Consider the following 288,358-nt stretch of genomic DNA (forward strand, 5'->3'; position numbering starts at 1 on the left):
TCTAAGATGGACCACAGTCAAAATACACACCAACTTTTGCTCATATTCATTCTGATGTTGCTTTGCTGACACACACAGTGAAGTGAAAATATAACTTCCGTTCACCTTCTGTGGTCTACGTAATAAAAATTTTAAACTTTATAAAGACAAGAATGGATCGAGACATACATAAACTAGCCAACTTCAGTAATATCGAAAGTGTTACTGCTTACAAAAACATGGAAACGTCAAAGTTAAAACTAAAAAAACTGAGTTACTTTAATTTTAAAAAATTATCCCTACTTTGGCAAATCACTGTAATTATGTTAGTCTGAGCCAAATTAGGGATAAATAGGTTTAAACTCCAAGAAACTCTTTTGTCTGAGGACCTCTTGATTGGATAAACGTTTATTGCTTTCTCTAACTTATAACTTAAACAAGGTGATTGAATAACAGTGTTATAGTAAAAACAGTAAGATCTCCTTCCGACATACTGTGTAATTTAATTATCTCAATATAATTTTTATTGGCCTATTTTTATTTAGAATTAAAATTAATTCTTTATATTTGTTTTAGGCCCATCTTTTAGCAATTCCTATCTTAGAAAACACTGCGATAATTGATAGTTCACACTGGGCCTAATTATAACACATAATGTATATAAACAAATGTCCATATGTGTGTCTGTCTGTATATCTGTTCCTTACACGTTTCCACGTTTCTTGATCAATCAGCACCAAATTTGACCCAGTGATACACAGGATGACATGAGAAAGGTCATGTGGAGGCTAGATCTCCTCATCTGATTTCGGAAATCTACCAATCTTATCTATTCCTCAGCGTTAGAATGAACTATGTAACCAGTGTTGTTAGAATTATTGTACTTTTAATGCTAATCATATTAAAAAACAAACGTTACAAACAAGTTTTTAGTTCACCTGTCCAACGGACGTGTATCTCATTTAGTGACAGTATATATAACTAAATCCAATATAATTTTTTGGTACTAATAAACATACGTGAACTCGTAACATGAGGTTTGTTCATATGACGACCAGAACAAACAATGCAAAGATTGTTTCTTTGTTTGTTTGTAAAGAAAATAAGTTTCTTTTCTCCAAATGTAATGATTTGGTTAACAGTAGCCCGCTTAGTTTATGAGTGCTGTTGACTCGTTTCTATCTTTCAAGTGATCACACCTAGATTATGGATGACTCTTCGTGAACTTTGGTTATAATCCATTGTTCTTATACTGTTGCCGCAAAATAAAACACCACAGTTTGGAACCCTGGATGTGTTATAAGAGTAACTGTTAAGCCTTTCTACTTGATTAGAATAGCCTATAAGTTGTCGATGGGCGTTCTTGACCATTTTGGAAACACACCATGTGGCTCAGCGTTGAATGTGAAATCTTATAACGTTAAAAATTAGGTTTCAAAACATGCGGTACACAAAACACACATAGCTTATTGTGTAGCTTTACGCTTAACAACAGACAAAGAAATCTAGTTTAGGGACGGCTAGCTTCGTAGCCTTTGTTATCGAAATTCTTCTCACCCAAAAAACGAAATAGCAGCAACAACAACAACAGTTATAAAAACAACGATGTCAAATAAACAAAACAAAAACTTCGTAATAAAGATATTCTGACGTCATCACGAGTCGTTTGTTTTACAGCCATCTGGAGTCCAGGATTTGATGAATCACACAAAAACCACGTGTCATGAGTAGGCGGTTACGATGGCGTTTATATTTCTTTATAACACAGTAACCGTGAGGTTATTGTAAATCTAACGTTGTTCATTAGCCATCGCTTTCATTGACTTTTCTCAAACCTTTCTATACCAGGCTCGATCCCTCTGACACAGATCACTGAAATGCAACTACAGTGACAAAGAAATCGCGACTTACGTGTGAATGTTCTGCTCATTTTGGTTCTATCTTTGTGAAATCCCACGAACCTACGTTGGTTCGCAGTCCGATGGTTCATGTTTTCACATCCTTCAAATTAAACTGTTTTAAAGGACCTTTTATAGTTGACAAAATAAGAAGTCCACCAACAACAGATTACAAAAGTTTGTTTTGTTTTTTGAATTTCACACAAAGCTGCACGAGGGCTATCTGTGCTAGCCGTCCCTAATTTAGCAATGTAATGCTAGAGGGAAGGCAGCTAGTCATCACCACCCACCGCCAATTATTGAGCTACTCTTTTACCAACGAATAGTGAAATTGACCGTCACTTATAACGCCCACACGGTTGAGAGGGCGAGCATGTTTGGTGCGACGGAGATTCGAACCCGCGACCCTCAGATTAATCCGTCTAGCCATGCCGGGCCGATTATAAAATAGCTTGTACTGCGGGAGCTTGAGACCGAAATAAAAACACCCCCAACCCCCACCCACTTTTCACTGAAACCAAATCAATTTAAAGGTCTCAGTAGACGTGAGAAAATGTACATTTGTTGGAAAAACTCAGAAATGCATTTGTTAATTTTCGGTTAGAAATCAGACGTAACCAGAGTTATCTCACATTCTCGTTACTCCTGTGAACTTTCAATTACATTTTTAATATTACATTCGCTGATGAAAGATTCTCCTGGATAATTCAGTTGGAATTACTTTCTGATTAATTAAAACAAACAAGTAATGAATTACCGGTTGAAGAATGGATCTAAGTATAGGTTCAGATTGTTTGGTGATTACCGATCTTGTGCGTCAGAAACATCGTGACGTCATAAAGGACTTTCTATCCTGGTTGCTAAGATTCAGCATTATTACCGGAAGAGTAAACGTTAGCAGGTTGAAAGAATTAGAGGGGTGTCGAGAGTATCATTCCAATCTCTTAATAATTTTTTTTTTTTTTTTATCGAGAACTAATTTCCTATAATTAATATTCAAATTGATTGGCTGTCTTTCTTCCCTATAAGTTAACAGCCTCAGTACACCAGTGTTATATTATTAAACTGATATAAACTGACTGTTATTTGACGGGATTCATATTCCCAGATGATTCACGGTTCGCATCCCATTACCGCGAAAACTCGATGCACAGTTTGGAGACACCATAAGAGTTACAGCAAATTCCGATCACATAAGACTAACCCAAAAGATGGCGACGTATATTGTGAGCCAACAACCTTCCCTCTAATCTTTTGTACTGAAACAAATAAACCTAAACTTTCAAGACTAACATAACCTCACATTATGTGCCATGGTTTGAAGCCAGTTGTTATTGTAAAACCACTAACGAATACTGAATTACATTAAAATGTTTCTTAAAACTTACATAATTTATAAAAAATAAAACTGTCATCCATAAAAGATAAAATGTGTTTACACATTTGCATTAACAGCAGGTTCAACAAATTTGCGATAAATTAATTTTTACATATATTGGTTTGTTTGGACAAGTTTTCCAAATTATATTACCTGCCTTTGAATACATATTGTTGTATTTTATGATTTTCTAATCTTAGACGTTTATATTATCGTTTGGCCAAAGGGAGTGTTTATGTCAGTGAGGAACGCATGGCTTAAAGCCTGGAAGTCACTTCGAAATCTAGGATCTGATTTGAAAATACAAAAGTGCGAGGTAGGTATTTAATTTGTGATTAAGTCAGCCATCTGGTTCAATGCTGTAAGGTTTAAGTTTGTGTTTTCTAAGACGTATTGCAGATATGAAAAAGCTTAAAGTACAAAAACAAATAAATGGAACCTCTATTGAAGCATTACGAAGTGGTGAAGTTAAGCCTACTTCTAGTTTCTTATGGTTCGTACAAGTTGTACTAACTGATTATACTTTCATATATATATATATATATACTTTTCTACGACTGAAATGGAACATTTCTTGAAGATATTTCAATTTCATATAGTTAAGAGGATGGTGCTTTTCAGAAACAACAAAAGAGAAATGACTTTGAAGACAACTAAACAACTAAATAGATGGTGTTACACACTACATTTCGCTCAGGTCATATGAACTTTCATGATTAGGAAAAGATCTTCCAGTCGTTAGAAAATCGGTTTACATTTTGGTTAACACCAAAACTGATAACTTTAACAACAAGTGTTATGTATATCTAAATGTTTAACCAATTAATAATACTCGCGCTGAACGTTGAGTGTTAGTTTGTGTGCACGTGAAAGTAGTAGTTTTGCAGAGTTGATGGTGTGTTATACAAAAAAAAGAAACAGTTTCAGTTCCGTACCTATTTCTTTCTTAACTGCTTACCTTTCTTCAGTTAGCAATAACCAGCCTCGACTTCTTACCTTTCTTCAGCTACCAATAACCAACCTCGACTTCTTACCTTTCTTCAGCTACCAATAACCAACCTTACCTTTCTTACCTTTCTTCAGCTACCAATAACCAACCTCGACTTCTTACCTTTCTTCAGTTAGCAATAACCAATCTTGACTTCTTACCTTTCTTCAGCTACCAATAACCAACCTCGACTTCTTACCTTTCTTCAGCTACCAATAACCAACCTTACCTTTTTTCATATTTTCTTCAGCTACCAATAACCAACCTCGACTTCTTACCTTTTCTTCGGTTAGTAATAACCAACCTCGACTTCTTACCTTTCTTTCAGCTACCAATAACTAACCTCGACTTCTTACCTTTTCTTCAGCTGCTACTAATAACCTAACCTCGACTTCTTACCTTTTCTTCGGTTAGTATAACCAGCCTTACCTTTCTTACCTTTTTTCAGATACCAATAACCAACCTCGACTTCTTACCTTTCTTCGGTTAGTAATTACCAACCTCGACTTCTTACCTTTTATTTCAGCTACCAATAACCAACCTTACCTTTCTTACCTTTCTTCAGCTACCAATAACCAACCTCGACTTCTTACCTTTCTTCAGCTACCAATAATAACCTTGCTCTTTTACAGCTTTCTTTCAGCTACCAATAACTAACCTCGACTTCTTACCTTTCTTTCGGTTAAGCAATAATAATCTTGACTTCTTACCTTTATTTCAGCTACCAATAACCAACCTCGACTTTTACCTTTTTCAGCTACCAATAATAACCTTACCTTTTGCACCTTTCTTCGGCTACCAATAACCAACCTCGACTCTTACAGCTTTTCTTCAGGTTAGTAATAACCAACCTCGACTTCTTACCTTTTCTTCAGCTACCAATAACCAACCTCGACTTCTTACCTTTCTTCAGCTACCAATAACCAACCTCGACTTCTTACCTTTCTTCAGTTAGCAATAACCAACCTTACCTTTCTTACCTTTTTTCAGATACCAATAACCAACCTCGACTTCTTACCTTTCTTCAGTTAGCAATTACCAACCTCGACTTCTTACCTTTCTTCAGCTACCAATAACCAACCTTACCTTTCTTACCTTTCTTCAGCTACCAATAACCAACCTCGACTTCTTACCTTTCTTCAGCTACCAATAACCAACCTTACCTTTCTTACCTTTCTTCAGCTACCAATAACCAACCTTACCTTTCTTACCTTGGTTAGGTACAAACTTCATAGCTACTAATATATTGTAACAGCTTCTCTGTACTATGTCAACAACCAATACCTGTGGTAACATAAGTATGTATTTCGTCTCTCTTCCAATCATACTGATATATATTGGTAACATCCATCGTTTGTTTTGTCTTGGTTGCAATCAACGTGAAGCTGAAACAATAAAGGTTAGTAGAGCGTTGTACGTCATGCCATAAAAATTGGTGTCACGTTGTGTTTGATGCCTTAAAGATCAGTGTCACCTTGTGTGTCATGCCATAAAGATTAGTGTCCGTCTTATTTCATGCAATAGAGATTACTGTCTTAAACCTTTAAAAAGTCGAAGGTTCGTATAGTGTTGTTTTCATAACCACAAATATAACGTTCGTTGAAAAAGTCAGGACCAATATGTTACTTTGTTCTTAACGGTTATTATCCACTTAGTTCATATATTAAGGGCTGTTATATTAACTTAGAATTTCCAGCGATGAAGTCATGTCGTCTACTTGATATGTCAATAACACGATGTTTTACAAGACGAGGAACTATTAAGAAGAAATACCAGTTCACGTTCCGACTTCGACAACTTTCACGCGCTGCGGTGTGACGTCAGGTTGAATCCTTCTGATTTCCCGGATTCGGGTCAGGGAAAATGTAGATAACGAAACCAAAATGAGTGTAAAACACGTGTTATTGTACCGTGCATGAGAAAACCAATCAGGAGCTCGATTTTATCCACGATAACAAAATGCGAACCAAACCGAGGACAGTTTTTAGGCACAAAAACCAGTTGTGTAACATGTGCAAAGTTTCCGTATTGTAAACAAGAAAAACATTGTTCTGGTTATTTTCGTTTTCCTGTTTGTGGTTAATTGCAGTGTTAAAAGGTTAATCATTACACGCACGGACAGACAAAATTAATAATTTATCAAATGTGACCACACGTTGACGTGGAAAACAATCCATATCCAGTTATATTTCTGACTCTTCACATGAGGGGTAATGTATGAAGTATTTCATCAATTTCATGGGTTAATTACTTTGTATTTCATTGGATTTTTATTTGAAATACGATGCGTAAAACGATCATTAGATTATTTCTATTCCATTGGATTCAGATTGAAGATTGAAGAAAAAAATGTAATTATCTACTTCTGTCTGGAGTAAGGACGACATTTGTATCTTCCAGGATATCGAATGTTTGTTGTAACGCAAGCTGTTATTTAAAACTAACTTTCTTTACACATTAACTAAATATCAACAAGTCAGGTAAAACTAACTTACTTTATACAATAATTAAATATCAAAAATAAGTCAGGTAAAACTAACTTACTTTATACAATAATTAAATATCAAAAATAAGTCAGGTAAAGCTAACTTACTTTATAAAATAATTAAATATCAACAATAAGTCAGGTAAAACTAACTTACTTTATACATTAATTAAATGTCAACAATAAGTCAGGTAAAACTAACTTACTTTATAGAATAATTAAATATCAAAAATAAGTTAGGTAAAGCTAACTTACTTTATAAAATAATTAAATATCAACAATAAGTCAGGTAAAACTAACTTACTTTATACAATAATTGAATATCAAAAATAAGTCAGGTAAAACTAACTTACTTTATACATTAATTAAATGTCAACAATAAGTCAGGTAAAACTAACTTACTTTATACATTAATTAAATGTCAACAATAAGTCAGGTAAAACTAACTTACTTTATACAATAATTAAATATCAACAATAAGTCAGGTAAAACTAACTTACTTTATACAATAATTGAATATCAAAAAATAAGTCAGGTAAAACTAACTTACTTTATACATTAATTAAATGTCAACAATAAGTCAGGTAAAACTAACTTACTTTATACATTAATTAAATGTCAACAATAAGTCAGGTAAAACTAACTTACTTTATACAATAATTAAATATCAAAAATAAGTCAGGTAAAACTAACTTACTTTATACAATAATTAAATATCAAAAATAAGTCAGGTAAAACTAACTTACTTTATACAATATCTGTGCTAGCCGTCCCTAATTTAGCAGTGTAAGACTAGAGGGAATGCAGCTAGTCATCATCACCCACCGCCAACTCTTGGGCTACTCTTTTACCAACGAATAGTGGGATTTACTGTTACATTATAACGCCCCCACGGCTAGGAGGGCGAGCATGTTTGGCGCGACGGAGATGCGAACTCGCGACCCTCAGATTACGAGTCACACGTTTCAACACGCTTGGCCATGCCGAGCCATATTTCATTGTTGTCGAACGTTTTGTCAGAACATGGTATTCTTTTAATGTTGTTGACGAAAGGTTAAACATAATGAAAAATACTAAAGAAGTGATGTGAAATCAGTCTATTAACGGAAGATTTCTTAAAACTTCATATATACAGAAAACACTGAATGTACACAATAAAGAAATAGTTTGTTAGTATAAAAAACAAGACCTTATCGACAACTTGTCTCCTCGAATCAAAGAACGTGTAAATAAAAATGTTAGTCAGCTTCTAGGTAGACAATACAAAATGTTGACTAGATTCATCAGCCAATAGGAAGACAACACAAAATGTTGACTAGATTCTTCAGCCACTAGAAGGACAATACGAAAAATGTTGACTAGGTTCGTCAGCCTCTTGGAAGACAATACAAAATGTTGACTAGATTCATCAGCCAATAGGAAGACAACACAAAATGTTGACTAGATTCTTCAGCCACTAGAAGGACAATACAAAAAATGTTGACTAGGTTCGTCAGCCTCTTGGAAGACAATACAAAATGTTGACAAGATTCATCAGCCACTAGAAGGACAATACAAAAATGTTTACTAGGAAAACAACACAAAATGTTGACTAGATTCATCAGCCACTAGAAGGACAATACAAAAAATGTTTACTAGGAAAACAACACAAAATGTTGACTAGATTCATCAGCCACTAGAAGGACAATACAAAAAATGTTTACTAGGTTCGTCAGCCTCTTGGAAGACAACACAAAATGTTGACTAGATTCATCAGCCACTAGAAGGACAATACAAAAATGTTTACTAGAAGAACAATACAAAAAATGTTTACTAGGTTCGTCAGCCTCTTGGAAGACAATACAAAATGTTGACTAGATTCATCAGCCACTAGAAGGACAATACAAAAATGTTTACTAGGAAAACAACACAAAATGTTGACTAGATTCATCAGCCACTAGAAGGACAATACAAAAAATGTTTACTAGGTTCGTCAGCCTCTTGGAAGACAATACAAAATGTTGACAAGATTCATCAGCCACTAGAAGGACAATACAAAAATGTTTACTAGGAAAACAATACAAAATGTTGACTAGGTTCGTCAGCCTCTTGGAAGACAACACAAAATGTTGAATAGATTCATCAGCCACTAGAAGGACAATACAAAAATGTTTACTAGGAAACCAATACAAAATGTTGACTAGATTCATCAGCCACGAGAAGAACAATACAAAAAAATGTTTACTAGGTTCGTCAGTCTCTTGGAAGACAACACAAAATGTTGAATAGATTCATCAGCCACTAGAAGGACAATACAAAAATGTTTACTAGGAAACAAATACAAAATGTTGACTAGATTCATCAGCCACGAGAAGAACAATACAAAAAATGTTTACTAGGTTCGTCAGCCTCTAGGAAGACAATACAAAATGTTGACAAGTTTCATTGGCCACAGGAAGACAATACAAAAAATTTTAGTTGGTTCGTCAGCCACAAGGAGGACAATAAAAAAAAATGTTGTCCAAGTTCGTCAGCCATGAAGAGGGCAATACAATAATTACAGAGTTAAAATAGAAATGGTGTAATGTTCTTTCTTATAGGATCTTTAAAAGTTTACAGTATCGTCTCGTCTGTTGACGTCATCTATTTGAGTGTTAAATAAGAGGGTGTAAAGATATAATGTTTTCTTTTAGTGAAAACTGATGCACTGCTACACTTCGTGACGCAAGCAGCTTTTTGAACACTAATTGGTTGCTTACAGAACGTCATAATTGAAACCAGTTTGAATATTAATTTTAACATAGAAATAGCTAAAGATTTTTTTTCTATGTGACCAAAAATATAGAATAATGATAAGACACCATAGATTAAATGAAATAGTCACTGAAAAATAAGAGAAAAAACATCTTTATAATTATAGAAATTTAATCTGGAATATTTTCAAGTTGGGTTGTTTTGAACAAGGTCGTGTGACTCAGACTGTAGGTGATGCCTCATTTTAAATATATGAACAAATAAGTTATTAAATGAAGGCTACAGGAAAAAATTTAACGAAAGAATATAAAAATTGTAATCTTAGATTGTCGCAAGTTTTAATTACATCCACATATTTGTATGATGTTAGTCATGAGGTTGCATAGTGTGCTCACCGCAGAGTTCGAATCCCAAATTTTAGAGTTAGAAGAGTTTAACACTAAAAAATTGAACGCCGTGTATTATAAAACCATTAGATGAGATAACAGCTTACTAATACATATGTTTATTATACAGACCTCATAGAAATTATAACTTGTAAACATAAGTTTTTTGTCATTCTGAATTACAACTTGTAAAGATACGTTTCGTTATTCTAAATTACAACTTGTAAACATAAGTTTTTTGTCATTCTGAATTACAACTTGTAAAGATACGTTTCGTTATTCTAAATTACAACTTGTAAACATAAGTTTTTTGTCATTCTGAATTACAACTTGTAAAGATGAGTTCCGTCATTCTAAATTACAACTTGTAAAAATACGTTTTCGTCATTTTAAATTACAACTTGTAAAGATGAGTTTCGTCATTCTGAATTACAACTTGTAAAGATAAGTTTCGTCATTCTAAATTACAACTTGTAAAGATAAGTTTTCGACATTCTGAATTACAACTTGTAAAGATAAGTTTTCGTCATTTTAAATTACAACTTGTAAAGATGAGTTTCGTCATTCTAAATTACAACTTGTAAAGATAAGTTTTCGTCATTTTAAATTACAACTTGTAAAGATAAGCTTTCGTCATTCCGAATTACAACTTGTAAAGATAAGTTTTCGTCATTTTAAATTACAACTTGTAAAGATAAGTTTTCGTCATTTTAAATTACAACTTGTAAAGATGAGTTTTCGTCATTTTAAATTACAACTTGTAAAGATGAGTTTCGTCATTCTGAATTACAACTTGTAAAGATAAGTTTTCGTCATTCTGAATTACAACTTGTAAAGATGAGTTTCGTCATTCTGAATTATAACTTGTAAAGATAAGTTTTCGTCATTTTAAATTACAACTTGTAAAGATGAGTTTCGTCATTCTAAATTACAACTTGTAAAGATAAGTTTTCGACATTCTGAATTACAACTTGTAAAGATAAGTTTTCGTCATTTTAAATTACAACTTGTAAAGATGAGTTTCGTCATTCTAAATTACAACTTGTAAAGATAAGTTTTCGTCATTTTAAATTACAACTTGTAAAGATAAGTTTTCGTCATTTTAAATTACAACTTGTAAAGATGAGTTTCGTCATTCTGAATTACAACTTGTAAAGATAAGTTTTCGACATTCTGAATTACAACTTGTAAAGATAAGTTTTCGTCATTTTAAATTACAACTTGTAAAGATGAGTTTCGTCATTCTAAATTACAACTTGTAAAGATAAGTTTTCGTCATTTTAAATTACAACTTGTAAAGATGAGTTTCGTCATTCTGAATTACAACTTGTAAAGATAAGTTTTCGTCATTTTAAATTACAACTTGTAAAGATGAGTTTCGTCATTCTAAATTACAACTTGTAAAGATAAGTTTTCGTCATTTTAAATTACAACTTGTAAAGATGAGTTTCGTCATTCTGAATTACAACTTGTAAAGATAAGTTTTCGTCATTTTAAATTACAACTTGTAAAGATGAGTTTCGTCATTCTGAATTATGACTTGTAAAGATGAGTTTCGTCATTCTGAATTATGACTTGTAAAGATAAGTTTTCGTCATTTTTTGTTATTTCTTTCTAATCCTATTAAGAAAGTTTAATTCTATAAGACTAAAAGTAACTAATAAATGTCAGAAAATCAGTTTTTATTTTAACTCAGAAAAAAGCAGGAAAGTTCTTTTTGTTTACCACCTAACGAAACGTTGATATGACAGAACGTGGTGGCAGTAAATCATTGATTGACAGAGTGGGATCTTCACGGTTTGGTCACAACTCAGATGGTGCATACAGATTAGTTTTGTTTCTAAAGTGTGTCCCGTGAATCCCGGCATGTTTCAATGAAACACGAATAACACGTTTTGTTTATCCAAACATCGACTCGTCTTCACTGACGGTTATTTTTAGTTGAGTTCCATTCGGTTCATAAGATAATTAAAATTGAATTATTCTGAATTCTCGGAGGCGCCTGATTGAAGTAATACTGAATAGCTTCGTAGATTCATAACTTAAACATTTATACGCCCAGCTGTTTCTACCTTACTGAAGACTTAACTTCAACGACCAGATTATTGAGTGTGTGTTCTCGTGGTTCGTATGACAGGAATGTGAATCAAAAGGTGTAACCGCTATTACAGTGACTGTCGAATTGCAACATTCGGTCAGACTAGAGTAGCCCAATAGTTGGTGGCGGGTGTTCTTGGTAGCTGCCTTCCCTTCAGCCCCTCAACTCATAACTATAGACGACTCTAGAGTAGCTTTATATTGTATTCTGAAACAAAGCCAAAGTACCATGTTCCACTAAAAAGAGGTTTTGTTTATTTGTTTTGAATTTCACACAAAGCTATACAAGGGCTATCTTCGCTGGTCATCTCTAACTTAGCAGTGAAAGACCAGAAGGAAGGTAGCTAGTCATTGCCACCTACTGCCAACTCTATGGGATTAATCGTATCATTAGAAGGCCCCTAGAACTGAACAGACAAACATGTTTAGTAGGACGGGGATTCGAACCTACGACCCGCATACTGCAAGTCAAGTGCTCTGACTACCTGGCCAACAATGAAAAGAGATCAACTTAATATTATTAATCAAGAGTGGATCAATATTAAATATTTAATTTATTTCTCAGTGATAATGTTTACATGCAAAGATCATTTACCCATATTTCATTTAATACTAACAATGTCATTGTTGGTAACAATATATCTTTAAATATTATACCTCCTATATATTAGAAGACATTTGTTAGCAATGTTATACCTAGGTATCAGATATAAGGTGTTTACTGCAATTCAAAACCAACATATTACGTATGTATTTTGCCATCACCCATGAAGATAAGACGTCTACGTCTTGTCGGTGTACGAAGGTCTTTAAATGTGATATTTGTATTTGCTCGTTTGTTCGAATTTCGTGCAAAGCTACTTGAGGACTAACCGACCTTAATTCAGAAGTTATGAACAAGGGGAGCATTAGTCACCCCCATCAGCTTGAAGTTATGAACTAGGGGGGGAGAATTAGTCACCCCCATCAGCTTGAAGTTATGAACTAGGGGGGGGAAGAATTAGTCACCCCCATCAGCTTTCAACTGTCTGTTGAGGGTGTTCATTGACGGTGATTCATACCCACAGATTGCGAGTCAAGTACCCTGACCACCAGTCCATGCCAGGGCCCTCCATAAACGGAACAACTTTCTTTTCTGAGAGATAAATGTAAGTCTGATTCCTGCAATAAGCATGCTTCCAGCTATAAATAAATTCATTCGTTAACAGAACTAAAGTTTAATCCTACAAGGAACGATCGATTTACTCTTAAACACCAGCGTATTTCTTATAGATTCTTACTTTAACTAAACGAAACGGGCTAGTGGCGCAACGGATAACGGATTTGACTACAGATCAGAAGATTCGAGGTTCGAATTGTGGCTGGCTGGATTAAATTATTCAATTTTGGCCTGGCTTGACCAGATGGTTAAGGCACTCAACTCGTAATCTGAGGGTCGCGGTTCGAATCCCTGTCATACGAATCATGTTCGTCCTTTTAGCTGTGGGGGCGTTATAAAGTGACTAACAATCTCACTATTCATTGGTTAAAAAAGTAGCCCAAGATTTGGCGGCGAGTGGTGAAGACTAGCTGCCTTTCCTCTTGTCTTACACTGCTAAATTAGGGACGTCTAGCGCAGATAATCCTCGTGTAGCTTTGCGCGAAATTAAAAAAAAACAACAAAATTTAAGTAAACTCCGTTTGGTTTCTTTACTACACTAAAACGTAGATCCGAGGATAAAACCATTTCGTGTACGTTGGTAATTATTAACCGAAACCTCGTGTTCTGTGATTACCCCCTACGTTTTGGTTAACTGTAAAGTTTAATTTATTATTTTTTTAGTGTGTAGACAATTCTCGATAAGGCTGACACTTTTATTGTATTACAGAAAAACCACGACGTCTTGATTCACAAAGGATTTTTATTCTGCGAAAAATTCGCGACACTATTGAATTCTGAACGTTCGGCTTCATAGGGAAACGTAAGTTGAATGGTTTTCTCAGTAATTTAATAGTATTTACTCCTACGGTTCCTAATAATCTGAAAATAAGTAAGGATATATAAGATATTTTTAAGATAATGTTACAATAATTATATTATATTACATCTAGCTGTAGAAATATTAACATTCTAAAATATTATTAACGACTTGTAGCACTACAAAACAATAAACATGTTCATAGGGTGGTGTCATTTCCTTGCTGAATGACGTAATATACAACGACGCTTCTGGAAAAAAATACATCCTTGAGTTCCGAGTTAGATTAAAAAAACACCAAAAAAAACATGTTTGTACAGTTATTATAACAACCTCTTTGTTAGTCGAAAATAGATTAAAATAAGATATAGCGTGATAAGAGCTATCTTTATCGTTACGAAAAGAAAGGTTTTCCATGATTAAAAACTACGATTCTTAAGTGGTCACCATACTCATGACGTCACGCGTATATATTACGTACGATAGTGACGTATTTGAATGAGATTTGGCCAGATTAATGTCATAAGGATAAAACGCTATTTAAACAAAGTTGTCATTGTTATTATTACATAAAACATTGTTGTACTGCTGTGATCAGGTTTGTAAATTGTCACGTGCTATGAAATAAATAAAGATAAAGAAAAACTAAACTTACCAACTTAATAATAACTCTTTCCCAGTATAAATGCTGTGTATGTCGTATCTTGGTATTTACGGAAGGCCTCGTCGGCATTGAATAATGTAATAAATGTCATATCGTTGACATATTAATAAGATTATCTCCTTGTTTTTACTTCCATTTAAATTTATTAATAAAATAAATTACGTGCGAGACTTATCATAAAGCGACTGATGCTATACATATGTGGGAATAACCAAGGTACTCAGTCGACATAACACAAACAATCACACTAATAAAATCAACAGTGACAAAAGTTCTACTTAAAAAGATGATTGCCACCAACTTTCATTTGTTTCTCTATCCAACAAAGAGACTAAGAGACTAAACCATAAAGTGACCAACCCACCAATTTGTTTCTCTATCCAACAAACCATCACTAAGATACCAAACCAGAAAGTGACCAACCCACCAATTTGTTTCTCTATCCAACAAACTATCACTAAGATGCCAAACCAGAAAGTGACCAACCCACCAATTTGTTTCTATATCCAACAAATCATCACTAAGATGCCAAACCATAAAGTGACCAACCCACCAATTTGTTTCTCTATCCAACAAACCATCACTAAGATGCTAAACCAGAAAGTGACCAACCCACCAATTTGTTTCTCTATCCAACAAACCATCACTAAGATGCTAAACCAGAAATTGACCAACCCACCAATTTCTTTCTCTATCCAACAAACCATCACTAAGATACCACACCAGAAAGTGACCAACCCACCAATTTCTTTCTCTATCCAACAAACCATAACTAAGATACCAAACCAGAATGTGACCAACCCACCAATTTCTTTCTCTATCCAACAAACCATCACTAAAATACCAAACCATAAAGTGACCAACCCACCAATTTTTTTCTCTATCCAACAAACCATCACTAAGATGCCAAACCAGAATGTGACCAACCCACCTTTGTTCATCTTTCTTCTTGTTTCAATCGAGACAACTTTACAACAAACTTATCACTAACGTAAGTTTAAACCTTAATCAACTCGATGTCTTTCTGGGCAGTGCACGGTGTAATCGCTTACTCGTAATAACCAGTAGTAATATTTTTAAAACATAATTCTAGTGTAAACAATGTCATTATCACGGTATGTGGTTAGGTTTTTTTAAAAGAAATGTAGAGTTCCTTTAAAAAAAAAAAACTTAAGTACATGTTACATGAAAACTACTCAATGCTTTGTACACTATACAATCGGTATCTTTAGGGAGCCATTCCCTATATATTGTATGAAGTGAAGGAGTGAAAAAGGTAATACACATAATATTAAATTTTATTACGTACCTTCATAGAATGCATTAATTTTCAATTAGAGGTTAAATTTTCACAAAACGAGTAATAGAAAACATTTTGTAAATATAAAATAATTCAGGGATTGCAGTGACGAAAAGAATGCAAAGAAGAACAAAGATGTGACCGATTCGTTGGAATTAAGCACAAAGTTTGCACTATGGGCTATCTGTGCTTTGCTCACAACGGGTATCGAAACTCGGTTTCTAGCAGTGTGAGTCCGTAGGCATACTATTGTGTTACTGGAGGGGCAATACACCTATACCTAGATCATCCTTACATGACTCTCAATATTAAAATTTAATGTTACACTATAAAAGGCACAAGAATAAAATGGTTATGAAGTCGGTGAATTCAACCGATCTGGTAACGTGTCTGTAATAATCGAAACATGATTTTTAGTTAACTTGGTTTTTCTCATACGTAGGTCCTTGGCTCTTAGTTTCACTACATCGATGCCGACCCAGGAATGTAGTCAGAATACTGAAGACAAACATACATTTTAAAGTTTTGAAGTTTAGCATTAAATTTCAATATTGAAAGTCAAGTAGAAATAACCTACGTGTGCCTTTATCACCCCAATATTCTTAATTGTATTTTTGTCACTGTCTTCCTTATATTATTTTATGTTTACAAAATGTCTTATTACTTGTTATATTTTGGTAAATTATTTGAATTGGTGTTGTGAGCTGGTGCTGTATAGTTATAGTGGGGTGAGCTGGTACTAGATAGTTAGTGTGGTGAACTGGGGCTTGATAGTTACAGTGGGGTGAGCTGGTACTAGGTAGTTAGTGTGGTGAACTGGGGCTTGATAGTTACAGTGGGGTGAGCTGGTACTAGGTAGTTAGTGCGGTGAGCTGGGGCTTGATAGTTACAGTGGGGTGAACTGGTACTAGATAGTTAGTGCGGTGAGCTGGGGCTTGATAGTTACAGTGGGGTGAGCTGGTACTAGATAGTTAGTGTGGTGAGCTGGGGCTTGACAGTTACAGTGGAGTGAGCTGGAACTAGATAGTTACAGTGGGGTGAGCTGGTACTAGATAGTTAGTGTGGTGAGCTGGGGCTTGACAGTTACAGTGGAGTGAGCTGGAACTAGATAGTTACAGTGGGGTGAGCTGGTACTAGATAGTTAGTGTGGTGAGCTGGTACTAGATAGTTAGTGTGGTGAGCTGGGACTTGACAGTTACAGTGGAGTGAGCTGGAACTAGATAGTTACAGTGGGGTGAGCTGGTACTAGATAGTTAGTGTGGTGAGCTGGTACTAGATAGTTAATGTGGTGAGCTGGGGCTGGATAGTTACAGTGTGATAAGTTGGTGTTGGATATAAACAGAATAAATTCAGTGTGTGTGTTTTTACAACTGGCAGTGTGTGTGTTTTACAACTGGCTGTGTGTGTTTTTACAACTGGCTGTGTGTGTGTTTTTACAACTGGCTGTGTGTGTGTTTTACAACTAGCTGTGTGTGTTTTTACAACTGGCTGTGTGTGTGTTTTTACAACTGGCTGTGTGTGTGTTTTCACAACTGGCTGATGTCGTAAGTGAAATCTTTATCAACCACATTTGTCTTTAGAGTTGACTTTACTTCAAGTGTGAATTTCAATCATGAACAATATTTGTATCTGGGAACTATAACACTATGTAACACAAATGTTGTTCCTGGATGGTATGTGTTGTTTCTTAATTACTTATGTTGTAAAAGTACAGAAAATGGCCATTATTCCCTTCAAACTTTACTTTTGTGACCTGGATAATGAAATTTAGAAATTAATCTATTTTATATGTAAAAACGGACAAATTTGCACATTTTCATTTACATAAGGTCTGAATAAAACAACATATGAATCAAGATTTACATATTTTCATACTAAACTTATACAAAGATGTTTAGAAGTGAGTAGTTTTTCGAGATTTGCGGCTGCAATGTAAATCACTTTCACGTATCAGTCCCCAAATATAGTCTTCCATCATGTTTTCGTCATACGCTCCTTGGTAGCGACATTCAAAGTCCAGTATATCTCGGTGGAAGCGCTCACCTTGCTACTCTCAGTATGCTTCCATGTTCTCCATGAATTTATCAAGATGAGCGTCAAGGACATGGACTTTCAGGGACATCCTGCAACCCATTTTGCCGAAGTTCTTTACCAGAACCTCAACCAGTTCCACAAAATTTTCTGCCTTGTGATTGCCCAAAAAGCTCCGAATTACTGTGACAAAGCTGCCCCAAGCTTTTTTTTCCTTTCTATTGAACTTTTTGGGGAATTTTTTCACTCCAGAATCTTCTTTATTTGTGATCCAATGATGACACCAACTTTGACCTTTGCCTAAGACTCCTTACCAAGTGCTCTGACAAATTCGTTCATAAAACCCAATTTTATTTGCAATAGTGGGAACAACACCTTCTGGAGGTCCACTGGTGGCTCACACTTGACATTGTGTCTCCCCACAGAGAACTCGGTCCATTGTGGCCAGTGCTTCCTGTTGTAATGCGCTGTGATGTCCCTGTTGTCCCATAGGCAAAGACAACGGTGAAACTTGGCAAAGCCTCCTTGGAGACCCATCAGAAATGTCAACATTTTGAAGTTTCCGATAACCTCCCAGCCATACTCATCATACTTCAAGACTTCTAGCAAGGTCTTGATGCTGTTGTATTCCTCTTTGAGGTGCACCGAATAAGCCAGGTATAGAGACGGATACTTATTCCCGTTATGGAACACCACATCTTTGAGGATTCTGGATGAGCTATCAATGAAGAGGCGTCACTCATTCGGGTTACAGGCAATTCCAGTTGCTTCGCACAGACCGATACAATGTGGTAGAAGCAAAGCCCACCTTGACGAGTGAAGAAGCTTGAAAAATGTTGGTGACGTTTCCTCTGACTTGTGACTTTCACACTTTTATCTAACAAATCCTACTCCTTGAGCCTAGATGTCAAAAGTTCGGCATTCGACTTTGTTACACCAGGGTTTGTCTTGATCCATAACAGGTATGCTGAAATATGCCTTGTAAGCTTCACACATTTTAGCAGATGTTGTCACAAGGTACTTTTTCGCTCTTGTCTTGATAAATTGGCCACATACATAACAGAATATGCCTGGAGAATCCTTGCAGCTTCTTGATGCCATCTCTGGTAAAATCAGATAGGTCTATGCGTTCACTTAGGCAGCTAGAACTAAACTGAAATGGTGAGTGGTGAGCCTCTGTGTATATATTACTTTGGAAAGTTCTAGAAAATTCCTGTAAGTTCGAGAAAATTATCTATCAACTGAATCTACCTGGAATGTTTTGGAAAATGGGTAAATTTAAAAATTTAATTACTTAGGTCACAAAAGCAAAGTGTGAAGACAAAAAATAGGTATTTTCCGTTTACTTTAGGCATAAGCAATTGGGAAATAAAACTTTCTGCTCAGGAACAAGAAAAAGTGGAAAGTTTCAGTGATGTCGAGAAAACCCACTTGGAGAGAAAAATATATATGTAAAAATTTTGTTACATAGTGTTATAACAGAGAACTCTTACAACAAACCTAATTGTACTTTTATTCGGAACTATTGTAACAGAGAACCTTTACGACAAACCTTATTACATTTGTATTCGGGAAGTATTATAACAGAGAACCCTTACAACAAACCTTATTACATTTGTATTCGGGAAGTATTATAACAAAGAACCCTTACAACAAACCTTATTATACTTTTATCCGGGAACTATTGTAACGGGGAACCTTTACGACAAACCTTATTACATTTGTATTCGGGAAGTATTATAACAAAGAACCCTTACAACAAACCTTATTATACTTTTATCCGGGAACTATTGTAACGGAGAACCTTTACGACAAACCTTATTACATTTGTATTCGGGAAGTATTATAACAAAGAACCCTTACGACAAACCTTATTACATTTGTATTCGGGAAGTATTATAACAAAGAACCCTTACGACAAACCTTATTATACTTTTATCCGGGAACTATTGTAACGGAGAACCTTTACGACAAACCTTATTACATTTGTATTCGGGAAGTATTATAACAAAGAACCCTTACAACAAACCTTATTATACTTTTATCCGGGAACTATTGTAACGGAGAACCTTTACGACAAACCTTATTACATTTGTATTCGCGAAGTATTATAACAGAGAACCCTTACGACAAACCTTATTACATTTGTATTCGGGAAGTATTATAACAAAGAACCCTTACAACAAACCTTATTATACTTTTATCCGGGAACTATTGTAACGGAGAACCTTTACGACAAACCTTATTACATTTGTATTCGGGAACTATTATAACAAAGAACCCTTACAACAAACCTTATTATACTTTTATCCGGGAACTATTGTAACGGAGAACCTTTACGACAAACCTTATTACATTTGTATTCGGGAAGTATTATAACAAAGAACCCTTACAACAAACCTTATTATACTTTTATCCGGGAACTATTGTAACGGAGAACCTTTACGACAAACCTTATTACATTTGTATTCGGGAAGTATTATAACAAAGAACCCTTACAACAAACCTTATTATACTTTTATCCGGGAACTATTGTTACAAGTAACCTGTACAACGAACGTAATAATGTTTGTTTCCATAAACTAAGGTTACAGAGAATTCGTAAAGCAAAATTAATTAAAATCTAGAACTTCAACTTTTGAAAGTATTGACGTTAAATACAGATGTAAAGTTTATTGTTTTGAAACTCAGCATCGTCTGGTGGTTAAGAAACTCCACTCGCAATTTGTGGGTTCGAATTCCACTACCAAACACAGTCACCCTTTCAGCTGGCTTCACTGCGAGCCAACAAAAAATCGAAAGCTTATAATATTGAAATACTCACAGTGTGTAGAACACAAATTGTTCAATGTATAGCAGCACTGTGCTTCAAAATAAGGAAACCTTTCTGCCGTGGGAGACGTTATAAAATGACAGTCAATCTCGGTACTTCATTAGAGTACCTTAAGCGTTGGCGGTATGTAATGTTGATAATGGTCCTTCCTTCTAGTTTATTACTTCTAAATTAAAGATAGCCAGCGCAGTTAGTCCCTGAGTAGGTTTGCGAGAAATTTGGAAAAAACAAACAGGATTTTTTTTTTTAAATTAGAATGTAATCACACATAGATGGCGCTGTGATTTGAATGTTCAAAAACCAAAGAGAAAAAATTGTTGGCGTCATGTTTTTTATCACAATAAGCTCTACACCCTGTTTCTACTTAGTGCACATTACGAGGAAAAGCACTTTCCAGTTTCATTGGTTTTGTTTTCGAGCAAGATCGCTTTAAATCTATTCAAAATAAGTCAAGAAACTGCAATGTTTCAAACGTTTTTGTCGCTGAAAAAAAAAATAAAAGTGTGCCTTCAGACGTTTTCATTTTATCTTCTGTTTAAAATTCTCAAATACTCTTAGAGACCTTACTCCAGCTTAGGAAAAACTGCATTAGCGTAGAAGTGTTATTTTGTGAGTTAATAATCCAGCGGCTGATATTATAGAGAGAGAAAAAAACGATAGGCCTGAAAAATGGATCCACGAGACGAAAGCGGTGTGGTTATTTCAGCGTGTGTGTTGAATGAATATATTTGTACAGCGTTAGGTCACGGTCGAGAGGTTGTAAAAACCCCTCTTTCAGGGAACCGCGAAACAAGTGGAATTTTTATGCAGCTCTTCAAAGACACTCCATCTTTGACGTTTGATAGATCGAAAAACGTGGTGTTCGTTGGTATTCTGATAATATCCTGTCGTCTGCTTCCAAAGATACATAGGTAGATAAACAGGTTCGGGAGAGTTTCTAACTTGAACCGGACTACTGCTGCTCAAAGTTGGTTTAGAAACAAAACAAATCGTAACTCTTTTTAAAAGAATAATTATTTATCGGTGAAAGGCGGCAGAAGTTACCTCAGGAAATGTGCTTAAAGTTAGCACACAGTGGATCAGGGAAACATACGGGCTGCATGATACACTCCCTTCGATGATATGATCAGAAGTTAATTAAATGAAATAGGTTTGGTTTCGGTTTTGAATTTAATGTAAAGCTACAACAGGACTATCTGCACCAGCCATCCCTAAGTTAGCAGTGTAAGACGAAAAGGAAGACAGCTGGTTATCACCACCCACCGCCAACTATTGGGTTACTCTATTACCAACGAATAGTGGGATTGACCATCACATTATGACGGCCCCACGGCTGAAAGGGCAAACATGTTTGGTGTGACGGGGATTCAAACCTGCGACCCTCAGATTACGAGTCGAGTGCCTTAACCACCTCGCCATGCCAGGTCTCTTATGTTATAGAATGATGTGGAGTTATTGTTACAACACCTTTCTTTTAATGGAAGTCTTCTAAATGTTGTCTAAAATGAGAGAAAAAGTACTAGAGATTCTTATAATTTAAGGTTTTTAATATATCTTGTAACTTCGTATTTAGTTTCTTTTTAATTTTTTTCTTGATAAACCACCAGCTGAAATATCTCATTCTTCTTGTTTTGTTATTTTTATCAACATTTATTACCGTAACGCCACCTAGTGATAAATTATTACTGTTTTTACTTAGTGAATTATTGCTATAGCATTCTCTCGTAGAATTTTTGGCCTGCTTTATATTGTGAAATGTTTTCTACCAATGGTAGCTGCCTAAATACGATAGACTTACTTTTACGCAATAAAAATTCTGCTTACAGCGCCACATAGTGGTAAAATTACAGAATTGCCATTACTTTAATCAACTAGTCTTCTTATAAACTAGTACACAGAACTTCGATATATGGTTAGTTTGACTTGATTTAGAATCTAATAATGTGTGCCATTTCAAGTTGAAATAATAACTGTCGTCATCCCCGAGATGTGAGATTAAATCCCTTCCAAACACGGCCAATCAGGTTTCTTAAACTTGTCTAATGGATTTCTATTTGTTGTTAAACGCAAAGCTACAAAGTGGGCTATTTGTGCTCTGCCCATCACGGGTATCGTAACACGAAACGTTCACGATAGCATCATACGTTCAAAGACTTACCGCTGAGCGACTGAGGGCTTCATATGATCAAACAAAACTGAAAATGTGAAACTTTTACATCGCTATAAGTGATGAAAATTATTTACGTCCGAATCTCTGTAAACTGCAGATAAACCGATATGTTAAAGTGGATCATAATGAAGGGAATAAAAAAACACCAGCCGTAATTTTCCTTTCAGAGATTCTGCGAAACGTTTAAGAAAAACACTTTGTATGTAACCCTCCTGTCAGTGTTGAAGCGACAACTAATGAAAATGTAAGAAAAGAAGTCTTCTTCTTAATTGCTGTAAACCTTTCTATTAATATTTCTTAAAATCTGAAAAGACATTCTAAGCCTACGCCAACAATAAATAGTTATTGTCGTCCTTGAAACGAACTGTCAACTGCAAAGTTGTGATAACTGAATCTCAGACTCGTTCTTCCCTCCAAGTTGACTTGATGCCTTCAGTTAAAAGATTAAAAGGTATTATAAGCTTCGTGAGAGGTTATTAAAACGTTATGATTTTTATTTACGTGATACATGGGATTTCTAGCTATGTAATGAGGATTATTTTATAGTAGTCAGTAAAGAACACGAGCCTAAACGCTTTTGTAAGCCTAGTGTTGAGATTTTAAATTGGGTTTCTTATAAAAAAAATTGTTGTATTTATAAGTATGACTAGAATTTTAATAACAATAAAAGATCCCAACTCTAAAGTAACGGCAGAAAAACCAATAAGGAATTATGTTACATCTGTTCTCGAGTGGGTTAACCAGGTAAGAAATCACGCCATAGTTGAAAAGTTAGTAATGCGTAGGGGGAAGGGGGGTGAAACACCAGAAAGAAAAGTTTGGATTATTTAGGGAAAGAAACCCAGAAACAAAACTAAACACGACTGATATGAAAATATCAAATATCAGAGCAGAGTAGTTTGAGGGGGACGAGTCCCCTGAAATGCTCTTGCCCCTATCTTTCGTATAGCAAACGCAAGCTAAATTCTGGAATGTCAGGTACTAGTCCCCAAAACCAAATCCACTCACGAATCTTGAACCAGAAACGAAAACAAGAACACAGAACTGTCTTCAGCTCAATAGAATAATTCCTTAGACTGTAAATAAAGTGAAGCAGTAAAGACTGGCCATCCAGGACTTCAACAACAAATAAAAATGGAAAGATCTCAGGAAACACCAAATAACGATAAATTGTTCAAAATCATGCGTGAATAAACTAAAGATGTCAAATACAAGAAAGAATGTAACCACACAAAGTTCTTAAACAAAAAAATATGAAAATAGAAGAATAGATAATTGTAAAGAAAAATAAATTATATTAAGGAAAGCCAGTGACCAGAAACCAAACTCTATTATACCATCTTGTATTAAGGAAAGCCAGTGACCAGAAACCAAACTCTATTATACCATCTTGTATTAAGGAAAGCAAGTGACCAGAAACCAAACTCTATTATACCATCTTGTATAAATGAAAGCCAGTGACCAGAAACCAAACTCTATTGCACCATCTTGTATTAAGGAAAGCAAGTGACCAGAAACCAAACTCTATTATACCATCTTGTATTAAGGAAAGCAAGTGACCAGAAACCAAACTCTATTATACCATCTTGTATAAATGAAAGCCAGTGACCAGAAACCAAACTATATTGCACTATCTTGTATTAAAGAAAGCCACTGACCAGAAACCAAACTCTATTGCACCATCTTGTATTAAGGAAAACCACTGGCCAGAAACCAAACTTTATTGCACCATCTTGTTATCACATATTAATAAAACTAACAACAACAAAAAATGCGCAAAAGGAAATCAGTGACCACATGGATATGAAAACAAAAGGTAATTCTCAATAACCACGACATTTGAAATTCTTTTACGTAGGATTAAAATAAATTAGCGTATGAGAAGTTGGGCTTGGTCAAATACATCAGTAGAAATGGTTTGACGTCCTAAGTCCAAAACTGTAATTAAATATCAAATCCGTCGTCTTCTGAAAGAGTTATAACCTAAACCTTCGTACTTGAAAACAATACAGAGTCATTCTATGAACATTTAAAATCTGTTGTTCAACAAAATGGTGCTGAAGCATTTGAAAAAAAAAATGAGTGTAATCTGGATATACCAGAGTAAATCAGGAGTAACATCAAGACATACCAGAGTAAATCAGGAGTAACATCAAGACATACCAGAGTAAATCAGGAGTAACATCAAGACATACCAGAGTAAATCAGGAGTAACATCAAGACATACTAGAGTAAATCAGGAGTAACATCAAGACATACCAGAGTAAATCAGGAGTAACATCAAGACATACCAGAGTAAATCAGGAGTAACATTAAGACATACCAGAGTAAATAAGGAGTAACATCAAGACATACCAGAGTAAATAAGAAGTAACATCAAGACATACCAGAGTAAATCAGGAGTAACATCAAGACATACCAGAGTAAATCAGGAGTAACATCAAGACATACCAGAGTAAATAAGGAGTAACATTAAGACATACCATAGTAAATAAGAAGTAACTTCAAGACATACCAGAGTAAATCAGGAGTAACATCAAGACAAACCAGAATAAATCAGGAGTAACATTAAGACAAACGAGAGTAAATCAGGAGTAACATCAAGACATACCAGAGTAAATAAGGAGTAACATCAACACATACCAGAGTAAATAAGGAGTAACATCAAGACATACCAGAGTAAATGAGGAGTAACATTAAGACATACCATAGTAAATAAGAAGTAACATCAAGACATACCAGAGTAAATAAGAAGTAACATCAAGACATACCAAAGTAAATCAGTAGTAACATTAAGACATACCATAGTAAATAAGAAGTAACATCAATACATACCAGAGTAAATCAGGAGGAACATTAAGACATACCATAGTAAATAAGAAGTAACATCAAGACATACCAGAGTAAATCAGGAGTAACATTAAGACATACCAGAGTAAATAATGAGTAACATCAAGACATACCAGAGTAAATCAGGAGTAACATCAAGACATATCAGAGTAAATCAGTAGTAACATCAAGACATACCAGAATAAATCAGTAGTAACATCAAGATATACCAGAGTAAATCAGGAGTAACATCAAGACATACCAGAATATATCAGGAGTAACATTAAGACACACCAGAGTAAATCAGGGGTAACATTAAGACATACCAGAGTAAATAAGGAGTAACATCAAGACATACCAGAGTAAATCAGGAGTAACATCAAGACAAACCAGAGTAAATCAGGAGTAACATTAAGACAAACGAGAGTAAATCAGGAGTAACATCAAGACATACCAGAGTAAATAAGGAGTATCATCAAGACATACCAGAGTAAATCAGGAGTAACATTAAGACATACCATAGTAAATAAGAAGTAACATCAAGACATACCAGAGTAAATCAGGAGTAACATCAAGACAAACCAGAATAAATCAGGAGTAACATTAAGACAAACGAGAGTAAATCAGGAGTAACATCAAGACATACCAGAGTAAATAAGGAGTAACATCAAGACATACCAGAGTAAATAATGAGTAACATCAAGACATACCAGAGTAAATCAGGAGTAACATCAAGACATATCAGAGTAAATCAGTAGTAACATCAAGACATACCAGAATAAATCAGTAGTAACATCAAGACAAACCAGAGTAAATCAGGAGTAACATTAAGACAAACGAGAGTAAATCAGGAGTAACATTAAGACATACCATAGTAAATAAGGAGTAACATCAAGACATACCAGAGTAAATCAGGAGTAACATCAAGACATACCAGAGTAAATCAGGAGTAACGTCAAGACATACCAGAATAAATCAGGAGTAACATCAAGACATACCAGAGTAAATAAGGAGTAACATCAAGACATACCAGAGTAAATAAAAAGTAACTTTAAGACATACCAGAGTAAATCAGGAGTAACATTAAGACATACCAGAGTAAATAAGGAGTAACATCAAGACATACCAGAGTAAATAAGAAGTAACATCAAGACATACCAGAGTAAATCAGGAGTAACATCAAGACAAACCAGAGTAAATCAGGAGTAACATTAAGACAAACGAGAGTAAATCAGGAGTAACATCAAGACATACCAGAGTAAATCAGGAGTAACATCAAGACATACCAGAGTAAATAAGGAGTAACATCAAGACATACCAGAGTAAATAATGAGTAACATCAAGACATACCAGAGTAAATCCGGAGTAACATCAAGACATATCAGAGTAAATCAGTAGTAACATCAAGACATACCAGAATAAATCAGTAGTAACATCAAGACAAACCAGAGTAAATCAGGAGTAACATTAAGACAAACGAGAGTAAATCAGGAGTAACATTAAGACATACCAGAGTAAATAAGGAGTAACATCAAGACATACCAGAGTAAATCAGGAGTAACATCAAGACATACCAGAGTAAATCAGGAGTAACGTCAAGACATACCAGAATAAATCAGGAGTAACATCAAGACATACCAGAGTAAATAAGGAGTAACATCAAGACATACCAGAGTAAATAAAAAGTAACTTTAAGACATACCATAGTAAATAAGGAGTAACATCAAGACATACCAGAGTAAATAAGAAGTAACTTTAAGACATACCATAGTAAATAAGGAGTAACATTAAGACATATCATAGTAAATAAGAAGTAACATCAAGACATACCAGAGTAAATAAGAAGTAACATTAAGACACACCAAAGTAAATCAGGAGTAACATTAAGACATACCAGAGTAAATCAGAAGTAACATTAAGACATACCATAGTAAATAAGGAGTAACATCAAGACATACCAAAGTAAATCAGGAGTAACATCAAGACATACCAGAGTAAATCAGGAGTAACATTAAGACATACCAGAGTAAATCAGGAGTAACATTAAGACATACCAGAGTAAATAAGGAGTAACATCAAGACATACCAGCGTAAATCAGGAGTAACATCAAGACATACCAGAGTAAACTATAGTATGAGTAAACCATAAGTATGATACTGGCAGACTGTAGTAAACCATGAGTATGATACTGACAGACTATAGTAAACCATGAGTATGATACTGACAGACTGTAGTAAACCATGAGTATGATACGGACAGACTAGAGTAAACCATGAGTATGATACTGACAGACTATAGTAAACCATGAGTATGATACGGACAGACTATAGTAAAGCATGAGTATGATACTGATAGACTATAGTAAAGCATTGAGTATGATACTGACAGACTATAGTAAACCATGAGTATAATACGGATAGACTATAGTAAACCATGAGTATGATACGGATAGACTATAGTAAAGCATTGAGTATGATACTGACAGACTATAGTAAACCATGAGTATAATACGGATAGACTATAGTAAACCATGAGTATGATACGGATAGACTATAGTAAAGCATTGAGTATGATACTGACAGACTATAGTAAACCATGAGTATAATACGGATAAATTATAGTAAACCATTAGTATGATACTGACAGACTATAGTAAACCATGAGTATGATACTGTCACTCTATAGTAAACCATGAGTATGATACTGACAGACTATAGTAAACCATGAGTATGATACGGACAGACTATAGTAAACCATGAGTATGACACTGACAGACTATAGTAAACCATGCGTATGATACTGACAGACTATAGTAAACCATGAGTATGACACTGACAGACTATAGTAAACCATGAGTATGATACGGACAGACTATGGTAAACCGTGAGTATGATACTGACAGACTATAGTAAACCATGAGTATAATACGGACAGACTATGGTAAACCGTGAGTATGATACGGACAGACTATGGTAAACCGTGAGTATGATACGGACAGACTATAGTAAACCATGAGTATGATACTGTCACTCTATAGTAAACCATGAGTATGATACGGACAGACTAGAGTAAACCATGAGTATGATACTGACAGACTATAGTAAACCATGAGTATGATACGGACAGACTATAGTAAACCATGAGTATGATACTGTCACTCTATAGTAAACCATGAGTATGATACTGACAGACTATAGTAAACCATGAGTATGACACTGACAGACTATAGTAAACCATGAATATGATACTGACAGACTATAGTAAACCATGAGTATGACACTGACAGACTATAGTAAACCATGAGTATGATACGGATAAATTATAGTAAACCGTGAGTATGATACTGACAGACTATAGTAAACCATGAGTATGATACTGTCACTCTATAGTAAACCATGAGTATGATACTGACAGACTATAGTAAACCATGAGTATGACACTGACAGACTATAGTAAACCATGAGTATGATACTGTCACTCTATAGTAAACCATGAGTATGATACTGACAGACTATAGTAAACCATGAGTATGACACTGACAGACTATAGTAAACCATGAGTATGATACTGACAGACTATAGTGAACCATGAGTATGATACGGACAGACTATGGTAAACCGTGAGTATGATACTTACAGACTATAGTAAACCGTGAGTATGATACTGACAGACTATAGTAAACCATGAGTATGACACTGACAGACTATAGTAAACCATGAGTATGATACGGACAGACTATGGTAAACCGTGAGTATGATACTGACAGACTATGGTAAACCGTGAGTATGATACGGACAGACTATGGTAAACCGTGAGTATGATACGGACAGACTATAGTAAACCATGAGTATGATACTGTCACTCTATAGTAAACCATGAGTATGATACGGACAGACTAGAGTAAACCATGAGTATGATACTGACAGACTATAGTAAACCATGAGTATGATACGGACAGACTATAGTAAACCATGAGTATGATACTGTCACTCTATAGTAAACCATGAGTATGATACTGACAGACTATAGTAAACCATGAGTATGACACTGACAGACTATAGTAAACCATGAATATGATACTGACAGACTATAGTAAACCATGAGTATGACACTGACAGACTATAGTAAACCATGAGTATGATACGGATAAATTATAGTAAACCGTGAGTATGATACTGACAGACTATAGTAAACCATGAGTATGATACTGTCACTCTATAGTAAACCATGAGTATGATACTGACAGACTATAGTAAACCATGAGTATGACACTGACAGACTATAGTAAACCATGAGTATGATACTGTCACTCTATAGTAAACCATGAGTATGATACTGACAGACTATAGTAAACCATGAGTATGACACTGACAGACTATAGTAAACCATGAGTATGATACTGACAGACTATAGTGAACCATGAGTATGATACGGACAGACTATGGTAAACCGTGAGTATGATACTTACAGACTATAGTAAACCGTGAGTATGATACTGACAGACTATAGTAAACCATGAGTATAATACGGACAGACTATGGTAAACCGTGAGTATGATACGGACAGACTATGGTAAACCGTGAGTATGATACGGACAGACTATAGTAAACCATGAGTATGATACGGACAGACTATAGTAAACCATGAGTATGATACGGACAGACTATAGTAAACCATGAGTATGATACGGACAGACTATGGTAAACCGTGAGTATGATACTGACAGACTATAATAAACCGTGAGTATAATACGGACAGACTATGGTAAACCGTGAGTATGATACGGACAGACTATGGTAAACCGTGAGTATGATACGGACAGACTATAGTAAACCAGAGTATGATACGGACAGACTATAGTAAACCATGAGTATGATACGGATAGACTATAGTAAACCATGAGTATGATACGGACAGACTATAGTAAACTATGAGTAATTAATAATAATCTAACATACATTATTGATTAAATAACATTAAAAGTGTTTGAAATCCTTTCTATTTTTCTGAACCTAAAATCAGTCATTATTTAAGGGATGGTCTGATAATTGCAAATGTTAATTTTTTTCTCCGTTACTCATTTCTCTACTTTCTATCCTCTCAAATCACAATTAAACAGAAAAGGTCATGGTTACAGGATTTAAGAAACAACATGTTGATGCTATCCCTCATCTAGTAGGACAACATGTAGATGCTATCCCTCATCTAGTAGGATAACATAGCAACAACATGTTGATGCTATCCCTCATCTAGTAGGATAACATAGCAACAACATGTATATGCTATCCCTCATCTAGTAGCACAACATAGCAACAATATGTTGATGCTATCCCTGATCTAGTAGGATAACATAGCAACAACATGATGATGCTATCCCTCATCTAGTAGGACAACATAGCCACAACATGTTGATGCTATCCCTTATCTAGTAGGATAACATAGCAACAACATGTATATGCTATCCCTCATCTAGTAGGACAACATAGCCACAACATGATGATGCTATCCCTTATCTAGTAGGATAACATAGCAACAACATGTATATGCTATCCCTCATCTAGTAGCACAACATAGCAACAATATGTTGATGCTATCCCTGATCTAGTAGGATAACATAGCAAGAACATGTTGATGCTATCCCTCATCTAGTAGGATAACATAGCAACAACATGATGATGCTATCCCTCATCTAGTAGGATAACATAGCAACAACATGATGATGCTATCCCTTATCTAGTAGGATAACATAGCAACAACATGTATATGCTATCCTCATCTAGTAGGACAACATAGCAACAACATGTTGATGCTATCCCTCATCTAGTAGGACAACAGCCACAACATGTTGATGCTATCCCTTATCTAGTAGGATAACATAGCAACAACATGTATATGCTATCCCTCATCTAGTAGGACAACATAGCCACAACATGTTGATGCTATCCCTTATCTAGTAGGATAACATAGCAACAACATGTATATGCTATCCCTCATCTAGTAGGACAACATAGCAACAACATGTTGATGCTATCCCTCATCTAGTAGGACAACATAGCAACAACATGATGATGCTATCCCTTATCTAGTAGGATAACATAGCAACAACATGTATATGCTATCCCTCATCTAGTAGGATAACATAGCAACAACATGATGATGCTATCCCTTATCTAGTAGGATAACATAGCAACAACATGTATATGCTATCCCTCATCTAGTAGGACAACATAGCAACAACATGATGATGCTATCCCTCATCTAGTAGGATAACATAGCAACAACATGATGATGCTATCCCTTATCTAGTAGGATAACATAGCAACAACATGTATATGCTATCCCTCATCTAGTAGGACAACATAGCCACAACATGATGATGCTATCCCTTATCTAGTAGGATAACATAGCAACAACATGTATATGCTATCCCTCATCTAGTAGCACAACATAGCAACAATATGTTGATGCTATCCCTGATCTAGTAGGATAACATAGCAAGAACATGTTGATGCTATCCCTCATCTAGTAGGATAACATAGCAACAACATGATGATGCTATCCCTCATCTAGTAGGATAACATAGCAACAACATGATGATGCTATCCCTTATCTAGTAGGATAACATAGCAACAACATGTATATGCTATCCCTCATCTAGTAGGACAACATAGCAACAACATGTTGATGCTATCCCTCATCTAGTAGGACAACAGCCACAACATGTTGATGCTATCCCTTATCTAGTAGGATAACATAGCAACAACATGTATATGCTATCCCTCATCTAGTAGGACAACATAGCCACAACATGTTGATGCTATCCCTTATCTAGTAGGATAACATAGCAACAACATGTATATGCTATCCCTCATCTAGTAGGATAACATAGCAACAACATGATGATGCTATCCCTCATCTAGTAGGATAACATAGCAACAACATGATGATGCTATCCCTTATCTAGTAGGATAACATAGCAACAACATGTATATGCTATCCCTCATCTAGTAGGACAACATAGCAACAACATGTTGATGCTATCCCTCATCTAGTAGGACAACATAGCAACAACATGATGATGCTATCCCTTATCTAGTAGGATAACATAGCAACAACATGTATATGCTATCCCTCATCTAGTAGGATAACATAGCAACAACATGATGATGCTATCCCTTATCTAGTAGGATAACATAGCAACAACATGTATATGCTATCCCTCATCTAGTAGGACAACATAGCAACAACATGATGATGCTATCCCTCATCTAGTAGGATAACATAGCAACAACATGATGATGCTATCCCTTATCTAGTAGGATAACATAGCAACAACATGTATATGCTATCCCTCATCTAGTAGGACAACATAGCAACAACATGTTGATGCTATCCCTCATCTAGTAGGACAACATAGCAACAACATGATGATGCTATCCCTTATCTAGTAGGATAACATAGCAACAACATGTATATGCTATCCCTCATCTAGTAGGATAACATAGCAACAACATGATGATGCTATCCCTTATCTAGTAGGATAACATAACAACAACATGATGATGCTATCCCTCATCTAGTAGGATAACATAGCAACAACATGATGATGCTATCCCTCATCTAGTAGGATAACATAGCAACAACATGATGATGCTATCCCTTATCTAGTAGGATAACATAGCAACAACATGTTGATGCTATCCCTCATCTAGTAGGACAACATAGCCACAACATGTATATGCTATCCCTCATCTAGTAGGACAACATAGCAACAACATGTTGATGCTATCCCTCATCTAGTAGGACAACATAGCAACAACATGTTGATGCTATCCCTCATCTAGTAGGACAACATAGCCACAACATGTTGATGCTATCCCTCATCTAGTAGGACAACATAGCCACAACATGTTGACGCTATCCCTCATCTAGTAGGATAACATAGCAACAACATGTATATGCTATCCCTCATCTAGTAGGACAACATAGCAACAACATGTTGATGCTATCCCTCATCTAGTAGCACAACATAGCAACAATATGTTGATGCTATCCCTGATCTAGTAGGATAACATAGCAACAACATGATGATGCTATCCCTCATCTAGTAGGATAACATAGCAACAACATGATGATGCTATCCCTCATCTAGTAGGATAACATAGCAACAACATGTTGATGCTATCCCTGATCTAGTAGGATAACATAGCAACAACATGATGATGCTATCCCTTATCTAGTAGGATAACATAGCAACAACATGTATATGCGATCCCTCATCTAGTAGGACAACATAGCAACAACATGTATATGCTATCCCTCATCTAGTAGGACAACATAGCAACAACATGTTGATGCTATCCCTCATCTAGTAGGACAACATAGCAACAACATGTATATGCTATCCCTCATCTAGTAGGACAACATAGCAACAACATGTTGATGCTATTCCTCATCTAGTAGGACAACATAGCAACAACATGTTGATGCTGTCCCTCATCTAGTAGGATAACATAGCAACAACATGTTGATGCTATCCCTTATCTAGTAGGACAACATAGCCACAACATGTTGATGCTATCCCTCATCTAGTAGGATAACATAGCAACAACATGTATATGCTATCCCTCATCTAGTAGGACAACATAGCAACAACATGTTGATGCTATCCCTCATCTAGTAGGATAACATAGCAACAACATGTTGATGCTATCCCTCATCTAGTAGGACAACATAGCAACAACATGTTGATGCTATCCCTCATCTAGTAGGATAACATAGCAACAACATGTATATGCTATCCTCATCTAGTAGGACAACATAGCAACAACATGTTGATGCTATCCCTCATCTAGTAGGATAACATAGCAACAACATGTTGATGCTATCCCTCATCTAGTAGGACAACATAGCAACAACATGTTGATGCTATCCCTTATCTAGTAGGATAACATAGCAACAACATATTGATGCTATCCCTCATCTAGTAAGACAACATAGCAAGAACATGTTGATGCTATCCCTCATCTAGTAGGATAACATAGCAACAACATGTTGATTCTATCCCTCATCTAGTAGGATAACATAGCAACAACATGTGTACTTAGAAACAGTTATATTTGGTGCAGAGGAAAACAGTTCTAGTAAGTGTATTTGGAAACATTTTAATAGGTGCACATGGAAAGAGTTATAGTAGTTGCACTTCGAATCACTGAAAATGGATGCACATAGAAAGAGTTATGATATGTAATCTTGGAAACAGTGATAATAGGTGCACATGCAAACCTTGATAGTAGGTGTACTAAAAACTAGTTATTGCATATGGTAAAACTCTGTATAGATAGACCCACATTCACTCATTAATTTTACATACCTGATATATGAGTCTATTACTTTGAGTAAACTATCTTATTATTCTGAGTTCGTACCTTCAAGTTTCTTCACTGTTGTCCAAGACTTTAAACGCTGACCAACATTTCAGAAAAAGAACGAATTCATTTTTTATCGAATTCTGGGGAACACTTCGTTAAAATCCACATTTCATGTCGTCCTGTATAAGGTTTTCAAATTACCCAGAAGGCTAATCGTTCTACTTATTGCTCATGTAAAAAACGTAATAAATTATTTCATATATTTTATACGAAATTAATACAAGGAACATCTAAGATATGTACTTCATAACAAACGATGATTTCATTCTGGTTCCAACCAGTTGTTTTTTTTTCTTCGCAACCTCTCCCTGCTGCTTATGGATCTCGGCAAGTTTTTAAGCCGAATTCAAATGAATTTGAGAAAAATATTATAAAATCGTGGCGTTATAAGTCATGAGTCTCAGATGCTGTTTTGTTTTTTAATACAAACTTTTTATTTATTACATTATTCACTAGATGGCGCAACATAGTCATTTCATTTACTGAAAACGTGTCAAAAATTGACAGTGAAAACATCCCAAGAGTATTTATTGCCTACCAAACTAGTGAACATTTCGTTCTGATTTATATTCCTACTAATGTTACACTATTAATACATTTCACAGGTATGTTTCTTACCGAATGGATAAACACAAATACTGATAGACATTAAACCATGTGTGGTTAATTAACAGAGGTAAAAGGTGTGTGTGTTAACACATTGTTTTACATAACTGTCAGAAGACTCCGCTATCAAAATAGCAAAAGGTTGAATATATTCTCCAACACATCTAGTTGACCTTCGACCTTGAAGTTACCAGTTCTGTACCGTCAATCCTCAGTCTTGACCACAATAACAGTTCTGTATCGCCATCCCACAATAGTACTCCTGTACAATCAACCCACAATAGTACTTCTGTACCATCAACCCACAATAGTACTTCTATACCATCAACCCACAATAGTACTTCTGTACCATCAACCCACAATAGTACTTCTGTACAATCAACCCACAATAGTACTTCTGTACCATTAACCCATAATAGTACTCCTGTTCAATTAACCCACAATAGTACTTCTGTACCATTAACCCATAATAGTACTTCTGTACCATCAACCCACAATAGTACTTCTGTACCATCAACCCACAATAGTACTCCTGTACAATCAACCCACAACAGTACTTCTGTACCATCAACCCACAATAGTACTCCTGTACAATCAACCCACAATAGTACTCCTGTACAATCAACCCACAATAGTACTTCTGTACCATCAACCCACAATAGTACTCCTGTTCAATCAACCCACAATAGTACTTCTGTACCATTAACCCATAATAGTACTTCTGTACAATCAGCCCACAATAGTACTTCTGTACCATCAACCCACAATAGTACTCCTGTACAATCAACCCACAGCAGTACTTCTGTGCCATCAACCAACAATAATACTCCTGTACAATCAACCCACAATAGTACTTCTGTACAATCAACCCACAATAGTACTTCTGTACCATCAAACCACAATAAGACTTCTGTACCATTAACCCATAATAGTACTCCTGTTCAATCAACCCACAATAGTACTTCTGTACCATTAACCCATAATAGTACTTCTGTACCATCAACCCACAATAGTACTTCTGTACCATTAACCCATAATAGTACTCCTGTTCAATCAACCCACAATAGTACTTCTGTACCATTAACCCATAATAGTACTTCTGTACAATCAACCCACAATAGTACTTCTGTACAATCAACCCACAACAGTACTTCTGTACAATCAACCCACAATAGTACTCCTGTACAATCAACCCACAATAGTACGTCTGTACCATCAACCCACAATAGTACTTCTGTACAATCAACCCACAATAGTACTTTGTACCATCAACCCACAATAGTACTTCTATACCATCAACCCACAATAGTACTTCTATACCATCAACCCACAATAGTACTTCTGTACAATCAACCCACAACAGTACTTCTGTACAATCAACCCACAATAGTACTCCTGTACAATCAACCCACAATAGTACGTCTGTACCATCAACCCACAATAGTACTTCTGTACAATCAACCCACAATAGTACTTTTGTACCATCAACCCACAATAGTACTTCTATACCATCAACCCACAATAGTACTTCTATACCATCAACCCACAATAGTACTTCTGTACAATCAACCCACAATAGTACTTCTGTACCATCAACCCACAATAGTACTCCTGTTCAATCAACCCACAATAGTACGTCTGTACCATCAACCCACAATAGTACTCCTGTACAATCAACCCTTTATTTTGATAATGAGAATTATTGTCCCTGTGTAAACATGAACAGAAAAGATATCAAAGTTATACAGAAAACAGATACGATGCTTTTATAACTTAACTTTCTTATTTTTATTTCTTCAACAAAACAGTTTTACTTTGTAAAAATAATTCGATGTGATTTCTCTAAGTTAATGTAATCTAACATTATTAATTGTTTCTATACTTGTAAACCTGTCCTTATTAGATGGACCTACATTAATATAACTTTACCTGTTACAGTACAATAGATCTAGGTTAAAGTGAAACCAGTGTTTGTTATTACAGTACTATAGATCAAGGTTAATGTGAAACCAGTGTTCGTTGCTACAATACTGTAGATCTAGGTTAATGTGAAACCAATGTTCGTTGTTACAATACTATAGATCTAGGTTATTCTGAAACCAATGTTTGTTGTTACAATACTATGGATCTAGGTTAATGTGAAACCAATGTTCGTTGTTACAATACTATATATCTAGGTTAATCCAAATGTTTAAATACAATATTAGGTTTACTTGTTTCACAGGTTTTGATACTTCTGTTTTACGGGTCTCTCTATAGTTATTTCATAGGTCTCTAAGTTTACTTTTTTCACGGGTATCTAGATTCACACGTGTCACGGGTCTTTATGATCACCTGCTTCACAGGTCTCTGGGTTCCCTTATTTCATAGATGTCTAGACTTTCTTATATCAGGGGTCTCTCAAGGAAACCACAGCCACGGTTTCTTTACGAAACCATCATTTTGTATCAATCTTCTCATTGTAAGGAAGTTTGTCCTTGAACTAAATGTTCCAATGAAGACAATGTTAAAGTATGACAGTCTGTTAGTTGAAGAAATGTAAGATACTTAAAGTTTTATATCTATTTACTTTAACAGTCAACACAAACGCAGATGGATATGTGATCCTACAGAGATTCAATAAGAAACACATATACAGACGGAACAAAAGAATGAAGGTTCCTTGGAGTCCTATAAATAATATCTCAGACCGACGTGTGCGGAGTTCGGTAAGATGTTGGGTAAGTTCCCGGATGTTAACAACAGAATAACTTGTGGGTAAGTTCCCGAATGTTAACAACAGAATAACTTGTGGGTAAGTTCCCGAATGTTAACAACAGAATAGCTTGTTTTCTCCCACGTTTCTGCGTTCTCTCGATGTCCTACAGTAACTAGCTTTTGTGGAGACATAGGAAACAAACAGTTAGAGCAAGACTGAAAGCAGAAGCGAGCGATCATTCAGTTAGAAATGATCCTTCGACGAAAACCAGCGTTTTCATTTTCAAGTCCTCTGTATGTGAAACGTATAATGAATACATGGAAATATGCTGAGAATACAAATAATTCCGTAACATTTATTAGAGTAATTATCTGATTCCGTCCTTCTAGCGAGGTAAGCAAAGTTGTATGGTAAATAAATCTGTACGGGAGCATCTGTACAGGTACTGTTAGAAAATACACAAACTGGAGACGAAGTTGTGACAAGATTTCCAGGTACAAAAGACCGCTTCCCATTATAAATTTTAAAGCCAGCCAAGCTTCCTTATTCACATCCATTTATGATGGATGCAGGACCTTTTTTTCTCGTTTAATATACTTTTATTAAGGTGCATTAGGATGTACCAAAAAACTGGCTCCAAAATGTTTATTGACAGGAAATCGAATTTTATTATTATCTAGACATTTATGTAGGTTTTCTTTGCTTCTTTGTTTTGAATTTCGCGCAAAGCTACGCGAGGGCTATCTACGCTAGCCGTCCCTAATTTAGCAGTGTAAGACTAGAGGTAAGGCAGGTAGTCATCACCACCGACCGCCAACTCGTAGGCTACTCTTTTACCAACGAATAGTGTTATTGATCGTCACATTATAACGCCCTCACGGCTGAAAGGGGCGAGCATGTTTGGTATGACGAGGATTCGAACCCGCGATCCTCGGATTACGAGTTGAGTGCCTTAACCACCTGGCCATGCTGAGGCCAGACTTTTATAAAACACATCAACCAGTTAAGTAGACGGTATTACAGGAATAATGTTCCAACACTTGAAAACTGCCCAAAGTATTTTTATCACCATGATGACCAGGTGGTGAATACTGGGAAAGGTTGGGTTATCAAACATCAGCTTTCTTTGTTTTACTTATAAACACGTCTACTGCACGTGCGCCCAAGGATGAAAAGGTGTGACTGGAGTGTGATTTTAACACATTAAAATCCTAAGTGTAAGAATACAGGTTAAACAAGTGTGCATCGTGTGGGTGTGAACGTGCTGTTTGTTGTTTAAACAATATTTCCTGGTTTGGTTATTCATATTTTTCAATCTGTAACACTGTGAGTAAAACATGTGTTATATCACTAGTATTCGTTTGTTTGCTTGTTTTAGAATTAAGCACAAAGCTAGACAATGGACTATCTGTGCTCTGCCCACCACGGGTATCGAAACCCGGTTTCTAACAGTGTGAGTCCGCAGACATTCAGCTGTGCCACTAGGGGGCATCCGACTAGTGAAAGTTCATTTTTAAATAAAGTTTATTTGGTACGTCGTTAGAATCAGGTTAGTCGTCGGAATTTCTTCACTCTATCTCAGCTTCTTAGAGGCCGAAAAAACAAGTTGACAACAGTACTTGAGGGTCCCCTGGGATTTCGCCCCACGAGTCCTTTTGTTAAATATTGCATGACTACTGTTTCTGCAGTCTGTAATCCTGTAAACATTCGACAGGATACAAAATAAATAACTTCGATAAATAATGGTTTGTACAGAAAAAGAAAACTGTGGTGATAAATGAACCAATCAGATTTTAGTTTGTCTGTAGCGAAACGAGATGTTATCGTTTTATAACAAACAAGTGCTTGACTTTATTCACACAAACACCAGCAACTCCAGTTGCGAAACGAGACGTTATCGTTTTATAACAAACAAGCGTTTGACTTTATACACACAAACCCAAATGCCAGCAACTCCAGTTTACAGAGATAAAATAATAAACCTCTTGACTTTCACGAATCCCATGTTCCAACCCCGCTTATGACTGAATATGTTCAGACACGTTACACGCCCCTTAAATATTTGTGTTTGAACACTCCAATGTTGAGAAAGTGTACGATTTTTGACGTGGCTAAACAAACTGGAATACTCTAGGCTGAGTGAAGAAGTCTTGTCCAACAACAGAAAACTGAGTTCTTTAAACTAATTTGTTTCAAATATACGAAACAAAAAGGCCGTTATATACTTTCTTGATTAACCTGTTACAGTAAGAGATAAATCTCGTCTCGCTGACGTCAACAGGTGACATAAAGTTACTTGTTACAATCAGTTAGTTTCTTATCCAGCCAACAGATTGCTCTTAAAGCACAACAACTCAATATAATTATATTGTAATGGTTTAATTAGCTACTTTACTCACGTATTGCAAGGACTATATGTAGACTTGGAGTAAATGATTTACAAGGTTATTACAATCCCTCTACCCCCAAAATAAATAATTATAGCATCATCTTCAACCAATCACATTGAATGAGGTTGTATTTTAACCAAAAGAGTAAGCTGACGCATCCATATCAAACAAGGGGAGTAAACTGACGCATCCATATCAAACAAGAGTAAACTCACGCGTCCATATCAAACAAGAGGACTAAACTGACGCATCCATATCAAACAAGGAGAGTAGACTGACTCATCCATATCAAACAAGGGGAGTAAGCTGACGCATCCATATCAAACAAGGAGAGTAAGCTGACGCATCCATATCAAACAAGAGGAGTAGACTGACGCATCCATATCAAACAAGGGGAGTAAGCTGACGCATCCATATCAAACAAGGGTGTAAACTGACGCATCCATATCAAACAAGGGGAGTAAGCTGACGCATCCATATCAAATAAGGGGTGTAAACTGACGCATCCATATCAAACAAGGAGAGTAAGCTGACGCATCCATATCAAACAAGGGTAGTAGACTGACGCATCCATATCAAACAAGAGTAAACTCACGCGTCCATATCAAACAAGAGGACTAAACTGACGCATCCATATCAAACAAGGGGAGTAAGCATACGTAAGTTAGTAATATGATAAAACCAGCTAAAATAAGATTCACCCCAGTAGTGTAAGCTACATCATATTGGTAGACATTTAGGGAGCCTTTTTTTTAGGCTTACTGAAATATCTTGAGTCGGAGAGTATCCTCTCTGTGCATAACATGATTACGTTATGAAATCTCCTGGGCAAGATGACCGCATCCAGAGGAAGTTTTCCAAAATGGTTACCATGTCTGAAAACTTCAAGGTATCATGTTCCTTCTGGTGAACGAAGATGACTACACCCTTTCGTCATTATCCAAAATTACTAAATAGTACAGGCAATGCTATTTCTGAAATCATCAGAATCTAGGATTTCAAGAAGGATCAAGTGATTAAAGTCAAGGTTAAAGGTCAAATAAAATCTAGGATCTCAAGAAGGATCGAGTGATTAAAGTCAAGGTTAAAAGTCAAATAAAAACTAGGATCTCAAGAAGGATCAAGTGATTAAAGTCGAGGTCAAAGGTGAAATAAAAGCCCAATCATACTCGATTAACGGTTCAGTGAATGTCAAGATGTTTAGACGATCACACGAAATGTCGAGTAGAAATGTTGTATGGGCTCAGCGAATTTTGTTATTTCATTAAAACTCAACATCCATTTGTAAAGTGGGTGCTTTTCTTTGTTTATGGACAAGAACAGCCAATGTCTTGTCTTATGTCCTTTAAACTAGTATGTGTTGACACAACGTGGCTAACATTCATAATTATATTCTTTCAACAATGTAACTGTTTAACAGCTAAGTTATAAATCAAAATATATCTCTATACTAGATAAAAAAATACCTGGTTTTCTTACATGAATAATAATATTCTAGCGTTTTTTGAATGCTATTTATTTCTTTGCAGAGAAACTGAAAAGAATACCAGGAAACGGTTGACATATTACGATAACCAGTTCTTATGGTGTACGTCTACAGTCGAGTTGTAACGCATTGTACGAGTCACTATCTCGCGATAACAGGAAACAACGAGACTGGTTAGTTTTCTTGCTAGAATTTGACAGGTAGACGTAACATCTGGCGACTGTTTCTTTCTCATTATTTTACATTGAAGAACAGAGCTTACGATGACAAAAAAAAAACAAAAGACTTTGGAGCTAAGTTACGAACACGAAGTAAATAATCTACTTTATAACTCATTTTACGTTTGATAATCTACATAAACGATTTTCATGCATTTGCGTGAAAACTTTTGGATTTTTGGACCGCCAAACCAGAAATGTTCTCTCAGCACACTTCAGTCATAAAGTAAAATACCATGTGTGAGTGTGTAATAAAAGAAACAGTGGAATTTCACTGTTAAATCAAGCCAGATCAGCTCAATAGTTGACAGTGTGTATTGTTAACTCGCTGTCGTCCCTTTGGTATACCAAAACGAAACTATGTACGGGTGTGTTTTGCGTGAACATTCTGGAACAAGCAAAGAAGCATCCTTTTAGATTCTTGAATTAATAAGTTGCATGTTGCAACGCAGCTAGCGTGATCAGTTGCTAAAATAGATAAAGCGTACCAAAGAAAAGAATTATTAAATCAATACAAGGAGGTCTGGAACCACGTTTTCTTTGAAGTTTTAGTTTTTCTTGAAGCAGTTTGTTGATATTGTCGCATTAAGTATATGGAATCAAGTGTTTATATAAAAGTAGATATTTGTCCAAAATTATAGAATGTTAATGTAAATACATTCTGTTGGTCAAGAGTGGAGTTCTGTAAGTTATGAACCTGGATCAGGTAAGAATACTCCTTAATTATAAACCTCGATCAGGTAAGAATACTCCTTAATTATAAACCTCGATCAGGTAAGATTACTCCTTATCTTATAAACCTGGATCGGGTAAGAATACTCCCTAATTATAAACCTAGATCAGGTAAGATTACTCCTTGTCTTATAAACTTGTATCGGGTAAGAATACTCCTTCGCTTATAAAGGTAGATCATGTAAAAACACTCTAACTTATAAACCTGGATCGGCTTATAATGCTCCAACTTATAAACCTGGATTTGGTAACATTATTGCTAAACATCAACTGCCATATGATTTACTTTGTGTCTCACACTTTTCTACAAAGAACATCAGTTTTTCATGTTCGTAATTCTTTTCTGAGAGAAATAAAAATATCTCATCTCACAAACAGATATCAAGAACTTGTTATACACAGGCCTCGTAACTTGTGATACAAAATTATATATAAGGTCTAGAAAATTATAATACATATTTTTAATAAATCAATACAAATCTTGTGATCAAATATTTAATAACCGTGTATCTCCCTCGGGATCGATGGAGTGTATGTTCTATTGTAGCAAAGCTACATCAAAGTACCTACTGTGTCCACCGAGACAGAACGAACCCCTAATTTTTATTGTTGTAAATTCGAAGACTTACCGCTATTCTAACCGGAGACAGGAATTAGTGGAATCCAACAGACTAAGTTATACAGATTTCATACATTACTGGTGGAATCCAACAGATTGAACTATACAAGTATTCTATGTTACTAGAAGAATCCTACAGACTAAGTTATACAGATTTCATACATTACTGGTGGAATCCAACAGATTGAACTATACAAGTATTCTATGTTACCGGAAGAATCCTACAGACTAAATTATACAGATTTCATACATTACTGGTGGAATCCAACAGATTGAACTATACAGGTATTGTATGTTACTGAAAGAATCCTACAGACTAAGTTATACAGATTTCATACATTACTGGTGGAATCCAACAGATTGAACTATACAAGTATTCTATGTTACTGGAAGAATCCTACAGACTAAGTTATACAGATTTCATACATTACTGGTGGAATCCAACAGATTGAACTATACAAGTATTCTATGTTACTAGAAGAATCCTACAGACTAAGTTATACAGATTTCATACATTACTGGTGGAATCCAACAGATTGAACTATACAAGTATTCTATGTTACTGGAAGAATCCTACAGACTAAGTTATACAGATTTCATACATTACTGGTGGAATCCAACAGATTGAACTATACAAGTATTCTATGTTACTAGAAGAATCCTACAGACTAAGTTATACAGATTTCATACATTACTGGTGGAATCCAACAGATTGAACTATACAAGTATTCTATGTTACTGGAAGAATCCTACAGACTAAGTTATACAGATTTCATACATTACTGGTGGAATCCAACAGATTGAACTATACAAGTATTCTATGTTACTAGAAGAATCCTACAGACTAAGTTATACAGATTTCATACATTACTGGTGGAATCCAACAGATTGAACTATACAAGTATTCTATGTTACCGCAAGAATCCTACAGACTAAGTTATACAGATTTCATACATTACTGGTGGAATCCAACAGATTGAACTATACAAGTATTCTATGTTACTAGAAGAATCCTACAGACTAAGTTATACAGATTTCATACATTACTGGTGGAATCCAACAGATTGAACTATACAAGTATTCTATGTTACTGGAAGAATCCTACAGACTAAGTTATACAGATTTCATACATTACTGGTGGAATCCAACAGATTGAACTATACAAGTATTCTATGTTACTAGAAGAATCCTACAGACTAAGTTATACAGATTTCATACATTACTGGTGGAATCCAACAGATTGAACTATACAAGTATTCTATGTTACTAGAAGAATCCTACAGACTAAGTTATACAGATTTCATACATTACTGGTGGAATCCAACAGATTGAACTATACAAGTATTCTATGTTACTAGAAGAATCCTACAGACTAAGTTATACAGATTTCATACATTACTGGTGGAATCCAACAGATTGAACTATACAAGTATTCTATGTTACTGGAAGAATCCTACAGACTAAATTATACAGATTTCATACATTACTGGTGGAATCCAACAGATTGAACTATACAAGTATTCTATGTTACTAGAAGAATCCTACAGACTAAGTTATACAGATTTCATACATTACTGGTGGAATCCAACAGATTGAACTATACAAGTATTCTATGTTACCGGAAGAATCCTACAGACTAAGTTATACAGATTTCATACATTACTGGTGGAATCCAACAGATTGAACTATACAAGTATTCTATGTTACTAGAAGAATCCTACAGACTAAGTTATACAGATTTCATACATTACTGGTGGAATCCAACAGATTGAACTATACAAGTATTCTATGTTACTGGAAGAATCCTACAGACTAAATTATACAGATTTCATACATTACTGGTGGAATCCAACAGATTGAACTATACAAGTATTCTATGTTACCGGAAGAATCCTACAGACTAAGTTATACAGATTTCATACATTACTGGTGGAATCCAACAGATTGAACTATACAAGTATTCTATGTTACCGGAAGAATCCTACAGACTAAATTATACAGATTTCATACATTACTGGTGGAATCCAACAGATTGAACTATACAAGTATTCTATGTTACTAGAAGAATCCTACAGACTAAGTTATACAGATTTCATACATTACTGGTGGAATCCAACAGATTGAACTATACAAGTATTCTATGTTACCGGAAGAATCCTACAGACTAAATTATACAGATTTCATACATTACTGGTGGAATCCAACAGATTGAACTATACAAGTATTCTATGTTACTAGAAGAATCCTACAGACTAAGTTATACAGATTTCATACATTACTGGTGGAATCCAACAGATTGAACTATACAAGTGTTCTATGTTACCGGAAGAATCCTACAGACTAAGTTATACAGATTTCATACATTACTGGTGGAATCCAACAGATTGAACTATACAAGTATTCTATGTTACTAGAAGAATCCTACAGACTAAGTTATACAGATTTCATACATTACTGGTGGAATCCAACAGATTGAACTATACAAGTATTCTATGTTACCGGAAGAATCCTACAGACTAAATTATACAGATTTCATACATTACTGGTGGAATCCAACAGATTGAACTATACAAGTATTCTATGTTACTGGAAGAATCCTACAGACTAAGTTATACAGATTTCATACATTACTGGTGGAATCCAACAGATTGAACTATACAAGTATTCTATGTTACTGGAAGAATCCTACAGACTAAGTTATACAGATTTCATACATTACTGGTGGAATCCAACAGATTGAACTATACAAGTATTCTATGTTACTAGAAGAATCCTACAGACTAAGTTATACAGATTTCATACATTACTGGTGGAATCCAACAGATTGAACTATACAAGTATTCTATGTTACTGGAAGAATCCTACAGACTAAGTTATACAGATTTCATACATTACTGGTGGAATCCAACAGATTGAACTATACAAGTATTCTATGTTACTAGAAGAATCCTACAGACTAAGTTATACAGATTTCATACATTACTGGTGGAATCCAACAGATTGAACTATACAAGTATTCTATGTTACTGGAAGAATCCTACAGACTAAGTTATACAGATTTCATACATTACTGGTGGAATCCAACAGATTGAACTATACAAGTATTCTATGTTACTAGAAGAATCCTACAGACTAAGTTATACAGATTTCATACATTACTGGTGGAATCCAACAGATTGAACTATACAAGTATTCTATGTTACTAGAAGAATCCTACAGACTAAGTTATACAGATTTCATACATTACTGGTGGAATCCAACAGATTGAACTATACAAGTATTCTATGTTACCGGAAGAATCCTACAGACTAAGTTATACAGATTTCATACATTACTGGTGGAATCCAACAGATTGAACTATACAAGTATTCTATGTTACCGGAAGAATCCTACAGACTAAGTTATACAGATTTCATACATTACTGGTGGAATCCAACAGATTGAACTATACAAGTATTCTATGTTACTGGAAGAATCCTACAGACTAAATTATACAGATTTCATACATTACTGGTGGAATCCAACAGATTGAACTATACAAGTGTTCTATGTTACCGGAAGAATCCTACAGACTAAGTTATACAGATTTCATACATTACTGGTGGAATCCAACAGATTGAACTATACAAGTATTCTATGTTACCGGAAGAATCCTACAGACTAAGTTATACAGATTTCATACATTACTGGTGGAATCCAACAGATTGAACTATACAAGTATTCTATGTTACTGGAAGAATCCTACAGACTAAGTTATACAGATTTCATACATTACTGGTGGAATCCAACAGATTGAACTATACAAGTATTCTATGTTACTAGAAGAATCCTACAGACTAAGTTATACAGATTTCATACATTACTGGTGGAATCCAACAGATTGAACTATACAAGTATTCTATGTTACCGGAAGAATCCTACAGACTAAGTTATACAGATTTCATACATTACTGGTGGAATCCAACAGATTGAACTATACAAGTATTCTATGTTACCGGAAGAATCCTACAGACTAAATTATACAGATTTCATACATTACTGGTGGAATCCAACAGATTGAACTATACAAGTATTCTATGTTACCGGAAGAATCCTACAGACTAAGTTATACAGATTTCATACATTACTGGTGGAATCCAACAGATTGAACTATACAAGTATTCTATGTTACTGGAAGAATCCTACAGACTAAGTTATACAGATTTCATACATTACTGGTGGAATCCAACAGATTGAACTATACAAGTATTCTATGTTACTAGAAGAATCCTACAGACTAAGTTATACAGATTTCATACATTACTGGTGGAATCCAACAGATTGAACTATACAAGTATTCTATGTTACCGGAAGAATCCTACAGACTAAGTTATACAGATTTCATACATTACTGGTGGAATCCAACAGATTGAACTATACAAGTATTCTATGTTACTAGAAGAATCCTACAGACTAAGTTATACAGATTTCATACATTACTGGTGGAATCCAACAGATTGAACTATACAAGTATTCTATGTTACCGGAAGAATCCTACAGACTAAGTTATACAGATTTCATACATTACTGGTGGAATCCAACAGATTGAACTATACAAGTATTCTATGTTACCGGAAGAATCCTACAGACTAAGTTATACAGATTTCATACATTACTGGTGGAATCCAACAGATTGAACTATACAAGTATTCTATGTTACCGGAAGAATCCTACAGACTAAGTTATACAGATTTCATACATTACTGGTGGAATCCAACAGATTGAACTATACAAGTATTCTATGTTACCGGAAGAATCCTACAGACTAAGTTATACAGATTTCATACATTACTGGTGGAATCCAACAGATTGAACTATACAAGTATTCTATGTTACTGGAAGAATCCTACAGACTAAGTTATACAGATTTCATACATTACTGGTGGAATCCAACAGATTGAACTATACAAGTATTCTATGTTACCGGAAGAATCCTACAGACTAAGTTATACAGATTTCATACATTACTGGTGGAATCCAACAGATTGAACTATACAAGTATTCTATGTTACCGGAAGAATCCTACAGACTAAGTTATACAGATTTCATACATTACTGGTGGAATCCAACAGATTGAACTATACAAGTATTCTATGTTACTGGAAGAATCCTACAGACTAAGTTATACAGATTTCATACATTACTGGTGGAATCCAACAGATTGAACTATACAAGTATTCTATGTTACCGGAAGAATCCTACAGACTAAGTTATACAGATTTCATACATTACTGGTGGAATCCAACAGATTGAACTATACAAGTATTCTATGTTACCGGAAGAATCCTACAGACTAAGTTATACAGATTTCATACATTACTGGTGGAATCCAACAGATTGAACTATACAAGTATTCTATGTTACTGGAAGAATCCTACAGACTAAGTTATACAGATTTCATACATTACTGGTGGAATCCAACAGATTGAACTATACAAGTATTCTATGTTACCGGAAGAATCCTACAGACTAAGTTATACAGATTTCATACATTACTGGTGGAATCCAACAGATTGAACTATACAAGTATTCTATGTTACCGGAAGAATCCTACAGACTAAGTTATACAGATTTCATACATTACTGGTGGAATCCAACAGATTGAACTATACAAGTATTCTATGTTACCGGAAGAATCCTACAGACTAAGTTATACAGATTTCATACATTACTGGTGGAATCCAACAGATTGAACTATACAAGTATTCTATGTTACCGGAAGAATCCTACAGACTAAGTTATACAGATTTCATACATTACTGGTGGAATCCAACAGATTGAACTATACAAGTATTCTATGTTACCGGAAGAATCCTACAGACTAAGTTATACAGATTTCATACATTACTGGTGGAATCCAACAGATTGAACTATACAAGTATTCTATGTTACCGGAAGAATCCTACAGACTAAGTTATACAGATTTCATACATTACTGGTGGAATCCAACAGATTGAACTATACAAGTATTCTATGTTACCGGAAGAATCCTACAGACTAAGTTATACAGATTTCATACATTACTGGTGGAATCCAACAGATTGAACTATACAAGTATTCTATGTTACCGGAAGAATCCTACAGACTAAGTTATACAGATTTCATACATTACTGGTGGAATCCAACAGATTGAACTATACAAGTATTCTATGTTACCGGAAGAATCCTACAGACTAAGTTATACAGATTTCATACATTACTGGTGGAATCCAACAGATTGAACTATACAAGTATTCTATGTTACCGGAAGAATCCTACAGACTAAGTTATACAGATTTCATACATTACTGGTGGAATCCAACAGATTGAACTATACAAGTATTCTATGTTACTAGAAGAATCCTACAGACTAAGTTATACAGATTTCATACATTACTGGTGGAATCCAACAGATTGAACTATACAAGTATTCTATGTTACCGCAAGAATCCTACAGACTAAGTTATACAGATTTCATACATTACTGGTGGAATCCAACAGATTGAACTATACAAGTATTCTATGTTACTGGAAGAATCCTACAGACTAAATTATACAGATTTCATACATTACTGGTGGAATCCAACAGATTGAACTATACAAGTGTTCTATGTTACCGGAAGAATCCTACAGACTAAATTATACAGATTTCATACATTACTGGTGGAATCCAACAGATTGAACTATACAAGTGTTCTATGTTACTGGAAGAATCCTGCAGACTAAGTTATACAGATTTCATACATTACTGGTGGAATCCAACAGATTGAACTATACAAGTATTCTATGTTACTAGAAGAATCCTACAGACTAAGTTATACAGATTTCATACATTACTGGTGGAATCCAACAGATTGAACTATACAAGTATTCTATGTTACCGCAAGAATCCTACAGACTAAGTTATACAGATTTCATACATTACTGGTGGAATCCAACAGATTGAACTATACAAGTATTCTATGTTACTAGAAGAATCCTACAGACTAAGTTATACAGATTTCATACATTACTGGTGGAATCCAACAGATTGAACTATACAAGTGTTCTATGTTACCGGAAGAATCCTACAGACTAAATTATACAGATTTCATACATTACTGGTGGAATCCAACAGATTGAACTATACAAGTATTCTATGTTACCGGAAGAATCCTACAGACTAAGTTATACAGATTTCATACATTACTGGTGGAATCCAACAGATTGAACTATACAAGTATTCTATGTTACCGGAAGAATCCTACAGACTAAGTTATACAGATTTCATACATTACTGGTGGAATCCAACAGATTGAACTATACAAGTGTTCTATGTTACTAGAAGAATCCTACAGACTAAGTTATACAGATTTCATACATTACTGGTGGAATCCAACAGATTGAACTATACAAGTATTCTATGTTACTGGAAGAATCCTACAGACTAAGTTATACAGATTTCATACATTACTGGTGGAATCCAACAGATTGAACTATACAAGTATTCTATGTTACCGGAAGAATCCTACAGACTAAGTTATACAGATTTCATACATTACTGGTGGAATCCAACAGATTGAACTATACAAGTATTCTATGTTACCGGAAGAATCCTACAGACTAAGTTATACAGATTTCATACATTACTGGTGGAATCCAACAGATTGAACTATACAAGTATTCTATGTTACTGGAAGAATCCTACAGACTAAGTTATACAGATTTCATACATTACTGGTGGAATCCAACAGATTGAACTATACAAGTATTCTATGTTACCGGAAGAATCCTACAGACTAAGTTATACAGATTTCATACATTACTGGTGGAATCCAACAGATTGAACTATACAAGTATTCTATGTTACCGGAAGAATCCTACAGACTAAGTTATACAGATTTCATACATTACTGGTGGAATCCAACAGATTGAACTATACAAGTATTCTATGTTACTGGAAGAATCCTACAGACTAAGTTATACAGATTTCATACATTACTGGTGGAATCCAACAGATTGAACTATACAAGTATTCTATGTTACCGGAAGAATCCTACAGACTAAGTTATACAGATTTCATACATTACTGGTGGAATCCAACAGATTGAACTATACAAGTATTCTATGTTACCGGAAGAATCCTACAGACTAAGTTATACAGATTTCATACATTACTGGTGGAATCCAACAGATTGAACTATACAAGTATTCTATGTTACCGGAAGAATCCTTCAGACTAAGTTATACAGATTTCATACATTACTGGTGGAATCCAACAGATTGAACTATACAAGTATTCTATGTTACTGGAAGAATCCTACAGACTAAGTTATACAGATTTCATACATTACTGGTGGAATCCAACAGATTGAACTATACAAGTATTCTATGTTACCGGAAGAATCCTTCAGACTAAGTTATACAGATTTCATACATTACTGGTGGAATCCAACAGATTGAACTATACAAGTATTCTATGTTACTGGAAGAATCCTACAGACTAAGCTATACAGATTTCGTATATCACTGGTGGAAACGAAATGGTGTAATAAATAAACTAAGGCCCTTTAAATGTCAACTTGGAATATGCTGACTTAACGTAAAAAAATCTCGTGAATTACGTTGAAAGAGATTTATAAACGTGTTTTTTGTTGTAAATCCACCATATTCATATTTCCTATTTCCACAAATTATCATTTGAACTTTAATTTTTCAAACATAAAATCCTGTGAATTATTCCTTCAATTAAAATGTAGTTGATTATTTATAAACATTTATATTACTACAATAGAACTGGTTAATTATCATTGTTCATTGATGGAATGATCTTTCTTAACATAACTGATTTAATTAATCATTTTTTGTTACTGGAAAGAGCTTTTCAAATACAACTGATTTAAGTAATCATTGTTCATTATTGGAAAGAGCTTTCTGAACACTAATTACTGTTGAAATAAGGTTTCCTAATACAGTAAAACTACTTAATTATTGTTGGAATGAGTGGTATCAGTACATCACATTAGATTAATCATTTCTCATTGTTTGAATAAACTTTCTTAATACTGTAGATACAGTTAATTATTGTTGGAATGAGTGGTATCAGTACATCACATTAGATTAATCATTTCTCATTATTTGAATAAACTTTCTTAATACTGTAGATACAGTTACTTATTGTTGAAATTAGTAGTATCAATACATCACATTAGATTAATCATTTCTCATTGTTTGAATAAACTTTCTTAATACTGTAGATACAGTTAATTATTGTTGAAATTAGTAGTGTCAGTACATCACATTAGATTAATCATTTCTCATTGTTTGAATAAACTTTCTTAATACTGTAGATACAGTTAATTATTGTTGGAATGAATGGTATAAGTACATCACATTAGATTAATCATTTCTCATTGTTTGAATAAACTTTCTTAATACTGTAGTTACAGTTAATTATTGTTGAAATTAGTAGTATCAGTACATCACATTAGATTAATCATTTCTCATTGTTTGAATAAACTTTCTTAATACAGTAGATACAGTTAATTATTGTTGGAATGAATGGTATCAGTACATCACATTAGATTAATCATTTCTCATTATTTGAATAAACTTTCTTAATACAGTAGATACAGTTAATTATTGTTGGAATGAATGGTATAAGTACATCACATTAGATTAATCATTTCTCATTGTTTGAATAAACTTTCGTAACACTGTAGGTACAGTTAATTATTGTTGAAATTAGTAGTATCAGTACATCACATTAGATTAATCATTTCTCATTGTTTGAATAAACTTTCTTAATACTGTAGATACAGTTAATTATTGTTGGAATGAGTGGTATCAGTACATCACATTAGATTAATCATTTCTCATTATTTGAATAAACTTTCTTAATACTGTAGATACAGTTACTTATTGTTGAAATTAGTAGTATCAGTACATCACATTAGATTAATCATTTCTCATTGTTTGAATAAACTTTCTTAATACTGTAGATACAGTTAATTATTGTTGGAATGAATGGTATAAGTACATCACATTAGATTAATCATTTCTCATTGTTTGAATAAACTTTCGTAACACTGTAGGTACAGTTAATTATTGTTGAAATTAGTAGTATCAGTACATCACATTAGATTAATCATTTCTCATTGTTTGAATAAACTTTCTTAATACTGTAGATACAGTTAATTATTGTTGAAATGAATGGTATCAGTACATCACATTAGATTAATCATTTCTCATTGTTTGAATAAACTTTCGTAACACTGTAGGTACAGTTAATTATTGTTGAAATTAGTAGTATCAGTACATCACATTAGATTAATCATTTCTCATTGTTATAATAAACTTTCTTAATACAGTAAATACAGTTAATTATTGTTGAAATGAATGGTATCAGTACTGTTATAATAAACTTTCTTAGTACATATCTCATTAATAAATCCTTTATTTATAAGTTAAATACTTTTGACGACAGAAACAATCACAGACTAAATTACCAATGTTTTAAACAATATAAATTAGTAAATCTTTGATTAAGAAAATTCGTTTTATAATTAACAAATAATCTGGCGTTCACAGTATTGACGTCACCTTATGTTATAAAAGAACTAATCGGCCATCTCAGAGACTCCCAGATTCGATAATAGCCATCTGTAAGTTAGAACAGCTGACTAAAGGAATGGTAAACAGTGTTAAAAGCTACCCAACTATCAAGCTACTATAAACCGAATGCAAAGATTGATTGTTACACTTATAACGCCTTTTCCATAAGGTATTCAAAAGTATATCGTGGCGAAAACCTTGGACCCTCCTATTTGCAGTCCGTATCGTTTACCACGACGCCATATGTAGGTCAGAACCATTTTGTTTGAGATCCATAAAAGAAAAACAAAAGAAAAAACATTTTATTTTTTTCAATATGAATAATTTATAAGAAAAGCTATTTGGGTCTCTCCTAGAAACCTACCGCTAATTACTATACCTCTTATTTTAATCCAACCAAAAATTGTCATATTTTTTATAATATTATATGTTGTTATTTATGTTTCGCCATTAACACCAAGATTATAATCTGGTTTAGCCTTTAAAATATTATTTAAAAGCCACCTGGTGGTGACGAATTTTGTAATGTTTGTTAAATGAAAGTTAGGTTTATAATTAAATAAATAAATAATAAAAAATAATTGCATTAAACAACCATTGTATGACCAGATTGTAATCTGAGGGTCGCGAGTTCGAATCCCCGTCACGCCAAACATGGTTGCTTTTTCTGCCGTGGGGGCATTATAATGTGATGGTCAATCCCACTATTTGTTAGTAAAAGAGTAGCCCAAGAGTTTGCGGGTCAGTGTTGATAACTAGCTGCCTTCTCTCTAGTCTTACACTCTAAACTTAAACACTGACTCTAGGATACATAAGATACCCAAACCTCGACACTGCTAAACTAAAACACTGACCCTCCATGGTACGTAAGATACCCAAACCTCGAGAGAGAGTGAGAGATTATATGCCATAGTATTTACATTATTAATAACGAATTAGTTGGATGATAAATATTATGTTTAGCTAAACAACAACATGGCATGTGAACAACTCACATTAAAAATCAACTACTTTAACTAGTTGATGCGGACTGATCTAATTTCTACTGATCAATGATTACTGGAATTAAATCGAACAGACAAACAATTTATAGACAAACAGACAAGCAAATATATACATACATAGAAAATGTATACATATATGTATATACAAATAGATAAATAAACTGACTTGTAGGAAGACAAATATATAAAGAGACAAACAAATAGACAGACAAGCAAATATATCTATAGACAATATATATATAGATAGGTAGAGAGAGAGACAGATAGATAAACAGACTGATAGGCAGATAGAGAAGTAGATATTGAGACAGATAGGTAGATAAAAAAGATAGAAAGACAGACACTACACAGATATAGATCGACAGATACATAAAGAGACAGATAGACAGATGGACTTTTAGTCTAGACTGAAAAGTGCGCCTCATTCTGCATTATTTCCTTCTCAGGTTTAAATACATATCAGAATGGTAGATTTCTAAACTAACAACCATTTATCAAACCTTATAACTGGTCCTTGGATCTTAGCCTAACAAACAATGTGGTTACGTTTGTCTACAACCTAATCATACAGTGGCTAATTCACAAAGCCAGGTGCATTTCTTAACCCTACCATCTAATTATGAATACTAGAACAACAATGACATTTGTGACAGTTTTAAAATTTCATGAACATTTATCAATTTTTTTGCTAGACTTGTTAAAAGTTACGTCAAAACCAGCATATAATTTTTAATCATCAATCACAGGAAATACCTATAAACGTCTCTATGGAGGATTTATTTGTGAACATATAACGAACTATTTGTTCTTTGTTCTTTTGCGTGAAGCGGTCTTCACTGAAATTTAATTACTGGGTGTAATGTTCGTACAAATATATGTTATTATTATTATTTGTCTCTAATTACGAAAATTGGATTTTAAAAAGGCTCAGCTCTCAACCGACAGTTTAAGTTTCCTCCCCACAAGTGAAAATTCTGATGACGCTGTGTTCGTAAACATATTGCAAGCATTGCAATCTTACGCCGGAAACTGTTTGCGCGGCGTATTGTCCCGCAACGAGAAATTAATCCTGCAAATGTTTCTCAGATTTCACGTTCAGAGACCACCTTGTAGCACGGCTAACAGATGCGCTATACATTCAAAATAATTTTCTGTAATATTAACGTTAAGTATAGACTAGGAATCTATTACTACATAACGTTATTAGAAAACTAAAGATCAAAGTGTGTGGAGACATCACTAACACAACCACATATATTGTATTTATAGAAAACTAAACATCAAATAATGTGGAGACATCACCAATACAACCACATATAATGTATTTATAGAAAAGTAAAGATCAAAGAGTGTGGAGACATCACCAACACAACCACATATAATGTATTTATACAAAACTAAAGATCAAAGTGTGTAGAGACATCACCAACACAACCACATATAATGTATTTATAGAAAACTAAACATCAAATAATGTGGAGACATCACCAATACAACCACATATAATGTATTTATAGAAAAGTAAAGATCAAAGAGTGTGGAGACATCACCAACACAACCACATATAATGTATTTATACAAAACTAAAGATCAAAGTGTGTAGAGACATCACCAACACAACCACATATAATGTATTTATAGAAAAGTAAAGATCAAAGAGTGTGGAGACATCACCAACACAACCACATATACTGTATTTATAGAAAACTAGAGATCAAAGTGTGTGGAGACAACACCAACACAACCACATGTAATGTATTTATAGAAAACTAGAGATCAAACTGTGTGGAGACATCACCAACAAAACCACATATAATGTATTTATAGAAAACTAAAGATCAAAGTGTGTGCAGACATCACCAACACAACCACATATAATGTATTTATAGAAAACTAAACATCAAAGTGTGTGGAGACATCACCAACACAACCACATATAATGTATTTATAGAAAACTAAAGATCAAACTGTGTGGAGACATCACCAACACAACCACATATAATGTATTTATAGAAAACTAAACATCAAAGTGTGTGGAGACATCACCAACACAACCACATATAATGTATTTATAGAAAACTAAAGATCAAAGTGTGTGGAGACATCACCAACACAACCACATATATTGTATTTATAGAAAACTAAACATCAAAGAGTGTGGAGACATCACCAACACAACCACATATAATGTATTTATAGAAAACTAAACACCAAAGTGTGTGGAGACAACACCAACACAACCACATATATTGTATTTATAGAAAACTAAAGATCAAAGTGTGTGGAGACATCACCAACACAACCACATATATTGTATTTATAGAAAACTAAACAACAAAGAGTGTGGAGACATCACCAACACAACCACATATATTGTATTTATAGAAAACTAAAGATCAAAGTGTGTGGAGACATCACCAACACAACCACATATATTGTATTTATAGAAAACTAAACAACAAAGAGTGTGGAGACATCACCAACACAACCACATATATTGTATTTATAGAAAACTAAACATCAAAGAGTGTGGAGACATCACCAACACAACCACATATAATGTATTTATAGAAAACTAAACACCAAAGTGTGTGGAGACAACACCAACACAACCACATATATTGTATTTATAGAAAACTAAAGATCAAAGTGTGTGGAGACATCACCAACACAACCACATATATTGTATTTATAGAAAACTAAACAACAAAGAGTGTGGAGACATCACCAACACAACCACATATATTGTATTTATAGAAAACTAAAGATCAAAGTGTGTGGAGACATCACCAACACAACCACATATATTGTATTTATAGAAAACTAAACAACAAAGAGTGTGGAGACATCACCAACACAACCACATATATTGTATTTATAGAAAACTAAAGATCAAAGTGTGTGGAGACATCACCAACACAACCACATATAATGTATTTATAGAAAACTAAAGATCAAATAGTGTGGAGACATCACCAACACAACCACATATAATGTATTTATAGAAAACTAAAGATCAAAGAGTGTGGAGACATCACCAACACAACCACATATAATGTATTTATACAAAACTAAAGATCAAAGTGTGTAGAGACATCACCAACACAACAATATATATTGTATTTATAGAAAACTAGAGATCAAACTGTGTAGAGACATCACCAACACAACAATATATATTGTATTTATAGAAAACTAAAGATCAAAGTGTGTGGAGACATCACCAACACAACCACATATATTGTATTTATAGAAAACTAAACAACAAAGAGTGTGGAGACATCACCAACACAACCACATATATTGTATTTATAGAAAACTAAAGATCAAAGTGTGTGGAGACATCACCAACACAACCACATATAATGTATTTATAGAAAACTAAAGATCAAATAGTGTGGAGACATCACCAACACAACCACATATAATGTATTTATAGAAAACTAAAGATCAAAGAGTGTGGAGACATCACCAACACAACCACATATAATGTATTTATACAAAACTAAAGATCAAAGTGTGTAGAGACATCACCAACACCACAATATATATTGTATTTATAGAAAACTAGAGATCAAACTGTGTAGAGACATCACCAACACAACAATATATATTGTATTTATAGAAAACTAGAGATCAAACTGTGTGGAGACATCACCAACACAACAATGTATATTGTTTGGAGTGAGTGGCTACAATGCTATTGTTCAAACGTTATGAGATACAAATAATAAAACTGAAACTGTTGTTCACGCTCTGCTCTCTACACAGACATAATGTCGTTGTGTAATATTAACCAGTTTTCTTTGTTATCTGTTTTTGATATATATTAATAGAATGATATATATATATTTATGACACATGTTCTATTAACGAAGATCGTAAAATTTTGTTTTAGTTCAGACATAAGAAACGAATCTACACCTTAATATTTTTCCAACTGGTGATTATTACGGTTGTCATAGAAACATACAAGTACAAATAAACACGTATCATATAACACTATGTTCTCATACGTCACTCACGTATCATATAACACTATGTTCTCATACGTCACTTACCTTCACAGCTTACTTCGTATCCCTTCCAAACAAAAGAAATTAAAATCTTCCTGTAGAACTTTCGGGTTTCAGACACTCGACACTGTTAAATTATTTGGACCTTGAAACGTTAAACCTTGATGGAGAAATAAACACAAACAAAACGAGTGTGGTTTCTATTGAGCAAGAAGTTCCATATCGTGGCGTCTTCATAACAACGTACTTCCTGAAAAGTTTGAGCTATGGTAGTGAAACTATGGTAATAATACTGGGATATCATGGTTCCTTGAGAACATTAGGATAAAATAAAACTATGGTAATACTGGGATATCATGGTTCCTTGAGAACATTAGGATAAAATAAAACTATGGTAATAATACTGGGATATCATGGTTCCTTGAGAACATTAGGATAAAATAAAACTATGGTAATACTGGGATATCATGGTTCCTTGAGAACATTAGGATAAAATAAAACTATGGTAATACTGGGATATCATGGTTCCTTGAGAACATTAGGATAAAATAAAACTATGGTAATACTGGGATATCATGGTTCCTTGAGAACATTAGGATAAAATAAAACTATGGTAATAATACTGGGATATCATGGTTCCTTGAGAACATTAGGATAAAATAAAACTATGGTAATACTGGGATATCATGGTTCCTTGAGAACATTAGGATAAAATAAAACTATGGTAATACTGGGATATCATGGTTCCTTGAGAACATTAGGATAAAATAAAACTATGGTAATAATACTGGGATATCATGGTTCCTTGAGAACATTAGGATAAAATAAAACTATGGTAATACTGGGATATCATGGTTCCTTGAGAACATTAGGATAAAATAAAACTATGGTAATACTGGGATATCATGGTTCCTTGAGAACATTAGGATAAAATAAAACTATGGTAATACTGGGATATCATGAGAACATTAGGATAAAATAAAACTATGGATATCATGGTTCCTTGAGAACATTAGGATAAAATAAAACTATGGTAATACTGGGATATCATGGTTCCTTGAGAACATTAGGATAAAATAAAACTATGGTAATACTGGGATATCATGGTTCCTTGAGAACATTAGGATAAAATAAAACTATGGTAATACTGGGATATCATGGTTCCTTGAGAACATTAGGATAAAATAAAACTATGGTAATACTGGGATATCATGGTTCCTTGAGAACATTAGGATAAAATAAAACTATGGTAATAATACTGGGATATCATGGTTCCTTGAGAACATTAGGATAAAATAAAACTATGGTAATACTGGGATATCATGGTTCCTTGAGAACATTAGGATAAAATAAAACTATGGTAATACTGGGATATCATGGTTCCTTGAGAACATTAGGATAAAATAAAACTATGGTAATAATACTGGGATATCATGGTTCCTTGAGAACATTAGGATAAAATAAAACTATGGTAATACTGGGATATCATGGTTCCTTGAGAACATTAGGATAAAATAAAACTATGGTAATACTGGGATATCATGGTTCCTTGAGAACATTAGGATAAAATAAAACTATGGTAATACTGGGATATCATGGTTCCTTGAGAACATTAGGATAAAATAAAACTATGGTAATACTGGGATATCATGGTTCCTTGAGAACATTAGGATAAAATAAAACTATGGTAATAATACTGGGATATCATGGTTCCTTGAGAACATTAGGATAAAATAAAACTATGGTAATAATACTGGGATATCATGGTTCCTTGAGAACATTAGGATAAAATAAAACTATGGTAATAATACTGGGATATCATGGTTCCTTGAGAACATTAGGATAAAATAAAACTATGGTAATACTGGGATATCATGGTTCCTTGAGAACATTAGGATAAAATAAAACTATGGTAATACTGGGATATCATGGTTCCTTGAGAACATTAGGATAAAATAAAACTATGGTAATACTGGGATATCATGGTTCCTTGAGAACATTAGGATAAAATAAAACTATGGTAATAATACTGGGATATCATGGTTCCTTGAGAACATTAGGATAAAATAAAACTATGGTAATAATACTGGGATATCATGGTTCCTTGAGAACATTAGGATAAAATAAAACTATGGTAATACTGGGATATCATGGTTCCTTGAGAACATTAGGATAAAATAAAACTATGGTAATAATACTGGGATATCATGGTTCCTTGAGAACATTAGGATAAAATAAAACTATGGTAATACTGGGATATCATGGTTCCTTGAGAACATTAGGATAAAATAAAACTATGGTAATACTGGGATATCATGGTTCCTTGAGAACATTAGGATAAAATAAAACTATGGTAATACTGGGATATCATGGTTCCTTGAGAACATTAGGATAAAATAAAACTATGGTAATACTGGGATATCATGGTTCCTTGAGAACATTAGGATAAAATAAAACTATGGTAATACTGGGATATCATGGTTCCTTGAGAACATTAGGATAAAATAAAACTATGGTAATACTGGGATATCATGGTTCCTTGAGAACATTAGGATAAAATAAAACTATGGTAATAATACTGGGATATCATGGTTCCTTGAGAACATTAGGATAAAATAAAACTATGGTAATACTGGGATATCATGGTTCCTTGAGAACATTAGGATAAAATAAAACTATGGTAATACTGGGATATCATGGTTCCTTGAGAACATTAGGATAAAATAAAACTATGGTAATACTGGGATATCATGGTTCCTTGAGAACATTAGGATAAAATAAAACTATGGTAATACTGGGATATCATGGTTCCTTGAGAACATTAGGATAAAATAAAACTATGGTAATACTGGGATATCATGGTTCCTTGAGAACATTAGGATAAAATAAAACTATGGTAATAATACTGGGATATCATGGTTCCTTGAGAACATTAGGATAAAATAAAACTATGGTAATACTGGGATATCATGGTTCCTTGAGAACATTAGGATAAAATAAAACTATGGTAATAATACTGGGATATCATGGTTCCTTGAGAACATTAGGATAAAATAAAACTATGGTAATAATACTGGGATATCATGGTTGCTTGAGAACATTAGGATAAAATGAAACTGTGGTAATAATACTGGGATATCATGGTTCCTTGAGAACATTAGGATAAAATAAAACTATGGTAATAATACTGGGATATCATGTTTGCTTGAGAACATTAGGATAAAATAAAACTATGGTAATAATACTGGGATATCATGGTTCCTTGAGAACATTAGGATAAAATAAAACTATGGTAATAATACTGGGATATCATGGTTCCTTGAGAACATTAGGATAAAATAAAACTATGGTAATACTGGGATATCATGGTTGCTTGAGAACATTAGGATAAAATGAAACTGTGGTAATAAACGTGATATTGTAGTTTAATAGAATGTAGATAACGTTAATATACGTGAAACTGAGGAAGCAGTTTTAATCGAACAATTTAAATCATTAGCAGCTAACGTAACAAGAATCCAACTGTTCTGCTCTTATCATGTTTCAACAGTCTAATAATACTGAAAAAAACGACCTACTTTTAATATCAGCCAACGATTTAGTAGAGCTTCGTGTGAGCTATAGACGTGATGTGATATAATTAATGATATATTTAATTAGTACAGCAAATATTATATATCTGATTGACGGAGCTAAACATTCCTTTTGTTAATTCGGGTCATCGTAGACGAGAAATATAGTTATTAATACACATTGTCGATAATGTATTTTAATGATATGGTTAAATATATATATATATATAAACAATACAATAGCTGATTGTAAGGGTGAGAATGGTGGGTAGGACGGGGATTCAAATCCATGACCTTCAGACTGCCCATCAAGCGCCCTAACCACTTGACCATGCCGGACTCAACAGTAATAAATCCTGAAATATCTGATAATATTATTCTGAAGCAACAAAATTACCAGGTAATATTTACTGTTTTTAATTTGACGAGTTGATTAAAATCCCACATTGAATAGCAGTATCGCTCTAAATAAACATTCAAAATTCAAATCAAGTAATTATATTTATCCTTGAGAAGTTCCTAGGACTGACCTTCTATTAAAAGTTTATCTATATTATCTCGTCGATGATTAGCAAAGCAAAAACACTCTGTAATTACTAAATATTAGACCTCAACAAAGTGTATAAAAAACAAAACAAAAAAACCACACAGATGCCAGATAAAGGCATCTGTTAAGAGCAGAACTGAGAAAAAACACGTGTTGAAAGATAGCTTAAAAAATAGAGCACGTGGATTCATATTGGAATTAGTGACGTATTAATTTACTTCTTCAAATTGATAAGAAACTGAAGAAAGACTTTTATATCTCTATATGGTTTAATTGCAAATTTTGTGAAGACATTTTGACAAAGTATTGAATTTATTTCTTACTTCAAGAACTGGAGAAGGAAGATCCTACTTACAACCTTAACATTTCTGTTAGAGCGTTCTAAGGAGGGGCTAATGAAACTGATTCAGGTTTGCTAAGAAACTGATGTTGTACTCGGATATTTTTCAAAATGTTTTCCTGAATAGCTAACTTAACTTTTACCAAAATATTGCGAACATATTCAAATGTTGAGGCCTAATTCACTATCTAAACTATCTATGATAAATAGAATTATCAATCAGGGGTATTAGACCCTTCGTTAAAATAGATATACCAGAAGACCTTACAGAAGGATAGCGCTGTTATATGTAGATATAATGGTATTACTTTGTTAACTTAGAACACATACACTTTTATTTTTAATTTCGGTACAAGTAGCCTGTAATTAGTTTAATACCATGCACAATCAGAATGTAGATTGTTGTGAACTAGGGTAATTTCACCCCTAGACTTCTTTCTACTACGTGGTCAGAGGTGGTACACGTATGCCTGTTTCTATGTGTGCTCGTTGCATTAGCAAGTCGTTCTTGTCCTTGGTCGGTCTGAAAAGCACAGTTCTTTCCAAACAGTTGTATAGAAACTGACCATTGAGTTAAAATATCCAACGATATTACGATGTATTATAATTCTTGTGAAGATGGCTGGTGTGATAGTTTTGGTATAAATATCGTATTATTTTTGTATATATTTATAAAAATAATCTCGCAGATATTTATATATCGCCAATGAAACATACTTCAGTTAATGATTCAGGACTCTAGACTTATAATGAATTTGTCATATTTGATGTTGTTCAGGCTAAAACGTAGAGCTTTCTGGTACGCAGACCAGCACGCAAGTCATTAACAACGTCTGACCTACTTTTAATAACGAATTTACGTGTAACTAAAAGCCATAAATATTTGAGACTGAAGCAATAGATAAGTTTATGTCTAACATTCTAAACTAATTCAATTTATTATTAATTTATACCAAACTTTGAGATTTTCTATTCTCTTTCTTCGGTTATTTGAGCAAGGCCACCTTGAATTACATGCTGTATCCACCGCAGGGAATTAGCTCCGAATTTTAGCATCGTAAGTCCAAAGACTTACCACTATCCCATTAGGGGACATCTGTTACTTAAGTTCTCTGGACGTCGTTATAAAAAAATACCCGAAGAACTCGATTTTTGTTTCTTAATCTTTCTATTTATGTCATTTTTGATATAAATTATTAATTTACTATCCACTTGTTACTTTCTTTCTTTCGTTAGCTTCAAGTTGATCAAGATAGATCAGAAATAACAAATGAGTATCGACAACTCTGCGAAAGAAACTCAAATCGTGTCCCTTAGAGAGAAAAAAAACACGGGGGTTAAAGACTATAATCACGTGACACTAGCCACACCTTGAGTGAAGAGGTGGTTGGCACGCGCTATAATCACGCGACATTAGTTCTACCTTGTCTAAGTAGAAGAATTGCTAGCATTAACACTACAGTTGTGAGCTAAGGAGCTCACCCTGGGGAAGCAGAGGTCGGGCCAAATGCTATAATCACGTGACATTTGTTCCTTCTTGAAACAAACTTAAAAACAAACTTGGTCTTTATGTTAAGTAATAAAGTGTAACATCAGCACCTCACCATTTGGTCTTAATGTTAAGTAATAAAGTGTAACATCAGCACCTCAACCATTTGGTCTTAATGTTAAGTAATAAAGTGTAACATCAGCACCTCAACCATTTGGTCTTAATGTTAAGTAATAAAGTGTAACATCAGCCTCTCAACCATTTGGTCTTAATTTTAAGTAATAAAGTTTAACATTAGCACCTCAACCATTTGGTCTTAATGTTAAGTAATAAAGTTTAACATCAGCACCTCAACCACTTGGTCTTTATGTTAAGTAATAAAGTGTAACATCAGCATCTCAACCATTTGGTCTTAATGTTAAGTAATAAAGTTTAACATCAGCATCTCAACCATTTGGTCTTAATGTTAAGTAATAAAGTTTAACATCAGCATCTCAACCATTTGGTCTTAATGTTAAGTAATAAAGTGTAACATCAGCACCTCAACCATTTGGTCTTAATGTTAAGTAATAAAGTTTAACATCAGCACCTCAACCATTTGGTCTTAATGTTAAGTAATAAAGTTTAACATTAGCACCTCAACCATTTGGTCTTAATGTTAAGTAATAAAGTTTAACATCAGCACCTCAACCATTTGGTCTTAATGTTTGGTAATAAAGTTTAACATCAGCACCTCAACCATTTGGTCTTTATGTTAAGTAATAAAATGTAATATCAGCACCTCAACCATTTGGTCTTAATGTTAAGTAATAAAGTGTAATATCAGCACCTCAACCATTTGGTCTTAATGTTAAGTAATAAAGTGTAATATCAGCACTTCAACCATTTGGTCTTAATGTTAAGTAATAAAGTGTAATATCTCCACCGCAACCATTTGGTCTTAATGTTAAGTAATAAAATGTAATATCAGCACCTCAACCATTTGGTCTTAATGTTAAGTAATAAAGTTTAACATCAGCACCTCAACCATTTGGTCTTAATGTTAAGTAATAAAGTTTAACATCAGCACCTCAACCATTTGGTCTTTATGTTAAGTAATAAAATGTAATATCAGCACCTCAACCATTTGGTCTTTATGTTAAGTAATAAAGTGTAATATCAGCACCTCAACCATTTGGTCTTAATGTTAAGTAATAAAGTGTAACATCAGCATTTCAACCATTTGGTCTTAATGTTAAGTAATAAAGTTTGACATTAGCACCTCAACCATTTGGTCTTAATGTTAAGTAATAAAGTTTAACATCAGCACCTCAACCATTTGGTCTTAATGTTTGGTAATAAAGTTTAACATCAGCACCTCAACCATTTGGTCTTTATGTTAAGTAATAAAATGTAATATCAGCACCTCAACCATTTGGTCTTAATGTTAAGTAATAAAGTGTAACATCAGCACCTCAACCATTTGGTCTTTTTGTTAAGTAATAAAGTTTAACATCAGCACCTCAACCATTTGGTCTTTTTGTTAAGTAATAAAGTTTAACATCAGCACCTCAACCATTTGGTCTTTATGTTAAATAATATAGTGTAACATCAGCACCTCAACCATTTGGTCTTAATGTTAAGTAATAAAATGTAATATCAGCACCTCAACCATTTGGTCTTAATGTTAAGTAATAAAGTGTAATATCACATCAACCATTTGGTCACCTCATCAGCACCTCAACCATTTGGTCTTAATGTTAAATAATAAAGTGTAACATCAGCACCTCAACCATTTGGTCTTTATGTTAAGTAATAAAATGTAATATCAGCACCTCAACCATTTGGTCTTAATGTTAAGTAATAAAGTTTAACATCAGCACCTCAACCATTTGGTCTTTATGTTAAATAATAAAGTGTAACATCAGCACCTCAACCATTTGGTCTTTATGTTAAATAATAAAGTGTAACATCAGCACCTCAACTATTTGGTCTTTATGTTAAATAATAAAGTGTAACATCAGCACCTCAACCATTTGGTCTTAATGTTAAGTAATAAAATGTAATATCAGCACCTCAACCATTTGGTCTTAATGTTAAGTAATAAAATGTAATACCAGCACCTCAACCATTTGGTCTTTATGTTAAATAATAAAGTGTAACATCAGCACCTCAACCATTTGGTCTTAATGTTAAGTAATAAAATGTAATATCAGCACCTCAACCATTTGGTCTTAATGTTAAGTAATAAAGTTTAACATCAGCACCTCAACCATTTGGTCTTTATGTTAAATAATAAAGTGTAACATCAGCACCTCAACCATTTGGTCTTTATGTTAAATAATAAAGTGTAACATCAGCACCTCAACCATTTGGTCTTATGTTAAGTAATAAAGTTAAATAATAAAGTTTAACATCAGCACCTCAACCATTTGGTCTTTATGTTAAATAATAAAGTGTAACATCAGCACCTCAACCATTTGGTCTTTATGTTAAATAATAAAGTTTAACATCAGCACCTCAACCATTTGGTCTTTATGTTAAATAATAAAGTGTAACATCAGCACCTCAACCATTTGGTCTTAATGTTAAATAATAAAGTTTAACATCAGCACCTCAACCATTTGGTCTTAATGTTAAATAATAAAGTTTAACATCAGCACCTCAACCATTTGGTCTTAATGTTAAATAATAAAGTGTAACATCAGCACCTCAACCATTTGGTCTTAATGTTAAGTAATAAAGTGTAACATCAGCACCTCAACCATTTGGTCTTAATGTTAAATAATAAAGTTTAACATCAGCACCTCAACCATTTGGTCTTAATGTTAAATAATAAAGTGTAACATCAGCACCTCAACCATTTGGTCTTAATGTTAAGTAATAAAGTGTAACATCAGCACCTCAACCATTTGGTCTTAATGTTAAATAATAAAGTTTAACATCAGCACCTCAACCATTTGGTCTTAATGTTAAATAATAAAGTGTAACATCAGCACCTCAACCATTTGGTCTTAATGTTAAATAATAAAGAGTAACATCAGCACCTCAACCATTTGGTCTTAATGTTAAGTAATAAAGTGTAACATCAGCACCTCAACCATTTGGTCTTTATGTTAAATAATAAAGTTTAACATCAGCACCTCAACCATTTGGTCTTTATGTTAAATAATAAAGTGTAACATCAGCACCTCAACCATTTGGTCTTTATGTTAAATAATAAAGTTTAACATCAGCACCTCAACCATTTGGTCTTTATGTTAAATAATAAAGTTTAACATCAGCACCTCAACCATTTGGTCTTAATGTTAAATAATAAAGTGTAACATCAGCACCTCAACCATTTGGTCTTTATGTTAAGTAATAAAATGTAATATCAGCACCTCAACCATTTGGTCTTTATGTTAAGTAATAAAGTGTAATATCAGCACCTCAACCATTTGGTCTTAATGTTAAGTAATAAAGTGTAACATCAGCACCTCAACCATTTGGTCTTAATGTTAAGTAATAAAGTTTAACATCAGCACCTCAACCATTTGGTCTTAATGTTAAGTAATAAAGTTTAACATCAGCACCTCAACCATTTGGTCTTAATGTTAAGTAATAAAGTTTAACATCAGCACCTCAACCATTTGGTCTTAATGTTAAGTAATAAAGTGTAACATCAGCACCTCAACCATTTGGTCTTTATGTTAAGTAATAAAATGTAATATCAGCACCTCAACCATTTGGTCTTTATGTTAAGTAATAAAGTGTAACATCAGCACCTCAACCATTTGGTCTTAATGTTAAATAATAAAGTGTAACATCAGCACTTCAACCATTTGGTCTTAATGTTAAGTAATAAAGTGTAACATCAGCACCTCAACCATTTGGTCTTTATGTTAAATAATAAAGTGTAACATCAGCACCTCAACCATTTGGTCTTTATGTTAAATAATAAAGTGTAACATCAGCACCTCAACCATTTGGTCTTTATGTTAAATAATAAAGTGTAACATCAGCACCTCAACCATTTGGTCTTAATGTTAAGTAATAAAGTGTAACATCAGCACCTCAACCATTTGGTCTTAATGTTAAATAATAAAGTGTAACATCAGCACCTCAACCATTTGGTCTTAATGTTAAGTAATAAAGTGTAACATCAGCACCTCAACCATTTGGTCTTAATGTTAAATAATAAAGTGTAACATCAGCACCTCAACCATTTGGTCTTAATGTTTAGTAATAAAGTTTAACATCAGCACCTCAACCATTTGGTCTTAATGTTAAATAATAAAGTTTAACATCAGCACCTCAACCATTTGGTCTTAATGTTAAATAATAAAGTGTAACATCAGCACCTCAACCATTTGGTCTTAATGTTAAATAATAAAGTGTTACATCAACTAGTAAGGTGCGAGCCAAACAACTACATTTTTACCAGTACGTCTTCATCTTAAATAAAACCTAAACGTTGCGACGTTGCACTCTTGTTTCTGTTTGTTTGTTTGTTTGTTTTAAATTTCGCACAAAGCTACACAAGGGCTATCTGCGCTAGCCGTTCCTAATTAGTAGTGTAAGACTATAGGGAAGGCAGCTAGTCATCACCACTCATCGCCAACTCTTGACCTACTCTTTTGCCAACGACTAGAGGAATTGACCGTGACATTATAACGCCCCCACAGCTGAAAGGGCGAGCATGTTTTTTGTGACAGGGATTTGAACCCGCGACCCTCAGATGAAGAATCGAGTGCCTTAACCACCTGGCCATTCTGGGCCGCTTGTTTTGGTTGACAGGCCTTCGTCTTACCGGTATATAGGCGGTCCTAGTGGTTAGGTCTCTCGATTCGCAATTCGTGATTGGTAGATTCAAATCTCCGTTACAGAACATGCTCGCCCTTACAGCCGTGGGGGCGTTATAACTGTGACAGTCAGTCCCACTATTCGTTGGTAAAATGTAATTGTCGGTAGATGGTGTTGATTAGTTATCTTCCCTTTACTCTATCACGACTTCATTAGGAACCGTTAACACACGTAGCCCTAGGGTAACCTTGCGCGATATTAAACAAACCGTTATATAAACCCTTTAATGTAGCATAGAAGAAAATATTCATAACAACTGTCGCTATTTTTGACAATATAAATGTATTGATTTTGTTACATGTTCCACAGGACGTTACTATTAATGAACTCTCTGTTCTGTTCTCAAAGTTCAAAAGCAGAAATCTAAATAAATTGTTTAATTAACAATTGTTTACAAATCTTTCTTTAAGGCAAGGAGATAATTTTTTTAATTACAATTAGAACTGGAAAAATACCACAGGTGAAACAGATTATATGAATTGTATCTAATATAATAGAAAGAAACATAAATACAACTACGTTTATGTCTCGGAAGTCACGTTACGAGTTGATTTCGTTATATTAATTTATGCATAAGACCACGCACGTTAAGTAATAAATGAATTTTAAAATACTTTAAGTACTTCGTAATCTAGTTGTCATAATGTGCACGTGGCATTGATATCTTTGAGCGTTACCTTACTGGTTACTCAATATAATAAATACTACATGTCTGGATATTCCTAACTTGAGCAATTGTCACAAATAAAACAATTAGGGTGAAACTCCTTTCTGTCTGTTGGACGTTTTTTTTTAAGGACTGGAAACTAAAACGTTGTCTTCCTGTTTATTACAATAAGTAGCAGTTCTTACACTCGTGGCTTCTGAGAGTGTAAGTATATTACAAGTGGGTTCATTATGGTTAGACAACGTTTCTATATAACGAGCTCCGTCCACAACGATATTGAAGACAACGCTTTTATATAACGAGCTTCATCCACAACGATATTGAAGACAACGCTTTTATATAACGATCTTCATCCACAACGATATTGAAGACAACGTTTCTATATAACGAGCTCCGTCCACAACGATATTGAAGACAACGCTTTTATATAATGAGCTCCGTCCACAACGATATTGAAGACAACGTTTCTATATAACGAGCTTCATCCACAACGATATTGAAGACAACGTTTCTATATAACGAGCTTCATCCACAACGATATTGAAGACAACGTTTCTATATAACGAGCTCCATCCACAACGATATTGAAGACAACGTTTCTATATAACGAGCTCCATCCACAACGATATTGAAGACAACGCTTTTATATAATGAGCTTCATCCACAACGATATTGAAGACAACGTTTCTATATAACGAGCTCCATCCACAACGATATTGAAGACAACGCTTTTATATAACGATCTTCATCCACAACGATATTGAAGACAACGTTTCTATATAACGAGCTCCATCCACAACGATATTGAAGACAACGCTTTTATATAATGAGCTTCATCCACAACAATATTGCAGACAACATTTCTATATAACGATCCATCCACAACGATATTGAAGACAACGCTTTTATATAACGAGCTTCATCCACAACGATATTGAAGACAACGTTTCTATATAACGAGCTCCATCCACAACGATATTGAAGACAACGCTTTTATATAACGAGCTTCATCCACAACGATATTGAAGACAATGTTTCTATATAACGAGCTCCATCCACAACGATATTGAAGACAACGCTTTTATATAACGATCTTCATCCACAACGATATTGAAGACAACACTTTTATATAACGATCTTCATCCACAACGATATTGAAGACAACGTTTCTATATAACGAGCTCCATCCACAACGATATTGAAGACAACGCTTTTATATAACGAGCTTCATCCACAACGATATTGAAGACAACACTTTTATATAACGATCTTCATCCACAACGATATTGAAGACAATGGTTCTATATAACGAGCTCCATCCACAACGATATTGAAGACAATGTTTTTATATAACGAGCTCCATCCACAGCGATATTGAATACAACGTTTCTATATAACGAGCTCCATCCACAACGATATTGAAGACAACGCTTTTATATAACGATCTTCATCCACAACGATATTGAAGACAACGTTTCTATATAACGAGCTCCATCCACAACGATATTGAAGACAACGCTTTTATATAACGAGCTTCATCCACAACGATATTGAAGACAACACTTTTATATAACGATCTTCATCCACAACGATATTGAAGACAACGTTTCTATATAACGAGCTCCATCCACAACGATATTGAAGACAACGCTTTTATATAACGAGCTTCATCCACAACGATATTGAAGACAACACTTTTATATAACGATCTTCATCCACAACGATATTGAAGACAACACTTTTATATAACGATCTTCATCCACAACGATATTGAAGACAACGCTTTATATAACGATCTTCATCTACAACGATATTGAAGACAACGTTTCTATATAACGAGCTCCATCCACAACGATATTGAAGACAACGCTTTTATATAACGAGCTTCATCCACAACGATATTGAAGACAACACTTTTATATAACGATCCTCATCCACAACGATATTGAAGACAACGTTTCTATATAACGAGCTCCATCCACAACGATATTGAAGACAACGCTTTTATATAACGAGCTTCATCCACAACGATATTGAAGACAACGTTTTTATATAACGAGCTCCATCCACAACGATATTGAAGACAATGTTTCTATATAACGAGCTCCATCCACAACGATATTGAATACAACGTTTCTATATAACGAGCTCCATCCACAACGATATTGAAGACAACACTTTTATATAACGATCTTCATCCACAACGATATTGAAGACAACACTTTTATATAACGATCTTCATCCACAACGATATTGAAGACAACGCTTTTATATAACGATCTTCATCTACAACGATATTGAAGACAACGCTTTTATATAACGATCTTCATCTACAACGATATTGAAGACAACGTTTCTATATAACGAGCTCCATCCACAACGATATTGAAGACAACGCTTTTATATAACGATCTTCATCCACAACGATATTGAAGACAACGCTTTTATATAACGAGCTCCATCCACAACGATATTGAAGACAACGCTTTTATATAACGAGCTTCATCCACAACGATATTGAAGACAACACTTTTATATAACGATCTTCATCCACAACGATATTGAAGACAACGTTTCTATATAACGAGCTCCATCCACAACGATATTGAAGACAACGTTTCTATATAACGAGCTCCATCCACAACGATATTGAAGACAACGTTTCTATATAACGAGCTCCATCCACAACGATATTGAAGACAACGCTTTTATATAACGAGCTTCATCCACAACGATATTGAAGACAACACTTTTATATAACGATCTTCATCCACAACGATATTGAAGACAACACTTTTATATAACGATCTTCATCCACAACGATATTGAAGACAACGTTTCTATATAACGAGCTCCATCCACAACGATATTGAAGACAATGTTTCTATATAACGACCTCCATCCACAACGATATTGAAGACAACGTTTCTATATAACGAGCTCCATCCACAACGATATTGAAGACAACGTTTCTATATAACGAGCTCCATCCACAACGATATTGCAGACAACGTTTCTATATAACGAGCTCCATCTACAACGATATTTAAGACAACGCTTAGAACTGCTTGCGCAAAGCTCTATGAATTCAGAATGTTATGTAAATAATATCAAAAATGGGTGAAATGAAGAATAAATACCCCCCCTAAACCCCCTCAAAATACGAAAATTTTGCATTTAGTATTTAGTCTGAATTTTACTTTAAAAATGTTCGAGTTTTTGCTTCCGTTGATTCGTTTGAGTAAAAAGGTGAAAAAGTTAGATAAAAGACTATCATTAACCGCGTTAACAGCAAAGTAAACCTGTTACCTGTTAGGTTTTTAGAGAGACCTGCAGGTCAGTTTAGTTGTTATGTTAATGAGGTCGCTGTTGTTAAACGTGATAACATGGCAGTGGAGTGACAAGATACAATGATTTAGTAACTCAGTACACGGTAATGTTGAGATGTTTTTGTTTTCTTGTAGCAAACACACACTGGACAATCTGCTGTGTTCACGTAGTGGAATCTAACCCGTGATTTTAGCTTTGTAAATCTAAATCCTCACTGCTGTCCTATCGGGGAACAGTATTGTTAGGGTATCAACTCAAAAATATTCAAATATTTGTTTATTTCCGGGTAAAAATATTCCCGTTTCTACAAAAATCGTTCGCTTGAGCAGATAAGATATAATTACTGTAATGGGCGTCCGCACGAGGTGAGAGGGGACACGTCTCCCCTGGAAAATGAGAAGCATAATTCTTTCTTTAGTCATTGAATATATACCCGCCATGACCGGTTGGTAAGGCACTCAAGTCGTAATCTGAGGATCGCGGCTTTGAATCCTCGTCCCACCAAACATGTTCGCTCTTTCAGCCTTGAAGGCGCTATAATGTGACTGTCAATCCCACTATTCTTTGGTAACAAAGTAGTTCAAGAGGTGGGTGCTGATGACTAGCTGCCTTTCTTCTAGTCTTACACTGCAAAATTAGGGACGGATAGCGCACATAGACCTCGTGTAGCTTTGCGCGAAATTCAAACAAATCGTTGAGTATATGTGTATAAATTTTCTTATTCAATCCACAGTTTCAAACTACATTGACCCCCTACCCGAAAATTTTTGCCCTCTCTGGAAAAGTTTCTTGCTGTGAAATATTAGAATAACGTATATTGTACATCTCGCACTTCATGGAAGTCGAGGAACTCCGTTTGTGTCTAATTCGTGCCTTATCTATCTATTACTCTCCACTTTAGATCACCAATCCAGTTTGGAAGGGTACATAACACGGGTCTCGCGCGTTTCTAGCACGTGTCGTGTGTTAAGACAAAAAGAAAGCGAGTTACGTGTTACTGGACACCTGACCCTTATCACGTAAGCGTTGAAATGATGAAAGATACAAGGGAGGTTAATGAGCTACATGTAATCAGATGTAGGTGTATCATTTTTCCACCCTTCACCCCACACACCATCAGTGACTTTTTTCTCTTTTCAGAGAGATTACAGAAAAATCGGTTTACGTAAATGGACTAAAACTGTTGTAAGGTGTTCTAGGCTTGAATTTTGTTTCCTTCACTTGAGTGTTACAGCTTTACTCAAACGTGGGCCTGACACAAGCAGGAGGTAATTTACATATCGTTATGATTGGCGATCTTTAATGTACATATCGTTATGATTGGCCATCCTTAACTTACGTATCGTTGTGATTGGCGATCTTTAATGCACGTATCTTTATAATTGACCATCCTTAACTTACGTATCTTTATGATTGGTGATTTATAATGTACGTATCGTTATGATTGGCGTTCTTTAATGTACGTATATTTATGATTGGCTATCCTTAACTTAACTATCGTTATGATTGTTTCTCCTTAAAGAGGATTTTCACAGCGTATCGTTACACTTTCTGTCAGTACTCGTCTCTGGTAAACTAAAAAACAGTCGTAATTAAGAGTAACTATGTAACCAGACTGACAGTGTTAATAACAACGCTGGGAAGTTTGGGAATATATTGAGCTCTGTATCAACTGGATGCAAACTGTATGAATCTCAACATTAAAATAAATAATCTTTCCTCCGTATAAGAAACTTGTGTTCATCTGGTTTAAATATCTGACATTCTCCTGTGTGTCAGATCTAACTGCCTACTGTCTTGGAGACTGTTAGATCTAACTACCAGTTGTCTTGGATACTGTTAGACCTAACTACCAGTTGTCTTGGATACTGTTAGATCTAACTACCAGTTGTCTTGGATATTGTTAGATCTAACTACCAGTTGTTTTGGAGACTGTTAGATCTAACTACCAGTTGTCTTGGAGATTCTTAAATCTCACTTCTTGTTCTCTTGGAGTCTGTTAAATCTTACTTGATCTAACTACCAGTTGTCTTGGATACTGTTAGACCTAACTACCAGTTGTCTTGGATACTGTTAGACCTAACTACCAGTTGTCTTGGATACTGTTAGACCTAACTACCAGTTGTCTTGGATACTGTTAGATCTAACTACCAGTTGTCTTGGATATTGATAGACCTAACTACCAGTTGTCTTGGAAACTGTTAGACCTAACTACCAGTTGTCTTGGATACTGTTAAATCTAACTACCAGTTGTCTTGGATACTGTTAGATCTAACTACCAGTTGTTTTGGAGACTGTTAGATCTAACTACCAGTTGTCTTGGAGATTGTTAAATCTTACTTCTTGTTTTCTTAGAGATTGTTAAATCTTACTTCTTGTTTCCTTGAAGACTGTTAGACCTAACTACCTGTTGTCTTCGAGATTGTTAAATCTTACTTCTTGCTTTCTTGGAGACTGTTAGACCTAACTACTAGTTGTCTTCGAGATTCTTAAATCTCACTTCTTGTTCTCTTGGAGTCTGTTAAATCTTACTTCTTGTTTTCTTGGAAACTGTTAGACCTAACTACCAGTTGTCTTGGATACTGTTAGACCTAACTACCAGTTGTCTTGGATACTGTTAGATCTAACTACCAGTTGTCTTGGATACTGATAGACCTAACTACCAGTTGTCTTGGAAACTGTTAGACCTAACTACCAGTTGTCTTGGATACTGTTAGATCTAACTACCAGTTGTCTTGGATACTGTTAGACCTAACTACCAGTTGTCTTGGATACTGTTAGACCTAACTACCAGTTGTCTTTGAGGTTGTTAAATCTTACTTCCTGTTTTCCTGAGATTGTTAAATTTTACTTCTTGTTTTCTTGGAGACTGTTAGATCCAACTACCAGTTGTCTTTGAGATTGTTAAATCTTACTTCTTGTTTTCTTGGAGACTGTTAGATCTAACTACCAGTTGTCTTGGAAACTGTTAGTCCTAACTACCAGTTGTCTTGGATACTGTTAGATCTAACTACCAGTTGTTTTGGATACTGTTAGACCTAACTACCAGTTGTCTTGGATACTGTTAGACCTAACTACCAGTTGTCTTGGATACTGTTAGACCTAACTACCAGTTGTCTTTGAGGTTGTTAAATCTTACTTCCTGTTTTCCTGGAGATTGTTAAATTTTACTTCTTGTTTTCTTGGAGACTGTTAGATCCAACTACCAGTTGTCTTGGAGATTGTTAAATCTTACTTCTTGTTTCCTTGGAGACTGTTAGACCTAACTACCAGTTGTCTTCGAGATTGTTAAATCTTACTTCTTGTTTTCTTAGAGATTGTTAAATCTTACTTCTTGTTTCCTTGAAGACTGTTAGACCTAACTACCAGTTGTCTTCGAGATTGTTAAATCTTACTTCTTGCTTTCTTGGAGACTGTTAGACCTAACTACTAGTTGTCTTCGAGATTCTTAAATCTCACTTCTTGTTCTCTTGGAGTCTGTTAAATCTTACTTCTTGTTTTCTTGGAAACTGTTAGACCTAACTACCAGTTGTCTTGGATACTGTTAGACCTAACTACCAGTTGTCTTGGATACTGTTAGACCTAACTACCAGTTGTCTTGGATACTGATAGACCTAACTACCAGTTGTCTTGGAAACTGTTAGACCTAACTACCAGTTGTCTTGGATACTGTTAAATCTAACTACCAGTTGTCTTGGATACTGTTAGACCTAACTACCAGTTGTCTTGGATACTGTTAGACCTAACTACCAGTTGTCTTTGAGGTTGTTAAATCTTACTTCCTGTTTTCCTGGAGATTGCTAAATTTTACTTCTTGTTTTCTTGGAGACTGTTAGATCCAACTACCAGTTGTCTTTGAGATTGTTAAATCTTACTTCTTGTTTTCTTGGAGACTGTTAGATCTAACTACCAGTTGTCTTGGAAACTGTTAGACCTAACTACCAGTTGTCTTGGATACTGTTAGATCTAACTACCAGTTGTCTTGGATACTGTTAGACCTAACTACCAGTTGTCTTGGATACTGTTAGATCTAACTACCAGTTGTCTTGGATATTGTTAGATCTAACTACCAGTTGTTTTGGAGACTGTTAGATCTAACTACCAGTTGTCTTGGAGATTCTTAAATCTCACTTCTTGTTCTCTTGGAGTCTGTTAAATCTTACTTCTTGTTTTCTTGGAAACTGTTAGACCTAACTACCAGTTGTCTTGGATACTGTTAGACCTAACTACCAGTTGTCTTGGATACTGTTAGACCTAACTACCAGTTGTCTTGGATACTGTTAGATCTAACTACCAGTTGTCTTGGATATTGATAGACCTAACTACCAGTTGTCTTGGAAACTGTTAGACCTAACTACCAGTTGTCTTGGATACTGTTAAATCTAACTACCAGTTGTCTTGGATACTGTTAGATCTAACTACCAGTTGTTTTGGAGACTGTTAGATCTAACTACCAGTTGTCTTGGAGATTGTTAAATCTTACTTCTTGTTTTCTTAGAGATTGTTAAATCTTACTTCTTGTTTCCTTGAAGACTGTTAGACCTAACTACCAGTTGTCTTCGAGATTGTTAAATCTTACTTCTTGCTTTCTTGGAGACTGTTAGACCTAACTACTAGTTGTCTTCGAGATTCTTAAATCTCACTTCTTGTTCTCTTGGAGTCTGTTAAATCTTACTTCTTGTTTTCTTGGAAACTGTTAGACCTAACTACCAGTTGTCTTGGATACTGTTAGACCTAACTACCAGTTGTCTTGGATACTGTTAGATCTAACTACCAGTTGTCTTGGATACTGATAGACCTAACTACCAGTTGTCTTGGAAACTGTTAGACCTAACTACCAGTTGTCTTGGATACTGTTAGATCTAACTACCAGTTGTCTTGGATACTGTTAGACCTAACTACCAGTTGTCTTGGATACTGTTAGACCTAACTACCAGTTGTCTTTGAGGTTGTTAAATCTTACTTCCTGTTTTCCTGGAGATTGTTAAATTTTACTTCTTGTTTTCTTGGAGACTGTTAGATCCAACTACCAGTTGTCTTTGAGATTGTTAAATCTTACTTCTTGTTTTCTTGGAGACTGTTAGATCTAACTACCAGTTGTCTTGGAAACTGTTAGTCCTAACTACCAGTTGTCTTGGATACTGTTAGATCTAACTACCAGTTGTCTTGGATACTGTTAGACCTAACTACCAGTTGTCTTGGATACTGTTAGACCTAACTACCAGTTGTCTTGGATACTGTTAGACCTAACTACCAGTTGTCTTTGAGGTTGTTAAATCTTACTTCCTGTTTTCCTGGAGATTGTTAAATTTTACTTCTTGTTTTCTTGGAGACTGTTAGATCCAACTACCAGTTGTCTTGGAGATTGTTAAATCTTACTTCTTGTTTCCTTGGAGACTGTTAGACCTAACTACCAGTTGTCTTCGAGATTGTTAAATCTTACTTCTTGTTTTCTTAGAGATTGTTAAATCTTACTTCTTGTTTCCTTGAAGACTGTTAGACCTAACTACCAGTTGTCTTCGAGATTGTTAAATCTTACTTCTTGCTTTCTTGGAGACTGTTAGACCTAACTACTAGTTGTCTTCGAGATTCTTAAATCTCACTTCTTGTTCTCTTGGAGTCTGTTAAATCTTACTTCTTGTTTTCTTGGAAACTGTTAGACCTAACTACCAGTTGTCTTGGATACTGTTAGACCTAACTACCAGTTGTCTTGGATACTGTTAGACCTAACTACCAGTTGTCTTGGATACTGTTAGATCTAACTACCAGTTGTCTTGGATACTGATAGACCTAACTACCAGTTGTCTTGGAAACTGTTAGACCTAACTACCAGTTGTCTTGGATACTGTTAAATCTAACTACCAGTTGTCTTGGATACTGTTAGACCTAACTACCAGTTGTCTTGGATACTGTTAGACCTAACTACCAGTTGTCTTTGAGGTTGTTAAATCTTACTTCCTGTTTTCCTGGAGATTGTTAAATTTTACTTCTTGTTTTCTTGGAGACTGTTAGATCCAACTACCAGTTGTCTTTGAGATTGTTAAATCTTACTTCTTGTTTTCTTGGAGACTGTTAGATCTAACTACCAGTTGTCTTGGAAACTGTTAGACCTAACTACCAGTTGTCTTGGATACTGTTAGATCTAACTACCAGTTGTCTTGGATACTGTTAGACCTAACTACCAGTTGTCTTTGAGGTTGTTAAATCTTACTTCCTGTTTTCCTGGAGATTGTTAAATTTTACTTCTTGTTTTCTTGGAGACTGTTAGATCCAACTACCAGTTGTCTTTGAGATTGTTAAATCTTACTTCTTGTTTTCTTGGAGACTGTTAGAAACAACTACCAGCTGTCTTAGAGACTGTTACATCCAACTATTTGTTGTCTTCGTTACTGGTAGATTTAACTATCTCTTCTCTGAAAGCCTGTTATATCTATTTATATATCTTATTAGAGTCTGTTCGATCTAGCTCTTTGTTTACTTGTAATCTATTGGATTTAAACATATGTTCTCATCAGGGCTGGTATTGCAAAAACTGTGCTACTGGCGTTGGTGAAGACAACAATGTCAAAACGTTGTCTGAAGTAAAGAGTTTTTATTTTATCACTATTATTATTGAGAGAATAAATGTTCTTTTAACTGTATTAACACCTTGAAACTAGAACTGATAGACTACTGTAATACCTGTATTAACACATTGAAACTAGAACTGATAGACTACTGTAATAACTGTATTTACACATTGAAACTAGAACTGATAGACTACTGTAATAACTGTATCAAAACCTTGAAACTAGAACTGATAGACTACTGTAATAACTGTATTATCACATTGAAACTAGAACTGATAGACTACTGTAATAAGTGTATCAACACCTTGAAACTAGAACTGATAGACCACTGTAATAAGTGTATCAACACCTTGAAACTAGAACTGATAGACTACTGTAATAACTGTTTTAACACCTTGAAACTAGAACTGATAGACCAATGTAATAACTGTATTAACACATTGAAACTAGAACTGAGTGACCAATGTAATAACTGTATTAACACATTGAAACTAGAACTGATAGACCAATGTAATAACCGTTTTAACACCTTGAAACTAGAACTGATAGACTACTGTAATAACTGTATTAACACATTGAAACTAGAACTGATAGACTACTGTAATAACTGTATTATCACATTTAAACTAGAACTGATAGACTACTGTAATAACTGTATTAACACATTGAAACTAGAACTGATAGACTACTGTAATAACTGTATTAACACATTGAAACTAGAACTGATAGACTACTGTAATAACTGTATTAACACATTGAAACTAGAACTGATAGACTACTGTAATAACTGTATTAACACATTGAAACTAGAACTGATAGACTACTGTAATAACTGTATTAACACATTGAAACTAGAACTGATAGACCAATGTAATAACTGTATTAACACCTTGAAACTAGAACTGATAGACTACTGTAATAACTGTATCAACACCTTGAAACTAGAACTGATAGACTACTGTAATAACTGTATTAACACATTGAAACTAGAACTGATAGACTACTGTAATAACTGTATTATCACATTTAAACTAGAACTGATAGACTACTGTGATAACTGTATCAACACGTTGAAACTAGAAGTGATAGACTACTGTAATAACTGTATCAACACCTTGAAACTAGAACTGAAAGACTACTGTAATAACTGTATCAACACCTTGAAACTAGAACTGATAGACTACTGTAATAACTGTATTAACACATTGAAACTAGAACTGATAGACTACTGTAATAACTGTATTATCACATTTAAACTAGAACTGATAGACTACTGTGATAACTGTATTAACACATTGAAACTAGAACTGATAGACTACTGTGATAACTGTAGTAACACATTGAAACTAGAACTGATAGACTACTGTAATAACTGTATTATCACATTTAAACTAGAACTGATAGACTACTGTGATAACTGTATTAACACATTGAAACTAGAACTGATAGACTACTGTGATAACTGTAGTAACACATTGAAACTAGAACTGATAGACTACTGTAATAACTGTATTAACACATTGAAACTAGAACTGATAGACTACTGTAATAACTGTATTTACACATTGAAACTAGAACTGATAGACTACTGTAATAACTGTATCAAAACCTTGAAACTAGAACTGATAGACTACTGTAATAACTGTATTATCACATTGAAACTAGAACTGATAGACTACTGTAATAAGTGTATCAACACCTTGAAACTAGAACTGATAGACTACTGTAATAAGTGTATCAACACCTTGAAACTAGAACTGATAGACTACTGTAATAACTGTTTTAACACCTTGAAACTAGAACTGATAGACCAATGTAATAACTGTATTAACACATTGAAACTAGAACTGAGAGACCAATGTAATAACTGTATTAACACATTGAAACTAGAACTGATAGACCAATGTAATAACCGTTTTAACACCTTGAAACTAGAACTGATAGACTACTGTAATAACTGTATTAACACATTGAAACTAGAACTGATAGACTACTGTAATAACTGTATTATCACATTTAAACTAGAACTGATAGACTACTGTAATAACTGTATTAATACATTGAAACTAGAACTGATAGACTACTGTAATAACTGTATTAACACATTGAAACTAGAACTGATAGACTACTGTAATAACTGTATTAACACATTGAAACTAGAACTGATAGACTACTGTAATAACTGTATTAACACATTGAAACTAGAACTGATAGACTACTGTAATAACTGTATTAACACATTGAAACTAGAACTGATAGACCAATGTAATAACTGTATTAACACCTTGAAACTAGAACTGATAGACTACTGTAATAACTGTATCAACACCTTGAAACTAGAACTGATAGACTACTGTAATAACTGTATTAACACATTGAAACTAGAACTGATAGACTACTGTAATAACTGTATTATCACATTTAAACTAGAACTGATAGACTACTGTGATAACTGTATCAACACATTGAAACTAGAAGTGATAGACTACTGTAATAACTGTATCAACACCTTGAAACTAGAACTGATAGACTACTGTAATAACTGTATCAACACCTTGAAACTAGAACTGATAGACTACTGTAATAACTGTATTAACACATTGAAACTAGAACTGATAGACTACTGTAATAACTGTATTATCACATTTAAACTAGAACTGATAGACTACTGTGATAACTGTATTAACACATTGAAACTAGAACTGATAGACTACTGTGATAACTGTAGTAACACATTGAAACTAGAACTGATAGACTACTGTAATAACTGTATTATCACATTTAAACTAGAACTGATAGACTACTGTGATAACTGTATTAACACATTGAAACTAGAACTGATAGACTACTGTGATAACTGTAGTAACACATTGAAACTAGAACTGATAGACTACTGTAATAACTGTATTATCACATTTAAACTAGAACTGATAGACTACTGTAATAATAATGAAGAAAAACATTTTATTCCAGTCAAACTTGTCTTAGAACACTGTCTGACCTAATAGTAAAGGCGGAATTACAACTTCTACTTTGATAAAACACTTTCTTGTTTTGGTGTTAAAAGGACACGAACCATGAACCTTTACATTTAGAATTGATAATGCTAGCAATTAGGTCACTGTTTTTTTCTGTTAAAACTAGGGTTCTATCTTAGTTTTTCTATCTGCAAGAAAAAAACAGCCCCGTAAAAATCATGTGTTAAGAAATCCAGTTAAGGAAATTATATTGATATTATTAATGTTTCTGGTTGATCTTCCTTATAGACTTAAATGCCCTCTGGTGGTGCTAGATCTGTTTCGGCCTGATATAGGTGTAAGACGGCCAGTATTACTATCTTTAACGAAAAGCCGCAATGAGCGCTTATGAAAACTAAAGTTCGTATACGTCATGAAATGTTTAATTATCCTATTTTAAAGATGTGAATCAAACATGCAAGAATAACACCCAAACACTCCACTGGTGTGAATAATCACACCTAAAATAGATGTGATGATTTTTGAAGCATATTTAGTCAGAACATTTTAGTTAATAGAAAAGAATTAATATATATCTTCATTAAAAAAATTTACTTACGCATTTCACGCCCTCTACAGGTGAGTGGTGCATCTACAGCTCGTTAGCAAATAGTTGTTTTTAAGTTTGACATAGGCTTAATGATTTCCTTCCTGTTTACACACACACACCTACATATACACAGGAAGACTGAGAATTATTACTTAACACTAACATCACTGATGGAGTAGTGTGAATTATCCACAATAGAGGGTACGTTTGCTGGAATATCACCGAAATACACCTTGTTCTGTTCTTACGTATTGTATGACTTTAGCTTGTATTAAGTATACAGGTCATGAAACTAAATGTAATTTTAATTCCAAACAAACACCATAGCGACAAATTAATACATTAAAACTCAATAAAGCCGAGAATTTGTCAACTTAAATATTTAGGTTTAAGTCAGAAATTAACATTTAATTTCTAAATCAGGTGTAACTTACATCTTCAACCGTGACTTGTGGCTTGTGTGCACGTAGCTTGAAAGGCTAGTCAGAGGTTTCTTGGATTAATATGTTTTTTATGCAGCTGTGTGTAATCAGAAATACTGATTAGATGGGAGGTTACCAACCAATAAAACCCGCAAACTGAACAGTCCAACAGAACTGATTTAAAAATGATTAACTGTATGGAAAGCACTCGGCCAAATACATCTACCCCATATTCTGGACTATTTTCCGTGTTCGACCAGATGAAATGACTCAGTGGTTAGAGCCCTTGACTCGCATTCTACAGATCACAGGTTCGAATCTCCGACATACCTAGCATACTAACCCTTCCACCCTCGAGAGCGTAATAATGTATAGAACAAACATAAAAATCCAAATAAATGTTATCACAATTCTTGAGAGCGTGTCGATAAAAAAACACCAAATTGATTTACCAGCTTTTGGTATGATTTACCCAAAACCTAAAAACGTGATTATGTTTGTTAAATTAATTTTAGACTTTACCACAACCTTCGCTTATGACCAGATGAACTTCAGAGTTGTGTAACTTCTGAAGATAGAGATTTCTTGGTTTTTGGTTATTGTTTTCAAATTTCATGAAAAGCTTCACGAGGGCTATCTGCGCTAGGCGTCCCTAATTGAGCAGTATAAGACAAGAGGGAAAGCAGCTGGTCATCACATCCCACCGCTAACTCTTGGGCTACTCTTTAACCAATGATTATAAAACCTCCAAGGCTGAAAGAACGGACATGTTTGATGGGACTCGAATCGGAACCCTCGACCCTCAGATTGCGAGTAACGCGCATTTACAACATAATCATGTCAGAACAACAGTTTGTTATATTATGTAATTATGCAATCTCATCTCTCTGATACATATTTTTGTCACTTTAATCTGATTTCAATATTTGTTTAAATCATAATACAAACAAAATCCCTATATACATAAAAAACACTGACCGCGTTAGCTAGTTCGAGGAAAGGGAAAAATGAAAATTAGGATCAGTGACAGTATCATATGTATTGTTTGTGTTCACTTTCAATTGTTTTGTAGAGAGTATTATATGTATTGTTTGTGTTCACTTTCAATTGTTTTGTAGAGAGTATTATATGTATTGTTTGTGTTCACTTTCAATTGTTTTGTAGAGAGTATTATATGTATTGTTTGTGTTCACTTTCAATTGTTTTGTAGAGAGTATTATATGTATTGTTTGTGTTCACTTTCAATTGTTTTGTAGAGAGTATTATATGTATTGTTTGTGTTCACTTTCAATTGTTTTGTAGAGAGTATTATATGTATTGTTTGTGTTCACTTTCAATTGTTTTGAAGACAATATTATACGTATTGTTTGTGTTCACTTTCAATTGTTTTGTAGAGAGTATTATATGTATTGTTTGTGTTCACTTTCAATTGTTTTGAAGACAATATTATACGTATTGTTTGTGTTCACTTTCAATTGTTTTGTAGACAATATTATATGTATTGTTTGTGTTCACTTTCAATTGTTTTGTAGACAATATTATACGTATTGTTTGTGTTCACTTTCAATTGTTTTGTAGACAATATTATACGTATTGTTTGTGTTCACTTTCAATTGTTTTGTAGACAATATTATACGTACTATGTGTGTTTGCCCTCAAATTATTTAAAACTTATTTTTATTGCTTATGCTCATATTTAATTATTTCAAACAGTTGATGTTTATTTTTTGGCTATAGTTCATCTTCAACCATTTGCGTTTCTTGGGACGAAATAAGAGCTCTTGTTTGATTTTTGGTTTCTTATGTCCCCAAAATGGATGAGATATATATACGTGTATTTAACTTGTAGTTTAACTTCCATTATATTACCGTTTTTATTAATCTCGTTTAGGCGTATGATTTCCTTTATGTAGAAAGTTGGTGAAAATTATTTATATAACACAGTCTTTGTTGTTTAAAGACACGAAATTGATACTTGGAGTTTTAGTTTTTAAAGTTGTGAACTGTCCTTTGTCAGGGGTTAAAAGCCCCTGGAGAAGAGGCTGTTAATTGACCCAAAATCTATAGAAATAAATGAATCTTTTAGTGTTTTTACCAAAGGAAAGGTTTGTCATCGTCACTGATCTGCCATTATTGTTTGATCCTCATTGTACCTGTACCAATTATCGTCTGGTCCTCATTGTACCTGTACCGATTATTGTTTGGTCCTCATTGTACCTGTACCAATTATTGTCTGCTCCTCATTGTACGTGTACCAATTATTGTTTGATTCTCATTGTACCTGTACCAATTATTGTTTGGTCCTCATTGTACCTGTACCAATTATTGTTTGGTTCTCATTGTACGTGTACCAATTATTGTCTGGTTCTTATTGTACCTGTACCAATTATTGTCTGGTCCTTATTGTACCTGTACCAATTATTGTCTGGTCCTCAATGTACCTGTACCAATTATCGTCTGGTCCTCATTGTACCTGTACCGATTATTGTTTGATCCTCATTGTACCTGTACCAATTATTGTTTGGTCCTCAATGTACCTGTACCAATTATCGTCTGGTCCTCATTGTACCTGTACCAATTATTGTTTGGTCTTCATTGTACCTGTACCAATTATTGTTTGGTTCTCATTGTACCTGTACCGATTATTGTCTGGTCTTCAATGTACCTGTACCGATTATTGTCTGGTCCTCATTGTACCTGTACCAATTATTGTCTGCTCCTCATTGTACGTGTACCAATTATTGTCTGGTCCTTATTGTACCTGTACCAATTATTGTCTGGTCCTTATTGTATCTGTACCAATTATTGTCTGGTCCTCAATGTACCTGTACCAATTATTGTCTGGTCCTCAATGTACCTGTACCAATTATTGTTTGGTTCTCATTGTACCTGTACCGATTATTGTCTGGTCCTCATTGTACCTGTACCGATTATTGTCTGGTCCTTATTGTATCTGTACCAATTATTGTCTGGTCCTCAATGTACCTGTACCAATTATTGTTTGGTTCTCATTGTACCTGTACCGATTATTGTTTGGTTCTCATTGTACCTGTACCGATTATTGTCTGGTCCTCATTGTACCTGTACCGATTATTGTCTGGTCCTCATTGTACCTGTACCGATTATTGTCTGGTCCTGATCATACCTGTATCGATTATTGTCTGGTCCTCATTATACCTGTACCGATTATTGTTTAGTCGTCGTTTAGCTTTACGAGAAATTGGAAACTAAACACATCGAAATACTAAGCCTATCATGTCTGAGTGGTTTGTTTTTATAGATGTGAATGCCAGTTTTAATGTTCATGTCAGTGAAATCAGTACCTTTTTCAATTTGAAGTGAAACATGGGTAGGTTTCAGTGTTTTACTTTCCTACATTTCACTAGTAATATCAAGCTTTAATATTCTCCGACGTTCTACGTTTTAAGTTATATATATATATATATATATATGATCCGATTGGATGAAACTGAACCGACATAAGGCCGGTGTTGTTCCATGGCCTCTCGGGTAAAGCATGCTACTTTAGAATAAATATAATTACTGAGACCACCCCTTTAATAGTTTTGTCGCATCTTGGCATGTAAATATACCTAAACATAATTTAAAATAAGGCCTTCATTAGTTAATGCTAATTTCTATTTGTTTTATCTTATTAAATCCTGTTCACAACGATTTTGTAAACAGTTGAACCAGAATACGTAACTCTTGTTTATGGAATAAGTTCATAAAAAGAATGATCTAGCAACGGTCTGAAATAAAACTGAAATTGTCATATGCAACTATATAAACACAAAAGTGTGTGACAAAACATGGCCAAGTGCGTTAATGGGTTCGCCTCGTAATCTGAGGGTCGTGAGTTCGAATCCCGGTCGCACCAAACATGCTCGCCCTTTCAGCCGTGGTGGCGTTATAAAGTTACAGTCAATCCCATTATTCGTTAGTAAAAGAGTAGCCCAACAGTTGGCAGTGGGTGGTGATGACTATCTGCCTTCCCTCCAGTCTTACACTGCTAAATTAGGGACGGCTAGCGCATATAGCCCTCGAGTAGCTTTGCGCGAAATTAAAAAAACAAAACAAAACAACATTCAACAGACAATCGTGAAACAACTCGAAACGTAAGATATGCAACAGTTAAAAGATAAACGAATTTGGAGTTTTCGTTATAAAAATATGTAACGTCATTAAAGAAAACAAACAGTGAATAGTGTAAGGTCCAATCCGTTATTTGTTTCCATACTTCCATTGGTATGAACTAATTACCAACGGCTATTAAATGACTTTATACCAAATGCTACAGATATTTGACATCCTGTCACTGTTACATATTTCCTGTATATTTACTTTGTTTGTTTTCCCAATCAGTTTCGAGGAGCAGTAAGTTTGTTGAAACTGGTCTTCTGTAAACGGAGTACCGAAACACACACACAAAAAATGGATTAGGCTTCGAAACTATTCGCGAATAATTTATTTTATTTTCTAAAGTTACAAATATTAGTAAAGAAAAATAAAATTTAAAATTAATATACTAACTGGTCCTTTCAGTGATTAGGACGCTGACTCACAGTCTGTACGTCACGGGTTCGAATCCCTGTTACCGAACATGTTCATCCTTTCAGCGATGAAGTAGCTAGAACGTGACGGTCAATCCCTGTATTTGTTAGTAAAAAGAGTATCCCAAGAGTTGGCGGTGCGTGACGTTGACTGGTTGCCTTTCCTTTTGTCTGTCACTGCTAAATGAGGGATGACCAGTGTAGATAGTGTTCTTGTGGTTTGTCGAGAAATTTGACAAAAACAAAACTAGTGAGTTAAACATTTAGTATAATTCAGTCTGACAGAATAGTCACGTATTATTAAAATTGTCAAAGTATTTTAAACCACTAGTGATAAATAGATCATTTTATTAAATCCTCCATATAAGAGAAATATTGTTCTTTGGCCTAGAGGGCGTCTCGGAGGAATCACTTACCTTTTGTTGTTTAGTTACTCATTACTTATTAATTAATAATTCATTGTTTCTCTCATGTGAGTAAATATCTTTCATTTAATTCATTACGTTAAAGTGATTTACCATCATCTACCCTTTGTGGAAAATCGACCAGTCCTTTGGTCTATCTTGTTAGGTCACCAGCCTATCGCACGACAATGAAACTTGATACACGACTAGAACCAAACTGAAACCACTCTTATCTAGCTGATGATAACACAGCACGTGTCACTTACTGTCGTTCTAGAGTGACGTACCTACTGTTTCTTATATTGAAGTTACCTCCCGTTCTCTTAACCTTACACTGAAACAACCAGATATATTTCCAGTTGCTCTTCTATCTGAACTCACAATCTGCGGATACTGAACCAGCATTAGATATTTTCTTTCTTGTTCTTCAGTATTTATACTCCAGGTATTGTATGTATACTGATATCCAGTAGGTCATCTTCATACGCAATGGAGTAAATGGCAACAAATCTGATGTACCACACTGTGACACATGGAGTGGTTGTTAAAACATCGGATGTACCACACTGTGACACATGGAGTGGTTGTTAAAACATCGAATGTAACACATTGTGACACATGGGGTGGTTGTTAAAACATCGGATGTAACACATTGTGACACATGGAGTGGTTGTTAAAACATTTGATGTACCACGCTGTGACACATGGAGTGGTTGTTAAAACATCTGATGTAACACACTGTGGCACATGGAGTGGTTGTTAAAAACATCTGATGTAACACACTGTAACACATTGAGTGGTTGTTAAAACATCTGATGCAGAATTTTGTGACACATGGAGTGGTTGTTAAAACATCGAATGTAACACATTGTGACACATGGGGTGGTTGTTAAAACATCGGATGTAACACATTGTGACACATGGAGTGGTTGTTAAAACATTTGATGTACCACGCTGTGACACATGGAGTGGTTGTTAAAACATCTGATGTAACACACTGTGGCACATGGAGTGGTTGTTAAAAACATCTGATGTAACACACTGTAACACATTGAGTGGTTGTTAAAACATCTGATGCAGAATTTTGTGACACATGGAGTGGTTGTTAAAACATCTGATATACCACACTGTGACACATGGAGTGGTTGTTAAAACATCTGATATACCACACTGTGACACATGGAGTGGTTGTTAAAACATCTGATGTACCACACTGTGACACATGGAGTTGTTGTTACAACATCTGATTCAGCACGTTGTGACACATGAAGTGGTTGTTAAAACATGTGATTCACTACATTGGGACATATAATTATACTGAAAATTACTCACCTTGGCAACAACACAGCCATACGAACTATGTAAGACTACACAACCATCTACGCGTCCTCTCGTGTGATCCATGGCGTGCACTCATCAATGAATGAAAATCACTGACAGTAGAGATGATACACATGATGTCCATCCTCACGGTACACAGTGATCATTCCATCTGGTGACATCTATCAAATGTCGCTTCTAGTCGCTGTCCCAAGTTTAATGTCACTCTTTTCATCTCATATCTAACGTTTGAAATAATAAAGGTAACAAGTAATGTTATTATTTATAATAAAGGTAACAAGTAATGTTATTATTTATAATAAAGGTAACAAGTAATGTTATTATTTATAATAAAGGTAACAAGTAATGTTATTATATATTCTATTTCTTCAGTCTATTCAATTTTCTACTAAACTGATTGAAGATTATCATTTTTCATCCACAAATCTTTTAAATGTTTCTCCTGGCTGAAGAGAGATAGCACAACCCTCACCCGGCACATTTCTTACTGGGATTACCCAAAGTGACAGGACGCAACTCCTTGCTGGGCTATCAGTTTCCTTACTCGGACTACAATTAAATAATAACGTAATGTTAGTTTTGTTCTCACAAGCACTACTAGTCTCCCTTGTATTTGACGAAACTAGTCTACTGTAGAAGAAGTGATGAATCAGAGAACAGTATAGGTGTCTCTGTGTTTGTAGATTCTTTTTGTTTCCACAGAAGTTACATGTTGTAAAGAATAAAAAAACCACAACTATTGTGCCAGTTGAACAGTTGTGAATACTAATCCCGTGTTTTTCTGGCAACTCTGGTGAATCACAAACTGATAATGGAAGTGTTTGTGATGTTACTTAGTGAAGCTAGCCATAGTTCATAACAAACGTGGTAGGTGCGCCTCTCAAATAACTCTAGGACCCAAATGAAAAGGTTTACTTAGCGCGGACAGTTTGTGATTCTCCTCGAATTCTTTTTGTGACCAACCGTTTTAGAAATACTGTACCAAAACTTATAACCCGAGCGCTTCGATAGGTCGCTCTTTCTTCTTTAGAGACAGACTTGGACCTTTAAAGTTTTACATGTTTAAAACGAATTATTTGGATGGGAAATCTGTCCTAACCTGATATAACAATCTTCATAATTTCTTTATATAATCAATTCTGTTTCCTGTCCGAGAAATAATATAGGTTTTGCTTGTCTTGCTAGCAAGATACAAAACTCACCTAAAACGATCGCTATTAATGACTAATACAACCGAGAAAAGCGTGTTGACAGCACTAACAGCTTTCAAGTGTAGAAATATATCGATTATTTTTCTTTACTGTTTGTCCAGTAGAAAATTACGAATGCCAGTAACGTCTGCCAGCTGTGTTCGTCATAAAGTATGTACTATTCTCTTTTATCACAGTCTACGAATCTTTTTCGGATTCACAAGTGTAAGGGGCAAATACAGAGAAACTAGTTGTGTTCTTTTTCAAGATGTAAGATAACATTGTCTTCTTGTCAGACCTTATAATGTGATTCCACACGAGACTCTAAGACATAATTTATAGCATTATATATTTTTTAATTATTTTTAGATATTAACTAACGACATGAACGTGAAGACTATTACTATGCCAGTAGTTGTCATGGCATCGTAGAATTCATATACCTAGTTACATCTTCTGTGGACTGTATTTAATTGTAAAGTCCATATCTTTAAACATAAATCTTTGTTTCCAAATAAAACACGTGGTTTTTTGGGGTGTTTTTTTTAGCAGACGAGAAAAATAGTCGTAAATACCGGGAATATTCCACAGTTTTTCTTCCTATAATATTCAGAGAAAAAACCATCTGTGTAAATTTTCATTGTGCAGTTTCAAAGACGTAGTTTGGTGTATAAGTCCCCCGCTGTAAAGAAGTAGTTTGGTGTATAGTCCCCCGCTGTAAAGAAGTAGTTTGATGTATAAGTCCCCCGCTGTAAAGAAGTAGTTTGGTGCATAAGTCCCCCGCTGTAAAGAAGTAGTTTGGTGTATAGTCCCCCGCTGTAAAGACGTAGTTTGGTGTATAAGTCCCCCGCTGTAAAGAAGTAGTTTGGTGTATAAGTCCCCCGCTGTAAAGAAGTAGTTTGGTGTATAGTCCCCCGCTGTAAAGACGTAGTTTGGTGTATAAGTCCCCCGCTGTAAAGAAGTAGTTTGGTGTATAAGTCCCCCGCTGTAAAGAAGTAGTTTGGTGTATAAGTCCCCCGTTGTAAAGAAGTAGTTTGATGTATAAGTCCCCCGCTGTAAAGAAGTAGTTTGGTGTATAAGTCCCCCGCTGTAAAGAAGTAGTTTGGTGTATAAGTCCCCCGTTGTAAAGAAGTAGTTTGGTGTATAAGTCCCCCGCTGTAAAGACGTAGTTTGGTGTATAAGTCCCCCGCTGTAAAGACGTAGTTTGGTGTATAAGTCCCCCGTTGTAAAGACGTAGTTTGGTGTATAAGTCCCCCGCTGTAAAGACGTAGTTTGGTGTATAAGTCCCCCGCTGTAAAGACGTAGTTTGGTGTATAAGTCCCCCGCTGTAAAGAAGTAGTTTGATGTATAAGTCCCCCGCTGTAAAGAAGTAGTTTGGTGCATAAGTCCCCCGCTGTAAAGAAGTAGTTTGGTGTATAGTCCCCCGCTGTAAAGACGTAGTTTGGTGTATAGTCCCCCGCTGTAAAGACGTAGTTTGGTGTATAAGTCCCCCGTTGTAAAGAAGTAGTTTGGTGTATAAGTCCCCCGTTGTAAAGAAGTAGTTTGGTGTATAAGTCCCCCGCTGTAAAGAAGTAGTTTGGTGTATAAGTCCCCCGTTGTAAAGAAGTAGTTTGGTGTATAAGTCCCCCGCTGTAAAGAAGTAGTTTGGTGTATAAGTCCCCCGTTGTAAAGAAGTAGTTTGGTGTATAAGTCCCCCGCTGTAAAGACGTAGTTTGGTGTATAAGTCCCCCGCTGTAAAGAAGTAGTTTGGTGTATAAGTCCCCCGCTGTAAAAAAGTAGTTTGGTGTATAAGTCCCCCGCTGTAAAGACGTAGTTTGGTGTATAAGTCCCCCGCTGTAAAGAAGTAGTTTGGTGTATAAGTCCCCCGTTGTAAAGAAGTAGTTTGGTGTATAAGTCCCCCGTTGTAAAGAAGTAGTTTGGTGTATAAGTCCCCCGCTGTAAAGAAGTAGTTTGGTGTATAAGTCCCCCGCTGTAAAGAAGTAGTTTGGTGTATAAGTCCCCGCTGTAAAGAAGTAGTTTGGTGTATAAGTCCCCCGTTGTAAAGAAGTAGTTTGGTGTATAAGTCCCCCGTTGTAAAGAAGTAGTTTGGTGTATAAGTCCCCCGCTGTAAAGAAGTAGTTTGGTGTATAAGTCCCCCGTTGTAAAGAAGTAGTTTGGTGTAAAAGTCCCCCGCTGTAAAGAAGTAGTTTGATGGATAAGTCCCCCGTTGTAAAGAAGTAGTTTGGTGTATAAGTCCCCCGTTGTAAAGAAGTAGTTTGGTGTATAAGTCCCCCGTTGTAAAGAAGTAGTTTGGTGTATAAGTCCCCCGCTGTAAAGAAGTAGTTTGGTGTATAAGTCCCCCGTTGTAAAGAAGTAGTTTGGTGTATAAGTCCCCCGCTGGTACAGCGGTAAGTCTATGTATGGATTTACGACGCTACACTCGGGGGTTGGATAACCTTCCGGGGACTCAGCAGACAGTCCATGTAGTTTCGCTATAACAAAACACGCACTTCATCTGTAAATATTTCTCTGAACTTACAACCCTAAAATCCGTTTTTCGACACCCGCGCTTAACAACAAACAAAACTATAAATATTTCAATAGTGACACCGTGCGGGAATATCTTCCCCTATATATGTTTTATAGTTTTTTCCCCACAGTTAAATCATTAGATATCAGGAAAGCACATAAAAAACTTATTATTTTTGTCGAGGGATGTTTAGTATTCGACTTTGATAATGACGTAGTGTAACAAAATGTTTCATCTACCAACTCGTCTTTTTCACCATAAAATCAACCATTAAAAGGGAATCTAATCAACCATAAGGATTGATGGGAACTAAATGTGGGTGGGGTCATATTTCGTGGTTATTTCACTCTACGTATGTCTCGTTATAAAATCAATATCAATTACAAAAATACAATTACAGAGTGATACAGTCCAGAAATGTGTTTTGCATTCTGCAATATGCCAAGCTAGCTTGTTCGGAACAAATAGGCCTAATGTTTTTGTCGAAACTTGTTCTAACGTTGACAATAAAGGCGTTGCTAGGCGCTTAAAAGATTTGGATCTCGGGCCCATAGGCTCGGGAATATTTAGGCCTCAGTTGGACAGTCTATATATATATATAGGCGAGCGAAAACATGTTAAGTCGGAAGATGTTAAGTTAGTGGAAGTGAACGGGCGATATTTTAAAGTAAGTTTCACAGTTTTTTTTGTTTTTTTTGTCAGAGAATGTTTTAAAGAAAATGAACCAATCTATGTTGATTTTAACGTAAAAGACGATTATTTAAAGTTCCACATACAACTGCGGTAACCCAAGGGCTAATGTACGTGAATGTATCACAGATTGTATAGTACGAAACAAGAGTACAGAAAAAAATTATTTATCTTGTCAGTTGAGTTCTAAAGTAGCTTTACTAGTCTGTGTGAACTTTTGACAAGAATAGAGAATTATTTAGAGAGTTAGATACAACTGTAATAATTAATTAATAGTGTAACGAATTTTTGTAAATGCGTCTGACTTGTTTTGAATATATTATTTTAAAACAAGTGGATTATTTGCTGTCTGTTTATTGTGTACATTTATTGCAAACGAGTCACAGACACCTAGTATAAAGAATCCGGCCCTATAAAACTGACAGCAAAACATAGTTCACTAACAATAACCAATAAATTTATTTCTTATCTTATATCGCGTTTTTATATCCACGTTTACTTCTAAGTTGAAGGCTTGATATCATACATAAATTTGGCAACATAAACCTCGAAACTAAATTTAGGTATGATATAAAAATACCATTTAAAGGAAACTTACACAACTGATTAATTTTATTCGATTAATCTCTTTCGATCTTTCTCACACTGGATTCTCAACCATTATTCAATAACTTCTCACTTAGTACTTTACTAATTTCTCAGTCATTAAAAACTAATAGTTCTTTAGTGATTCTCCTATTTATAATGTATTCCAGATGCTTCACACAGATTCCTGAACTGTTGGTCGTTTGCATTAGCGAACGTACTTGATTTTAACGTTATGAAACCTTATAGCAAAAATTAAACAATTAAAATATAGAAAACAATAGATCGGTTATAACTTCTGAAGGTTTACATCTTCCATGAATCAAATCCGAATGAAATGGTCTAATCACTGAACCATACTTTATACTTTAAATGTTTTAAGATTATTCTATGGGTTTTTAATAAATATAGTTTACACCACCATGTTGGTCAACTCTTAAAAGTCTCAGATGGCAATTGCTATATTGGCTCGTTAGAAGTGCATAGGCCTAACAATAGTTTGTTCTATTAACAATTTTGAACTAAGTTGTTCGAGGCCCATAGCCCAAGTTAACGTGTAGAATTATACTCTGACTTTTCTCTTCGTTAAAATACCTTAATTATTATTGGTTTTTCTGTGGGTTAGAATTTAGCTCTTTTAAAATAAACAACTGTATTTTATGGAACAAAATATTGATACTGGTGTGTAAAAACAAAATTAAAAGCTATTTTAAGCATGGCACTTCTACGGAACACGCCCCCAGTGGCACAGCGGCATGTCTGCGGATTTACAACCCTATATACCTCTAGATAGCCCTTTGTGTAGCTTTGTGTTTAACTGGAATCAACAACAGCTTTTGTGACCTGAATCATTTCACGAAGAGCGCCACCTCAAAACGAGATACTTCTTTAAATAAAAATATATAAAACTTACCGATTCTTCATTCCGTTATCTAATTTTGATATCTTTGTCGCTTATGCGGTTTTAAATACATTGTTATAAACATTCTGTCGAATAGCTTATTAATTTCAAACGATCAGGATTTCTGGAAGGTAAAAGATTGCTATATGAATATTATAGTTACGATTAACGTTAAAAAATGTTTAACAGTATATATGAAAAGTCAAAATATACTCTTTTATATAAGTAATATTACGGGAAGTTGAAACCTTTATGAGTAATGATAAAATTGTTGCATAAACAGAGATAAAATTTTAGCTTCTGATATCGAGAATAGAACCCGAGGTTAGGGGGTGAGAGACAAGTATCGTAACCACTAGGCCAAACCGAACTTGGTAAATACTTTATAAAATATCTTTATCATTAATTTACAGATATTATATACAACTTTTATTCCGTTTTAAAATAAACTTTCATTTGTAATTTATTATATGGTACTTTTCACTTCAAATAAAACAGGTAGAATTTAAGTTAGCTACCAAATATCTTATTAAATTCATTGTGACCCCTGTTTAGATTGTGGACTTGTCTAAAGACGCGTGATGGTTCTACGCATGCACAGCGGTTAAGATGGTGACAGTAGAAACTGGAGCTATAGCAGTATAGCCGCATGCTAGCGGCTGTAGTGCGAGAAGGAAGTGGTGGAAGATTTTGGATGAAAGTCGGTAATATGTGACACAACAAAGTAACGGTCTATTTGTTCCATGAAGGCGAAAAAGCGTTACCTGCTAGTTTTATTTAGCTGCGCCTTTCTCATACTATGTTATTTCGGAGGGTATCGGGTTTGGAAAAGCGGCAAGAGCAGAATTAACAGATTAACGCACCCGAAAGATAGACTTCACTATTTGGATATCTTGGAATCATACAGGGAGAAAGACCTTGACTATTCCCCGCGCCTCAACACGAAAGGAAGAAGTGTGAGTGAAGACTCAGTCACGTGTGATATGGACACATGCTTCGACTTCTCTAGATGTGTGGGTGACTTTAAAGTTTTTGTTTATCCCATTCAGGACAGGATATCACCCGTTTATCAAAATATTTTAAATGTTATCCAAGAATCTAGGTTCTATACCGACGACCCTGGCCAAGCTTGTTTGTTTATACTTTCCTTGGACACGCTGGACAGAGACCACCTTAGTCCGGACTATGTGAAGAACATGCAGATAAAATTGGGTCAACAAGCTAAATATTGGAACAATGGTAAGAACCATCTGTTATTTAATCTTTATTCCGGTACGTGGCCTGACTATGCCGAAGACTTGGGTTTCTATGTAGGACAAGCCATGATAGCAAAAGCGAGTTTTTCATTGTCAAAATTTAGGCCACAGTTTGATATATCCATTCCACTTTTTCCAAAAAATCACCCTAAGAAAGGTGGCGAGCGTGGAACTTTGACTTCAAATAATTTCCCTGTGAGAAAAAGATATATATTAGTTTTTAAAGGTAAACGTTATGTGCACGGTATTGGTTCAGAAACCAGGAATTCTCTGTATCACTTGCACAATAATAAAGATATAATCCTAGTGACGACGTGTCGACATGGGAAATCATGGAAACAAATGAAAGACGAACGTTGTGAGGCTGATAATAAAGATTTTGACAGGTGAGGTTAAGATATGAATATTTTAATACTATTGTCAACGTGTTGTTATAAGAATTTTCAGTTTTTGAGTTTCTTCACAGAACTGTGAACTTCATAAGTACCAACATAAATAACATTAATAAAATTATCCTCATGATTCAGGTTAAGTGAAAGTGAGAAGTGAACGTCACTTTTCTTTCATGTTATATGTGTATATAAAGAATTATTTCACAGACTTCTTGAACTGAAACGTTATTTACATATTTAATTATAAAGTGTTGTTTAACTCCGAGATACGTAAAATAATTTGATAAATCAAAATACACGACAACTGATTTTACCTATCAAAGCTTTACCTAATATATTTGAGGTTGATAAACAGATTAAAAACGAAATAAGTGACCAAAGTTTATTTTGTACTGAGGAAACTGATAGATTAAGAAAATAGGTAATCATTATATCTTTGATAGGAGTGATTGATGTGATAGGCTTAACTGGGGGGGAGAGGGGAGTCATAACCTGCTGATCATCGACTGCGTTTTCATGATTACCCAGAATGGAATCTGGAGCAGGAAAACTGCTAATGACCTTTTATTCAATCGGACATGTTCCATGTAATGAATTAGGATCATGTGCTAGATTTAAGTTTACTGTCTTACGGCTCGCTTAAGCCTGCAGGTGTTATTTGGATTCAGAAAAGCGACACCTCACACTTTGAAAGATCCTGGATACGTACTTGATATTCGTTTCTGGCCTTATGAGTTTTAAAATTACTTTATGGTGTTACGACTATTCTCAGTTGTTTGAAATTCTTATATTACGTGATGGTTTGTAATAACTTCAGAGAAGCATATCGTGTTAAGCCTAACATAAATGACTAGCAGTCTACGCTAGTAATATGTATATATTTACACCTTGCGGTATTGCCGGTATGAAAAAATCACCCCGCCAATTAATTTGCTCTGCTTGTTATGTAATTTACGTAAACAATAACGTGATCATCCTTATCATAATTTCAATTTTATAAACTTGTATTCCATACTGACATTTTTTGTCTCAAAGCATGTAGTTCTATTGATAAAAATTAGACTAAACGTGATATTTATTACGTTAATTAGCAGTATTTGAAAGCTAATCATAATTAGCACTCGTTCAGTTTTAAATTGAAGTACCAAATACAAAAATTAAATACCGTTTTCTAGTCCAACCCAAAAACTGGTATGATTTTTTTTTCATTACTATTTCCTGCTTTATCAATGAAACACTGACAAAAGTTATTTAAATTAAGGCTTCGAAATTGAGACATGAACTCTTTAACCGTTCTTTTCTCATGTTGTGAATGGTTTATAAGTAAAACTGGTATGAGTGATGGAGGTTATCGACATGCTTGTCTTTAAACCGGTACGTGATAAGATCAGGACATGCGAATCCATAGTTTATTACTCTGGCTAGTTTTGATGTATTTCCTGTTTCTTCCAGTCAAGATGAAACTTTAGCGTTGTATTCCCATCTCTATAACAACTAATGTTTCATCAACTTCAAGAGCTTTGTTTCTAATAGCTTCTTTTGTGTCGTTTTGGTATGTTTCATCTGTTGATGTTGTTTTATTTTGGTGGCATGTGTCGTCCGCTGGTGTTATTTTCTTCAGAAAAATCTAGTAATAACAGAAGACAAACTCTGAGTATGGAAGATGGATCTGCCAAATAAAAGTGTACTTGAAGAATTAATGTTTTAATTTCAGGTGGTTTAAGTTCAATGTGGGATGTGTAACATGCATTTACTACGTTTACTGTTGGAGACAAGGAAATTATAAACAAAACTGAAATTGTAAACTTAAAGTGACGAAGGATATTAATAAGAAAAACATATGTAGCAACGAACAAATAATTACAAGGGTTGTTATTATAACTGAGTCTCTTTGCACCAAACAAAAAATATTTATGTTAATTGACACAATTACAAATACCAGCTATTTTAGTCTAGTGTTCTACAAGTGATTTGAAACAGCTAGTCAAGTCTATTGGTATTATAAAAATGTAAAAGGTATCTTAGCCAAACATTTTAAAAAGGCTTAACAATAAGTGAGGCCAATTCGTCAGTGCCCAATGAAATTAATGCTTTAAAAAATCACACCCTATGGTTCGCAAAAACATAAGGTGGTATAGGTGTTTAATTTTTATCTATTGGCATTAGTTTATTCACAGTAGTGTATATGTGGCATGTGTATCGATTGAGTATAGTTTTCTAAACTTCAGTTTAGTTTAAATTTATATGGTGTGATCAAATGTTACCAACTAGTTTCTATGGAAGATTATTTTACGAAGAAACTTTATTAAAATATTAGTCGTCCGAAAATAACACCCTCGTGAACAGGAACTAAGCTACGTAGGAAGTCGACTTTATAGGCGAAATTCAACATATGTAAGTTGAGAAACTATCACATGACTCGGCAGAATAGTGCCTCTACAATGTTATTTTTTACTGCATTCAAACACGCACGTACGCACAAATAACCGAAGACGCATAGATATAATTTCTTCCTAGTAGAACTTCGAACAGAAGGGATATTACGGATGAAATGTTGACAGACACATTTTTATCTTTAAATCTAGGTTTTATGCTTATGGACTTTGACGAAAGTTAAGGTTTTGATGCCTAGGGATCATCTCGCTGAATCATCACTGTGTAATACATACGTAAAATTACAAATACTGTACCATATAAATCCGCTACATTTGACTTCGCGTGCTCTTTCTTAACTTTAAGATTATGCTTGTTTACATGAAATTACATCCAAGGCTCCACAATAAACTCTTTGTACTCTGCCCACCACGGGTATCGAAACCCGCTTTCTGGCGATGCGAGTCTGCAGACATGCCGCTGTGTCACTGTAGAATTTGTTTGTTTTCTACACACACAATTAAGAGTAAAGAGTGACTATCTACTTTCGTGAATGTTTTATGCGCTCTCTGAACTGGTATAACTTTTTCGATATTATTCAAGATAATTTATTTTTCAATTTCATCATATATGTTAGTTCAATGTTTATTTAAATAAACTCTACAAAGACTTCTTTCTGTGTTTTCGAAATGCCTTAAATATTGTATAGAACACTTTTTTTGCGTTTATGATTTAATTGAGCGTATTTAGAAACAGCGCTTTGCACTCGTACGTGGACATGAAATCACGAATTTAAATTGTAGTGGTGCCATCTGCTGGTTTATTAGTGAATTTTTTCATCTTGTTTAATATTGTGTGACCTTATATTATAATTGTCGTGGATTACAGCGACAGCAGCACGTCGCCCACACTATCTTTGCACAAAAATTTTATTTTTTGAAAAAAATAGATATCCGAGAAACACAGTTTGGTACACAAACTTGAAAGATAATATTTTAACTGAAATTATTTCTTTGCAGTGAAAGTAGAAAATTAAAATATTGCTTGTTCACCCACACGAGATATCGATTTTTCGAGTTCATATTTTGTTTTCATTCACATATCTACCACAACTTGAATAATAATAAAAGTAAGACAAAATTATTTAGCGGAATATGAGGGCGGGGAAAACAGGTTGTGAAATTTCGTACAATCATGTCAAATATTTAAAGAAGTACTCTATTAGTTTCTCGCCTGTGCTAACTTAATAAAATGCAACGTTTTTTTATCGAACAAGTTATTACCATTTAATGTGCAAATGTTTTGAATATTTTCAGAAATGGTTTTTCTATACTTCTTACTGTATGTCGGAAAATAACATCTTCGTTCGTCTGGTATTTATTGATTCTTAAGACAATTTTGAAAGCAAAATTATGAAAAGCCACTCGAACGTAAATAGCCAACTGTGTTTTAAAAATATTTCAAAGGATTAACACTGTTTATTATTATTTAGGTTAGGTAAAACTAGGATCCGAATTTTTCTTTGCAAAGAAAAACCTGCTAACCCTTATACACGTAGGTTACGGATTTCCACCCACTTCTCCACTAGGTAAACTAGAACCGGTATAACTGACGATGGTATTGTTTATGGAGAATTGTCGTCGTTGAAAGGAATATATTTTAACAATTCGATGTGCTTTTTCAAGAATAACATAGAGTATTGTTAGAGTAAAAGTCTGCCCATAGATACGGGCCTGTTTGTGATGGTTTCTATTAACTCTGCTAGGGGTTTTCTCTTTAGTCGGTTGGATGGGCGAAAAGGTCCGCTCACAGTGACATTTGAATTGTAATGGAAATGCTGTTTAATATATTACTTCTTATAATAATAAATTCACACACGATTAAACTTACTGAAGTTTATTAGTTTTTACGCTTGGAATCATTCTTTTCTTGTCGCAATAATCAGTATTCAGTTTTAGCTTCTTTTCAATATCTTTCCGAATATAGAAACCTCAAGTTATAGCCTTTGCATTGCGCATGAAATAAACATAGTTCATATGATTCCGGTGGTTAGGGTACATGCCTTGCCACCTGCGGATTGCGGGTTCGAGTCTCGTTACCGAATATGTTCACCCTTTCATCTGAGGGACATTCTAATGTCACAGCCAATCCCACTTTTCATGGACAGGTGGTTAGGGTGCCCAACTGTTAGGATCACACTAAACATGCTCGCCCTTTTAGCTGTGAAGGGTGTTACGTTGTCTCGGTCAACCCCACTATTCGTTGATACAAATTAGCCCAAGAGTTGGCTGTGGGTGGTGATACTAGCTGCTTTCCCTCTAGTCTTACACTGCTAAATTAGGGACGGCTAGCGCAGATAGCCCTCGTGTAGCTTTGCGCGAAATTCAAAATTAAACAAACAAACAAAGACTGGCGGTGATAATGTCGATTATCCTCTTTCTGTTGAGTCTCTCTCTCCTAAATTAGGAACGGCTGCCGCAGATAGCCCTCAAATAATCTTGCGCGAAATTTGACAAAACAAACAAGCATTGATTCTACTAAACCAAACGTCGTAAGCTTTCTGTTTGTTTGTTTTTTTTGCTACTTACAATAAATTACAGAAAAGATACTTGTAAGAACGGGCTAGACCAAAGAATTGTCAGCTGTGTTTATTACATGTCGCTTCCGTAAATCTTCTGTTTACAGGAATGTAGTGTAAGGTGCAGAAAATGTAGGCTCTGTAATCGTAACACCCTGGTGTTTTAAAAATAACTGCCATACGTTCCTCTGTTTTCAAACCAACATTGAATGAAAGTGAATTATGGAATCGATACCTTATATATAGGAGTTATCTGTTGATGGCTGTTCTAACTTTTAGCTAAGCTCTATAGAAAGTATGTCAATTTCCAGCTACCTGGGGGTTCAGACATAAAAACCAGTTGATTGTTCAGTATCAGGCACAAAGCTACACGATGAGCCATCTGTGCTCTGCCTATCATGGGTATCGAAACCCGATTGCTTGCGCTGTGATTCCGCACACATATCGCTGTGCCACTGGGGGGGTCGTACTGTTTGTTTGTTTGTTTGTTTTGGAATTTCGCACAAAGCTACTCGAGGGCTATCTGTGCTAGCCGTCCCTAATTTAGCAGTGTAGGACTAGAAGGAAGGCAGCTAGTTATCAACACTCACCCGCCAACTCTTGGGCTACTCTTTTACCAACGAATGGTGGGATTGACTTTCACATTATAACGACCCCACGGCTGAAAGGGCGAACATGTTTGGTGTGATGGGGATTCGGACCCGCGACCCTCAGATTACGAGTCGAACTCCTGAACCCACCTGGCCATGTCGGGCCCTGGGGGGGGGGTCGTAAAAAACAGCCAGTACAGAGATCCGAAATACTTGGGACACTAAGACATTATCTCAAATTGATATCGGTGATAAAAACAATTATAAAATATTTCATATAGTTTTCTATTTAATATAATTTTTATTGTATGGTTGAATTACATTGCAGAATGTTTCGCAATCTGAGGGTCGCGTGTTCGAATCTCCTTCCCACCAAACATGCTCGCCCCTTCAGACCTGGGAACGTTGTAATATTACGATGGATCCCACTATTCGTTGTTAAAGAGTAGTCCAAGAACTGGCGGCGGGTGGTGTTCATTACTTAGTTGCTAAATTAGGGACGGCTTGTGCATATAGCTCTCGTGTAGAATTGCACGGAATTCAAAACAAAGAAACCGCTTTTCAAATATGTGCTTAGAGGAAAGAGGTCCTGACCCTCCCTAGTCTGTAAGACCAAAATCCCAACAATTGGAATAATAATATATGTTTATTTATGACATAACTATGTCGCCCCATGATGTTTTTATCGGGACCATTTTTTGTTTTGTTTTTAACGTTTAACTAACTGTCATATGAGCTGTAGTTCTGACAAAGAAAACCGTGGATCTGTAACTTTATTCAATATATGAGTTACCAACAATTTATTTTTACAGAACTCTTCACTGAAGTATGACAGCAAACCCTTTTAAGCTACACAAGGGCAACCTACACACAGCCCTCCATAATTTTGAAGTGATAGATTAGAGTGAAAGCAGCTAGTCAGAAATCTCCACTGCCATCTCTTTGGCTTTTCTTGTCTCATAGAACGGTGGGATTTGACTGTCTCTCTTATAACGCACTCTTGTCCCACCCCAAAACTTTTGAGCGTATTTTTCTTCATAGGATGTATTTATTTTCCAGAGAGGAACTGATATTTAGAGAAACAGAGTAAATACAACGTTCCTAACTAACGCTAGGTGATTTGTAAATTTAACAACGCGAAGTTAAATGTACCCGTCTGTTGTATATAATAATAACTACTGGTTAATGTAAGTTTACGTTTCGTCTAACTTGTAGCAAGTTTCCGCGATTAAACGCGTATAAATTGTTTAAAGAAATAATTAATGAAATTATGTGATCTATAATTACAATCGTATTGATTTCTGCTGTATAGTAGCTGAGCACAGACGCAGAGAAGAATGTCTTTTATACGCAGGTTGCTGTCGAAACCTAACAATGAAATTCAAAATTTGAAACCGATACTCGCTTCGTAAATTATAATTTTTTTTTTCGATAATTCTTTAACGGGAATTCTTCACGTTAAGCAACTGAAGTTTTATATTCTTAAAACGGCTGGTGTGGGTATTAAAATTTTAATTAAAATAAAGTATAGAACAACGTTTTGACCTTCTTAGGTCATCTTCAGGTTAACAAAGAGAGCTTGCAACTGACCGTGTAGTGGTGGGCGTGAGGTTCAATTGATCGCTTGAGATTCAGTCTGTCTCATGAAAGTGTTGGCTAGAACTGATGACAGGGGATTTCCAACACTTAAGACATGTATTTGTAAGTAGTTTTGGTCATTGAACGTAAAGTTAGTTTTGTCGGTACTGATTTCCATGAGTTGTTAATCGATTGCTGGGGATGTGTATTAATAAGTTGGGATATATAGTTCTGAGACTAACTCATTCTTAGCTGATAAATCACTGAGGTGAAAATTGTAAGGATCTCAGCAAAATTACCGACGCATGCTCAGTTGATTTGTAGCTAATGTGATATACAGGTTCCTAAAGCGCATGCTCATTTGATCTGTGGTCAGAATGTCGTGATATACAGCATCATATAACAAATGCTCAGTTGAGTTAGAGCTGTAATGTTTTGATATACAGTATTCTACAGCGCATGCTCAGTTTACCTATGACTATAATGCTGTGCGATACACAGCATCCTATTGTTGAAACAAATATATGTGAACAGACGATAAAATAATGGGTTCGATTCCCCTCTGTAGCTTTGCTATAAGAAAGACATGAACACCTTCGGAATATATTGAAAATTAATCACTAAAGTTTTCTCTGTGTGACAAACGTCACAACTCATTGTGTAGCGTTTCTTTAGATTGCAGCATTAAAAGCGACGAATAACAACTACTTATCTCCCCTTAGTGTTCGTGGACGATTTTTGACGTATGTAATAAGGTATTTGCTTTACGTATAACGTTTCGCTGGAAGACAGCACAAAAGCAACACTTTTCATCAGATCTCAGAGATCGGTTTCGAGTGACTGTCATTCAGTTTAGGAGAGAATACAGATGACGACGAGCTTCACGTGTGAACATCTGAGTTTAGATTAAGATGTGTTTGTTTGTAGTGTTGGAGGGTGAGGAGTTAGTAAAGAAAAGAACGAAGAATGAAAGAATTCCTGTTAAGAATTTTGGTTTTGGATTTGAGTGAACGAAAAGATTTGGGTTTAGAAATTGATAAATATGATGGAAGAGTATCATAAGCTTTCTTGACGATAAAGGTTGAATATCGGGGGTGGTGGTCTTGGATAAAGGTTGAATATCGGGGGTGGTGGTCTTGGATAAAGATTGAATATTGGGGGTGATGGTCTTGGATAAAGGTTGAATATCGGGGGTGGTGGTCTTGGATAAAGGTTGAATATTGGGGGTGATGGTCTTGGGTTGGGATCGATAGGATGATTTTTAGGAGAGGGAAGGATAGAGATCAAATTATGAAAGACAATAATATTAGACACAGATTGTTAAACATCCTCTCCAGATATTAGAGAGCACTGATTGTTAAACACCCTTTCCAGATATTAGAAAGCACAGATTGTTAAACACCCTCTCCAGGTGTTAGAGAGCACAGGTTGTTAAACACCCTCTCCAGATATTATAGAGCGCAGATTGTTAAACACCCTCTCCAGATATTAGAGAGCATAAGTTGTTAAACACCCTCTCCAGGTATTAGAGAGCACAGATTGTTAAACACCCTCTCCAGATAAAGCGTTGGTTCTCAAAGTGTGGTCTCAGGCCCTCTGGTGGTCGGTAATGGTTTGAAGTTGGTCAAACAACGCTGCTATTCGTGTCATTAAATCTTGTTTTTGTTTCGTTGCTAATCGAAAGTGGGTGGAGCACGGCTGATAGATGGTCTGTCACCGAAACGGTGTAAGAACTCCTACTGTATCTTCCTTGTGGATGTTTAAACACAAACTGTCTTCCTAACCATAATTTAATTCTCCGATTGTTACGTCTGTGTAGTTGTAATCATGGGGTATTTAACTAGTAAGTGCGATCTTCTGTTTCAGTAGTCTTATGAAAGTGTCGGTAACGAAGTGTTCTTTATGATGTGTCGCCATTTTCACAAAACAAAAGTGTACTAAAAAGTGCCCTTGTAGAATGAATGAATACATGGCATGATAAATATTATTATAGTATTGAGTTTAACGCCCTTTCACAGTATTTCCGTGTGGGTTTTAAGAATGATGATAACTATTGTTCTATAAAATAAAGAAAGTAAAAGCAGTTTTGGCTCTTGTGGTACAATTAACAGGTTTGTACTCGTACGTAAAACATGGTCGGGTTAGCGATGTTTACCTTAGAAGACAGCTTCCACGATGAGTTACACTTTACTATTGGTGTTGTACCTCGGGCGGTAACCCACCACCATGATTCATCAGTGCTGGTGTGGGATAGGGGATGGAAACGTAGCCGGTCGCTGGCCGCTAAATAGGAAGGGAAATCCAGGATTGTTACTACCTCCATCTGGTTTACTTTAAGTGCCCGTGTTATTACTATCCGTCTATCCTGTTAGCTGTGTAGGAAATCACATTTTCTGTTTTGGGTTTAGCTGTGATCGTAACCACAAACAAATATAACGTTAACAAATTTATAGCAGGTTGACTGAAGGAAAGATTTTTACGAGTTTCCAGTAGTTCATAAGAGTGTAGAATGTAGTTGGTGACCGACCAGCTGCGACGATCCACGAATTTCTAAAGGAATGTAACAGTAGTTAGACTAACATAAATAGTGTTTGGTTGTTTCAACCAGAACACCACACGTGTCCTAACCCTTAAACAGCGGGAATGTTTTTGGTAACAGCACCAGTTGATGGTGACTGTGCTGTTTAAGGGTTAAACGGCTCTGTCAGATTACTTTGTATAACCGCCTCTGATTCAGAACCACCAACGAAACTGAGGGAATTCTAATAAAATGTACTCGCCGCCTAACTCGGTGTTCTTTACCATCTACTAATAAATTTTCGCAGTGACGTTTGTAACCATAGTTACATGTGGCTGGCAGCTTAGCTACGCCACATCTGTTACCATAGCGTTCCATCTGATCGTAATAACTGGAATTAGGACGATTATTTCACTGTAGGTTGGTACTGTGTACGTCCCTCAGGTTTAACTGTATAAAGTAAGTTATACAGTTTGATCTACAGTGTAAGTTATACAGTTTGATCTACAGTGTAAGTTATACAGGTTGATCTACAGTGTAAGTTATACAGTTTGATCTACAATGTAAGTTATACAGTTTGATCTACAGTGTAAGTTATACAGTTTGATCTACAGTGTAAGTTATACAGTTTGATCTACAGTGTAAGTTATACAGTTTGATCTACAATGTAAGTTATAAAGTTTCACACACATTCTACCCTCAACATGTTACTGAGATGAGTGTTTCACACACATTCTACCCTCAACATGTTACTGAGATGAGTGTTTCACACACATTCTACCCTCAACATGTTACTGAGTAGAGTGTTTCACACACATTCTACCCTCAACATGTTACTGAGTTGAGTGTTTCACACACATTCTACCCTCAACATGTTACTGAGTAGAGTTTCACACACATTCTACCCTCAACATGTTACTGAGTACAGTGTTTCACACACATTCTACTCTCAACATGTTACTGAGTAGTGTTTCACACACATTCTACCCTCAACATGTTACTGAGTTTAGTGTTTCACACACATTCTATCCTCAACATGTTACTGAGTAGAGTGTTTCACACACATTCTACCCTCAACATGTTACTGAGTAGAGTGTTTCACACACATTCTACCCTCAACATGTTACTGAGTAGAGTGTTTCACACACATTCTACCCTCAACATGTTACTGAGTTGAGTGTTGCACATACATTCTACCCTCAACATGTTGCTGAGTAGAGTGTTTCACACACATTCTACCCTCAACATGTTACTGAGTAGAGTGTTTCACACACATTCTACCCTCAACAGGTTACTGAGTTGAGTGTTTCACACACATTATACCCTCAACATGTTACTGAGTTGAGTGTTTCACACACATTCTACCCTCAACATGTTACTGAGTTGAGTGTTTCACATACATTCTACCCTCAACATGTTACTGAGTTGAGTGTTTCACACACATTCTACCCTCAACATGTTACTGAGTAGAGTGTTTCACACACATTCTACCCTCAACATGTTACTGAGTAGAGTGTTTCACACACATTCTACCCTCAACATGTTACTGAGTAGAGTGTTTCACACACATTCTACCCTCAACATGTTACTGAGTTGAGTGTTTCACAGACATTCTACACTCAACATGTTACTGAGTTGAGTGTTTCACACACATTCTACCCTCAACATGTTACTGAGTTGAGTGTTTCACACACATTCTACCCTCAACATGTTACTGAGTAGAGTGTTTCACACACATTCTACCCTCAACATGTTACTGAGTTGAGTGTTTCACATACATTCTACCCTCAACATGTTACTGAGTAGAGTGTTTCACACACATTCTACCCTCAACATGTTACTGAGTTGAGTGTTTCACATACATTCTACCCTCAACATGTTACTGAGTTGAGTGTTTCACACACATTCTACCCTCAACATGTTACTGAGTAGAGTGTTTCACACACATTCTACCCTCAACATGTTACTGAGTTGAGTGTTTCACATACATTCTACCCTCAACATGTTACTGAGTTGAGTGTTTCACACACATTCTACCCTCAACATGTTACTGAGTTGAGTGTTTCACACACATTCTACCCTCAACATGTTACTGAGTAGAGTGTTTCACACACATTCTACCCTCAACATGTTACTGAGTTGAGTGTTTCACACACATTCTACCCTCAACATGTTACTGAGTAGAGTGTTTCACACACATTCTACCCTCAAGATGTTACTGAGTAGAGTGTTTCACACACATTCTACCCTCAACATGTTACTGAGTAGAGTGTTTCACATACATTATATTCTCAACATGTTACTGAGTAGAGTGTTTCACATACATTATATTCTCAACATGTTACTGAGTTGAGTGTTTCACACACATTCTACCCTCAACATGTTACTGAGTAGAGTGTTTCACACACATTCTACCCTCAACATGTTACTGAGTAGAGTGTTTCACATACATTATATTCTCAACATGTTACTGAGTTGAGTGTTTCACACACATTCTACCCTCAACATGTTACTGAGTTGAGTGTTTCACATACATTCTACTCTCAACATGTTACTGAGTTGAGTGTTTCACATACATTATATTCTCAACATGTTACTGAGTTGAGTGTTTCACACACATTCTACCCTCAACATGTTACTGAGTTGAGTGTTTCACATACATTCTACCCTCAACATGTTACTGAGTTGAGTGTTTCGCATACATTCTACCCTCAACATGTTACTGAGTTGAGTGTTTCACACACATTCTACCCTCAACATGTTACTGAATAGAGTGTTTCACACACATTCTACCCTCAACATGTTACTGAGTTGAGTGTTTCACATACATTCTACCCTCAACATGTTACTGAGTTGAGTGATTCACACACATTCTACCCTCAACATGTTACTGAGTAGAGTGTTTCACACACATTCTACCCTCAACATGTTACTGAGTTGAGTGTTTCACATACATTCTACCCTCAACATGTTACTGAGTTGAGTGTTTCACACACATTCTACCCTCAACATGTTACTGAGTAGAGTGTTTCACACACATTCTACCCTCAACATGTTACTGAGTAGAGTGTTTCACATACATTATATTCTCAACATGTTACTGAGTTGAGTGTTTCACACACATTCTACCCTCAACATGTTACTGAGTTGAGTGTTTCACATACATTCTACCCTCAACATGTTACTGAGTTGAGTGTTTCACATACATTCTACCCTCAACATGTTACTGAGTTGAGTGTTTCACACACATTCTACCCTCAACATGTTACTGAGTAGAGTGTTTCACACACATTCTACCCTCAACATGTTACTGAGTAGAGTGTTTCACATACATTATATTCTCAACATGTTACTGAGTTGAGTGTTTCACACACATTATACCCTCAACATGTTACTGAGTTGAGTGTTTCACATACATTCTACCCTCAACATGTTACTGAGTAGAGTGTTTCACATACATTCTACCCTCAACATGTTACTGAGTTGAGTGTTTCACACACATTCTACCCTCAACATGTTACTGAGTAGACTGTTTCACACACATTCTACCCTCAACATGTTACTGAGTTGAGTGTTTCACATACATTCTACCCTCAACATGTTACTGAGTTGAGTGTTTCACACACATTCTACCCTCAACATGTTACTGAGTTGAGTGTTTCACACACATTCTACCCTCAACATGTTACTGAGTAGAGTGTTTCACACACATTCTACCCTCAACATGTTACTGAGTTGAGTGTTTCACACACATTCTACCCTCAACATGTTACTGAGTAGAGTGTTTCACACACATTCTACCCTCAAGATGTTACTGAGTAGAGTGTTTCACACACATTCTACCCTCAACATGTTACTGAGTAGAGTGTTTCACACACATTCTACCCTCAACATGTTACTGAGTAGAGTGTTTCACACACATTCTACCCTCAACATGTTACTGAGTTGAGTGTTTCACATACATTCTACCCTCAACATGTTACTGAGTTGAGTGTTTCACACACATTCTACCCTCAACATGTTTTTGAGTAGAGTGTTTCACACACATTCTACCCTCAACATGTTACTGAGTAGAGTGTTTCACATACATTATATTCTCAACATGTTACTGAGTTGAGTGTTTCACACACATTCTACCCTCAACATGTTACTGAGTTGAGTGTTTCACATACATTCTACCCTCAACATGTTACTGAGTTGAGTGTTTCACATACATTCTACCCTCAACATGTTACTGAGTTGAGTGTTTCACACACATTCTACCCTCAACATGTTACTGAGTAGAGTGTTTCACACACATTCTACCCTCAACATGTTACTTAGTAGAGTGTTTCACATACATTATATTCTCAACATGTTACTGAGTTGAGTGTTTCACACACATTCTACCCTCAACATGTTACTGAGTTGAGTGTTTCACATACATTCTACCCTCAACATGTTACTCAGTTGAGTGTTTCACATACATTCTACCCTCAACATGTTACTGAGTTGAGTGTTTCACACACATTCTACCCTCAACATGTTACTGAGTAGAGTGTTTCACACACATTCTACCCTCAACATGTTACTGAGTTGAGTGTTTCACATACATTCTACCCTCAACATGTTACTGAGTTGAGTGATTCACACACATTCTACCCCCAACATGTTACTGAGTTGAGTGTTTCACACACATTCTACCCTCAACATGTTACTGAGTTGAGTGTTTCACACACATTCTACCCTCAACATGTTACTGAGTAGAGTGTTTCACACACATTCTACCCTCAACATGTTACTGAGTAGAGTGTTTCACACACATTCTACCCTCAAGATGTTACTGAGTAGAGTGTTTCACACACATTCTACCCTCAACATGTTACTGAGTAGAGTGTTTCACACACATTCTACCCTCAACATGTTACTGAGTAGAGTGTTTCACACACATTCTACCCTCAACATGTTACTGAGTTGAGTGTTTCACATACATTCTACCCTCAACATGTTACTGAGTTGAGTGTTTCACACACATTCTACCCTCAACATGTTACTGAGTAGAGTGTTTCACACACATTCTACCCTCAACATGTTACTGAGTAGAGTGTTTCACATACATTATATTCTCAACATGTTACTGAGTTGAGTGTTTCACACACATTCTACCCTCAACATGTTACTGAGTTGAGTGTTTCACATACATTCTACCCTCAACATGTTACTGAGTTGAGTGTTTCACATACATTCTACCCTCAACATGTTACTGAGTTGAGTGTTTCACACACATTCTACCCTCAACATGTTACTGAGTAGAGTGTTTCACACACATTCTACCCTCAACATGTTACTTAGTAGAGTGTTTCACATACATTATATTCTCAACATGTTACTGAGTTGAGTGTTTCACACACATTCTACCCTCAACATGTTACTGAGTTGAGTGTTTCACATACATTCTACCCTCAACATGTTACTGAGTTGAGTGTTTCACATACATTCTACCCTCAACATGTTACTGAGTTGAGTGTTTCACACACATTCTACCCTCAACATGTTACTGAGTAGAGTGTTTCACACACATTCTACCCTCAACATGTTACTGAGTTGAGTGTTTCACATACATTCTACCCTCAACATGTTACTGAGTTGAGTGATTCACACACATTCTACCCCCAACATGTTACTGAGTTGAGTGTTTCACACACATTCTACCCTCAACATGTTACTGAGTTGAGTGTTTCACACACATTCTACCCTCAACATGTTACTGAGTAGAGTGTTTCACACACATTCTACCCTCAACATGTTACTGAGTAGAGTGTTTCACACACATTCTACCCTCAAGATGTTACTGAGTAGAGTGTTTCACACACATTCTACCCTCAACATGTTACTGAGTAGAGTGTTTCACACACATTCTACCCTCAACATGTTACTGAGTAGAGTGTTTCACACACATTCTACCCTCAACATGTTACTGAGTTGAGTGTTTCACATACATTCTACCCTCAACATGTTACTGAGTTGAGTGTTTCACACACATTCTACCCTCAACATGTTACTGAGTAGAGTGTTTCACACACATTCTACCCTCAACATGTTACTGAGTAGAGTGTTTCACATACATTATATTCTCAACATGTTACTGAGTTGAGTGTTTCACACACATTCTACCCTCAACATGTTACTGAGTTGAGTGTTTCACATACATTCTACCCTCAACATGTTACTGAGTTGAGTGTTTCACATACATTATATTCTCAACATGTTACTGAGTTGAGTGTTTCACACACATTCTACCCTCAACATGTTACTGAGTTGAGTGTTTCACATACATTCTACCCTCAACATGTTACTGAGTTGAGTGTTTCGCATACATTCTACCCTCAACATGTTACTGAGTTGAGTGTTTCACACACATTCTACCCTCAACATGTTACTGAATAGAGTGTTTCACACACATTCTACCCTCAACATGTTACTGAGTTGAGTGTTTCACATACATTCTACCCTCAACATGTTACTGAGTTGAGTGATTCACACACATTCTACCCTCAACATGTTACTGAGTAGAGTGTTTCACACACATTCTACCCTCAACATGTTACTGAGTTGAGTGTTTCACATACATTCTACCCTCAACATGTTACTGAGTTGAGTGTTTCACACACATTCTACCCTCAACATGTTACTGAGTAGAGTGTTTCACACACATTCTACCCTCAACATGTTACTGAGTAGAGTGTTTCACATTCATTATATTCTCAACATGTTACTGAGTTTAGTGTTTCACACACATTCTACCCTCAACATGTTACTGAGTTGAGTGTTTCACATACATTCTACCCTCAACATGTTACTGAGTTGAGTGTTTCACACACATTCTACCCTCAACATGTTACTGAGTAGAGTGTTTCACACACATTCTACCCTCAACATGTTACTGAGTAGAGTGTTTCACATACATTATATTCTCAACATGTTACTGAGTTGAGTGTTTCACACACATTATACCCTCAACATGTTACTGAGTTGAGTGTTTCACATACATTCTACCCTCAACATGTTACTGAGTAGAGTGTTTCACATACATTCTACCCTCAACATGTTACTGAGTTGAGTGTTTCACACACATTCTACCCTCAACATGTTACTGAGTAGAGTGTTTCACACACATTCTACCCTCAACATGTTACTGAGTTGAGTGTTTCACATACATTCTACCCTCAACATGTTACTGAGTTGAGTGTTTCACACACATTCTACCCTCAACATGTTACTGAGTTGAGTGTTTCACACACATTCTACCCTCAACATGTTACTGAGTAGAGTGTTTCACACACATTCTACCCTCAACATGTTACTGAGTTGAGTGTTTCACACACATTCTACCCTCAACATGTTACTGAGTAGAGTGTTTCACACACATTCTACCCTCAACATGTTACTGAGTAGAGTGTTTCACACACATTCTACCCTCAACATGTTACTGAGTAGAGTGTTTCACACACATTCTACCCTCAACATGTTACTGAGTAGAGTGTTTCACACACATTCTACCCTTATCATGTTACTGAGTTGAGTGTTTCACATACATTCTACCCTCAACATGTTACTGAGTTGAGTGTTTCACACACATTCTACCCTCAACATGTTTTTGAGTAGAGTGTTTCACACACATTCTACCCTCAACATGTTACTGAGTAGAGTGTTTCACATACATTATATTCTCAACATGTTACTGAGTTGAGTGTTTCACACACATTCTACCCTCAACATGTTACTGAGTTGAGTGTTTCACATACATTCTACCCTCAACATGTTACTGAGTTGAGTGTTTCACATACATTCTACCCTCAACATGTTACTGAGTTGAGTGTTTCACACACATTCTACCCTCAACATGTTACTGAGTAGAGTGTTTCACACACATTCTACCCTCAACATGTTACTTAGTAGAGTGTTTCACATACATTATATTCTCAACATGTTACTGAGTTGAGTGTTTCACACACATTCTACCCTCAACATGTTACTGAGTTGAGTGTTTCACATACATTCTACCCTCAACATGTTACTGAGTTGAGTGTTTCACATACATTCTACCCTCAACATGTTACTGAGTTGAGTGTTTCACACACATTCTACCCTCAACATGTTACTGAGTAGAGTGTTTCACACACATTCTACCCTCAACATGTTACTGAGTTGAGTGTTTCACATACATTCTACCCTCAACATGTTACTGAGTTGAGTGATTCACACACATTCTACCCCAACATGTTACTGAGTTGAGTGTTTCACACACATTCTACCCTCAACATGTTACTGAGTTGAGTGTTTCACACACATTCTACCCTCAACATGTTACTGAGTAGAGTGTTTCACACACATTCTACCCTCAACATGTTACTGAGTAGAGTGTTTCACACACATTCTACCCTCAACATGTTACTGAGTTGAGTGTTTCACATACATTCTCCCCTCAACATGTTACTGAGTTGAGTGTTTCACACACATTCTACCCTCAACATGTTACTGAGTTGAGTGTTTCACACACATTCTACCCTCAACATGTTACTGAGTAGAGTGTTTCACATACATTATATTCTCAACATGTTACTGAGTTGAGTGTTTCACACACATTCTACCCTCAACATGTTACTGAGTTGAGTGTTTCACATACATTCTACCCTCAACATGTTACTGAGTTGAGTGTTTCACATACATTCTACCCTCAACATGTTACTGAGTTGAGTGTTTCACACACATTCTACCCTCAATATGTTACTGAGTAGAGTGTTTCACACACATTCTACCCTCAACATGTTACTGAATAGAGTGTTTCACATACATTATATTCTCAACATGTTACTGAGTTGAGTGTTTCACACACATTCTACCCTCAACATGTTACTGAGTTGAGTGTTTCACACACATTCTACCCTCAACATGTTACTGAGGAGAGTGTTTCACACACATTCTACCCTCAACATGTTACTGAGTAGAGTGTTTCACACACATTCTACCCTCAACATGTTACTGAGTTGAGTGTTTCACATACATTCTACCCTCAACATGTTACTGTGTTGAGTGTTTCACACACATTCTACCCTCAACATGTTACTGAGTAGAGTGTTTCACACACATTCTACCCTGAACATGTTACTGAGTAGAGTGTTTCACATACATTATATTCTCAACATGTTACTGAGTTGAGTGTTTCACACACATTCTACCCTCAACATGTTACTGAGTTGAGTTTTCACATACATTCTACCCTCAACATGTTACTGAGTTGAGTGTTTCACATACATTCTACCCTCAACATGTTACTGAGTTGAGTGTTTCACACACATTCTACCCTCAACATGTTACTGAGTAGAGTGTTTCACACACATTCTACCCTCAACATGTTACTGAGTATAGTGTTTCACATACATTCTACCCTCAACATGTTACTGAGTTGAGTGTTTCACACACATTCTACCCTCAACATGTTTTTGAGTAGAGTGTTTCACACACATTCTACCCTCAACATGTTACTGAGTAGAGTGTTTCACATACATTATATTCTCAACATGTTACTGAGTTGAGTGTTTCACACACATTCTACCCTCAACATGTTACTGAGTTGAGTGTTTCACATACATTCTACCCTCAACATGTTACTGAGTTGAGTGTTTTACATACATTCTACCCTCAACATGTTACTGAGTTGAGTGTTTCACACACATTCTACCCTCAACATGTTACTGAGTAGAGTGTTTCACACACATTCTACCCTCAACATGTTACTTAGTAGAGTGTTTCACATACATTATATTCTCAACATGTTACTGAGTTGAGTGTTTCACACACATTCTACCCTCAACATGTTACTGAGTTGAGTGTTTCACATACATTCTACCCTCAACATGTTACTGAGTTGAGTGTTTCACATACATTCTACCCTCAACATGTTACTGAGTTGAGTGTTTCACACACATTCTACCCTCAACATGTTACTGAGTAGAGTGTTTCACACACATTCTACCCTCAACATGTTACTGAGTTGAGTGTTTCACATACATTGTACCCTCAACATGTTACTGAGTTGAGTGATTCACACACATTCTACCCCCAACATGTTACTGAGTTGAGTGTTTCACACACATTCTACCCCCAACATGTTACTGAGTTGAGTGTTTCACACACATTCTACCCTCAACATGTTACTGAGTTGAGTGTTTCACACATATTCTACCCTCAACATGTTACTGAGTAGAGTGTTTCACACACATTCTACCCTCAACATGTTACTGAGTTGAGTGTTTCACATACATTCTCCCTCAACATGTTACTGAGTTGAGTGTTTCACACACATTCTACCCTCAACATGTTACTGAGTTGAGTGTTTCACACACATTCTACCCTCAACATGTTACTGAGTAGAGTGTTTCACATACATTATATTATCAACATGTTACTGAGTTGAGTGTTTCACACACATTCTACCCTCAACATGTTACTGAGTTGAGTGTTTCACATACATTCTACTCTCAACATGTTACTGAGTTGAGTGTTTCACATACATTCTACCCTCAACATGTTACTGAGTTGAGTGTTTCACACACATTCTACCCTCAACATGTTACTGAGTAGAGTATTTCACACACATTCTACCCTCAACATGTTACTGAGTAGAGTGTTTCACATACATTATATTCTCAACATGTTACTGAGTTGAGTGTTTCACACACATTCTACCCTCAACATGTTACTGAGTTGAGTGTTTCACACACATTCTACCCTCAACATGTTACTGAGTAGAGTGTTTCACACACATTCTACCCTCAACATGTTACTGAGTAGAGTGTTTCACACACATTCTACCCTCAACATGTTACTGAGTTGAGTGTTTCACATACATTCTACCCTCAACATGTTACTGTGTTGAGTGTTTCACACACATTCTACCCTCAACATGTTACTGAGTAGAGTGTTTCACACACATTCTACCCTCAACATGTTACTGAGTAGAGTGTTTCACATACATTATATTCTCAACATGTTACTGAGTTGAGTGTTTCACACACATTCTACCCTCAACATGTTACTGAGTTGAGTTTTTCACATACATTCTACCCTCAACATGTTACTGAGTTGAGTGTTTCACATACATTCTACCCTCAACATGTTACTGAGTTGAGTGTTTCACACACATTCTACCCTCAACATGTTACTGAGTAGAGTGTTTCACACACATTCTACCCTCAACATGTTACTGAGTAGAGTGTTTCACATACATTATATTCTCAACATGTTACTGAGTTGAGTGTTTCACACACATTCTACCCTCAACATGTTACTGAGTTGAGTGTTTCACATACATTCTACCCTCAACATGTTACTGAGTTGAGTGTTTCACATACATTCTACCCTCAACATGTCACTGAGTTGAGTGTTTCACACACATTCTACCCTCAACATGTTACTGAGTTGAGTGTTTCACATACATTCTACCCTCAACATGTTACTGAGTTGAGTGTTTCACACACATTCTACCCTCAACATGTTACTGAGTAGAGTGTTTCACACACATTCTACCCTCAACATGTTACTGAGTTGAGTGTTTCACACACATTCTACCCTCAACATGTTACTGAGTTGAGTGTTTCACACATTCTACCCTCAACATGTTACTGAGTAGAGTGTTTCACACACATTCTACCCTCAACATGTTACTGAGTAGAGTGTTTCACACACATTCTACCCTCAACATGTTACTGAGTTGAGTGTTTCACATATATTCTCCCCTCAACATGTTACTGAGTTGAGTGTTTCACACACATTCTACCCTCAACATGTTACTGAGTTGAGTGTTTCACATACATTCTACCCTCAACATGTTACTGAGTTGAGTGTTTCACATACATTCTACCCTCAACATGTTACTGAGTTGAGTGTTTCACACACATTCTACCCTCAACATGTTACTGAGTAGAGTGTTTCACACACATTCTACCCTCAACATGTTACTGAGTAGAGTGTTTCACATACATTATATTCTCAACATGTTACTGAGTTGAGTGTTTCACACACATTCTACCCTCAACATGTTACTGAGTTGAGTGTTTCACACACATTCTACCCTCAACATGTTACTGAGTAGAGTGTTTCACACACATTCTACCCTCAACATGTTACTGAGTAGAGTGTTTCACACACATTCTACCCTCAACATGTTACTGAGTTGAGTGTTTCACATACATTCTACCCTCAACATGTTACTGAGTTGAGTGTTTCACACACATTCTACCCTCAACATGTTACTGAGAAGAGTGTTTCACACACATTCTACCCTCAACATGTTACTGAGTAGAGTGTTTCACACACATTCTACCCTCAACAAGTTACTGAGTAGAGTGTTTCACATACATTATATTCTCAACATGTTACTGAGTTGAGTGTTTCACACACATTCTACCCTCAACATGTTACTGAGTTGAGTGTTTCACATACATTCTACCCTCAACATGGTACTGAGTTGAGTGTTTCACATACATTCTACCCTCAACATGTTACTGAGTTGAGTGTTTCACATACATTATATTCTCAACATGTTACTGAGTTGAGTGTTTCACACACATTCTACCCTCAACATGTTACTGAGTAGAGTGTTTCACACACATTCTACCCTCAACATGTTACTGAGTAGAGTGTTTCACACACATTCTACCCTCAACATGTTACTGAGTAGAGTGTTTCACATATATTATATTCTCAACATGTTACTGAGTTGAGTGTTTCACACACATTCTACCCTCAACATGTTACTGAGTTGAGTGTTTCACATACATTCTACCCTCAACATGTTACTGAGTTGAGTGTTTCACACACATTCTACCCTCAACATGTTACTGAGTTGAGTGTTTCACACACATTCTACCCTCAACATGTTACTGAGTAGAGTGTTTCACACACATTCTACCCTCAACATGTTACTGAGTTGAGTGTTTCACATACATTCTACCCTCAACATGTTACTGAGTTGAGTGTTTCACACACATTCTACCCTCAACATGTTACTGAGTTGAGTGTTTCACACATTCTACCCTCAACATGTTACTGAGTAGAGTGTTTCACACACATTCTACCCTCAACATGTTACTGAGTTGAGTGTTTCACACACATTCTACCCTCAACATGTTACTGAGTAGAGTGTTTCACACACATTCTACCCTCAACATGTTACTGAGTAGAGTGTTTCACACACATTCTACCCTCAACATGTTACTGAGTTGAGTGTTTCACATACATTCTACCCTCAACATGTTACTGAGTTGAGTGTTTCACACACATTCTACCCTCAACATGTTACTGAGTTGAGTGTTTCACACACATTTTACCCTCAACATGTTACTGAGTAGAGTGTTTCACATACATTATATTCTCAACATGTTACTGAGTTGAGTGTTTCACACACATTCTACCCTCAACATGTTACTGAGTTGAGTGTTTCACATACATTCTTCCCTCAACATGTTACTGAGTTGAGTGTTTCACATACATTCTACCCTCAACATGTTACTGAGTTGAGTGTTTCACACACATTCTACCCTCAACATGTTACTGAGTAGAGTGTTTCACACACATTCTACCCTCAACATGTTACTGAGTTGAGTGTTTCACATACATTCTACCCTCAACATGTTACTGAGTTGAGTGTTTCACACACATTCTACCCTCAACATGTTACTGAGTAGAGTGTTTCACACACATTCTACCCTCAACATGTTACTGAGTTGAGTGTTTCACACACATTCTACCCTCAACATGTTACTGAGTTGAGTGTTTCACACACATTCTACCCTCAACATGTTACTGAGTAGAGTGTTTCACACACATTCTACCCTCAACATGTTACTGAGTAGAGTGTTTCACACACATTCTACCCTCAACATGTTACTGAGTTGAGTGTTTCACACACATTCTACCCTCAACATGTTACTGAGTAGAGTGTTTCACACACATTCTACCCTCAACATGTTACTGAGTTGAGTGTTTCACACACATTCTACCCTCAACATGTTACTGAGTAGAGTGTTTCACACACATTCTACCCTCAACATGTTACTGAGTAGAGTGTTTCACACACATTCTACCCTCAACATGTTACTGAGTAGAGTGTTTCACACACATTCTACCCTCAACATGTTACTGAGTAGAGTGTTTCACACACATTCTACCCTCAACATGTTACTGAGTAGAGTGTTTCACACACATTCTACCCTCAACATGTTACTGAGTTGAGTGTTTCACATACATTCTACCCTCAACATGTTACTGAGTTGAGTGTTTCACACACATTCTACCCTCAACATGTTACTGAGTAGAGTGTTTCACACACATTCTACCCTCAACAAGTTACTGAGTAGAGTGTTTCACATACATTATATTCTCAACATGTTACTGAGTTGAGTGTTTCACACACATTCTACCCTCAACATGTTACTGAGTTGAGTGTTTCACATACATTCTACCCTCAACATGGTACTGAGTTGAGTGTTTCACATACATTCTAAACTCAACATGTTACTGAGTTGAGTGTTTCACACACATTCTACCCTCAACATGTTACTGAGTTGAGTGTTTCACACATTCTACCCTCAACATGTTACTGAGTTGAGTGTTTCACACACATTCTACCCTCAACATGTTACTGAGTAGAGTGTTTCACACACATTCTACCCTCAACATGTTACTGAGTAGAGTGTTTCACATATATTATATTCTCAACATGTTACTGAGTTGAGTGTTTCACACACATTCTACCCTCAACATGTTACTGAGTTGAGTGTTTCACATACATTCTACCCTCAACATGTTACTGAGTTGAGTGTTTCACATACATTCTACCCTCAACATGTTACTGAGTTGAGTGTTTCACACACATTCTACCCTCAACATGTTACTGAGTAGAGTGTTTCACACACATTCTACCCTCAACATGTTACTGAGTTGAGTGTTTCACATACATTCTACCCTCAACATGTTACTGAGTTGAGTGTTTCACACACATTCTACCCTCAACATGTTACTGAGTTGAGTGTTTCACACACATTCTACCCTCAACATGTTACTGAGTAGAGTGTTTCACACACATTCTACCCTCAACATGTTACTGAGTTGAGTGTTTCACACACATTCTACCCTCAACATGTTACTGAGTTGAGTGTTTCACACACATTCTACCCTCAACATGTTACTGAGTAGAGTGTTTCACACACATTCTACCCTCAACATGTTACTGAGTAGAGTGTTTCACACACATTCTACCCTCAACATGTTACTGAGTTGAGTGTTTCACATACATTCTACCCTCAACATGTTACTGAGTTGAGTGTTTCACACACATTCTACCCTCAACATGTTACTGAGTTGAGTGTTTCACACACATTCTACCCTCAACATGTTACTGAGTATAGTGTTTCACATACATTATATTCTCAACATGTTACTGAGTTGAGTGTTTCACACACATTCTACCCTCAACATGTTACTGAGTTGAGTGTTTCACATACATTCTACCCTCAACATGTTACCTAGTTGAGTGTTTCACATACATTCTACCCTCAACATGTTACTGAGTTGAGTGTTTCACACACATTCTACCCTCAACATGTTACTGAGTAGAGTGTTTCACACACATTCTACCCTCAACATGTTACTGAGTAGAGTGTTTCACATACATTATATTCTCAACATGTTACTGAGTTGAGTGTTTCACACACATTCTATTCTCAACATGTTACTGAGTTGAGTGTTTCACATACATTCTACCCTCAACATGTTACTGAGTTGAGTGTTTCACACACATTCTACCCTCAACATGTTACTGAGTAGAGTGTTTCACACACATTCTACCCTCAACATGTTACTGAGTTGAGTGTTTCACATACATTCTACCCTCAACATGTTACTGAGTTGAGTGTTTCACACACATTCTACCCTCAACATGTTACTGAGTTGAGTGTTTCACACACATTCTACCCTCAACATGTTACTGAGTAGAGTGTTTCACACACATTCTACCCTCAACATGTTACTGAGTTGAGTGTTTCACACACATTCTACCCTCAACATGTTACTGAGTTGAGTGTTTCACACACATTCTACCCTCAACATGTTACTGAGTTGAGTGTTTCAGCACGTTCTGTATCTAACTTTAGATCTTTCTTTTCAACTGTTTAAACAGTTTTTGTATGTATATTCTGTTTCTCTGCTTTCGTTTGATTCAGGTATACTCAACCTACTGATTTCCTTTATGTAACGTGAAATTCGTGACTCATATCTACGTCATCAGTGATCTTTGTGAGAACCCTGAGTTGCGTGAGTGTGATAGCAGGGGGCTAACTGTCAGTCTACCGATATCTTTGCTTTCTCCCTATTCATTTAGGTTGTGAGAGCATTTAATGGACTGACACGCTAGGGCTCATTGTACATTCTTATAATATATACACACAGTCTGGTAGGAGCAAACAGATGCGATGAAAACTAGTCGCTTGAAAGGAACGACTTAAAGAGCAACAATAAGAGAAAACAATTGTTCTTCCATCATGGCTGTTTCTCCATTTTCTAAATGGTGTCTTTACACTTTCTTCATTAAGAAGAGGTGATTAGGATCAGGTCGAGCCGTTGGCCGTAACGTCTTTTCACTTCAAGCCGTGATTAGTCGCCATATCATTAAACAAGAACTGTGTTAAGATACTACAGTGAGGTCTTGGTGGTTGTCATTAGGCCGTCTTCTGTTGTGCTTGTTGAAGCTATGTAAAAATAAGGGCAGAATCTCTGATGTACCCAAGGGAGGCTAGGCTGGCTATATGGAGCTTTTGTGTGCATCTATGGTGCACTTAATAATCGTATATTTGAATCTGTGTCGTTAATGTTTATCTTTCTATTTTCTCTGTACATTCAACTCAGTGTCTAGTGATGTTTTCCATCCAGCGCTGTCTGTCATGTTTTTGTTTTTCGCTCTCTCTATATATACATATAGTTACAGGAATTATGCTAAAACATCATACGTTTTAAATACGTAGCAGGATTTAATAATGTTTTTTTTTATAAATATTACAGATAAGATAAATAAATCAGTAATGTAAATAATATGATGGATGAATATATTTTTATTTCTTTTTAAAAAAACTGGTTGTTTGGTGTCAAGCTGTAAAAACTGGTTTGTGTTTTAATAAAAGTATCAAACTTGCGCACACACACACATCACATCCGATGTCTTTCATTGTCCAAGAATCTTTCTCATTACTTATCTTTAAGTATGAATTATCAGTTTGCATTTCCTTGTTTGTTGACGTAAATAATGTTCCGTTGAACAAAAAATGTTACACGTGATGTTATGAAAATGGCTTTCTAGCGTTGTTTATCAATACGATTACCTTTATCAAAGACCAAGCATGGCCGGCCGTGAGAAAACAACTCGTTTATAATCTGTATAAAAGGCCATGTCGCTAAGAACTGTTCAAAAATAAGGAAGAAAGGTAAAGAGCTGACGTGGTCTTTCCACTGAGTCATATTTAGAACTTCCGCCTAAAGAAAAGAAATCGCTCAAATCTCTTACTACAAAAAAAACAAGCTCTTTCAGGGATCAGGGCCCTCCAGTCAGAGTGTCTGAAGTTGATGATGGCTGTTAATCACTTTGATGACTCCTCTGTTCTATCTTCAGGTTGTGTAATAGATATAGTAGACCAGACACTGTCAAATGTGTTAATTGTAAACAGGTTCAAAACACTAGTTGAAGGCTAGTGAATATAAACGTGACGGTTGTGTTAGTATTTTCTAATGAAAAACTTGAAAGAAAAGAGGAAAGAACAGAACACGTATACTACAAATTTATCTGATTTTGTTCACGTACGTATGCGTTACACGTTGGCCTGATTGACGTAGCATTAACATTATTTTAAAGTTATTTAAAGCTAGAATACCTCTAGTCTAATGGTTAATATTGTATAATTATTTGTTTAAATGTTATATAATGGTCATTCTTGCTGAGTTTGCTCACAATTGAATATATTAGTTTGTTTTATAGTCAGCTAAACGAGTTATGCGATTCAGCTACGTAGTTAGGTTTAATGAATTATTACACTATCAATTTTACATAAACTCAATTGACTGAGTGTAGCTATGGAAACCGCCTAACGGAGTTGCGTACAGTAGAATGCAATTATAATGAAGATAAACTTATGACAGGTGTTGATAAACAATCTGTTTTAATTTCGAGAGAAAGTGGCCTCTAATGAGTAGTTTTATTTATCAAAATATCAAGTTGTTTTATTTCAAATATTTGGTTCAACCACCAATACGGAAAAAAGAATAAATCTGTTCTCTTGTTTAGTATATAAAAGTGTCTGAATATGTCACGTGCTCCGTAACCTGTTCTTCACGTTTCTCTCCCCGAGTCTGTATAATGGGCTTAGAATGACATTTTTTTTCTTTCCCTTACATGTTAGAGTTCGTGAAAAGTTCCTTTTTTGGGGGAGGAGGTCGGATTGCGGTTTCTTTCAGATTTTTTAGTGTTTTTTGTCGTTTTTAAATGGTTAAACGAACAATAGTGTTAGAAAAGCCTGTGGGTACATTCACCATATTCTCGAATAGCCAGCCAGTCAGTCGGGCTTTCTAAAAAACAAGGGTAGCGTCAGTGATTCTCTGGTTATCACCACAGTGTATTGTCCTTAAGAGTTTCTGAAATTCTGGTATTGCAAAAAAAAAAAAAAAAGAAACGTGGGAAGGGCAATGTGAAGGGAAGCTGTGGTTGATTGTGGGAAGATGAAGGAAGCGTGGGAAGGGCAATATGAAGGAAGCTTTGGTTGGTGAAGCAATATGTGGTTGATTGTGGGAAGGGCAATATGAAGGGAAGCTGTGGTTGATTGTGGGAAGGGCAATATGAAGGGAAGCTGTGGTTGATTGTGGGAAGGGCAATATGAAGGGAAGCTGTGGTTGATTGTGGGAAGGGCAATATGAAGGGAAGCTGTGGTTGATTGTGGGAAGGGCAATATGAAGGGAAGCTGTGGTTGATTGTGGGAAGGGCAATATGAAGGGAAGCTGTGGTTGATTGTGGGAAGGGCAATATGAAGGGAAGCTTTGGTTGATTGACTGTAAACCTTTGGAAAACTGGGTAACAATAGGAAGAATTTCTAAACTATGTAGGATAATACGAAAGGTTTACAAGTAGACTGGGCACTAAGGTATAAGTAGAGACAGTAAACCTTGTACATCTTTTTATTTGATGTAAAAAGGAATCTAATGACTTCCTGCTAAGTATTCATTATGCATTTTCTTTGTTATTGATTCGAACTTTGGATCTGGAGGTTCCTGGTTCGCGACCCATTACCACAGAAATTTGTTTGATATTTTATACTTTCGATTTGAGCTATTTTCGTTTAAAAATCACAGTAGATTCACAAAACGCCATCTGTGTTGTTTACTACAGTAAAATTATTTATTTTCTTCTAATTATTGTTAATTATTAAGCGTAAGCTGCTTTATAGATTATTTAACCATGAATTTGTGCAACACACCCATAAACTTTAAATTTAAGTTTGTTTGTTTTTTGTTTCTTTGCGGAAAAGGGTTGTGAACCGGGAATCCCTGGGTTTATAGTCCGAAAACGCTAATCACATATGGTCAAAGAGGGAAACGTTATGTTAGCTTCCGCTTCAATCTAGATTTCATTTTCGTAAAGGGAAGCTAAAATTTTCTGAATGGGTTTTACAAAGAATCTCAGATTTCTTAGAAGTTAAGTATAGTAAGTTCAGGTCACACACTTACCATTCTGTGTGGGTAACTTTCCTTGCTAAGCAGTAGTCACCCGCTGGTACAGCGGTAAGTCTACAGATTTATAACGCTAAAATCAGAGGCTCGATTCCCCACGGTGAACTCAGCAGATAACCCAATGTGGCTTTGCTATAAGAGAAACACACACACTTACGCTGCACTGTGGTAGTTAACTTACTTCGTATAATATAGTAAAACAAGCAATAGTTCGATGCCAAACCTACTTGCTAGGAAAGCTACAGGACTTTGATAAGCTATTACAGAAAGTAAATAGCTATATCCCATTTTCATAACGTGCACTATATATGTTGTTTTATTTTGTGGTCTATTAATTTATTTATCATGAGGCGTCTACCTGTAAATTCGATACTGTAGTTAATAATGTACCACTGCTGGCCTGAGTAAAATAAATAAGTGTAGCTAGCATAGTGTAACAGAAAGTTAATGTAGGGATACTTAACACGTATCCTTCAAAAACAATGTAAACAAGACAGGAAAGATGGAATTTATCCCCACATAATAGTTAGGCTTACAGTGTAGTAGACAAAAACTGATTCAACTCAGTTGTTATTGAACAGTTGTATTCCTGGAAAGTTGATATTAGCCATCTCTATGTTTACTTCCTTTTTTGGAAAGTTTTCCTTACTTGTTTGATTGTTCTTTTGTTTTAGAAAAGTATTTCAATAGATTTAGGAGTGTCGCGTTTACAACCAGGTTCTAAGTACAGTGAGGTTCTAATTGTAATATCCATTGTTTATTGGCTGGTAACTAGCGTATCATTCTGTATTTTAGCTTTTTAAATAACACCACATTTATGTAAAGAAGCTAACTTCAAGGGTGTAATGGTAGCATCCTTTAAACCAGAATTATGATTTTTAATTACTACTAGTTATTACTAATACCTATAAAAACGGATACTCCATTTGAAACTGTGTCACCTCAGTGAAGTCGACTGACACCATTGTTCTGGTTTTTGAGTTATCGTGTAATAAGAAACAGAAGTACAAGAAATACAAACTTATTACTATGATATTTACAAACATTACCAGAATGGATATTGTTATAAAAGGAAACACTGTACATTATTGTAAAGTTCTGATGACCTATTGAGGAGATATTTAAAAATAATATTCGGATTATCAACCATAGCCATCCCTACATAAACAGTGCTGCTACCTGCCTGATAAATTTACAACACAATTTTTGTATGCAGCAGGTCAGTTAGCATGGCAGCTGTGGCTGATATACAGATAGCAGTTGCTGGTGTCATATCTAGAAGTGGTATTAATATCAAAATGGTCAGAAGTATTCAATAATTATTGTTGCCAACCTGGGTGGCGCTTTATACATGCAGAGGATCGAAATGGCCAAGACATCCATTGTTGAGGTGTTATATAACAATTCATATGTAAAAAACTTAGGAAAACTGAATCAACTATCGCTTTCATATTGTGCACATTTTCAGCAGCAGAGAAGTTCTAACCTTGGACCTTAAACGAAACAAGATGATAATCAATACACTTAATGCACATTACAATAAAAGATTTGGGTTTATTGAATTTCTTGCCAAGCTCTTTGAAGACTATCTGCGCTAGCAGTCCATAATTTAATACTCATGGACTAGCGAGAAGGTAGCTAGCTAGCCAACACCTCCTATCACCAACTTTTGTCATATCAGATAGTGCGTTATTTATTTAAATGGCCCCAAAGTGCAGAGAATGATTTTATACTTTAGGAGTAATATTGTGATAATTATTTTATTATAAGGCACGAACTTCAGTTCACAATCAAACATTGCTCCAAGCTCTCAGAAAAAAGTGGTATCTGGTTGACAGTAAGAACTGGTGTAATAAACTTTGTTGTTGAATTGTGTGGAACTAAGAAAGAATTAACCTGTTGAAAGGATAAACAACAACACAATAATATTTAAACACACTTTTGTAACAACAACACAATAATATTTAAACACATTCTTTGTGACAAGAACATTAATATTTGAACACATTTTTGTGATTAGAACTCTAATATTTCAAGACATTTTTTGTGACAAGAACACAATAATATATGAACACATTTTTTAACAACAACACAATAATATTTAAACACATTTTTTGTAATAACAACATATTAATATTTGAACACATTTTTGTGACAAGAACACAATAATATGTGAACACATTTTTGTGAGAATTACACAAAATATTTGAACACATTTGTGTGACACTGCATTTCCTGATGGATTACATATTTCTCTGATACCTAATAATATAGAATAAATATTTCTGTGATACATGATAGATTACGTATTTCAGTAATATCTCTGAGTCTTTAAAAATCTATGTGATAAGCCTGTACCATGAAAAATACATTTTAGAAATCAAACCTAACTTTTGTGAGATGTGTTATATTGTTGAGAGAAGCATAATTTACAATATTTATGTTTATATGGTAACTTGTGTGGCCTAGAAAGTCATATCCTACTTATAAACATTTCTATACTAAGAAATGTCTACATAGACAACTTTATACAACATGTCACATAGCCTAGTAAGTCATATCCTACTTATAAACATTTCTATACTAAGAAATGTCTACATAGACAACTTTATACAACATGTCACATAGCCTAGTAAGTCATATCCTACTTACAAACATTTCTATACTAAGAAATGTCTACATAGACAACTTTGTACAACATGTCACATAGCCTAGTAAGTCATATCCTACTTATAAACATTTCTATACTAAGAAATGTCTACATAGACAACTTTATACAACATGTCACATAGCCTAGTAAGTCATATCCTACTTACAAACATTTCTATACTAAGAAATGTCTACATAGACAACTTTATACAACATGTCACATAGCCTAGTAAGTCATATCCTACTTACAAACATTTCTATACTAAGAAATGTCTACATAGACAACTTTATACAACATGTCACATAGCCTAGTAAGTCATATCCTACTTATAAACATTACTATACTAAGAAATGTCTACATAGACAACTTTATACAACATGTCACATAGCCTAGTAAGTCATATCCTACTTACAAACATTTCTATACTAAGAAATGTCTACATAGACAACTTTGTACAACATGTCACATAGCCTAGTAAGTCATATCCTACTTATAAACATTTCTATACTAAGAAATGTCTACATAGACAACTTTATACAACATGTCACATAGCCTAGTAAGTCATATCCTACTTACAAACATTTCTATACTAAGAAATGTCTACATAGACAACTTTATACAACATGTCACATAGCCTAGTAAGTCATATCCTACTTATAAACATTTCTATACTAAGAAATGTCTACATAGACAACTTTGTACAACATGTCACATAGCCTAGTAAGTCATATCCTACTTATAAACATTTCTATACTAAGAAATGTCTACATAGACAACTTTGTACAACATGTCACATAGCCTAGTAAGTCATATCCTACTTATAAACATTTCTATACTAAGAAATGTCTACATAGACAACTTTATACAACATGTCACATAGCCTAGTAAGTCATATCCTACTTATAAACATTTCTATACTAAGAAATGTCTACATAGACAACTTTGTACAACATGTCACATAGCCTAGTAAGTCATATCCTACTTATAAACATTTCTATACTAAGAAATGTCTACATAGACAACTTTGTACAACATGTCACATAGCCTAGTAAGTCATATCCTACTTATAAACATTTCTATACTAAGAAATGTCTACATAGACAACTTTATACAACATGTCACATAGCCTAGTAAGTCATATCCTACTTATAAACATTTCTATACTAAGAAATGTCTACATAGACAACTTTATACAACGTGTCACATAGCCTAGTAAGTCATATCCTACTTATAAACATTTCTATACTAAGAAATGTCTACATAGACAACTTTGTACAACATGTCACATAGCCTAGTAAGTCATATCCTACTTATAAACATTTCTATACTAAGAAATGTCTACATAGACAACTTTATACAACATGTCACATAGCCTAGTAAGTCATATCCTACTTATAAACATTTCTATACTAAGAAATGTCTACATAGACAACTTTATACAACATGTCACATAGCCTAGTAAGTCATATCCTACTTATAAACATTTCTATACTAAGAAATGTCTACATAGACAACTTTGTACAACATGTCACATAGCCTAGTAAGTCATATCCTACTTATAAACATTTCTATACTAAGAAATGTCTACATAGACAACTTTGTACAACATGTCACATAGCCTAGTAAGTCATATCCTACTTATAAACATTTCTATACTAAGAAATGTCTACATAGACAACTTTATACAACATGTCACATAGCCTAGTAAGTCATATCCTACTTATAAACATTTCTATACTAAGAAATGTCTACATAGACAACTTTATACAACATGTCACATAGCCTAGTAAGTCATATCCTACTTATAAACATTTCTATACTAAGAAATGTCTACATAGACAACTTTATACAACATGTCACATAGCCTAGTAAGTCATATCCTACTTATAAACATTTCTATACTAAGAAATGTCTACATAGACAACTTTGTACAACATGTCACATAGCCTAGTAAGTCATATCCTACTTATAAACATTTCTATACTAAGAAATGTCTACATAGACAACTTTGTACAACATGTCACATAGCCTAGTAAGTCATATCCTACTTATAAACATTTCTATACTAAGAAATGTCTACATAGACAACTTTATACAACATGTCACATAGCCTAGTAAGTCATATCCTACTTATAAACATTTCTATACTAAGAAATGTCTACATAGACAACTTTATACAACATGTCACATAGCCTAGTAAGTCATATCCTACTTATAAACATTTCTATACTAAGAAATGTCTACATAGACAACTTTATACAACATGTCACATAGCCTAGTAAAGTCATATCCTACTTATAAACATTTCTATACTAAGAAATGTCTACATAGACAACTTTATACAACATGTCACATAGCCTAGTAAGTCATATCCTACTTATAAACATTTCTATACTAAGAAATGTCTACATAGACAACTTTATACAACATGTCACATAGCCTAGTAAGTCATATCCTACTTACAAACATTTCTATACTAAGAAATGTCTACATAGACAACTTTATACAACATGTCACATAGCCTAGTAAGTCATATCCTACTTACAAACATTTCTATACTAAGAAATGTCTACATAGACAACTTTATACAACATGTCACATAGCCTAGTAAGTCATATCCTACTTACAAACATTTCTATACTAAGAAATGTCTACATAGACAACTTTGTACAACATGTCACATAGCCTAGTAAGTCATATCCTACTTATAAACATTTCTATACTAAGAAATGTCTACATAGACAACTTTATACAACATGTCACATAGCCTAGTAAGTCATATCCTACTTATAAACATTTCTATACTAAGAAATGTCTACATAGACAACTTTGTACAACATGTCACATAGCCTAGTAAGTCATATCCTACTTACAAACATTTCTATACTAAGAAATGTCTACATAGACAACTTTATACAACATGTCACATAGCCTAGTAAGTCATATCCTACTTACAAACATTTCTATACTAAGAAATGTCTACATAGACAACTTTATACAACATGTCACATAGCCTAGTAAGTCATATCCTACTTATAAACATTTCTATACTAAGAAATGTCTACATAGACAACTTTATACAACATGTCACATAGCCTAGTAAGTCATATCCTACTTATAAACATTTCTATACTAAGAAATGTCTACATAGACAACTTTATACAACATGTCACATAGCCTAGTAAGTCATATCCTACTTATAAACATTTCTGTACTAAGAAATGTCTACATAGACAACTTTATACAACATGTCACATAGCCTAGTAAGTCATATCCTACTTACAAACATTTCTATACTAAGAAATGTCTACATAGACAACTTTGTACAACATGTCACATAGCCTAGTAAGTCATATCCTACTTATAAACATTTCTATACTAAGAAATGTCTACATAGACAACTTTATACAACATGTCACATAGCCTAGTAAGTCATATCCTACTTATAAACATTTCTATACTAAGAAATGTCTACATAGACAACTTTGTACAACATGTCACATAGCCTAGTAAGTCATATCCTACTTATAAACATTTCTATACTAAGAAATGTCTACATAGACAACTTTGTACAACATGTCACATAGCCCAGTAAGTCATATCCTACTTACAAACATTTCTATACTAAGAAATGTCTACATAGACAACTTTGTACAACATGTCACATAGCCTAGTAAGTCATATCCTACTTACAAACATTTATATGTCACATAACCTTCTACTTTTACGAGTAGAAAAAACTAGATACGTACCAGTAAAGTACATGTGTATGTATACTTAGTTATGTACCAGTAAAGTACATGTGTATGTATACTTAGTTATGTACCAGTAAAGTACATGTATATGAATACTTAGTTATGTACCAGTAAAGTACATGTGTATGTATACTTAGTTACGTACAAGTAAAGTACATGTATATGAATACTTAGTAAAGTACATGTGTATGTATACTTAGTTATGTACCAGTAAAGTACATGTACATGAATACTTAGTTATGTACAAGTGAAGTACATGTGTATGTATACTTAGTTATGTACCAGTAAAGTACATGTGTATGTATACTTACAGCTACGTACCAGTAAAGTGTATGTGAATGTATACTTACAGCTATGCTGCCTACAGTGATAATAGATATATATAATATACTTTGTCTATTTTAATGGAATTCGAGTGATCTTGTCTGTATGGGTACCTAGCATCTTGCACATTAGTTATCAACCACGTGTTCATCACATTATTTAGAAACATATGTCTTTTTCTGCATAAAACCACATCTACAACTACGCCAACAATTAACACAACACTACTTTATCAACCACGTGTTCAGTATAGTGTTCACAACGTGTTTAATGTTATCAGCTCCTACTTATCCGTAAGCCCATAACACTTCAGTATGTGTTGCTCTTGCCAGCAGAACAGAAGAACACGTTATCTGAATCACATTACTGACTGTCGGTCAAGTAAAAAACGCTGGTGGTCACCAGTGCTGCTTATGTAAGGCATCATGGCACATGCAAGTATTTGTTTGTTAAGTATATTTAGTGTTAGCGTGTTCTCATGAAACCACGTTTTTAGAAGCCAATGAAACATTTATATTTCAAATATTTTATCCCATTGTTGGTTGACTATTCTCAGAAACATCACGTGGAAAAACTCAGTTTTTGTAGTACGTCTTATCTCGTACCTGTGGTCTTATCATCCGTGTTGTTGGAGGTGGTAGGCATTGTTTGTAGGTTAATCCGATAACAGAGGTAATCTTTATAAACCTTTATCTTTGCTTACTCGTCTTGCTACGACTAATTTAGTTTCAAGAGTTTCTCCACTCTTCCTTCCTGTGGTCTGATAAACTTTATAAATTATAAACTAGTACGATATAACTGATAATTTGCAGATAACGAACTGGAATATAACGACTTACAAGCGGTTTGAATTAGTTTTGGAGAACGTACTATATATTTCGACAGAAGACAGGCCAATGTTCAGTCGAACCGTCTATTATATTTCACCAAAAGTAAATCACTATTGTTGTAAATCGTTGTCTGCTAGTTTATTATTATATTCGAATAATGTGCTTCCTTACTCAAGTAATATCTTTCTGGTCACTAGACTAGTGCATCATTTTAACACCAGGTGACAGTTACGAACTAGTAACCTAATGTAACTACTACCTAATTACCTAATTTATATGCAAAAACGGCTCGTTTGGGCTGAGAAAACACTTTACATAGAAGAGCGAACAACGTTTCGACCTTCTTCGGTCATCGTCAGGTTCACAAAGAAAGAGGTAACTGACCGGAAGCTGACCACATGTTTGAAAGGGGTTGTGTAACTGTGTGTCGAAATGTAGAGGGCGGTATTAGATGTTTGAATATATAATTTTATTTATTATATTAATATAGGTATAAAGGCGTTCCTTTATATTGGTTTATTTTGGGTTTAAGTTGTTGTATAAGTAAGGCTTCTTTAATTTTACGTTTGTTTATGTTTGTTTATAACAGGAGGCAGTTATGTCTTTAGTATGTTTGGTTTTGTTGGAGCAGGGTTAGCTATTATCAAGTGGTACAATATTACAGAGGTGAAAATAGCTCTAATATATGCATACACAAATGTGTGTGTGTTTTCTTATAGCAAAGCCACATTTGGCTGTCTATTGTGGCCACCGAGGGGAATCTAACCTCTGATTTTAGCGTTGTAAATCCGAAGACTTACCGTTATGCCAGTGGGGCATATAAGCAGACTGAAAATAGCATTATCTACGTATTGAATGAATCAGAGCCTGAAAATAATAATAGTTACATAAACAGATGAGTGAATCAGAGCCTGATAATAATAATAGTTACATAAACAGATGAGTGAATCAGAGCCTGACAATAATAATAGTTACATAAACAGATGAGTGAATCAGAGCCTGACAATAATAATAGTTACATAAACAGATGAGTGAATCAGAGCCTGAAAATAGCACAGTATCTACATAAACAGATGAATGAATCAGAGCTTGAAAATAATAATAGTTACATAAACAGATGAGTGATTCAGAACCTGAAAATAGCACAGTATCTACATAAACAGATGAATGAATCAGAGCCTGAAAATAGCACAGTATCTACATAAACAGATGAATGAATCAGAGCCTGAAAATAATAATAGTTACATAAACAGATGAATGATTCAGAACCTGAAAATAGCACAGTATCTACATAAACAGTTGAAATAACCGGATACTGAAGATTATTACCAGGTCCATTTATCTCGTGTGTAAAAACACTGAGAAATTTGATTTGTTAAAAGTAGCTGTGGAAGCCTTGTATCAGCTAAATCTGTCTATTAAATAAGGCTTCAGCGTTTGTGCCCGAAGTGGTTTTGTACAAACACATAAATTATATCTGCATGAGATTGCCAAACACAGTTATTTACAAATACACAAAATAAAAACGGATATTTTCCAACACGCCATTTTGTTGTGTTTTATTGTGTTTCGGTTTTGTGGCTTGTACTTAACTTAGGCCTGGCATGGCCTAGCGCGTTAAGGCGTGCGCTTCGTAATCTGAGGGTCGCGGGTTCGCGCCCGAGTCGCGCCAAACATGCTCGCCCTCCCAGCCGTGGGGGCGTTTTAATGTGACGGTCAATCCCACTATTCTTGATAAAAGACTAGCCCAAGAGTTGGCGGTGGGTGGTGATGACTAGCTGCCTTCCCTCTAGTTTTACACTGCTAAATTAGGGACGGCTAGCACAGATAGCCCTCGAGTAGCTTTGTGCGAAATTCCAAAACAAACAAACAATGTACTTAACTTTATCATATTAAAACAGCGTCATCTATAGGAAAGAAAGATTTTTAATTAAGATAAATAAAAATATATGAATTAAACACTGTAGAATCAGTGGCGGGCGTCAAACTTACTTCAGGAGAGGTGTTGAGATGACACCGTTCAAAATAGTACTGTAATTTAATGGTATTTTGTATGTTTAAATATAACATTACAACCTCGGGAATATAAAGTACATTTTTTAACCTTTTTGTTTTAAATAAAATCTTAGAAAGATCTGCTTATAAAGCAGAGAGCCAATCGGATCGGAATTGAATTTTGAGACCTTTTTTTCAAAAAACATGCATCGCCTTTTAGGCCATCCATGTGTACGTGTCTAGGGGTCGTGGGCGCATAATGACATATGATAAAGTGAGGCTTGAAAGAAAAGAGGTTGAAAACCCCTGCTTTACGTGACCCCAGTCAAGTTAACGTGTCAACATAACGACCCACTTTTGATGATTTAACACCTCTCCTGTTTGTCTCTTTTCCTAACTAAACTGTGAACAGAAAATACGCATGCGCAGAGGCAGAGCAGGCAGCTGTCAAATCAAAATACGATTGGCAAGTTGATATTTTTCTGTAAGTTCAAGTTGGATTTAATTATGTGTAATTGTCACAAGACAACGCGTGTGAGGCTTACTGTGCCTTGTAATATATTCGTTATTCAGTCCCGTTACGGTAAGGAAGACACTTTTAGTGTTTTATGATCATGACTTATAGTGTCACTCTCTCTGTGACAACAGGACTGGAAACGTAAAAGGCGTTATCGTAGGATAATACGTTATCGCTTGCGCTTTGATGACTTAAAGGGTTGAGGTAAAAGACATTACGATATTGCTTTATCCCGTTACCTGGGTGATCAAACCGTAAAACTGTATGTTACTATATTGTCGTTGAATTTTAATGAATGAAAACAGTTAGTTGCGTGATACCCTGAATCAGGTTACTCGTATTACAGTCAACCTGATTGAGATTTTTAGAGGAATTTATTACACTTTACGTATCAGTTTCGCTACCGCCTCTGTGTAGTGTGTTTTACAACGTTGCGGCTTGGAAAATACGTACACAACTCTTTGTTTGTTGTAAATTGAACAATTTTTAAGGATTTTGACGAGATAAAAAAAAAACAGCAACCACACGCTCGAGGCTTGAGTAATAGAGTTTTTTTGTTTGTTTGCTTTTATCACGTTTTATTACTTTGTTCGCCTATTTTCACACAAAGGAACATATTCGGAAAGTACGCTTGCGCAGTGGCGTAAATCGTAGGCCTGATGTATATACGTTTCTCGACATGGGGAACGTCTGCCTCTTGATGTGCAGCAGATGTGAACAACTGGAAGAAGGTTAGGGGAATGAAGTGAGGTTGGGCCTAATCTGGTACTGAATAAACCACACCAGCTTGTCCCTCTATCCGCACTAGCTCGTATCTCTATTTATGAATACGTTACTATGGAAACTTTTACAGTTAAATTCTGTATACAATGTTTTATACTTCTTCGTACTGTTCTTATAAACATTAGTCTATAGACTTAATGACGAATAACTGTAAGGTATTCGTTAATTAACCCAACCTCCAGACTTCAGTTAGTTCGTGTTAGACAATAACTGAAGAAATGTAAGTGGTTCTTGAACCCTAGGACGAAAGTAAACACAATAATTCGGTATTCTCAAGACGGCTGGTATTAAAACTTTTATTAAAATAAAGTACAAAACGTTTCGACCTTGTAAAGTCATCTTCAGATTACGTGACCTAAGAAGGTCGAAATATTGTTCTGTACTTTATTTCAATTAAAGTTTTAATACCAATACCAGCCGTGTTGAGAATACATTTTTACTTTAAATGGGTTTCTCGTCATCACAAACCCAGAATTCTGTTTATTAAAAAGGGAATCGATCTGTAGTAACCTATTTCGCATTCCACATGAGACCTAGAAAAGTGAAATCGATTTAACAACTGTAGCTCGCTAGGTAACCATTCGCTTCAAAACTCTGGTACCCAGAACGACTCATTGAATGATCCCTTCAAATATTGTATGGATGTATTGTTTTATTACAAATTACAGCTTTTTAAATAAGGAAGAATATTTAACAAAACAGGTATGATGTTTTGATTGTTCGTGCGATCACTCTCGAGTACCCGACTTTTAACGGTTTGTTTTGTTTTGAATTTTGTGCAAAGCAATCTGTGCTAGCCGTCCCGAACTCAGTAATGTAATACTACAGAGAGAAGGCAGCTAGTTACCACCGTCAGCTCTTAGGATGCTCTTTTTTACTAACGAGTAATAGAATTGACCGAAAAAGTTATAACCTCACTTACACACACGACTTAAAGGGCGAGCTTGTTTAATGGAATGTTGATTCGAACCCGCGACTCGCAGATTACAAGTCAAGCGCTCTAACCATGCAGTTTCGACGGTAAAAAAAATTGTATTTAAGTCAATAGTCTGACAACATACTGAAATTATAGCGTGATAGCAGTGAGTTATCCATATACATATCCATCCGCGTCAATTGACGAATAACTTTTCTTTTATTGCTAAAAAGGGAAATCACAAAGGACATAAATATGAATATATTGAATATGTTAAGCGCAATATTTACTTAAAGCGACCACGCACGTATAGTAGTCATGTGTCTGCGTGTTTGTTTATCATGGGATTGTTTGTAGAGCCGTATCCACGGTAGAACGGGAGGGGCAGTTGACGAGTTCTAGGCCTATTATTAAATAATTTATGTAGATTTGTTTATTTTTTTAATTTCGCGCAAAGCTATATGACGGCTGTCTGCGCTAGCCGTCCCTAATTTAGCAGTGTAAGACTAGAGGGAGGAGGCAAGTCATCACCACCCGCCGCCAACTCTTGAGCTACTCTTTTAAAAAACGAATAGTGGGATTGACTGAAACATTGTAACACACCCACGGCTTAAAGGGCAAGCATTTTGGTGTGACGGGGATTCGAACCTGTGACCCTCAGATCACGAGTTGACTGCTTTAAGTACCTGGCCATGCCAGATCTAGATTAATGGTAAAACGGACAAATCTAACCCATTTTTTTAAACTGATTTGAAAGATAAAACATGGGATATGTCTCAACTTTATAATTTTGGTTTAATTCGTAACGGTACTTAACACAAACTGAGGTTTGTCACACCTTTTCTGGATGTAAATAAAATGACGACCTATGGACCAAATTGTATAGGCCCGACATGACCAGGTGGTTTAGGCACTCGACTCGTTATACAAGGGTCGCGGGTTCGAATCCCCCTCGCACCAAATATTTTCGCCCTTTCAGCCGTGGGGGCGTGATAATGTGACAGTCAATCCCACTATTCGTTGGCAAAAGAGTAGCCCAAGGGTTGGCGGTGGGTGGTGAGGGCTAGCCGCCTTCCTTCCCTCTAGTCTTACGCTGATAAATTACGGACGGCTAGCGCAGATAGCCCTCGTGTAGGTTTGCGCGAAATTCAAAACAAATCAATCATTAGTGGCTTTACAGTTATTTTTAATACATCGTGTTTGTTTATTTTATGCCAAATTTGTTATCACTATATATAAAGATAAAACGTTTGTTTGTTTCTGCCCCAACTCCTTATATATCGGACCAATCCCTACCAAAAGTATGTGTAAACGCTATGAATTATGGGAATGTCCTAGGTAGTCAAACTTAACCCTATTTCTATTTTGTACAACTTATTGGTTAATTTCTCCCAGCCTATTGAGTCAGTCTCGAACAATCTTCGCAGATTAACGCTTTAGATGAACAGTGTTCAACGTATTTTTATAATCACGAACATTGCGAAGAATGAGCCAACATCTTCGGCACACGACGAAAAAAAGTAACTGGTTTTATAAATGTAGAGGGAGCAGAAAAAAATCCCATTATTTATTGATAGGATTAATTATATTAAAAATTAAAAAACGGGTCGTAGAAGTAAAGCGCTAATTTGCCACGGGTCGATAGCCGTTCACTAGATGTGACGAGGGACGATCGTGTTGGACACCTTGGCTTCAGACAGTGTTGAATTTTATAAAGGAATTCAAGCTCAAACAACCGTACTTTTCTCGTGCCCAGTGAGGTGTAGGGTGTTCGAGGGTGGGATTACTTCAACATCCGTTTGTTGACAGATGGAAAGTAAACTTCGGAATGTTGTTTATGAAGAAGGTTTGTTATTCTTGTACAGTTTTGAGGTAAAGTTCGAGTTATTACTTTGAAATACGTGATTACTGATGAACGTACGTTGTTTAAATTGATTTAAACATTCGTCATCAGCTGATGGATGTTTTAACTTGTATATGATATAAGAGAGACATCTGGTTTTTATATTATTGTAATAGGTAAGTCTGATCTTTTAATAATGACTTCTAAGTTTGTGGTAATATTGTTACTCATTTAGACTCGGTATGGCCAGGTGGTTAGGGCGCTTGACTCACGATCTGAGGATCAAGAATTCGAATCTTCATCCAATTAAATGCTTGCCCTTTCAGCCGTGGGGCGTTATAATGCGACAGTTAATCCCACTGTTCGTTTGTAAAGGAGTAGTCCAAGAGTTGGCGGTGGGTGGTGATCACTAATTAGGGACGGCTAGCGCAGATAGCCCTCGTGTAGCTTTGCGCGAAATTCAAAACAAATCACTTTTATATACGGAAACTTTAAACATTATTTCTTTGTTTCCATGATTCAAACGAATATGTTAATTTTGTTTCTGCCTATCAGAATTTCTTATTATTTCTGTATCAATTCTCGTGGATAAGCGTTTATCTTTACAAACATCATGGGGTTATCCCTAACTTTTCCCCATACGTTCTCCTTATTATAACCTTTATCAACCATTTGGATGTAACCAATAACTATACCTCTTTCTACAGTGGAGATGATGCGACTTAGTATGTAAACTAAGGACTTTAGTTACGGCCTAATTATTACCATATCTTTACTATAGATGGAAACGTTAAATTTTCAACTGGTATTGACTACATGATAGATTTCATTGTAATAACTTTGTGGATATCGTTCTGACAGATCTTATTGTACGACCCGTTCAGGATAAAATCCAACACGTACGTGACATCCAAAACTTCCTTGCCAGCAATGCTGTACTGAGTATTACAGAACGTATCACAGAATACCACAAGACGATAACATCTAAATATCATAATTCTTTGGACGGAAAAATAAACCTAAAATGGACAAATATAGACGTTGACCTGTTTGTTATATTTTTAAGATTTTAATGTCTGAATTTTAACAAAATCTCTACACATTTTAATAAAGGTTAAAATGTATTTTTAGAATCTTTGCTTGGTATGGTAGGGTGATAATATATGTAAATATAGATACAAACCTTAAGATGATTTTCATATACCTAATCTATCATCTTCTAAAACCTATCGCCCTCTAGTGGCACAGTGAAATGTCTGCGGACTTGAACGATAGAAACGGGGTTTGGATACCCGTGGTGGGCATAACACAGATAGCCCCTTATGTAGCTTTGCATTTAACTATAAATAAACAAATATTTCTGTGTTTTTAAGTTTCTTACCTATTTATTTATTTTCACACACCACTATCCCCGTTTAGCGCTGATAATGTGTTAGTGTCTTAAGGTTTTCCAGAGACAGAAACTCTTAAACGTTTTTCATGGTATAAATTAAATACTCACGTGTTAAAGAAGTGTAGAAGACAGTAAACATCAACTGAAAATAACAGCTTACCAGCGTATAAATCATAAAGTAATGTAGGTTAAGCCTACCTGTGTAATTTTTGTTGATGTGGATTAGGGATACCTATTTAACCTATATTGGTATAGGTTAGGCCTACCTGTTTAGCCTATGTTAGTGTATGTTAGGCCTACGTGTTTAGCCTATGTTGATATAGGTTAGGCCTACCTGTCTAGCCTATGTTGGTGTAGGTTAGGCCTACCTGTATAACTTATGCAATGATTCATGCAGTGTTGATGTTTCAAACTTTACACCAATTGCTTTATTTCCCAAGTGGTTGTCTTTAGGAAGCTGTATGAAACATTACAGTTAGTTGTATGTAAGAATAGTCTCGTTTTCTGTAGGACACAGACTGTAAGTGTTTAGGCTGTAGTTAATATTTAGTTTTGATTTTTCTTCCGCTACGCGTTTGACAAACCAATAGAAAAAGTGATTTGGGATTGTCGTTTTTGGTCTAGAGAACATGTTTGCAAGTAACGAGAAGCCATTTCTTCGTTCGATAAAATTTCTCTGAAAGCATGGAAATATAATTGTCAGTATAGTTAATATTAATTTCTGAATAAAGCGAGTTATCTACTGAAAACTGAAACGTATGAACCTGGCAATGGGAAGGGTATATCCAATGTGATACACTTTTCTGACGTACTTTCTGATAAAACTAAGAATGCATTGTTTCATCGTTTGGTGTCGACATTTTCGACCATAACCCCAGTAATACCTTACGAGGTTGCTGTGTGTTTTTTTTCTTATAGCAAAGCGACATCGAGCTATCTGCTGAACCGACCGAGGAAAATCGAAACCCTGACTATAGCGTTGTAAATCCTTAGACTTACCGCTGTACTGGCGGGGGGCCCTTACGAGGTTCGGTCAGTTTAACATTTAGTCCAGTCGTAGATAATTTATTCATATGTAATGATAACAATGTAAAACAATCTCTTTAGTCTTTCACTCAGAAGTTCTTATAATAAAAGTAACAATAGTAAAAACGAAAAATATATATATATTAATTATTCTACTCAATACTATTGATAATAGTAACAATAAATATAGAATAAACTATTACATAGCGAAATGTTGTAACCATACAAATAATAAAAAGCTTATACTGAGAGAATAACTTATTGTTTAAATATGTTCATTGCTACTAATTGTTCTAAGTTAAGGAAACATTAGAGGAATTCTTGGGCACTTTTTTTATGTCATATGCATGCATTATTTAACACCATTAGTTCTTCTAAGTTTCGTGAACAAAGTTAATTATGAGAGAAAAATTCTAGGACATTTCCTTAAATTATTTAAGTTATTGTTTTATTTTTATACCACTAGGTGCGATTGAGTGATTCAATAATGGAGGACGAGAGTTTTTCAGCCTGCTTCAGGGTTGTTCTGTTTACATATGGGAGAAATTGTAACGACTGACATGTCCCAGGTTCCGTAATCTACAAAATTCATTCTAGAGAATCTAACTCCCCCAATCTATACTGTACATTTAAACTTAAGTTACTGACCAAAAACATTGCATAATACACGCACGAGTTTCAAAAACCATTATCCCCTGCACTCCAGTCTCAAATTTTGTGTATTTAATTAAACAAGAAAACTCACCTAATGTCAACAGTTTTTAGATACGAGGGTAGAAAATAGTGTTATGTTCGTTATAGTTTGTTACTTGGTTATAATTTCAAATTCGTTTCTCATTGATTATACGCTGCGAAGGTTTCTATGGCAACTTTCTTCTCTTAAGGTCTTTAAAATTTGCTACAAAGACCTAAGCTATTCCAGTTGGTTTACCTGATTTTATGCATGTGACGGTTGTACATATAAAGAAAGAACTATTATATTCGTGCCTGTAATAAAGGCACATACAAATAAACGGATCGTTTGAAAGTATGTTGTTTTATGTTCGCGTTGCTACGAAATAAAATCCATGATGTTCTGAGGTCGTATTTGGTTTGTTTTGAAGCTCGTGCAAAGCTACACGAGGGCTATCTTCGCCAACCGAAGATACATCTCTAATTTAGCAGTGTAAGACTAGAGGGAAGGAAGTTAATCATCACCACCCACCGCCAACTCTTGGGCTACTCTTTTACCAACGAATAGTGGGATTGACCGTTACACCATAACGCTCCCACGGCTGAAAGGGCGAGTATGTTTGGTGTGACGGCAATTCGAACCCTCGACCTTCAGATTACGAGTCGAGTGCCTTAACCACTTGACTATGCCGGGCCCTGAGGTCGTGTCTGACGTTTACTGGATCATGTGTTTATCTTACTTCACTGTTGATCCTGTTTCTTCTGGACTTTTGGCGAAGGTATCGGGTCATGTTTTGTTATACTCTAAGTCCAAGGATAACAATAATCAGTTATAATAATCGTTTCTCAATAGATAAATAAATGTAGGCGGTGTCTGCTTGTTACTTTTACTAAGTTCTAAATATTATCTTCAAATAAACCTAAATGTGGCCAGTGAAACTGATAAAACGAAAATATCACAGTCAGTTCTGGGAGAAACGTTTCCAAGTTGCTTATACGAGTCTTCGCTTCTCAACACCTTGAGTAATTTTACGTTTCTAAACACCCTTAATAGTTATATTTTTCTAAACAACTAAATAATTCTACGTTTGTAAAATATCTATTATTGACTTACTATACATTCATTTTTGATTATTCACCTTTGGGTGTATGTTTGTGTCCCATTGTTATGACGTACTTAGAAACTCGTACTGGTACTTTAAAACAGTGTTCAGTAAAAGGTGTAGTCAAAACAGACTATCTGAGATTACAAGCGGTAAAAATATTGGTTGTATTTAATCAATTCCTTCGCTTCACGATAGAATTCGGGCACATTTTCGCAGAAATTACCAGTATGTTGGGACTTTCTAGACTGTCAAAATTTCACAAGAGAGTTTTCTCGATGTGTGTGACTGTCTCTATACGTTACATACGCACAGGTACGCGTTATATTAATCATGTCTTAAGTATGCAAGTTAGGTGATAACTACAGTCGGCATAAAATCGATGTGGGACAACATGTATCAGAACTATATTTTGTAATGCCACCTTTTCCGACGCAAAATATCCGTATACTCTAATCATAAAGATGTGTTCAGATCAAAGATGCAGAATTTCCAAGATGGGGAACATCCGTCATGTTTAACGACATTAAAAAAAATGTGGATCAACTTAGGACTCCAGGACCATCCATAAATAGACCTTCAACAAGTTGTATCTTAAACCATGCAAGCAAAGTGTGACATTTTGTGACAATAAGGTTTCCATAAACACAAAGGTCAATAGTAAAAGTTTTTATGTCCGAGGTCACAGCTGAGGAAATAAACGGGGTTTTAAGCTATTTCATACGTTTGCTCAATAGTTGGGTGGTTGAAGGGAACGCTGGGAAATTTTCGTCCTCGTACACAAAATGGACTATGAAACATGACAGACTTACAACGGAGCATTTTGTAATGGTAGCTTTGATGCAGGTTTATTGTCAAGATTCATGGTAATCAGATAGAATACGACTGGACATGGCAACATAGACTGTAACGACAAAACGAAACTTCAAAATCGTTTTTAATGTAGTGAACTTCTGTATAATACGACACATGTATAAAATATTCACTGTCCTAATTTGATCGTTTTCTTTCTTTCCCCGTTATGGAGGGTGATGACTTGTAGGAGTTAATGCTTTATTTTGTAACAATAGAAGTGTTTTTATACGCTTTTGTTGTTTGTGTTACTTAATGCCTTGTGTCACAATAATAGATGTATTGTGTCACTATCATGCTGAGTGTAAAGTGGAAGTCACGTGTATAAGTCACGTGGGTTAGTACCTGGTACTAAACTTTCTCACTTCCACTTTTATTCATAACAATAAAAGTATTGCTACTTTTAACACGTTTTTTTTTCTAAAAACGCCCCCTTTCGTGGTTATTTCGTTATTATCGGGAACAACAGTTAGACCAAGTCTTGGAAACTGTAACTATGCAGGTATTTGTATATTTAATTTATTTATTGGTTTGAATATTTACTACGTTAACAAAGTAATGACATGGAAAACAGAACATAATCGTTGTAGCTACAAGCTGAAGAAATGACCACACTCTTTAAATAGTTCACGTTCATTTGAATAGTGGGGGGGTTTAACACGCTTATTTTTATATTCATGTAAAGCGATAAATCATACAATGACAGGTCACTTAATGGAAACGTCTCGCATAACTTGTAAAGAAAACGATTGCTTTGCATTTGCAGAACAGACTGATTGTTCTGCATAAGGTGGTCATTAGAGTTCTGAAAATGCAAGGGTATTTAAACCGCAATTTTTAATCTGCAAGACAGAGTACGTAAGAGAAAGAATCTCTTTTTTTTTCTTTCAAAGGGGCGTGATTGTAGTTGCCTATTTAGCAGTCCTCTAGTTGGTCAACGGTATATGTGAAGACTTATGATGTTAAAACCTATGGTTCGATTTCTTGTGGTTTTGATTTGTGATGTTGTTCATCTATCAACTCCCAAATCTGCTCAATTGGATTGAGATCTGGGCTTTGTGGAGACCATTGTATCAGTTGAATGACTCCAGTCACTTCTTTCTAAGCTAAGTAATTTCTACATAGGTTGAACGGGGGTTTGGGGTCATTGTATCAGTTGAATGACTCCAGTCACTTCTTTCTAAGCTAAGTAATTTCTACATAGGTTGAACGGGGGTTTGGGGTCATTGTATCAGTTGAATGACTCCAGTCACTTCTTTCTAAGCTAAGTAATTTCTACATAGGTTGAACGGGGGTTTGGGGTCATTGTATCAGTTGCATGACTCCAGTCACTTCTTTCTAAGCTACGTAATTTCTACATAGGTTGAACGGGGGTTTGGGGTCATTGTATCAGTTGCATGACTCCAGTCACTTCTTTCTAAGTTAAGTAATTTCTACATAGGTTGAACGGGGGTTTGGGGTCATTGCGTTCTTGACAGTAGAAACCTTTACCAATAATACACTAACAATCGGGTATACCATGACAATCGGGTATACCATAACAATCGGGTATACCATGACGGATCTGATGGTACTTGTACTGATCTGTTATTCCACCTATTTTACAAATAACTCCTCTAGACTCAGCAGGAAAACATACCTAAACCATTACACTGTCTTCCCCATGTTTGTTGGTAGGTGATATAAAACACACCTAAACCATTACACTGTCTTCCCCATGTTTGTTGGTAGGTGATATAAAACACACCTAAACCATTACACTGTCTTCCCCATGTTTGTTGGTAGGTGATATAAAACACACCTAAACCATTACATTGTCTTCCCCATGTTTGTTGGTAGGTGATATAAAACACACCTAAACCATTACACTGTCTTCCCCATGTTTGTTGGTAGGTGATATAAAACACACCTAAACCATTACACTGTCTTCCCCATGTTTGTTGGTAGGTGATATAAAACACACCTAAACCATTACACTGTCTTCCCCATGTTTGTTGGTAGGTGATATAAAACACACCTAAACCATTACACTGTCTTCCCCATGTTTGTTGGTAGGTGATATAAAACACACCTAAACCATTACACTGTCTTCCCCATGTTTGTTGGTAGGTGATATAAAACACACCTAAACCATTACATTGTCTTCCCCATGTTCGTTGGTAGGTGATATAAAACACACCTAAACCATTACACTGTCTTCCCCATGTTTGTTGGTAGGTGATATAAAACACACCTAAACCATTGCACTGTCTTCCCAATGTTTGTTGGTAGGTGATATAAAACACACCTAAACCATTACACTGTCTTCCCCATGTTTGCTGGTAGGTGATATAAAACACACCTAAACCATTACACTGTCTTCCCCATGTTTGTTGGTAGGTGATATAAAACACACCTAAACCATTACATTGTCTTCCCCATGTTTGTTGGTAGGTGATATAAAACACACCTAAACCATTACACTGTCTTCCCCATGTTTGTTGGTAGGTGATATAAAACACACCTAAACCATTACATTGTCTTCCCATGTTTGTTGGTAGGTGATATAAAACACACCTAAACCATTACACTGTCTTCCCCATGTTTGTTGGTAGGTGATATAAAACACACCTAAACCATTACACTGTCTTCCCCATGTTTGTTGGTAGGTGATATAAAACACACCTAAACCATTACACTGTCTTCCCCATGTTTGTTGGTAGGTGATATAAAACACACCTAAACCATTACACTGTCTTCCCCATGTTTGTTGGTAGGTGATATAAAACACACCTAAACCATTACACTGTCTTCCCCATGTTTCTTGGTAGGTGATATAAAACACACCTAAACCATTACATTGTCTTCCCCATGTTCGTTGGTAGGTGATATAAAACACACCTAAACCATTACACTGTCTTCCCCATGTTTGTTGGTAGGTGATATAAAACACACCTAAACCATTACACTGTCTTCCCCATGTTTGTTGGTAGGTGATATAAAACACACCTAAACCATTACACTGTCTTCCCCATGTTTGTTGGTAGGTGATATAAAACACACCTAAACCATTACACTGTCTTCTCCATGTTTCTTGGTAGGTGATATAAAACACATCTAAACCATTACACTGTCTTCCCCATGTTTGTTGGTAGGTGATATAAAACACACCTAAACCATTACACTGTCTTCCCCATGTTTCTTGGTAGGTGATATAAAATACACCTAAACCATTACACTGTCTTCCCCATGTTTGTTGGTAGGTGCTATAAAACACACCTAAACCATTACACTGTCTTCCCCATGTTTGTTGGTAGGTGATATAAAACACACCTAAACCATTACACTGTCTTCCCCATATTTGTTGGTAGGTGATATAAAACACACCTAAACCATTACACTGTCTTCCCCATGTTTCTTGGTAGGTGATATAAAACACACCTAAACCATTACACTGTCTTCCCCATGTTTCTTGATAGGTGATATAAAACACACCTAAACCATTACACTGTCTTCCCCATGTTTGTTGGTAGGTGATATAAAACACACCTAAACCATTACACTGTCTTCCCCATGTTTTTTGGTAGGTCATATAAAACACACCTAAACCATTACACTGTCTTCTCCATGTTTTTTGGTAGGTGATATAAAACACACCTAAACCATTACACTGTCTTCCCCATGTTTGTTGGTAGGTGATATAAAACACACCTAAACCATTACACTGTCTTCCCCATGTTTCTTGGTAGGTGATATAAAATACACCTAAACCATTACACTGTCTTCCCCATGTTTGTTGGTAGGTGATATAAAACACACCTAAACCATTACACTCTCTTCCCCATGTTTGTTGGTAGGTGATATAAAACACACCTAAACCATTACACTGTCTTCCCCATGTTTGTTGGTAGGTGATATAAAACACACCTAAACCATTACACTGTCTTCCCCATGTTTCTTGGTAGGTGATATAAAACACACCTAAACCATTACACTGTCTTCCCCATGTTTGTTGGTAGGTGATATAAAACACACCTAAACCATTACACTGTCTTCCCCATGTTTGTTGGTAGGTGATATAAAACACACCTAAACCATTACACTGTCTTCCCCATGTTTGTTCTATTTATTCAAGTACTTTTCATCTTTCTTCAGCTGGACAAAAACCCACATTTTGAAGGAAGTATTTCAAACTTGGACTCCACTTTCCCAATTATCAAGTGTCCAGTTATGTATTGTTATCGAATTATGTATCTTGACAATACTTGGAGAATGAAGTAAAGGATTTTTTTTAACTGCTACACAACCAAATAGTTGATTCTCGTCGAGTCTTCTTGCTACTGTAAAACTGGACACTTTTCTATCATTTGGTACATGGTTGTTTATCTCATGCTTGAGATCAGTAGCAGTCTTCCTTTTGTCCTGAAGACTGTATAAACAAAGATATTTAACATCAGTATCATTCAGGTTACGTGTTCCGCCTTTTCCTTTTCTTTCTCCAGATTCACCTGTCTTGATCTCGTGATCAGTGGTGTACTTGACAGTGTTTAGGGACCATTTCAAATGTACAGCAATTAGTTGGAGAGTCCAACCAGCATCATGTAAAGCTTTCATATGAACTCTCAGCTCTGTGCTTTTTGGACCGCGGCATGACAAAAAAACACAACACATAATATATATATATAGTGGTAAACAATATTTTTATCAAGGTTTATTTATGGAGAACTATTAATGTGATTTCATCTAGCATATACCAGTACTATATGGTAGCTCCTTGTTAGTTTTTTATGTATAATTAAGACACTAGATGGGGATACATTGAGAGTTATCTCAGACCCTAAGTTGCATCAGTATGTTCATTCAACAGAACCCTTATGACATACACTTGACACGAGTATATAGTAATTACAAGAATGATAAGTGTTCTCACCCTGATTCATTCAACTGTCAGCAGGATTCAGTGAAACATTACCGTGGTAATGTAACTAACATTCTGTAATGGTATGGAATAATTAGTATGGAAATACTGACAAAACACTCTCTTGTTCTAACACTTTTGGACACTACTGTCTGTACAAAGTTGAGCACTATAACGCTTTTTTTCTACAAGTCTTTCACACATCGTTAAGTGATAATTTTCAAAAGAGACAAAGGGATTGGCTGTATAGAACTGCACGTGGATAGCAGCAGTGTCTGTTTCCCATCATGGTAAAACAATATTTACTGGTCGTTTCTGAAGAGAGGTTTATATACGTATCTTTCTAATGATTCGTTACAGACGATAAGGCACCATTGACATGCCTGCGACAATTAGGGTTCTCGACTCTCAATATACGGGATCGAAACCCGTTGCCATGCATGCTCATCTATTCAGTTTTGAGAGTGTTATAATAAGGTGGTTAGTTCGACTTCATCGTTAGAGTAGTCAAAGAGTTGGCAGTTGGTAGTGTCGACTAGCTATCCATCTGCCTTCCCCCTAGTCCCGAAAATAAAACCTAGGGACGACTAGCATCAAAATCAGTCTCTTCGTGTAATGTACTTCGTTACTCCAAACAACCCAATTGTACGTACGTCAAACGTTTTTGCGTCTATTATTATCATTAGAGATTGGGAAACTTAAAAGGTCCAAGGTTTCCCTCGCGCAAAGCTACCCAACAGCAGCCATCGCCAACTCCTGGGTTACTATTTACTAATGAGAAGTAACGCTCAATGCTCCATTATAACACTTCTACGGTTGAAAGAGAAAACATGTTCAGTAACAGTATTAGAACCCGTGATCCACAGACTGCCCTAAGCACTAGCCCACGCAGAGCTATCAGTGCGTCAGGTGAAACGATCTTTTTGTAACGCCTTATATCACAATAGAATCAAGTCCTCACTGTTGTGAGGCAGCAATAACTGTCGGGACTTATAACACTAAAATCCGGGGTTCGAGCTAAATGAACAACGAACGAAGACGTTTGTGAGGTGGAATCGGAAGATAATTTTTGTGGGTGAGAAACGTGGGAGTTCGATAAGGCGTAACTATGGATCGTCTTACGTCGTGATTAAGCTTGGTTACGCGCTTCACTTACAACACGTAATTAAATCATTAATTCTAATTATATCCATTTTAAGTTCATATTACTCTGGTAACGTTCGCTGACCTACTTGTAACTCTTGTTAGATACTGCATAGTGACACACAGCCGTCTTTCACCGACTTCAAGGTTTGGTACATTCATTTCCTATTCGATAAAATAGTATACTTTAACGTAACATTATCACTCAAAGATACAGAAATAAAAGCTGTCAACCGTTATTTTTTGTGTGACTGATAATTAGGCTTTGTTGTAAAGTAGGGGCATTACGTGACTCGGTCACACACACACACACGCACGCACACAACAGTATTTAAGATACGATCGAATGTGAACATGTAGTCTGTCGGTTTCACGAAATTAAAACAGCCACACCCACTTCTTAGTGCGTCCCACTTGTAATCAGTTTGGCTGTTGGTTGAGGTATGAAACACCAGCACTTTATTCATTGATAAAACTGCCTACCGAAGTTTGAAGGATAACCACGTTCGTCACTGGCGTGTGTTGTATAGAGAAACATAATTGTAGCATGTGGTTAAAGAATGCATGATGTCGAGTCTAGAGAGACAAGTGAGTCGAAGGTTTTATTTTCGCCGTAGTCTGAACTTAAAAGTGCTTTCGTAGAGCTATGTATTTTTGTTTCTTGTTATTGTTTGTTTACATTCCTATTCTTGGTTCCTGTCGTTTGTCAATCCGATTTTTCGTGTACAAACGTTCATTACAGTGGGATCGAAAGTCTGACGTTTATAAAAGCGAAATTAGCTAGCACGTTAGGCCTAAATCTACTGCCTGTCTGCTTTTAAGGCTTCTTGTTTTTTTCTTTAATCACGACGCCAAGAATACCGAGTGGATATCACTCTCGTGAAAGATCTCGAACAGACGAGAACACGTGCTTATAGCTGACCCCGTTCCTCGCCGTCCGTGGGGTAAATAAGAAAACGTTACTTTATGGTTTTGAGTAAATACAACTGCAGACGTGCTTTTCTCTACGAACGAAGGATTCTGGTTGACCTTTCTGATCGAACTCGCATGTGTTGTGCTCGGGGCAAAGTGTACTTTTTTTATTTTTTGGAGGTTTCGAATACGTTGGACCTCATTTTCGACATGCACTACAGAACTAATGTAGGTATTCTTACGAGACTGGTGTATGAATACACTTTATTGTCAGAACCTGAGATAACGTGTAGTAAACGTCCACGAGTCTCATTTACAATTACAATCTTTTCAATCATTCATAAACACCATCAGTGGTTAATAAAACAATAACAACAAAACAAGTGATATACATAGCGAATTAAGTTACATCGAACAAAGATTTAATAAACTCGTTCCTTTATTAGGATGAGATGGCTTATTTCCGTACTATTGTTCAGTTGTTTAGGTTACTTAGAGACAATTGGCTAAGAAGAACTGCACGTGCAATTCAGCCGTTGTTTAACGACAGCTTGGCTCGAAACATGATCTGTGCAATTATAGTTTCATGCAGTAAAATTTCCCGAGATTTGTACGCATATTTCTAACTCAAGAACCTGGCCTTTAACTACATTTTTATATATCTCAAATATCTTTTAATGTAAAATTTGGAGAACACGAGAGGGATACATAGATAAAACAAATCTACTTGTCGTTGATCCATCAAAAACAGAGCCATGGTTACACCAAATGTTTCTCTGTTGTCTGTGCATATCTGTACAGTGTCATGGTTACACTAAATGTTTCTCTGTTGTTTATACCAATCTGTACAGTGTTATGGTTACACTAAATGTTTCTCTGTTGTTTATACCAATCTGTACAGTGTTATGGTTACACTAAATGTTTCTCTGTTGTCTGTGCATATCTGTACAGTGTCATGGTTACACTAACTGTTTCTCTACTGTTTATACCAATCTGTACAGTGTTATGGTTACACTAAATGTTTCTCTGTTGTCTGTGCATATCTGTACAGTATCTTGGTTACACTAACTGTTTCTCTACTGTTTATACCAATCTGTACAGTGTTATGGTTACACTAAATGTTTCTCTGTTGTCTGTGCATATCCGTACAGTATCTTGGTTACACTATCTGTTTCTCTACTGTTTGTACAGTATCTTGGTTACACTAACTGTTTCTCTACTGTCTGTACAGTATCTTGGTTACACTAACTGTTTCTCTACTGTCTGTACTTTATCTTGGTTACACTAACTGTTTCTCTACTGTCTGTACAGTATCTTGGTTACACTAACTGTTTCTCTACTGTCTGTACAGTATCTTGGTTACACTAACTGTTTCTCTACTGTCTGTACAGTATCTTGGTTACACTAACTGTTTCTCTACTGTCTGTACAGTATCTTGGTTACACTAACTGTTTCTCTACTGTCTGTACTTTATCTTGGTTACACTAACTGTTTCTCTACTGTCTGTACTTTATCTTAGTTACACTAACTGTTTCTCTACTGTCTGTACTTTATCTTGGTTACACTAACTGTTTCTCTACTGTCTGTACAGTATCTTGGTTACACTAACTGTTTCTCTACTGTCTGTACAGTATCTTGGTAGCACAGATAGCCCTCGAGTAGCTTTGTGCGAAATTCAAAAACAAACAAACTGTTTAACTAGAGTTTTAAATAATTTATGAATGTTAACAATTTAATTATCACGAGCGTGGGGAAGGGGATACTGATGTCCCTGAACACCCCAGTGAAGGAAAATTTATTTCCTGTAAGCACTAAATCCCTGTCACGAAATTTTAGTATGTGTGTGTGTTTTGTTGGTTTTTTTTTTTGTTTTGTTTTTTCTTTCCTGGTAGGCATGTGTCCTGGACATGCACGAGATGACAACATATTCCACAACTATATATATCTTGCAATAATATGAACCATATGGCATATTTTCCGTGAGAACGAAGTAAGTAATTTGTGTGTATGTATCTGTTACTAAAGTCAGTGCTCATTATGGGACGAATTCTTCCAAGAAATATAGCAGCACATTTTTAATAAGGTACAGTTCCGACTTCTAATACTGACATGTTTTTGCTTTAGTTTTTGATATTTAGCTACTAAAATATAAGAGTAAAAATACCACAGTTTAACGTTTTACAGATATTTGGGGATATTATTGTTATAAATAGATTTCACACAAGAAATGGCAGGATTAATTCCCAATTTACCATGACGTTCTATCCGTCAGGTGTCAGCACTGCTGTTCTTGTTCAAAATGGCGACTGTCTGGGAATTGATCGATCAATTAGTAAAAATCCTGTTCATAAACTTATTTGAATTTAAGTTGGGTTATAGAATATTAGGATGGTTAAAATCAAAGTTAAGTTAAGTATTAAAAGCTGTGTGTGTTAAGTTTCTTGAGATTAAAACTTTCCAAGTTTTGTCTCGTGCTAGGTTGTAGTTCGTGTTCTAACTACATATGTTTTTTAGTATAACGGAAAGTAGTGGACTTTTTTTTAGTAATATTTACGATACATTGTAAATACGTTTTTATTTGTTTGTGTTTTTTAATACTTGCATGAACTTAAGTATATTATTGTTTTATTACTAATCACAACATGACATATATATATATATATATATAGGAACTTAATCTGATAAACATAATTTTACTTTAAACAATACAATAACAGCCAGCAAACACAATATCTCTCTGACCTCCAAGAACTCGAGGCTCTGACGTTCGGAAATCATCTGTTAATCGTGTGAGAGGAAACATTTATATAGCTAACGGACGTTTCGTAAACCCATGTTTCATTAACAATGGTGGGAAATTAGGGTTTCAGACCTGACCTTTGACAGCTTGATGTGACGGAACTTTTGGTGTGACAGGACATTGACTCCTTTCACAAGGACTGCTTTTGCTTTTGTGTAGCTTTGGAGACAGAACTCAGATGAACACAGTGTTTTAGACAGTAGACAGAAGCATACCATATGAAAAACCATTGAACTGTCTAAAACTCTCTTTAGAAGACATCTAAATTTTCAGTAATAACTATAATTATGTCAGTATTGAGTTATAACAACCAGTTGGGTGTAACTGGGTAAATGGTTCAAGTTGTGCACCGGAAACTTTGGTGTAATGCTGTTTGTGCTTGTAACACACCACACATCTCTGTGTATCTCATTGGTTGGTTTTAATCTGGTGCAGCAGTCTCTAACACATCTTTATGTGCTCTATGATATTAGTCAGCAAGCCCGATAAGTATATAAAAATACCTTATACAATTTTTCACTCCCCTTTACCAATTACGAACTTTGATCGAAATAGTAACTGTTATTTGTTGTCGTACGTGATAAATCCTTCTATACCGTTTTAAATTTATTTGAGTTTGAATCTTGAGAACCTGTGTTTCGGGTGTTTAACAATATTTGTAGAAGATAACCAACTGCTGTCACTTGTGAAGTTATCATAACCGTTAATGATAAACCAGAGATGTTGGATATTATCTGGCTAGCGCCATCTAGTGACAACATCTGATATGTGGTAGTTGTACTGTTTGGTGAACTTCGAAACATTTCATAATATTTTAAAATTTGTTTGATAAAAAATATATGTTTGTAGAATATACGAACTTGTATGAGAGTGTATAGAAATAAGTTTGCTTTGTGGAATAATTAGTTTATATACAGCAGTAAACCTTAATAGTAGACCTGAATGTTTGTTTTTATATCGGGCATAAAACACATTGAGTATAGTTCATTTCTCTCCTTGTATCGGACCCATGGAGTGTTGTCTTAGGCTACGTCAGTAAAAGTTTCGTCGACTTTATATATTTGTTGTTAAATATATCATTCCGTGTCTGGATTTACTTGAGTGAATTTTTTCGTGCAGTCTTGGAATGGGAAACATTTTACCTTGTAGTTTAGTCAGCAGTGGTTATGTGTAACTGAAAGATAAAATAAAAACACACAAAGCTGTTGCTGGAGCAGGATTTTCATAAACGTACAAACTAGAAGGGAGGGAGGGAAAGTTTACTCCCCCACTAAATACAAATTCCCTTGTGGGGATTAACAATATGGCTCATTTAGGGGGGAGGGGGCAACATACTTTTGCTGATAAATTTACAGAGAAGCGAGCTGTTGTTATAATATTAAAGCTTTTTCGTTTGGGCATGTTGTCCCTAAATGAAAACTGTTACTGAATTTTGAAAGCTTTTCTGTTACCTAAGTTAGTAAAAGGAAGACGTGCATAAGTTTTATGCTTAAAATACAGTAAGGTAAATTATATCTAGTTGTATTAATTTTAATACATGAAATGATTTTTATGGCACCATTTGTTTCAACAAATAGGCCTAGCACATGACCTCGATAGAGAAAATTAATGCTGATAAAGTTAAGTAAACAAAATCAAAAGGAAGAAGTACGTTAAAAACAGGAACTTGAAACCTCTAATTATATTATATTATATTACATTACATTACATTACATTACATTACATTACATTACATTACATTATATTATATTATATTATATTATATTATATTATATTATATTATATTATATTATATTATATTATATTATATTATATTAGTTTGTTATAACCTAAAAACAAGCCGAAACAAAAATAAATTAAAAACCAATAAACAAAAAACGCTGGGCTAATTAAAACGATTCCAGGGTATAAACTACGGGGTGTTCGAAAAGTTACTCTGCACTTATATATGTATATGATTACAAAACTGCACAGTGACTTTCTGAACACCCTGTATAATGTCGGATATATAATGTACCCTAGGTTGTGGAGGTGAGTGGTGAAGTAGGACCCACATTGCGTCTATCACACCGTCTATCAGTCTTAACCTCCATTTGCCCGTCTCACATAAGAAATAAAAGAGCAGTAATAGATATAGAAATTACGAGAGTGAGATGTGGGTGCTCATGTCCACAACGTTTTACATCTTAACTTCCTACAGACAGTTGTGGGAAGGTGACTGCTCTCCAAAGTAAAGAAGAAATAATTGATTGGAAAATAAGGTACTATCATTTCTCATTGTTTACTTAACTTTATCAGTATCAATTTTTTCAACACACATAATGATTATATTATTGCGATATAATTCCTTAGAGATGTAGTTGTCGCATAATAATTAACCTTTTTGCAAACTGGTGAACGTATTGTTTTGCAAATATTTCTGGAAAATAATTTAACTTCTCTACGACTGTGCAGAGTAGTGACCCCTTACAGAGCAAAGTTTGATACATTTCTATAGACTCTGATCGTTTAACTCGACAACTCTGTCAGTTCTTGTGTCTTACCATGATGTGCTTCTGCAGAGTTATTACTATGAACGTGACATTCTCGCCACACAGTATGCAGCTTGAAAGACCACTCTCGTGTTACAGGGTATAAACTATGTGCACGTGACACGAACACCCGAGAAGAAACCGCAAATGCAAAAATTTCGATTGCATTAAATGCTGGTGGCATATTTAGAGTTTGATCCTCAAGAGGCTATTACTGAGTAGCGAGAGATAAATGTTTCTGCAAGGGCGGATATGTTTAAGGATTGCCGATAAGGGCAGCCGTACTATATTGTTAAGTCAACGTTTTTGGTTTGAATTTCGCACAAAGCTACACGAGGACTATCTGCGCTAACGCTGCCCTTAACTTAGCAGTGTAAGACCAGGGAGAAGACAGCTAGTCATCACCACCCGCCGCCAACTCTTGGGCTATTCTTTTACCCGCGAATAGTGGGATTGACCGTAACATTATAACGCCCCCACGGCTGAAAGGGCGAACATGTTTGGTGTTTCTCAGATCCACATGTGGAAAACGAGTTTCAGCGTGTGTCCTTATCCTTCCTTACAAACTAGTAATCCACTTTCAACTGAAATAAAGTAATCTGTCCTTATCCTTCCTTACAAACTAGTAATCCACTTTCAACTGAAATAAAGTAATCTGTCCTTATCCTTCCTTACAAACTAGTAATCCACTTTCAACTTAAATAAAGTAATCTGTCCTTATCCTTCCTTACAAACTAGTAATCCACTTTCAACTTAAATAAAGTAATCTGTCCTTATCCTTCCTTACAAACTAGTAATCCACTTTCAACTGAAATAAAGTAATCTGTCCTTATCCTTCCTTACAAACTAGTAATCCACTTTCAACTTAAATAAAGTAATCTGTCCTTATCCTTCCTTACAAACTAGTAATCCACTTTCAACTTAAATAAAGTAATCTGTCCTTATCCTTCCTTACAAACTAGTAATCCACTTTCAGCTTAAATAAAGTAATCTGTCCTTATCCTTCCTTACAAACTAGTAATCCACTTTCAACTGAAATAAAGTAATCTGTCCTTATCCTTCCTTACAAACTAGTAATCCACTTTCAACTTAAATAAAGTAATCTGTCCTTATCCTTCCTTACAAACTAGTAATCCACTTTCAACTTAAATAAAGTAATCTGTCCTTATCCTTCCTTACAAACTAGTAATCCACTTTCAACTTAAATAAAGTAATCTGTCCTTATCCTTCCTTACAAACTAGTAATCCACTTTCAACTTAAATAAAGTAATCTGTCCTTATCCTTCCTTACAAACTAGTAATCCACTTTCAACTGAAATAAAGTAATCTGTCCTTATCCTTCCTTACAAACTAGTAATCCACTTTCAACTTAAATAAAGTAATCTGTCCTTATCCTTCCTTACAAACTAGTAATCCACTTTCAACTTAAATAAAGTAATCTGTCCTTATCCTTCCTTACAAACTAGTAATCCACTTTCAACTTAAATAAAGTAATCTGTCCTTATCCTTCCTTACAAACTAGTAATCCACTTTCAGCTTAAATAAAGTAATCTGTCCTTATCCTTCCTTACAAACTAGTAATCCACTTTCAACTTAAATAAAGTAATCTGTCCTTATCCTTCCTTACAAACTAGTAATCCACTTTCAACTTAAATAAAGTAATCTGTCCTTATCCTTCCTTACAAACTAGTAATCCACTTTCAACTTAAATAAAGTAATCTGTCCTTATCCTTCCTTACAAACTAGTAATCCACTTTCAACTTAAATAAAGTAATCTGTCCTTATCCTTCCTTACAAACTAGTAATCCACTTTCAACTTAAATAAAGTAATCTGTCCTTATCCTTCCTTACAAACTAGTAATCCACTTTCAACTTAAATAAAGTAATCTGTCCTTATCCTTCCTTACAAACTAGTAATCCACTTTCAACTTAAATAAAGTAATCTGTCCTTATCCTTCCTTACAAACTAGTAATCCACTTTCAACTTAAATAAAGTAATCTGTCCTTATCCTTCCTTACAAACTAGTAATCCACTTTCAACTTAAATAAAGTAATCTGTCCTTATCCTTCCTTACAAACTAGTAATCCACTTTCAACTGAAATAAAGTAATCTGTCCTTATCCTTCCTTACAAACTAGTAATCCACTTTCAACTGAAATAAAGTAATCTGTCCTTATCCTTCCTTACAAACTAGTAATCCACTTTCAACTTAAATAAAGTAATCTGTCCTTATCCTTCCTTACAAACTAGTAATCCACTTTCAACTTAAATAAAGTAATCTGTCCTTATCCTTCCTTACAAACTAGTAATCCACTTTCAACTGAAATAAAGTAATCTGTCCTTATCCTTCCTTACAAACTAGTAATCCACTTTCAACTTAAATAAAGTAATCTGTCCTTATCCTTCCTTACAAACTAGTAATCCACTTTCAACTTAAATAAAGTAATCTGTCCTTATCCTTCCTTACAAACTAGTAATCCACTTTCAACTTAAATAAAGTAATCTGTCCTTATCCTTCCTTACAAACTAGTAATCCACTTTCAACTTAAATAAAGTAATCTGTCCTTATCCTTCCTTACAAACTAGTAATCCACTTTCAACTTAAATAAAGTAATCTGTCCTTATCCTTCCTTACAAACTAGTAATCCACTTTCAACTTAAATAAAGTAATCTGTCCTTATCCTTCCTTACAAACTAGTAATCCACTTTCAACTTAAATAAAGTAATCTGTCCTTATCCTTCCTTACAAACTAGTAATCCACTTTCAACTTAAATAAAGTAACCAGTTTGAAAACGTGTAATGAATTTGTGCAGTTTGTGTGTTTTCTTACAGCAAAGCCACATCGGGATATCTGCTGTGTCCACCGAGGAGAAGTTTGTTTGTTTGTTTGTTTTGGAATTTCGCACAAAGCTACTCGCGGGCTATCTGTGCTAGCCGTCCCTAATTTAGCAGTGTAAGACTAGAGGGAAGGCAGCTAGTCATCACCACCCACCGCCAACTCTTGGGCTACTCTTTTACCAACGAATAGTGGGATTGACCGTGACATTATAACGCCCCCACGGCTGGGAGGGCGAGCATGTTTGGCGCGATGCGGGCGCGAACTCGCGACCCTCGGATTACGAGTCGCACGCCTTACGCGCTAGGCCATGGCGAGGAGAAGTAAAACCTTTGTAGGTCCGCAGAGACTCACCACTGTCCCAGCGGGGGACGTTTAACTAGTTATTTGATATTTGTTCGAAAATAAAGTGTTTTTTTTTTTTTTAGTTGCCCCATGTCGGTGGACAAAAACGAACATTTTTTTTGCAATATTGCAAAAAAAGCGCAAGTTTTATTTGAATTGGTTAAATTTAACGAGTTCACTGATGCGCAGTGAAATTATAGAAATCATATTAAAAACGGATTGATCTTCCAGTGGACTTAGCTTTATGACGTCCACGCACTGTACGTAAGCTAGTTTTGTTTGTTTGTTTGTTTTTTGAATTTCGCACAAAGCTACTCGAGGGCTATCTGTGCTAGCCGTCCCTAATTTAGCAGTGTAAGACTAGAAGGAAGGCAGCTAATCATCACCACCCACCGCCAACTCTTGGGCTACTCTTTTACCAACGAATATTGGGATTGACCGTCACATTATAATGTCCCCACGGCTGAAAGGGCGAGCATGTTTGGCGCGACGGGGATGCGAACCCGTGACCCTCAGATTACGAGTCGCACGCATTAACACGCTTGGCCATGCCGGGCCGTCGTAAGCTAGTAACCAGATGTTTTAAGTACAGTAATTTAAATATCAGTCGCTTATTTCTTTATCGGTACTGGCTGACTTACCCATCAACTCACAATGAAAACATAGCAGCAACAGGGTATGCTATGCATCATGTCATTTCCCAGGGCACCGTGAAGGTCTGTGCTAGATTTGGTGACAATATGTCCAGCAGTTTGGTAGTTATGTGACGACACACACGCAGGGAAACGTTTGTTAAATAATAGTTTAGATTGATAACGTTTGTTAGTGACATCTATCAATAAGTATAACATCGCCCCACCAACACCAGTTTAACATGATGTGTATTATAACAAGGTTGCCTAGTGACATCAATTTGACGTGACGTATAATGTTTCCACGTGACATGTGTATGACGTGACTTGTATCACCATAACGCTAACTCGTGACATCAATATGACGACTTATGTTAATGTAATGTTTCTTTAGATTTCGGAGGTCAAGTGATGTCAAGACAGACAAACTTGCGGAAATGCAACTATTCAATAAAACTACGAGTAATGGTAACAGTACAGTAATGGTACTTATAACAGTGCATAGAGTACGAACAGTTATGAACGTTGAGTGTTTCACGCTGTTTTACAACTTTGTTTTACAAAGAAACTCACAAAAACGAAGAATTAAACACGTAGTGAAGGAAAACGTGGGTAAAAGGTGTTTATAGTCGTCTATGAAATGAATCGAAGTTAATTATTACAAAGTAAAGAAAATGTAAAGTAGTAATGAAGGCAAACGTAGCTGTATGCAGAAACGTCTGACTGTGTGTTCACAACGTAATAAGTATATGGTTTTGAAGAGCCTGCGCGTGCGTATTTCAAACCTAAGACAGTAGAGAAAGCTCGTCCATAGATATAGTGTAATGTTCTTTTTGAAATTAAAAGCGAGCTAAATTATTTGTTTAACATACTTCCCAAAACACAGAATTAAAGTTTAAATCGAAGCCAGTTATCACATGATAAACCATCTGGCAATGCTTGGCCTTTGTTTAGTAGTTAAGCACTACACTACACAAAAGACTATCTGTACTCTGCCCACCACGGGTTTCGAGACCCGATATCTAGCGGTACATGTCTGCAGACAGTGCAAAAGCTACACAACAAGCTATGTGTACTGTGCCCATTGCGGATAACTGATTCCCGGATTTTAGCGGTGTAAGTCCGTAAACTTACCGCTGACCCACCGAGATGACAGGTATAATAATAAGAACACGTGATATTATAAAACATTCATTAATAAGAAAAGCGGAAGGTTCCGCTAACGACTACAATGATTATTTTACAGCGTCGACTGTTGATTTCGGTATGATTTTCATTTTCTTAACTGCGGGCCTTACAATAAGCGAAGACAAGTCAAGAAATCAAAAGAACCTTTATAAGGTCCAACAGAAAGCCTCGTGATATTGGAACTACAAATTTGAATGTCATGTGACTATCTCTTTGTGCCATTTTTTAATGAGCTTTCTATTGAGTAACAGCTAAAGTTGTTGTTTATTCAGTTGAAATACGTAAGGAAAACCACACAATTTACTGCAGAATATTGATTTTATTTTATATATTATGGTGGCTTGGGAATTTTGATAGATTACTCATAAAACAGTTGTGGCAGCCATTAGTTGAGAGTTCGGTGAGGTAGACAGAAAGCTCTCCATTATGTGGGGCTGAGGACTTAATGCGTTGAAAATCGAGTTTTGATACCCGTAGTGGACAGAGTAAAAAATAGTACATTGTGTAGTTTGGGTTTAGCAACAAACTTGTAGATCATCATGTGTGATACGTGTCACAGTGTCACTTTCGTAAAGTTACGTATCATGTAACTTTTTCTAGCCCGGATTTCACGACATCAAATTTTGAAGAAAAAAAAAGAAAAATTGTGGTTTATATCCGTACTTTTTGTCACAGAATTTCAACTCAGATGTCGAGATTTTAAAATATTATTTTGATGTACCTTGTAACCTTTGTTTAAGATCAAGTGGTGCATTAAAAAAATAAATAACACTGCTAGCCCTAATTTTCGAAATAAAAAAATAAATAACACTGCTAGCCCTAATTTTCGAAATAAAAAAATAAATAACATTGCTAGCCCTAATTTTCGAAATAAAAAAATAAATAACACTGCTAGCCCTAATTTTCGAATTTCGTTTACTGTTATAATTAGTATACAAATACTGGAAGTTGTTACGTTTCCCGCCTGTGTAGATATAAGTTGTCAGGGAACGAACCGCTCATCTGTAGCCTTTGCATTCAGTTGAGGCTTATTTTTAGCTCAAATAGTTTTAAAATATTGAAGATCTAAGTTCATATATCCTCAACACGTGTTATTCGTTACTTTCAAGTTTCTAAAGCTCACAGAGTTGTAAATATATCACCTGAAATTTCGGATTATTTCCTTTCTCTCAATCTATTCTGATCTATGAGAGAATCATATTTGTCCTCGGTAAAAGACGTCACGTTACGTAAGTTAATAAAGGAAAGACGTGGATAAGTTTTATGCTTAAAATACAGTAAGATAAATTTATCTAGTTTTATATTAATCGTAATATATGAGATGGTTTTTATGGCACCATTTCTTTCAACAAATAAGCCTAGCAATGGCGCGAGTATGAAAACTGGCTTTCAGGCCACTGGTTACTTGAGTTACGTGTGCATATTTGCGTAGTAAATGAGCTATTATGTGTATGTTTGTTTTTTTTGAATTTCAAACAAAGCTGCTCGAGGGCTATCTGTGCTAGCCGTCCATAATTTAGTAGTGTAAGACTAGAGGGAAGGCAGCTAGTCATCACCACCCACCGCCAACTTTTGGGCTACTATTTTACCAACTAATAGTGGGATTGACCGTCATATTATAACGCTCCCATGGCTGAAAGGGCGAGCATGTTTGGCACGACGGGGATGCGAACCCGCGACCCTCAGATTACGAGTCGCACGCCTTAACACGCTTGGCCATGCCAGGCCACTATATTATGTGTAATATTTTTATTGTAATAACAATTATAAATGACCAAAAGAATCAAATTCATATTTTAAAAGGTTCCACAGTTATCACGCCATGTATATGTATTTCATATGTGGGAACAATTATGAATTATTAACTTTTACCACTGAAAGACGTCCCCCGCGGCAAGTCTACGGATTTGCAATTTGCAACGCTAAAATCAGGGGTTCGATTTCCCTCGGTGGACTCAGCAGATAGCCCCATGTGGCTTTGCTGTAAAACACACACACTACATACTGCTGACCGGAAGTAGCTTTACGCTCTCCACTGGGCTTTGCGTGACCTTCTGTTTTCCTAGGTTCGAGTTCCATGATGGACAGACAGAGCACAGATAACCAATTAACCATTGTGTAATTTTCTAACCCAAAAGCAACAGTAACTGTAATAATTATAGTTACTGTGTTACCGAAATGTAAATATGTTATTATTCATTGTGCCAAAAAACTCCGTTTTCTTTTGTTTTTTACTGTTAATATAGTGACACAGTATGTTACACATTGTGACACATTGTTTTTATCACTTCAAATCGAACGTTTCAACCGAAATTAAAACGCGTTAAATCTAACTATCCAAACCGTTTCTTTAAAACATTTAAAATATAAAATGGAGAAAAATTAATAATAAGAAAAAAATATATATATATAATTTGTTTTGTTAATAAACTACGGTAATAAGTACAGGCAAATACAGAGTACACACTAAATACAGAGTACACACTAAATACAGAGTACACATTAAATACAGAGTACACATTAAATGCAGAGTACACATTAAATACAGAGTACACATTAAATACAGAGTACACACTAAATACAGAGTACACATTAAATACAGAGTACACACTAAATACAGAGTACACACTAAATACAGAGTACACATTAAATGCAGAGTACACATTAAATGCAGAGTACACACTAAATACAGAGTACACACTAAATACAGAGTACACACTAAATACAGAGTGCATATTAAATACAGAGTACACATTAAATACAGAGTACACACTAAATACAGAGTGCATATTAAATACAGATTACACATTAAATACAGAGTACACACTAAATACAGAGTACACACTAAATGCAGAGTACACACTAAATATAGAGTACACACTAAATACAGAGTACACACTAAATACAGAGTACACATTAAATACAGAGTACACACTAAATACAGAGCACACATTAAATACAGAGTACACATTAAATACAGAGTACACATTAAATACAGAGCACACTAAATAAATACAGAGTACACACATTAAATACAGAGTACACATTAAATACAGGTACACACTAAATACAGAGAGCACACATTAAATACAGAGTACACATTAAATACAGAGTACACATTAAATACAGAGTACACACTAAATACAGAGTACACATTAAATACAGAGTACACATTAAATACAGAGTACACACTAAATACAGAGTACACATTAAATACAGAGTACACACTAAATACAGAGTACACACTAAATACAGAGTACACATTAAATACAGAGTACACACTAAATACAGAGTACACACTAAATACAGAGTACACATTAAATACAGAGTACACACTAAATACAGAGTACACATTAAATACAGGCACACACTAAATACAGAGTACACATTAAATACAGAGCACACACTAAATACAGAGTACACATTAAATACAGAGCACATACACACCAAATACAGAGTACACACTAAATACAGAGTACACATTAAATACAGAGTACACACTAAATACAGAGTACACACTAAATACAGAGTACACACTAAATACAGAGTACACACTAAATACAGAGTGCATATTAAATACAGAGTACACACTAAATACAGAGTGCACATTAAATACAGAGTACACATTAAATACAGAGTACACATTAAATACAGAGTACACACTAAATACAGAGTACACATTAAATACAGAGTACACACTAAATACAGAGTACACATTAAATACAGAGTACACACTAAATACAGAGTACACACTAAATACAGAGTACACATTAAATACAGAGTACACACTAAATACAGAGTACACACTAAATACAGGCACACATTAAATACAGGTACACATTAAATACAGAGTACACACTAAATACAGAGTACACATTAAATACAGAGTACACATTAAATACAGAGTACACACTAAATACACACACTAAATACAGAGCACACACTAAATACAGAGTACACACTAAATACAGGTACACATTAAATACAGGCACACATTAAATACAGAGTACACATTAAATACAGGTACACATTAAATACAGAGTACACACTAAATACAGAGTACACATTAAATACAGAGTACACATTAAATACAGAGTACACACTAAATACAGAGTACACATTAAATACAGAGTACACACTAAATACAGAGTACACACTAAATACAGAGTACACATTAAATACAGAGTACACATTAAATACAGGTACACACTAAATACAGGTACACATTAAATACAGAGTACACACTAAATACAGAGTGCACATTAAATACAGAGTACACATTAAATACAGAGTGCACACTAAATACAGAGTACACATTAAATACAGAGTACACACTAAATACAGAGTACACATTAAATACAGAGCACACACTAAATACAGAGTACACACTAAATACAGAGTACACACTAAATACAGAGCAAACACATTAAATACAGAGTACACACACTAAACACAGGTACACACTAAATACAGAGTACACATTAAATACAGAGTACACACTAAATACAGAGTACACATTAAATACAGAGTACACACTAAATACAGAGTACACACTAAATACAGAGTACACACTAAATACAGGTGCATATTAAACACAGGTACACACTAAATACAGGTGCACATTAAATACAGAGTACACATTAAATACAGAGTACACATTAAATACAGAGCACAACTAAATACAGAGTACACATTAAATACAGAGTACACACTAAATACAGAGTACACATTAAATACAGAGTACACACTAAATACAGAGTACACACTAAATACAGAGTACACATTAAATACAGAGTACACACTAAATACAGAGTACACACTAAATACAGAGTACACACTAAATACAGAGTACACATTAAATACAGGTACACACTAAATACAGGAGCACACATTAAATACAGAGTACACATTAAATACAGAGTACACACTAAATACAGAGTACACATTAAATACAGAGTACACATTAAATACAGAGTACACACTAAATACAGAGTACACACTAAATACAGAGTACACATTAAATACAGAGTACACACTAAATGCAGGTACACACTAAATACAGAGTACACATTAAATACAGAGTACACACTAAATACAGGTGCAATTAAATGCAGAGTACACACTAAATGCAGAGTACACACTAAATACAGAGTGCACATTAAATACAGAGTACACACTAAATACAGAGTACACACATTAAATACAGAGTACACACTAAATACAGAGTACACATTAAATACAGAGTACACATTAAATACAGAGTACACACTAAATACAGGTACACATTAAATGCAGAGTACACACTAAATACAGAGCACACATTAAATACAGAGTACACACTAAATACAGAGTACACACTAAATACAGAGTACATAATACACAGTGCACACATTAAATACAGAGTGCACATTAAATACAGGTGCACACTAAATACAGAGTGCACACTAAATACAGAGTACACACTAAATACAGAGTACACACTAAATACAGAGCACACATTAAATGCAGAGTACACACTAAATACAGAGTACACACTAAATACAGAGTACACGTTAAATACAGAGTACACATTAAATACAGAGTACACACTAAATGCAGGTACACTAAATACAGAGTGCACATTAAATGCAGAGTACACACTAAATGCAGAGTACACACTAAATACAGAGTACACACTAAATACAGAGTACACACTAAATACAGGTACACATTAAATACAGGCACACATTAAATACAATGTACACACTAAATGCAGAGTACACACACTAAATACAGAGTACACACTAAATGCAGAGTACACACTAAATACAGAGTACACACTAAATATAGAGTACACACTAAATACAGGTACACATTAAATACAGGTACACACTAAATACAGAGTACACATTAAATGCAGAGTACACACTAAATGCAGAGTACACACTAAATATAGAGTACACACTAAATACAGGTACACATTAAATACAGGTACACACTAAATACAGGTACACACTAAATACAGGTACACACTAAATACAGGTGCATATTAAATACAGAGTGCACATTAAATACAGGTGCACATTAAATACAGGTACACACTAAATACAGAGTACACATTAAATACAGATTACACATTAAATACAGAGTACACACTAAATACAGAGTACACACTAAATGCAGAGTACACACTAAATATAGAGTACACACTAAATATAGAGTACACACTAAATACAGAGTACACATTAAATACAGAGTACACACTAAATGCAGGTACACACTAAATGCAGAGTACACATTAAATACAGAGTACACACTAAATACAGAGTGCACACTAAATACAGAGTACACACTAAATATAGGTACACACTAAATACAGGTACACACTAAATACAGAGTACACATTAAATGCAGGTGCACACTAAATGCAGGTGCACACTAAATACAGAGCACACACTAAATACAGAGTGCACACACTAAATGCAGAGTACACACTAAATATAGAGTACACACTAAATACAGAGTATACATTAAATACAGGTACATTAAATACAGGTACACACTAAATACAGAGCACACACTAAATATAGAGTAGACACTAAATACAGGTACACACTAAATACAGAGTACACACTAAATACAGGTGCACATTAAATGCAGAGTACACATTAAATACAGGTACACACTAAATACAGAGTACACACTAAATACAGAGTACACACTAAATATAGAGTACACACTAAATACAGAGTATACATTAAATACAGAGTACACATTAAATACAGAGTACACACTAAATACAGAGTACACACTAAATGCAGAGTACACACTAAATATAGAGTACACACTAAATACAGAGTACACACTAAATACAGAGTACACACTAAATACAGAGTACACATTAAATACAGGTACACACTAAATACACACACATTAAATACAGAGTACACATTAAATACAGAGTACACACTAAATACAGAGTACACACTAAATACAGAGTACACACTAAATACAGAGTACACATTAAATACAGAGTACACACTAAATACAGAGTACACATTAAATACAGAGTACACATAAATACAGAGTACACATTAAATACAGAGTACACACTAAATACAGAGTACACATTAAATACAGGTACACATTAAATACAGAGTTACATTAAATACAGAGCACACATTAAATACAGAGCACACACTAAATACAGAGTACACACTAAATACAGAGCACAGGTACACATTAAATACAGGTGCACATTAAATACAGAGTACACACTAAATACAGAGTACACATTAAATACAGAGTACACACTAAAACAGAGTACACACTAAATACAGAGTACACATTAAATACAGAGTACACACTAAATACAGAGTACACACTAAATACAGAGTACACATTAAATACAGAGTACACACTAAATACAGAGTACACACTAAATACAGAGTACACATTAAATACAGAGTACACATTAAATAAATACAGAGTAGCACAGGTACACACTAAATACAGAGTGCACACATTAAATACAGAGTGCACATTAAATACAGAGTACACATTAAATACAGAGTGCACATTAAAATACAGGTACACATTAAATACAGAGTACACATTAAATACAGAGTACACATTAAATACAGAGTACACATTAAATACAGAGTACACATTAAATACAGGTACACATTAAATACAGAGTACACACTAAATACAGAGTACACATTAAATACAGAGTACACACTAAATACAGAGTACACACTAAATACAGAGTACACACTAAATACAGAGTACACATTAAATACAGAGTACACACTAAATACAGAGTACACATTAAATACAGAGTACACATTAAATACAGAGTACACATTAAATACAGAGTACACACTAAATACAGAGTACACACACTAAATACAGAGTACACACTAAATACAGAGTACACATTAAATACAGATTAAATACACATTAAATACAGAGTACACATTAAATACAGAGTACACATTAAATACAGAGTACACATTAAATACAGAGTACACACTAAATACAGAGTACACATTAAATACAGGTGCACATTAAATACAGAGTACACACTAAATACAGAGTACACATTAAATACAGAGTACACACTAAATACAGAGTACACACTAAATACAGAGTACACATTAAATACAGAGTACACATTAAATACAGAGTACACACTAAATACAGAGTACACATTAAATACAGAGTACACACTAAATACAGAGTACACATTAAATACAGAGTACACACTAAATACAGAGTACACATTAAATACAGAGCACACACTAAATACAGAGTACACATTAAATACAGAGTACACACTAAATACAGAGTACAACACACTAAATACAGAGTACACACTAAATACAGAGTACACATTAAATACAGAGTACACTAAATACAGGTACACACTAAATACAGAGTACACATTAAATACAGAGTACACACTAAATACAGAGTACACATTAAATACAGAGTACACACTAAATACAGAGTACACACTAAATACAGAGTACAACACTAAATACAGGTGCATATTAAATACAGAGCACAACACACTAAATACAGAGTGCACATTAAATACAGAGTACACATTAAATACAGAGTACACATTAAATACAGAGCACACACTAAATACAGAGTACACATTAAATACAGAGTACACACTAAATACAGAGTACACATTAAATACAGAGTACACACTAAATACAGGTACACACTAAATACAGAGCACACATTAAATACAGAGTACACATTAAATACAGAGTACACACTAAATACAGAGTACACACTAAATACAGAGTACACATTAAATACAGAGTACACACTAAATACAGAGTACACATTAAATACAGAGTACACATTAAATACAGAGTACACACTAAATACAGAGTACACATTAAATACAGAGTACACATTAAATACAGAGTACACACTAAATACAGAGTACACACTAAATACAGAGTACACATTAAATACAGAGTACACACTAAATGCAGAGTACACACTAAATACAGAGTACACATTAAATACAGAGTACACACTAAATACAGAGTACACATTAAATGCAGAGTACACACTAAATGCAGAGTACACACTAAATACAGAGCAACACACTAAAATACAGAGTACACACTAAATACAGAGTACACATTAAATACAGAGTACACATTAAATACAGAGTACACACATTAAATACAGAGTACACATTAAATACAGAGTACACACTAAATACAGAGTAACACATTAAATGCAGAGTACACACTAAATACAGAGTACACATTAAATACAGAGTACACACTAAATACAGAGTACACACTAAATACAGAGTGCATATTAAATACAGAGTACACATTAAATACAGAGTACACACTAAATACAGAGTACACACTAAATACAGAGTACACACTAAATACAGAGTACACACTAAATACAGAGTACACATTAAATGCAGAGTACACACTAAATACAGAGTACACACTAAATACAGAGTACACGTTAAATACAGAGTACACATTAAATACAGAGTACACACTAAATGCAGAGTACACACTAAATACAGAGTACACATTAAATGCAGAGTACACACTAAATGCAGAGTACACACTAAATACAGAGTACACACTAAATATAGAGTACACACTAAATACAGAGTACACATTAAATACAGAGTACACATTAAATACAATGTACACACTAAATGCAGAGTACACACTAAATACAGAGTACACACTAAATGCAGAGTACACACTAAATACAGAGTACACACTAAATATAGAGTACACACTAAATACAGAGTACACATTAAATATAGAGTACACACTAAATACAGAGTACACATTAAATGCAGAGTACACACTAAATGCAGAGTACACACTAAATATAGAGTACACACTAAATACAGAGTACACATTAAATACAGAGTACACACTAAATACAGAGTACACACTAAATACAGAGTACACACTAAATACAGAGTGCATATTAAATACAGAGTACACATTAAATACAGAGTACACATTAAATACAGAGTACACACTAAATACAGAGTACACATTAAATACAGATTACACATTAAATACAGAGTACACACTAAATACAGAGTACACACTAAATGCAGAGTACACACTAAATATAGAGTACACACTAAATATAGAGTACACACTAAATACAGAGTACACATTAAATACAGAGTACACACTAAATGCAGAGTACACACTAAATGCAGAGTACACATTAAATACAGAGTACACACTAAATACAGAGTACACACTAAATACAGAGTACACACTAAATATAGAGTGCACACTAAATACAGGTGCACACTAAATACAGGTACACATTAAATGCAGGTGCACACTAAATGCAGGTGCACACTAAATACAGAGTGCACACTAAATACAGGTACACACTAAATGCAGAGCACACACTAAATATAGGTACACACTAAATACAGAGTATACATTAAATGCAGGAGTAAACACATTAAATACAGAGTGCACACTAAATACAGGTACACACTAAATATAGAGTGGACACTAAATACAGGTGCACACTAAATACAGAGTACACACTAAATACAGGTGCACATTAAATGCAGGTACACACTAAATGCAGAGTACACAATAAATACAGAGTACACACTAAATACAGAGTACACACTAAATATAGAGTGCACACACATTAAATACAGAGTACACATTAAATACAGACTAAATACAGGTGCACACTAAATACAGAGTACACACTAAATACAGAGTACACATTAAATACAGAGTACACATTAAATGCAGAGTACACACTTAATGCAGAGTACACATTAAATGCAGAGTACACACTAAATACAGAGTACACATTAAATACAGAGTACACATTAAATACAGAGTACACATTAAATACAGAGTACACACTAAATACAGAGTGCATATTAAATGCAGAGTACACATTAAATACAGAGTACACACTAAATACAGAGTACACATTAAATACAGAGTACACACTAAATACAGAGTACACATTAAATGCAGAGTACACATTAAATGCAGAGTACACACTAAATACAGAGTACACATTAAATACAGAGTACACACTAAATACAGAGTACACATTAAATGCAGAGTACACATTAAATGCAGAGTACACACTAAATACAGAGTGCATATTAAATGCAGAGTACACATTAAATACAGAGTACACACTAAATACAGAGTACACATTAAATACAGAGTGCATATTAAAATAAACGTACAAATTTCTGAACCTACGTCCCCCACTGGAACAGCGGTAACTCTTCGGATTTACAACACTAAAGTCAGGGGTTCGATTCCCCTTGGTGGACACAGCAGATAGCCTGATGCAGCTTTGCTATAAGAAAAGCCAACACACATTCTAAACCTCCATCCACAATATTAGCCTACTCTTAAAATGCCCAAATATTCAGTGATATGTCTTTAACTCTGAAAAAATAAGCTGGAACACTTTGCTCTTTCTATTAAATTATAACTCATGACGATTTGTTTCTTAACATTAGGGTAGTAGACATTCGATGTCTGGAGATAACTTTTCGAGATTTAGGGCTAAGATCAGTAATGATAACCATAGAGGTAATTTGTTATAATCAGGCTTGCGTTATGATTTACGTGATATCCTTGTGGACCAGTCAGGAGGCTATTTATTACCCATTCCTCCAGTTTAGATGAATCTGAAATCGTGAAAATTTAGCATTCACTTTAAGGCCTTATGACGTCATCGCTCTTTAATGAGGGTCGTTAGATTTTGAATGAACACGCTATTGGCTGATTACTTAGCGGATCAGTTTGGGCGTTACGCTTTATTGTAGCCAGACCGTAACGTCAAGTCTTCTTGGTTTTTTTATTTTCAATACTTATCTCTGCAATAAGCATGGGCCTCGTTTCACTTTCTAGATCTTTCTAGATTTCCCCTACTCACCCCCCCCCAAAAAAAAAAGCCAACTTCCCATTTTTATGTTTTTAAATATTTATTTTAAATAAGGTTGCAATAGGCCAAAGACAAACTGAACGAATGTAATTCGATGAAAGGAAGAAACTCGCCCAATTTCGCGACAACGTATATAGATGTTTCTTAACCGACGCCCCCCGCTAGTACAGCGGTATGTCTCCGGATTTACAACGCTAAAATCAGGGGTTCGATTCCCCTCGGTGGGCTGAGCAGATAGCCCTTTGTGGCTTTGCTATACGAAAAAACATACAAACAAACAAACTTAACCGACCTTCTTGCAGTTGTTAAGTTAAGAAATGATTTATTTGTTTGTTGAGCACAAAGCGCCACAATCGATTACTTGTGCTCTGACCACCAAGGGTATCGAAACCCAGTTTTTAACGTTATAAATCTTTAGACTTGCCGCTTAGCCGTTGAGTGATCAAGGAAACACTTACGATGGTACTTAATATGTGGAACCCCTGTAGAAACACGCGCAGAAAGAAACAATTCATACGTTTTGCCTCACGAAGCTGTTTTCGTACTAAAATGTTTTCGCGAAGCTGACCTCAGAAGGCTTGTGTTGAATAGATTTTTTTACGTAGAAGCACATTTATATCCTATTGGCTGAAAGATAACAGAATACTAGAAGTTAATAATATCCCAGCAATACAGCGATCCTGATATAGGTTCTGCTAAATGGTGATCGATGAAAAACTGGAAAAAAATATGCATATTCTTATGTAAAAAACCTATTATAATAATGTTCGGTCTGTGTCTGTCTTGAAAATGTGCGTGCACCTTACTATCCAAATGCGCATGCGCATGCACGTATTTCAACAGATGTAAATAAAAGGCAGATGTGAATATATTTTAGTAGAACTTTGGTACAATGTCATACTAAAAGCGTATTAAAATTTAAAAAAAAAACGTGTAAATTTAAATTGTAGAATAAGAATGTAAGTTTATTTACTGATAGTATTACATACAGTAAAGTTCAGCCCCAATAACTCCAAAGCAAAAGATGTAGTGTTATAATGTTAATCATCTATATCTTTATCGAAATTTGGCCGTACTAAAGAAGGCTTAACTAATGTTAGGCCTAAATCAAGTAGACTTTTTAGATTTCAGGGTTTACGGTTACAATTAATTTGTATTATTAAATAAATACTATTCCAATAAAGATACTAATTTGACTGCAAATATGAGCTGAAAAGTTGTATGTGATGAAGCTCAGGGAATAAATAGCCTTATAGTTATGGGATTGTTAATTCTGTAGTAACAGTTTAGTGTTATGTAACCTAACATAAACAGTTTCAGATGACGATGTTTTGTTCCACGGTGGCTAAGCAGTGAGTTTATAAACTTATAAATTTAAAATCCGTGGTTCGATTCCCTGCGCTGGACAAAACATGTAGCTCAATTTGATGTTTTGCTGAAAGTATCAGGTTTTCAAATAATTGTTTGTGGCAGGAATTAATATTTGGTATCGTAACAATATATGGACATTTTTGTAAGGTAGAAAGGTGTAGTGAGTGGCAGCTGTTTTAATAGTCGAGTTTGTGGAACTTACTATAAGTGAAAGGAGGTAAAAAATTAAGAACTGGTGAAACAGTTATGGTGGCTTGTTATGACGTAAGAAGAGAATGTTACTACGGATGTGAGAGAAAGATGTCGTTTCTTTTTAGTTAAGAGGAGACTGTTAGTAGTAACGTTTATATCTAAGAGGAGACTGCTAGTAGTAAGAACTGGTGTACCAGTTATGGTGGCTTGTTATGACGTGAGAAGAGAATGTTACTACGGATGTGAGAGGAAGCTGTCGTTTCTTCTTTTTGGTTAACAGGAGACTGATAGTAGTAACGTTTATATCTAAGAGGAGACTGCTAGTTGTAAGAACTGGTGTACCAGTTATGGTGGCTTGTTATGACGTAAGAAGAGAATGTTACTACGGATGTGAGAGAAAGCTGTTGTTTCTTCTTTTTAGTTAAGAGGAGACTGTTAGTAGTAACGTATATATTTAAGAGGAGACTTTCAGTAGTAACGGGTATATCTAAGAGGAGACTTTCAGTAGTAACGTGTGTATTTAAGAGGAGACTTTCAGTAGTAACGTGTGTATTTAAGAGGAGACTTTTAGTAGTAATGTTTGTATTTAAGAGAAGACTGTTAGTAGTAACGTGTGTATTTAAGAAGAGACTGTTAGTAGTAACATGTGTAATTAAGAGGAGACTTTTAGTAGTAACGTGTGTATTTAAGAGGAGACTTTTAGTAGTAACGTGTGTATTTAAGAAGAGACTGTTAGTAGTAACGTGTCTATTTAAGAGGAGACTTTTAGTAGTAACGTTTGTATTTAAGAGGAGACTGTTAGTAGTAACGTGTGTATTTAAGAAGAGACTGTTAGTAGTAACGTTTGTATTTAAGAGGAGACTGTTATTAGTAACGTGTGTATTTAAGAGGAGACGTTTAGTAGTAACGTTTGTAGTTAAGAAGAGACTTTTAGTAGTAACGTTTGTATTTAAGAGGATACTTTTAGTACTAATGTGTGTATTTAAGAGGAGGGCTGTTAGTAGTAACGTGTATATTTAAGAGGAGACTTTTAGTAGTAACGTGTGTATTTAAGAGGAGACTGTTAGTAGTAACGTGTGTATCTAAGAGGAGACTGTTAGTAGTAACGTTTGTATTTAAGAAGAGACTGTTAGTAGTAACATGTGTATTTAAGAGGAGACTGTTAGTAGTAACATGTGTATGTAGGAGGAGACTGTTAGTAGTAACGTGTGTATGTAGGAGGAGACTGTTAGTAGTAACGTGTGTATGTAGGAGGAGACTGTTAGTAGTAACATGTGTATGTAGGAGGAGACTGTTAGTAGTAACGTGTGTATGTAGCAGGAGACTGTTAGAAGTAACGTGTGTATGTAGGAGGAGACTGTTTTGTGAACGTGTACCGAAACAGTTATGTGTTTACAAGAAAAACCATTTTCCCACTGTCGTATGTATTAACGAGATGTTTTACTAGTTCCTTGTGGCTATTCGTTCATATCGTTGGAGAAAGAATGAAAGAACTAAATAGTTAGGGGTCTCTGTTATCTGTATGTTTAGAAATGAACTCCGTTTCATGTAAGACAAATGAATCATCAATCAATGCCTGACTGTTTCAAAAACAAAACACCTTGACGGTAGGCTATCCTACGTATTGACCTTCAAACTGGGCTATCGAGACCGTATTGACCTTGACACTGGGCTATCCAGACCCTATTGGCCTTTACAGTGGGCTATCCAGATCGTATTGACCTTGACACTGGGCTATCCAGACCGTATTGGTCTTGACAGTGGGCTATCCAGATCGTATTGGTCTTGACAGTGGGCTATGCAGACCGTATTGACCTTGACAGTGGGCTATTCAGACCGTATTGACCTTGACACTGGGCTATCCAGACCGTATTGGACTTGACATTGGGCTATCCAGACCGTATTGACCTTGACACTGGGCTATCCAGACCGTATTGACCTTGACACTGGGCTATCCAGACCGTATTGACCTTTACAGTGGGCTATCCAGATCGTATTGACCTTGACAGTGGGCTATCCAGACCGTATTGGCCTTGACACTGGGCTATCCAGACCGTATTGACCTTGACACTGGGCTATCCAGACCTATTGACCTTGACACTGGGCTATCCAGGCCGTATCGACCTTGACAATGGGCTATCTAGACCGTACTGGCCTTGACACTGGACTATCCAGACCGTATTGACCGTGATGCTGGGTTATCCAGACCGTATTGACCTTGACACTAGACTATCCAGATCGTACTGGCTACAGGAGCGATACTCTTTAATTTTAACAAGATACTGGAGATCTGGTATGTCGTGGTGGTCAACCTGCCACCTGTGGATTGTGGGTGGAATACCACGACCCGTCATAATTTTCCTTTCAGGCCATGGGATCTGTTATAATATTATGCTCAATACCACTTTTCGATGCCCAGCATGGCCAGGTTGGTTGAGGCTTTCGACTTGTAATCTGAGAGTCGCGGGTTATGCTCGCCCTTTCAGCCGTGGTGGCGTTATTATGTTACGGTCCATCTTACTATTCGTTGGTAAAAGTGTATTCCAAGAGTTGGCGGTGGGTGGTAATGATTAGCTGCCTTTCCACTAATATTACACTGCAAAATAGCCCTCGTGTAGCTTTGCGCGAAATTCAAAAACAAACAAACAATCCACTTTTCGTTGTTAAAGTATTAGTCCAGGAATTGACCAATTCAAGAATTTAAAGGAAGACGTAGAACTATATATAAGGAACCACTAAATCCAGTTCGTTGACACAGCAAGCTTCTTGTGAAAGTGAACAAAACAGAAGGTTAATAAAAACTGTAAACAACAACAGATCGTATCAAAACCCAGCATCGAACCAACATGACGATTTGTCTCTAGATATACTGGACATTTATTTTCTTAAAAAATATATGTCGCTCAGTTGTCCCTCGCGGAGTTGTCAACTTATACCCAACATCGTAGCAAGGTGAGTGAGGTTCAACTTCTTTGACGTAATAGTTTACGTCAGATGGTTCGCAGTTAGGTAAGGTTCTCAGTGTCGTTTGTGTATTTATAAATATGTCTACCGAATAACAAAAGAAACGTTGCTAAATTAGGACACTCACACCATTTGTCAACTACCTGCTAGATTGAGTAATCCCGAGTTCAAACAGTCTTGGTAAGAGGGAAGTTCATTGTTTGATTTTATTCACATATGTAAAGTAGAAAGCGCGAGATAAGTTATATAGTCCGTGAAACTGCGTCACCTCGTCAGTTCACCATGTCGTGAGTTGTCCATGACGTCGAGGGTTTTTAATAATGACTAATATCGTTTTTATTTCAAACCAGTAAAGATAATCAACATAACCTCAGTTACTGGATGTCAGTTATAGTAAACCTACAGATAATCAACTTAACCTCAGTTACTGGATGTCAGTTATAGTTAACCTACAGATAATCAACTTAATCTCAGTTACTGGATGTCAGTTATAGTTAACCTACAGATAATCAACTTAACCTCAGTTACTGGATGTCAGTTATAGTTAACCTACAGACAGTAATTTTAACCTCAGTTACTGGATGTCAATTATAGTTATTTAACACTTAACCTACAGACAGTAATTTTAACTTCAGATACTGGATGTTAATTCTTCAACAAGCTTCTATTCCTGGATAAATGTGAGAGCCAACAAACCTCACCATCTTCTCATTCGACGTTAACTCAGTTTATGAAAAACAAACCTATTTACCAACGCCTCGTTTATTGATAGGATTGGTACGTGGGTTTAGTGGCAGCTCTTATAACATCATAAGCGCCTAATAAGATAGGATTCTTAACTTAAGTCAAAAGCGAACGTCTTAAGAAAACTGAAGAAATCTGTTGTGTGGGTGTGACATTTCTGTATCTCTTTAAGTCTTAGGTCTTTCTCTTCACTCTTTGTCGGTGAACACGTTTAACTTTGTAATTGGCCTTTGCTCAAACGCCTCAGAGATTTGTCCGAACGATTTTTATAAAAATATTTCGCTGTTCTTGCTTCTTTCTGAACAAGATCAAATAATGTGCTTAGTGAAGAAATAAATAAAAAGGATTAAAGTCTTTGATTCAATGTTGTCATGTCGCATGCAACACCAGAATTATTTTCTGAAAAAAAATGGATGTAGAGTAAAATCTTTTGACGTAAAATGTGGTCCACTTATAAAACATCTCTCACTTTCGTTTTTTAAAAAATGTGGTCCACTTATAAAACATCTCCCACTTTCGTCTTCTAAAAATGTGGTCCACTTATAAAACATCTCTCACTTCCGTCTTCTAAAAAATGTGGTCTACTTATAAAACATCTCTCACTTTCGTCTTCTAAAAAGTGCGGTCTACTTATATAACATCTCTCACTTTCGTCTTCTAAAAAATGTGGTCCACTTATAAAACATCTCTCACTTCCGTCTTCTAAAAAATGTGGTCTACTTATAAAACATCTCTCACTTTCGTCTTCTAAAAAATGTGGTCTACTTATAAAACATCTCTCACTTTCGTCTTCTAAAAAATGTGGTCCACTTATAAAACATCTCTCACTTCCGTCTTCTAAAAAATGTGGTCCACTTATAAAACATCTCTCACTTTCGTCTTCTAAAAAACGTGGTTCACTTATAGAACATCTCTCACTTTCGTCTTTTAAAAAATGTCCACTTATAAAACATCTCTTACTTTCGTTTTCTGAAAAATGTGGTCCACTTATAAAACATCTCTCACTTTCGTCTTCTAAAAATGTGGTCCACTTATAAAACATCTCTTACTTTCGTTTTCTTAAAAATGTGGTCCACTTATAAAACATCTCTCACTTTCGTTTTCTAAAAATGTGGTCCACTTATAAAACATCTCCCACTTTCGTCTTCTGAAAAATGTGGTCTACTTATAAAACATCTCCCACTTTCGTCTTTTGAAAAATGTGGTCCACTTATAAAACATCTCCCACTTTCGTTTTCTGAAAAGTGTGGTCCACTTATAAAACATCTCCCACTTTCGTTTTCTAAAAAATGTGGTCTACTTATAAAACATCTCTCACTTTCGTCTTCTAAAAAATGTGGTCTACTTATAAAAAATCTCTCACTTCCGTCTTCTAAAAAATGTGGTCCACTTATAAAACATCTCTCACTTCCGTTTTCTGAAAAATGTGGTCCACTTATAAAACATCTCCCACTCTCGTCTTCTAAAAATGTGGTCCACTTATAAAACATCTCTCACTTTCGTCTTCTAAAAAATGTGGTCCACTTATAAAACATCTCTTACTTTCGTTTTCTGAAAAATGTGGTCCACTTATAAAACATCTCTCACTTTTGTCTTCTAAAAAATGTGGTCCACTTATAAAACATCTCCCACTTTCGTATTCTGAAAAATGTAGTCTACTTATAAAACATCTCCCACTTTCGTCTTTTGAAAAATGTGGTCCACTTATAAAACATCTCCCACTTTCGTTTTCTGAAAAATGTGGTCCACTTATAAAACATCTCCAAGACGTCTTAATTTTATGAAAATATGGTTGAATTATGAAACATCTCTCACGGAAAGTAAGGTAGTTGTCTCGTCAATTTCAGAACTTCAAAAAGAAACAAGAAAATCGGTGCAATTTTTGTCTCGTTAAGGAAATAACTCTTGACGTCACGTATTGAATATGCTTAATGAAGCACGTTAGTTTTCGCGCACTAAGAAATGGTGTTGAAAATAGATTCCCACAAGAAAACGTGTATTACTTGAACCTATTCTTCTTTTATCTCACGCATATCACTTCTGAGTAAAATATATTTCGTTCTCAGAAGTCTTTGGAGTACTGGACGACTACACTGGTGTGCGGGTCAATGTATATTTATAGAATCATTTATGACTAAGGTAAACATAATAAACGTATGACACAGACCGACAAGATATGTTATAGAAGTGTAAAAGTTAAATATAATACACATGTAACACAGATCGACAAGATACGTTACTAGAAGTGTAAAAGTTAAATATAATACATGTATAACATAGACTGACAAGATACGTTACTAGAACTGTAAAAGTTAAATATAATACATGTATAACATACACTGACAAGGTACATTACTAGAAGTATAAAAGTTAAATATAATGCACATATAACATACACTGACAAGGTACATTACTAGAAGTGTAAAAGTTAAATCATAATACACATATAACATACACTGACAAGGTACATTACTAGAAGTGTAAAAGTTAAATATAATACACATATAACATACACTGACAAGGTACATTACTACAAGTGTAAAAGTTAAATATAATACACATATAACATACACTGACAAGGTACATTACTAGAAGTGTAAAAGTTAAATATAATACATGTGTAACATACACTGACAAGGTACATTACTAGAAGTGTAAAAGTTAAATCATAATACACATATAACATACACTGACAAGGTACATTACTAGAAGTGTAAAAGTTAAATATAATACATGTGTAACATACACTGACAAGGTACATTACTAGAAGTGTAAAAGTTAAATCATAATACACATATAACATACACTGACAAGGTACATTACTAGAAGTGTAAAAGTTAAATATAATACATGTGTAACATACACTGACAAGGTACATTACTAGAAGTGTAAAAGTTAAATCATAATACACATATAACATACACTGACAAGGTACATTACTAGAAGTGTAAAAGTTAAATCATAATACACATATAACATACACTGACAAGGTACATTACTAGAAGTGTAAAAGTTAAATCATAATACACATATAACATACACTGACAAGGTACATTACTAGAAGTGTAAAAGTTAAATATAATACACATATAACATACACTGACAAGGTACATTACTAGAAGTGTAAAAGTTAAATATAATACACATATAACATACACTGACAAGGTACATTACTAGAAGTGTAAAAGTTAAATATAATACATGTGTAACATACACTGACAAGGTACATTACTAGAAGTGTAAAAGTTAAATCATAATACACATATAACATAGACTGACAAGATACGTTACTAGAACTGTAAAAGTTAAATATAATACATGTATAACATACACTGACAAGGTACATTACTAGAAGTATAAAAGTTAAATATAATACACATATAACATACACTGACAAGGTACATTACTAGAAGTGTAAAAGTTAAATATAATACACATATAACATACACTGACAAGGTACATTACTAGAAGTGTAAAAGTTAAATATAATACATGTGTAACATACACTGACAAGGTACATTACTAGAAGTGTAAAAGTTAAATCATAATACACATATAACATACACTGACAAGGTACATTACTAGAAGTGTAAAAGTTAAATATAATACATGTGTAATATACACTGACAAGGTACATTACTAGAAGTATAAAAGTTAAATATAATACACATATAACATACACTGACAAGGTACATTACTAGAAGTGTAAAAGTTAAATATAATACACATATAACATACACTGACAAGGTACATTACTAGAAGTGTAAAAGTTAAATATAATACACATATAACATACACTGACAAGGTACATTACTAGAAGTGTAAAAGTTAAATATAATACACATATAACACAGGCTTCATGGTGGCTGGGGTAAGTGGACAACAAGATATTCCTTCTTTATTATGATCTCCATAGGTAAAAAACCACATCTTGAAGATTCTGAACAGCAATCTTCAACTTCTTCATCACCTGTATCTCATGTTCTGACATTACATTCTTTATCAGACAGGTCTTTAGGGTAAATGTTACCTTTTTATTCGGAAGGGACTAGAGGGGCTTGCTGCATCTCCAAAGTCAGTCAAAAAGCTATGTTCTGAGAGCATTTTTGTGGAAACATCCACTTTAAAACAAAGTGAACTCCTTTTGCATTCGAAGGCCATTGGGGAAATACCCATTGAGGTATTTATCTCCCATGCTACTTTGAGTTCGTCACGAGGAGCTATTGTTGAGATGGATTTGAAGAACATCCCCGAGTCAGAGATCCTCGCTGGTTTTTTCCACCCAAGGAGTTTCTGCAATGAGTCATATCTCCACTCACAAAGATGGAATTATGAATCCGACCAATATTCTAATTTTGACCTTTACATCACCACGTCCATGCTATCTAAATTTCAAAGTATGGCCATATTTTCCAAATCCTCTCAGATGTTTTTCCAGTGTCAACGGTTTGGTCACTCAAAAACATCATGACATTGTTTCTGGACGTGTGCTCGTTGTTTTGAGAAGGACAATGATGCCTGTGAGTGTGAAATGGACTCTCATTGTACTAATTGTAGTGGCTCTTATCCATTTTACTTTTGTTAATACCCTAGATGGATGAAAGAAAAGAGGTACAGTGTTTGAAAATGGTTCACAACATTCCTTACCTCAGACTCGAAAGTTACTGTCCACCATTCATCCCAGATGTATGCTGCTGCACTTCATTCCTCTGGTACAGTGGGGAGCAGACACATTTCTCCATCTCTCCAACAGAATCGTTGTTTTCAAACCAGGTGAAAAGTCTTTTGCCCTCCATGGATAAGAAAATTGATGAGTCAACATCAACACCCATCTCTGTCCCTACCATTCCTTCCAGCAGATCGCCGGATCCACGTTCTTTGGTTCTGGATTTGGGAGTTTTTCGGATTCATCTTCTTCTCCGGCTCGAAGATACAGAACCATTATTCATTCAGTTACTGGAATCTTCTTCCACTGACAGAAACTACCCACTCGACCCAGAGCAGGATCAGTGGAAGTCAATAGACCTCCTTCTAATAAAGAAAAGAAACGTGGTTGAAAACATAAGGGCTGTTTGCCCAATTCTTCTCCATATTAATAAAAATGGCCACATTGATACAGTGGAACTGTCGAGGTTTCCATTCTAATTTAGATGATATCCAGGTGCTGATTCATTCCTATCATCTTGTGTGTCTTTCCTTACAGGAAACATTTCTGAAATCCACCAATACAGTCACCCTTTGGCAGTTTTCTTTGTAGAGAAATGACAGATTTTGTGATGGATGAATGCATGAAGAGGTGGCACTGCTGGTCGATCTTTGACACTCGACACACCCTTGAGGCCATAGCCACCCGTGTTTCCTTGGGCCGTACCATAACTGTTTGTTCTGTCTACCTGTCTGCTGTAGAGATCTTTGACACTCGACACACCCTTGAGGCCATAGCCACCCGTGTTTTCTTGGGTCGTACCATCACTGTTTGTTCTGTCTACCTGTCTGCTGTATAGATCTATGATCAATCAGTGGGATGCTCTCATTGAACAGCTGCTGTCTCCCTTTTTCATCCTGGGGGACTTTAATGGATATCCTCTGGGGAAGAGCTGATATTGATAGGAGGGGTTGCTCTATAGAGTGTATGCTCTCTGATCACAACCTTTCTCTCTTCAATACTGGTTCTTCTACTTATTTTCATGCACCTAGTCAGTCCTTTACTGCTATTGATCTCTCAATTTGCTCCCCTTCATTATTCTCCCATTTTTCATGGAGGGTTGACAATAATCCACGACGCAGCGATCATTTTAATATAAATTTGAGAGAAACCAGCCGTGATCGATGCTACCCGACCCACGTGTCCCGGTGGAAACTGGATCAGGTTAACTGGCTCTCTTTCACTGCTCTTGCAGAACTTGATCCTGCCATCGTCTGTCAGTCATCAGTAGACGACTGTGTGGCAGCAGTAACTGACTATATTATACAGGTAGCTGCTTAATGTATTCCTAAAACCTTGATACGTTTTCCACGTTATCTTTGTCCGTGGTGGAAACCTGCCTGCCACATGGCACGGAAGGCTCAAAAAAGGGCCTGGGATGCCTTTCGTAGGTATCCCACACTTTGAACCACATCACTTTTCAGTTAGTCTGGCAGGTAAGTCGTCAAAACCAGACGGAATCTTGGATTAAATTCACAACGACGATGTCTTCTACCACCAGTTCCAGAGTCATATGGGACAAGATTCGGAAGGTCAGTGGGCAGTATAATTCTATCCCCTTTGTGATCTTTCTCTTTGATGACCAGAAAGTTGCTGGTATCTGAAGCTTCAACGATACTCTCAGCAAAGGCTTTCGCCAAGTATCTAGCACTTCTGCTTTATTCTTCACCTTCTTAGCAATCAAGGCTCAAGCAGAGCAATCACCTCTTTCCTTTCGGGCTGATCGTCTCTACGACTATAATTGCCCCGTTAGTGGTACTAAAGCTTGCTTTTCATTGGTGTGGCAAAACACCGGTCGGACTGGATGATGTACACTACGAAATGCTGCACCATGTATCTCCTGCTTTTCTTCTGGTTGTTTTTAACCGGATCTGGCAGGAGAATGTTTTTGTTGATGCGTGGCAGCAGGCTAATGTCTTACCTTCCTCTAAGCATGGAAAGGATCTCAAGATTCCTTCAAACTACCGTCCAATTGCATTAACGAGCTGTCTCTGTAAGACCTTTGAAGGATGGTTAATGCTCGTCTTGTTTGGTTCCTCGAATCAAACAACCTTCTCTCGTCCACTCAGTGTGGATTCCGACGGAGGGTTCCACCGTGGACCACCTGATTCGTCTTGAAACGTCGATCAGAGAAGCCTTTCTTAAGCGAGAACATCTTGTGTTAGTATTCTTTGAGCTTGAGAACGTTTACGATACGACGCGGAGGTATGGCATTTTGCGAAACCTCCACTCATATGGGTTGCATGTCCATTTACCCATTTTTAATAAAACATGTTAATATGCAAGCGATTCCAAGTTGGTGTGAGTTCGACATTTTCCAGTTCTTTCCTACAGAAACTTGGAGTCCCGTGGGGCTGTGTCTTGAGTGTCACGCTTTTCAGTATAAAGATTAATGCCACCACTGGACAACTCCTTCCTACTGTTACAAACAGATTCTATGTTGACGACTTCCACATCTCCTGTCAGTCGTCGAACATGAGGTTTATTGAGAATCAGCTACAGACTGCCCTCAGTTGTTTACTGAAGTGGACCACAGCAAATGGTTTTAACTTTTCTCTAAAATAGTTTGCAAGAACTTTTGCCGCCAACGGAGGGTATTCATCCTGATCCTGAACTCCGTGTCTCTGAAGTTGTGCTTCCCGTGGTCCTTGAGGCAAAGGTTTTGGGTCTGATCTTTGACTGTAAATTGACCTTTATACCACACATCAAGAAGCTACGAGTCAAGTGCACAAGGGCACTGAACATCCTCCGTGTCCTCTCTTTCACCTCTTGGGGAGTGGATCGATGTTCTATGCTAAAGTTCTATCGTGCCCTCATTCGATCAAAACTGGACTATGGGTCTCAGGTCTATAGCTTTGCCAGGACTTTGGCCTTGAAGATGCTGGACCCCATTCATCATCAGGGGCTTTGCTCTGCACTGGGGCTTTCTGCACCTCGTCCACTGTTTACAGCTATCTTTACTGAATGCTTCAAAACTTCGTTCCTTACCACAGCATCCCACGTGATGTTGTGTTTTCCTTCCTCGGTGGGCCATTGTTTTTAAAACAGACAATCTGCCATTGTTCCTTTTGGCCTTCGTATCCAGGAACAGTTGGATGAATTGGGTCCGTCTTTGGATGACACTGCGGTATCCACTGGTCAGTCCATCACACCATGGCTTTTACCATCCCAAAGTGTGACTTTTCTTTGAGTGATCTGAAAAATCAGATACTCCCAATTGGTAATTCCGTTTGTTGTTTACCGAACATCTTTCGAACTATCTTTCCATTCCTATTTATACTGATGGTTCAAAAGGCGACTGTGTGGGCTCTACCATGGTTTGTTGTGGTTTGATGGTTGCACACAGAATCCCCTGTACATTTTATGTGTTCACTGCCGATTTGCACGCCATTTCTCTTGCCTTGGATCACATAGAAGCAGAATTGTACTGTTTATACGTATTTGCTTAGCTCTCTACTGGCCTGGAATCACTTCAGGTCAAAAGCTAAGCAGAATTGTACTGTTTATACCTGTTTGCTTAGCTCTCTTCTGGCCTGAAATCACTTCAGGTTAGCACTCACTCTGTTCTTGCCGATATTCAAAACCGTCTAGCCCATTTATCTTTAACACCTACTTTTATCCAGTTTTTCTGGATATCAGGCCACGTTGGTATTCGCGGGTACGAGCTCGCTCACACGCTGCTAAGTGTCTGCTCTGACACTATCACTGCCGTGCCTGTTCTATACATGGACTATGGTCCTCTATTCAAGGCTCAGCGCCGCACCAGCTGGCAGTCAATTTGGAGTGAGCAACGTGGTAGCAAACTTTTTCAGATAAAACCTTCTATTGGACTTTGGCCGTCTTGCTTCCCTGAGGATCGGAAAGAGGAAATTGTTCTAACTAGACTACGAATTGGTCACAGTTTTTAACTCATCGTTTTTTTTTATCTGTAACTGGTGCACCAATGTGTTGTGTGTGTAACATTCAAGTTACAATAAGCCACATTTTACTATCGTGCCGTCGTTTTGACCCTAAACGATGACAGTTTTAAACGTGTTTTGTCCACATATTTACCCCTGACGCTTGACAGTGTCATTGGCGATAGTGACACTGTCCATCTTGCAAATGTTTTTTTCAGTTTTTGAAGGCCATTGGCCTTTTTAACTCTATTTAAGGTTTTAATTAAAATTATACTTTGTATTTTAACAGGATTTCTTTTACGGATTTTAATAGTATTACTCTATTTCTAATGTTTTACCAGTTGCTTTGCGCCATAAAACGTCAACCAACCAACCTCTCTAATCCAGTACAGTATTAGTGTTTCATTCTGTGATAGGCCTACTTTTCTCTAATCCAGTACAGTATTAGTGTTTCATTCTGTGATAGGCCTACTTTTCTCTAATCCAGTACAGTATTAGTGTTTCATTCTGTGATAGACCAACTTCTCTCTAATCCAGTACAGTATTAGTGTGTCATTCTGTGATAGGCCTACTTCTCTCTGATTTAGTACAGGCTGTGTCATTTTCTGATAGGCCTACTTCTATCTGATTCAATACAGTATTGGTGTCTCATTCAGTGATAGGCCTACTTCTCTCTGATGTAGTACAGGCTGTGTCACTGTGTGATAGGCCTACTTCTCTCTGATTAAGTACGGTATTGCTGTGTCATTCTCTGATAGGCCTACTTCTATCTGATTCAGTACGGTATTGCTGTGTCATCTTCTGATAAACCTACTTCTATCTGATTCAGTACGGTATTGCTGTGTCATCTTCTGATAGGCCTACTTCTCTCTGATCCAGTACAATTCGATGATTGTCGTGTTTACGACTAATGAGAAAGATTTAACTAATCAAGAGGACAAGAGATTTGTGTTTACGATTTTCAAGTAATTGGAGAACTACCAATAACAGTAAATGGTGGCGTTCGTATTTTCAGAATTAGCTTCTTTATCCTGGTGTTGAAAATGGGCGAAACTTCTATTTTTCTAAATGTGAACACTTACAATATGTCTGTTCTTATTTTGGTTTGGTTTGGGAAGGTTGCTATAAGGAATTTCTCATTTCGGAATTTATTGGATTAGTTTTAGCTAATTAAAAAAATATATCATAGTTGTTTCTAGCGGTTATCGTAATATATGTATATATATATATATATGTACGTGTGTATTTATATATTTTCCTTTCCAGATGGGACTATCAGCTCTTGATGCAAAATTCTACGTACTGTCTTGTCCCTAGAGGGCGTCGTCTTGGGTCCTTTCGATTTTTAGAAGCACTACAAGCTGGCTGTATTCCTGTGTTGCTTAGCAACGGTTGGGAACTCCCATTCGGAGAGGTGATTGATTGGAGTAAAGCAACGGTACGTGCTGATGAGCGCTTACTCATGCAGGTAAGACAATCCAGTTGTGAGGAGTTATTGGGGTAGGAAGTTAAGAGTAAACCGGATAGTTTCCACGAAACCACGAGTTGTTTTGTTTTTTGCTGGTATAACATGTCAATTGTATCTAGGGGCGTGGAAATAGTTTTGAAGTGTAGACAATGAATGAAATATTTATAGAAAATTGACTACGTGTGTGACCTATTAACTTCACTATGCCTCACTTTGAAAGTTTACGAAACGTCCAAAGGACGAATTATCGCACTTTATCCTCACCTGTAATTCTAATTAGGCTCACTAGAGGGCTCAATAAATCTTATTTTCCACTTCAATAAACTTGAAAAACAACAACTAAAACTAGCCGTGTGAGTCTGTATACCCATCTCTGTAAGATGCTAGTGTAATGTATTTGCCCTATAGTGACACAGTTGAGCGTTTTCGTACTTACAACGCAAGAAACCTGGTTTCGATATCCGTGGTGGTCAGATCACATATAGCCTATCGTTGAGGTCTGTGATTAATTAGAAACAAATTTATTTACGTAACATAAGGACGAACTCTTTGTTTTTTTGAACATCTGGTTTCATATAGACATGGAGAGTAACCGTGTTATTTAATTATTACACAGAGGATAAGTTGTGTTTTCTTCTTCATTCGCAGCATTTTAATGTTCTAAATCATAAGATATGTTTCTAGTAAGTGTTAACTGGGAACGTACGTGGAGTTTATTTAAAGGGTTAAAAGAAGTGAGAGAAAAATCACAAGTTTTCAACGTTATGTATTCATGTCTTTGTTACCCACCCAATCCTTCCCCAAACTCAAGTTATTTCCACGTTGTTCTTTTCTATTTAGGTGCCAGACATCATCCGTTCACTTAGTCAGACGCACGTGCACGCGCTACGTCAACAGAGCCAGATACTTTGGGAGAATTATTTTTCTTCCGTCGAGAAGATAGTAATGACCACTTTAGAAGTAAGCAGTTTCGTTGTTTTCATTACGATATTTACAAATTTTTCACGTAATCATCTGGTGCCTCAAACTAATAGTTATCGTCACTGAAGTATATGACACGTCTCTCCATCTAATTAACTGTTACGTAAACGACACTCGATCTATTTGAGAATGGATATTTAACCAATGTCTATTTCATGACCTGCCATGAATCAGATATTCTACCTGTTAATACACGAGACGTGTACCTATGTAATAATAGTCTGCTACGAGACTAGTAATTTTTTTTAAATTTAGACTTAAACCACATTACTACAGATATATATATCTTAGTGAGACTTTCATTCTATTCAAACTTCGACGGTTTTTAGTGTTATTTATCTGTTGACCCTGTCACAACCATTTGCTACTAATCAGAATACTTCGTGGCCCAAATCCGCCCTTACTGTAACATCTTATATTCAAAGATTATCATAGACTAATAAGCCAGGTTTCAATAGGAAGTTCAGTTTCTATAGCTAACACCTGGTTATAATGAACTTGGCATTATGGTGTTGTCTATGTACAGAGGGCGTGGTATAACTGCAGTCCTAGATTGTGGGCTTGAGAAATAATGTGGGATGGTGAAGCTGATAAACCACGTAACCTAGCAACGTATGTACGATATGAGATCACAATAGAACAATTATTAATTGGATGTAACCTAGCAACATATGTACGATATGAGATCACAATAGAACAATTATTAATTGGATGTAACCTAGCAACATATGTACGGTATGAGATCACAATAGAACAATTATTAATTGGATGTAACCTAGCAACATATGTACGATATGAGATCACAATAGAACAATTATTAATTGGATGTAACCTGGCAACGTATGTACGATATGAGATCACAATAGAACAATTATTAATTGGATGTAACCTAGCAACGTATGTACGATATGAGATCACAATAGAACAATTATTAATTGGATGTAACCTAGCAACATATGTACGATATGAGATCACAATAGAACAATTATTAATTGGATGTAACCTAGCAACATATGTACGATATGAGATCACAATAGAACAATTATTAATTGGATGTAACCTGGCAACGTATGTACGATATGAGATCACAATAGAACAATTATTAATTGGATGTAACCTGGCAACGTATGTACGATATGAGATCACAATAGAATAATTATTAATTGGATGTAACATAGCAACATATGTACGATATGAGATCACAATAGAACAATTATTAATTGGATGTAACCTAGCAACATATGTACGATATGAGATCACAATAGAACAATTATTAATTGGATGTAACATAGCAACGTATGTACGATATGAGATCACAATAGAACAATTATTAATTGGATGTAACATAGCAACGTATGTACGATATGAGATCACAATAGAACAATTATTAATTGGATGTAACCTAGCAACATATGTACGATATGAGATCACAATAGAACAATTATTAATTGGATGTAACATAGCAACGTATGTACGATATGAGATCACAATAGAACAATTATTAATTGGATGTAACCTAGCAACATATGTACGATATGAGATCACAATAGAACAATTATTAATTGGATGTAACCTAGCAACATATGTACGATATGAGATCACAATAGAACAATTATTAATTGGATGTAACCTAGCAACATATGTACGATATGAGATCACAATAGAACAATTATTAATTGGATGTAACATAGCAACGTATGTACGATATGAGATCACAATAGAACAATTATTAATTGGATGTAACATAGCAACGTATGTACGATATGAGATCACAATAGAACAATTATTAATTGGATGTAACATAGCAACGTATGTACGATATGAGATCACAATAGAACAATTATTAATTGGATGTAACATAGCAACGTATGTACGATATGAGATCACAATAGAACAATTATTAATTGGATGTAACCTACCAACGTATGTACGAGTGTGACGTCATATTGGTCAGTCAGTCAGGAAGATGTGATATCATATATTTCTTTCTTAGTACATTGCTTATAAAACAAATTTATTGTTCCTATGCGCCCATATTTCCTGTCATGCATTATTTAATAACGATTTTAGGAAGTATTTTTCAATACATTTTCCAGGTATACACTTAAATAAAAAATACTAATTTTCATTTTGTTTAATATATGTACAAATAACATATATCCAGCTTCGTTCTGATGAGAGCAATATATGTGGCTCGCAGAACCCTCGTCAAGTTACTATACGAATCAATAGATAACTCCGCCTATACTCTCGGACTCAAATCCCTAAACAGTAAGGGTGGAACAAAATATTCGTTTAGTGCATATGAAATGCAACGAACATCCTCTCACACACCACGGGAGATTGATAGATGTGCTGTGTATTTGTATTGAGTATCGTGGGAAGGTTCCTCCAAGAAGAGATCTCACGTGAAAGGTAATCTCCAATAGAAAATATCATACCTTCAAACTAATAACGATAAAACAAGTTTAAAGTGCGTCTCTTTCTACAAACTAATTCATTAGTGGCTACACGTTGACCAGGCCACTTTACTTCTCTCCAGGCTATCGTTGTCTGACCATGTTGTCCTAATTTTGTTCCGTTTATTCCATGAAGTAAAGCATAATATGAAAAATAGTAAAATCGAAAACAAAAATCAACAGTTGTTTAGAACTCTCCTGTTAGGTAATACTTGTGTAATCTATGCCATTAAGTTGTTTTTTTTTTTGTCCAAATGTTCTTTGACCCACACGTGTGCCTCAGTTTTTCTTTTCGAACCGCCCAGAAAATAGTATTTCTCTTCCCGGTTACCACGGAAACTAAGGTAGTTGTCTCGTCAATTTCAGAACTTCAAAGAGAAACAAGAAAATCGGTGCAATTTTTGTCTCGTTAAGGAAATAACTCCTGACGTCACGTATTGAATATGCTTAATGAAGCACGTTAGTTTTCGCGCACTAAGAAATGGTGTTGAAAATAGAATCCCACAAGAAAACGTGTATTACTTTAACCCATTCTTCTTTTATCTCACGCATATCACTTCTGAGTAAAATATATTTCGTTCTCAGAAGTCTTTGGAGTACTGGACGACTACACTGGTGTGCGGGTCAATGTATATTTATAGAATCATTTATGACTAAGGTAAACATAATAAACGTATAACAGAGACCGACAAGATACATTACTAGAAGTGTAAAAGTTAAATATAATACACATGTAACACAGATCGACAAGATACGTTACTAGAAGTGTAAAAGTTAAATATAATACACATATAACATACACCGACAAGATACGTTACATTTGAACACAACAAAGAACATTTTATTATATTTTTAACACAATGAATAGAATGTAGAACAGTGATAGGTAGTTACTGATATTGTAGAACAGTGATAGGTAGTTACTGATATATACTTTATTATTTTACAGAACAGTTTGTCTGATTTCTTGTTTACAATTAATATTTATACATCTTCAAATATATTAATCTCTTTCTGAAATGTTAAAAAAATTACGTATCTGTTGTACAATTTGTATTGTCTCTTCTTCACTACAAATAACTTGTATTCATATAGATTTGTCAAGTTATATAAGAGTTGTTGAAACTTTGCTTCTGACATGTGGTAAATTACAGAACTGGCTGGTTAACTTAGTGACGTGGTAAATTACAGAATAGACCAGACTACTTAGTAATGTGGTAAATTGTAGAATAGACTGGTTTACTTAATGACATGTGGTAAATTACAGAATAGACCAGACTACTTAGTAATGTGGTAAATTGTAGAATAGACTGGTTTACTTAATGACACGTGGTGAATTACAGAATAGACAAGACTACTTAGTAATGTGGTAAATTGTAGAATAGATCGGTTTACTTAGTGACGTGGTAAATTACAGAATAGACAAGACTACTCAGTAACGTGGTAAATTGTAGAATAGACTGGTTTACTCGGTGACATATGGTAAATTCCTGAACAGGCTAGCTAACTCAGTGATATGTGGTAAATTACAGAACAGGCTGCCTAACTCTGTGACATGCAGAAAATTACAGAGTAGACTGGTTCAATCTGTGATATGTGGTAAATTCCAGAAAAGGCTAGCTAACTCAGTGATATGTGGTAAATTGCAGAATAGACCATTTCACTTTGTAACATGTAAATATGGCATGTCACTTTGTAACATGTAAATATGGCATGTCACTTTGTAACATGTAAATACACCATGTCACTTTGTAACATGTAAATATAGCATGTCACTTTGTAACATGTAAATACACCATGTCACTTTGTAACATGTAAATATAGCATGTCACTTTGTAACATGTAAATACACCATGTCACTTTGTAACATGTAAATATAGCATGTCACTTTGTAATATGTAAATATAGCATGTCACTTTGTAACATGTAAATACACTATGTCACTTTGTAACATGTAAATACACCATGTCACTTTGTAACATGTAAATATAGCATGTCACTTTGTAACATGTAAATACACCATGTCACTTTGTAACATGTAAATATAGCATGTCACTTTGTAACATGTAAATACACCATGTCACTTTGTAACATGTAAATATAGCATGTCACTTTGTAATATGTAAATATAGCATGTCACTTTGTAACATGTAAATACACTATGTCACCTTGTAACATGTAAATACACCATGTCACTTTGTAACATGTAAATACACCATGTCACTTTGTAACATGCAAATATAGCATGTCACTTTGTAACATGTAAATACACCATGTCACTTTGTAACATATAAATTCCAAACATAAATGAGTCTTTTCTGCTTTTTTTGCCAAAATTCACAGTTTTGTGGATGAGGAGAAATATAATAAATTCTATCATGAAAGTAATGCTGAGTAAGTAATTCTGAGTAAGTAATGCTGAGTAAGCCTTTCTGAGTAAGTAATGCTGAGTAAGCCTTTCTGAGTAAGCCTTTCTGCCAGAAACAAAACCTTTTTCATTGTCTCCTCTGACCCTATGACACTACGGGACAAAAACATTTCTTTCCACAACAATGTAAAAACGTGTTTCACAATCAGTGTCCATTCTACAAACATTCCAGCCATAAACAGCCAGTGAGAAACTGATTAAATTTGAGAATAAAAATATCCACCAGAGCATTGATGTCAGATATCTTCACAACAATGATGTCGCATGTCCACCCTTCATTTTTCAAGTGAAGTTTGATTTGGAACTATTCCACAGTTAGACGTTATTTATACATCAGTAATGACATTATAAGTCAATAACATTATAAGTCAACTTCAAGGCATTATTGTTTTAAAACCTTAAATGATCAGTGTGTATTAAGATTGCCAAGAAATACCTCAGTAAATAATTATTCTTGCTCTAACTGCTGTATGATTGTGCATATCATAAAATGGTACACTTGAAAACATACTCTCTGTATTTACTCCAGGTTTAATGAATTGTTATATATACATAAAGAGAAACATTTCCCAGTAGCTGTCTTTTTTTAGAATCAATCACAACAACTGGCCATTCATTAACCTAGCAGCATCTTGGTGGATTTTGTCCATTAATTGCCTTAAAGACTTTTAAAACTACAAGTCTGGGTGGTCAGTTACTGTAGAAGAGGCAGATTTTGGTCTCTGTGTGATAAGGTAATGTTATCCACACATTGTCCAAAACCTTGAAACCTGTTAGATAGATATGGTCAGATGCAGCAATACCTGATGCCAAGCATTACACCCATAGTACATACATAAGTGCATGACTAAAATGTGTTCTCTCACATTTATTAGACATCCACCAGTGTTATGTTCCCCGTGGTGGACACAGCTGTTAGTGGCTTTGCTCTGAAGCAAACAATACTTAAGTAATACTTCACTGGTCACCCATATTTGTTTTCACTGGTCATATATAACTTCAAACTGTTCAACATACTCTGAACAGTTGTTGTGTTCTTCTTGTTGTTTTTAGTTCTTCGGTAAGTAGAGGTTTTTTATAGAGTTGATTACCAAGTCTCTTACAGGCTTTCTTTGTGTTGGGACCCATCAGAATACACATTCTTAGGAAAAAATTTTGTCATTTGACAAAAACGTTCTCATAGAATTTTAAACAGAACGCATAATTTATACATAAACAAGAGGCCCATAGATGTTAATATACTTTGCGTGTTTTAACTATGGTACTATTTCTGCTCTTGTAATTTTTGCTTGATGGAGCACAAAGCTCATGCTTTCAGTAACCTACCACTGAAAGGATTCTCTGATATCGGACTTTTTATAAGTCTTCATTGTTTTATCAGTATTCACTATCCTATCCTGTTCCTCTTGTCAGTTTTGACACAAGCAATTTGGAGTAGATTAAAAATCAGTTTTAAATCATACGAGAAACGCCCTTTTGAGCTATTTTATCTTCTGTGTTATTCACATGTCACAATTCACATGTCTAATAAGGTATAGATGAACTGCTGTAGGCTTTTAATGAATCATCAGTAAACTCAGCTCTCAAACTTACCAGTAAATGTCTGTAACAGATGTTCAGTAAACTGAACGAGTAGTCTTCAGAATACAGAAACATATGGACCCATAATACATTGGATATTGAAATACATAGACCCATGGTACATAATATACCTAGAGATATACAGATCCATGATACATAGGATACTGAAACATACAGACCCATTAATTGTAAGATACCTTGAAATATACAGACCCATGATACATAGGATACTTTGAAATATATATATATATATATATACCCATCGTACTTGAAATATACAAATCTATCATACGTAGAATAAATATCGTATGTTTAAATAAATGTACAGACCCATATGATACTTCAGTATATAGACCTTTCAAAATTAGAAGAAATAAAGACAACCCATCATACAGAGAGCAATGGAGTAAATATATCCATCAGAGAGAGGATGATGGAACACACAAACCTTTGAAATAAAGATACGGTACAGGGAGATCTATCAAAGAAAAGATGTTGGAACGTGCAGCCTATCGCAGACGGAATGCTGAAACATAAAGCCAATCAGATAAAGGGTTCTTAAGTTACGGCCTATCAAAAAAAGAATGCTGAAATATAAAGCCAATCAGATAAAGGGCTCTCAAATTATGGCCTATCAAAGAAAGAATGCTGAAATATAAAGCCAATCAGATATAGGATTTTCAAGTAACGGCCTGTTAAAGAAAGGGTGTTGAAACATGCAACCTGTCGAAGAAAGGATGATGAAAAATACAGCCAATCAAAAAAAGGATTCTCACATGTCAACCTATTAAAGAAAGGGTTTAGATTATGCAGCCTATCAAAGAAAGGATGCTTGGCTGTAAGAGCGTATTCTGATGTTATTAAACTGGGGGAACGTATACAGATTTATAGGTTACGTTTTTCCAGATAAAGTAGTGATAACAAAAGTTATTTCAGTGCTCTAAGAACCCTGCTTTTTTTTTTAATTTCACACAAAACTACACAAGGGCTATCTGCACAAGCCGTTCCTAATTAAGCAGTGTAAGACTAGAGGGAAGACAGCTAGTCATCACCACCCACCGCCAACTCTTGGGGTACTCTTTTACCAACGAATAGTGGGGATTAACCGTCACACTATAACGCCTCCAAGGCTGAAAAGGCGGGCACGTTTAGTGTGAGGGGAATTCGAATCCGCGACTCTCAGATTATGGTTTGGATTGAATTTCGCACAAAGCTACAAGAGGGCTATCTGCGGTAGCCGTCCCTACTTTACCAGTGTAAGACTAGAGCGAAGGCAGCTAGTCATCACCACCCACCGCCAACTCTTGGGCTACTCTTTTACTAACGAATAGTGGGATTGACCGTACATTGTAACGCCTCCACGGCTGAAATGGCGTGCATGTTTGGTGCGACGGGGATTCGAACCCGCGATCATCAGATTACGAGTCGAACGCTGCTGAAAGACTTACATAAAGATCCTAAAGTAAACGTTCTTTCTACTTAACTGATTCGCTATATCTGGCTTCCTCATGTTTTTGTATATAATTATGGTAAACTGTATCGTTTACAGACTGATTTACCTATAATCCTATTAGACGTTTGAAACCTATTTGGATGAGAAATAAACAGTGCAAACCAGGATACGCACGCCCTCACGGCGGTCTGACACCCATCCCTAAGTGGCACAATATATAGTTTTATAAGTACTTACACAGTAAATGGAGATTTATTTCTGTCACAGCGACACACGCCCTCTATTGAGTATATAATGAAGGTATGTGAATTTAATCAATAAATTGAACGTATGATAGAAATAATTGACACAAAGGATACAATAGAAATATTAGGGTACAAAGTTGGGAGGTAAGAAAGTTTATTGACAGAAAGGATACAATAGAAATATTGGTGTTATTAGGGTACAAAGTTGGGAGGTAAGAAAGTTTATTGACAGAAAGGATACAATAGAAATATTGGTGTTATTAGGGTACAATGTTGGGAGGTAAGAAAGTTTATTGTCAGAAAGGATACAATAGAAATATTGGTGTTATTAGGGTACAATGTTGGGAGGTAAGAAAGTTTATTGACAGAAAGGATACAATAGAAATATTGGTGTTATTAGGGTACAAAGTTGGGAGGTAAGAAAGTTTATTGACAGAAAGGATACAATAGAAATATTGGTGTTATTAGGGTACAAAGTTGGGAGGTAAGAAAGTTTATTGACAGAAAGGATACAATAGAAATATTGGTGTTATTAGGGTACAATGTAGGGAGGTAAGAAAGTTTATTTATAGCCCGATTCTTTTTGTCATTATATGGAACATTTAGAAGATAACGTAAACGTACACACAGATTATAAAACTCGAATATAATTCATCGGACCAACTTTGTCATCAGAAACAAAATGTTTGCCTTCTCACTCAAAAAAATTCCCAATAGAGGCAACCAGAATAAAAAAATGTAAGCATGCTGAACGAAGATTAATTTGTTACACCCAACTTGAACAACGTGACACGAGGTGACACAATAATCCAGTAGTCATTCGAAATGTGTCACATAAAAACCGGATGGTAGATTACTGTAAAGTTGAAGGAAACACGCCATTCAATAATATTTGTTAATCAATAAACACGTATGTACGTGACGAACCTACACTACCAGTAGCTTTCTGTGAAGTCCGTTTTTATGGACTGTTGCTTTTCCCAATAGTAAAATGTTGTTACAGCACACTGTAAAACATAAATGTATCCGCATTAAGTGAAAACAAAAAGTTGAAACATTCAGTGTTGGTTCTTTTTTTATTTTTAATAACAAGAAATATTTTAAAATAGTTAAGTGTATTCTGAGTTTATATCCCGTGTTATTAAACTGGGAAAATATCGTAACTTCTTAATGGAAAATAAAACGTTGTTTTTTGTTGTTTTTTTCTGGTACATGCGGTTTTCTATTGTCTCATAGAAATAGTTCACTGTCTGCCGTATTATAAGCAGCAGTTAGGACTAACTTATTGGCATGTACGGTTTGCCGTTCTACCACATCAATAGTACCAGTTGAGTATCAGGTCTGGTCTGGTTTTCTTTGCTTTATTTGATCTGAGTTATATATTATGTACACCTCACTAGAGTACAAGTTTAAACTATGATAAAACTTCTAATCTTAATACATGAAACATGTACAGAAGTTGAGAAACTTGAGCAAATGTTTCCTCCATGATTCACGTAGGTCATTGAACAACCAACTTAACTGTACCTAAAGAGTCGTTGTAAGACACGTATTCGTTGTATCATACAGCTTAATAACAGGCCATGAAACCTCTTGTCATTCTATGGTATATGTTCTGCTCGACGAATAGTTGTATGGTATATATTTTTCCTAAGTAATCAAATTTACAGTTAAATTTTAATATACGGTCAGGTAAGAGTAGGTCAAGAGTTGGCGGTTGGTGTTGTTGACTAGTTTCCTTTCCTTCAGTCTGTCGGCTCAGAAATAGAGACAGCTGTGTATAGCTAGGTGCGATAAGTCTGAAACAAACAAATTGAGAATATGCAAGCTGCTACATGCTGAATAAATCATTATGATTTAGATCGTGAGTTATTTCTTTTATATCACATATTCAGATTAAACAACGAGACACGGATACTGACTTATTAAAGATAATATTGTACGAATGTTAATCATGCATATAATGTACTTTATCCATTATTTATTGGTATAAATAATCTAGCTTCCATCTCATCTTTTTTATCGTGGTGCTGAATTTGTCTTCATCCAACTTGGAAAAGAGTTTTTGCGGTGGTCTGAAACATACCAATCTGGTGTGGTTCTAATTTAACGATGTTTTTTGTCAAATGACCGTATTTATTCATCACATAAATGTCTTCTGTCATCGAAGATTCGTTATGTTTGTGACGTAACGTCACTTCCATACAAAATGCAAGCTTGTGCCAGCTATAACTACATCAGTAACAATCCTTTCAACTCTAGTTTATACCAGTTGAAACAATGTCAGTAACAACCATTTTAACCCTAGTTTTCACCAGTTGAAACTAGGTCAGTGGCAACCCTTTTAACCCTAGTTTACACCAGCTGAAACTGTATGAGCGAAACGGTGAAACGTTTACATTAAATGCTTAGACTAAATTTTCCCAACCTAAAAAATATTTTCGCGTGTTTCATAATGGTAACAGTTACGTTGCAGTTAACAGTTTTATTCGAAAGGTAAGTTTATTATACAAATATATCGTTTGCCTAAATAGACTAAATTGTGTTACCAGTTTTCGAGTTTTGGTTATCAGTGTCTGAATTTGATAGACCTGCAGGATTACTGTTCAGCCTACCTTATCCCTTTATTTCTCTTATCTTGAGTTTCTACATGAACGGACATGTCGCGCGCTCTTTGGACCGTGATGTCATTTTCTTTGGACAGATGAACTAGGGAAATACTTCGGTCAACATCATTGAACACTTTTGCCCCAGTGATTTCGTCTGGAGCTCGCAACATCCCTGTGGACGGTACCTTGGCTTGCCCTCAGCAGCACTGCTGGACGTTGTATTAAACGACTGTTCTTAAAAATTGTGTCAATATAGCGTTAGTAACTATGAGAACTTTTACTTCTGTACTGCGTGAAAGCATCGCACGTGGAAAACAGGAATAAAATCATAAAGTGATAATATTGCAAAAATAAAGAAAAAGAAACAGAATTCATTCTCATTTATTGATTGCATAAACAACTCACGCTAAGAAACTTGAAACTTTCCATAAAACACCTTCCTGTAAGACAACAATTTCCAATATACATTTTCTAGAAGATTGGATTTCTTCTTCGATTTATTTTTATTGGCTACTATACTGCATTTACTTAGTTGAATAAGAACATATATATATATACATATAACAGGGAAATTGACTATCCATTTTACGGTCCAATCTTCAGATTGTAATATTAGATAGCCCAAGAAACACAACCGAGAAAAGAAATCCATTTCAGCTGGAGGTTGGAAAAGAAGTTAAATTTGATAAGTCACGTGTATTAAGTGTGATAAACTCTAAAAGAAGGATTTCATTATATATATATTTAGGTTACTTCAATCGAATTAACGGCGTTAATTTCAGTATAAACATAGTACACTGATTGTTACATCCATCACACATATACCGATCGTGCATGGAAATGTGTGTTTAATTATTAATGTTTCTATTTACAAGGTACACTTGTTTAACCTATCCAGACTCAGTTTATGATCGATTGAACTGATGTCAATGGTAAACCTTTAAGTTGTTTCACTTTTACATTAGTAAGAATATTTTACATATCACGTAGTTTCGTATGATTAACAACTGTATAAACTTAGTAAGAATATTTAACATAACATGTATTTTGGTATAATTAACGATTGTGTAAACGTAATAATAATAATAATTAACATGTCACGTAGTTCGGTACAATTAACGACTGTGTAAACGTAATAATAATAATATTTAACATAACACGTAGTTTGGTATTGATGTTATGATCATAACATTAAAATTTGGGACCCGGCATAGCCAGGTGGGTTAAGGCGATCGAATCGTAATCTGAGGGTCGCGTGTTCGAATCCAGGTCCCACCAAACATGCTCGTCCTTTCAGCCGTGGGGGCGTTATAATGTTCGGTCAATCCCACTATTCGTTGGTAAAAGAATAGCCCAAGAGTTGGCGTTGGGTGGTGATGACTAGCTGCCTTTCCTCTAGTCTTACACTGCTAAATTAGGGACGGCTAGCACAAATAGCTTTCGTGTAGCTTTGTGCGAAATTCAAAAACAAAACAAAAATTAAAATTTAGATCCCTGCGGTATCGTATTCTACAGATTAACACCAAATAAATAAATTCGTATTTCTACCAGAGTTTAAACGGTTCAGTGTTATTTTTTGATAGGTTCGATCCCACTATGTGCGCCACCAAGTGGTGTGTTTGCGAACTCGCATCGTTAGAAACCAGATTTAGATACCTGTAATGGGCAGAGCACACATAGCCCATTGAGTAGTTTTGTACTTATTACAAACCCACTATGTGCAGAACAACCACGTATACCTGTAATTTTAATAGTAATAAAAAACAACAAGACAGAACTGCAATTACGTGTAGTATTAGTTTGAACTTTATACAACACAACTATCGAAGTTATGAAAAAATTACAGTCCATAATTTTTTCTAGGATTATGTTATCAGAATAAAAAACATCATTTTTGTAAGATATGCAGTTTTATTCGGACACTTTTTGTCTTTTCGAAAAGAATTGTGATCTTTGAAAACTAGATGTTTTTCGTTCAAGCCTAGTTCATTTATGTTTTCACATTAAACCTAGAATTATGTTAAAATAATTTTATTTGTTGTTATTTTTATCGCTTCTATTCCATCAAGGATAATATTAACCTTCCAACGTCTTGTACCCAGTTTGTTTGAATTTCCCAGCTCGAATAAATATATAATAATTATTATCCATTTTCGATTTTAAAAAATAGGGTAAATGTCTACAATTCTAGAAGCCATTTTGTCTGGAAGTCTCACCTCCAATCTAATTTATAATTGTTATCTCTTTTAAATTATTAAAGATAGGATAAATGTCTACAATTCCAGAAACCATTTTGTCTGGAATTCTCACCTCCAATCTAATTTATAATTGTTATCTCTTTCAGACTATTAAAGATAGGATAAATGTCTACAATTCCAGAAGCCATTTTGTCTGGAATTCTCACCTCCAATCTAATTTATAATTGTTATCTCTTTCAGATTATTAAAGATAGGATAAATGTCTACAATTCCAGAAGCCATTTTGTCTGGAATTCTCACCTCCAATCTGTATTATAATTGTTATATCTTTCAGATTATTAAAGATAGGATAAATGTCTACAATTCCAGAAGCCATTTTGTCTGGAATTCTCACCTCCAATCTATATTATAATTGTTATCTCTTTCAGATTATTAAAGATAGGATAAATGTCTACAATTCCAGAAGCCATTTTGTTTGGAATTCTCACCCTGGAGCACTCGTAACATTTCCCCAATTCTCTGACATTTCACGAAATTTCCCGTTTCACTGGCGCCACCTATCCTTAAGCCATAATTTTACTGCTGTCATCTACGCGACTATGCCAGTTATATCATCTTCTTCCCCACTTTTCCGGGTCATCAGAAATGTTGCCAAATCTTCGTTTGTTTCCAGAGTAAGTTGACAGTGTTGTTTTATTATGTAATATTTATTTTTTTATATTAAAATAAAAATATCGTGTTCTTATAACTTACCTTTTTAGCGTAATAGTTGCTTCTGTACATATTGCAAGTAGTGTATTTTAATAAACATTTGTGTATCTGACGTTTATTTTGTTTTTACATTTCATATATCGAGTTCTTATAACACTTTGTGTAATACAGGTTTTGATATTGTGGAACGGAGAAACCGCACCTCCGACGGTCTCCAACTTCCCTCACTTCCCTGTTCCAGTCAACATCATACAACCTTCTCAAAAGGTAACAGAACCTTATCCAACTTGTTGCTGAATTGTTTAGGCTATCATTTAACAATTCCAAAAGGTAAGTTTTAGATCGTAGATTAGTTGTTTACTAAATCAATATGATAGGTTATTATATAGCCTCTGGAAAAGGTAAGGCTCAGAACCCAGACAGGCTATGATGGAATTAGCAGGGTAATTGTCATATAACTTCCCAGAAAGTGAGGACTAACACGCGAACTAGGTGTGACGGAACTGATAGAGTGGGTTATGATATATAATCTCCCAAAAATGTAACGGTTAAAATGTAGACAAGCTGTGACGGAATCAAAAGATTATATTGTGATATAACCTCTCAAAAAGATAAAGGTTTAGAAATATATACAATCTTTAACCGATTTGAATGAATATGTAATAATATATCCCAAAGGGTAAGAGTCATGGTCAATGACAGAGTTACTGAATTGGCTGAGTAGGTTACATCTTTCTAAAATTTCGTTCGACTTGTCTGAACAGGTTTGGCACCCATATTTTAAACCGAATTATTAAGATTCACTTGTTTTGGTAATAAGTTCTCTCTTAAGGTATAGTAAGATCAGATTTTCAGCCAAATCACAAAATTGTATCTCAGGACTTCTCATATGGTTATTATCACTTTTAACTAAAAGAACAGAGAATGACGTTTGGACCTAAAGATAACCTATGAAAATCGATACGTTGTTCTCTGCTTTATCAGTAGATGTGTTAACACCCATACCAGCCGTTCTGAGATTGTTCTCTGTTTTATTAGTAAAAGTGTTAACACCCATACCAGCCGTTCTGAGATTGTTCTCTGTTTTATCAGTAGATGTGTTAACACCCATACCAGCCGTTCTGAGATTGTTCTCTGTTTTATCAGTAAAAGTGTTAATACCCATACCAGCCGTTCTGAGATTGTTCTCTGCTTTATTAGTAGAAGTGTTAACACCCATACGAGCCGTTCTGAGATTGTTCTCTGTTTTATCAGTAGATGTGTTAACACCCATACCAGCAGTTTTGAGATTGTTCTATGTTTTATCAGTAGATGTGTTAATACCCATACCAGCCGTTCTGAGATTGTTCTCTGTTTTATCAGTTAAAGTGTTAATACCCATACCAGCCGTTCTGAGATGCATTTTTACTTCAAGTGGGTTTCTCGTCATTACGAAATCACAAAATTATCCATCGTCTTGCTTGATCAGTCGTATTTCTGTCATACTTGACCAAAAGTTGCTAACAGTCTGACGTGGTCTACAGGTTCGCGATTCGCAATCCGTTGCACAAAATAAATTACAGACTAACAGTTATTACTAAGAAATAAATGTTAGGTTTAGGTTTGCAGCTATTAATATGGTAAGAATAATATGTTTTTATTGTTAAAGTGTTTTATTATAATAATAATTTGTCTTTTATTTTCCTTCCAGACAATCAGTTCCCGCTTCTTCCCTCATCCCCTTATTCAAACCGACGCCATATTGAACCTTGACGAGGACGCTGTTTTGACAACAGAAGAGGTAACATGACCTGTGTTATTTTGTACTTTGAAAATTAAATATATTGGTTTAATTTATTCAATTTCTTCCTCATCTTTTAATGTACACTGCTGACCAAAATCTTAAGGCCGATGAACATAAGAAAAAAATATGCATTTTGCGTTGTTAGATTCAACCACTTATTTGAGTAGAGCTTCGAAAGGTGAAAACAAGAATAGGGAAAATAAAATAAACGTTTTTAGCATTTAATAGGGAAAACGTGAACACTATGAAATTAGCCTAAATACTAGCTGGTCAAAAGTTTAAAACCATACTGAAACGAAGCGCTAATCGGTAAACATGTAACGAAATTTAGTCATTTGTGTTCAAGCATTAGCGTTGTTAACATCTCCCACTGACATCTCCTGTGTTACATTGGGTATAAACATGGCAAAGGCTAAAAACGTGACAGAGTTTGAACGTGGCAGAATTGTCGAGCTGCAAAAGCGAGGTCTCTCTCAATGTGTTGTCGCTGGTGAGATTGGGTGTAGTAAAACTGGTGTTGTAAATTTATTAAAAGACCCTGATGGATACGAAACGAGAATTTTAAGTGGTCGACCCAAGAAAATTTCGCCGGCGTTGAGCAGGAAGATTCGACGGGTTGTCCGGCAAGACACCAGCCGATCGTCGAATCAGATTAAGGCCCTTACGGACGCAGAATGCAGCTCAAGAACAATAGAACATTTTCTACACGACACAGTGGAGGAGGTTCCATTATGATCTAGGGTGCTTTCTCCTTCCATGAAACAATGGAGCTTCAGGTTATACATGGTGTCAAACAGCAGCTGGCTACATTGGCATGTTGGAGAGAGCATCCTTATTGACTGAAGGCCCTCACTTGAGTGGAAATTACTGGATCTTTTAGCAGGACAATGCTGCAATCCACAATGCCCGCAGGACAAAGGGCTTTTTCATGGCAAATAACGTGATTCTTTTGGACCATCCAGCGTGAACCCCATTGAAAATGTTTGAGGGTGGATGGCAAGGGAAGTCTATAGAAATGGACGTCAATTCCAAACAGTGCATGATCTTCGTGAAGCCATCTTCACCACTTGGAATAACATTCCAGCCAGACTTCTGCAAACGCTTATATCGACCATGCCAAAGCGAATGTTTGAAGTTATTCGAAGTGACGGCCGTGCAACTTGCAACTGAGACCTTTTGTTGGTCATTTCTTACCCTGTCTAGGAATTCTTTTTGATATGGTCTTAAAATTTTGACCAGCCAATATTTAGACTAATTTCATAGTGTTCACGTTAAATGCTAAAAAAAGTTTTTTATTTTTATTTTCCCTTTTCTTATTTTAATCTTTCGAAGTTCTACTCAAATAAGTGGTTGAGTCTAACAACGCAAAATGCATATTTATTTTTTATGTTCATTAGCCTTAAGATTTTGGCCAGCTGTATATGTGACTTTTTCTACCATCATGTACCTTAAACAGTTGTTTATCTATTGTAATTATAACAAGAAGCTAATTGTTTAACGTAGCTTCAGGGTATTTGTGTTGATTATAATAGTTGTTATTAATCGTTTGACTTTTTTCCATGTAACATGGTATTAAATGTTATATAATATTATACAGAAACCTCTAGGACATATGAATACACACATGCACAATACAAATAATGGACAAAGGGCATGTGCCCAATACTGCTGAGTAAACAAGTAAATAAGAATGGCATGTCAAGTGTGACTAAAATAACAATAGTGACATACACAGTGTGACTAAATTAACAATAGTGACATATACAGTACAACCAAAATAACAATAGTGACATACACAGTGTGACTAAATTAACAATAGTGACATACACAGTGTGACTAAATTAACAAGAGTGACATATACAGTACAACCAAAATAACAATAGTGACATACACAGTGTGACTAAATTAACAATAGTGACACATACGGTACAACCAAAATAACAATAGTGACATATACGGTACAACCAAAATAACAATAGTGACATACACAGTGTGACTAAATTAACAATAGTGACATATACAGTACAACCAAAATAACAATAGTGACATATACAGTACAACCAAAATAACAATAGTGACATATACGGTACAACCAAAATAACAATAGTGACATACACAGTGTGACTAAATTAACAATAGTGACATATACAGTACAACCAAAATAACAATAGTGACATACACAGTGTGACTAAATTAACAATAGTGACATATACAGTACAACCAAAATAACAATAGTGACATACACAGTGTGACTAAATTAACAATAGTGACATATACAGTACAACCAAAATAACAATAGTGACATACACAGTGTGACTAAATTAACAATAGTGACATATACAGTACAACCAAAATAACAATAGTGACATACACAGTGTGACTAAATTAACAATAGTGACATACACGGTGTGACTAAATTAACAATAGTGGAATACACAGTGTGACTAAATTAACAATAGTGACATACACAGTGTGACTAAGTAGGCAATAATTATTTGTGACCAGATTAACAAGATGTTGCACTGTGTGAAAATCACATTTCACGTTTTGTACAGAAACTTACTTATTGAAACTTCATGTTACAGAATGCTAAGCCTAATTATTATATTGTATTGTGTTCTCCATAGGTAGAGTTTGCCTTTAAAGTATGGCAGTCTTATCCAGACAGGATAGTAGGTTATCCAGCACGTTCTCATTACTGGGATGACAGCAAGGGAAGTTGGGGGTACACCAGCAAGTGGACCAATCAGTATTCTATCATTCTCACAGGAGCTGCGTTTTACCACAGGTGAGGAACTCGGTATATCTCTCCATTTACATGCTACATTACTGCCACGTTCGTTATAATAAGTAAGCTTCAGGCCAAAGTAATATGTGCCTAATAGTTAGCAACGTTTGATCAAAGCAGGCTACTTAAATATGAATACTAGTGAATAACAAATCTATGTTTTTGAACTAGTCTGAGCAGAAATAAATAAAACCCTAAGAAAATTTACTTGGATGCATTAATTCATTTATTTCGATACTGTCTTTTTTATTGATATTTTCAGCCATAATCCCAACAACACCTCACTAGTTTCAGCCAGATCATAACATTCAAGTTAGTTTTATAAACCCTTATTTGACAGCAGATGGTAATAAACATTATATGGTAAAGCATTTAAAATAACAAGAATAAATGTGTTAAATATTTTAACCAGTGCTGTTAATGAAAAGATAACTTTACTCATAAGACACGTGATAAAACTAGATATTTCCCAACATGCATTAGCACTGAATTCCTGCAAAAAGAGAGAACTTGTCCAAATGTACCGTGAAAAACAACTCTTTACAGAGACAAACAATACTTCGAGTGTATTTTTCATTTATGTTTTTATGTGAAAAAAATGTTTTAATTTAATTAGAATGAAAATACTTTTTAAAATTATTCTATCAATTAAGTGCATAACATAAAGGATATTTTGTTTAAATAAACTAAAGTTAAACACAAAATATTTTACTTTCATATTTCATATCGAATTGTGGACACTAAAGCCAAGAAGCAGAGTTATAACAAGATGAAGAGTTAGGTCTGTTAGGAAGTTTTTATATTTCACAATTAAATTTTAAAACTGACTTGAACAATAGTTTGATGTGTTAGTGGACTTTGTTAAAACTGACTTGAACAATAGTTTGATGTGTTAGTGTACTTTGTTAAAACTGACTTGAACAATAGTTTGATGTGTTAGTGGACTTTGTTAAAACTGACTTGAACAATAGTTTAATGTGTTTGTGAATTTTGTTAAAACTGACTTGAACAATAGTTTGATGTGTTAGTGGACTTTGTTAAAACTGACTTGAACAATAGTTTAATGTGTTAGTGGACTTTGTTAAAACTGACTTGAACAATAGTTTGATGTGTTAGTGGACTTTGTTAAAACTGACTTGAACAATAGTTTAATGTGTTAGAGGACTGTTAAAACTGACTTGAACAATAGTTTAATGTGTTTGTGAATTTTGTTAAAACTGACTTGAACAATAGTTTGATGTGTTAGTGAACTTTGCTATAACTGACTTGAACAATAGTTTGGCATGTTAGTTAGATGCTTTATAAAACTTTCAGAGTAGAGGATTGTACTTTGGACATGACAGTCTTGCTTCAGGGCCTTTTAACGGAATAATAACGGTGAAGAGTTGTTGTCCAGATTACATGGTTGTCAGGTAGATCATAACTGGACGTGACGACAAAGATTATAACGACTTCGTGAGGCTCCAAAATCGTTTTAATATAACGTACCCAACCTCTGTATTTTCTAGCGAGTGTTAGGTTGAAGTTTATATAAACAACATAGCTGTGTTGGTAAGTAACAGGTGTTACGTCTAGCGCTACTTTAGGTCAGTATTTCTTAACTCGACAATGAGTGAAATTTATATCTTCAACTTGTATATATTTCACCACTGTTAATATACTGGTGATTATTCCAGGTACTACAACTACTTGTACACTTATTATCTGCATAATCTCCTGCACAGAACTGTTGACCAATCACAGAATTGTGAGGATATTCTAATGAACTTTCTAGTCAGTCACGTGACCAAGCTTCCACCAATTAAAGTGACACAACGAAAGCAATATAAAGAAAGCATGACGTCGGGTAGTAAAACGTACCCTACTCCCTGGAATGACCCAGACCACTTTCTCCAGAGACAGGTCTGCATTAACAACTTTGTTGGAACGTTTGGGTACATGTCGCTCGTGAGGTCAAGTCTTCGTCTTGACCCCGTGCTCTTTAAGGACCCTGTATCTAACCTACGGAAGCGTTACCGGAAGTTGGAATTAGATGGCGGAAAGTGAGAACATGCGAAATTTAAAGTGCCATTACTGTATTTGGCTAGAAAACAATATCCTGTCTTCTGACAGATATGACCAGTCTGACGTCGAGAGTATAGCAATAAGAAGTGTGTAGTGTGGCCGAACTACTTTCTTACGCGAACGTAACTTCCTAAGCCTTTTTTTTTTTTAATAAGTGCAGATTTAATTAAGAGAACATGTTTAGTAAATATAATATTCCTAAAGCAGTTCCACAGACGCGATTTAATAATTTACATAAATGTTGGTCATTCTGAATCTGCTTACAGTTCACCAAACAGTAGACGAGAGAGGAAGTGAAACTTTAAACCTAGTGATAGGCTTAGTGGAATTTCGGCAAATTGCATTGCGATTTAGTTTCGTATCTAAAACCAGAACAAAGAAAGTGGTTAATCATCATTTTCTGTTTGTATTACACGGTGTATGTGTGTGTGCTAGCTGGTTTAATGTTCTGGTTCACATAACACTTAATTTGAATGGGGCTTAGAAGTCTGCTTTGTTCCTGATTATAATTGCCCAATTTTTTTTTTATTGTGATGCCCAGGTAATTTCCATGATTTTAAATAACAGTTTCTAAGTGAAGAAATAGTCCTACGTTAACCAATGACAGTTGGAATCTGACCTGGGAAGAAAAATTTAGATATATAAAAACAGAAATTGCTCGTTTACCAAATAGACTCATTTGTGTTGTCGTGAACCTTACTCTAACTAAACTCTAAGAAACTTACCAACTGCTGTGAGAACAAAAGTTTAGGGAATTATAGTACGAATGCCCTCTAGCGGTTAAGATAAAACTAATGCGAATAATATTGAGATTATTTTGTGGGCTGCAGAGAAGTCGATCAAAGCTCGAAAAACATTCCTTTTTTATTCTAGCTTTTTATTTCACATTTTCAATATAAAAAACACGTGCTTTTGATAGGTGTCTCCACATGTCACTCACAGTTCTTATGTTTTTTTTCATTTTAATGTTCAATGTATTGATAGACAGGTGTGTTTTTATGTTGGTAAACAGTCATGATATATTTAGATATACCTTACAAATAAAAGGAATAAGGTCACTGGAAAATTTGGCGTTTGAGGTCAGACTTGTAGGTCACAATTTTTATATATACGTTATTGTAACGTTCGTTTTATTTCACTTCTAAATAAGTGCAATTCACCCTACATATTTATTTTACTTCGAAAGTTTTGGATTACAACCCCCATTCCTTGGGCGCATAGACAGCGGAATATATATTAAACTGGGAGGAAGACACCCTATTTATTATGTTAACCGTGACCGCTAAATTCAGAACTGAAACAGCCACTTTTTATGATACTTACAAACAAACCCCCATTCACTGGAAGTAATTCTCTACTGGGTCAAAACTACTGGGTCAAAACTCTCCACAGCCGGTTCCGCCACCTATGTATGGGCATTGTGTTTTTGTTGTGTTTTGCATACTTCATATTTACATGTAAAAACGGCTCGTTTGGGTTGAGAAAATTTTTTTACGTAGAGGCATGAACAACGTTTCGACCTTCTTCGGTCATCATCAGGTTCACAAAGGTCGAAACGTTGTTCACTCCTCTACGTAAAAAATTTTCTCAACCCAAACGAGCCGTTTTTACATATATAGTTTTCTCTATAAGTGGGTTTTCTCGACATCACTGATATTTGTTGACTTCGAAACGATGAGATATTCTGCTGTTCTTAACGGTTTTATGATAATCAGAATTGTTTCCGTTTGTGACGTATTTCCGCTGAGAGAGCGATATAAGCCTAACTGAAGCATCAAACCGAGTTGTTGTGACAGATTTTAATATATCACAGTTAAATTTCCGAGTCGTTATTTGCTGATCTTGTTTTTCACAAGCTATATTTTATCTACGAACAGCTTCACCTGGTGTTTTAACATTTAGGACTAATGATACTCTGTTTTACTCTGTTTTTTCCTAATTTTAAGTTAAAAGAGTTCCTACGTTTTGCTCATGGTACCACGAAATAATTTCGTATTAAATATCATGTGTTTGGAAAAGATGGAAAATATAATAAACTTGTGTTTTTCAAATCTCAGACTCCCTCTATATTTCACTGATAAGAACCGCTTAAGTAAAAGGAAGTTTTAAGGTACACAAAAAACAACTTGTCTTTTTACTGGAATGTTTCTCGTGGTTCAACCATTTACTGCAGACGTCACTGGACAAAAAACAAGCGACTACAATTATAACGGGTTTAACACATTTGTTATCAACTATAAAAAGGTGTGTGTGCTTGTGCAGTGCGTTAATCAGGTGGGTGTATATGTGGTAAGTTTAGTTAAAAAGTGTGTGGTTTGTTGTGTGAATAAGGGGTGTTTTCCATTACATCAAATGAGTGTGTGTGAATTATTATGTTAATAGGATGTATGTGTGTGACCCATTGCGTTGAACGGATTTGTGCAGTGACTTTGAAAAGGTGTGTGATCCATTACGTTAAACGGATTTGTGCAGTGACTTTGAAAAGGTGTGTGATCCATTACGTTAAACAGGCGTGTATGGTGAGTTATGTTAAAAAGGTGTGTGATCCTTTAAACAATTGTGTGTGTGTCCGCTAAACCTTTATAGATGAATTGCAGTCCAGCACGAGATCTTGTCGCGTGTCTGAAGACATAAACATGTTTACATTCAACTATATATTGTCCTTTTACGATTCTTATTCAAGTATAGCTTACACAAACACTGTATGATAAAGAAGGCCACTTCTGCCAAGTCCCATCACTAAATCATACACAAATAATAGTATATCAGATTCTCATGGGTCAGGCTTAGCTTCTCGGCAAACATAACCAGAACGTAGCGTTTATTTCAAACTAAATATGTAACCCTTTCACATCGGGTGGAAGGTTCTAGTAAATACATGACCCCTGTATATTGGAGTACGTTTTATGTAAAAGAAGGAACAATAAAAATATCTGTGTCTCTTGGTTCGGGTACACTGCCTTTAACCAGCAGGTCGCTGGATTGCAACCTGTCGTCTTTTCAGCTGAAAAGCGTTATAAAGTAATGGTTTATACCACTATTTGCTGGTAAAGATATTCCGAAATGAAACTCAAAGAAGCTAATTTTGTTTCCTCTAGGGCAACCACGTAATATTACAAACGTGTAATTAATGCATGTAATCCGAAACCAGTTATTAACATAATTACTTTCAAGTATGATGCGTGAGAGTTGGCGGCGGGAAGTGTTGGTTACCTGGCTTCTTTCTGGTCTATCACTTTAAAATTAGGGTCAAAAACAACAAAATTGTGCGATTTTCAACCTCAATAGCGTGTGGGTCTAGTGCTAGGAATCCGATTTCTTACAGCTGCTCTACGAATGTCACTTTACTGTTACACTGGTTCGCTTCGATCTTCATAAATGAGACATGAAAAAGAAATCTCGTCTGCGCGCTCGTTCTCACGTTTCATTGTGAAGAACGTGATTACAACAGTTTCACTTTAAACTATCATTATATAATATTGTACGTCACCGAGCATACACGACACATAACACCGTTAACACGATCTTTCGTCGATTACAATTGATTCTTATTGAAACCTTGAAGAAGGAAAATATAGTATCGATTTAAATTATTCACAGTGTGGCTGTACGTTAACCACCACCTGAAACACGCTGTATTAACCTCCTTTTATACTGTCTTAATAATCACGTTAAATACACAGTATTTTCTTTCTATTATAGTATATTAACCACCACGTCAAATACACGGTATTTTCTTTCTATTATAGTATAGCATATCAACCACCACGTCAGGCACACGGTATTTTTTTCTATTGTAGTATATTATTTTAACCGCCACGTCAAATACACAGTATTTTCTTTCTATTATAGCATAACATAATAACCACCACGTCAGATAAATGTTAATTTCTTTCTATTATTGTTTATTAATTACCACGTCAAATACACGGTGTTTTCCTTATATCATAGTATATTAACCACCACGTCAAATAAATGGTATTTTATTTCTTTTATATTATATACTACCACGTAAAATACACGGTATTTTCTTTCTATTGTAGTGTATTAACCACCACGTCAAATAAATGGTATTTTCTTTCTATCACAATTTATTAATCACCACGTCAAATAAATGGTATTTTCTTTCTATTATAGTATACTAACCACCACATAAAATACACGGTATTTTCTTTCTATTGTAGTGTATTAACTACCACGTCAAATACTCCATATTTTCTTTCTATTATAGTATATTAACCACCACGTCAAATACGCAATATTTTCTTTCTATTATAGTTTATTAAACACTACGTCAAATACACGGTATTTGCTTGGTATTGTGACGAATCAACTACATCTACATATTATTTTGAATTCTATGACCGATTAAGCGAAACTACCAGATTAATATTCAGTCTTTTCTGGGTAAAGAGATAAATCTCTTCAGATAATTAAACAATTCAGCCCGTTTTGTGTAGACGATAAACTATATCTGTTAACTAGAAACTTGTAAAATGGAAACTTACTACTGCATTTATCACAGAATTATACACCGTCGTTGGTTCAGTCAGTCTTCATGTGGTGTAGACACCACGGTGTTCAGCTGGAATAGGTAACAACCAAATATTGTACTTGATAAATATAGTTGAAAGTTTTCTCCAGATAAATATACTACGCAGTTCTCTCTACTCAAACGTAGTAGACGGTTCCTCTCGAGATAAATATGTGACACAGTTATCTTTAGTGAAACCTAGCAAACTGTTCTCTTTAGATAAATATACTACACAGTTCTATCAAGATAAATATACGACACAGTTCTCTACTAAAACCTAGTATAAAGTTCTCTCTGGATAAATACACTACACAGTTATCTCTAGTCAAACCTAGTAAACAGTTTTCTCTATATATTTATACAACACAGTTCTCTCTACTCAAACCTGGCAGGCAATTCCCTCTGATCAAATCTATTACTCAGTTCTCTCTAGATAAATCTATTACACAGTTCTCTCTAGATAAATATATTACGCAGTTCTCTCTAGATAAATATACTGCACAGTTATCACTAATCAAACCTGGTAGACAGTTCCCTCTGATCAAATCTATTACTCTGTTTTCTCAAGATAAATATACTGCACAGTTATCACTAATCAAACCTGGTAGGCAGTTCCCTCTAATTACATCTATTACTTATATTTCTCTAAATAAATATACTACGCAGTTTTCACTAATCACATCTATTACACAGTCGTCCCTGGTCAAACCTGTTACATATTCATCTTTAGTCTGATAAATGTCCTCGATGGAACAGAGGTAAGCCTATGGACTTAAAACGCTAAAATCTGGAATCCGATTTCCTGTGGTGGACACAGCTGATAGCCCAATGTGGCGTTTCTCTAAAGATTTCCTGTGGTGGACACAGCTGATAGCCCAATGTGGCGTTTCTCTAAAGATTTTCTGTGGTGGACACAGCTGATAGTCCAATGTGGCGTTTCTCTAAAGATTTCCTGTGGTGGACACAGCTGATAGTCCAATGTGGCGTTTCTCTAAAAATTTCCTGTGGTGGACACAGCTGATAGCCCAATATGGCGTTTCTCTAAAGATTTCCTGTGGTGGACACAGCTGATAACCCAATGTGGCGTTTCTCTAAAGATTTCCTGTGGTGGACACAGCTGATAGCCCAATGTGGCGTTTCTCTAAAGATTTCCTGTGGTAGACACAGCTGATAGCCCATTGTGGCGTTTCTCTAAAGATTTCCTGTGGTGGACACAGCTGATAGTCCAATGTAGCGTTTCTCTAAAGATTTCCTGTGGTGGACACAGCTGATAGTCCAATGTAGCGTTTCTCTAAAAATTTCCTGTGGTGGACACAGCTGATAGCGCAATGTGGCGTTTCTCTAAAGATTTCCTGTGGTGGACACACCAGAACACAGAAACCTTCTTCCTTCCAAGTATATATAGTGTTCACGTATGTATCCCTAGGATGGCATGTTAACGTTATACACAACCCAATTGACCTGTATACGACACCTGTGCTTTAGTAGGGGGTTATCGCCAGATTTTCTTACGAGCAAATTAACTGTCGTATTTTTATTGTTTAAACAAAGATAATACAAATGGTTGCTGTTGTATATACTGCCGTACGTTTCCTGTCATTTTTACATTATCAAATATGTTGACCAGAAAGTATATGTGGTTCTAAACAAATATGTTAGATACTTCGTTGTCGCGGGTTCTAATCCCAGTCGCACCAAACATGCTTGCCCTTTCAGTCGAGGGAGCGTTATAATGGTACGATCAATCCCACTATTCGTTGGTAAAAGAGTAGCCCAAGAGTTAGCGGTGGGTGGTGATGACTAGCTGCCTTTCCTCTAGTCTTACACTGCTAAATTAGGGACGGGTAGCGCATATAGCCCTCGCGTAGCTTTGCGCGAAATTAAATAAAGCTTCTTTGTCAATCACCGACACATTTGTAAAAGCACCACTTTATGAATTATACAAATAATTAAAACATTATTGTTTAACTATTATATAAGCACAATTATGACGTATTTCCTGGCTAATAATATAAACGTATTATAATATATTTGTGTGGACAGTATAAACACACTTTAAAGATGTGAATATAAACCCTGTAACCCGAGCGCTTTCTACAAGGTGGGCCTTTCTCCTTCAGGTGTTATAGGGTTTTTATTTCTTTCTTTCAAGACTTCTTGAACCTACGTTTTTTTTTCTAACATAACGAAGATACTTTAAAGTTTATTCCCTGTTTGTTATAACAACCAGACACTAATCGCCCTTATCTAGTGTAGAAATGAATTACACAAGCACCTATGTATTTAGTGCATAAATACTAGTAAAATAAAACTACTGTGTAAACACTAACATTAGTTTCGTTATTTTTATGTAAATAATGACTTTTGACGTTTATTAAAGAAAAAAACACTATACCAGCAGAAATAATAATATCCTGAGGGTCACTGTGTAATGGGTATCAAAGTGTAAATGTCCCTTACGTAGTATGTTATGTAATGGGTATTAAAGTGTAAATGTCCCTTACGTAGTATGTTATGTAATGGGTATTAAAGTGTAAATGTTCCTAACGTAGTATTTTATGTGATGGGTATTAAAGTGTAAATGTTCCTTACGTAGTATTTTATGTAATGGGTATTAAAGTGTAAATGTTCCTTACGTAGTATTTTATGTGATGGGTATTAAAGTGTAAATGTCCCTTACGTAGTATTTTATGTGATGGGTATTAAAGTGTAAATGTTCCTTACGTAGTATTTTATGTGATGGGTATTAAAGTGTAAATGTCCCTTACGTAGTATTTTATGTGATGGGTATTAAAGTGTAAATGTCCCTTACGTAGTATTTTATGTGATGGGTATTAAAGTGTAAATGTCCCTTACGTAGTATTTTATGTAATGGGTATTAAAGTGTAAATGTCCCTTACGTAGTATTTTATGTGATGGGTATTAAAGTGTAAATGTCCCTTACGTAGTATTTTATGTGATGGTATTAAAGTGTAAATGTCCCTTACGTAGTATTTTATGTAATGGGTATTAAAGTGTAAATGTTCCTTACGTAGTATTTTATGTGATGGGTATTAAAGTGTAAATGTCCCTTACGTAGTATTTTATGTGATGGGTATTAAAGTGTAAATGTCCCTTACGTAGTATGTTATGTGATGGGTATTAAAGTGTAAATGTCCCTTACGTAGTATTTTATGTGATGGGTATTAAAGTGTAAATGTCCCTTACGTAGTATTTTATGTGATGGGTATTAAAGTGTAAATGTCCCTTACGTAGTATTTTATGTGATGGGTATTAAAGTGTAAATGTCCCTTACGTAGTATTTTATGTGATGGGTATTAAAGTGTAAATGTCCCTTACGTAGTATTTTATGTGATGGGTATTAAAGTGTAAATGTCCCTTACGTAGTATTTTATGTAATGGGTATTAAAGTGTAAATTTTCCTTACGTAGTATTTTATGTGATGGGTATTAAATTGTAAATGTCCCTTACGTAGTATGTTATGTGATGGGTATTAAAGTGTAAATGTCCCTTACGTAGTATTTTATGTGATGGGTATTAAAGTGTAAATGTTCCTTTCGTAGTATTTTATGTGATGGGTATTAAAGTGTAAATGTCCCTTACGTAGTATTTTATGTAATGGGTATTAAAGTGTAAATGTCCCTTACGTAGTATGTTATGTGATGGGTATTAAAGTGTAAATGTCCCTTACGTAGTATTTTATGTGATGGGTATTAAAGTGTAAATGTCCCTTACGTAGTATTTTATGTGAGAGTAAATTATTTCCTGACACATTTCTAATGTGTAACATAATTTAAGTTCCCTGAATGTTTGGAACTTCTACTGTACAATAAACACTGAAACTGAAAGAACTGTACTGGCGTCTTTCTCAAGTGCATGCTCTGTTTAGGTTCGAGGGCTATCTGCGCTAGCCGTCCCTAATTTAAACTACAGGGAAGGCAGGAAGTTATCACCAACCATCGCCAATTCTTGGGCTGCTCTTTTACCAACGAATAATGGAATTGACCGTCACATTATAACGCCCCGACGGCTCAAAGAGCGAGCACGTTTAGTGTGACGGGGATCGAACCAGCGACCCTCGGATTACGAGTCGAGTGCCTTAACCACCTAGCCATGCCGGACCTTTTCGTATGTTTAAAACATAATTATTTTTTTTTATATTTTCGTTGTAGGTATTTAATTTTTTTGAGCTTAAATCATATTTACAATATTAATATGTACTTTTCTAATAGAAATACGCGATTTTTTTCATTATAAAATCACATTCTAGAATTAAATACATCATTCGAGAAAAAAATAACTGGTTTTCATAGTTTAGAAATTAAATTATAGTATTAAATAAAGTCATTAAATAAATGTTAATAACCGTGCATCAGTGGCGGTTATTTCAATATGAAGACATTATTCTATGATTTGCACATTACGACAATAAAGTTCTTTTCAGTGATACAACGTGCACGAATGGAAAAAAACAAACCCCGGTTTTTTCACTCTCGAAACCAACGACAGCAAAAAATAATTGACTGATGAATCAATGTAGTTCTTCTTAACACTCACGAGATATGACTCCGTCCGTCCTTCGAGCCAGACACGTAGTAAAACGACGTTAAACTGAGTAAAAAATCTCTCGGGTTCAATACAGTGAGAGCATGTAGTGTTTTTTGTTTGTTTGTTTTTTATTACCATTTTCCAGTGGGTTTGGCACCAATGGGCGACTCGAGATGAGACGTTGCTAGAATTGTTTTCTGTTCACAAAAGCACAGATTCTTTGCAACTGACACAACGAACAGCCACTTCTCGGCCTGTTTAATCAATCATGTTTGTTAAATGTTGACAGGCAAAGACCGTGAAGCTACAACTCGTTTAACAAACGCGGACCTATAAGAGCGAACACAGCGTAATGAAGCCTCAGTGCCGAAGATTTGAAATGTAGCAGTTTGATTATTTACTGTCTGTTTGATAACACCAAGCACTGCATGATATGTTCATATTGTGCAGAGTCCCTTGTTAACTGTTGGTACTACATTTGGTCGCCTAACTGTACAGCAACAATAAATACATTCTAAATGATGCGTCACACTAACAACAAATGCGTTATAATTCTTTATGACGAGAAACCCACTTGCAATAAAAATGTATCTCAGAACGGCTGTTATGGGTATTAACACTTTTATTGATAAGGAGTGTGTGTGTGTGTGTGTGTGTGTGTTTTCGTATAACAAAGTCACATCTGGCCATCTGCTGAGCACACCGAGGGAATTCGAACCCCTGATTTTAGCGTTGCAAATCCGTAGACTTACCGCTGTACTAGCGGGGGGCGGGTATTCATAAGGAGAGAAGAACGTTTCGACCTTCCTAGGTCGTCTTCAAATAATACTTTACGCGTTGGTCACTATTCTGTACATTAACACCAAGTGCATTCTATATGATACGTTATATGTTGTTAACTTAACTATAGACGTAATAAATATATTCTAAAGAGACATTACACGCTGTTCATTTCAAAGTATACCAACAACAAATACATGTTACATTTAAACTTTACTTAACTATAAATAACTAATAAAAATTTTAAACGAGACATCAAACCATCTAATGTTCGATAATCAACAACGGCCACTCTGGAGTCCATGTTCGGTTCGTTATATATAATTTTTTGTTTGTTTGTTTTGAATTTTCGCGCAAAGCTACATGAGAACTATCTGCGCTAGCCGTCCCTAATTTAGCAGTGTAAGACTAGAGGGAGGGAGTTAGTCATCACCACCCACCGCTAACTCTTGGGCTACTCTTTTACCAACGAATAACGGGATTGACTGTACCATTATATCGCCCCCACGGCTGAAAGGGCGAGCATGTTTGGCGCGACGAGGATGCGAACCCGCGACCCTCAGATTACGAGTCACATGCATTAACACGCTTGACCATGCCGGGCCTCACTAAATATGATACAGTAAAACTAACACTACATATGATACAGTGAAACTAACACTACATGTGATACAGCACAATTAACACTAAATATGATACAGTAAAACTAACACTACATATGATACAGTGAAACTAACACTACATGTGATACAGCACAATTAACACTAAATATGATACAGTAAAACTAACACTACATATGATACAGTGAAACTAACACTACATGTGATACAGCACAATTAACACTAAATATGATACAGTAAAACTAACACTACATATGATACAGTGAAACTAACACTACATGTGATACAGTGAAACTAACACTACATGTGATACAGCACAATTAACACTAAATATGATACAGTTACTGATAATCGTTAGCACTTAACACTTACAGTACTATCAGTGGAGTTAGGTATTTAACACTTAGAAAACTAACAGTGGAAGTATAAAAATAATCTAATTATAGTAAATCATTTTAAAAGCCAATTTGAATTCATCTATTTCCAGTTCCAGTTTTGTTCAGTTTAAGCCGTAGTATTGCTACTTACCTACCCTCAGTCACTATGTGGTAAGACTGAAGTACTAAATCGGGTTTCCATATCCGTGGTGAAGATGGCACAGACAGCCAATTATGTAATTTTTACGCTCAACAATTAACAAGTAAAAGGTTCTTAAATGGTATTTTTTTAAACTGAATAAATAACGTTTAGTAATAATACTTATATCGCTAAGCCTAAACATTGGTAACACTAATTTCACTAATAATTTCAGTTATTATTCATTGCGATTTCAGACGAGTCCTAACATTCTTTCAATCCTTTTATAAAATTAATTTCTTACATAAGATTTTCATAGAAAGTTTCTTTGTTGTTGTTGTTGTTTTTTTGCAAATCAGGCTTAATGAATGTCTATGTGACTCAAAGCACCAATAGCAGGGATCATGACGAAACAAAATGTCGACCATAAAGATTGCCCGTTTAAAACCACCTTTAAAATGTCTTAATATTAACAATGAATTTTTCACAGTGTTAGCTGAGCAAAATTACAGCTTACTGTACTTATAACGCTACAATATAATTGTTTATGAAGTGACGAAAAACGTAAATATTTCAAGTAAATCAGTAAGTGACTTTTCCAGGCAATCGTACAGAGAAAATGACGGCTCTCATCGTTCTAATATTTTCACAAAGCTCCCTCCTTCTCCTAGGGTCGCAATAACTCCTTTCTTGTGCTAATACGTATATACAACGGACGATGCGCTACTTTGGTCATATAACTAGACATGAAGGTAGGTAAGTAGAGCTCGTAATGAGTAATAAAATCGGCTATACGCGTGCATCCCTCAAAGTAGGTTTTGGTTTTTGTGTTTTGAATTTTGCGGAAAGCTACATGAGAACTATCTGCGCTAGCCGTCCCTAATTTAGCAGTGTAAGACTAGAGGGAGGGAGTTAGTCATCATCACCCACCGCCAACCCTTGGGTTACTCCTTTACCAACGAATAGCTGGATTGACCGTCACATTATAACGGGTAAAAGGGCGAGCATGTTTGGTGCGACCGCGATTCGAACCCGCGATCCTCAGATTACGAGTCGCACGCCTTAACACGCTTGGCCATGCCAGGCCTACTTGCGTTCAAGCAAGAAATGTGTAAATAATATTCATTTTTATTGTCATTTAGTGTTGACAACAATAATTAAATTAGCTGATTAAAAATACGAGAGTTTTGACTTAATACAACTAAACTTTGGAAGACTTAAAATCGTTCAAATTTTCTATGGTGGGAATAGTGGGATTGATCGTAATATTATAACGCCCCTACGGCTGAAAGGGCGAGTATGTTTGGTGCGACCGGGATTCGAAACTGCGACCCTCGGATTACGAGTCGAACACTTTAACGCACTTGGCTGTGCCGGGCCCCTCAAAGTTGGTATTGGTGGTGCAGAAAAATGTAAGTAATAAATAAGGAAACATAGCTCATTGTTTGATAAAATATTGTAAGATATATTTGTATGCAACCTAGGTAGCTATAGCAGTATATAAGATTTTAATGCTAGAAAACTGAAAACTACGGAAATTGAGTTACTCAAAAATTTTAAAAGTTATCTCCTGTTTGACTTAGACTAACAATATTACAGAGATCTGCCAGGTTTGGGATACAATATATGGAGCCATACTTGTCTTTATAAATTTTGAATACTTTTTAGTATACTTGTGTGGTAGAATTCATAGTTACAGAGAGATACAATCGTATACTCAAACAACCAAATGTATCTAAAATATTGTGATGATTTTATAGGCTGTTAGAATGAGAAAAATCTATAAAATAGGTAAAAATAAGGTTTGTAAGGTATACATTTAGAATGTTATGTTACTTACTGTTTCATGTATGTTTTTTAAAGAAAGATACTATATTGAAAGTCACACCATTTTGTTTGGTTTCAAAACGTCAGTATATCTAACAGTATGTTTAACAGTATATTTAACAGTATATCTAACAGTATATTTAACAGTATGTTTAACAGTATATCTAACAGTATGTTTAACAGTATGTTTAACAGTATATCTAACAGTATGTTTAACAGTATATCTAACAGTATATTTAACAGTATGTTTAACAGTATATATAACAGTATATCTAACAGTATGTTTAACAGTATATTTAACAGTATGTTTAACAGTATATCTAACAGTATGTTTAACAGTATATCTAACAGTATATTTAACAGTATGTTTAACAGTATATTTAACAGTATGTTTAACAGTATATTTAACAGTATGTTTAACAGTATATCTAACAGTATATTTAACAGTATGTTTAACAGTATATCTAACAGTATATTTAACAGTATGTTTAACAGTATATCACATCCAAGATTTATTGGAATTGTTCTCGAACTTTGTTTCCACAGTTTAATTCTGTTTTTATTCCTACTGAAATCCAGTTTAAATAAGTTGATACGAGTGAACTAGAACATTCTGACTCAGTCTCAACACTTGTTATAGAAATCGCAAGAATTATTCTGTTCTAGTCAGTAATAAAACCTCCATAAAACCATTTAGTCTCAGCTTTTCTATCTTTTATTATTTGTCCTTACAACGCTAAGATTATAAGTTTGATTTCCTACGATGGACAGAGCAGAAAGTCCAATGAAAACAAACAATACGGTTTTGGTTTTCATTCTGTTCAGAAATCTGTAACATGTATATACTACAGCACATTAACACATTTTATAACTACAATATACATATATATATATATACTACAACACATTAACACATTTTATAACTACAATATACATATATATATACTACAGCACATTAACACATTTTATAACTACAATATACATATATATATATATACTACAACACATTAACACATTTTATAACTACAATATACATATATATATATATACTACAACACATTAACACATTTTATAACTACAATATACATATATATATATACTACAGCACATTAACACATTTTATAACTACAATATACATATATATATATACTACAGCACATTAACACATTTTATAACTACAATATACATATATATACTACAACACATTAACACATTTTATAACTACAATATACATATATATATATATACTACAACACATTAACACATTTTATAACTACAATATACATATATATATACTACAGCACATTAACACATTTTATAACAACAATATACATATATATACTACAACACATTAACACATTTTATAACTACAATATACATATATATATATACTACAACACATTAACACATTTTATAACTACAATATACATATATATATACTACAACACATTAACACATTTTATAACTACAATATACATATATATACTACAACACATTAACACAATTTATAACTACAATATACATATATATATATACTACAGCACATTAACACATTTTATAACTACAATATACATATATATATATACTACAGCACATTAACACATTTTATAACTACAATATACATATATATATATATACTACAGCACATTAACACATTTTATAACTACAATATACATATATATATACTACAGCACATTAACACATTTTATAACTACAATATACATATATATATATATACTACAGCACATTAACACATTTTATAACTACAATATACATATATATATATATATACTACAGCACATTAACACATTTTATAACTACAATATACATATATATACTACAACACATTAACACATTTTATAACTATAATATACATATATATATATACTACAACACATTAACACATTTTATAACTACAATATACATATATATATACTACAGCACATTAACACATTTTATAACTACAATATACATATATATATATACTACAACACATTAACACATTTTATAACAACAATATACATATATATATATACTACAGCACATTAACACATTTTATAACTACAATATATATATATATATATATATACTACAGCACATTAACACATTTTATAACTACAATATACATATATATATATACTACAGCACATTAACACATTTTATAACTACAATATACATATATATATACTACAACACATTAACACATTTTATAACTACAATATACATATATATACTACAACACATTAACACATTTTATAACTACAATATACATATATATATATACTACAACACATTAACACATTTTATAACTACAATATACATATATATATATATACTACAACACATTAACACATTTTATAACTACAATATACATATATATACTACAACACATTAACACGATTTATAACTACAATATACATATATATATACTACAGCACATTAACACATTTTATAACTACAATATACATATATATATACTACAGCACATTAACACATTTTATAACTACAATATACATATATATATATACTACAACACATTAACACGTTTTATAACTACCATATACTATATATACTACAACGCATTAACACATTTTATAACTACAATATACATATATATATATACTACAACACATTAACACATTTTATAACAACAATATACATATATATATATACTACAGCACATTAACACATTTTATAACTACAATATACATATATATATATACTACAGCACATTAACACATTTTATAACTACAATATACATATATATATATACTACAGCACATTAACACATTTTATAACTACAATATACATATATATACTACAACACATTAACACATTTTATAACTACAATATACATATATGTATATACTACAACACATTAACACATTTTATAACTACAATATACATATATGTATATATACTACAACACATTAACACATTTTATAACTACAATATACATATATATATATACTACAACACATTAACACATTTTATAACAACAATATACATATATATACTACAACACATTAACACATTTTATAACTACAATATACGTATATATATATACTACAAACACATTAACACGTTTTATAACTACAATATACATATATATATATACTACAACACATTAACACATTTTATAACTACAATATACATATATATAATGCTACAACACATTAACACAATTTATAACTACAATATACATATATATATATACTACAACACATTAACACATTTTATAACTACAATATACATATATATATATACTACAGCACATTAACACATTTTATAACTACAATATACATATATATATATACTACAACACATTAACACATTTTATAACAACAATATACATATATATATATACTACAGCACGTTAACACATTTTATAACTACAATATATATATATATATATATACTACAGCACATTAACACATTTTATAACTACAATATACATATATATATATATACTACAGCACATTAACACATTTTATAACTACAATATACATATATATATATATACTACAGCACATTAACACATTTTATAACTACAATATACATATATATACTACAACACATTAACACATTTTATAACTATAATATACATATATATATATACTACAACACATTAACACATTTTATAACTACAATATACATATATATATACTACAGCACATTAACACATTTTATAACTACAATATACATATATATATACTACAACACATTAACACATTTTATAACTACAATATACATATATATATATATACTACAACACATTAACACATTTGTAATATCTTGTAGTTTAATGACTCGACTGTAACACTTGTTATACAACCCTCTACTTTCACTCTGTTTCTATTAGTTCGGAAATCTAACTTAAATAACTTTAGTTTCATCCTGTTTGTGTCTTTTTGCTTTATAATTTCTTTCACTGAAAAAGCGAGTAATATCTAGTTATATTAAAAGCCAATAAAATAACGCCTATGTGTGAATAGATGTACTAAATCAGCACCTATGTGTGTGTAGTTGTACTAAATCTCATTTTTCCCTCCCCTATCCCCCCCTTTATGACTGAAAAATTGCAAGTTCAGCGTTTTATTCCAAGTTGAGTTGATAACCCCGCGAGAGTCGCTGGATCGAAATGAAGATTGATTGAATTTTCTGAGTAAAAATAAAGTTTCATTTAGATTATCTACTCTTCCCGTGCACGTGCACTCGCGCGGAGCTTATCATTTCTAAGATTTACCGACCACATCTTTAGGAAAGCCTATTTGTTCTGCGTGCTAATGGCATGCGACTGAAGAGGGAAGACAAGCGGTTGTCAAACCTCACATTAGAAACGTCGATTTCTATGCGTATATCTCCTCAACTTCTATGAATATACGAGAACTATTTTTTTCACTTTTTTAGTTATTTCATTCATCCACGAGACTTCTATTTGTCCATTTTCATTTATATATAGCCTATCTTCCATTATAGCTTTTCGATTGAACGCAGAGTTCCGTTCCTTTAATGATTTAGGTTAGGCTTACCACAACAACTGAGTCGGTAGATCTGCGTTTCGTTGAGCGTTTTTTGATCACGCTAAAAATAAATATAATTTCTGATAAGAAAGGCGAGCGGATATCATTTAGAAAAACCGATTTTATGAAATCAATAACTTCGTGTCCAAACTAATATATATAGTTCGGAATAATCTATGAAGCAATCTATTATTTAATTTGTAAAAGGACTCCAATAATTCGGAGAAACCTTTGAACAATTATAATGTTAAAATTTAGGGTTTGTTACCACCGGTAAGAAGGGCACAGATTACCCATTGTGTATTTCTTGCGCTTAAAAATAAATAAACGAACTTAACGTAGCCTAAAATAAGCAGACATACTCGACTATACACCATATTAACAAATTACCTTATTTTACCAGTGTTATAACGTTAACGTACTCAATTATCCTCGCCCTAGTATTAGCGAATGATCCCGTACGGGATATTTATTACCCATGTAGTGTTGTACACATATCCCATTATCCTTTGCTTTTGCTCATGGGTTTGAGAATATAAACGTCACCTACAGATCTGTTACAATGTTAATGTTAGTATTTTCCTGAAAAAACAAACTAGAGTGAATGTAAGTTCTTACGGATAAAAAGTTACGATTAATTCTAATCGATAAAAGTCTTAGAAACGTTAAAATAATTCGATTAAGCCATTTAAAATTATAAAAAAAACGTCACTGATAATATGTTTACGTTACTGCCAGTAATTCATTTCTATGCACACTTTGGGGGAAAACACACTCGAAACTTCTAATTTTATCAATCTTTTACCAACTTATTTACTAATAACATATTTTTAAAAAGTGGTAAATTAACATTTGTGGTCGAGATGGAGCAGTGGCTTGGTAAATATTTTTGAATTAACAAGTCAGTAATACGGTGTGATCAAATTTTGTCTGTAACAGTATGTTCGAGTTAAGCCTAACTGTAGTAGTGTATTTACGTTAAGCCTAACGCACAAATATATTCAAATTAAGCCTAACTACACTAGGGTGTTCACGTTAAGATTAATTGCGCCATTGCAGTTAAGACATTTTTACATTATTATCAGCTATTCAATTTATTTTTACATTTTCATGTCGTAAATTTAGACCAAAAGTAAAGACGATGGAAGGAACAATCTTGACCAACGAGTTGTTACACTCCTTAATGAATAGATAGATACAAGGTTTTGTATGTTAAGTAACTCGAACTTAGTGATCAACTGAAAGAAAGTTCGGATAAAATATGGACATTACTGATTAAAATCCAAGTGAACGCTTACAAAAATTTACACAAAGTCCATCAGCAAAGTCCAAGAGGTTCAAAGTTTGACCAATCAGCTCATGTACGTTTCAGCATAAAGCTGCACAATAGACTTTCTGCATTGCGTTTACCGCAGAACTTTTGTCTCTAACTTTTAGGGTTAGAAGTCTTGAAGCTTATCGCTAAGCTACTAAACAACGGTGAATAAAAATTTAATAAATGATAATCGTCATTCAGTGCAAAAACTCTGAGAAGAGGCATGAAAACCATGTGTCAGGTGTGGTGATTGAAATTTCGTGTTCATTTGTTTCACTTTGCTACCCTTATATACATTTTTTCAGTACAAAAGGTCAATCTTAACGCACTAGAAAATAACTGATTGCAACTTGGTCAAGCTCCCACGAATGTGGCCTTAGAATGTTAATGACCTGGATGATTTAAGGCTAAAAGGATGGACGCACCTAGAACATTTTTAGGCTTAATACAACAAGTAAATATCTTATTCCTGCGAGATCACCACCCAAGTTAATTAGCCCACGTGCAACAGCAGCAATATTTATTAATCTGACTTTTGACATTTAAGAAAATAAAAAAGGCATTGCGTCCTCAACGAATTGCTACCCTAGAACCCGTTATTTAATACTTTCTTTATCTAATATCGAACTGCTGTTGTTTGGCATTTACAAAGAGGTGACGTGCAACAGGTTACCCATCTAGAAGTTAATGAACAGTCAAATAATTTCACCACATGGTTTATACGTTTAGTTGTAATTGTAAACACAGTTCATTAAACAAAGTGGTTCTTCCTTTTCATTGTACACCGAGTCCGCTAAGTGGCAACTGTTTCGGTGTAGGAAGTAAACATGACTTAGCTTTCTGGTCTGCGAAACTGAAGGCCCACGGTTCCGATCCCGTCGGTGCAAAAATCCATCTCGTTTATCAGTTCAAATTGGGGACGGTTGTGTGCATATATATATATTTTTGGTTAAGAATTCCTGAAACAAACATTTAAGAAAAGATAAGGTTCACTGCATAGTTTCTAAGCTTCTATGTTTTTAAAGTGCGTATTATAGATTCTAAGTTTCAGATAAAGACAACCGAACGGTTTCTAGGTTTTGATGAAAACAAAATTTACGACATGTTCCTTAGATGTATTTCAGTTCAGACAAGCTCAATCATGTGGTTTCTATGTTTCACTACAAACTTAACCACCTGATTTGTAAGTTTTAGCAAAAACAAAAATTAGCCACCTGGTTGCGAGGTAGACAAACACTATAATAGAACTTCATCAGTAATTTCCCTCTCGTTATATTGTAGGTGGATATAAAACTTATACCCTGAGCTCATCCGTGTGTTGCGTGGTTAGTGTTAATTTACTGAGGGGATAAAAGTTATAAGCTGCGTTCGTATAGGAACGTAGACGCTCACCCATCACGGATTCTACACCTACTGTCATTAAAGGTACTAACTTCAACTCCACCCGAAAAAAACAACAAAAACTGCTAAATGGAATTTTCAAAAATATTTTGTTACAGTTTCTCTTATTATTATCTAGTGAAACGAAAACTATCTCATCTTTTGTATTACATTAAAAGCTATATATTTCGAGCAATGTTTATCAGATATTTTGTGCCCCAAAGATTTACTCGGATTCTAATCAACCAAATATTAACGACTGCAGAAAAGTTTACATACAGTATTTTGCCCCAAAGATTTACTCGGATTCTAATCAACCAAATATTAACGACTGCAGAAAAGTTTACATACAGTATTTTGCCCCAAAATACATTTCCAAACAGATTTTTAAAGCGTGTAATTTTGTCTTTGAAGAAGTAACATTCTGACGTAATCAATCGTTGATAGGTGAGAAGTGCTCAAATGCAAACACTGTAGCGATCGAAGTGAGTTTGGTCTGGATTTGGGTAACCATATTCATAACGTTTGCATAATAGGTACTTATTGTTGCCCGTTGCTTGGATACCACGAGCTTGCAGGCTTTGTTCTTATAGTAATACCAGTAGAACTCTGGTCTGGTTAGCCAAATCCACAGGACTGTGACTAGGGTGTGGCTTTTGCTGATTGGACAAAATTAGAAAGGAAAAAAATATGGGTTAAATTACTTAATTGTACTTGAACAAATTACCTGTAAGTATTTCATAATGAATCTTAAATAATTAATATTATCAATAAATGAAAGCCAGAAAAAACTGGTTTAATTAGCACTAGATGTAAACTCTATTCACTTTGATTAGGGCCTTTTTCGTACCGACAGCGTGTGTTAGTGTTAGTACATGTTTTAAAGAAAACTGATTGTACTTCTGCAAGGTTCCCGCAAGTGTTCTGTTTCGAATAAAACCAAAGTTAAGTGTAATAAATATTATTTATTTCTTGCTTTTTAAGTTTATATGTCAGGCTCTGTTGTTACCTTCAGAGTGCATAATTATACTAGTGGCTCATGGCACGCGTGCGCTTTATTGACGTCACGACAATATAATTTGCAATCGTTAAACGTCCCTTAGGTAACATCATTTTAGTGTTTACTGACTGAGTGACAGACGAAACGCTACGGTATTAGTGCGATTGGTTAAAACATGTGACCCCACGAGACAGCTTTTTGTCCTCCTTTGGGAAAATTAACTTTATATTGATTGAATATTACATTGTTTCATAAATATGTTTATTATTAAGATATTAATTGTGTACTGTCTTATTTATTAATAGCAGATTTATGTAGCGTATATTATTTGTTGTTATTTTAACATTACCCAATTAAACAAAATATACTTACATGTCATTAGGTTTAAGTGTAATTATTCAATATGTTCTATACAGTTTTTCACCCAACTTGGCTTCAACTTTGAGACAACCATTCAGAGAGTCGTAACATTTTATTATTTGCAGTTTTCATAGTAACGTTAGCTGTATTAAGGTTAAAATTGAAATTTAATTAGGAAATAGAGGATCAGAAAACATCGTATTCACTCGTTTCGAACTATCTTTGTAAATTTTAATCGTAGTATATCACTTATTCACCTTTGATGTAAAAAACTTTGTTACCACCAAGTTTACCATTATGTAATACAGTAATGACGTCGGTGAGTTTTCCCCAAGTTACTAATATAGATTGTGACACACTAAATACTTATATTTACGTCAGGTTCACATGGAGAGGTCCACACATATGTGTCAGTTCGGTACTGTCAGTAGATTAGCACACTTTGTCACACATATGAACTATCTCAAACACGGTGCTGTTGAGGTTTTTGCACATCTTGTCACGCGCGTGAACTACCTCATACAAGGTGCTGTAAAGGTATTATTAGCACACCGGACACGAACTACTTCGTACACGTTAGGGCCCGGCATGGCTAAGCGTGTTGAGGCGTTCGACTCGTATTCCGAGGATCGCGGGTTCGAATCCCGGTCGTGCCGAACATGCTCGCCCTCCCAGACGTGGGGGCGTTATAATATGACGGTCAATCCCACTATTCGTTGGTAAAAGAGTAGCCCAAGAGTTGGCAGTGGGTGGTGATGACTAGCTGCCTTCCATCTAGTCGTACACTGCTAAATTAGGGACGACCAGCGCAGATAGCCCTCGAGTAGCTTTGCGCGAAATTCAAAAACAAACAAACATACACGTTACTGTGAAGGTATTAGCACATCTTGTCACGAGTTTGAGCTACCTCATACATGATACTGTGAAGGTGTTAACACCGCTTTTCATGCACCTGAACTATTTCAGACACAGTTTTATGAAGGTATTAGCACATCCTTTCGAGTACGTGAAATACGTCAAACACAGCACTGTGAAAATATTAGCACATTCTGTAGTTCTGCTTTAATTTTATCATGATTTACACTTTCTAGATTAACTCTATTATTTTGGACTTCCTGTAGAATACGTAATTTTCTATTTGTATAGGGATTATACTTTGTCTACAACAGTTAGAACTAACTAAAAATAATTAATTTAGAAACTTACAAGTTACCAGTTTATTCTAAACGATTGGTGCAGACCGTTTGTATTAAACCTTCGCAATAATAGTCATCCGTACCCGGAAGTTGTCACACAGTTACTCCATCACCTTGGTAACCAATCCAGCTCAGTTTTGTTAGCAAACGTTGTATTTCTTCGTCACTGTCGAATTATCAGACCATACGTTCGAAGTTAACTGTAGCTTAGAACGTAAACTAGAAGTCTTGATGTTTAAAAATGAAAAACACCAAAACATTCTAGAGAAATTATTTATTGGTTAGGCATAGGAATGAATTGTAGCTTGGTGTAATAAGTTTTGTTTATTTATTTTCTCAAACGTCGTAAATACGATGTAGGTAGATTTGTCATTTATTACGATGCTACGCATTTCCGTTTTAATTTTAATAACATAATAACCTAATTATATATTACACGCTTTACCTCGTTTTGAATATATCTAAATTAGATGTTGTTTTTTTCATAACTGATAATTATTTCAGGACCTGAAATGGATGGCAAGATGTTGGGATAACTTTCAATTTTTATGCTATACAACTGCAATAAAGTTCATTAAATCTTCAAAATTGACGGTAAAAATAGATATATTCAGGCTAAGCCCATTAAATCAGGTCACTTTTATGATACGTTATTAAGTTCTCATCCTTAGTAATGAATTACGTCAGAGTTATCGATAATTTATCAATAAAGAAAAATTTATAAAATTTTATATTGTATACGATAGTTTAAATATACGACACCTACGAGTACAGTTATGGTCCCATAATTCGATAAATAATTGTGCTTAAAGCCGATAAAATAAACCCTCGTAATACTAAGCTTTTACGTATAACTTATTTCAGATAACTTGGTTATTTAACGTGACATTTTGTGCGTGTTTTCTTGTGCAAAGCCACATCGAACTATTTGCTGAACCCACGGAAGGGACTCGAACCCCTGATTATAGGGTTGCAAATCCATAGACATACCGCTGTACTAGCGTGAGATATGTAATATTTTAAGAGCCAACGCAAAGATGATTATATTAATTTCAGAGACCTCGGACGGACAGTCGATTTATTGCGAAAGTTGAGTTAAATGTTTGAATAATTTTCTCCATGTCAGCTGACACCAAGAGGTCTGAAACTATTTGGAATTAACTGCTTATATTCCAGTGAATTTATTATAAGCGTTAGCTTGTAATTTATATATAGGTTATTTTAAAATGATTAATTAACTGAAGCTGTCTCAAATGTGGAAAATAATTTAATTTATCAAGGTTTCTGATTGAGCAACAGTTGTCCCAATCAAATCATTTATGTGATGTTAACGACATTACTTACTTGTTGCTTAGATACAGAAAAAAAATGACCAAGATAACAAACAGTATTGCTTATATGTTGCTGAGTTACAAACAAATAAGAGAGTAACAATATTACATGTTGCTAAGATACAAACAAATAAGAGAGTAACAATATTACATGTTGCTGAGATACTAACAAATAAGAGAGTAACACTATTACATGTTGCTAAGATACTAACAAATAAGAGAGTAACAATATTACATGTTGCTAAGATACTAACAAATAAGAGAGTAACACTTGTTGCTAAGATACAGACAAATAGAGCGTAACAACATTACTTACATGTTGTTCAGATATAAATAAACGGCCAGATTAAAATATAAATATCATTTTTCTCAAATGTATATGTAAAGTTATTCTAATTGAAATATATTTAAAAATAAACAAAGACAAATGAAGTTTAAAAACTTTAGTTACAATAGTCGAGAGTACTTGAAATTATTCCTATTAATTTTCCCCTTTGAAACACTAACCCATTATTTTATATTACAGCAAGTTCAAAGTTTATCTTCTGGCTCATATGAGAGAAATTATCCCCCACCCTACAACAGTGGCTCAGCATAAGTTCGTGCAATATGTATAGATTGATATTTCATGTTATCCTCTTCGGAATGATTGTTTCTTTCTTTCTGAAATTTCCCCGCAAAGCTAAACGAGGGTTACCTGCGTTAGAAGTCTCTATTTAGCAGTGTAGGACTAAAGGGAAAACAGTTGGTCATCACCACCCACTACCAACCTCAAGGCTACTCTTTGAACAACGAATAGTGAGGTTGACTGCACCTTCACCAGGGTTGAGAGGTCGATCATATTTGAATTAACGGGTATTCAAATCCGTGATCCTCATGTTACAAATCCAGCGCCCTAACCATATGACCATGCCGGGCCTTTATTTTGTGTTCGTATCATGTTTTATTCATGTTACTTGTTGAACCTTTAATATAATAAACAATATTATAATTAACTTTGTTCCAACGTTTTTACGTTGCAGTCAGTAAAATCATGTTTACATTCCACTAACATGGATATTTCTTTGGACCATCATGCTAATCCTCAGGTTCTTATCAATATTTTCACCTCAACTATTCACTCTATTCGATGTACCCCAGTTGGGGTATTATGAATATAACAATCAAAAGCTTCTTATTAGACAGTTATTTCACGTTTATATCACACTATTGTGATATAAACAATATGGTATTGTTGTCTTCGTACTAGGCAATATAGATCTGGGATGGATTATAATAATCCTTTGTTTTCTTGAGTTACTACAGTGTAGACTTGAGCTGGATTATAATAATCCTTTGTTCCAGAGTTACTACAGTGTAGACCTGAGTTGGATTATAATAATCCTTTGTTCCAGAGTTACTACAGTGTAGACCTGAGCTGGATTATAACAATCTTTCGTTCCAGAGTTACTACAGTGTAGACTTGAGCTGGATTATAACAATCTTTCGTTCCAGAGTTACTACAGTGTAGACTTGAACTGGATATTACTATTAAAAAGAAAAACAAAATAAAATATTACCTTAACCGTTTCGCATCAGTTAAGTTATTTTCACCACCGCCTGTTTCATTTTAAAGTTAAGTCAGGATAAGATGGACTTGTACGCACTTTCTTGTACGCAGTTCCTTGTACGTAGTTTTTTGTACCCAGTTCCTATTTGCTATTGCCTGTATTATTATTTTTTATGTCGCCTGCGTTGAGCGTGTTGAGACACAGAACACACGAAACACGCAGTATAACACTTTACCTCGTGAAACGCTCATTGTCCGGTACGTGTCCGTAGTCTTTAGTGTGACGCTGCTGAGTTTTTTGTGTGTTGTTTTTTTTTCACAGCTTGCCTCGACGCTAGGTAAGACACGTGTCGCAGTTCACGCGTTTTCATATCTCGCGGGATCAAAATGATTGATATAGGGTAAAGTCTCCCATAGTTCTGCTTTCAGGGTAAATGCAGGTCAATTTAACGGCCCAGTAGAGCGAATATTTCCGATAGCTTAGCGTTACTGCCCAGTAGATGACAATAGCCTTCCATAACTCCAAACCTACACAACTTCGTGTGCGTTTCAGTAAATTACTAACGTGTGATGAACCGGGTCTGAAACAAGGAGTTTACCTCGTATACGTATCTTTGTTCTTTCATTTATTTTTATGATGGGGAGGAACATAAACAAACGAACCCTTTTCATGACAAGTATATATAAATATATTTCAAGTTTGCTTCTGAGGAATAGCATTACTTTTTAAAATTTTCACCTAGTTACATTTAAATAAAGTAAACATTAAACAACTGCTCTACATTAGCTACGAGTCAAAACTCTTTATGAACACTGTTGCACGTCTTACAGTGAGAAGAGAAACGCCCTCTCTGAATTTCTCATTTGAACATTGAACAAAAAAAATGTTTTTATGAAATATATTTTTTACAAGGTATGCCTAGAGGTTATATTGTTCATTTGAAGAACCAGCGAGAACTATATATGACTGGAGATATGACAGTTCAACTACAGAACTGAAGAACTGGTTTGTATATTAAATAATAAAGACAGGTTACCTGCACGTTATAATGTATAACATATGGTTAGCACGTGTAGATACGTTATAATATATAATATAGGGTTAGTACATGGAGATACATTATAATATATAATATAGGGTTAGTACGTGGAGATGCGTTATAATATATAATATAGGGTTAATGGAGATAAGTTATAATGTATAATATAGGGTTAGTACCTGGAGATACCTGGAGAGTAGCTTTGTGCGAAATTCCAAAACAAAACAAAACAAACAAACATGGATATACGTTATAATATATAATATAGGGTCAATGGAGATACGTTATAATGTTTAATATAGGGTTAGTACGTGGAGATACGTTATAATATATAATATAGGGTTAATGGAGATACGTTATAATGTTTAATATAGGGTTAGTACGTGGAGATACGTTATAATGTGTACTACAGGGTTATTACGTGGAGATATATTATAATATATAATAGAGGGTTAGTACGTGGAGATACATTATGATGTGTAATATATAGTTAATAATAGGATGAAATACGTTCTAATTTGTAATATAGCCCTAAAACTGGAAGTATGTTACAGTGTATAATAGAAGGTTAATATATGGAAGTATGTTACAGGGTATTACAGAAGATTAATACAAGGAAGTATGTTACAGGGTATTACAGAAGATTACTACAAGGAAGTATGTTACAGGGTATTACAGAAGATTAATACAAGGAAGTATTTTGCAGTGTTTTTTTTCTTTAATTTCCTGCAAAGTTACACGAGAGCTATCTGTATTAGCCGTCCCTAATTTAGCAGTGTAAGTTGTTTTTAATACCCGTATTAGGCACAGTGCAATTAGCCCAGTGCGTAGATTTGTGCTTTACATGAGACAAATCCAATACAACAAGTGGCGCCATCTCTAATTCCTCGAGATCAGTGTTAAACAACGCACGCTACCTGTATTCCATCATATCCAAACACCATTTATAGGTGGCTTACCCCAATAACCTCTCAGAGGTTATGTCATTTCTTCAGAAGGACAGCACGCCTATTATTACAATAAAATAAACCATGACCTGGCAAGGCTACAAGACCTATAATACTTTAGCCCGTGGCTGATCTCACCACCTCCCACACACCCCCTTAGGCTCATAAGCCAGTGGCTGATCTCACCACCTCCCACCCCCCACCCCACCCTATAGGCTCATATTCTGTTGTTTTTTTTTAATATGACAGCTAAGGATAATTTAATATTTTGAATTAGCTCTGATTCTTAAGGAAGCAAACTGTCAAACCAGAGCAACTCAGGAGCAGACTTTCGTGGATTGTCTTACCTTCCTTCTGGTTGGGATAACGTGACCTCATAATGTAACTCTTTATCATTTTATTGGAAGATGACCTTTGTGAGGAAGACATCAACAAAACTCTTGCTTTAGTAAGACTGCAGAAAATAAACATTAATACGAAATAAAAACTGGTAAATACAAAAGTGGAACGACAACAGGATCGCGTCGTGTGAAGATACTAATGGATATTGTATTAATTAGCATCTCGTTACCTCGTCTTGTAATTAGCTTCAGAGCTTAAAACTACTGGAACTAATTCCATACATATACACTCACGTGTACGTTTAATTCCCTTTCAGTCGCCATGGTAACGAGACCTGGTAAGAATAGCTAGCTTCTAGTGTAACAGTACAAGCTCACTATACAGTTAAAGAGTGAAGTCCTTGATGTCCAGGACTAGATTTACTAGAATATGATACGAAATAAAAGTCGCGATCACAGAGATCTCAAATGTACAAAACTAAATTCCATCGATCTTCACGTGTTTAGTTTATATTTAAAAACTGTCTCGCGCTACTACTGTGCTTTGTTGCCCCCCCCAAAAAAAAAAAACAACCAAAAGTGATTCGGTTTTGGATCTAAAACGTAACAGCCTAGTCTTAACATTGTGTATAGCACTTTTTCTCTTCGCGTTTGGTTTGTTTTGAATTTCGTGCAAAGTTACTCAAGGGCTATTTGCGCTAGCCGTCCCTAATTTAGCAGTATAAGACTAGAGGGGAGGCAGCTAGTCATCACCACCCACAGCCTACTCTTGGGCTACTCTTTTACCAATGAATAGTAGGCTTGACAGTCACATCATAACGCCCCCACGGCTGAAAGAGCGAGCATGTTTGGTCCAACGGGGATTGAACTCACGGCCCTCAGATTACGAGTCGAACGCCTTAACCCACCTGGCCATGCCGGGCCCCTTTCTCTTCCCGTGTACTTGATCGTTCTGAGCACGTGAATTATTTTAAACATCGAAATGTGCAATTTTATTTCATTAGTGAAACTACAGGCACATGCGCACCACGACCGCATCTTAATACTGTGATAAAGTCAAATTATTTTCACCAGTTAGAAATGAAGTCGATGAAAACAAGAGAGATAGACTGAGAGAGCCGTTTATCTCTTGTTATAAATATGACCAGTTATGGCTACTTCAACCTCATCTAATATTTCACGTGAACGTGGTCCGTATACTACTGCTTCGTACTTTAAGGAAGTGAGTCATAAGTGTGATAGTTGAATATCAGTATTCTATTAGAGTAGCCTGACGTTGGCCGATGGCTATTCTTCACTACATGCCTTCTCTAATGTGTCAGTTCAGAACTACGGAAGTCAAGGACATATAGCATATCTGTATGTGTGCACGAATGTATTTAACAAACAAACAGTCGTACGTGTTACAATTGTAATATCCAAATGAAAACTTTCGAATAAACTGCAGTCGAGTTAAACTCATCTGTAACAAAATACTTTACAAATAATCATAATTTATACAGCAAAGATTACTGCAAAAACATGACACTGAGCATGTGCGTTAAGAAACCGAAAAATGACACGTCGAACGCTGTTGTCACGTAAGGGTTACGATGTCACATATAACGTTACTAACGAATTCGTGAAAATTATTTAACGTTATGACAGAATACACTTAACAACAATGTAACTATACAATATATACAATATTATATTACAATATATACAATACAATACATACTAATTATTTCTTGTATTACTATAATACACTTTACAACAATGTATTATACAATACATACTGATTCTTTCTTTTATAACTATAATACACTTTACAACAATGTAACTATACAATACTTACTGATTCTTTCTTATATTATTATAATACACTTTACAACAATGTATTATACAATACATACTGATTCTTTCTTTTATTAATATAATACCCTTTACAACAATGTAACTATACAATGCACACTGATTCTTTCTTTTGTTACTATAATACCCTTTACAACAATGTAACTATACAATACACTGATTCTTTCTTGTATTACTATAATACACTTTACAACAGTGTAACTTTACAATACACACTGATTATTTCTTGTATTACTATAATGCACTTTACAACAATGTACTATACAATACATACAGATTCATTCTTTCATAACTATAATACCATTTGCAATAACGTAACTATACAATACGCACTGATTCATTCTTTTATAACTACAATACCCTTTACAACAATGTAACTATACAATACACACTGATTCTTTCTTGTATTACTATAATACCCTTTACAACAATGTAGCTATACAATACATACTGATTCTTTTGTTACTGTAATACACTTTACAACAATGTACTATACAATACACACTGATTCTTTTTTTTGTTACTATAATACACTTTACAACAATGTACTATACAATACATACTGATTATGTTTTTTATTACTATAATGCACATTACAACAATGTAACTTTACAATACACACTGATTATTATTACTATTACCAGAATACACTTTACAACAATGTAACTATACAATACATACTGATTCTTTTTGCTACTATAATACACACTTTACAACAATGTAAATATACCATACATACTGATTCTTTCTCGTATTACTATAATACACTTTACAACAATGTAACTTTACAATACATACTGATTCATTCTTTCGTTACTATAATAACCTTTACAACAATATAACTATTAAAAACACACTGATTCTTTTTTGTATTACTGTAATACCCTTTACAACAATGTATCTATACAATACACACTGATTCTTTTTTGTATTACTGTAATAAACTTTACAACAATGTAACAATACAATACACACTCATTCTCTTTTGTATTAATGTAATAAACTTTACAACAATGTAACCATACAATACACACTGATTCTTTCTTTTCTGACTATAACACTTTACAACAATGTAACTATACTATACTTACTGATTCTTTCTTCTATTAATATAATACACTTTACAACAATGTAACTATACAATACATACTGAATCTTTCTTTTATAACTATAATACCCTTTACAACAATGTAACTATACAATACACACTGATTCTTTTTGTATTACTATAATACACTTTACAACAATGTACTATACAATACATACTGATTCTTTCTTTTATAACTATAATACCCTTTACAACAATGTAACTATACAACACACACTGATTCTTTCTTATATTATTATAATACACTTTACAACAATGTACTACACAATACACTGATTCTTTCTTTTGTTACTATAATACACTTTACAACAATGTACTATACAATACATACTGATTCTTTTTTTATAACTATAATACACTTTACAACAATGTAACTATACAATACTTACTGATTCTTTCTTATATTATTATAATACCCTTTAAAACAATGTAACCATACAAAACACACTGATTCTTTCTTTTATAACTATAATACCCTTTACAACAATGTAACTATACAACAGACACTGATTCTTTTTTGTATTACTATAATACACTTTACAACAATGTATTATACAATACATACTGATTCTTTCTTTTATAACTATAATACACTTTACAACAATGTAACTATACAATACTTACTGATTCTTTCTTATATTATTATAATACACTTTACAACAATGTATTATACAATACATACTGATTCTTTCTTTTATTAATATAATACCCTTTACAACAATGTAACTATACAATGCACACTGATTCTTTCTTTTGTTACTATAATACCCTTTACAATAATGTAACTATACAATACACTGATTCTTTCTTGTATTACTATAATACACTTTACAACAGTGTAACTTTACAATACACACTGATTATTTCTTGTATTACTATAATGCACTTTACAACAATGTACTATACAATACATACAGATTCATTCTTTCATAACTATAATACCCTTTGCAACAACGTAACTATACAATACGCACTGATTCATTCTTTTATAACTACAATACCCTTTACAACAATGTAACTATACAATACATACTGATTATTTCTTTTATTATTATAATGCACATTACAACAATGTAACTACAATACAGACTGATTATTTCTTGTATTACTATAATACACTTTACAACAATTTAACTGTACAATACATACTGATTCTTTTGTTACTATAATACACTTTACAATAATGTAAATATACCATACATACTGATTCTTTCTCGTATTACTATAATACACTTTACAACAATGTAACTTTACAATACATACTGATTCTTTTATTACTATAATAAACTTTACAATAATTTAACTATACAATACATAGTGATTATTTCTTTTTTTACTATAATGCACATTACAATAATGTAACTATACAATACATACTGACTCTTTACTGTATTACTATAATACAGTTTAAAACAATGTAACTGTACAATACATACTGATTTTTTTTTTGTTACTATAATAACCTTTACAACTTTGTAACTATTCAAAACACACTGATTCTTTTTTGTATTACTATAATACCCTTTAAAACAATGTATCTATACAATACACTCTGATTCTTTTTTGTATTACTGTAATAAACTTTACAACAATGTAACAATACAATACACACTGATTCTTTTTTGTATTACTGTAATAAACTTTTCAACAATGTAACTATACAATACACACTGATTCTTTCTTTTCTGACTATAACACACTTTACAACAATGTAACTATACTATACTTACTGATTCTTTCTTATATTATTATAATACCCTTTACAACAATGTAACTATACGATACACCCTGATTATTTTTTGTATTACTATAATACACTTTACAACAGTGTAACTACACAATACATACTGATTCATTCTTTTATAATTACAATACCCTTTACAACAACGTAACTATACAATACACACTGATTCTTTCTTGTATTACTATAATACCCTTTACAACAATGTAACTGTACAATACATACTGCTTCTTTCTTTTATTGCTATAATAAAATTTACAACAATGTAACTATACAATACATACTGATTCATTCTTTTATAACTACAATACCCTTTACAACAATGTAACTATACAATACACACTGATTCCTTCTGGTATTACTATAATACACTTTACAACAGTGTAACTTTACAATACACACTGATTATTTCTTGTATTACTATAATACACTTTACAACAATGTAATTATACAATACATACTGCTACTTTCTTTTATTGCTATAATAAACTTTACAACAATGTAACTATACAATACATACTGATTCATTCTTTTATAACTATAATACCTATACAACAACGTAACTATACAATACACACTGATTCTTTTTTATATTACTATAATAAACTTTACAACAATGTAACTATACAATATATACTGATTCTCTCTTGTATTACTATAATAAACTTCACAACAATGTACTATACAATACATACTGATTATTTCTTTTATTACTATAATTCACATTACAACAATGTAACTATACAATACATACCTAATCTTTCTTTTATAACTATAATACCCTCTACAACAATGTAACTATATAATACACCCTGATTCTTTTCTGTATTATACACTTTACAACAATGTAATTATACAATACATACTGCTTCTTTCTTTTATTGCTATAATACACTTTACAACAATGTAACTGTACAATACATACTGATTCTTTTGCTACTATAATACACTTTAGAATAATGTAACTACACAATACATACTGATTCTTTTATTACTATTATAAACTTTACAATAATGTGACTATACAATACATACTGATTATTTCTTTTATTACTATAATGCACATTATAGAAATGTAACTATAGAATACATACTGATTCTTTCTTTTATAACTATAATATCCTTTACAACAATGTAACTATACAATACACACTGATTCTTTTTTTTATTACTATAATACACTTTACAACAATGTAACTATACAATACTTACTGATTCTTTCTTTTATTACTATAATACACTTTACAACAATGTAACTATACAATACATTCTGATTCTTTTTGTATTACTATAATAAACTTCACAACAATGTAACTATACAATACTTACTGATTCTTTCTTTTATTACTAGAATACACTTTACAACAATGTAACTATACAATACATTCTGATTCTTTCTTTTGTTACCATTATACACTTTACAAAAAATGTAACTATACAATACTTACTGATTCTTTCATTTATTACTATAATACACTTTACAACAATGTAACTATACAATACATACTGATTCTCTCTTTTATTATTATAATACCCTATACAGCAATGTAACTATACAATACATACTGATTCTTTCTTATATTATTATAATACCCTTTACAACAATGTAACTATACAATACACACTGATTCTTTCTTGTATTAATATAATACACTTTACAACAATGTACTATAGAATACATACTGAATCTTTTTTTATAACTATATACGCTTTACAACAATGTAACTATATAATACACACTGATTCTTTTTGTATTACTATAATAAACTTTACAACAATGTAACTATAGAATACATACTGATTCTTTCTTGTATTACTATAATAAACTTTACAACAATGTAACTATACAATACACACTGATTCTTTCTTGTATTAATATAATACACTTTACAACAATGTACTATACAATACATACTGAATCTTTCTTTTATAACTATATACGCTTTACAACAATGTAACTATACAATACACACTGATTCTTTTTATATTACTATAATAAACTTTGCAACAATGTAACTATACAATAATTACTGATTCTTTCTGATATTATTATAATACCCTTTACAACAATGTAACTATACAATAAACACTGATTCTTTCTTGTATTAATATAATACTGTTTACAACAATGTAACTATACAATACACACTGATTCTTTTTATATTACTATAATAAACTTTGCAACAATGTAACTATACAATAATTTTTGATTCTTTCTGATATTCTTATAATACCCTTTACAACAATGTAACTATACAATAAACACTGATTCTTTCTGATATTATTATAATACCCTTTACAACAATGTAACTATACAATAAACACTGATTCTTTCTTGTATTAATATAATACTGTTTACAACAATGTAACTATACAATACACACTGATTCTTTCTTTTGTTATTATTATACACTTTACAAAAAATGTACCTATACAATACATTCTGATTCTTTCTTTTATAACTATAATACCCTTTACAACAATGTAACTATACACTACACACTGATTGTTTCTTTTGTTACTATAATACACTTTACAACACTGTAGTTATACAATTCACACTGATTCTTTCTTTTGTTATGATAATACTTTTTGCAACAATGTAACTATACTATACTTACTGATTCTTTTTTATTATTATAATACCCCTTACAACAATGTAACTATACAATACACACTGATTCTTTCTTGTATTAATATAATACACTTTACAACAATGTACTATAGAATACATACTCAATCTTTCTTTTATAACTTTGTTTTATAATATTTCTTTTAAGTAAGTTGTTGTTGTTGTATAATATTGTTATTAAGTAAGTTGTTGTTGTGTATTATATTGTTATTAAGTAAGTTGTTGTTGTGTATTATATTGTTATTAAGTAAGTTGTTGTTGTGTATAATATTGTTATTAAGTAAGTTGTTGTTGTGTATAATATTGTTATTAAGTAAGTTGTTGTTGTGTATAATTTTGTTATTAAGTAAGTTGTTGTTGTGTATTATATTGTTATTAAGTAAGTTGTTGTTGTGTATAATATTATTATTAAGTAAGTTGTTGTTGTGTATTATATTGTTATTAAGTAAGTTGTTGTTGTGTATAATATTGTTATTAAGTAAGTTGTTGTTGTGTATAATATTGTTATTAAGTAAGTTGTTGTTGTGTATAATATTGTTATTAAGTAAGTTGTTGTTGTGTATAATATTGTTATTAAGTAAGTTGTTGTTGTGTATAATGTTGTTATTAAGTAAGTTGTTGTTGTGTATAATATTGTTATTAAGTTGTTGTTGTGTATAATATTGTTATTAAGTAAGTTGTTGTTGTGTATAATATTGTTATTAAGTAAGTTGTTGTTGTGTATAATATTGTTATTAAGTAAGTTGTTGTTGTGTATAATATTGTTATTAAGTAAGTTGTTGTTGTGTATAATATTGTTATTAAGTAAGTTGTTGTTGTGTATAATATTGTTATTAAGTAAGTTGTTGTTGTGTATAATATTGTTATTAAGTAGGTTGTTGTTGTGTATAATATTGTTATTAAGTAAGTTGTTGTTGTGTATAATATTGTTATTAAGTAAGTTGTTGTTGTGTATAATATTGTTATTAAGTTGTTGTTGTGTATAATATTGTTATTAAGTAAGTTGTTGTTGTGTATAATATTGTTATTAAGTAAGTTGTTGTTGTGTATAATATTGTTATTAAGTTGTTGTTGTGTATAATATTGTTATTAAGTAAGTTGTTGTTGTGTATAATATTGTTATTAAGTAAGTTGTTGTTGTGTATAATATTGTTATTAAGTAAGTTGTTGTTGTGTATAATATTGTTATTATTAAGTTGTTGTTGTGTATAATATTGTTATTAACAAGTAAGTTGTTTGTTGTGTATAATATTGTTATTATGTAAGTTGTTGTTGTGTATAATATTGTTATTAAGTAAGTTGTTGTTGTGTGTATAATATTGTTATTAAGTTGTTGTTATTGTATAATATTGTTATTAAGTAAGTTGTTGTTGTGTATAATGTTGTTATTAAGTAAGTTGTTGTTGTGTATAATATTGTTATTAAGTTGTTGTTGTGTATAATATTGTTATTAAGTTGTTGTTGTGTATAATATTGTTATTAAGTAAGTTGTTGTTGTGTATAATATTGTTATTAAGTAAGTTGTTGTTGTGTATAATATTGTTATTAAGTAAGTTGTTGTTGTGTATAATATTGTTATTAAGTTGTTGTTGTGTATAATATTGTTATTAAGTAAGTTGTTGTTGTGTATAATATTGTTATTAAGTAAGTTGTTCATTGTTGTTTGTGTATAATATTGTTATTTAAGTAAGTTGTTGTTGTGTATAATATTGTTAATAAGTTGTTTGTATATAATATTGTTGTTGTTGTGTATAATATTGTTATTAAGTAAGTTGTTGTTGTGTATAATATTGTTATTAAGTAAGTTGTTGTTGTGTATAATATTGTTATTAAGTAAGTTGTTGTTGTGTATAATATTGTTATTAAGTAAGTTGTTGTTGTGTATAATATTGTTATTAAGTAAGTTGTTGTTGTGTATAATATTGTTATTAAGTAAGTTGTTGTTGTGTATAATATTGTTATTAAGTAAGTTGTTGTTGTGTATAATATTGTTATTAAGTAAGTTGTTGTTGTGTATAATATTGTTATTAAGTTGTTGTTGTGTATAATATTGTTATTAAGTAAGTTGTTGTTGTGTATAATATTGTTATTAAGTAAGTTGTTGTTGTGTATAATATAGCGAACTCTTTTATTACAGTTGTATCATTGAAACACCGCGTACCGAACAAAAACAAATTTTCAGTGTTTTCGTCATCCTATGAACATGAATTACATCCTATGAACATGAATTATATGTTTAGTTTCTTATCATATTTTACTTCATACGTCAATAAAGATGACTGAATATGTCAGTTTTTTTTTCAGCTTCACATATTGATAAACACACACAAACAATACAAATGTTGTTTTCCTGAAGTAAAGTATTACTAGTTTAAAAGTTCCATTTTCAGTCATTTTACTACGAGTCACAGAGAGCCCTGCCATATTAGACGTTAATGTTTATATATATTTTATTTCAAAGTGTATTCTTAGAAACTCTTGTTCGTAGAATCAGAGAAAAACTGCTTCATCTCGCACGAAACAGAGAAAATTAGGTTTCATAGCTCGCGTGAGATCCCTTGAGGAGAAGGTTAGAGCAAACATAAATGTACTATCTTTCCTACTACGTGAAGTCTCGAGGCTGTTAAGTCAATGTACAGACTCACCCAAGCAGAAAGGTAAAGCAAACAAAATCTTCGGTTATTAAATATTTGTATTACTCATGCTCGAGGCTAAGAAAATACACGAAGAACGAGTGTCTTCTCTAATGAGTCCAACATGACAGGGAAGACAGCGGGACAATAACACAGCAACACATAGATGTCAAACAACTTTAAATGTTAAAGATTGCGGACACGGATTATGATACGAAAAGGACAGTTATCACGATGTTGAATAGGTGGCGCCATTATAAGATGATGCATGACTTCTCCATATTATTATAGAGGGTGCAACGTGGTAATAAAGACGAACATCGGACGTTTTCCTTAAATATACAACTGTAGTAACGTATATATATTACACAGACGATAGATGAAAACTGTGGGGAGGTATAATATAAACTATTTAATTATATATTATAATTAGTATATGTTTATTATAATATATACTCTTCAAAAAAAGAATCGCAAAAGGCAAAATTTGAGACAAATTGTTAACAAGTTTATTCCGGGTAGTTCTGTATGACATGTGTGAAACATTCACTGCTGAACATTCAAAGTCTGCATAGGCGAAGTCCACGCTCACTAGTTGAAGTTTAACGTCACTCAACCTCAATAACGAGTATGCCTCCCGTGAGCATCAATATCTGCTTGGCATCTCCTGCCCATGGAAGCGATGAGATGACGAATCACATCCTGTGGAATGGCTGTCCACTCAGCCTGCAAAGCTGCTGCAAGCTGAGGTAGAGTCTGCGGTTGAGGTTGTCGCCGTCGCAGACGTCGGTCCAACTTGTCCCAAAGATGTTCGATGGGGTTTAAATCTGGTGATCTGGAGGGCCAGGGAAGAACGTTGATGTTGTGGTGTCTCAAGAAGACAGTGGTGAATCGGACTGTGTGAGGACGGGCGTTATCATGTTGAAAAACGTCGTTGACGTTCGCCATGATGGGTTGCACATGGGGCCTAAGAATCTCGTAGACGGTTGCGTACGGTCTGATCGGTAATCCTACGCAACCTTGGTCTGGTTGAGGCAGTAGACGTCGCAGTGGTGGTCCTATCCCGAAGGTGACGTAACCGGATGTAGCGATCTTGTGCGGGCGTGGTCACACGAGGTCTGCCAGATCGTGGACGATCACGAGTTGATCCATGTTGTTGGTGACAATTCCATAGCCTTGTGATGGTGTTTGGGTGGACATTCACAGCTCTGGCAACATCTGATCGAGATTCGCCTGCTTCCAAGCCATCAATGGCGTTGTTGCGTTGTGCTTCTGTCAGTCTTGTCGTAACTGTATTGCGTGTCGGTGGCTTAACACTGAGGTATAGAAACCGAGAACCCGTCACTATTATAGGGATTTTGCACATGTTGCACGTGCAGAACATGCAGATCTCTCAAACAAATTTATTGGACACGAATACGTTTTGGCAAAAAATCCGATGTTTTTCTCCGTTTTCAAAATGCACAACTTTTATTGTCATTTTGGTCTGACAATCAGTGCCTTAACACGTGTAACATCACATACTCTGAGCTTGTAACGTTATTACATATATTTCTCTTTAAAATAAAAAAAAATATATCCCTTTTGCGTTTCTTTTTTTGAAGAGTATATTATTCTGCTAAGAAAACAATTGTTCGATAAACGAGAACCTGATTACTTGGTTCTTTCTCACAGCTTGATGACAATAATTTGATTTGATAATTTTTGCAGAAGTTGTAAGAAGATTGTTTTCTGTTCTTTTGACCTCGACATGAAAACAGAGACCTTTATCGAATGCGATCATATTATATAACTTTTGATGTCAAGAGGCCTAAATGAAAACCACTAACTAATAATTTATTTAACACATGTCTTCATAACGAACGTTAGTATGCTTTCAAGTACTGAATCTTTTCATAAATAATGTTTACCAATTACCTTTACATCAACGACTTACTTTATCTAAACACGGTGTATTAACTTAATAAACTATCCTGAATTACTTGCTTCTACCTGAATGTTGACGATCGTGTTTAGGCCCGGCACGGCTACGTGGGTTATGGCATTAGGACTTGTAATCTGAAGGACGCTAGTTCGAATCCCCGTCGCACTAAACATGCTCTTCCTTTTAGCCGTGGGTGTGTCATAATGTTACGGTCAATCCCACTATTCGTTGGTCAAAGAGTAGCCCAAGAGTGAGGGGTACGTGGTGAAGACTAACTGCCTTATATTGCTAAATTAGGGACGGCTAGCGCAGATAGTCCTTGAGAAGCTTTGCGCAAAGTTCAAAACAAGACACTTGTGTTTTGTGACGATAGGATACAAAGGATGGCCTGAAACAGTAAACTTGCTGTAGCTTGTTTTATGATCCACTAAAAGATCTCACAGTCACATGATCTTAATTGCAATAAGTCAGAAGAGAATCTTCCATATACGTCAGACGCATTTAGTTTAAATCCACGCCACCAGGTGAAAGCATTGTCCTTTGGTGTCGCCATCTAGCGATCGTTTTGTTTCCCGTTGATTCAAAAGCGGACATACTTCGTGTAAACAATCATGACCGTAGTGGAGAAGAAAAGCACGTGGAGCCACATGAGAATTTGAGGGTGTATTACTTGCCCAAGGGACCACCAGAGGGTGTACTTCTTGCCCCAGGGACCACCAGACGTTACACACATTGAAGTCACCGTTTCTTTTAGTATTCTCTATTCAGTTTGTTTATAAACATTGTATTTGAAAAGTGTTATAAATGGTGATTTATAAAGTTGATTTCAAAGCATCTGAATCCTTATTTCATTGATTGGTTAACGAGTATATCGTCATTATTCAAACATTCGATCAAGCTATCGATTCAGTAAATGTTTGTTTTTTTTAACAGCTGTCTCAACAGTCTCCAACTATTCCTTTAACTTTCGCTTGACTTGAGTGATGGATTTATGAATGAACGACTTCTGACTACTTCGAATACTTATATATTATAAACATTTTTCTCCTGTTTTTTATATATTTCTGTACAGTTAACTTCACTGTGTTTCCTTTAGTTAACAGTGTGACAGTTTTCTACTTTGTTTTCTCCGATGTCGACTCAAATCAAGGGGGGACTATTTTTCTTCTAAACGTCCGCCTGTTTCACAGTTGATTATTGCATATTACATTGATAATATCTCTGTTTTATTAATATTTCAGCATTACTCTTTGTTTATTGTTGTTCTGAAGAGAACAAATCAACCTCGCTTTCACTTGTTTCCTTCAATTAATGTGTTTTTCCTTATATGCATAGCTTTCGAATAAAGCAACTCAAACACACTTTATAATTAGGCATAATTATAAGAAGGAAGTTGTTTATTTGCTAAGGTTTATTATCGTAGTGATGTTAAACATTTATTTAAGTTCAAAGGATGACACTGTACAACAAACTTGTTACTGTTTATTGTTCCTGGACAGAAAGTGTTATTTCCCAATTACTTATGTCTAAAGTAAATAGAAAAGACCTATTTGTCTCTTCAAACTTTGTTTTTGTGACCTGGGAGTGTATAACGAAAACATCATGGGAGACTATATTTGGGTGCTGATACATGAAAGTGATTTACATTACAGTCGCAAATCTCGAAAAACTACTCACTTCTAAACATTTTTGTATAACTTTAGTATAAATACATGTAAATCTTGATTCATATGTTGTTTTATTCAGACCTTATGTAAATGTAAATGTGCAAATTTGCCTGTTTTTTACATATAAAATAGGTTAATTTGTAAATTTCATTATCCAGGTCACAAAAACAAAATTTGAAGGGAATAATGGTCATTTTCTGTACTTTTACAACGTAAGCAATTAAGAAATAACACATACTATCCAGGAACAAAATTTGTGTTACATAGTGTAATCTGAGATTATGGATGCGCTTTCCCAAAGGCTCAAGTGTTAACGAATCCAACTGCGGCCACGTGAAGCTGCTACTTTGAGCTGAAGCGTTGAAGATCAAATGGATCCATTCACGAGCAGTTCGATCCAAGACAACTGCTCAGTTACATAGTTTCAGTCACAAACTGACGACATTTCAAACGCAGCCCAGTATGTACTCTTCATAATCCGATTGGACTCTGCGATAAGCAGAACGGGTTATATAATAGAATCAGGAGTTCACTCCCCGCGGCAGTCCTATCTCAGTGGCTTGTGTGCGGAACTATAGATTTCCAGATCCAGTGTATGCGTCCCGTCACCGTAAAAAATGAAATTGCGCTCCACACTTTGGAGCATCGGGTTTATTATAAATATAAAGTTAAATTCCATTGTATAATCGGACTTGAGTACCCCAAGAGTTGACAGTGGATGTTATTAACTAGCTGGCTTTCCACTGGCCTGCGAGTTTAAACTTAGAGAGACGTAGCAAATATCTTAAAATTATACAGGCCTAGGAGATACCTGTTTAAAATATGAAAGACAATTTAAAATTAGAGAGGCCTAGCGAATAACTATTCAGTAACTTTATGTAAATATTCGAAGAAACAACCAAACAAATGAAGTGGTGAAAACTCCTTCATGAATCATAAATTATTGGTTGTTTTCTTTGTCTTTGCAGTAAAACAGAATCTAATAATGTTATAAAATAATAAAAAAGAATCTGATAAGATATTTAAAAACAAAACTCATTCAAAGCTTCGACACCATTTTACCATTCAAAACATCTTGAGAGTGACACATTTTAGAAATATTAAGGTGATTTCCTTTCACTTGGATGGGCGGGTATTTAAGGAGCTCGACTCCTTATTTACAAGTCGCGGGATCGAATCTCCGTCATACCAAACATGCTGGCTTTTTCAGTCGTGGGAGCTTTACCATGTAACGGTCAATCCCACTATTTGTTGGTAAAAGAGTAGTTCAAGAGTTGGCGGTGGGTGGTGATGACTAGCTGCCTTCCCTCTACTCGTACACCGCTAAACTAGGGGCAGCTAGTGCAGATAACCCTCGTGAAGCTTTGTGCGAAATTAAAAAAGAGAAAACAAATCATTTCTACTTTAGAAATTTTATGAACTTTTAAGGGCAACTGACTTCACACAACTGGCTGCATACAGCAGTAAAAGAGTTGAAAAACTCTTTTGTGGGTATAAATGACCGTCTCTGTATCCTTAACTGATTTACTGACTAGTTTAACATCAGCGGTTGGATTTTATTTGGTAGATAGAATATCTCCAACACATTGGGGAACAATTACCACAGACATTACCCGTTTTTACTTAAAGGTGACAACTGGTATCTACAATGGATTTTACAAAAAAGCTTGTTTCATATTAGGTTCATTGTTGTTTTATTGTGTTGACTTTAATCGTTTATTAACAATTAATCTAAATAATAGTATATTTTATTTTATATTCCTTGTTGTTTGCTACACAACGGGTTGTACTCATTAGGGGTATCTACACCTGATTTCTAGAGCTGGGGGGAGCAATCCGTAATGAATTAACGTATTAGATTCCAGGTTCTAAGATCTTTTTGATATAAATATTCCATCGTTTTCGCAACAAATTCACCTTTGTGTCCCCCACTAGTACAGCGGTAAGTCCACGTATTTACAACGCTAAAATCAGAGGTTCGATTCCCATTGGTGGACTCAGCAGATAGCCCAATATGGCTTTGCTATAAGAAAAAAACACACCTTTGTAATTCAAGGTGACCTCACACAGTGACAAAGCAGGCAAACAAGTGGTAAACCCTTTTACGCGCCTCTGTTCTGTGGATATATGTATAGTCTAGTGCATTATACGTTTTACGGCCAATAAAGCTTCTCAGGCGTATCTTCTGCAGCTAAGACTATGTATGACATTTGTTAAATCTAACTTGTAATGTCATCCACGGTTTCGATTTTAACCGGCCTCATAACGACTAATACTTTGAGCCGGCAGATAGCGCTAATGTTATACGATGTATAATAGATTTTTAAAGGAACTGACACGGTCCAAGTAGAACATTTCTCCATCACTAAGTACATTGTCTTCTATAAAATTATACAATACAGTTTATGTACTTTCATCGTAACAAAAATATCAAAAAAACATGTTAGTTTAAGTACACGATCAAGGATGATTATTTAGTTTCATAAACCAGCATTGGTCTTTACTCCCTGGGTTGTTAATTGCATCACAATGATATACGTTATATCATTTCATTATCCATTTATTCTTTCATATTTTGTAACATCATCCACAGAACAAACTAGATTCGAAACCACTGACAAAATCAAAATATTAGTTAAAGTTTTCTATGTCTGTTTTGAAATGGTTTGTTTGTTTGGTTTAAATTTCGCGCAAAGCTACACGAGGGCTATCTGCGCTAATGTCCTTAATTTAGCAGTGTTAGAGAGAAGGCAGCTAGTCATCACCACCCACCGCCAACTCTTGGGCTACTCTTTTATCAACGAATAATGGGATTTACCGTCACATTATAACGCCCCCACGGCTGCTTTGTGTGACGGAGATGTTTTTAAATAGTGTTTATGTTTAGTGAAGGAGTGAACGTGACTTCTGGATCACCCTCGATAGCGTAATGTTAAACTTGAAACTCTGTGACACCAAAATAAGGTGTTCGATACGTACGATTTTGCACTAGAACAAACTCGTGCCTCATAGTACAGAGATAAAATCGACTCGGGGGCTACCCACGATAGTCCAGTTATAAATTCAGAGCCTACAACACAGTAATTTAGGGTATGAGCCCTGCAACTTAGTCATTAAACAGACAAGCCTTAAATACACGGAAGAAACGTAAGAGATACGTTATATCCGTGAGCTTATATTAAACCCATAGTTTCACGCAGTTTTGTAAGGTTTCCATAATTGCTATTTTAAAACTGATCTCAGTCAACAATTTCCACTAATATAACGAATGTTCTTTTTCTCCTTTAGACATATTTCTCTATTTTCGACATCTCTCGCTATCTCTGTAAAACTATGTTGTGTCTTTGAGCCTGTGTTTTAGGCGTGTTTGTCGTCCACGGTCTTCCGTAAGTTTATTGTCTTCGTCGTGACATTATAATATATTACTATGTGATACAATATATCTTCCAACACTTTGTTGGTTTTATGTTTCCTTTTCCACCTCGCTATATCTAGTTATGTATTTTCGTTTTTCTTTTATGATATTTGTCCTACGGCCTGAATGTTAGCTACTATTCATATCCAAGTTTGTTTTAGAACAAAGCCACATCTTGTCCACCACGGAAATCAAACCTCGGATTTTAAGTATAAGTCGGTGGACTTATTTCTATTCCACTGATGGACTACTGGTTAGTCACTATGGTTCATAAATAGAACGATTTGAATATCATGTAATTTAGTGCTAATTATTGCTCTTATTTTTAGCATATATTAAATATAGAATACTGCGCGTAACGACACAACGTGCTATTTGAACTCTGTCCACTACAATGAATCGAACCATACATTTTAGCGTTGTAAGTCCGTAATTTTACACTTGTTCGTATGGGGTGTTTTAGTATGGATAGTATTATTTGTAGTCGATCGACTCGTAACTTGCAACCTTATTATAAGGATTTGTTTCTCAATAACTTACGTAGTTTTGATGTAAATAAACTTCCTTTCTGAGTTCACACAGATGTTTACATGATGAACAATGGTTAACGTATCTGTTTCGTATCAGTCCAATTTGTTTCAACGTCTTCGACCAACTTAATACATTTGTTCCACGCGCACTTGTTAACACAGATGTTTACATGATAAACAATGGTTAACGTATCTGTTTCGTATCATTCCAATTTGTTTCAACGTCTTCGACCAACTTAATACATTTGTTCCACGCGCACTTGTTAACACTTTCTCTTGACCGGTTTAAACTGTTTTCTCTTTATCATTTCTATAAGTTTTATTTTATCTAACTTTCCTCTTTTGTTATTACACTATCCATCTATCACTTGGACGAACGAGGCTCGCTTTTTAACGTTGCGGGCTGCGTACCTAAGGCTCCATAGTTAGTGTCACATTATCACCAACCACGAAGAGAAAAACAAATATTGGAATCTGTACTTTGAGACCATGGTTGATAGTATAAGAGTGACAGTGAAACATCACTATCTGATCTAGTAAAATGGCCCAAGAGCAGACAGGGATCTACGTTAACTAGTTGTCTTTCCTTTAATCCGTCACTTGGACATTAGGGACAACCAGCGGATGTAGCGAAATTCAACAATCACACATCAATATTCTCTTTTTCAATACTGTGTTGTTGTTTTTATTTTTAGTTCATGTCCCGAAGGAGTTTTAAATGTAACCTTTTTTATAAGATTCCAAAACCTGTACTCTCCATCGAAGTGGCTGTTTGTCATCCCACATTTCTGTTTGTCTGTGTAATTATCATGTGGAGTTCGATTATTACAAAGCATTTCAGTCACTGATATATGGCTCAGTTCTTTTGTTTATTTCTTCAGTGGAGATTTTTTGACTAACGACGGCGCCCGGCATGGCCAGGTGATTATGAAACACGACGGCGCCCGGCATGGCCAGGTGGTTAAGGAACACGACGGCGCCCGGCATGGCCAGGTGGTTAAGGAACTCGACTCGTAATCGTGGCAGCGTTATAATGTGACGATCAATCTCACAAAGAAAAGAGTAGGTCAAAATTTGGCGGTGGGTAGTGATGACTAGATGCATTCCCTCTGGTGTTAGGGACATCTGGCGCAGATAGTCCTCATGTAGCCTTGTGCGAAATTCAAAACAAAACCAAACTAATGACGGTGCATTTGACTCATCACAAGCTGTAGTTCTTGTATGTGGTCAACGAACATGTTGATACCTCAAAGAACATGACTAGAGACGAGTTCCAGTGATGAACAATGCGCGAGAGTCTGTATGCACGTGTACAAGTCACGAGTATAAAATACATGTTTTAAGCATCAGAATTGTAATTGTGTCGATTTAACAATATTTTACTCAATATTTCTACAGTTTAACATTCTTTTGTTCATTGTTTCCTAGTTTCATCTTGATGTAGACAGAGAATGTGTTTCACATAATCAGAGTTTATTCAACAGTTTCATCTTGATCTGTAAGGATAGTATGTTTCACATAATCAGAGTTTATTCAACAGTTTCATCTTGATCTGTAAGGATAGTATGTTTCACATAATCAGAGTTTATTCAACAGTTTCATCTTGATCTGTAAGGATAGTATGTTTCACATAATCAGAGTTTATTCAACAGTTTCATCTTGATCTGTAAGGATAGTATGTTTCACATAATCAGAGTTTATTCAACAGTTTCATCTTGATCTGTAGTGATAGTATGTTTCACATAATCAGAGTTTATTCAACAGTTTCATCTTGATCTGTAGTGATAGTATGTTTCACATAATCAGAGTTTATTCAACAGTTTCATCTTAATCTGTAAGGATAGTATGTTTCACATAATCAGAGTTTATTCAACAGTTTCATCTTGATCTGTAATGATAGTATGTTTCACATAATCAGAGTTTATTTCCTAGTTTCATCTTGATCTGTAAGGATAGTATGTTTCACATAATCAGAGTTTATTCAACAGTTTCATCTTGATCTGTAAGGATAGTATGTTTCACATAATCAGAGTTTATTTCCTAGTTTCATCTTGATCTGTAAGGATAGTATGTTTCATATAATCAGAGTTTATTCAACAGTTTCATCTTGATCTGTAAGGATAGTATGTTTCACATAATCAGAGTTTATTCAACAGTTTCATCTTGATCTGTAAGGATAGTATGTTTCACATAATCAGAGTTTATTCAACAGTTTCATCTTGATCTGTAAGGATAGTATGTTTCACATAATCAGAGTTTATTCAACAGTTTCATCTTGATCTGTAAGGATAGTATGTTTCACATAATCAGAGTTTATTCAACAGTTTCATCTTGATCTGTAGTGATAGTATGTTTCACATAATCAGAGTTTATTCAACAGTTTCATCTTGATCTGTAGTGATAGTATGTTTCACATAATCAGAGTTTATTCAACAGTTTCATCTTAATCTGTAAGGATAGTATGTTTCACATAATCAGAGTTTATTCAACAGTTTCATCTTGATCTGTAATGATAGTATGTTTCACATAATCAGAGTTTATTTCCTAGTTTCATCTTGATCTGTAAGGATAGTATGTTTCACATAATCAGAGTTTATTCAACAGTTTCATCTTGATCTGTAAGGATAGTATGTTTCACATAATCAGAGTTTATTTCCTAGTTTCATCTTGATCTGTAAGGATAGTATGTTTCATATAATCAGAGTTTATTCAACAGTTTCATCTTGATCTGTAAGGATAGTATGTTTCACATAATCAGAGTTTATTCAACAGTTTCATCTTGATCTGTAAGGATAGTATGTTTCACATTATCAGAGTTTATTCAACAGTTTTATCTTGATTTATATGTATAGTATGTTTCACATAATCAGAGTTTATTTCCTAGTTTCATCTTGATCTGTAAGGATAGTATGTTTCACATAATCAGAGTTTATTCAACAGTTTCATCTTGATCTGTAAGGATAGTATGTTTCACATAATCAGAGTTTATTCAACAGTTTCATCTTGATCTGTAAGGATAGTATGTTTCACATAATCAGAGTTTGTTTCCTAGTTTCATCTTGATCTGTAAGGATAGTATGTTTCACATAATCAGAGTTTATTCAACAGTTTCATCTTGATCTGTAAGGATAGTATGTTTCACATAATCAGAGTTTATTTCCTAGTTTCATCTTGATCTGTAAGGATAGTATGTTTCACATAATCAGAGTTTATTCAACAGTTTCATCTTGATCTGTAAGGATAGTATGTTTCACATAATCAGAGTTTATTCAACAGTTTCATCTTGATCTGTAAGGATAGTATGTTTCACATAATCAGAGTTTATTCAACAGTTTCATCTTGATCTGTAAGGATAGTATGTTTCACACTATCAGAGTTTATTCAACAGTTTCATCTTGATTTGTATGTATAGTATGTTTCACATAATCAGAGTTTATTCAACAGTTTCATCTTGATCTGTAAGGATAATGTGTTTCACATTATTCGAGTTGCATTGTTTAAAGTCAGTTTCAAAGTCAGGCCCCGTGATAAGAAAATGTTTGATAAAAAATTAAGTTTTTTTATTGTTATAAACTCGGATATTTTAAACTTCAAGCTAAATAGGTTTAAATATTCTCTAGTGAGCAGTTCTAAATATATTGGATATTTTCCAAGAAGATTCTGAACGGTTAAAAAACTTGGATATGACAGAACGAGTCCAAAGAAGGTCCATTAAACCAGAACCAGTTTACTCTAACAGCTGTTTCGTTATGCATTCATAATGTTACGTAGGCGTAATGTGCTGGTTCTAATGAATCGCAGTTAAACCTTAAACGTTACGTTGAGTTCCATATACATTTAACTGTAGATACACAATACTCAATTTACTCAGCAATTACTGCAAAGTGAATATAGAGTTTCACATTACTGACTGACTTTAACCTTAACTTACGTCAGCAGTGAAATTGATCACCGAACAGGGACTACTGCTATTCATTATAGAGAGGACAGATAGATACCATTTTTCATTGTAATATAGAATAGTACTGCTCGCCGCCGCTAGGGATTGCTACTCTTCATCACAGAGGAGACAGATTTGTGTCATTTTCATCATAATATAGAATAGTACTGCTCGTCACCGCTAGATGCTGCTACTATTCATTACAGAGAGGACGGATTGGTGTCAGTTTCATCGTAATATAGAATAGTGCTATTCGCTACCGCTAGGGACTACAACTGTTCATTTGAGAGAGGACAGATTGATGGTGTTTTCATTATAAACTAAAATAGTATTGTTTGTTGCCGACAGGCACTACAAATGTTCGTTACAGAGAAAACAAATTGGTATCCTTTTCGTTCCAATATAAAATAGTGCTGCATGTCGCCGCTAGGGTTTGTTTATTTAATTTAATTTCGTGAAAAGCTACAAGAGTGCTATCTGCGCTAGCCGTTCCGAATTTAGCAGTGAAAGGCTGGAGGGACGGCAATTAGTAATCATCACCCAGTGTCAACTCTTAGGCTACTCGTAACGAATAGTGAGATTGACTATAATTCTAACGCTCCTACGACTCAAAGGGCGAGCATGTTTGGAGCAGGAAGAAGGGAATTCAAACCTGCGACACTCAGATTGTCCTATCCACCTGAGTGTTAGTGTGTTGTTAGCACTAACCTGAGGGTTTAGTGTGTTGTTAGCACTAATCTGAGTGTTTAGTGTGTTGTTAGCACTAACCTGAGTGTTTAGTGTGTTGTTAGCACTAACCTGAGAGTTTAGTGTGTTGTTAGCACTAACCTGAGAGTTTAATGTGTTGGCGTGACAGCACTAACCTGAGTGTTTAGTGTGTTAGGTTTTCAGCACCTCAGGGTTTCGTGTGTTAGATTTTCAGCACCTGAGGCTTTATCTTTTGGACTGTTAGTGTGATTTTCAGAAAAGAATCCAGAGCAGTTATAAATACTTAACTAGTTCAGACTGAAACATCTTGGCGGAGTGGTACATGTTTTATGCACTCTGTATTCGTAGTCACATTTTTCAGTAACCAGTGTAGTTTTCACATAAAGTTCGTGACCTTAACCAGCAAGTGTTACACTTCAGTCATGATGTCTCATATTCTCCTTCTGTGTTCTTCACGTGCTCTCGTGTTTAACTCTTAATTTGTGTTCACTGTTTGCTGTGTTGACTAAACCTGGTTGAACTTCTTGTTACAAGTACCTGTGTAATCTTTTATAATAAACGAAAACAAAAAATACTACATTAGCCACACACTTCTGACTTTATTATGTACCTAAACAACTATCTGATTGTTAGTAATATTTGACGTGCACATCAAGCAATGAAAAATGTCTAAATAAATCGAGAATAACTGACGAGAAACCCTTCGTCGCAGGAAACGTTTGCACTTTTATTGCTTACATAAACAAACATAGCTGTTTACTTTAACACTACAAAAAAAGTTCGATATCATGAGTAAATATAGTAATAATTAATTTGTATATAGTGATATTTAATTGTTATATAGAGATATTTAATTGTTATATATAGATATTTAATTGTTATATAGTGATATTTAATTGTTATACAAGGATATTTAATTGTTATATACAGATATTTAATTGTTATATAGTGATATTTAATTGTTATATAATGATAGTTAATTGTTATACAGGGGTATTTAATTGTTATATAGTGATATTTAATTGTTATATAGAGATATGTAATTGTTATATAGAGATATTTAATTGTTATATAGAGATACTCAATTGTTATATAGTGATATTTAATTGTTATACAAGGATATTTAATTGTTATATACAGATATTTAATTGTTATATAGTGATATTTAATTGTTATATAATGATATTTAATTGTTATACAGGGGTATTTAATTGTTATATAGTGATATTTAATTGTTATATAGAGATATGTAATTGTTATATAGAGATATTTAATTGTTATAGAGAGATACTCAATTGTTATATAGTGATATTGTTATATATAAATTATGTAATATTATATTTTTCTGGTTTATTTACTTTGATATTTAGAGTTCATATTAGGTCAGCTGTACACTACTTAATAAGTTATTAGAACATATTCACGGTGATACTTACGAAGTGTATTACAAGACGCGTGCTACCTAATTCTTTGTCCTTGGGGTTTACTTTAAGCTATATTTTTAATTTAAATTGGACATAACGCACGAATGAAAAATTGTAAACATGTGGTCAAAATTTCACCATACATAGTATAACGAGCTGAGTATAGTCTATTATCTTTCCAAAGATCAATATTTACATTTGATAACTTAAATCTCTGAAGATTAAACATAGACAGTATATGTACTGACTTGACCCACCTTGAGTTAAGACAGAGATATACCTATTACAGTAAATGTACTGAACTTACAGACCCACCCTGAGTTAAGACAGGGATATAACTATTACAGTAAATGTACTGAACTTAGAGACCCACCTTGAGTTAAGACAGGGACATGCCTATTACAGTATATGTACTGAACTTACAGACCCACCCTGAGTTAAGACAGGGATATACCTATTAGAGTATATGTATTGAACATTAAGACCAACACTGAGTTAAGACAGAGATATACATATTACAGTATATGTACTGAACTTACAGATCCACCTTGAGTTAAGACAGGGATATACCTATTACAGTATATGTACTGAACTTAGAAACCCACCCTGAGTTAAGACAGGGATATACCTCTTACAGTATATGTACTGAACTTACAAATCCACCTTGAGTTAAGACAGGGATATACCTATTAGAGTATATGTATTGAACATTAAGACCAACACTGAGTTAAGACAGAGATATACATATTACAGTATATGTACTGAACTTACAGATCCACCTTGAGTTAAGACAGGGATATACTTATTACAGTATATGTACTGAACTTAGAAACCCACCCTGAGTTAAGACAGGGATATACCTCTTACAGTATATGTACTGAACTTACAAATCCACCTTGAGTTAAGACAGGGATATACCTATTACAGTATATGTACTGAAATTAAAGACCCACCCTGAGTTAAGACAGGGATTTACCTCTTACAGTATATGTACTGAACTTACAGACCAACCTTGAGTTAAGACAGGGATATACCTTTTACAATATGTGTACTGCACTTACAGAACCACCTTGAGTTAAGACAGGGATATACCTATTACAGTATATGTACTGAACTTACAGACCCACCTTGAGTTAAGAAAGGGATATACCTATTACAGTATATGTACTGAACTTAGAGACCCACCCTGAGTTAAGACAGGGATATACCTATTACAGTATATGTACTGAGCTTAGAGACCCACCTTGAGTTAAGACAGTGATATACCTATTACAGTAAATGTACTGAACTTACAAACCCACTCTGAGTTAAGACAGGGATATACCTATTATAGTATATGTACTGAACTTAGAAACCCACCCTGAGTTAAGACAGGGATATACCTATTACAGTATATGTACTGAACTTACAAACCCACTCTGAGTTAAGACAGGGATATACCTATTAGAGTATATGTATTGAACATTAAGACCAACACTGAGTTAAGACAGAGATATACATATTACAGTATATGTACTGAACTTACAGATCCACCTTGAGTTAAGACAGGGATATACTTATTACAGTATATGTACTGAACTTAGAGACCCACCCTGAGTTAAGACAGGGATATACCTATTACAGTATATGTACTGAGCTTAGAGACCCACCTTGAGTTAAGACAGTGATATACCTATTACAGTAAATGTACTGAACATACAAACCCACTCTGAGTTAAGACAGGGATATACCTATTATAGTATATGTACTGAACTTAGAAACCCACCCTGAGTTAAGACAGGGATATACCTATTACAGTATATGTACTGAACTTAGAGACACACCCTGAGTTAAGACAGGGATATGCCTCTTACAGTAAATGTACTGAACTTACAGACTCACCCTGAGTTAAGACAGGGATATACCTGTTACAGTTTCTGTACTGAACTTAGAAACCCACCCTGAGTTAAGACAGGGATATACCTTTTGCAGTATATGTACTGAACTTAGAGACCCACCCTGAGTTAAGACAGAAATATACCTATTACAGTATATGTACTGCACTTACAGACCCACCTTGAGTTAAGACAGGGATATACCTATCACAGTATATGTATTGAACTTAGAGTCCCACCCTGAGTTAAGACAGGGATATACTTATTACAGTATATGTACTGAACTTAGAGACCCACCCTGAGTTAAGACAGGGATATACCTATTACAGTATATGTACTGAACTTAGAGACCCACCCTGAGTTAAGACAGGGATATACCTATTACAGTATATGTACTGAACTTAGAGACTCACACTGGGTTAAGATAGCGGTCGTTTCATCATAGCTATAGTAACTGTCCTCGTGGCCTTTAGCTTTTGAGCTTAGACTAATTCCTACTGATGTATTACAGTTAAGAATATCTTTAAGATCTACTATGTTTTACTGTGAGGGCTAACAGTATGTTAGTATGTACATATATATGTGTGTCCGTAAAGCTCTAAATTTTACCATTTCATTGAATAACCCTTAATTAACCAAATGATGTTGAAGGGTAAGAAGTTATTAAATATGTTCTCACAAAGATATTTTTTATTTTTGTTTTGAGCGAAAATAAACGAAAACAAAGTGTATTATTGGCAGAGAAATGCCCTTGATAGAAATACGGGAAACATTTCTTTTGTTGTTGTGTCTGTTTATCTCAGACGTAAGTTACCTGGAGAACTGTCTTGAAACGAAACATCAAGAAGATATTTCACTTAGTGAAAACGAACCTGATATATAATGATAAAGTTATCAGAAATGTAAAGAGTCCATTTGTTTGAAATGTAATACCCCTCGTAACACACAAAAGCACACATATGATGTTATTCTGAAGAGAGACAGCAGACTGCATAAGCCTTATTTCAGTTTACGTGAACAAAGTTTTCATATATTTTTCACTAGTTTATTAGTTTTGTAACATTCTACGTTTTATGTTATAAGGTAATATACCTTCAAAATCAGTGTTTCCATTAGCTTATGCTCTGGTTTGGTTTGAATTTTGCACGAAGCTACGCTAAGGTTATCTACTCTAGTCATCCCTACAGGGAAAACAGTCAGTCAGCACCACCTATCGTCAACTTTCGAATTACTTACTATTTTACCAACGAATAGTGGAAGTGTTCTTTATGTTGTGACGCCCTCACGGCTGCAGGAACAATTATGTTCGGTGACAGGATTGACCGTCATCCTAAAACTCCCCTAAAATATGTTCGGTGACAAGGATTATCCACGTGATTAACGTATTGTGATAATAACGTCTTAAAAGAAATTTCACATTGACGTATTGTGATAATAACGTATTAAAACAATTTTCACATTGACGTATTGTGATAACAACATATTTAAAAGAAATTTCACATTGACGTATTGTAAGAATAACGAGTTAATACATATTTCACATTGACGTATTGTAATAATAACATATTAAAACAAAATATCACATTGACGTATTGTGATAATAACATATTAAAACAAAATATCACATTGACGTATTGTAATAATAACATATTAAAACAAAATATCACATTGACGTATTGTGATAATAACATATTAAAACAAAATATCACATTGACGTATTGTAATAATAACATATTAAAACAAAATATCACATTGACGTATTGTGATAATAACATATTAAAACAAAATATCACATTGACGTATTGTAATAATAACATATTAAAACAAAATATCACATTAACATATTGTAATAATAACATATTAAAACAAAATATCACATTAACATATTGTAATAATAACATATTAAAACAAAATATCACATTGACGTATTGTAATAATAACATATTAAAACAAAATATCACATTGACGTATTGTAATAATAACATATTAAAACAAAATATCACATTAACATATTGTAATAATAACATATTAAAACAAAATATCACATTGACGTATTGTAATAATAACATATTAAAACAAAATATCACATTGACGTATTGTAATAATAACATATTAAAACAAAATTTCACATTGACGTATTGTGGTAATAACATATTAAAACAAAATATCACATTGACGTATTGTAATAATAACATATTAAAACAAAATTTCACATTGACGTATTGTGATAATAACATATTAAAACAAAATTTCACATTGACGTATTGTAATAATAACATATTAAAACAAAATATCACATTGACGTATTGTAATAATAACATATTAAAACAAAATTTCACATTGACGTATTGTGATAATAACATATTAAAACAAAATTTCACATTGACGTATTGTAATAATAACATATTAAAACAAAATTTCACATTGACGTATTGTAATAATAACATATTAAAACAAAATATCACATTGACGTATTGTAATAATAACATATTAAAACAAAATTTCACATTGACGTATTGTGATAATAACATATTAAAACAAAATATCACATTGACGTATTGTAATAATAACATATTAAAACAACATTTCACATTGACGTATTGTAATAATAACATATTAAAACAAAATTTCACATTGACGTATTGTGATAATAACATATTAAAACAAAATTTCACATTGACGTATTGTAATAATAACATATTAAAACAAAATATCACATTGACGTATTGTAATAATAACATATTAAAACAAAATTTCACATTGACGTATTGTGATAATAACATATTAAAACAAAATTTCACATTGACGTATTGTAATAATAACATATTAAAACAAAATTTCACATTGACGTATTGTGATAATAACATATTAAAACAAAATATCACATTGACGTATTGTAATAATAACATATTAAAACAAAATTTCACATTGACGTATTGTGATAATAACATATTAAAACAAAATATCACATTGACGTATTGTAATAATAACATATTAAAACAAAATTTCACATTGACGTATTGTAATAATAACATATTAAAACAAAATTTCACATTGACGTATTGTAATAATAACATATTAAAACAAAATTTCACATTGACGTATTGTAATAATAACATATTAAAACAAAATTTCACATTGACGTATTGTAATAATAACATATTAAAACAAAATTTCACATTGACGTATTGTAATAATAACATATTAAAACAAAATTTCACATTGACGTATTGTAATAATAACATATTAAAACAAAATTTCACATTGACGTATTGTAATAATAACATATTAAAACAAAATTTCACATTGACGTATTGTAATAATAACATATTAAAACAAAATTTCACATTGACGTATTGTAATAATAACATATTAAAACAAAATTTCACATTGACGTATTGTGATAATAACATATTAAAACAAAATTTCACATTGACGTATTGTAATAATAACATATTAAAACAAAATTTCACATTGACGTATTGTGATAATAACATATTAAAACGAAATATCACATTGACGTATTGTGATAATAACGTGTTGAAACAAATTTCCACTTTAAACAGATGTTATGCATTTCTTGGCTTTGTTAACATGAGATAAAAATGAGTTGTCTATTAAAGTTGTCTGTATTGATTTTGGAAACATTCCGTTAGGTGCTGACTCTATTATTTACTCTCTACGTTAGTCTTATGGAATCAGTATTTAAAAACGTTCAGTCTTGAGAGCTATATTTAAATATTTAAAAGTTAAAATCTTATCAACTGACCGGGCATGACCAGGTAATTAAAACACTCGACTAGTAATCTGAAAATCCCGGGTTCGTATTCCCGTCAATCTAAACGTGTTCGCTCTTTTATCCGTGGGGGCGTTACATTGTATCACTCAATCTCCCTATTCTTTGATAAAAGAGTATCCCAAGAGTTGGCGGTGGGTTGTGGTGACTAGCTGCCTTCTCTCTAGTCTTACACTAATAAATTATGGACGGTTAGCGCAAGTAGCCCTCGTGTAGCTTTGCTCGAAATTCATAAAACCAAACCAAAGGAATCTACTACTAGTATCATGGACAGATGTTCAAACAATGAATGTCCTCCATACGAAGTGATGTGTGATTGAAATAACCAGTTTTGTATTTTGATTTCTAAATATAGAAGAGTAATTATAGCATTGATTTAAACCATTAAAGAAAACATTCGACAAAACTACATATATTTTCCGCCCCCTAGTGGTTCAACGGTAAGTCTGCAAGCTTACGCTGCTAAACATCGGGTTTCGATACTCGTCAAGCAGAGAAAACCCATTATGGAGGCTTCTGTTTAACATCAACGAACTCTATCTAGATTTGGTGAAATAACTTGGTTTGAACTGATATCGCTAGAGAAAATAATATTCATATTTGCCCACTAGTTAAGTTAATTAGGCACAAACTATGTATTTGCTAATAAAGTGTTAATAACTTTGACTTCGCCTGACACCGAATTGTTTCACACTAAAATAACGTTTTTATTAACACATCACACGAATCAGCTCCGCATCTTGACGCGAATAAAAGAAACGAGTCATCTTGGGAGAGGTTTTATTTAGTTCTTTTGGTCAGACAAAAATAACACATTTGTCATTATCTTCGAGACCTAGATTGTTGGACCAGACCTGTGACTTGACCCGTGACCTGACACAAGATCATAAGAGCCCAAAATGAGAAATTGACATGTAATATAAATTAAAATATTATAACGGTGAAACACGCTATAAAAGTTCTAGACGTGGTTTAAGTGTAGTGATTAAACCGAACCTTGGATCCAGGTCGGATAAGGGTTGAAAATATTGGAATATGTACACATCGATTTAATAAACCATCTAATTCTGTGATCCATCAGTTAATTCCTCCATTAACAGAGTAACGCAAAGCAACAGACACGTAGTATCTTTATCTTCGGAGAGGAGGACTGGAATCATATTTAATAAGTCAACAATTTCTATATTTAGTTACATTAACGACATAGTAAACAACGTTGACCTTAAAGTAACTACACCATGCATTGTAAGATGACAGTTATTGTAAAATTAAAAATACCATGTCTGCAATGAGAAGTAATTATAAGAACTATGGTGACACACTCAGTATGGTACAACCAGAGTACATCTGCATAAATTATCTTATCATAATTTCAGTAATATTTAGTTATTCTAGTTGTTTCAGTAATATTTAGTTATTCTAGTTGTTTCATTAATATTTAGTTATTCTAGTTGTTTCAGTAATATTTAGTTATTCTAGTTGTTTCAGTAATATTTAGTTATTCTAGTTGTTTCATTAATATTTAGTTATTCTAGTTGTTTCAGTAATATTTAGTTATTCTAGTTGTTTCAGTAATATTTAGTTATTCTAGTTGTTTCAGTAATATCTAGTTATTCTAGTTGTTTGAGTAATATTTAGTTATTCTAGTTGTTTTTTTAATTTTTCAATTTAGAAGTTTTGCTGAGATTCATTCATCCAGATCTTTCATATTAGCTTAAATCACCAGTTTCCTCAATTAACCCTAAATCACTAGTTTCCTGAATTAACCCTAAATCACTAGTTTCCTGAATTAACCCTAAATCACCAGTTTCCTGAATTAACCCTAAATCACTAGTTTCCTGAATTAACCCTAATAACCGGTTTCCTGAATTAACCCTATATCACCAGTTTCCTGAATTAACCCTAAATCACTAGTTTCCTGAATTAACCCTAATCACCGGTTTCCTGAATTAACCCTAAATCACTAGTTTCCTGAATTAACCCTTAACCCTAATCACCGCTTTCCTCAATTAACCCTAAATCACCATTTTTCTGAATTAACCCTTAATCACTAGTTTCCTGAATTAACCCTTAATCTTAATCACCGGCTTCCTGAATTAACCCTAAATCACCTGTTTCTTGAATTAACCTTAAATCATCATTTTTCTGAAATAACCCTAAATCGCCGGTTTCCTGAATTATCCTCTGTAGACCATCCTAGGCTCACGACTAAAAGATGTTCGACTGGTTCGTGTGGTAGATGTTAAAAATAATAAATAAATTAAAGCTTGCTAAATATCACACCAGAAGCCATTTCAAGACTGTAGTTAAGCAGGATGTGACTAAGAATAGAATTCTTCTTACATACAGAATGCCACATCACCAACGTCATCAGGTGAGCTCCGTTAATAGAAAAGGGGAAACCAGAGTTTCCGACTTCTCTATTCTTGCGCCTAGAACCAAGTTGCAGAGACGTGTTCTACATCTACTGAAGTAAGGAGACAACCCTAACTAAAGACGAGTATAGTTCAAAGTAGGGTACATTCTATTTATCCGGAAACTGTAACCAGAAACCTAAACTAATTTTCGTTTCTTAATTTGCATGAATAAAAATTTATTCGCTTTCTGATAAACGATATTTTTTGTGTCGCAACAAATTACTAAAGTTTCTTTCTTAGATATTTTCTATTATCATAACTTGGTATTTTACATATACTCTTAACTTCTTACCTTGCATTTCGTTACCGTACGTTCTCACTCTTATTAGTATTATAAATTGTATAGTTATTATCCGTCTTCAAGATTTCATCTACAGAAACTCCTATCCAAGAAAACCATCAGATGATTGTTTTCAATATAATTTATTCATGCTTTAAAAATAAAATATAGTTTTCTCCGTTTCGTTTAATTAAAAATATTAATCTTAAGCTACTGTCTAATAACAGAACGTTTCTTCATCACGTGATTTATTGGCGATGAAAACTAATTGAGAAAGAATTATCTCGAAATCGCTTCCGTCTTTACTCAGAACTTAAGTTCAAACTAAATCTTTGTCTTCGAATAAGTAGTAACTAACATATCAAATATAAGTGTATATATATATATGGTAAATAGGTTTACAACATCTAGGTCATTATTCTTTTAGTTTTGAAACGTACACACAGCCTTCACATTACATCCACTCACGAGTGGTAAGTTTACAGACTTACAACGATAAAATCCCGAGTTCACTTTCTAATGGCGGAAAGATATTAGATGACATATTCTGAAACTACAATAATAATAAAAGATTTACACAACATCAAATATAACAGTAAAAAAGCAAGATATCGGATTTATATCAAATTCAGTTATTTTGTAATAATGTACACTGTGTCTGTACTTTGGTTGTTATTTAATATTGTACACGGTGTCTGTACTTTGGTTGTTATTTAATAATGTACACGGTGTCTGTACTTTGGTTGTTATTTAATATTGTACACGGTGTCTGCACTTCAGTTGTTACGTAATAATGTACACTGTGTCTGCACTTCAGTTGTTACGTAATAATGTACACTGTGTCTGTACTTCAGTTGTTACGTAATAATATACACTGTGTCTGTACTTCAGTTGTTACGTAATAATGTACACTGTGTCTGCACTTCAGTTGTTACGTAATAATGTACACTGTGTCTGTACTTCAGTTGTTACGTAATAATGTACACTGTGTCTGCACTTCAGTTGTTAAGTAATAATGTACACTGTGTCTGTACTTCAGTTGTTACGTAATAATGTACACTGTGTCTGCACTTCAGTTGTTACGTAATAATGTACACTGTGTCTGTACTTCAGTTGTTACGTAATAATGTACACTGTGTCTGCACTTCAGTTGTTACGTAATAATGTACACTGTGTCTGCACTTCAGTTGTTATGTAATAATGTACACTGTGTCTGCACTTCAGTTGTTACGTAATAATGTACACTGTGTCTGCACTTCAGTTGTTACGTAATAATGTACACTGTGTCTGTACTTCAGTTGTTACGTAATAATGTACACTGTGTCTGCACTTCAGTTGTTATGTAATAATGTACACTGTGTCTGCACTTCAGTTGTTACGTAATAATGTACACTGTGTCTGTACTTCAGTTGTTACGTAATAATGTACACTGTGTCTGCACTTCAGTTGTTATGTAATAATGTACACTGTGTCTGCACTTCAGTTGTTACGTAATAATGTACACTGTGTCTGCACTTCAGTTGTTACGTAATAATGTACACTGTGTCTGCACTTCAGTTGTTACGTAATAATGTACACTGTGTCTGTACTTTGGTTGTTATGTGATTATGTACACTGTGTCTGTACTTTGGTTGTTATTTAATATTGTACACGGTGGCTGTACTTCAGTTGTTACGTAATATTGTACACTGTGTCTGTACTTTGGTTGTTATGTGATTATGTACACTGTGTCTGCACTTCAGTTGTTACGTAATAATGTACACTGTGTCTGTACTTTGGTTGTTATGTGATTATGTACACTGTGTGTGTACTTCGGTTGTTCTGTAATAATGTACACTGTGTCTGCACTTTAGTTTTTTTGCATACTATTCAGTCTAGGCTGGGACCTGTGGTTTATGTCGTAGTAATTGGCACTAAGATCTTACAGACTTACTAAGCACGCAGCCGGGTATGTATTAAACTTACCCTGCTTAGCAAGGCATCGTTGTTAATGGTAACTTCAGACTTACAACTAAACTACTTTATTATAGACTAAGTCACTCACAGGTTAAGGCCTATCATAAACGAATTAATGTGAACTTGATCCAGTTCGATTATTTACATGACTGTTACTGGAATTACTGTTAACAAATTATCGCTAAATTTGTAAGTAAGGTGTGCATGAACCACTTATGAAAATTTTTCATCTTCAACAACAAGGGGAGTGCAGTGATTTGTCCTGATGAGGAAGCAAAATCATAAATGGTGAATTATAAAATTAAAAAAAAAATGTACAGGACGGCCATGAAAGATTAGATTAATTACTTGTGGTCATTAATTATACTTAATATTAAGAAGTTTCTATTAAAGGTAAAAACAAGACAACTTACTTTATATATATATTAATTCGATCATTATTATTGGATAAATTTATTACATCTTTATAGAAACTGTCAGTTACTATTTTCTTAAAATGATTTTTTCTCAGTCACAATTAACTCTAAACTGAGGAGTCTTGCCATTGTACATTTATAGTCTAGTTGTAAAGCACTGGTGGCTGGAAGAGTCAATGTTAACTCACACAACTCTAAGTTGGTGCAGGACTGCATCTAACTTGGCATTGTGCATACAAGAAACTAACTCGCTCACTCGTTTTTCTTTCGAATCAGCGTCAGCGTATGAAAATGAAATTTCACTTTTTAAGCGACAAATATTACATTTTTCTCCGTAATTATATTGCAATGATTTTAACGCTAATTCGGGAAATTTGTTTTGTTGTCTTCCTGTTTTTAGTGTCAAGAAGTCCAAAGAATTCTATGTTTCACATTTTCCTGTTTTTAGTGTCAAGAAGTCCAAAGAATTCTATGTTTCACAAGATTCTGAAACCTAATTTTAGTTTGACCGCAAACTGCATCAAAATTTTCATGTATATTATTTTAATGTCTTCTCCGGAGTCATTTCTTATTCATTTAGTATAGTAGTATAATAAGCACAGCCAGCAGAAAAGCGTCTGCAGTCAGGATAAGCAGTTAACCAAGATGACCTGTCTTATTGGTTTACATTGAAATAAGCAGTTAACCAAGATGACCTGTCTTATTGGTTTACATTGAAATAAGCAGTTAACCAAGATGACCTGTCTTATTGGTTTACATTGAAATAAGCAGTTAACCAAGACGACCTGTCTTATTGGTTTACATTGAAATAAGCAGTTAACCAAGATGACCTGTCTCATTGGTTTACATTGAAATAAGCAGTTAACAAGATGACCTGTCTTATTGGTTTACATTGAAATAAGCAGTTAACCAAGACGACCTGTCTTATTGGTTTACATTGAAATAAGCAGTTAACCAAGATGACCTGTCTTATTGGTTTACATTGAAATAAGCAGTTAACAAGATGACCTGTCTTATTGGTTTACATTGAAATAAGCAGTTAACCAAGATGACCTGTCTTATTGGTTTACATTGAAATAAGCAGTTAACCAAGATGACCTGTCTTATTGGTTTACATTGAAATAAGCAGTTAACCAAGATGACCTGTCTTATTGGTTTACATTGAAATAAGCAGTTAACCAAGATGACCTGTCTTATTGGTTTACATTGAAATAAGCAGTTAACCAAGACGACCTGTCTAATTGGTTAACATTGAAATAAGCAGTTAATTAAGATGACCTGTCTTATTGGTTTACATTGAAATAAGCAGTTAACCAAGACGACCTGTCTTATTGGTTTACATTGAAATAACCAGTTAACCAAGATGACCTGTCTTATTGGTTTACATTGAAATAAGCAGTTAACCAAGATGACCTGTCTTATTGGTTTACATTGAAATAAGCAGTTAACCAAGACGACCTGTCTTATTGGTTTACATTGAAATAAGCAGTTAACCAAGACGACCTGTCTTATTGGTTTACATTGAAATAAGCAGTTAACCAAGACGACCTGTCTTATTGGTTTACATTGAAATAAGCAGTTAACCAAGATGACCTGTCTTATTGGTTTACATTGAAATAAGCAGTTAACCAAGATGACCTGTCTTATTGGTTTACATTGAAATAAGCAGTTAACCAAGACGACCTGTCTTATTGGTTTACATTGAAATAAGCAGTTAACCAAGATGACCTGTCTTATTGGTTTACATTGAAATAAGCAGTTAACCAAGATGACCTGTCTTATTGGTTTACATTGAAATAAGCAGTTAACCAAGATGACCTGTCTTATTGGTTTACATTGAAATAAGCAGTTAACCAAGACGACCTGTCTTATTGGTTTACATTGAAATAAGCAGTTAACCAAGACGACCTGTCTTATTGGTTTACATTGAAATAAGCAGTTAACCAAGACGACCTGTCTTATTGGTTTACATTGAAATAAGCAGTTAACCAAGACGACCTGTCTAATTGGTTAACATTGAAATAAGCAGTTAACCAAGATGACCTGTCTTATTGGTTTACATTGAAATAAGCAGTTAACCAAGACGACCTGTCTTATTGGTTTACATTGAAATAAGCAGTTAACCAAGATGACCTGTCTTATTGGTTTACATTGAAATAAGCAGTTAACCAAGATGACCTGTCTTATTGGTTTACATTGAAATAAGCAGTTAACCAAGATGACCTGTCTTATTGGTTTACATTGAAATAAGCAGTTAACCAAGATGACCTGTCTTATTGGTTTACATTGAAATAAGCAGTTAACCAAGATGACCTGTCTTATTGGTTTACATTGAATTTTCGAACGCGCTGCTTTGTTCTTCCTGTCAGACATCAGGCTACCATTTCTGATGGTGCGTTGTTTATCACTAAAACTCTTTGGATCAAACTTGTTTACTAATAAGCTTTAAATAATATACAGGGTGGCCCGTAAGTCCCTACCCATCCATATGTTATTATGTCATATTCAATTAATCATGTATTATAAATTTGTTGTTTTTTTGAGTGAAATATGGCCGATGTAAGCCCATTTACACTTGAGTAACGTATTGTGACAAGTACGTGGGTACTTATTATGCAGCGAGAATGAGGGACAGCACACAGATACACTGGATACATAAGATATATGGATGGGTAGGGACTTACGGACCACCCTGTAGTTACAATTTTTCCAGTTATCTCTTGAATGCATATTCATATCTGAAGTGTGACACCTCACAAAATATTATGCATACAAAATATGACAGTATCGTTTAATACAATATGCCCGAAGCTCCTGCACATCACGTGACGTCAGAGAGGTCACAAACAGCCACGAGCGCGAGGTGCAGGTCATGAAAAAACAAAGTTTTCCAAATATCTGAAGAAAATTAACCATAAATTATTTTTCTTGTTACATTTGATTTGTTTATTGTACATTTTAATTTATAAAACAGTTGTTATGTTTGTTAATTTCGCGCAAAGCTACTCGAGGGCTATCTACACTAGCTGTCCCTAATTTACCACTATAAGACTAGAGGAAAGGCAGATAGTCATCACCACCCACCGCCAACTCTTAGGCTACTTTTTTAGTGTGATTGACCGTTACATTAAAACCCCCCTACGACTGAAAGGTCGAGCATGTTTGGTGCCACCTGGATTCCAACCCGCGACCGTCGGATTACAAGTCGAAAACCTGAACACGCTTGGCCATGCGGGCCTAGTAATTACCCGCTTGGTCATGCCGGGCCTAGTTATTACACGCTTGGTCATGCCGGGCCTAGTAATTACACGCTTGGTCATGCCGGGCCTAGTAATTACACGCTTGGTTATGCCGGGCCTAGTAATTATGAAACTCTAATTTATTTATAAATTATTCATTTCCATTAATTTTTAATTATTTAAATAATTTAATATAAAGACTGTCAATAAATTCCAATTTTCCTTCTGTTTAGATGAACGAGTAGTTGCTTCCCGTGTGCTTTAGAAGAAACACCGACATTCAAGATGTGTTTTCAATACAAGTATGAATTTGAATTTTTTTTTATTCAGAACATTTTTCCTGTAAAAATCATTTCATAGTTTAAAGAATATATTATGTAACATAGACGTTTTAGTTAGAAATAAAGCCTTTTCTAGTAGGAAGAAAAACTAAAATCAACTCGAGAAAGGAAACATCTTGTGAGTTGTAGTTCAGATTATTCACAACAGTCCGTACAAGGTAATTTCTGATTGTGTACGGTATAGTAGATTGCTTCCATATTGAACCTACGGCCCGGCTTGGCCAAGCGTGTTAATGCGTGCGACTCGTAATCTGAGGGTCGCGGGTTTGCATCCCCGTTGCGCCAAACATGCTCGCCCTGTCAGTCGTGGGGGCGTTATAATGTAACGGTATATCTCACTATTCGTTGGTAAAAGAGTAGCCCAAGAGTTGGCGGTCGGTGGTGATGACTAACTGCCTTCCCTCCAGTCTTACACTGTTAAATTAGGGACGGCTAGCACACATAACCCTCGAGTAGCTTTGTGCGAAATTCAAAAACAAACAAACCGTATGAACCAATTGCAAGTTCACAAAGTCGTGTTTAGCTGATACTTAAAAATTAATTTTTTTAGCATATATTTTGGAAGGACTGCTTCTCTCGTGTCCACGGACCGCACGCCTCTTTACTTCATATATATTATCAATATATACATTCTGGTCTAAAATATGTCCACGTTTTCCTGAAATTTTATGTCTCTATTTGTTCGTCTGAATAATTCTCAGTAAGCATACACTCGTAGAGGACGTTCATCCAATAGTTTTTGGTATTAACATAAAAAAATCAGAGTTTTTTATTTTACCAGTTACAATTCTTTCTTTTTTTTTAATTAACGGAACTCTGCCTTTCGCCACAATAGTGGAAACATAAAAAAAAAAACACGAACATTTCGAAATCATTAACTTTATCGCTGAATTTATCTATTTCTCCAATTTACAATGCAAAATTATATTTTAATATAACTCCTTCACTTCCCCTAGTACTATTCTATAGTGGCCCCTAGCGACGGCGAAATGTACTATTCTATGTTAAAATGAAATTTGCATCAATCTGTCTTCTATATAATGAACAGTAGTAGCTCCTGGCGGCGATGAGCAGTAATATTATATATTGCAATGGAAATGACATCAGTCTGTCCTCTCTATAACGAACAGCAGTAGTCCCTAGTGGCAACGAACAGAATTATTCTATATTATGATGAAAATGACATCAATCTATCATCTCTCAAAAGTAGTAGACCCTAGCGGCAGCGAGCAGTACTATTCTATATCACAATGAAAATGACATCAATCTGTCCTCTCTCTAATGAACAGCAGTAGTCACTGTTCGGTGATCAATTTCACCGCTGACGTAAATTAAGGTTGAAAGTCAGTCAGTAACGTGAAACGCACGGTATCCACATCGCAGTAATTACAGAGTAAATTGAATTATCACCCAAAGCTAGGTTTTGGACACTAATATACCACCAGCTTCACTGAACAGTAATGAACCTCTATGACAATAAAATAAAAATTATGATCACGTTTTTCAACTCACGTTTTCGAGCATTGCAATCGATTGTGTGAAAAATATCTTTAATCCTGCACATCCTGTGAACTAATCATTCCACGAGTTATGATTATCAACACCAGTACACATGGTGATGTTAACTGGTTTAAGTTAAATGGTAAAATAGCTAGCCATTCCGAGGCAGAAATAGCGACATTTAAAGATGGCGGCCAAACGATGAATTAAAATCACACTATATTACGGTTAAACTTCATGGAAATGTTATACCACGAACTAATGATTATATTATTATTATTAAATGTTCCTAAAGAATTCATTAACAGTTTCTTTTGTTGTTTTTGTTTTGTACGTTGTTAAGCGCAAAACTATACAAAGTGCTTACATATGTTGATCCTACATACCACGGGTATCGAAACCCGGTTTTTAGCGGTTCAGGTATTCATACACAGCCACATTGAAAATATCTGAGAAAGAAAACTAAAACGTATAAGACGTTTTAGACGTATAAGACGTATATATTCTACAGAGTGTTCGGAAAGTCTCTGTGCACTTATATATTTATTAACAGACAAAACTGCACAGTGACTTTCCGAACACCCTGTATAACAATACTAAATTAAAAATAGTAAATACTATTGGATGTATATATTATAGTTTGAATGTTTGTTAGTTTTGAATTTCGCACAAAGCTACTCGAGAGCTATCTGTGCTAGCCGTCCCTCATTTAGCAATGTTTTTTTTGTTTTTTTTGGAATTTCGCACAAAGCTACTCGAGGGCTATCTGTGCTAGCCGTCCCTAATTTAGCAGTGTAAGACTAGAGGGAAGGCAGCTAGTCATCATCACCCACCGCCAACTCTTGGGCTAGTCTTTTACCAACGAATAGTGGGATTGACCGTAACATTACAACGCCCCCACGGCTGAAATGGCGAGCATGTTTGGTGCGACCGGGATTCGAATCCGCGACCTTCGGAATACGAGTCGAACGCCTTAAGACGCTTGGCCATGCCGGGCCCAATTTAAATGTAAATAGCTACTCCACCATTTACCTTGAAATGAATGCAAGACTCCGTTTCTTTACGTCCCTTCAGTGGGACAGCGGTAAGTGTATGGACTTACAACGCTAAAATCCAGGGTTTGATTCTCCGTGGTAGATAAACACAACATGTGGACAGATGTGGCTTTACTATAAAACGAAGTTTTTCCACAGATAAATTGTTAGCTTACCTGTATTTATGGGGTATCTTACTTTCCCACTGCGGCAACAGCAGCGCCGACAGAGACACCTTGTGGACGTTCAATAATATTTTAATTTTGTAGAATTAAACACAGACCTTTCTCCACGTTTAAATAATTCCATTTCTGATCTATAGGTACTCCTACTAGAGCTTGTAAATTGGGCATTATAAACTCATTTAAACAGGCCACCAGGTAAGAGTCGTAATTACAGACATCTGGTGTAAAAACTACTAACTGCACAGAAATTATGATGAATGTAGAAGATAATTAACTTGTTCGTTACGACGTCACATGTGGATAGATAATTACATTGTTAGAAGGCACGAAACGCCGCATGCAGAAACACATAGCCGATAATTTTGTTCTTCACAACGCTTCGAACTTCGGTTATAAATTGGACCTCAATATATCAAAACTAGACGTCAAGTCTCGAGGAAGGTAATGACGTCACGTTAGAAGAGAGACAGACAAACAATCGGTTCGCGACCAAATACATGAGTAGGACGTGTCGTTCTCGCCTTCCGATAGCCTTGAATAATTATAACACTGTAATTCGGGGTTCGATCTTTACCCTTGGAAGCACAGAATTGTTTGCAGTTTTATAGTTCACAACACACATAATGAGATACATACGTCAAAAAATTTTAAAAAATGGGTGAACGTCGAAAACATAGTGAAAACAGAGATGGGTAAAGTTGTGTGGTGAAACTGGAAATAAAACCGAAACTTAAACATAATGTTAACATTTCAGGTTTATACCGAATATCAAGTTTGTGCTGAAAACGTTTAACAGGACACTTCTAGTGCTCGTGCACACTGTGCACTGTGGTCAGTAGCTCTAAACCTTAAACATTTAACACATGTAGTCGAAAAGATGTCATAATGTGTGAGATTTTCCGTACTGCTTATGTCAATTTTGTTCGTGAAACTTTCTCTCTGTTACCTGACAAAAGATACAGTGGATAACACATTGTGATAACCATGTAAACTTGTTCTCGTGATACCCGACTCACAAGGGATGTAGTGGATAACACATTGTGATAACCATGTCAACTTGTTCTCGTGATACCCGACTCACAAGGGATGTAGTGGATAACACATTGTGATAACCATGTCAACTTGTTCTCGTGATACCCGACTCACAAGGGATGTAGTGGATAACACATTGTGATAACCATGTCAACTTGTTTTCGAGATACCCGACTCACAAGGGATGTAGTGGATAACACATTGTGATAACCATGTAAACTTGTTTTCGAGATACCCGACTCACAAGGGATGTAGTGGATAACACATTGTGATAACCATGTCAACTTGTTTTCGAGATACCCGACTCACAAGGGATGTAGTGGATAACACATTGTGATAACCATGTCAACTTGTTCTCGAGATACCCGAGTCACAAGGGATGTAGTGGATAACACATTGTGATAACCATGTAAACTTGTTCTCGAGATACCCGACTCACAAGGGATGCAGTAGATGACACATTGTGATAACCATGTCAACTTGTTCTCGAGATACCCGAGTCACAAGAGATGTAGTGGATAACACATTGTGATAACCATGTCAACTTGTTTTCGAGATACCCGACTCACAAGGGATGTAGTGGATAACACATTGTGATAACCATGTCAACTTGTTTTCGAGATACCCGACTCACAAGGGATGTAGTGGATAACACATTGTGATAACCATGTCAACTTGTTCTCGTGATACCCGACTCACAAGGGATGTAGTGGATAACACATTGTGATAACCATGTAAACTTGTTCTCGAGATACCCGACTCACAAGGGATGTAGTGGATGACACATTGTGATAACCATGTAAACTTGTTCTCGAGATACCCGACTCACAAGGGATGTAGTGGATGACACATTGTGATAACCATGTCAACTTGTTTTCGAGATACCCGACTCACAAGGGATGTAGTGGATAACACATTGTGATAACCATGTAAACTTGTTCTCGTGATACCCGACTCACAAGGGATGTAGTGGATGACACATTGTGATAACCATGTCAACTTGTTCTCAAGATACCCGACTCACAAGGGATGTAGTGGATGACACATTGTGATAACCATGTAAACTTGTTCTCGAGATACCCGACTCACAAGGGATGCAGTAGATGACACATTCTGATAACCATGTTAACTTGTTCTCGAGATACCCGAGTCACAAGGGATGGAGTGGATGACACATTCTGATAACTATGTAAACATCTTCTAGATGGCTTGACAAACGTTTTAGAACTTACCACGCTAAAGTTTAGGATTCGATTCTCTGCAGTGGAATAAGTGCACACAGTCATTTTTGTATATATATTTATATAAATTTATAATATATATGTACATATATATAAATATCCATTAATAAAGTACCAGAAATCAAATATAGTTAAATCATGGAATTAGTAAGAGAAAACGTCATGGTCAACTGACACCAGACCATTTTCTCCGAGTTACATTACATCATCCAATCAGCTCTCTCCAGGACTGACACCAGACCATTTCGTCCGAGTTACATCATTTCCTCCAATCAGCTCTCTCCAGGACTGACACCAGACCATTTCCTCCGAGTTACATAACTTCATCCAATCAGCTCTCTCCAAGACTGACACCAGACCACTTTTTCCGAGTTACGTCACTTCATCCAATAAGCTCTCTCCAGGACTGACACCAGACCATTTCTTCCGAGTTACATAACTTCATCCAATCAGCTCTCCAAGACTGACACCAGACCACTTTTTCCGAGTTACGTCACTTCATCCAATAAGCTCTCTCCAGGACTGACACCAGACCGTTTCCTCCGAGTTACATAACTTCATCCAGTCAGCTCTCTCCAAGACTGACACCAGACCATTTTCTCCAAGTTACATCACATCATCCAATCAGCTCTCTTCAGGACTGACACCAGACCATTTCTTCCGAGTTACATCATATCATCCAATCAGCTCTCTCCAGGATATCAATGACAAGTGATTTATTTCTTAGTTAACTGAACACCTAGACTAAAAACAATCGACTTATTCAGTAACTTCACTGACTCAGGTTAAATTATTACAGAAAACATATCCATCATGGATTTTGTTACACAAATTGTCTATTTGATTTATTTCCTTAAGCCTAAAATCAATGTATACTCATGCACAATGAACGTGTAGCAATTTAAAATTTAGATCAATAGCCCATTGGCCACATACACAATGCTCGTTACTTCTGAAATAGGTTTTGACTATTTTAGGAATATTATAGTTTTCAATTCAAGTGAATTGGTTTTGTGAGAGCGCCCTCTGCTCACTGTATTCATTGTTCCGAAAATTGAATATTAAATTACTAATCAAAAACTATTTTGTCATTTTTATTACGTCCTTTTTTATAAAAGTAAATGTTACACGAAACTATTAAAAATGTGCTACCTCCAAAAGTATTTTTAAATCGTTTACTGATATGAAAAATTTAATAAGGTTCCAGAAAAGAGTTGTTTGGTAGATCATACTTAATTTGTAACTTCACCACCGAAATACTTCAACCTATTGTTTACTTTGTTATTGTTGTTGTTTTTTTCAACTTTATATCCAATGTAATGTTTTGTCTTCTTTTGTTCCGGTATTTCTAATTTCCATGTTAATGTTTCATGTGACGCTAAGACTTAGAACTTTGTCACGTTGAAGAAAACTGACAATAATTCCAAATTACAATTGATTCTTTGTTAAATAAATAATGGACTACGGAAATCCACTCTAATAGTATATCTTCTGTTCCCATACTTTTATAAGCCAAAACTCTTTTGAAGAAAGAAAACTGAAACCAGTAAAAATATTGCATAAACATCAAGAACTATATCATTAATCTCAGGGAACATTGACAAAAACATAGAGCCCGATATTTTTAATATTTTAATACCACTTCTTCCAGTTACAGTAATAACTAAAGCTATTTTTTTAAACACTTTGGAAAGATCCCTTCCTAGAATGATGAATTATGTTAAGAAAAACACAAAGTTATATTTATTTACTGATATAAGTACACTACATGGCCAAAAGTATGTGGACACCGACCATCACACCCATAAGTGCTTGTTCAAATATATCTAAATATATATAAACTATTGTCTAGCCCAAACCATGAAAAACAGCCCCAGACCATTATTCCTCCTCAACAAAACTATGCAATCAGGGATAGCGTTTTCCTGGCATCCGCCCAACCCAGATTCATCAGTCAGACTGCCAGATAGTGAAGCGTGATTCATCACTCCAGAGAACGTTCTTCCACTGCTCCAGAGTCCAACGACGATGTGCTTTACACAACTCCAGCTGACGTTTGGCATTACGCATGACGATATTAGACTTGTGTTCGGCTGCTCGACCATGAAAATCCATTTCTTGAAGCTTTCGACGAATAGTTCTTGTGCTGACGTTGATTCCAGAGGCAATTTGGAACTCAGTAGTGAGTGTTGCAACTGTAGACAGACGATTTTTACGCGCTACGCACTTCAGCACTCGGTGGTGTCGTTCTGTGAACATTTGTGGCTTACCGCTTCGTGGATGAGCTGTTGTTGCTCCTAGACGTTTACACTTTACAATAACAGCACACACATTTGACCGGGGCAGCTCTAGCAGGGCAAAATTTTTTTATGAACTGACTCGTTGGAAAGATGGCATCCTCTGACAGTGCCACGTTGGAAAGGTGACATCCTCTAACAGTGCCCCGTTGGAAAGGTGACATCCTCTAACAGTGCCACGTTGGAAAGGTGGCATCCTCTGACAGTGCCCCGTTGGAAAGGTGACATCCTCTGACAGTGCCACGTTGGAAAGGTGACATCCTCTAACAGTGCCACGTTGGAAAGGTGGTATCCTCTGACAGTGCCACGTTGGAAAGGTGGCATCCTCTGACAGTGCCACGTTGGAAAAGTGACATCCTCTAACAGTGCCACGTTGGAAAGGTGACATCTTCTGACAGTGCCACGTTGAAAGTTACTGAGCCAATGTTTGTCTATAGAGATTGCATGGCTGTATGCTTGATTTTATACAACTGTTAGCAATTAGTGTGGCTAAAATAGCCCAACCCACTAATTAGAAGAAGTGTCCACATACTTTTGGCCATGTAGTGTTTACAAAATATAGCTATACAACGATCTTATTCAGAAATAACTGCAAAACATATTCCAGTGGCTAAAGTTTCTAATTCACTTAATACGTTAAAGGGGAATATTTCACTTTTTTAAAATAACATAAAGCTTAACAAAAGACTTGAAACGACCTTAGTCCATCACATTAAGTAGTAACAAAAAGATGACATCAAAATTAGTCCATCACATCAAATGATAATGTAAAGATGACATCAAACTTTGTCCATTACATCAACTAGTAATTTAAAGTTAATTTATGTTTGTAAATTTTCCATGTGTAGAGAGCCTGTAAACTAAAAAAAACCAACGGATTTCAATTTTGTCATTGTTCCATCTTCTGTTACCTCGCTCGCTGTTGTTTATGTTTTCATTGTTAAACCTTATGTTGACTGGTCTTTATCGATTTCTCTTTAATGGTTAGCTTTTTGCCACGTAACCCGTTGTTTCGATTTTCTTTAATGGTTAACTTTTTGCCACATAAGCCGTTGTTTCGGTTCTCTTTAATGGTTAGCTTTTTGCTACATAACCCGTTGTTTCGGTTCTCTTTAATGGTTAACTTTTTGCCACATAACCCGTTGTTTCGGTTCTATTTAATGGTTAACTTTTTGCCACATAACCCGTCGTTTTGGTTCTCTTTAATGTTTAGCCTTTTGCCACATAGCCCGTTGTTTCGGTTCTCTTTAATGGTTAACTTGTTGCCACATAGCCCGTTGTTACGGTTCTCTTTAATGGTTAACTTTTCGCCACATAATTCGTTGTTTCGGTTCTCTTTATTGGTTAGTTTTTTGCCACTAAACCCGTTGTTTCGGTTCTCTTTAATGGTTAGCTTTTTGCCACATAACCTGTTGTTTCGGTTCTCTTTAATAGTTAGCTTTCTCTTACATATCTCTAGGTTGTATTTTTATGGCCATGCAAATAAGTCTTTGTTGTGATAACATTTTAAATGAAATCTCTAATAATTAACCTTTATTATTTAACATCTTTAACAGGTTACAATCAAGGACTACTAAAGAGTCCACAATAAAAGTACAGAAATGCATTTTTTATCTCACGTAACACAGCTGGTAAGCATCTTATACGTGGTGAAGTTACACAACTCATAATTACAACGTTTAAAGTACGTTCTAGTTAAATTTATCTACACTTTGAGGTTGCCTACTTTGTATTCATGGAAGGCACTTTGATATCTCTAAGGGAGGCATACAGAAATGTTCATATAATAGTATTATCACATACAGATATGTTCCGTATGATAACATTATCACATACAGAAGTGTTCCGTATGATAACATTATCACATACAGAAGTGTTCCGGATGATAACATTATCACATACAGAAGTGTTCCGTATGATAACATTATCACATACAGAAGTGTTCCGTATGATAACATTATCACATACAGAAGTGTTCCGTATGATAACATTATCACATACAGAAGTGTTCCGTATGATGACATTATCACATGTAGAAATGTTCCGTATCATAACATTATCACATACAGAAGTGTTCCGTATGATGACATTATCACATGTAGAAATGTTCCGTATCATAACATTATCACATGCAGAAGTATTACCACCTTTCCTTCAGATTAGTTCGTTATATTAATGATAGAGATTTACTTGAAGACACTAACAACGTGCTAGATTAAAGAGGAGGTTTACTTGAAGACACTAACAACATGTTAGATTACGGAGGAGGTTTACTAGAAGACACTAACAACGTGTTAGATTAATGATAGCGATTTACTTGAAGACACTAACAACGTGTTAGATTAAGGAGGAGGTTTACTTGAAAACACTAACAACGTGTTTGATTAAGGAGGAGGTTTACTTGAAGACACTAACAACGTGTTTGATTAAGGAGGAGGTTTACTTGAAGACACTAACAACGTGCTAGATTAAGAAAGAGGTTTACTTGAAGACACTAACAACGTGTTTGATTAAGAAAGAGGTTTACTTGAAGACACTAACAACGTGTTAGATTAAGGAAGAGGTTTACTTGAAGACACTAACAACGTGTTAGATTAAGGAGGACGTTTACTTGAAGACACTAACAACGTGTTTGATTAAGGAGGAGGTTTACTTGAAGACACTAACAACGTGTTAGATTAAGGAAGAGGTTT

The 288,358-nt window shown here is 34.8% G+C and overlaps 1 protein-coding gene and 1 long non-coding RNA gene across 3 annotated transcripts; both read left to right on the plus strand.

Annotated features, from left to right (window-relative positions):
* Positions 1-6,287: 6,287 nt before the first annotated feature.
* On the plus strand, positions 6,288-39,882 carry LOC143246700 (uncharacterized). The gene is made up of 3 exons (XR_013026099.1): positions 6,288-6,453; positions 13,813-13,905; positions 38,345-39,882. It is a non-coding gene; the product is annotated as an uncharacterized LOC143246700 (long non-coding RNA).
* Positions 39,883-97,635: 57,753 nt separating this feature from the next.
* Positions 97,636-214,725, plus strand: LOC143246699 (exostosin-1-like). Of its 2 annotated transcripts, XM_076493788.1 has the most exons (9): positions 97,636-98,683; positions 191,173-191,374; positions 192,215-192,334; positions 205,757-206,002; positions 206,211-206,306; positions 207,730-207,819; positions 210,450-210,610; positions 211,357-211,391; positions 212,287-212,411. In XM_076493788.1, the coding sequence occupies exons 1-8, from the start codon at positions 97,785-97,787 to the stop codon at positions 211,373-211,375; spliced, it is 1,833 nt and encodes a 610-aa protein (XP_076349903.1). In that variant the 5' UTR covers positions 97,636-97,784; the 3' UTR covers positions 211,376-211,391; positions 212,287-212,411. The 2 variants fall into 2 exon arrangements, with proteins under 2 accessions (XP_076349903.1, XP_076349902.1); XM_076493787.1 differs by lacking the exon at positions 211,357-211,391 and having other exon boundaries at positions 97,637-98,683; positions 212,287-214,725.
* The last annotated feature ends 73,633 nt before the right edge of the window (positions 214,726-288,358 follow it).

The sequence above is a fragment of the Tachypleus tridentatus genome, chromosome 3, assembly GCF_004210375.1.
Source record: "Tachypleus tridentatus isolate NWPU-2018 chromosome 3, ASM421037v1, whole genome shotgun sequence".
NCBI classification, from domain to species: domain Eukaryota; kingdom Metazoa; phylum Arthropoda; class Merostomata; order Xiphosura; family Limulidae; genus Tachypleus; species Tachypleus tridentatus.

Coding starts and splice junctions, on each gene's coding strand:
- LOC143246699 (XM_076493787.1), top strand. CDS start 97,785: ATGAAGGCGAAAAAGCGTTACCTGCTAGTTTTATTTAGCTGCGCCTTT. Junction 206,003..206,210: donor AATCTTCGTTTGTTTCCAGA/GTAAGTTGACAG, acceptor TGTGTAATACAG/GTTTTGATATTGTGGAACGG. Junction 206,307..207,729: donor TCATACAACCTTCTCAAAAG/GTAACAGAACCT, acceptor TTTTCCTTCCAG/ACAATCAGTTCCCGCTTCTT.